The sequence below is a fragment of the Myodes glareolus genome, chromosome 1 (genome assembly GCF_982192425.1).
Source record: "Myodes glareolus chromosome 1, mMyoGla1.1, whole genome shotgun sequence".
In the NCBI taxonomy this organism is placed as follows: Eukaryota; Metazoa; Chordata; class Mammalia; order Rodentia; family Cricetidae; genus Myodes; species Myodes glareolus.
In genome coordinates this window covers 131,879,712-132,168,069 of record NC_142026.1, presented here as the reverse complement: position 1 = coordinate 132,168,069, position 288,358 = coordinate 131,879,712, and the positions used below count along the sequence as shown (strand labels likewise).

The window sequence follows — 288,358 nt, the reverse complement described above, 5'->3', positions numbered from 1 at the left end:
TTCGTCTCACATTCTGATGGGTTGGGATTACCGCCCTAGAGTGTCTGCTAAGAGGTGGTCTGGGGCTGTGTTTGAGTTCTTTGAGAAGCTGTGATTGATTTGTCATGTCTGCTGTGGATCCAGGAAGGAGTAGTGGTCTGCATGTTACACTGAGGGAACATGACTGAATGGCTGACTTTTAAACTCTTTGAGAAATGCTCTCTCTTCAGCAACTCAGACTGTCCACTTCCCGGGGGGGGGGGGGATACTTGTCTCTTGGCTTCTGTACCTGCTGTGTACCCACCTGTACCATCCTTCTTCTACTTCTCCCTTGATTTAGTTTTATTTGAATTTTAAGACTGAACATTCAGCTTCCTAAAGAAATGCTTTTACTGCCCACCTTCTAATTGTAGACCAGGTATAGTGGCTCCTGCATGCTCCTGCTACAGAGGGATTTGCTTCTTTCTATCCTTGTGCTGAGTCTTCTGTACCATAATCCCCTGTGTGATGTCGGGTTCCCCTGTGAGACTGTGGCTGTCTGAGGGCAGAAGTATATTTCTTTTTGTCATTTATTGCTGGCTAGGACTTCAGCTTCCAGCCAGTCTACACTGAATGCTCAGGGGCAGGAAGTGAACAAGTGGGTAAATAAACAGCCTACTGCCTATATGTGTGAAAACAGCGAAACATGTAGGTCTGTGTGCTCCATAATCATGCACAGGGATGTAAAAATCATTAAAACATATATTGCCATGCCTTTAAAGGGAAAAGATAACAGAGATCACTGTGTCTGTGTCTAATGCCCTAGCACAAAGGACCAATTAGTCAGAGAAAAACATGCATGGTTGACCTACAGGCCCTAGTAAACATGGGTATGCTTAAGTTTCTGTTAGCTGAAGACTACATCCTAGAGAACTACATTTGGAAGGGAGGCAGATGTGGTGTAGCAGCAACACACTAAGGACTTAGCAACCGGAGCCCGCACATTCTCCTCTCTGTCCCTGTGTCTCCAGAGATATGGCAACCTCTTCCTTCCAGTTACAGGGAGTGCAGCCCACCATTGGAGGTCCACAGATCTTCAAAAGGAGGTAGACCAAGAGAAGGAGGTGGCCTCGTGAACCTGCTGTTTCCTGCAGGGCCAGCTGTGATGCTTGGGGCAGCATGCTCTAAACTCTCATATGCATCTCATGGTGAAATGCAGGGCCTGCTTTTGCACTGCTCCGAGACAGCTTGGATAAAAGCTTACTCCTTTCCCCGCTCTATTGTTTCTCTAAACAGCATGCATATATATGTGTGTGTACACACTAAACTTTGGTCATATAGAAATAAACCATAGTTACACTTGTTGCTTGTTTACCATATATACTTTTATGTGCAGTAAATAGAATAAAATCTGTATTTCCAGGCTTTTTTGGCTATATTTATTCAGTTCTCAAATATTTGCTGAGCATCTACTAAGCTTGACTCGCTGGGAGTACAGCAGTGGAAATACACACAGCACACAAGCTGCTGTAGAAAGCGGTCTGACGTCTCCAACCCTGAAGTTTCCTCGGGTGGCCAGGCTGATATGTTCTTTATTGACTATATCAGGTTCAATATTCCATGTGAAGTTACATGCCAAAAAAAAAAATCCTTTCCCCTTAAGGGTGTGGCTGCAAAAGAGGAGGTTTCCCGACTGATCCTCCTCTGGCACACCAGTGAAAGTAGATGTGCAAACTGGGGCGAGACAGTGAAAAACTGTAATTCTAGTACTTGGGGGACAGAGGCCATAGGACCAGGATTCACAGTCTTCCAGAGCTACACGGCGAGTTCTGGGACAACTTGGGTTACATGAGCCCCGTCTCAAAATACAAACACCCTAAAAGCTAATAAAAACAAACAAACTAGCTATCTGAAGTAAACTATGTACTGCTAAGTCTGCCTTGCTGAGGCTGTAACAGAGCCCTATCTGAGGCCCCTGTGTCCTTTCCAGAGTGATTTCCGGTTTTCAGAGGACTGAATCTAACCCCTTGATCTGGGCAAAGCAAAAAGCCAACAAAAGCTAGAAGGACAAACAATCAGCTAAATAAAGTTCTTTAAATCATAAGCAAAGCCACCAATAACATTAGTTCCCAAGAAGATGAAGCACAGATTTTAATTCCCCCAAATAGAATTAGCTGTCGTGTGATGAGGTGATGGCTGTCCCACTTTCCCTCACTGGGAGGCAATGGGAGAGATTTGAGAGCTGTGCTCACCCTAATAAGGACATTCTCATACAAGAGACAGGATGTCAGCTGTGGAGTGACTCCTGCCCCACCTCAGTCTCATCTTGATTGGGCATGTGTTCTCTGAGGGAGGCAGTGAGTTCCCAAGTAGTTAATACCTGCCATTTACTCCAATCACTCTACTACTTGTGTGCCTACGATTTATCCTCAAAATAACTAGTGGTACGGTGCTTACACTCTCTGTGGTAAGGAGATGAAGGGACAAAGGACAAAGCTGTTTGTTCTTAGTGGCAGCTTCTGGACACTCAGGTCTTCAAGTCCCTGGAGTGTACTAGGAAGGCCCCTATTCTACTCCGTGCGGTGCATCTTCCTGTGGCATTTCCCCCGGAGGGTGGGCAAAGAGTACACTAAGAATGAAAGGGCCACACTCAAGAAAGCCAGCACAGGGAAGCCTGAGGAAGTAACAGGAGTGGAGGTGGCCAGACAGGTATTGGTCAAATAAGTAATTGGCTGAGGTAGACAAAGGAGTTTTCTCCGCTTCGTTACACAGGGAAGAACTGCAAAGTATCTTGAGGTAAAATGGAGTAGCAGAATAAAATTAGAGTGATATGTAATGTATTAGAGAAAATAACAGGCCTAGAGACAAGAGAAGAAAAATATAAGAAAGTGCCTAAACAAGATGTACTACATCCTAGGATTGCAGAACACAGAGATATAAACAGGATCAGGATTTGAAATTAAATGTTTAGCAGTATAAATTACATATAAATGATAGCACTGTGTCGAAGGCGAGGAGAATGAAGCATCTATACAGTTAAAGTGTGACAGCTCAGCCCTTTTGCTGCGATCAAGTTATTTAAGCAGCTAAGGTTTCATGATGGGAAACCAGCATGAGACAAATACATGGAAGTCGTATAGAGATTATGTGAGGACCGGGTGAGATGAGCAAGCGTATGTGCTTGGAAACTGAACTTGGGTTGCCAGGTAACCCCATTCAGGGACAGCAAAAGCACAGTTGTCAGGACCGGCAGACAGATTTTGATGGGGAAAGAAAGCACAGAAGGCTGTTTGGCATGCATGCTCAGGAAGCTGGCATATAAGTAGCCATCAATAAAAGTTCAGGGGGCTGGTTAGGACAAGATACATTCGGTGTGTGAAAGAATCCCATGGAAAACCTCATCAAGTCATCCCAGGGGATGTGCCAAATAGCCAGCGAAGCAGGCAGTAGAATGAGCAGAAGGCTCAAGCTGGCACCGTTGGTCCAGGTCCCATGGTCTCAGCAGTGAGTGACCTTTGTGATAATGATCATTGTTGTGGCTATAAAAGCAACCATTGTTCTACACTCATTTGTGTCAAATGGACTGACCAGTCTCCAGAACTTGAGGCAATGGAAATTAAAGTCAAAAGAATTCATCTATACAGGAATCGACCTTGACAGTTTTGCTATGATGGAGTTTTCACTGAGAGATATACCAAATGTTCTAGAAAGTCAGTCACAGGAAAAAATAAAATGAAATCACCCAAACTATAGGAATAATAATATGGACATAGCTGTCTGTAATTTGGTGACATTTGAATTCTATGTATGTCAAGTGTGGAACCAAAATTTGTGGTCAGAAGTGGGAAGGGTTAATCTACAGACATATTCCTAGCAGCATGCAGGACTGTTGGGATGGAATGCATTTTTTTCATTTGGGCTCTGCTCCCTGCCTGGGAGGTATAGGAGCAAGTTTCCATGGGGAGAGAAAACAGTGTATTTCTCCTTCATTGGAGCTGGTTCACAGGGGAGCATCTACCTACTGAGATGCCGCCCAAGAAGCAATGGTTTTTTTTCTTTTATCTATGACTTAATTCATCAACTTAACTGGTCCCCCCTTTCACTCATTCATTCCCTTTTTATCCAGCTGTGGTGAGGTTCTGTGCACTATTTCAGGCCCAAGTGTGAACACGTGGGTTTTGCTCGTAGTTTGCTGAGAGAAAACGCTATGAACTCCAGTCCTAACTGCTCAGGAAACACCTCCAATGCCAGGGCCACTCAGGATGGCGTATTTGAGGTAGTGCTTCCACGCTGGTTAATAGGGTGAATTGGTACTGGTATCTGTAAAGCCCAGCGGGCAGGATAAAGGCCCTTAGAAACAGGATGCGTGGGGTGCAGAGTGAGTGGAAGTGTGAAAGTGAATCAGATTATAGGACATGGATCTGGGTTCGTAACAAGGTCGTTCAGATGTGGGGATTGAAAACAGCAAACGTCAGATCACCAAGGTTTGTGATGTTGTATAGAATTTTGTTCTTTATTTAAACTTGAACCTGTTGTTGAGGGGTCTATTCATGACAGAACCCCAATTTCAGTGGCTCCTATTGCTTTTGAGTTGATTTAAACAAAACAAACAAATACATAAACCAAAAACCAGCCATGGACCTTTTAGTAATTATTTTCCTTTGTAACTTACAAACGACTCCCCTGGCATTTTGACGTGGAAAGGGACTGTTAACTTCTTACAGTTAGGATTGCTCTGACTCCACAGTAGTCTTAGGAAACGCCATGAAGAGACGACGAGAAGCTAATCTCCGAGCTTTACTCCAATAAGGATGATGTATGCCTAAACTGTCCTCCAGTTTTTATTTTTTTCATGCATGAGTACAGGTGTATGCATGTGTGTGCAGGCATATGTGGAGGTCAGATGCCAACCTTGAGTGTTATTAGATGCCATCCATATTGTTTTTTAGAAAAGGTCTCTCATTGCCCTAGATCTCATGGATTCAGATAGGCTGGCATGCTATTGGACCCCAGGTACCACAACCTCCACTTCCCCAGGGCAGGATTACAAGGATGCACTACCACATCCAACATTTTAAATAGAGGTTCTGGGGGGTCAAACTGAGGTCCTTGGTCTTGAAGGCAAGCATTTGACTGACTCAGCTCTACCCTCAGCCCCTAAAAATCTTCTTTAGAAAAAAAAATCCAATATTCTCAATGTCCTTGGATTTAACACACCTACCAGTATGACATTGGCCATTAATTCTGACTTTTTGTTTTTTTCAGAAAAATGGTAAGGTATAGAATAATACAGATGAAAATCTCAAGGGCCATAGAATTTAGTTTGTTTTCATTAGTTTTATGAGTTGTGACTAAGTCTCTTAAGCACTATGTAATTTTATGGGTTGCAATGCTGCATTTACTTAAAATTGAAATGCCAGTTATGCTCGGCAAAGGAGCCCAATGATTCCGGGACCCACTGAAGAGTTCCAGTTTGAGCTCTGAATTTGTGACTTGTTGTTCAGTTTTTAGGTTTCCTATGAACACATTTCTCTAAAGGGGGGAAAATATCCTTAGCTGAGGAACGTGGAGGAAGGCCAGGCACTCAGCCGTCTCTGAGAATTGGCAGGCTGGGAGAAGCTGCTTCCAGCTGATTTTAGACACAGTGCAGCAATCAACAAATGTTTTCCGGGCATTCATTCCACACACACATTAAGCATTTCTTTGAAATAAGATGTTAGGAAAATAGAGATGTGTTCTTAAGGTCAGCACTGGACTCTGGTTCTTCACAGAGAAGTAGTGGGCCTGTTTTTCCAGTCTCGGCTTGTGCAAGCTCAAAGAATCTTTGAGAAAAAAATTGGAAGAAATCAAAGGAATACCCCTCTGTGAATGCTTAAAGACAGACACTTAAACTTAGGTCAATAGCACAGGCTTTGGCAAGTAGCACGGATCCTGCATGCCTCCCCTCTCGTGTGTGTGTGTGTGTGTGTGTGTGTGTGTGTGTGTGTTTGAGGTAGAAATTTGAAGATCAGGAATGAAAGTAGCTAAAAATGCATAAAAACAATATTTGTGAGTAGCATGAAATAAATAAAATATTTAAGAATAAATTTAAATATTCTACTCAAAATCTAAAGCATATGCATAAATTTTAGAACATTGTTGAAGGAAGTTTAAGAAGACTGAAATAAATGGAGAGATATTCTGTGATCATGGATTGAAAAAAATTAATATGAGTTTAGTGATAGGTAAAGTGCTCTTCAGATTCAATGTAATTACTATCAAAATTTTAATGTCACTGTTTACAGGAATAGAAAAAAATACTAAATTTGTCATAAATCCAAGAAAGACCTCACCAAATCACAGAGCAGTTTGACCATAAAGAAGAAATATAAATGCAACATATTTCTTGATTTAACACTGTATTATAGAGCTATCATAGTCAGACCTGTATGATACTGTAGAATAAACACATTGGCCAATGGAAAAAGTAGCTCAAAAATACTACTAACACATGTACTGTTAATTGATATTGGACAAAAGCCCCTCCCTCCCCAACAAAAAGTGGGGAAAATGATTTCTTCCAGCAATGGTGTTGGAAAAACTGGACATTTCCATACACACAAGGGAATTTTACCCCTACAGTATATATAAAAGCTAACTGTACATTCAAGATTTTAACCTGAGATTGCAAGCATAAAACCCATAGCAGAAAACATAAGAGAGAAGGCTCCTTGATATCGGTCTTATCAATGGTTACCAGATATGATAGAACACAGCTACCCAAAGTCATATTGACCTGTGGGATTGCCTCAAGCTGACAAAACCTCTGGTAGTAAAGGAGACAATTAGCAAAATGAAGAGGAGACATGCAAGGAGAACACATTTGCAAACTGCAAATCTTTGAAGGCTTCATCTACAATAGTGAAAAATGAAAAATCCGTTTTTAAACATGGGCAAAGGACCTGAATAGATATTTTTCTGGAAGACCTGCCCAAAAGTGCTGGCAGGGGCTCAGTGCCACTAAGCATTAGGGGATTGCCATGAAAGCCAAGAATACCAGCTCACACCTACGAGTGTGGGTGTCACCCAAACCAAGAGGTTACAGGTACGATCAAGGATTCAGGGGCAAAGGAAATCCTCATAACTTGTGTTACAGAGCCTGGATCCTGTATGTAACCAGGCCCCAGACAGAGAGAACCAGGAAGAGGGCCATCACACTCTCCACCTTTCTACTGGCTGGAGTGGAAGGCACCTGACGACTGTCACATGGGCCTCACATTAACTAAACGCCACTCTTCTACCCAAACAGTGAACACTGTAACGTATCCTAAATCATATATGCCCTAATCCCCAACACAGACAAAGGGTGGCCTCTGTTATGTAGCCTAAGACAGATTTGTCCATTTTTCTAGCCTTGGCTATGTGGCACAAGTCACACATTAACTAAGCCTGTCTCCTCACAATGTAAGACTGCTGCTTTCCTTGGAAACGTTTAAAAGATGCCATGCCATCAAAGGATGGACATCCTGGGTTTGCAGCCACAGAGATTAGCAAAGAACATGATGACAAGTGAAGTGATGGAGGCTCAGAACGACAGACATGATCTGATTCCATTTGTGAATGGACACTGGCAATGCTGAACTCGTAGATTAGAAGGGCCAGTGTGGAACAAGGAGACAGAGAGTCGCTGATGCTGAGTGAGTTCCGGGGTTCTGAGGTACAGCGTGCTAAGTTCAGTCAATAGTGCTACACCCTACACTCTAACTCTGCTAAAAGAGATCTTAACCATGCTTATTACTCGAACAATGGTGCCTTATGTCATGATAGATGTAATTAATTTGATTGTGATGCTTACACACATGGAAGCATCAGGTTGTACAGCTTGAAAATGTACAATCTTTATTTGTCAATTATGCTTCAATAAAGCTGAAAGGTAACCAATGTGAGTGGGTGTCCTTCCTCTGCTTCTTTGTAATACTAGATTATATCTCCTCCTCCTTGATCTGTTTAGAATTTGAAAAAGAACAGTAACATCTCATCTGCCACTGGTCTCCTGAGAAGCCACCCAATGCTTTTACACATCACTTGTACCCAAGTCTTAGTCACAGATGAAATGGTTTCTTTCAAACCGGAGTGGTGATGGTGGTGAGGAGCCAGTTCACTAGGGCAAAAGTATTTGGGTCTAGCTATCAAAACAGAGCTAAGAATTCTATCGCTTCACTCCAGTGGGACACCGTTAACCGTGGGCAGACACATGAGTTATGCATGGACAATTAGTGGTAGGCCTGTTTAGATCCAGTAGTACTATTATAAATGAATTTTCCACTCTGGCTTTTCCCCCCTTTTCCTTTTTAAGAAGTCATTTAGAAGGTTGATTTGTGTTGCTGGGGAGACAGACCAGCTTGTGTTCTTCACTCTTTGAGACCTAATAGACCTAAAAGAGTTGAGAGTAAAAGCAAAACAGATCAAATAGACCAGAAGTCTATTGGAAGTTAGAAAGAAACAGTGACTGGATGTTAATTTTTCCTGTTCCTGTGGGACTAAATGCCTCGCTGTGTGTGTGTGTGTGTGTGTGTGTGTGTGTGTGTGTGTGTGTGTGGTGTGCATGCATGTGTGGTGTGTGTGTGCACGCACGTGCACATGTGTGTGTGTGGTATGTGTGTGTGCGTGCACGCACATGTGCTTGTTTCTCTTCTGTGCACGTGTATTTATGTTTCTCCTGTATCTAAACTGTGCCAGGAGAATCCTCTCCAGAAAGGCCTTGGTCTTTTTTGCAGAAGTTGGTCACACCCAGCGGTCTGTTAGGCTAATGATAGGTGTATACTTCCAGGGCAGGGAGAAAGAGCAGAGACCTAAGTCACCTTCTCAGAGGCCAATTCCAGTGACCTCAGGACCCTCTGTTCTTTACCCATGAAGATAATGAAAGAATTTTCCCTGAACACTTCGAGCAGGCTGAAATAAAGGGGTCCTTTCTTCTCATGTCCCTTTATATGTTAATTATTTAGACATTTCCAACATTAATTGTGGTTCTTGTCATTTTGTTTTTCATTGGGGTAGTGATATCATATTAGTGCTAGGAAAAAATTAAAAGAGGTTCACCTTTTTCTGGAATACAAATAGGAGCAGAAATTTGATGTATAAATTTTTGAAGGACTGGGAAATATCTCCCCAAACATCACAACTCCCATTAGCTTCACAATGGCTTTTTCTTTTGCATGTCTGATTTTTTAAAATTCTAAAATTCTAGGCTCCGTGACGGCCCCCTTTTCACATGGATGGTGGTGGTGGTGGTGGCAAGCATGTTACCTGGATTGCAGCCCTGAAGTTGTGTTTGTGACTTGTGCTTTTGTGTCAGGCTGATCATAAAGAGAATTTGTGTCTGTGTAGGCGTCTCACCAAGTGAAAATTTAGCTCATTTCTTTTTAGGAGAGATTCTGTTATAGCCTTGTTTCTCTGGGCTTCGGATATATTTTTCACACTTTATGAGGTTTCTTCGATTTTTTTCAGGGCCTCATATGGTGCTGGGTTGTCAAGCCAGCTCCACTGTTCATCCCATCTAAAACTTAAATCAAGCCTTGCTTTTCTATTTGAGTAGACTGTATACTGAGGAGAGTCCAGAATGAGCCCCCTGTTGCCTGAAGCCCAGACTGAAAATTTTCAGAAAATTAGAGAATTTATTCACCTAAAACAAGTTGAAGCCAAGAGACCAGGTCACAGTCTCCAGCTCCAACCCTAAGGAGCAGTTACTCTTGATGTGGAAATTACTTGATTCTAACCACAAGGGGCCAGTCTCTTGTGGATGCAAAACCTCAAATCTTATCTCAAACAGAATAGGACAGTTTTCTCTGGAGCCAAATACGAGTATCTGTGGCTGGGGACATAGACTCAGATCATCCTAGTGTGTGTTCCAACATGGTGACAGTGTCCTGCTGTTTTTATAGTAACATATCAAAGATACATCAAGGTAGATTTTTAATACATTAGTAGAAATACCAAGCAGGCAGGTAACAGTACAGTGGGGGCATTTGTAGCATTTATGCTATAGGGATTGTATACTACCTGAGGGCATTCTTCCTCTCTGGGATGGTAAAAGCTAGGTGTCTGCTTGCACGTTCTAAAACGATTTGATTAATAGTCACAGGATGGATATTAGGCCAAACACAGTAGTGGGCAGTGAATTACAAAGCAGGCTAAAGATACCCCAGGATGTTGACATCTGTTTGGGGCTAAACTCATTGGCCCCATAGTATAGACCTAAAGATACATGAAAAATATAGTTTCACCAAAACATATCCTGTTTATCATCTATCTATCTGTCTATCTATCTATCTCTCTCTCTATCTATCTATCTAGTCTCCTATTTAAAACCTATCTATCTATGTATCTGTCATCTATATTATCTGTTTATTCATCTACCTATAATCTATTTATTATCTATCTTGCTTATCATTTGTCTCCCTTTGCAATTACCTACCTATTCATTTAAACTTTGTTCAGTATGATATGTAGACTGCTTTTTTCATTCTCTTGATGACCTAATAAATATATTTTGAAGAGCAAAATTTAATTTGTTGAGTTTTCTTTCATGAAATAATACTTTTTATTTGTAAAAAAATCTTTGCATATTTTAAGATTATGATGATCTCCCTCATGAATATATTTTAAATTTTTTGTGATTTTTAACTTTTATGTGGAGTTCTAAAGTATATTTCAGATATTTTGTGTGTGTAGTGTAGGATAGGAATTGAATCCATTTATTTTCAGTGCCCAACTCTTGTGTTCTTGAAAAGTTTACTCTTTCTGTATTGGAATGCCGTAGTACCTTGGTTAAACATCAGCTGAACATCTGAATTTGCATCTAGCTCTCGAATGTACTGTTTCCTTATCCTGTGTGTCTATCCTTGCAGCAGAATTAAACTGTCCCAATTTCTGTAGAGTTTTATATGGCAATGCCTTGTACCAGGTGGTAAAAAGCCTCCAATGTTGTTTTATTTTTTTCAGAATTGTTTTGGCTCACAAATGTTTGCACCTTGCATATATTTTGAAATAACATGTTAATTTTTATAGAGAATCTATGGGAGTTTGAGCTTGCAAGCCTTGAAGATGGCATCATTTCAGAAGACATCTTCTCCATCATGCACATGGTGCAATGCTATGCTTATTTATCTCTTATGTTTCACTTAGCAGTGCTGTATATTTCTCAATGTATAAGCCATTCACATCTTGAGCATATTAATTCAAACTTACAGCCCCAATTAGGAGGCTTAGGTAGAAAGATTGCTATGAGTTCATTGCCTACTTGGACTACATAGTGCCTTCCACATCAGCCTGAGGTACAGTGCCTGATTCTGTCTTTAAAGAACTGAAGAGACAGAATTACTCCTGAATACATTTTTGTTTGTTTTTCATGATTATGTAAATTTTAGTGTTTTTGCACTTCTAGGTAAACTATTGGTTATGTATGGTAGCTGTATGTTGAGCTATGGTGGGGAACAGCAGTTATATCTTCTGCTTGCTCATTGCAGATCTCCATAGCAAAGGGCAGATTAACAAAATAAAAGTGTGAACTATGTTCTTAATCAAAGTTTTGCATGACAGAGCATTCTCAGAAATGAAGACTGAGGGAGAAGTTAGGCTTTGATGCAGAATAGACCGGCTGCTGTGTAGTAGGTATCTGCTAAGTGGGAGCATTAACTACTGGGAATAAAATGACTGCATCCTGGGAATTACTATTTGTTTAGAATCTTCTTGACCCCTGCGCGTAGGAAGAAGGCCTCTGAAATGAGGGCTTTAGGACCTCACAGGGGAGGTAAATCTAGGAATTCGCTTTTGTTCATGCTTTAAGAGGGAAAGAAAAGCAGAGAAAGATGAAGAAGTCAGAGACATTTTGTCCTCTGTGATTTCTGTTTTCCATAAACCACTCAGTATGCCAATGTGCCCGTGCACCACAACTTGGGGGGAACATTCCTGCCCTCAATCAAGCTGTTATGTTATAACCTTGTCAAATTTATTGATCAATCCCTGTCGCTCTTAGGTGGAGTCTTTAGATTTTCTTGTGTAGATAATGGTGTCTTCAAGAGATACAATTCTCACATTTGGGTCTTGTGCCATTTATTACTTTTTCTTGCCTTCTTGCACCACACTGAAGCTCCACCCCAATGCTGAGTGATGGTGGACAGAGGTAAAGCTCACATCCCTTCTGTTTTCAAGGAGAGCAGGGCATTCTTCACCATTTGACTGGCTCCAACTGAGATTCTCATAGAAGCCTTTTGTCTGGACAAAGTGTTTGCTATTTTTAGTTCATGGAAAACTTTTATTATGAACTGGAGTTGAGTTTTGCAAGAACAACATCTGCATCTATTGAACGCTTGTGTGAGTCTTCTTTATTTTTCATATAAATTAGACTGACTGGTTTTCAATGGTGGGCTAGCCTTGCCTCCTTAAACAAGCCACACTTACTCATTCTGGGTATCTCTTAATAGTTTACTGATAATTTTTATATTTTCAGAAGGAATTTTTTTTCAGGTTTTTCTTGAAATGCTTCTGTTTAGGTTAACTATCTGAATAATGCTAGATTCATAAAAAATTTGAGAAATGTTCATACTTCCCACTTTCTGGCAGATTTTTGTTTAATGACTGATATTACTCATTTCTCAAATGTTTTATAGAACTTAACGTTGAACCAGTTGGGTCTCAAATTTTCTTTCTCAAAAAAAAATCATTTTAAATTTGGCTTAGAATGTAGTAGTTGTAGATAAACTTTATATTTTATCTATATCTGTCAGTGTTTTTTCTTTCTACTTTTATAATTGTGTATGTATTTATGTATATGTGTGTATTATATATGGTGAATTGATGTATAATATATATTATTTTAATATATAATATTTATATTATGTATATGTGTGTGGTGGTATATGGGGTGTGTGTGTGTGTAGGTGTTTGTGTGTGTGTGTGTGTATGTGTGTGTGTGTAGGTGTACATACCTGTGTATGTATAAAGGTAAGAGAAAGACACTGGTCTGGTGCCCTCTGCTAATTCAATTGAGATATGGACTTTCCCTCAGTGCTGAATTCCAGCAAGCCCCACTGATCCTATTGTCTCTGCCCTTCCTGTGTGGTCACATGCAGCCCTTTGCAAGAGTGTTAACCTCTGACTTCGGGTCCTGACTCAGCAGGCAAGCAGTCTTCTCCTCTAAGCACCTTGCCACCCCTCTATGACATTTTAGGGATACAGTTCATTTTGTTTAAAATTTAAAATTTATTGACACGATAATCACAATACTTGCTTCTTTAAACTCGTTAACATTCGAAAGAAATTTGCTTGTAGCTCCTTTATAATTCCTGATTTTGGTGCCTTCTGTTCTCTCTCATTCCCTCCCTCCGTCCTTGTCACCAGCCTAGGCAGCTACGGAAAAATTTCAAGGTCTGAGCTCCAGGCTGTGTGATGTACTCACAGCCTTTGGAAAAGCCCTCTGCTTAACAACCTCAGAGTTTTGGCATGCGTTCTCTGACTGCAGAACAGATGTTTCCTCAGAAACAAAAGCACAGGGCCCTACCATTGGTCTAAGGCTTTGCCACAAATAACATGGACTGTGGAAGCAGCAGGCCTTGCGGAGAGTGTCTCCACAGGGTCACAAGCCTGCGCCAGGGTCTTGGGGTTGGAAACACAAGATATTATTGGTGCTTTGGTGTTTTACCACGCAGGGACTTAGAGGTTTTAACCCCTGCCAGAACCTTCCAGAAGTTCAGCTTCGTAGATGTGCAGTGATGACAGTTGTGTAGGTTTCAGGATTCCGGGACAGCCTTCATTTAGAGATTTCCTTCCGTTTTCTTTGTGCACATTGCATGCTCTGGTAAACCTGCTACCTCCACCTGCAGTCTGTGTATGGCGCTGCCTCAGAGAAATCTCAACTCTCTGCCAGACTGAAAAGTCCAGAGCAAGCTTTCTCTTCTCCGCTGGCAGACGTTTCAAAGCACAAAGAGCCTCCATAAATGAGACACAAAGCACCCCTACCCGGAGCCCACCCCCAGATGTTCAGTTGGCCTCTGTGTTCTGTCTTCCACCCATACATCACATGTCACCTGGGGTTTAGTCACAAGCTTGGAACAGCCTCCCCTGTTTCAACCTCCTATGAGCATCTCCTCCGTGGTTGTCCTTGGCTTCAGCCCAAAGGAAAGACCCCTTTCCTTCTTCCTTTCTTTCCTGCAAACTCCTGCACCATTTTAAAAATAATACCAGATATGGGGAAATATTATTTTCCTTTTGTTAACTTATTTTCTGTGAACCATTAGTCACCTGAAAAGACAATGTTTGAATTCTATAAGTCGTGGTCAGAAAAGAACTTTCAAAGCATTTTTCAGTGTTATAACCTGGACCCACAGGGTCAGGACTGTAACTCAGTGGTAAAGAACTAGCTTAGCATGTTCAAAGCGGGAAGAGAGGGAAGAGAGAGAAGGAAGAAGGGAGGGGAGAGGAGGGAGGAAGAAAAGGAAGATAGAGAGGGGAGAAGGGGGGAGAAAGAGAAAGGAGAGAGGGGTGGAGAGAAGGAAGGGAGAAAGAGAAGGAGGGATGGAGGGAAGGATAGAATATTTGTAACATCACCACCATCACCACCCTTGGACTTTAGTTCAAGAGTACATATAATTTACCCTAGGGTGGCCATGGGGCTATTCCAGCTTTGTTTGGTGCTCTGGGCTTACCCATCCTGTCTTCATGTTTCATTTGCTGATTTAAGCCATCCATACTGTGATCACTCTCTCATTACCATGTATTTTCAAAAATATTTACATGAAATGCGTCAGTGCTGCCATGATACTTACTGGTAGCATGTGGAATGTATTGACTTAACATTCTCAGAAGTGAATATCACACACACACACACACACACACAGTGAAAGAGAGAGAGAGAAAAAGTCTACAGCACCTTTCTTTAAATATCACTGAGTACATGTAACTGTGAAAAACACAATGATATGATTATGTTATTCATAATTATATATCCTGTGGTACAGAAACTAAATTTCAACAATAGATTCCTTTGGAAGTTAGGTTCTTAAGGGTTACAAGGTGCCAGGTTGGTGGCAGTGTCCTCGCGGCAGTTCCTCTAAGTACTGGGTGGCATAGAAACCAGACACAGTGACTACTTCTCAGCTTGTCCCTGATCAACCATGTGGTTCTTGATTAACCTTCCCCCCTTTTACCCCATGTAGTTGTCTCCTAATACGCAATATGAATATCAGCATACTTCATGACCCCTTACAGATTCTTGTGCTGGTCAAATGGGGCATTGGGGAAATCTCTTTGACCTTCAATTGAGCATGATACTCAAGCTTTGCTTAACAACAAACTGTAAACTCAAACCTGTAGCCTGAAACTCCTGGTCACTGTGCAATATGCTAAGTGCTTTGCAATAGAATCAGAAAGGCCAAGGTGCTAAATACTAAATGGTCAACCCTCCCTCCTCTCCATCTAGAAAGTTTTATGTAGCTGAGAAAAACCTTGATCCTCCTACTTCCACACTGGGATGCTGGTATGGCAGGAATATCAACATCCAGTTTGTGTAGTGCAAAGGGTTGAACTCGGGTTCATGCATGGTGGGCAAATATTCCACCAACTGAGCTCCATCCCTTGCTCCCAAATAACGATTTATTCATATCACAGATTCAGTTCAATTCTACAAGTAGTGAACATAAACTTAGAGCGACTTGATTAAAAAACGTAAGAACAAGGATGCTTCTGTCTCCATTCCATATGGGAGCGACCTGGTGGCAAGGGTGGGGGTAGGGAGAAAAGGAGGCTGAAACGGCAGAGAGAAAAACTTACATTTCCAAGTTAATCAAAAAAGTTGTCATACAAAATGAGAAACAATGAAAATTGAAATAATGAAAATGATCGACCACAACTGACTGGGTTTCCACATTTAGAAGAGAGCTACGGCTTGGTGTTTGGTTCAACTCTGTCAAATGATTGGATGCCACAGCTTCATGGACACAAACACTGCTGCGCTGGTTTTGTTCAATTGCGTTTGCATTCTAATGAGTACCAATGATGCTCACCTGTCCCTGCTGAATCTGTAATGAAAACTCTAGGTAGAAATATTTATCTTCCTGACTAGATGAGAAGAAAATGGGTAAAAACCGTGGAAGGACAATATTGTCCCTGCAAGAGACTAAGGAAGTGAGTCTAGGAATTTTCCAGCATGGTGACCCAGTTTGACTCAAGCCGTACCCCGTCTTTACACATCCCGCCTTGTAACTGAGTCTAGGCAAGAGGCAATGACTGCAGAACAGTGGGTATCCAGGGAGAGCGAAGTATCTGTCAGCTGTCAATCAGTCATATATTCAGGTTCTCACTGGCTGGATGATATGTTTATAATTGCATCTCCTTTCCTTCCTGAAGTCAGGCTACAGGTGACTGACTTCACGACCACACTTCTCAGCCTGGCTATTGAGCATGCAGCCTAGGCTGAGGGATCCCTATGCCCTCACCAACCGGAAGCCTTTGCCCAGGAACCGTAAACTGGTTGTCAAATGGCAAGATGGAGACCCAGGCGCTCTGATGACAACTTGTTCATCTGTAATCTTTCTTTAAATACACAGTCACAAACAAATCATCTCACTCGGTTCACTAAAGCCATTGTCTGACTGCACCATTTCTATCTGCGGAGACCCTTGGATTGTCAGGTAGTAAAGACTTCTGCCTTTTCTTGGCCAATTTGCCAAAAACATATCAGAGAGAGTTATTGATCTTTTCCCTTGGACCTATTCAGCTCTTTCTTTTCTGCTTCCTTTCTTTTCTTCCTCTTAAGCTGACATCCAATAACAGACATTTCTTTCAGTTGCCAGCAATATGTCAGCACCAATAACTTGCACAGTTTGTGTTTCCGTTCCCTCCTCTTCATACAAAGACCCTTTCTTGGTTATATTGACAATGTAGGGATCTACCTGTCATGCTGATTTCTCTTAGGCATTTGTCTTGGGGGTCGTTATGAGTCTGAATTGGTCCATGAGACTGGATTCCATCTGAATACAATATTTGGGCTTCACTGCATGTATATGTCTTTTTTTTTCAATTGTGGAAAATACTGGATATCAGTAAATCTTATTTTATACTTAATTTATAAAAGAAAGCCAAGAAGATTAGTCAGAGGCATTTAAATAGCTAATTAGTTTCTCAACAGGAATAGATTTGGGATTTAGCCTTCAGAAATATGAACCATTCTTTCAAAAATCTTTGACACTGAATAGAGCTGCATTCCCCACTGTGAGAGCTGTTCACTTCCTGCCTTTTCCTAGCCAGAGGCTTCATTTTATATTGTCCTACGTATTGAACTATGCATTGTCCTATGTATCATAGAAGAAGACCTAAGGAGTCAAATACATAATTACCAGAAAAAAAATGAAGTAAGATGGTTAAGGGGACAGTAGGTAAGGTGACATTTGAGATGTGTCTAAGAACAGGACCATGACAACTCTGAGCCGATGTCTGGTGAGCACCATGCTGACTGATTGTGGGACCTGGCATTTGGGTGCATCTGTAAGGCATCTTCTCACATTATCCTGCAAAGAGCTCACGGGTCATCTGAGCAAAGCGTTCCAGAAATGTTCTGATGATGCTCAGATGTGTGGTCCCATGGTCAGTCTCATGGGGAAGACAGAGATACGGACCTAGGTATAACTAGGATTTCCCAAGAACTCTCAAATGTGGAGCAGCTTGGGTGGAGTGTAATCGTGTTGCAGTTTGCGACACCGGCATGGAGGATGCTGCTTGTCCGAGCAGTCACTTTCAGAATCCTCTCTGATCCCCCCCAGACACAGCTTCATAGGATTTAGATTACATAGCAACTCAAACCAGCAGTCATATTTTATTTTTATTCTCTTCTGTCTGTTCACCCTCCCCCACCTTCTTGGTTCTAGAACTAGGGCTACTGAGGTTAATTTAAATAAAGTTAATTTGGCTTGGAATTAGTTGCAGTTAGGAGAAGAAAAGTGTTGATATGGTGGAATATAAGCAATTTACAAATTGATATATGAATCCTAAAAATATGCCCATGAAATTTTCATGATTCTAAAATGGGAATGGAACCAAAATGTTTAGTCAGACATGATAATTATAGCTAACATTTATTGAGGACTTCTAATGCGACAGCGACTGTTGTAATTGCTTTACATTTATTAGCTGTGTAGTTCCCACAATAGCCCAATGAGGCAATTCTTATTACCATTTTACAAAGCCAGAAACAGGCATGGCATGGCTGTAATTTACGTCCAGGCACCAGTGGGCAGTGGTGACTGTATTTGGCATTAAGTTTTCTTACATTACAGTCAGCAACCACCTGGCCAGCGGACTGTGAATGGATCTAGTTCTTGGCCCTTAACTTATAAAGTGGCTTTCAGGGACTGTTTCTATAATAGGCTGAGAATGCCATTTGAAATTTTTACTTTGGAAATATCAATAAGTATAATTAATACTCATTTATTAGTTACTTTTCTCTTTTGTTGTGGCCAAAATAGCAGACAAGAACCAGCTTAGAGAAGGACAGATTTATGTTTTGAGGGGATGTGGGAGATAGACATTCATGGTGGGGAAGGCATGGTGCATGATGGGAAGGAAGAGAGCGAGACAGCTGATGACTCAGAGTCTGTAGTCAGGGAACAAGACCGAGATGAATACAGGGGCTTAGTTCACATTTTCCCCTTTCGTTCAGTTCAGGCCAGGTTCTAGCCCACGGGACGGTGCTGTGCACACTTAGGATGGGTCTTCTCGCATCAGTTGAATTTTTTTTTTTTTGTAAGCATCCTCATCAACAAACCTAGAGGCACGTTTCCATGGTGATTCTAAATCCAGTCAGGTCAACAATGAAGATTAACTATAACGAGTCATTTCACTTATATTTGTATTGGGGCTGCTGCAGTAAAGCAGCTAGGAAATGGCTTCACGTAGAAGAAGGTGCTCTCACATTTTGAGGGTTCTGGGTGCTGAAGTCAAGTTATGGCAGGGTCGTTCTTTTTTCAGAAGGTCATAGGTGAGTGGCTTCCAGAAATCCTCAACTGTCTTCGGCTCATGGGCATTCTCTCTAATAGTCCCATCCAATGTCCCCTAGTGCTCTTCTTATGAATTTATTATCTTCTCATTAGGCTAATCTCTACTCCCAATATGACCCAATCATAACTTGATTACTTATGCAAAGGTTCATCTTCCAAATAAGGCCGCACACACAGGTGGGGGAAATTAGGTCTTGAATATATTTGGGGGCAGGTGGGAGGGAACTTAATTCTCAACAGTGCGCAATTCTACTTAGCTCATATTATTGCTTATGTTCTAATTTTAACAAGGCAATTTCCCTCTTCCTCCTCCAACACGGAACTAATTCTTTTCTTCCTTTTTATTTTTTTTTTCGAGACAGGGTTTCTCTCTAGCTTTGGAGCCTGTCCTGGAACTAGCTCTTGTAGCCCAGGCTGGCCTCGAACTCACAGAGATCCGGCTGCCTCTGCCTCTTGAGTGCTGGGATTAAAGGCGTGCGCCACCACCACCCAGCATTAATTCTTTTCTTCCTTAAAACAGTCTCTAATATACTAGGAGATGGCTCTCAATGCACAACAGGCAGGTAACACCACATCTCTGAAGAGACCTGGGACTCTGGACCCAGGTGGGCCAGTTCCCAGATCAGTTCTGTATTTAATCACAAGCCCCTTTGTATTTTCTCTTTTAGATTGCTTTTCCATTGTCTTTAACAGTTAAGACTATAGTGTGAGAACCATTGTAAAATTGGTATTCACAGTTCACCTACTGCCAGAATTTCTTGCTAGTTCTTAAGAAATCTTTGCTTATTTTCTAACCTTCCTCATAACAGTTCACTGAGTCGAAGATGCATAATTTAGCCATTCTTGGAGCTAGCACTTAGATCGTTTCCTTTTTTTCTTTTGCTTTATTACTGCAATGAATATTTATACATATAACTTTTCCCTTTGAGTGGGTTCGCTAAGAGGGGTTTTGAAAAGAATATACTATTTTGGGATATCTTGATGGCCTATTGTTTGGTAGAGAGTGCTGTCAGCAACTGTTGGAGACTCACCCTCAAACTTACCATTTGCTTCTTTGTTTTCGGTGGTTTTCCACTGCCTTCGTTTGAACTTTGTAATTATCACAGTGGACTGCATTTCAGATGTGTTTCGTCTCCACATTAAAAACCCTCCCAGAGCCAATAGCTTATCTTCCTTTCACAGTTGTGAGAAACCTCCTAAGAAGGAAGTTGGATTGATTCATCGCATAACCCAGTACTTAAAGCTTCCTGAACTGACAGGGCTGCAATAATTTAATTTCTGCTCCTGCATGTTCGAACTTCATTCTTAAAAACACCTAAAATTCAAAGCAAAGGTAAAAATTGGTCATATTAAATGGGAAGTTTTTAAGAGCAAAAAGTTTCCAATGCATAGCTCCTTGTTTTAATTAAGCAGCAGTGTTGACATATCTCTTGTTTGGGGTTTTGCTTCCCCACCCCTGACTTTCCTTGGTAATCATGGGCCCCAAATGCTCTGTAAACTTGTTGAATGGAAGTTGATTCATCTCATAATGAATTCATAAGTGCCTGCCAAATTAGCTTTAGTAAATAAAATTACCAGCTTTATCACTCACTTTTCTTAAATGACTTATGCTAAATTAATTTGCAAATGTATTGATTTGCATCATGCATCTAAAATGTATAGTCACACACATTTATTAGGAATTTACCTTTATTACAGTTTTGATATTTGTATCTAAAACTTGGCATGATTAAACGAGGATTATTTTAGAAAATGTATCTTCAGTGGTAGGTAGGTGTCTCAAGTCACATTTTCTTCACATCAATTGTTTTTTAGAACCAAATCCAAGAGTGTTCAGTGGAGGGCTGGCAAAAGAAGATGTTAAACATTCGATGGGATTTTACTTTGTTTCAAATTAATTATGTTTTTCCAACTCTTCTATTTAAAAGCAAGTGAGAAGCTAGCCTTAAAAGAAGAGCCAGCCATCTGACATCTATTTAATACTAGCAGCCTTCTTTGAGGCCACCTATAGACTTAGTGTAGCAGTGATAACCACCCTGTGGGGCTTGACCTTTTTGGGGGGTTGACTGACCCTTTCACAGGGATTGCCTAAGAACATCAGAAAACACAGGTATTTATAACAAAATTACAGTTATAAAGTAGCAACAAAAGTAATTTTATGGTTGGAGGTCACCACAACATGAGAAATTGTAGTAAAGGGTTACAGAACTAGGAAGGTGAAGAACCCTGGGTTAGGGGTAGGATTCTGTCAACAGGCAAAATAGAATAATGTGTTCAATCTTTGCCCACTGATGTGGAGGTTTAGGGGGTTGTTATTTTAGTATTCTTCTGACTTCAGAACAAAACCACGGAGCTAGATAATTATGTCCCTGTTTTAGAGGCTAAAGATGTGTCTATTTAACACATACGTGTAAACACACATGCACATATACTGTATCCATGGATATATGTGTATATGTGTATGTATACACATGTATATACGTAATAACACATTTATGTTTGTGTATATACACATTTCATTTTATATCTCTTGCATTCTAGTCTATTTTGTAACTCTAAAGTGGAAAGATGGCCAAACACTTGTAATAGAAAAGGGAAATAACTGTTATTACAATCATTTCAACTCCTTCAGTGACAAGGGAGTAGCATGCCTTATTCTTAGGCAAGATACTCTTTTGTTTTGATAAAACGTGCTGACAGAAAACATTTGATATGTAATTTGGATACTCAAAGGATTGAACTGGGAAGCAACAATGAACTCAAGAGACAGCTGAAGTCCTCTGTGTGAGGGATGTGGGATGGACAGGGGGTGACAAAGTGTGAGGAAAAGGAGATATTTCTGAAGTTCTAATGAGACACATTAGCCTGTGAGAAATTCTTTTAGTGGTGGTGACCAAAAGCATCGTTAAAGAACAGGAACATCTAATATTTAATTTCAAGTTGTTACTTGGTGGTGGATTATTCAGTTTTTGAAAGAATCCAGAGAAAGGCTATGCTCTCTGGGTTGAGCGAAGAAAAATGCAGGGGCCAGGCAGGGAATGCACCTGACTCTGGAGAAGTAGAATTCTCGGGCTTGTTGGTGAACACATCTGTGAACTTTTGGGTTAGACGTCGCCACCAACAAAGGCTGCATCCAAACCATCATTGCCCCCCAGTGATCTAGTCTGGTACCAGAGGCTAGGAAAACTTTCAGGTTTTTGCCTCCACCACAAGTCAGGGCAAAAAGCATCACAGAGACTGGCATTTGTGGTCCACATTGATGCATCTACCCACAAAGCACTGTGGACTCTTCTAGAGGCTGCAGTGTCTGATTATAGGTGGATGTTGTCTAGTCACCAGCATCATCAGCTCAGACTGGTCCTCCAACTTGGATCTCTTACATATCTGCTTCTTTTTCTTCATGTGTCACTAAGTTTCAACTCCAGATTGACCTTCCCTTAGGTATTTATTTACAAACAATAAATATTTTGTCTCTGCCCAATCTGCACATACAAGGTGGATGGGTGAGGGCAATCCCACATTTTCTGTCTTAGTTTTCCTCGGAATTAGTTTTGGACCTTTAGTTTTAATTATCATTTAAAGTGGAACTCGAGGCAGACCAGCCCAACTCCTTCAGCCAGAGGTATAGTTGGCCTCACTCCATCATTGCAGAGTGTCCCCCGGTGCCTTGCAGATAAGATACACCATTAATATTTCTGGATAAATGAATGTATGTTTCATTGTGGTGGGAAAACAGAGAGAAGAAGAGGAATAGCGGAGACATTCCAGTTGAAAAGGAATGCTATTAAGGCTAAATATATTCATTTGTCTTTTTTTACCTATTAGGCAAGAAAAGATTGCCTTGTTCGAAGAGAACACTCAAGGCTGAATGAGGTGCCAAAAGGGCTTTTGTACAAACTTTCCTTAAGCTTGTCATAGTCTCCCCTGGAGCAACTTTCTTAAAGTTCAAAGACATCCATTACGGATGTGAAGGGGGGGCACACAAAGAGAAGCAGAGAGAGAGAGAGCTGCATCACGTGATGCGCTGGTGAGATGCCTGGGTTTTCCTTCAGGCATGTGTTTCTGTAAACTTCACTATGAAGTAGTCTATGAGGCAGAGAACAGAGACACCTGGGAATCTGAAACAAACAAGGAGACAAAAGTCGTGCATCTGGACTTGGTTTTCTCTACAGCTTACAGCATGCATCTTAGGCTCTCACCTAGACCGGAACTTCACCTTGAAGTTATCGAAGTGAGGTTGCCTCACCTGGGTATTCGTGATGGTGATTGTTGGCCGTGCTTGCTTCTTGAAGCCCATTAAAGAATTGAGATGAAAATAAATACAGAACTTAGCTAATACCTAGCCACCTCCAAGAGAGTTGCTTTCTGGTTGAAATTGAGTGAGTTCAGCTCCTTGGCCAAACCCAAGTCAAACAGCTGAGAAGGGCTGTGGAAAGAGAAGCTGCAGAGTGGGCAGGCTGGGCCTAGGGCAAGAACAGGATGAAGAGAGCCAGGATTCTTCCCATAAAACACCTGAAGATTCTTGTTCCACATAAGCAGGTGAAAAGCATGTTGACAAAGAACAATCTTAATATCATCTTACACATTTAGTAGATGGATGAACCTGTGCCCTAGCCCTTTAGAACTTCACATCTCCGGCATGCAAAATGAAAACAAAAATAAAAATAAAAAGTTCAATTTATAAGCCAACATTTTTGCAATTAAATTTGTCTGTTATTGATGTTCAACTGCTGTTTAAGAAATATAAACATTGAGGCTAGTGGTGTGTGTGTGTATGTGTGTGTGTATATATATATGTATATATATATATATATACTTACTCTTGGAGAATTTCGTACATATATGTAATATGCTTTGATCAGATTCAGTGTTATTCTTCCCCTAGCTCCTCCCATATCTACCCCCCACTTCCTCACCCTCTCCTAACCACTTCACACTTGTTTCTTTATTTGTTTTATAACTCATTGAGTCAATTTGTGCTACCCATGTGTACACACAGGTGAGGGGCCATCAGCGGGAATATGGTCAACCTACTAGGGGCCATGCTCTTAAAGGCAAATCACTCTTTTTTCCACCAACTACAGCTCCTCAGTTAGGTACGAGGGCTCATGGGAACCTCTGACCTCCATGCTGGAGCATCGACTGCCTTGATCTTAGAAAGGTCTTGTGTGGTCATCCACAGGTACCGTGAGCTCACGAGTGCAACTGTCCTATCATGTCCAGAAGACAGTTTCTCTCAGGCCTCCCTGATCTCTGCCTCTTTCAATCTTTCTGTCCCTTTCTCTGAAATGGTCCCCAGGTTCTAGGAGATGGGGCTGTGATACAGATGCCCCATTTGTGGCAGAGCATTCCACAGACACTTCTTCCGTGAACCTTGAGCATTTGTGAGTTTCTCTGTCATTGACCATCGGCGGTACCACTCTGATGAAAGTGCAGACCTGAAATGTGTGATTTTTAACCATGTGCTGCCAACTAGGCATTTTCTGGGATTTTCAAGAAAATTGTAAGGGTTCTGTGGTTGTTGTTGTTTCTTGCAAGTTGTGTGTGTGTGCATATGTGTGTGTTTATGATGACATACTTCTTGTTCAGTCCTGGAAGGAGCCTTTTGTCTTTGTGGCCCAGACATTCTGGAGACAATTTTCTATCCCTTCTCCCTGATTTTGTCACCTCTATGTTTCAGTACAGATGCACTATGGATGGCTTGTTTTCTTGTATATTTTCTTCATCTTCCCTTAGTTGCAGAGGCTAAGGTAGAGCCCCCACCCCCGATTTTGTTTTCCTCCATCTTTATATGTTCTAAGACATTTTTTTCTTATACCTCTACCCTCCTAATGTCACCTCAGCCCTGGGACAGTGAAAACCGAGGAAGGGAAGTTTCAACTGGGCTGGTCACTTTGATGCTGCCAAGTACCATGTTGAAATAGGACTCTGGCTATGAGGAAAGCACAGGGGAATGAGCTTCGCTTTGTTTGATCTCCCTGGTTAGGAACTGCAAATTCCCGTGGTGCAAAGAATTAACCCAGGCACGAACCTGGTGACCTCATGTAAATCCAGGCTCTGTGCTCAGAAGGAGCCTCTGGCTTCTGAGCACGGGAGAAGTTCAGAAAAGAGAAAGAAACTCGAGCCCCCTGCTCCACTGTTCTCACATCCATTCACACCCCTTTCATAGTTCACGGGAATAGTCTTTCTTTTCTTTCCTTCTTTTTTTTTTTCAAATCAGACTCATTCCCCTACAGATTACTTATTAATTAATTTATTTTTATTTATGAGCATTGGTGTTTTTCCATGGGTGTCAGGTCCCCTAGAACTAGAATTACAGACAGTTGTGAGCCACCATGTAGCTGCTAGGAATTGAACCCAGGACCGCTAGAAGAGCAGTCAGCGTTCTTACCCACTGAGCCATCTCTCCAGCATCCCCCTACAGCTCTGATCTCGTCCCCTTAGTTAGCTGCAAACCCACACACCGTCCTTCAGGTTGTTTTCCACAACGACAGGCTGATACTGACTTTGCAAAATCATTCACAAAGAGAAGTACTTGGTTCAAATGTAGAGGCCCACATTCCAGGTTAGGAAGGATAGTTTGCTGCCAGACACCCGAGGAAAACATTCACCTGGGGTCAACACCTTCTCTGCTCTGTGTTTCCCCTTTCCTGGGCTGTTCCCAGAGCTCACACCTAAAAGGTGATTTGGGGTTTTGTTTCATTGCATAATATTTTGTGCATTCATCAGATTATCAGATCTTTAAATGGCATGCACTATAATACAGCTCTAATAATAACCACGCACCCTACGCACAGTCGTATTTGCTTGTAGGAGTGAATCCAGCATGCGTTTCTTTCTCAAAGAATTTAACTGAGAACGACTTAGAGAAGCATTACATAGAGGTCAGTTATTCGCGTTGTGGGATGATTACTTTTTTCTTGAGATTTGTAAGAAAGTACCAAATCATGGTTCTTTCATGCTCCCTTTGAAGTCAGCCATGGAGAATGCAATGATCTAATATTAGATAGCATCGGGGCTTATGTAAGCGCTGAAACAGGAGTGAGGCAATTTCATGAAAATGTGAGGAGGCTGGAAATATTTTCAAAAAAAAACTGTTTCTCTCTGTTGTAGGGAGATTCAGAGTAACTGCCAGGCTTCAGGCAAAACTGGAGACTTATGCAACAGGAGGTGAGAAAGCAAAACACCGAGCGCAGTGTTGACTCTATTGGTCCCAGGGTTTCTTGGAATTCATAAGCAAGTGGAACCGGTGGAACACAGTCCGTTGATGACTCAGAAAGGCCCGTAGGAAACACACCACTGTTGAGCAAAAGCACTTTTCCTCCCCGAATGTCAGTTCGTTCAATGGTCTTCCAGCAGACAGCATCTACCGCAGGGTGTGGTCGTCCTTGAGTATGAAGCCAGCTCCTGTATCTGACCTGCTGCACTTAGGAACCGAGAGAGGCCCCAAACATGATGTTTCAAATCTAGGAAAACAAACAGAACACATGTTTTCAGGTTGTGATCCAGAAGTACTCAGGACTCGGGGTGACTGGCAGAGTAGAAGAATGTGACCAAGTACAGTGCTCTATTTTGCACCTTAAAATAAATATGAAAGTAGCCTTAGCTAAGGTCTGGACACTCATCTTTGTGTTTTTGTAATGGTTTCTAGCTTGTCTCCATTCTACTCTTTCCCAACTTTGTCCCCGACACCCTTCTGGGAGCTGTCCTTCTGCTTCATAAGCGCCATGGAGGTGTATATGTGTACCTATTTGTGTGTATGGGTGTGTGCATATGTATGTGCACATGTGTGTGTGTGCAAATATATGCTGTGCATGCAGGGTTTTGAGATCAACAGAAGGGGTTGATCTTTATTTGCCCCCCCTTTTTTTTGAAACAAGATTTTTCACTGAACATGGAACTTGCTGAGTTTGCTCAACTTCTGGCCCCCAAGTAGCAGGGTTTCGCTTGCCTTACCTCCTCTGCACTGGGAGTACAAGCTGTGTGTTACCTACCACACATGTTTTACATGGGTTCTGGGTTCTCAGGTTCTCCTGCTTGTGTAGCAGCGTGGGACTGATGGAGCTAGCTCCAGAGGTCTCAGTGGTAGTGACTTTCTGATATAAATGTGCATCAACCCCCTCCCAAGTTTCCTTCAGACTGTTAACCTCCATGGGCTGATCCTGCTTGTCTCTCTGTCTCTTTCCTTTCATGTTAAAGCTAACTTCTCTTTCACAAGTAGCTTCATTCTTCTCCCAGAACTTTACAGATCCCTCGGTGAACATGGCACGTTTCTCTGTATTGGTTACCTGTCCTTGCTACTCCTACCGTGTGTATTCTGGCATCTGGATGAAGCTTGTCGTTGGTGATGTCACTATTCTCTTTCTATATTCCTTCCTGGCTTTTAGTCCCATGCTCATGGGGGCATCTTTCTGATGGTGGGTGATAAGAGACCTTAGCCTTCCTAACTCTTTCTTCTTGATATTTCCTAGACCTCTGGTGATATTGCTCACTGGGGAGTTCACACTTCATCTGCCAGTGTTGTTATCCAGATGCTGAGCTCCAGGCTTATGAATCTTTGGAAGCTTCAACTGCTTATATCTGCTTCAGTTGCACTTACAGGAATGTCCTCTTTTGTGCATTAATGGGGACAGTGCCTTTCTCTTCTCAGGAGTCGCCCTTTATCCATACAGCCATTTTGAAGGATTCATAGGAGGCTTTGGAAAACTTTCTAAAATTCAGCTACTGTTCTCTTTTGGTCTATTTTTTTAACCCTTTGCACCTGAAAGATAGAAGCAGCCATCTTGGATTCTGAGGAATGAGGTGTGGAAAATATGAGCCCAAAGCCCATGAATCAGCCTGGACTGCTTCTCTCTGGGCTTTGTCTCCCTTCCTCACGAGAGAGACTTTCTATCTTGTAGTCAGTACTATTTATCTATTTGTGTGTGGAGGGGGTACATAGAGACAGATCTAAATTATTCAAGTCTCATGGAAAAACAAAATTATAGACTTGGCAAGACTTTTAATTACTAAGCTGACATATTCAGTCTATATCTCAATGTGTATATAGAGAAAGCCTATATAAATACATTATGTCTCAGTATGCACTATGGAGCTAATTAGGATTTATGTATGAAGATACAAGAGTGCTACATTGCAATTCAGATCCCTTGCTTATGCACTTGGGGTTGGTCCTCTTTGATTTTCTCTTTTGTCTTTAGAATGAAACATATTGCCTTAAAATTATGCAAAATTTCCATACTGAAGAAGAAGCCACACCATAACAGAAGGTTTAGGAAGGAGTTCATTTTACCTCAGGATTTTAGAATGTACAACCCAACAGGTGTCTAAGGCCTATGTAAGAGTCAGGAGAAATTGTTACCTCATGTCGTGATCTGAGTGTTTCCGTTTTTCCCAAACTCCTGAGTGTAGTTCTTATCTCGAGGGGATGGCAGAAAGAGGTGGGGCCATCTAGAGAAGATCTGACAGTGGAATCAGTTCTTCAGGTATGAAACTGTCCCCACAAAACAGGTTTTTGCAGGATGGATCTTCATGTTGTTTTTAATAAATGCAGTCCAGTGCTTTGATCTTTTCTGGAATCAGGAGAAGTCATGGGCTATTCTAGAAAAGATGAAAACACTTGACTGCATTTATTAAAGACAACATGAAGAAGCATCCTGGAAAGAAACCTACTGTTTCTTTTAGGATTTGATTTTTCCAGCACAGTGGCTGCACTCTGTCATCACATTGGAGCTGCTCTGATGTCTAAACTCTGTTTGCTGTGGAGGAGGGATTGTTCACTCAGAACAATTCTTTCCGCCCTGACTTGAGGGAATCTCTTTGAAGCTTTTGAGAGTTCAGGGTCCTCAGAGCTGAGAGCAGTGGGATTGCCCACAGCCTTGAGTCAGGCTGTGCCCTTTGGGCAGTTGACTATTCGTGCTGATGGATTTTATTGCCATTTACGTGACAGGCTGGCTTTCCTTTGTGTGAAATATCTGGGACCAAAAATGTTTTGAATTTTGCCCCCCACCCAATTTTGGAATATTTGGTATACATAATAAGATCTTGGAGACAGGACTAAAATCTAAACATGAAGTTGATTTGTGTTCCTCTATATCTTATGCACACAGCCTGAGGGTAACTTTATATGATATTTATAGTAAGACGCATTTTCATTGAAACCTCTTACATGAGGTGAAGCATGGAATTTTCCACTTGTGGTATCATGGTATTACCCAAAAATATTTCAGATTTTGGAGCATTTCAAATGTGTTGTTAGGGAAAGTCAGCCTGTATTAGAATACTATTGTCTCTCTGCCAACTTTTACACTGTTATTTACTGTTGAATATACAGGTTCCTTCAATGAAGGATTCAGATGGTTAGTACGTGACATTTATGAGGAAGACTGCAGCGTTCATGTTTGTCCATTGGGTTGTGCTCCTGAGTTTGGACATCCCGTTGCATGCATTCCATGTTTCGCTGTGAGCAAAGTCAGTGAGCATGTGAACCTTAATGCCTTGTTTTGCAAATTGTGCTTTCAGACTCAAAAGCACACACAGAGGTGTCTTGTGCCCTATGGAGAAGATTGGGGCTGGTCCCTGATCCTGCTGTCTACATGTTCTCCTCACAACAGATCTTATTATATCTGCTTTCTCTATTGTAAATATGTTCAAAGAAAAGGGCTCTGAAACTGGAAGATAAAATAATTGGAAAAGTCTGGAACAGGGCAAACCCACCAGTATTGCTAGAAAAGTGGCCTTTGATGTGTTTCCCATTGAGCATGGATAAATATTACTAGCATGTGGATCATCAAATGTTTAAGAGATTATTTTAATTACTTTGTGTATGTTTTAGGTCAAAGGACTGGAATAAGCTATATTTTGCCAGCAAAGCCATTTTCTAACATCTTGTGAGTTTGGAATGCCAGGAGGATGGAAGGTTACAGGACACGGGGATGAAGGAGGGACTAGCCTGTTCAGTTGCTACACTGACCAGGAAAGACTTAGTATGTAATAATTAATGTATGGCAGAAATAGAGAAGGAGGGAGAAATGAACTCATTGAACTCTGTGGAGTGTAGTCATAGAATTATTCATCTTTTTCGTAAGAAAAGAGATTTCTGAACATATCTATATATCTCACTTTTAGATAGGGAATGAATTAGGTTCAGGGATTAATTAAAATATAATAAAATTTAAGTTCAATTTCAAGTTAAGTCTTTATCCACAGGAAGATCTAATGTCTCATGAGATCTTGGAACATCATCAAGAGAGATGACTAAGATGAACTAAATTTTCCAAGGACACTTCCATAGTGCTTCCAGAGACCACAGGGACTTTCTAAGGGAAGTCCTTTGAACTGTGCATAGTAAGGTAACCCACAGGCTTGACTGGAGGAGTCTACTGTGACGAGAGAGACCTTTTAGGCATGAGGCGACAAAGTCCTTACTGACAACAAGAGGAGAGTGTACACCAATGAAGAATCACTTGTTCTTAATGCTCATCAGGACTGGCTTTTGCTCAAGTCATTCAGTCACTAATTCATTTGCCTTTTGAAGCAATATCACCCCAGGTCTTCTGGCTATATTGGTTGATAAAATGAACAACTATTTCTAACATTATAGGGTTTATGTGTATGGAGAAAGGAAGTAAGCAAAAAAGAAAAAAAGTCATAAAATGTAAAAGATTTATCAAATATGTAATAAGGAGAAATGTCAAAGAAGATAATGGGACTGATGTGGGAGGGACTTTAATTCCACAAGGATAATTGTGGTAGTTTGAATGTAACTAGCCCCCATAAGCTCATAGGGATGGCAATATTAGAAGGTTTGGCCTTGCTGGAGTAGGTGTGGTCATGGAGGAAGTCTGTCACTGTGGGGGCTTTGAGGTCTCCTTTGTTCCAGCTTCGCTCAGTGTGACACTCAGTTGACTTCCTGTTCTAGCATTCTCAGCTCCAGTACTGAGTCTGCCTGCATGTGATATGGGAAGTCCTTCTGCTTGGAGCCTGTAGCAGGGCAGAACAGAGCTCGGTGGGGAAAACTAAACTGAATGCTGGGAGAAAGAAGGCAGAGTCAGGGAGATGCCATGGAGTCACCAGAGTAAAGACACAAGCTGCCTGTTGGAAACTTGCTGGTAGTCCACGAGCCTTGTAGTAAAGTATAAAACAATAGAAATGGGTTAATTTAAGAGATAAGAGTGAGCTAGAAATATGCATAAGCTAATAGACCAAGCAACATTTTAATTAATATAGTTTCTGGGTGATTATTTCAATTCTGGGCAGTTGGGAACAAACAGGCAGCCTCCCAACTACATGCATGCCCCTTGTCCCACCATGATGATAATGGATTGAACCTCCAAACTGTAAGTGAGGTACTTCAATTAAATGTTTTTCTTTATAAGAGTCATGGAGTCTACTCACAGCAATTGGAACCCTAACTAAGACAATAATCAAGGAAAAGTCTCAATAGGAAAGTGGCATCTAAGGATTGTGCAAGATCCAAGCATATGGCTGGAGGAGAGAAAATGATGGCCCCATAGCTCCAATAGTTAGGGCAAACCAGAGGTCAGAATGGCAAGGAGAGAAAAAGGAGAGCCAAGAATTCTGTTTTATGATGGCTGGCTGACCCAGACACACCTTGTCCTTCCAGCTGTAGGAATACAACTGCTGCTTTCTTCTGGGAATCTCTTTATACTACTATAGACCACAGAGCACAGGGAGCCTGATCTGAAACTCAACCCTACCCTTAATCCATCTAGGTAATCCATGCAATCTCTATGTTCTTGATTTTCTTGGCATAGGCGATACTCAGTTTCTCCATGCAGGCTATACAACCTTCTCCATCTCCTTATCCTACGGTGGAAGGTTGACTAGCCAATAGCCAGCTCTTCCAAGAGGCCATGCAACCTCCTTCATCTTTGGCCTCTTCAGCCCAAGGTTGGAGGTTGGCCAGCCAATGTCTCAACGCTGATTTTAACATTTCCTTTTAAAGTATATGTTACTACAATAGAATCTATTTGATATTCTATTTTTTCCCTAAGAATTTATACATAATTCTGTTATATATGCAACACACAAGTAAAACATAAAAAGCAAGAAACCACATTGTAGTGAAATATTTTAAATTCTATTGTTACTGATGTCATTATTATTGGCCAGAGAACAGGAAAGGACTGGTGACTAGAAAGACAGCAAATTTTAGGATGAGTCAATCAGAGATTACTTTCCTATAGAACACAAAGAGCTTTCTTGTCTATAAGTTCATTCTTCTTGTTATTGAAAATTTTTAAATTTTAAAAATAATTTCACACCAGAGTTTGTATTTACATCATTTCTACCATGCTTCCTACTCTTCCCTCTTTAGAATGAGGAGACAAAAGGAGACACAAGAGCTGAACCTTGGATAGCCCATCCTCTCACCCAGAAGAAATCAAGGCTGAAAAGTTTGCATGACATATATGGAAGATCTGGACATTGGCTAGCCCAACCTCTTACCGTGTGTGTGTGTGTGTGTGTGTGTGTGTGTGTGTGTGTGTCTGTCTGTCTGTCTGTCTGTCTGTGTGTCTGTCTGTGTGTGTGCGTGTGCGTGTGTAGAGAGAGAGAGATAGAGTCAGTTAGTCAGACAGGCAGAAAGACAGATTCTACTGATTCTGTTTAGCACTGTTCATATATATATGTGCATTTAGGGTTGAACACTTGGGGTTGGACAACCTACCAAGAAGCTCAAAAATAGAGAAGACAGGTTCTCCCTCTCTGAGCAGCCATTGATTGCCCGTAGCTCTTCATCTAAGGGGTGGAGCCTTGTTAAATGTCCCCAATCCACGTTGGCATGTTGACTGGTGTGCTCGCTATACAAGTCTTGGTTAGAATCCTCCTGTTGAGAATTCATGAATGCAGCTTCCATATCATGACTAGAAGACAATATTTTGAAGCAGACATTTTGATCCTCTGGCTCTTAGAATGTTTCTGCTCCCCCTTTCCTGATTTCTTGAGCCCCAGATGTGTTGTAGATGTACTGGTTTGAGTTGGGGATCCTATAGTCACTCATTATGTGCATTTTTCCCAGTTGTGCATCTCCATGATGGTCTCTGCCACAGAAAGAAGCTCTACCTTCTTTTCAAAGCTCATTATTTTAATCTTGAGACATGACAAAGCAGAAAAAGGAAATGACCTTTGTGTGTAAAGAAATGGCATTTGCGACACTGGTAGAGAAAGCTGAGTGGGAGTGGACTTGAGAACACTGCTAGCAAGTTAATGGCGAAAGAAATATTAGCGCCCATGTCACCTTGGGTGAGTCTAGTTCCCAATAGCAAAGAGAACAGTCATTTTATGGTGGTATTTGTAGTTATCTGCTACAATTGTGTACGTCAAGGAAAAGCTCTTCCTTCCAATATGTACCTAGCTACCATCAATGGAAGCCATAAGATTTTCTCCCCATACCTCTTCAATATAGTGCTAGAAGTTCTAGCAATAGCAACAAGACAACATAAGAGGATCAAGAGGATTCGAATTGGAAAGGAAGAAGTTAAACTCTCGTTATTTGCAGACGATATGATAGTGTACATGAGCGACCCCAAAAACTCTACAAAAGAACTCCTACAGCTGATAAACACCTTTAGTAATGTGGCAGGATACAAGATCAACTCCAAAAAATCAGTTGCCCTCCTACACACAAAGGATAAAGAAGCAGGGAGGGAAATCAGAGAAACATCACCTTTCATGATAGCCACAAATAGCATAAAATATGTTGGGATAACTCTGACCAAGGAAGTGAAAGACCTATTTGACAAGAACTTTAAGTCTTTGAAGAAAGAAATTGAGGAGGATACCAGAAAATGGAAAGATCTCCCTTGCTCTTGGATTGGGAGGATCAACATAGTAAAAATGGCAATTCTACCAAGAGCAATCTATAGATTCAGTGCAATCCTCATCAAAATCCCATCAAACTTCTTCATAGACCTTGAGAGAATAATAATTAATTTTATATGGAAAAACAAAAAACCCAGGATAGCCAAAACAATCTTATATAATAAAGGAACTTCTGGAGGTATAACCATCCCTGACTTCAAACTCTATTACACAGCTATAGTATTGAAAACAGCTTGGTACTGGCATAAGAACAGAGAAGTCGACCTATGGAATCGAATAGAAGACCCAGATATTAATCCACAAACCTATGAACACTTGATTTTCGACAAGGGAGCTAAAGGTATGCAATGGAAGAAGGAAAGCATCTTTAACAAATGGTGCTGGCATAACTGGATATCAACCTGTAGAAGAATGAAAGTAGATCCTTATCTATCACCATGCACAAAAATCAAGTCCAAATGGATTAAAGACCTCAACATTAATCTGACCACTTTGAACCAGATAGAAAAGAAAGTGGGAGGTAGTCTACAAGACATAGGCACAGGAGACCACTTCCTAGGTAGAACCAGGGTAGCATAGACAATAAGAGAATCAATGAATAAATGGGACCTCCTGAAACTGAGAAGCTTCTGTAAAGCAAAGGACACCGTCAGTAAGACAAAAAGGCTACCTTCTGACTGGGAGAAGATCTTCACCATCCCCTCATCAGACAAAGGCCTGATCTCCAAAATATACAAAGAACTCAAGAAACTAGACACTAAAACTCTAATTAACCCAATTAAAAAATGGGGTGCTGATCTGAACAGAGAATTCTCAATAGAAGAACTTCTAATGGCCAAAAGACACTTAAGGTCATGCTCAACATCCTTAGCGATTAGGGAAATGCAAATCAAAACAACTATGAGATACCATTTTACACTGGTCAGATTAGCTAAAGTCATAAACACCAATGATAGCCTATGCTGGAGAGGATGCCAAGAGAGGGGAACTCTCATCCATTGTTGGTGGGAATGCAAACTTGTGCAGCCACTGTGGAAATCAGTGTGGCGGTTTCTCAGGAAACTAGGAGTCAACCTCCCTCAAGACCCAGCAATTCCACTCTTGGGAATATACCCAAGAGATGCCCTATCACACCACAAAAGCATTTGTTCAACTATGTTCATAGCAGCACTATTTGTAATAGCCAGAACCTGGAAACAACCTAGGTGCCCCTCAATAGAAGAATGGTTAAAAAAGATGTGGAACATATATACATTAGAGTTTTACTCAGCGGTAAAAAACAATGACATCTTGAATTTTGCATGCAAATGAATGGACATAGAAAACGCTTTACTGAGTGAGGTAAGCCAGACCCGAAAAGAGGAATATGGTATGTATTCACTCATAAGTGGATTCTAGCCATAATTAAAGGTCTTTGAGCCTATTATTCATGATCCTAGAGAAGCTAAATAAGAAGGTGAACCTGAAGAAAATCATGTAGTTATCCTCCTGGAGATTGGAAGTAGACAAGAGTGCCAGGCAACCTTGGGTGCATGGGGGCGTGAGGGGGTTGTTGGAACGGGAGAGGGTTAGAGAGAAGGAAGTAGGGGAGGAATGGGGAAAGCTCGGGGGATTGGAATGGGGGGAGGGAGGAAGGATGGATATGGTATCAGGGAAGTATATATCTCAACTAAGGGAGTCATTTTAGGGTTTACAAGAGACTTGATTATAAAGGGGATCCCAGGTCCAAGGAGAGATCCCCAGATTGTTCTCTGGACAGAGGAGAGGGTGCCTGAACCGGCCTTGGCCCATAACCATACTGATGAATATTTTGCATATCACCATAGAACCTTCATCTGGCGATGGATGGAGATTGAGACAGAGACCCACATTGGAACACTGTACTTAACTCCCTAGGTCCAAACGAGAAGCAGAAGGAAAGAGAACGTGAGCAAAGAAGGCAAGACCAGAGGGAACCTTCACCCGTTGATGGATGGAGATTGAGACAGAGACCCACATTGGAGCGCTAGACTGAGCCCCCACGGTCTAAATGAGGAGCAGAAGGAGGGACAACATGAACAAGAAAGGCAGGACCGTGAGGAGTGCGTTCACCCACTGATATAAGGGGACTGATCTAATGAGAGTTCACCAAGGCCAGTTGGACTGGGACTGAATAAGCACGTGATCCAACCAGATTCTCTGAATGTGGCCAGATTCTCTGAATGTGGCTGGCACGGGGTCTTTCTGAAAAGCCATTGACAATGACACTGGGACTTGTTTCCTCTGCTTATACTGGATTTTTGGGATCCATTCTGTTTGGATGCTCACCTTCCTGGACCTGGAGGGAGGGGGGAGGAACTTGAACTTCCCACAGTGCAGGAAACCCTGACTGCTCTTAGGGATGGAGAGGGAGGAGGAGAGGGAGTGGGGGGAGTGGGAGGGTGTTGTGAGGAGGGGCGTAAATGGAAACTTTTATAAATTAATAAACTTTTATAAATTAAAAAAAACTGAAAAAAATAAAAACACTTAGTATTGAAAAAAAAAAGATTTTCTCTCTACCTGCAAACATTAGGAGAACACTAGTTTAACAGTGGCCAAGGGGAAAACAATTAAGATCAAATGTCCCGAGGACCATGAGTGAGATGGGAGTCTGTGAAAAAATGTGGGTGGAGGAACGCATGACAACTGTTAAGAATTTTTTTTTCCTGGGTGCTCAGGGAGAGAGGGATGGAGAGTCTATCCCAGAGTGGGATAACATTTCAGCTGGCTGGGAAGGGATGAGCCAGGAATTTCTCGGCAGGAGTTTGCCAGGTAGAGAAAAGAGCAAACGGCAAGCAGACAGACCTACTGCATACAAAACCATGTTTATGGAAAAGCACATGGCACACTTGGAAGCAGCAGTCATCCAACATGGTAGGAGCCAAAGTAGAGAGTAGAATGGAAGAGCGGCTTAGGGAAGAGCTTGAGAAAAGTGCTGACACATATTCTTCTAGGATGCTGACATCTGGGAGACTCAGAGTAGAAATGTCAGCTGTGCATAGAACAGGGTCTCCATGTGCATGCGTGCTCAGAACAGGAGTATGTTCCAGGTAGATGTGCACTCAAGGCATGCCAGGCCTTCTCTCTCCCTCCTCGCTGCATTTCTGATGAAAGTTCTAGTCTTTCTGATGAGAACTGGCTCCCTGGATATAGCACAGATTTCCTTTTATTTGCATTTCCGCTCCCTTGCTTGCCAACAACTCAGATGGAGCTGTAGGCCTAATGCAGTCTTCACTCAAGAGGGACGCGGAGAACACTTGGAGGGGTATGAAAAGTGAAACTCCAGGAGGCCGTATGGGTGTGACCAAGCCCACCCATGCTTTATGGGGCTGGGCATGGAGATTCATCATCAAGTTCATCAAGGAAAGACTTAAATTTTGAACCTAGGGTATATATACTTGACTCCCAGACCCAGAAAATTCTCTTCCCCCTTTTCCCCAAAAGGGACAGGAGGTTGGTGAGGGGGAGAAAAACACAACCGTTCCTTCAAATGGGATAACATTTATGGAATACATCGTTCCCAAAATAAGATTCTCCAATTTGGAAAAATCTAGCTGAAATAAATGAAAATAACAGATGGAAGAGAAATAACAGAAGCTATCCAAAGAACAGCAAGAGACACAGGGCTGGGAGTCATCTGTCTAGAAAATGGCACTCGGTTGTACTTTTGAAATTAAAGGTACATTGGCTTCTGAAGAGAGTGCAATTTTTCTCCTGACAGTTCCCCCTTCCCCATTATATCCTTTCTGGGCCAAGGTTAGCACAGAAGAGCCTTCATTTTCCTTTCTATTCCTGCATCTCCCATTTGTGTGGTTGCCATCTGTTCAAAGGTGTTAAGATCAAGTGTTCTGGTCTCCTGGTTAAAGGTTTGGGCTCTTGACAGAGTGCTGGGTAAATACAGGGTTGCGCTGTTAGCATAGGGATATTTAATAACACATTATTTATGTTCTTTTTGGCTTGTTTGAGAGCAACTGCAGCAAGGTGGGTCTCCTGGCAGCCGACACAGCACCCTCAACAGCAGGTCTGAGCCTGATGTTCCTAGGCTGAAGACGGGGAGACTCATGTATTGCAAACATCTGCCTCCTTGGAGGGCTCCTCCCCTAGTTCTTGTTCTGGAGAGCTCAGTTTTGCTGCTCTATTGACAATGGAAATTATTCAAGTTACATAATTCATAATGTCAGCCCCGTGTGGGATGTTTTTGCTAGCTATGTTCGGAGCTGCTCTTTCCCACCAGCATCCCTAAGGATCTCACTCTGACCGGGGAGTTAGGACTCGATTTGCTGACGGGCCACACCCTGTCCAGCTGCTCCTCCTTCTTCCTCTAGCCTCATACAAAGGATAAGACGGGAGCTTTGCCCAGACAATTAGACCTTCTACTTTGGGCTTTGGTCAGGCCTAGGGAACTGAATCTACCTCACACTGCCAATCACAAGCCACTAGCATCTCAACCCCTCCCACTGATGCTACTCATCCTCAGCCTCCTTAGCTCTCATAGTCCCTCCAGAGTCAAAGGAACAACCTAAATGGCAACTGTTCCTGGCCCTAAATCTATCTAAACTGTCACTGCTACCGGAAGAAGACAGGAGGGAAGTGGAGTCAGGATCTTTTGACTAGGCCAATGTTTATCCACTTACACCTGGACTTGCCCCACAACAACACTGGTTTAGAGTGTCCTGCATGAGGGCCCCTAGTCAGTCCTGGAAGAGGCGAATTTCCAGACTTTGGTCACTATGCCTCTGCTAACACTTTTGAGGAGGATGGGTGGTACAACCATAGGGAAGTGGGCACCAACCCTACCTTAGGTCTGTTTTATGGTTATTTGAAAAAAGTGTATCAGACAACTTCAGAAAACTAATATAGAGGACTCTGTAGCCCACCTTTAAGCCATTAAGGATGAAGCCATTATTAAGAATAAACCATTCCTGAGTGACAGTCAGGAAGACCCAGGAAACTATACACTAAAGACCTTTTAACTTTTATCCAAGTCCCCATTACACATTCTTAGAGAGTCTTTGAGCAAGGAGTGTTTGGGAGTATATCCTGACTCCACACCTGCAGATGTGACCTCATATTCTGGCTCCCCACCGCCAGATACCACCTCATATGCTGGCTCTCCACCACCAGAACCACCTTGGTTCTGTGCTTAGCAGGTAATGGTCAAGTTGGGAAGCAATGACTGATTCTCAGTTCTCTGCAGAATTCTGCCTCTTGCTGCCTCACTGTCTTGAGGAAGCAGGTGTTGGCTGTGAAATGAGAAGGGAAGAAGGGGGTTGGCGATAAGAAACACTCTAGAGTTGGGAGTAGAGAAGAAAGATGGGCACAGCCAACTGACTTCCCAAGCAGAGACACTGTCGCCTCAAGGTCGCGGCTTTGAGTTTGAATGTAGGTGGCGGCGGCATATCTGCTCATACTCAGAGACTCTCAGACCACAGGTTTGTTCCTTCCAAGCCCAGTTATCAAGAAAAAAAGTGGTTTTTGTTCTCTTGTGGCTGCATCTTTGGGGCATGGTGCCATTTGTTTATCTTCTGTGGCAATATAAACCTAACAAAGCCTGGGGCTGGCTGAAAGGACCTTTTCTGAAAGGAGACAAGAGAGGCCTTTGAGGGAAAGAAACTCCGCCCCAGTCTGTAAGAAACACTTAGTGCAGTTCTTGTTTCCCGCATCATTTAGGTCTCAGTTGCCTACAATAACTGACGCCATTAGACTTCCCTCAAATTGTTGACAGACAATTTTCTTCCTGATTGGATCTACCTGAGTCGGGAAGATGCAAGTGGCAGACAGCCATATTTGCCTCAGGTTGGTTTGTGGAATGCAGGTCTTCATTGCTGGAGTTTTTCAAGAGCCCTGGTGCCTGTCTTGCTCAGTCTCAGTTCCTGCACTTTAACTGTGGCATCCCTGCTTGCACCGTTATTTTTCTTGAGACTGCTGTTGCCTTTCCCTTCACCTGCTTGTTGCTTGCATTCTTCACCTACCCAACTACCCACTTAAAAATGGCGTTTTCCCCCATCTTCTGAGATGCCATAGGGAATTGACAGTGCCTCTTCATATCAAAGCATCTCTCTCTCTCTCTCTCTCTCTCTCTCTCTCTCTCTCTCTCTCTCCCTTCTTTCCCAGAAGGTCAGCTATTTCCAATAGCTTTCTTTTCTTTTCTCCAATCTCCTTAGCAAATATATACTTAAACTCTCCTGATTTACTTTCCTGTTTTCAGAGGTGACTCTTTTCTCTGCTTTTAATCTTTTCTATTTACCCAAGTAATATTTCTAATAGATTGTATTACAATAACACAAGCTCAACATTTTTAGATTAACTTGTTTACTTTTCTGAAAATTAAAATTTTATTGCTCATTTGTTCATTGATTGAAGTGTACATGTGCACGCCTTTGTGTAGCTGTATAGGTGCACCTGTATGGAAATCAGAGGAGAGCTCGTAGGAGTTGGTTATCTACTTCAATCCCGTGTGGATCCTGCGGAATGAACGCGTGTCTTTCAGGTTTAGTAGCAAGCATCTTTATTGACTGAGCCATCTTGTGTGCACCTATTTGCTTCTCTGCTCAGTCCCACAACTACCTTTCTGTGCCCCATTTTCCAGGTGTTCAGGGACATCGTCTATTATCCTCTCAATTACCTCGGTCCCATTCTATTTCAATTTCCTTACCCTAGATAGACAGTGGCTGGCTCATGTCACGATAATTGTATAACCCACCTCCCAGGTTCCTCCCAACTCAAGCATCAAAGTTCCCAACCTACAGGTGGGCCTTTCTTCTCAAATTGCAGCTCCAAGGATGCCTCTCTTCTTGTTCGACAACCCTGACCTCTGGCTTTTTTAATAACTCCAAAGTCAATTATTTTTTTTCTTTCCTGTAACTTTTAATCCTCTAGATGACCTGGATCTAGGCAAATTTTACAACTTTATCTCTGTCTGTGAGCCATGTGATGTTATCTTTCGTTGATTCATATGTATCTGGTACTTCCGAGCTACTCTCTTTTCTTCATATTCACCCCAGTCACTGTGTTCAACTGTCCCACCCTCTCCTAATCACTTCGTTCTCCACCTCCTTCATCCCAGCCGTTGTGGTTTATAGTAAGTCTTTTCAGCATTATCACTTTTCCACTTCCTTTAAAGTAATGCTGTGTAAGTTATTTTTCCAATAAGCCTCCTAAGAAATAGAGAAACATGTCACATGTATTTTTAAACCCTCCAGCGTGTAGCCTAGCAGTTAGTGGAGAAATGGAGTTCATTTTTCCTTCTTACCATACTTGGTTAACAACCAGAGCTACTACTTCCCTTTCCCCGGTCTCGTTCCTCCTCCTCCTGCTCCATTTAGATCTAAAACACAGACTGCCACCATATGGCGTCTTTCTAATCACAGTTTGCAGGAGAGGAAGAGGCCCGTTACTGCAGACTGCAGACCCTGCAGATGCACAAAGCACAAGTCTCGCTGAAGAACAAATAGTTGCTCCGAGGTCTCATCGTTTCCATGTCATTCTGCTGGGCTTTTCATTCCCCTCTACCAGCAGGTTAAATGCTCAGCGCATGCCATAAACTGTGATAATTTAGCTTTGCAAAGGTTTTGATGTGAGACACTTTTATCAAATTGCAAACTTAAATGTCTATGTCAGACAGACAGCTGTCTGGAAGGACAGATGTCATTCTGGAAGGAGCAATGCTTTCTCATTACCTTACTGTAACCAGTGTATTCTGATAAAATATTCATTGTCATTTAGTTGATCAATAATAAAAATAGAATAGGCTAAGAAGTGAATTCTTGGAAATAATATATCTACAATAGACCACTGGTGCTGGTCAAGATGGAGTAAGCACTCTATTTATTATTTGTTCCATGGGTTAACATGTAAGCATTTGGATGGAAGGCAAAAGGGAAAGGACTGAGAAAAGCAAACAATAGCAGGCAGGTAGTGGGGGAGAGGTTAGGATTTAGAGGGCAATGTGATGAATCTGAGTCAGTTTGAGATGTTAAACTGAAATGGAGCAGATTGGGTGACTAGGACCACTGAAAATCTATTCCTCACAGCTTTGAAGGCTGGAAAATCTAAGATTAAGTTACTGTGAGAGATCTTAGTGTTTAGGTGTTTTCCTGCTTACTGTACAATCACACTGCAGATGGAGGAGAAAGAATATGAGTCGGCTCTTACTAAAGTTGTGATGCTGCAGCTTCCAAAACCGTACCCCCTAAGACCATCACCCCGGGGGTTAGGGCTTTAACATACAAAATTTGGGGGTGCATGAAAAGCCACTGCTGACACAGCCCCATTTTGCTCCCTCCTTTATGTCTCAGCTTTTATTCACAGAATGTCTGTAGTCTGAGAGGTAGAGCTATCCAATGGCAGTAGAGAGTAAGGTCCAAGAGAAAGTCATCCGGTGGCCAGGAGTCCAGCTAGACTCAGCAGCTAGAAGGCAGGAACTACAGTCTTAACAGTTCTGTGGTTTCTCTGTTTTCTTCCTTGGCAGTGCATAGCCTGATTCCCTTCATGGAGCTGCATTTCCTAAACATCCTGGTGATAGTGAAATGACTAAATTTTGAGGGAGAAGCTCTCTCTATATTCATGGACAAGAAGTCCACAGTGTCCTCAAGTGTGAGTGTGTATGAGGGGAGCCCCCACTCATCTCCTTCACAGTCCTATCCTTTTACACCAAGTGTGGCTTTCATTGCACAGAGCCCTTGAACACTGTGGCACCTAAAACCTCACGAGAGACTCATCTTTCCAGATAAAAGATCTCCTAAAGATTTCTCTGGGACTTGGAGAGTTAGGGAATCATTGAAGGTAGACAGATAGAAGGTGTACTTTAACAATGGGGAAAGGACTTAGTCCAAGTCATCTCCTAAGGTATCTATGTAGAATGTGTAGGGTATACCTAAAGACACATGGTAAAGGCTTTGCCGTGATTAGCAGAAGGTGAGGCAGTACTTCCTGTCTCATCTGAATTGAACACTGATGACACAAGCCTGCATACTAGCCAGTTTCTGTCATTATATTGAAGGACCTAAGACAGCCAATGCATTACCTTGACCCGCTCTTCCTGAGGTTCTGGTCATAGACCTATGGTGAGATGGTACACTATGTCAGGCAGCTATAGAAGAGAATTCACCCCATGGCTAGGAAATAGGAGAGAACAAAGCAAAGGCATCATGGTTCTGCAGTCTCCTTAAAGGGTGAATACCCAGTGACCTAAGGACCCATTTCACAAACCCAGATCTCCGAGGTTCCAGCACTTTTCAGTGGCACCATTCCAAGAACACATAGACATTCAAGAAATGTTCAGTATCCAAACTGTGATAAGAAGCAAGAACTAAGGTCCTCCAGAGGAAGACTATAGGACACAATCATCCAACACTATGTTCTATATATCCAGGATTCAGTACAAAATCTCCCAGCCTGCAGAGTCAGAAATATAAGACTCAAGGGACAAGACAATATCAAGAAGAGCCAAACATCTAAATTATCAAATAAAGCTTCTTAAGAACGCTTTATGTCTCTGTACCTCAAGATAAAATCAAACACTCTTGAAACAAGGAGAAGATACAGTTTCTCACTAGAAATATAAATAACTAAAAGGAAATTAAGGTAAATTTTATAACACAGGTAAACAATGCACACAGTTTTAAAAAGCATCATTTGATCTCAATAGAGTGATGTAGATGCTGGGACAAGAACTCACTAACATCATGTTAGAATCAAACTGTTCTGGAGAACGAGGAGGAAAGACTGAAAAGAAATGGACCAGAAACTGAAGGATTTGTAGAGAAGCATTGAACATTTATGTCATTGACTTTCCTGGAAGAAAGTCAAGCAGCACCCCAAGTAAATCAAGCTATAAATGAAGGAAAAGAATTGAGCAGACGTTTCTCCAAGGTGGCCAACCAATAGCCAATGGAGTTCCAAGAAAATGTTCAGCATCCATAACCATCAGGACGATGCAAATGAAAGCCGCACAGAGCGACTTTTCCCCTCACACTTGTTAGCATGGATCTTCTAAGCAGGACCACATCAACTGCTAGCAAGAATGTGGAGAAATTGAAACTCTTTTATGTACGTCAAAAATTTAAAATAGAGCTTCCATATGGTTCAACAATGCAAATCCTGAGTGTCTATTTAAACAATTTAATGCTATGATGTTCCCTCTCAGTGCTATTTTAGGTGGGTTTTGCAATTTCTGATATTTCATATTTTTGAATTGTTAGATTTAATGTATGTCCTAATTTCTTTAAGATTGCCTCTGTTTCTATTTTGGAATAAAAGAAAACATGAGACAAATATCTATGAATCTACTCTGGACACAAAGAAAATAAAGAAAAATGGAATCAAAGTGAAGTTTAATGATAAAGGTAATAAAGTTATGAGAGCCACGACATTGAAAATATGATAGGAATAGAAAACCTAAAAGACACTAGAAGAAAACCTCTAGGCATACTGACTAATAGAAAAGAGAGTACATGCAAGTCATCCAAATTGAGAATTAGAGAGGGGGCATTGGAAGGATTTATGGTGTTATTAATTTTGCGTCATTAAGTCAGGCCAAGAGTTGCCAAGATAGGTGGTAAAACATAATTTCTGGGTGTGTCTGTGAGAGTGTTTCTGGAGGAGGTTACCATTTGATTAAACTAAGTAAAAAGATTGACATAAATAGGCCAGAATGGATCAAAAAGGTGGAAGAAAGGCGGTGTTTTCTCTCTGGTTAAGCCAGACACTTGTCTCCTCCTGTTTGTGCACATACCAAGCAAGTCCAGCGCAGCGTAGCTGAGCATGTATACCATGGAAATAAACATAGTTTCAAAGTTGGTTGGTGTCTTAAGGTTTCTATGGCTGTGACTAAACACCACGACCAAAGAGCAAGTTGGGGAGGACAGGGTTTATTAGGCTTACATGTCAGCATCCATCAGCTGTTTATCACTGAAGGCAGTCAGGACAGGAGTTCATAACAGGGCAGGATCCCGAAAAACAGGAGCTGATCAGAGGCCATGGAAGGGAGCTGCTTACTGACTTGCTTCCCCTGGCCTGCTCAGCTCACCTTCTTATAGAACCCAGGACCAGCAGCCCAGCGAGGGCCCCACCCACCATGGCTGGGTCCTCCTTCAGTGATCACCAAATGAGAAAATGCCTTAGGACTGGATCTCAGGCAGGCATTTCCACAGCTGAGGATCCTTCCCCTGATGACTCTACCGTGTGTCAAGTTGACATACAAAATCACCCAGAACAATTGGCCACATGCTTCAGACAATTAAAACAAAATAAAAACAAAAGTAAAAACAAAAAAATGTAAGGAGTGGAGGTAAAACATGAAAATCAGTAATTAAAAATTAGTGTAATCAAATAAAAAATCAGTCATTAAAAACAAAATATCTGTGGATGTTTTAAGAACTAAATGTGATTTTTAACTCTCTTAAGAGATGCCATAGAATCTAAGACTGCAATTTGGTTTGCTAATAAAAATGTTTTCTAACATGTTTGACTTCATGAGCATCAAACATTAAATATATTTGCACATTAGTGGCCCCTTAAGTAGGGCTTGGAAAAACAACAGACTCTATCTCACCCTTGGTTTTCACAGTCTTAACAGAAACTATTAAATCTTGGAGCCATTTATACATTGGATTTTGGTCAAATGCGTCACCTCTGCCGTCTCCTCCCAGATCCGTCTATTCCATTACTTCCTGATCCCCTACCTATTTACCTCTATTCCATACTCACCCCAGTTTGCACCCTTATTGTGAAAACAATCCAGCGGTCAATGTATGCTTCTCATTTACTCTTGTGTGTGTGTGGCCGTCAAGTTATTCTGTTAGACCCTACAGTGGTGCCCCCTCAGGGAGCTGCTTTTCCCTCCCCAGGGCTGTCAGTGCCCATAGGTCCTTGGCCACAGGTGGCCTTCCATACCCCTCTTGCTTCATGCCAGGGACTTTCACAGCCTTAGGAAGACTCTTATGAGATTCCTAATAATCTGGATGACATAAACTCCTTCATCCTTACTAACAAAGATCCAGGAATACATGGTAGAAAACTTATTGGGATTAAAATAGAATATAGCAAATAGAGAATAATAAATAGAGGATTAAACAAGAACAAACAAACACATATTTTCCAGCCTCCTTGTAACTAGAAGTGGCTCTGGAAATATTTGGTAAGAAGTTGGATGAAGCATCCCGTTAGTTTTATAGACAGCAACGGCTTTCTTTTTGTTGCTTCTTCTCTCTTCCTCCCTCTCTTCCTCTCCCCCCCTCCTCCTCCTCATTGTTTTTCCTTGGGATGTGGACTGGGGCTACAGGGGCAGCCACATCTGGAACACTGAGCACACCCTCATCCCATGGGATCATCTCTTAGATTAGGATGACAGAGCGGTGACTGAAGAAGTGCTTGGAGACCGGATATGACCCCTGGGACCCGTAACCTTGCTTCCTGTGGTGCGAGAACACCAAGTCCCAGCTCTGCATGGCCGCTCAAAACAAGGTTCTATTTCTGGCAACTCAGTCTGGTTGCTAACTAACAACGTTTAAGAAAGCGTGAATCTAATCATTAATAAAAGAATTAAGAAAAATACACAGTGAAAAGACTAAGGATGATAAGAGCAGCAAGATCCTGACATATCCTGTGTAACAAGCCGCAAAGGTAACAGCAGAAAAATACTAAAGGATGACAAAAATAAGTCCATAGGTGTTATGTATGAGAGAAAGGAAAGGGATGAAAATAAGATAAAATCCCACTATAATCTCAAAAAAAGACCTATCTGCAAAGAGCCAAAAAAGTAAAGATTAATGTTTGTTAAACATTTAATTGGAAAAACAAAAAGCTGTGTGTAGGACAGAATTAACATCAGACAAAGCAGAAATGAAAGCAGCATCATAAAGGCAAAGATCTTTTGTTTGATAAAAGTTAACTATGAGAGAAGTCTTTTAGCGCCTTCTACCATAAATAAACATGCCAGCCAAAATTTCTTACAACAAGGTACATTGTTGAAGGTCTTCTGTAAGACCTGGGCATTACTTCTTAGGTCTTCAAAGATCCGGAAGATGTGAGCTATAAAGGCATAGATGTTTCTAATGGTATCCAGTTATTAATGTGCGCACAGTGCCATTTAGGGGAGAACACACAGAACACTTTCCCAGGGTCGTTTCTCCGCCGTTTCCCATCCTTTCTTCATTCTCTTGTTCTTTTATCTTTTCTTTCTTTTTCTTTCTCTTTTACTCTCTCATACCTTTCCCTTCTTCCCTCACCTCTCTCTTCCTCTTTTATTTATTTGGTTTTTTTTTTCTTTTCTCTCATCTTGCTATGCAAACTAGGCTGGTCTCTAACTTAACTTGTCCTTCCCCAGCCCCATTCTCCAGAGTTCGAGCTTACATGTATGTGCCACTTATGTAAAACATGTTCTTCTTGATAGTGAGTACATTTTCAAAGACAAGCCTTTAAAAAAATCAAAAAATATATTGTATGAGAGAAAGGAAAAGGTTGAAAATAAGATAAAATTCCACTATAATCTCATATATATAATGTTCTGATTTTTATCGAGGAAAAATCTATTCTCTCTCTCTCTCTCTCTCTCTCTCTCTCTCTCTCTCTCTCACACACACACACACACACACACACACACACACACACTGAAACTGTTTTTATTATGTGGAAAAACTTTTCATAATATTATGTTTAAAAAACTATTGTGAAGAACTCCGGGCCTTCATCTCAAACTTTAGAATGTACAGAATGAAAGAACACTTTATTTTTCACAGTGGGCTGTCATTAGATGGAGGGATTAAAGAAGACATACCTTTATTCTGTTTCAGAATTTTCTATAGTAAACCAGAACTGTATTTGGAATTCATGAAGAGCCAGTAATTGGTGATAAAACTGCAAACCAAACTGAATACATATGAGGAACTAACTTATAAGTGTGTGTGTGTGTGTGTGTGTGTGTGTAAATCTTAGCGCCCAAGGTTTAAAAGAAATATGCTAAAATATTAACCATAGTTATCTCAGAGTGATGAGGTTTTACAATTTCATCTGCTCAGACTTTCCACAATGAGTATCCATCATCTCTATAATTAGGAAAAATGTGAATAAAGAATTAAGTCTTCATTGGGAGTTTCCCTTAGGATGGCACAGGAATCCACACCTGAGAGCTTTCCTCTGCCCGAGTATACAACAATTCAAATAATTGCAAATTAAAATAATTGTATGTATATATGCACACACACACATATGTATGTGGGTGTAGATGACAGATAGATAGGTAGATAGATATATAGATATATAGATAGATAGATAAATACATAGATAGATTGGCAGACAGAGAAATTTACAGCAGAGTAATGACAGCCTATAAGGACCTAAAGTCAGCAGAAGGGTCTGATGTTTGAGGATTTATGGTTTTGGGAAATATCTTCTAAACATGCTCCTGTGACATGGGCCACATCAATAGGATGGAACTTCTGGTGACATTTTATCTTACTTTCACCCTTTTCCTCTTTCTTCTCATACATGACACAAGTGCTCTGAATGCATATGAAGGAGCAGGACACTAACATGACCTCATGGACAAAGATCTGGAATGAGATGGGTGGCTGGCCAAACGGCAAGCTGGGTTGTCATGTATCTCCTATGTAACCCTTGCTTCAACCCCAGAGATCCTTATCAGCTTAGTTAGAATAGAGCCTACCTTCTCTTTAGGGGACCATAATGTAGTTCTAGAGGAATATTATTACCAGTCCTCAAGGATCTTTGGTGGAATCCTCCCAAACTATGGACCCTCAGGATATGAAAGATCGTTTGTATGGCTTGATTTCATGTATCAAGGTTCAAATGATGAATATAAAAATTGTTAAGGCATTCTACAGCACAGATTATGGGCACCTGTCTGCCACCTTCAGCAAGGAAGGACCAAGCAAGGAAGACAGTATTCAATTGCTCCGAAGAAGAATTCCAGGTAGATAGTCAGTAACAGATTTTCACTATGAAAATTACCAGCACCATGAGACTGCCAAGGAGAGGGTAACAACGGTTCACAGACAAATGATCATATCCCAGGCAGTATTCTGAGGGCCAAGGATGCAGAGCTGTCTGAGAACGAGTCAGATGAGCTCATGGTGCTGGTCGGTTTAAGCAAAGCATATGTTTGTCTCAACACCTTACTGTTGGCATTTGGGGCTGGATGACTTTGCTGCGGGGCAGGTCTTCCACACTGCAGTAGGGCTAAGTAGCACCCTGGCCTCCCAGTAACTCTAACAGGAGCCTCCCTCTGCAAGCAGAGACAACTGAAGATGGCTTCCACTCTTGCCAGTTGTCTCTCCTGGCTGTGAGTGTGAATGGTGCCGAATTTCCCAGGACTGAGGACTACCAGTCAGTGGGTTATTAGTCCTCAGTCCCATCTTTTTGTTTTGCCTCGTCTTCAAGACAGGACTTCAAGCACTCTGGTCCTGTTTCCTGAGTGGTGGAATTACAGGTCTGTGCAACCATATTGGATTTTGATTATGCTAATGTTCAAACTCTGGGCTGCGTTTAGGTCCAGCCAGGACTCTATCAACTGAGACACATACCCATCCCCAGCGTTTTTTCACTCAACATGATATTAGAAAAGAATAATCTTTGTGATGTGTGACTTCCTGCTGAAATGAAGTGGGGGACAGAGAAAGTGGGGAACTGGTGGAGTTACAGTCCCATCAGGCAGAGTTTGATCTGCCCTGAAAACAAGAAAAAAAAAATCCCCTTTCCCCGATAACCTGTCTGTTGGTATCACTCTTGTTCAAATCTTATTTAGGCAACCATGTTGGTAGGCTTCATGGGTGTTGCTTTTCTGGCATCTCTAGAAGTTGAAATTTCACAGAAAACTTCCTGTACCCTTTTCTCTTACAGTCTCCCCAAGCCTCTCCTGATAGGGCTTCTGAGCCTCAGGGACAGAAGTTCTGTTGTGGGTGTATCAGTTGGGATTAGGTACTGCATGATTGCTGCGTTCTGATTGGTTGTGTGTGTGTGTGTGTGTTTTTAAATGCCCTCTGTCAGTTGATAGCTTTTGATGAGTAGAGTGGGAAAAATAGTCTTCCCCAGGAAGAGCCCCAAAATTGATTACCCAATACCAAGTGGCCAGTTCTGATATATATGTATGTATGTATGTATGTATGTATGTATGTATGTGTGTGTACACACATGTATGTATATATATGTATATATATATATAAGTAACATTGTATAAACTGAGTAAGGTATTTGTGTTTATAGTTATATTTAAGGAAATACAGGACATGAGAGAAACCGAGCGAGAGGGTTCACGGGAAGGGTTGGCAGGAGGAAAGGAAAGGAAGAAAATGGTGTAATTGTACTTGAATTTCAAAAAGCTATTTTAAAAGATATAAAAGGAACTTGGGAAAGTCCATAGCAGAGGAGAAGACAGAAGAGGAGAAAGAAAAGGAGGAAGAAGAGGAGGAGGGAGACAGAAGGCTATGTAGTCACTCGCTAGGTTAGAACAGAAGCCAAGAGTGATCAATCCCATCCAAGGTAGCAAGGCAACCCCAGAAGGCACACTGTGAAAACAGGTCCTAACTGGCATGAAATAAAAGGGTTTTAACCACACAGAGCAAATCAGTCTCCAGGCTGTGCCAAGAAGGAATCTGGAAGGGACACAATTATGGAGATGAGGACTAGAAAGGTGATTAGGGACTCTGGGAATTCCTTGTTCAAGGACTTGCTAAGGAAATGGAGCTGTAATTAGAATGGGGAGGAGGCTTTTCTCTCTTTCTTTTGCTTTTAGGCGATCTAAAAAGCTTCCAGTAAATACATAACAGCAACCTGCGAAATGTCCAAATCAGAGGGAAGACGCTCTAACTTCAAAAATCACTAATGCCTACGTCCTCAAGCAGAGTGGAGGTGCATTTGAAAGCCAGTCTCCCAGCTACCTGTCAAGTCCGGGAGCTTCAGGAGTTTTAGGTATGTCCTGAAGCAGAAGCTGACAAGCCATTGAAATGAAATTCTGAGTAAAATGAGGACAGCCCATTAGCCCAAGCACGGGAAGGCACTCAGCAGCAGGCTTGTGAAGAGGGGCCTTCCCTCTTTCTTTCTGCCGCTGATATTCTTACTTTGAGAAGGGTAAAAAGTAATTTTTTTTGCCTTTTTGGCACAAGAATAAAAACCTAAACTGAGATCTGAGGTTTTTATAGTTTGGCAAATTTCAAAGCTACGAAAGAAGCATTTTTGGCACTTAGGGATGGAGAGGCAAATGACATCATATGGCTTAAGGGAGGGAGCTAAAAGAGTGCACTTGGGCAACTTCAGAAGCTGGCTGCCACTGAAAGCATTTAAGTTTTTTTCCCCTGTGAATTTAGTTGTCACAAAAGACGCTAGATTGAGGGCTGTACAGAGAAAATGGCAAGTCCCTGGGGGTGAGAGGCAGGGTATGCATCGAGTGAGGTGGATCAAACAGCCAGAAGTTGATTCTGTTGTGTGTGTGTGTGTGTTTGTGTGTGTGTGTGCAAATTCACATGTGTGAAAGAGTACATGTGTTTGGATGGATGTGTATAAGTGTGAGTATGCATGTGGAGGCCTTCGTGTCCTGTCTGTAGCTACCCTTGTTCCTTGAGATAGGGTCTCTCCCTGGCTGAAATTTACCAAATAGGCTCTGCTAGCTGGTCAATGAGCCCTGAAGATCTGCCGACTTCCGTCTTGCCTGTGATGACATCACATGCTTCTGTGTCCCGCTCTTCTTACATAGGAATCAAAGGCATATTCTTGAGTTGGTGAGACAGGCTCCTTACCGGCAAAGGTCTCTCCCCGCCTGCTTGTCTCTTCTTGATGACCTACGCTTGGGTCATCAACAAGACTTCATTCTGCTTCTGTCCCACCTGCCGCTCACACCCTTCTCACAGAGGCAGAGTTGGGGGCTTGAGCTGTATCCTCAGCGGCTCATGGAGAAGCAGGAGCAGCACTCTCCCCGGCTTCATGTTCTGGGGTGTCTTGGCATCCCAAGTGACTATCAGGATGGTTTTGTAGATCATCCATATGAAAGATTAGAGTAAATACATTTCTGTTCTTGTGCATCTCCTTTATGAGGCGACATGGAAACTACACTTTTCTCAGTGAATATGGACAACGTTAAAGATGGTAGACAAAGAAGCTGAGAAAAGATGAGTGACAGAGATATTCATCCTTCAAGCAGCTCAGTCTTGTACCTTTAGGAAGGTCACAGGGGTGGAGCTAGAGCAGCGGTTCTCAACCTGTGGGTCACAACCCCTTTCAGAAGGGTGGTCTGAGATGATCGGAAAATGCAGATGTTTGCATCATGATTCATAACAGTAGCGCAATTACAGTAATGAAATGGCAACAAGAATAATTTTATGATGGGGGTCACAACAACACAAGGAATTATGGTAAAGGGTGATATCCTTAGGAAGGTTGAGAAGCACTGACCTAGAGCAAGAATTAGAGAAGGGAAATAGGGATCGTTTACGGTCCCATTCTGTGTTTCTTTTTTCCCCGAACCTGTTGCTTTCAGTGACCATTGAGAAGTGTGAGGCTTAACCCTACAGTGTATGGAGAGTGGGCAGGTGAAAAGTTGTATCGAAGATTTGTAATGGAGACAAATATTATCATGTAATGAACAAAAAGAGAAAACGATGAAAAATATTCTCTTCACTGCGAACCCACAAGTCCGAAAAGTCTAGTTAAAGGCGCCAAATTAAAACAAACAAACCAAAAAAATATCAGGACAATACTATCAAAAGGCTTTTAAAAATCTTATCTGTGGGTTTTGTTCTTGTTTCTGTTTCCTGTCTTTCTCCCTGTGTATAGCCCCGGCTGGGCTGGCACTGGCTATGTAGAGCAGGCTCATTTTGAATTCATAGAGATCATCTTGTCTCTGAGTGCAGAAATTAAAGGTGTGCACCACAGTGACCATCTTATGTGTGTTTTGATGTCAGTCATCCATCAAGTCAGCTTTGGACTGCTCACCAAATTAACCTTCCTGTTGAGTCTTGAGCTGGGAAAATAACACGTGGGTACAGGCTATATCCATCCATATACAATGCCCAGTTCATTTACTGCTTTTTCAAGCTTTGATGCCAGACCCTTTCTCCTCTTTTACTGTCTGTGTTTGGGGCTGGATGACCTATGTGCTTTCTGAATATGGGGTCCTCTTGGTAACTCCTCCTCAATCCTCTTCTTCCCTTCTTTCTTGCTCCAGCCACTGACTCAGCATAGTCAACAGGAGAGCTTGTTGCTCCGTCCTTCCTCTACTCCACTACGATATTATGAAGTGAAAATTCTGTCCACTTCCTTTGTTCTGATTTACTTGTGACCCCCCCTCACCCTCCCATTCTTCTCTTTATTCTTTATCAGACTAACCCTGGCTCATGTGAGCTCTGATATCATCTCCCCTTGTTTCCCAAAGTCTGTACTAGATCAATTATTCTCTTCTTAAATCTTCAGTTATGTTTTCTGTGCACAGGTTCCTTCTCCCTCTGGCTCAAAGTATACTTAGAATTTCTTCATCCTAGGGGAAAAATACATCCTCCAAAAACTTCTGTGTCTCCCTCAACTGTTATCCTTTTCCAACTCCCTCTGAAACAAGCACCTCTTATTTCATAACCTACATTTGACCCAACTACATTTGGCTTTGCTCCTGTTGCCTCTTCAGCCCATCTCCTCCCAGGAATGGCTCTGGGAAAGTCAGTGGTGGTTAGCATCTAATCATCAAAGGTGGAAGGATTGTTTTCCCCCACCTTCCTCTCACCTCTCCTCAATTGTACACTTGCATTAGCTCTTCCTCCTTGGAGCTCTTTGCTCTGATTTGATTGATACCAGTTTTTGCTGTAGTCTTTTCTTTATCATCTTTCTCTTTACCATCCATTGAAGCACAAATTCCCCTGGGAGCCATCCTTACCTTCATGCCAACTCCACATGTTTTAGGTTTCCCAGATCCATGACCTCAGCTGTATCTTCTCCGTGGATGACTTTGACAGGGCCTCACTGCTGAACTTGCCTCTGTTGTTACCAGTTGTCGGCTGGGACTTGAACCTCGGGCTGTTCAAAACTGAATTAGCTGTTTACAGAAGCTGCAGAGGCAAAGGCTCAGCCTCTAAACAGTACCAGGCAGGTCAGAAGCTAGAATTTCCAGGCTGAACCAATATCTGCTGTGTCATCCAGGATCTAAAGAGTTCTACAAAAGGTGAATGCAAGCTAGGAATTCCCACTCTGACTTAGCTCCACATCCTCCAGCAAGTCTATAATGAAAGGAGACAGAGAGAGCATAATGGTGTGATATCAAATATTTTATGGATAGATTTGTCAGTCAGCTCTCTGGTGGAAGTAAGAGGTGTCAGACAGTCAGCTTCTAATCCAAAATCCCTTGGGACTTTCTGAGTTATCTCTCAGCACATTCATCTGTTACCCATTTTTGTTTTAAGATTCTCCCCGCCATGTGCATGTGTGCTTGTGTGTACTTTGTGTGTATAGATATGAGCATGGCATAACCTCTGTGTAGAGGTAAGAGGACAACCTCAGATATCTGTCCTTGCTTTTTCCCTTGTTTGAGACAGGGTCCCTTGTCATTTCCCTGCTGTGTGCACCAGGCTTTCTGTCTTGTGAGCAGTTGTCGCAGCTCTGGTCTCATCTCATCTGGTTGTGTGAATGCTGGGATTGCAGATGTGCACTGTTGTGTCCACCTTGACATTTTTTGTGAACTCAGGCTTTCATATGTGCAGAGCTGTAACATGAAGGGGCCTGCTTGTTGGGGTTTTCTGTCCCGCCCAGTACCCCACAGCCCAGCAAAGTCCCAAAGAAAATCACACAGAGATCTCCATAAGTTATAAAACTGATTGGTCCATTAGCTCAGGCTACTTATTAGCTCTTGTATCTTATATTAAACCATTATTCTTATCTATGTTAGCCACATGGCTCAGTACCTTTCTCAGCAGGGCAGGTCACATCTTGCCTCTTTGGAGTCTGGGCAGGAGTGGGGGAATAGGCTTACTCTTTCCCAGAATTCTCCTGTTTTCATCGCCCTGCCTCTACTTCTTGTCTGGTTTACCTGCCTATACTTTCTGCCTGGCCAATCAGCGTTTATTTAAAGCATGACTGACAGAATACAGGCAATTCTTCCACAACACAGGGCAGGTACTTGGACAGTCTGAGGCATCTCCCCAGTCCCCCTACTAGTTTCTTGGTGGGGAGGAATGAACACGTTCTAGAAGCTGAAACTCTGCAGTATTGCTAAGGAAATATGGAAATTGTGGAGGGGCAGTGCCATGCGGCATGGCTTGTCTGGACCGATTTCCCGGTATAATATTGTTTATTCAAATTACTTTAGTTGAGGTCCAGTTTCCCCTCTGGTAGAGGCAGACAGTTCACTCTTAAGATACTGGGAAGTACCCAGGGACCTTCTGTCAGAGGGTCATTCTCTTAGTGTCACCAGAGACGATCAGAAAACAGAGTGGCAGAAACCTGTTAGAGGAGAGGGAGGCTCAAAGTCCCCAGGCAACCCCAATCCTTGTAGAACTCAGCCGTCCTCATTATACAAGTTGTAGCATAAGCTGGTGTCCATTTGCGTTGAAAGTTTTGACAGTGCTCAGTGGACGACATTTGAAGCATTTTGTCCTTTCTCCATAGGACAGAATGATGCCTGATACAAAGGGGGAATCCTAGGCCAGTGAAGATAGACGTGAGTTATTTAGGGACACAAGACAAACATGGCTGTGATATTTCCCTAGGCTCAGAAAACACAGTCCCGGATTTCTAAGTCCTCTTGCTGCGGTACTGTGGTCAGGAAGAGACCGTTAGTGGAGGAGAGCTTTGTCCTCACTCTGGGAGAAGCACTATTTCTGACTGGATAAGTGTGATGCTTAAAATATTCTAAGGGCTTTTGCATCACTGTTTCTTTGATCTAAAGATGCTTATGGATGGTATCCCCGAGGGTCTTCCTTATGACTTTTTGTTGGAATCCAGGGTGTACCTCGGGATGTCTCGCCTGAGTGGCAGTGGATGTTGGAGTCATTCAGAATTGCAGAGATCTACCTATCTCCATAAGAAGGTAATTCAGGCAGAGATAAAACACGGAGTGATTGCTAACCTAAATTCTGCCTTTGGTTTGCATGTGTTTGCCTTCGACATAGCATACGTGTGAGAATCAGAGTAAGAACACCTCAGGTGTCCTTCTTCCTTGCTTGGAAGAGAGTTTCCTCTCTGTTTACAGTGTGCTTCCACCAGACTAGCTGATCTGCCAGCTCCCGGGCATCCTCCTGCCTCTACTTCTCTTGCTATGGGAGCACTGAGGTTGCAAAGGCCTGCTACCTTACTCGGGTTCTAGGAATTAAATTCAGGTCTGCGTGCTTGCCTGGCAAGTGCTTTGCCCACTGAGTCATCTCCTTAGAACCTGTCTTTGATATTTTTATCCAGACCTGCATTTGAAGGGATATTTAAGGAGCTTCGTGGATTCAGATGGGGACCATGCCTCTGTGAGTGTGGAGAGGAGCCCGGAAGGGATGTGTGCTGTTCTCATAGACTGGAAGACATGCTGTAATAGGGTACAGGGAGCCTTGTCAATCCTGAAGGGTTTCTGCCTGGATGCTCCCAGGTCCTTGGAGCTAAGGCTTTTTATCTTACACTGACTTAGTCAATGGAGATGAGGACGTCCCATGGGACCCTCATGTCACCACCACACTCTGTCCAGAGCTCACGTTGTTCTAATTGGATCTGGAAGGCCTTGGAATTGACACAGCCCAATCAATACCAGCTACTTTTAAGTGAGGAACCATTCTTGGAGACAGTGTCTTAGTGTTTCAGATTCGCGGATATTTTCACATTCAATTAAGAAGATGGAGACCATTCCGCCATTGCTGGTCAGAGGCCTAGAATTCCTGTAACTTCTGCTCAACCGAATCTGGCGGCAGAATCACTCTATAAGAGGAAATTTGGGCCTTATCCCAGGACTTGCTGCCCAGTGTTGGAAATATGCAAAGCAACCGCATGTGGCCGGGGGAACGCACCGTCCTTCCTGTGTGCTGGGAAGAAGCTCAGAGGGCAAATTCTTAAGTTTGCTCTCACCAGGAAAATAGCTTGCCAGCTTCTGTCTACCATTGGGGGAAGTGATCACCAGAGGTGTGCGATGCTTGAGCGTAGTCTCAGGATGTCTCATCAGCCATTGTGAAAAGATCAGCTTCCAAAAGCACCCAGGGCAGAGACCACTAACATACCTAGGGCTCTCAGGTGCGGCTCTACTTTACTTTTTATTGCTGTGATAAAACATAGTATCTACTAACAACTTAAGGGGGAGGGTTTATTTGTCTTACACGTTGACATCATAGTCTATGATCCCAGGGAACCAGGCAGGAGCTCATGGAGGAACCCAGAGTCATTGGAGGAGTGCACTTACAGGCTTGGCTCAGGCTCAGCTTTCAATAGTTCCAGGACCACCTGCACGGGGTTGGGCCCTCCCACATCGGTCATAAATAAAGAAAAGGCTCCATCCACTTGCTTACAGGCCAGTCTGATGGATACATTTTCTCAACTAAGGTTCCCTCTTACCAGATGACCTTTGTTTATGTCAAGTTGACAAAAAGCTAACCAGTGCTGGTACTAAGTAATTGAAATCTGCTTTTATTAATGACCGTTCTGTTTAATAAAGTACACAGCGATTGAATACACATCTTCATGGGCCTATCCACACACCGATCAAGGTCTAGGCTGCTAGCTGCAGCGTCTCAGAAGGCTAACACCTTCTGCCATCTGCAAGAAGATGCTCCCTGCCCCCAAAGCTTACTGTCATTTTGCTCCTTAAAATGTAGATTAGCTTGGATTCTTTTGCCTATTTCTTCTGGCTCAGTACTGTGCTTGTGAGACTCATCTGCGATGCTGTCCGCAGGATGTTTGTTCATTTTCTATCACTGTTCAGTACAGCATCCACTGTGTGACTATAGCAGGTGTATTTACCCATCACACTGTGGATGGGCAGGCATTTCCATTCCTGAAAACCTGCTCTGATCACCCTTGCGGGTCTTGTTCACAGCCCAGAATGATTTCTCTTGTTTGTAATAAGCTTCGTTTCTGCCAGCAATAGAGTAATCTGCCTGCGTTTTCAGAATGTCTTGCTAGTGTCAATATTTCCAGTTTTAGCTTTCAGTGCGAGCCCCTGTTCCTGATGAACATAGTGATCCTACTTCAAGCATCTTTTCGCGTTCACATTGTCTGCTTGGGTGGTCCTTTATGGAGCAGCTATTGAAGAGTTTGTTCATTTTGAAAACTGAGGTCTTTAGAGGTTTGAGGCAATGGTAGGCATATGCCAAGATTCCCTTGTCAACTAGATGTCACAAATATCATCTTCCAGACTGTCAGTTGTCTCAGAAGTGAAACTTCTTTCTTTGTGTGTGAATGTTGTGTGTGTGTGTGTGTGTGTGTGTGTGTGTGTGTGTGTGAACGTGTTTGCATTTATATGCAGAGACCAGAGGTCGATGTTGTATATGATCTTTCTCAATTGTCTTCCACCTTAATTTCTTTGAGACAGGGTTTCTCACAGAACTGACAGCTAGTCAACTCTAGATGTCTAGGCATGAGCCCCAGGTATCCTCCTGTTAACTTGGATGCTGGGGACCTGAACTCAGGGCCTTATGTTGTCGTGGCGAGTGCTTTACCCATTCACCCATTTCCCCAAACCCTGAGTGGTGTGGGAGAATTGTCTGTATTCTGTCAATCATATTTTAATAAAACGCTGATTGGCCAGACAGGCAGTATAGGCAGGAAAGCCAGACAGGAAGTAGGGGTGGAGCAAAGAGACTGGGAGTATTCTGGCAAGCAGGAAGCTCCCTCCGCAGTTCTGCCCAGACCACCGGAGAGGAAAGATGTAAGCTGCCCCATTGGAAAAGGTACTGAGCCATGTGGCTAACGTAGATAAGGATAATGGGGTAACATAAGTTATAAGAGCTAATAAGTAGCCTGACCTAATGGACCAATCAGCTTTATAACTTATAGAGATCTCTGTGTGATTGATTTTCTCTGGGACTTGTCGGCTGTGGGGTACTGGGTGGGATGGAAACCCCAACAAGCCGGCCCCTCATGTTACACCTGAGGCTTCTTTTTCATTACCAGTGAAGGATCTCTCTCAGATCAGCTTCCCAGCACTGAAGTCTAAGGGAGTCAGCGGGACTCCAAGGAGATACAGGGTTGACCATGGAAGTTACACACTAGACAGGTAAAACTTCTGTGACTGCCCAGGTTCCCTGGTCCTTTAAATCTCGGGGTTTCTTGCCCTTGGCATCGTTATCCCCAAATCACATTTTTTTTGTTTTTGTTTTTTATTTGTTTGTTTGTTTTGCAGCTGATGCCATGTCCCCCTCTGTGAATAAGTGAATTTCTTGAAGACAGATACGTCTTTATTGTGTCTTAACAACAACCTCAGGGCTTGGCACAATTCCATTTAATCCTTGCTCAAAAAAAATATGTATTAAACAAATAAATTATTGAATGATATTATCGGTAGACGTGACAAGATCAGATTAATATTTTAAGGAGATAATTCTAAAAGGTGCACACACACACACACACACACACACACACAGAGAGAGAGAGAGAGAGAGAGAGAGAGAGAGAGCAGAAGTCTCAAATATCAAGTGGCAATTTAGATCACACTCGTTTAGACACCAAATCCAGGGAAGATATGCTGAACAATAAGAGCAGACATTGCCTGTGTGTTTCTTCTTAGCCAAGGGGTGCTCAATCAACCCCAAGGCAATGGTGATGTCAAGTTCTGTTACTGAATTTACTGAATCTGACTCAGTGATAGATGACAATACAAGAAAACAAGAAAGATATGTCATACAGCCCCAGATGACAAATGCCGATTGAATAGCAACCATAGGAAGCACTAAGAGTTCAGAGGACCTGGCAATTACCACGAGTCACAGGATTTAGACTTCTTGCAAAGGTTTCCCTTAGTATTAAGATGTTAGAACAACGTGCTTTTTTATTACGATGATAGAAATGTTATTACAAATGTAAAATGTGAGTAAATTGAATGAGAACACATAAAAGATAAAGCTTGCTATTTCTGCTGTCTCTTGGGCTTCAAGTCAGTACCCATGAGGGAGAAACTTGAAACCTCACACACTAGCACAGCTGAGCTCAGAACGGAGGCAGCTATGTAGGGCACAGCATGTTTCAAGCTAAGCCTATAGTGAGCTGTCAGTCTGCCTTTATGTTGGGCCACACACCTGCCAAGACCCTAACAGAACTGAGCCTGAGGATTTTGTAGATGGACTGGGTACAGGGTTTTCAAACCTTCAAGTTAAACTTTCAACTTGGAACTGGGAGCGTTCAGAAACACCTCAAAGATTATTTTAAAATTTTAGTTAGTGTGTATATTTGTACATGCATGTGTGCCTTCATGCATGCTTGTATGCATGTGAGTAAACATGAATATGCTTGTTACAGCATGCGTTTGATGGTCAGAGGATGGGAATCAGTTCTTGCCATCTGCCTTGTTGAAGCAGAATCTCCTTTGCTGATTATACTGTCAAACTAGCCCTAAAGCTTCTGGTTGCTTCTCCAGTGTCTACCAACCATCCCCCTAAGATTGCAGATGGACACTACCAGTCTGCTTGTTTGTTTATGTAGCTTTGAAGGATCAAACTCAGGATCTCAGGCTTGCATGGTTAGTACCTCTCTCTGTTTATCTATCTCCCCAAGCTCCAAGAATATCTTTTCTAGAAGGTCACTGCTTAGTGCAGTAAGAGGCAAATAATGTAAAAGCCACTATTTTAACCTTTGTTGGTGTGAAGTACCAAAACATTAAGCCCATAGATATTGTTGGGCATCCGTCTCCCTTCACTCTTCTCAAACTGAAATTCTCTACTCAGTAAACTCTAATTCTCTGTTCTCTTCTTGCCTAGCCCCTGAAAAGCACCAGCCCACCATCACTCTCCGAGTCTTCTAACTCCAGAACCCTGTATCGGTGGAATCCTGTGACACTGACATTGTCTCCTCTGTGTTTAGTGTACATCATATAACAGGAATTTTGTCAGGTTTCTCCTATGCCATAGCTTGTGTCAGGATTTCTTTCCTTCCTGAGGTTTGTAGATTCTCCACTGTACATATACGTCACCTTCTCTGTATTCATTCATAAAATGTAAAGGTTATCCTTGCATTTCCAGGGTAAAGGGAGGGTGCTCCTTACATTTACATAATACATTTTCATCATTGCACCCCATGTCCCCCCTTTCCTTTCCTCCCACTCCCTCTGAAATGCTACTTCTCAACAGGCTATGCCTTCTTTCTAGTTTGTGGCCCATGGAGTTTAATTAGTTTCTTGACCAAGCATGGGTAAGACGCTATTTACTGGAGCATGAACAATTCATCAGTCGTTACAACCCTGAAGCAGGTCATACCCCTTCCCCAACAACCCATAACTGCCAATAGCTCCTCATGGAAGGGGGAGGCCTTAAGGACCCTACAAATGGAGATTTTATTTTTTTTATCTTTTAAAATGAATTGTCAGAAGCAGAAATAAAGTAGGAAGGGACTGGAGGTAGCATTTCCTGACAACTGATTCTTGCGCCTGCTCCTGCAAGTGCCCTTTGGTTCCCGTCGTCACTCGTGTGCAGCATTCCTTGAGTAGGCACTGTCCTGACCACCCAGGTGAGCGGTCAGGTGACCCTTACCTCCAGTCATGTCCCCACAGAGATGATTCGCTCTCACCTCTGTGTGGAGAGCATCTAAAGAAAGTTGCCGGTGCGGTTTTGTAATCTGTCAAATTCATCTTTGGTTATTCCTTACGCTTTTACCTACCCCACTTCCAATACCCCCTCCCCTCTCTCAAGCTTTTACATATCATCTAAATCAGCACTTGCCTGGCATAAATAAAGAAAATAGCACTCTCATTTATTGAAGAATGGCCTAGAAGAATGATAAAAAAAAAAACCACCTGATCATTTCAATGGATATCTGGGAGCATTTTAATTCTTCACATTCATTATTTCAAAATAATGGAGAGCTTAGACATGCAGTCAAAGGAGTGATGGTAGCCAGCTCCTGTACATAGACTCTTCATCTATACAATGAGCTCCAAATGTCTTTAAGTTTTAAATCCCCCCCCACTCCCTGCTAGTCAGAACAGTATTTGATACTTGTGAATTACATTGTCATTTTTCCATTATGTTTTACAATCCTGGAGGTATTTCAAAGGTGGGAACAGTCAGTCAGGGAAGAATTGTGGGTGGAGCTTAGAGATTATTTCATAGGTCAACTATCTGCCTTTGAACCTTCATAGTTTAGACATACAGGGTGGAGGTTAGGCTCTGGTGAGCAAATCACGGATGCCTCTGACTTGATCTTTACTGTACTTGGTCACCTGCTTCCATTTCTGATTCTCCTCATTTCTCTATAACAGAGGAACTCTGGCCTCTAATCATGACTCACACTTACAGTTAAAGTATAGAAAAAAGATTCTCTTCCCTTCATGAACAAAGTTCCCAGGAAGGATTATAATTGTCCTCGGACAGGTACCTTTGGAGGCAAAATGCTAAAGACAAGGAGGAAGGCAGGTAAAAGGTCGGTGACTTATGCATATGTTTAAATGTATGTATGCGCACGTATGTTCATGTGGATGTACACAGGGACATCAGAGTTTGCCACCAGATGGTGTCATCTTCTGGCGAGGACTATCTTACTGATTTGGTAAGGCTGGCTAGCAAACCTAGATGTCCTCCTGTCTCTGCTTCCTTAGAGGTGACAGGCACACACGCTGCTCCATCTGCTTTTGGGGGAGCCTGCTGGGGATCTGAACTCAGATCTTCATGCTCACATGACAAGCACTTTATGGGCTGGGCTATCCTCCCAGGCCCTTCAGAGGAGATGTGCATTGGAGTGTGTAATACAGAATGAACTTGGGGTTCTGGACTTTAGAGATGGTGGTGGTTGATGGTTACGTTGTATTAAAGTCTTCCATGACAGAAGGAAAATATGCAGAGAGATGACAGGAAGCTGCCATGTCTTTCCTTCTGCTCAGGGCAGCCCTTGTCACATGTGCTTGTTGCCATCATGCTTGAAAGCTGACGTTACCAACTTAGAAAGAGGAGCGCTCTGGGAGCAGTGACCAAACACCTGCACAAACTAGGAAGACGGGACTAGGTGTCCTGAAGGAGACACTACTCACAGAGACATGTAAGGTGCCTGTGATGTGAACTGAGGAGGTCCTGTGCCACCCTGTGGCACCCACTACCACCTGTGGACTTTGCATCATCAAGCCCTACTGTGCAGGGTAAGGGACACAGGCTTCGTCAGGCTTAGTGACAGGCAGACAGGCCTATGTCTGAACTCTGCCATGTTTGGCACCTTGCTGAATGTCTTCTGTGAACACGCAAATATTTTGTATGTCTGCATAGATGATTCCACGAGATAAGGAATGGAGGGAGGCTGCATAGAGGGCCCTACACATGACAGTGGATGCAGACAAGGTGGCCTTGATATTAGCAGACTTTGAACAGCCGTAGGGGAGGTATTGTCAACAGGAAAGGCGATTAGCCGCAGATAAATGTCCTCCTAGGAAGCGCACATGCCATCATGAGCAGTGTTTAGTTAAGTGAAGGCTTAGAGGCCGCTTGGCAGAGCGGAGTCACATACCATCCCCGGAGGAGGTGGCCCTCCGGTCACATCTGAATCAGGGAGGCTGTGACTCTCGATCCTTCTGAAGTCCTTAAGCTATTTCTTCATATCCATATTCATAATTTATCTGTTTTTTGAAAATTTAACAAGTAGCAGCTCTAGCGATAATTATTGCATTTCTATATTTATAGATAACGGGCACATATGGAGGTGGAGTAGCACAATTTGATATTTTCGCATGTGCCAGATTTTTTTAATAAATATAGAAGAATCCTATAGTTATGAAAAACTATTTGTTAAAAATGAAATGTATATGCAGCTGGGCATCTGTTCTGACACACCACATCTTAAGAACACTTACCCTTCTGCTCTTAGATGGAGCCCGTATCAGCCCAGAGCTACGAGGCTGTGCATCTCAGAGTCGCCAAATCAAAACCTTTACTAATTCCTGTACAGAATGCACTTCTACTTATTCATGCTAAAATTAAACTTTCTATCTATAAAGTTGAAAATGATCTTCTTCCCCCCATCCCCAGAAAGCGATAGTGGGATTTTTTTTCCTTCTCTCTCTCAATGCTACGAATTTCAAGTAGATTATATGGTACAGAAAGACTGAATTTTAGAACCAACCAGATTGGATGTAGAAACCCTGGCTCTCTATCTTTCAACCTGTGTGACAGTGAGCATGTTGTTCAGTGGCTAAGAACTCTCTTAGTCACCTGTAAAAGGCAGAGGGTAGGTATGTCAAGAGGGTGAAGGTAACACCAGCAGTGACATGTGCATCCTGTCATGCAGGCTGGCCATGCAAGGCTGCACACTTAGACCTGTCGGTGAGCTTACCTGGTGGACAGGAATAGCCATTGAAATCATATGTATACATTGTTTGTTTCCCATCTACTGAGTACCAGATCAACACATCTCCTCTGTTTGTCCCATCCACAGCTACCCGAGATGCAGGCAGCAAGTGAGGAAGCCATATTCAGGGAAGGCCAAAGAGTCCCCTGCAACTTACAAATGGCACAGCGGCATCTTAGACCCATGACGGGCTCACATAGGAGCCTGCGTGTTTAACTCCTATTCTGTAGTGTTTAGCTAATTCTGTGAAAGATTCTAGTATAGAAGAAAAGCTGGATTTTTGGGCCCTGCTGTCCCTGTGTAGTCACTGTGTGCATAGACTTTGTTAAGAATGGCAGTGAGCAGGGTTTCCCTCAGGATTCATATCCAATCAGGTCTATTTCTGCCACTCTATTGTTTGCTTATGATGTAGAACCCTCCCCAAATATATTTAATGTTTTCTGAATATTAATTTTCATAAACAGACATCCCACACAATATGATCTAAGCAACATTAGGGGTTAGTGATGAGTTACTTTTTCTCATTATTCTGGGGAAATTTCATTTGTAGCCCACAGTGCCTTCTGTCTGCAGTGGTAGTAGCCACCTCCAGCTGCCTCTACTCCACCAGAATGCCAGAGAGCCCAGAAGCTGAAATCACTTCGTGGCCAGCAGAGGGCTTGGCATTTAAGCATCCTGTGAGCCCTAAGAATTTTCAGGACACAGCTCTTGGCATTTTGCTGAATGTTGGTGTTTACTATCCCACCTTTACAACCTAGGCTTATTTTTGAGCGTTTAATATCTTTTCAGGCAAATTAGGATGAAGCATGATGAGGAAATGGTTTGACCTTCAGTAATTTTCTCTGTCCATTTTTCTTTTGAAAGAGATGACCAAGGAGTTGACAGAAAAGATTTAACAGAGCTCAGGGAAACCAGGAGGAGTCCCTGAGTGCAGCTCTGTGGAGGAGAATGTGCACAAAAGTCCGAGGCAGGCGGCATTGGCTTTAGAAGAAGACAATGCACATTCTGGTTACTGTTACCCACTGCCATAAAATGTCACTGGATATAATTTCATTTTCTAGTGGCCACTGAGTTGTTTGATATTTAGCAGAGTCTAAACAAAATTTAGATGGGAAACACAAAAAGTATGAGCAGAAATTCAAAAAGCATCAAGTTTAATGCTTAGCTTAAAATACAGTTGTGTTTCTTTTATTCTTTTTGGTCAGTGAAAGGACCCCATGTGTCTACGAGTAAACGGGTATCCTCAGACACTGTTCTTTTCAATTCAGTGTCCACAGAAGGTGTAGAAAGAGCCACTCGATATTTTGATCTCCAATTATGAACATTGCAAACCAATACAGAGACACAATTTAAAAGGGATACAAGTTTGACAGGCTGTGTGGTCCAGTAATTCTCAGGGTCAACACATGCTGGTGTCACCTACAGGGCTTGTAGGACTCCCCAACATCCCCCTTCAGAACTCATGGGAGTACTGGACCCAGGCCTCCTCTTCTGCTCCATAAACATCCAGATGTACGGGTGCATGAGTCCCTTTGATAAAATGGCCCAGATTTGAACAGCCCCGGGATGCTTCAGAGCGCCTCTCGATCATACCATGGGGATGCTCTGTGAACAGCTAGAGCAAGGGCAGGAGAGAGCGGCGTGCAGGCTCAGTGCAGACTCAGTCTTCTGAAATAGTTTCGTTGCTCCTAAAGTTGAGTCTGCAGATGTGCGGATGCAGACATGAAGATGCTGTGGTTCAAGAACCATCCACCTGGAGAGAAGATAAAGTGATACTTGTCATTCTACCACGTGGGGAGCAGAAGCAAGAGGTTTGCAAGTGTGAGGTCAGCCTGAGCTATCTAGTGAGAGTTTATCTAAAAGAAAATACTAAAGACTAAAACCTAAATGAACCAACCAAACAAACATTGATCTGCAGCCGTCGTGACTAGTAAAAATTGACCATGAAGTACATAGACAATTTGAATTTTTCTAGTAGCTCATATTAAAGTAAAACAAACAACCACGGGCCACTAAAGATGGCTCAGTGGGTAAAGTGTCTGCCATGACAATCCCAAGGACCTGAGTTCATATCCCAAGCCCCCACACAAAAAGCCTGATGTGGCAAAACACACCAATAGCCCCAGTGCTGGGCTGAAGGAGACAGGAGGTTCTCTAAGGTTGGCTCCAGTCTCAGGGAGAAACCCTGTCTCAAAAAAAAAAAAATAAGATAAAGAGTAATGGAGGAAGATGCCGGATATTTACCTCTGTTTTCCCCAAATACTTACACACCTGTGTAAGCATGCAGGTATAACTCTCCACCCCCAGAAAAGACATAAGTTATGATAACACCTTTTATTCAAAATATCTAAAATAGTTTGTACTTGAACTTAGCCAAAGACTAAAATGTATTTAATTTACAACAATTTATCATTATTATTACTGTCTACTTAAATATACATTATAGTATACATCATTATAGTAGTATGCAGCTAGAGTTAATAGTATACTTAAAATAAATATTACTAATCTACTCAAAATATTATCAGTGTGTTACTGAATACATAAAAAATTTAATGAGATACTTTGTACTCTTATGTCAGATCTTTATGGTCTAGAAAATCTGTCATGCTTATATGCATTTTCTGTTAGAACCAGTCACATTCTGAACATTTCATGGCCATATGTATCTACTGGCTGGGCATTAGACAGTAAGGAGCAAGCATGCCGCCAATGAGTTCTACTATAAAAACACGCATAGGGAACTGTCAATTGGAACCCATTTTGGCTATGCGTTAGAACCACTTTGGTACTTTTAGAAATGTGTGACCACAGTCCTACGCCTAACGAGTTTCACCAAACAGGATCTGCAGTCAGAACAAGGGTATTGTTAAAGATCTTCCTAAGTTGTTCTATAGTGAAGGTGTGCAGAGGACCATTGGGGTAGGCAGAAGCAAGTCAAAGGAGTACTCGCATATGTGTATATGCTCATGTGCATATGTATGATGCCAAGTGTCATGTGTATAAACATCCATGTGCTTGTATACTGTCATGTATATGTATAGTCATGTGCATGTATTCTTTCTTGTGGCATATGTATATACAGTCATGCGCATGTATACTGTCAAGTGAATGCACACAGTTTTATGCATATACACAGCCTTTTCAATGTATATGTATACATGTACATTTTTTGAATGTGCATGCATATGCTCATGTGCATGTATACTGTTGTGTGTTTATGCTTATATACAGTCATGTATATATACAGACTGTGTATGCTTATATACAGTCATGTGTATGTATGCTGTCATGTGCATTTGTATTATGTGTTATATGCATTTATCTAATCACGTGCTTATATAATGTCATGTGCATGTGTGTAGTCATGTATATATACACAGTAGCGTGTATAAACAATTTTATGTATGTGCAGTTATTTGCCATGCAATGAATGCTTGGTAAGTGCAGGAGCATATACACAATAGTAGATATAAGTACCTATGGTATGGGAAGTCCTTCTGTATACGTGTTGGTTTTTATTGGTTATTGAATAAAGAAGTTCCTTGGGCCTATGACAGGGCAGAATAGAGCAAGATGGAAATTCCAAGCAAAGATGGAGGACAGAGTCAGAGAGACGCCATGTAGCCACTGCAGGAGACAGACCCTGGACAGAACCTTACCAGTAGGCCACAACCACATGGCAATACACAGATTAATATAAATGGGTTAATTTAAGATATAAGAGTCAGCCAGGAATATACCTAAGCTAACAGGTCAAGCAGTGTTGTAATTAATAGTTTCTGTGTGATTATTTTGGGTCTGGGCAACCAGAAATGAAGGAGCAGCCTCCACCAACATACCTAAGTCCATGTTACATATTGACAGTAGTTAAGCTTCATATGCACATGCTGTGGTCTTTACACAGTAACCATCACAGCACCATGCATTTCTAAGAATATGTTCTGTCATTAATCAATGTGCTTGATGATCCATGCATTCTTTCCCTTGGTGCATGTTAAAAGGAAGGAATGTGCTTGCTAGAACTGCGGTTCACTCTCCACCCACAACCATGGATATGATTTCTCCATTAGCACTAAGCAAATGGAATCAGTGTCTTTGTCCCGATGAGGATCTCCTTTATTTTTCAAATGCCTGAGGTTACTCAGACAATGAAGTCGTATAGACTGATTTCCCTCCTCATGTCTGATTTACAGGGAATTTACAGAGTCATAATTTATATTTGAGTCTTTGAGTTGAAAACGAGTAAGAAACTTCCTTACAATTCTTCTCCAGCGCTTTCAGGTTCTTCTCTTGCAAAATGGGAACCATGTCATGTGGAGAAATAGACAACACAGTGAGTTGGGGGATTCCCAGCTGAACGGAGAGGGTAGGGGCGCCAAATGCATCTGGGGAATGTTTGGGCCAGCGCAGAAGGTCCTGGGCTCATTGGGAATGCCGTTCGGCATTCTCATGTGGATTGGTGAGGAGTGTTCATGAGTTATGATGTTTCTGTAAAGTCTTTTCTGGGATTCTGTTGTGTAGAATTTAGTATTTTATATTTACTATATTTCTATCTTTTGAATTTTTGCATTATCTCTCTTACTGTGTGCATATGGCACACATGTTGAGGTTAGAGGGCAACTATTAGGAGTCAGTTCTCGACATGTGCCGTGTGGGTCTAAGGTATCAAACTTAGGTCATCACGCTTGGCAGCAAGCGCCCTGCCTGCTGAGCCATCTCACCAGCCATGCATTTAATATATGATTGGAAGCTCAGATGTCAAAGCACTTAAACTACTCGCTCTTTTCTCCTTACTAACTTGAAATAGAAGACTGATAATTTCCTTCTGGTGCCTTATCTACAATGTTCTGTTCTGGCCCACTTTTTGTACATTTCAGTCTCACCAAATACGAACACAAGTGGGGATATCAGTCTCGCATATCTAACGTTAATGGCGTCAGGTCTCCCTAACCTAGTCAATTATTTGTGTGTTCTTGCTGTAAAGGCCACAAGGTTGATCTCAGGATCCTGATGCTAAGAGCTTTGACCTTAAAACACTTCCTAGCAAATTTCTAGTTTTGAATACTGAGACTAAGTTAAGTATTCTGAAAAAAAAAAAGTATGTTCAAATTCCACTGAATTTTTGAATTTGTTAAGTCTTTCCTGGCAAATCTGAGCACCTGGTGGGGAGGTAGAGATTGTGAAAGATACTGGTTTGGTCAGCTTATACTAGATTCATCTCAACAACGAAAGATAAGCACCTGTATTGTGAGGGACATTTCTGGAGGTGAATGTGTAGGTCTGGTTTTCACAAGCAGGACTTTAATAAGAAGAACACTGACCTAGTCCTACCCAAGTTACTTGGAATAATAAACTCTGTTCCTGATATGTAAGTCTGCTGGGTCTGATCAGGCTGATTTAGACATCATCTTACATGACTGAGTACTGGCTATGAGGGTTTGCATTTTCATTTAGTTGAAGCTTAAAACCTGATGACATTGTGTCACGTGGCTCCCAATTAGTAGTCATGTGCATGACTGTGTCCTGAACGTGATGTGTCCTCCTCGATCCTGACAGTGAAGAAGACACTGTACCTCTTTCTGAAGCTACCTGAGAGAAAAGCTTGAAGAAAAGTAGTGTGGGACACACTGTGTCTTCTGAGGTTTGGGGGTACTCCCGAAGGACAGACAGGTTTATGCTAGACGGTGATGCCAAATGTGGGCTATGTGTACCTGTGGATAAGTATCCTACTGTAGCACGGTCAAGCCTGACTCCAGATAAAATGAGGGACCATGGTGAGTGAGCCAACCCATAGTATTTTTGAAACGTATCTTGCCCAACAACATTGTTCGAATGTGACACAAGGAGAGATGGCTCTTTCCTTTGGGGCTAGTAGGCCCAGGGAGCTTATTTGAAAGAATTATGGGACAGGAGACACGAATAGCTTCATCAGAAATGAGTGTCTGCAGGGAGAACACTACACAAAATGTGGCTTCATGTCACCTGCAGATAATGACATGGTAAAAGTAAAGATGTGGTGAGTTCTACAGTGTCCAGCTTCACCTACATGGACCGTTTCCAAGAACTCCTGGGGTTATCACATCCTTGTTGTCCTAGATGTGGTGAGTTTACAGTGTCCAGCTTCACCTACATGGACCGTTTCCAAGAACTCCTGGGGTTATCACATCCTTGTTGTCCTAGATGTGGTGAGTTTACAGTGTCCAGCTTCACCTACATGGACCGTTTCCAAGAACTCCTGGAGTTATTATATTCTTGTTGTCCTAAGAAGCTTTTTCTTTTTAGAAGTCTAAGGGATTTGTGGTGAGGATGAGAAAGGTTACTTTTTGCCTTTTCTAGGTATTTCCTTATGCTTCTCCCCCATGAGCTCCTGTGGATGCAATCCCAGTAACAATTCACTGACTGAATATTTTCTGTACAATAGAACAATTTCTTCGGGTCCTGGACAACAACAGTTGACCTCCTCTTGACCTTCAGCCCAGACAGGGCAGGGGGGCAGATTCCTGATTGCAGTCTCAGCACTGGGACAGCTCCAGGAGCAGCAGTTCGTCCGAGAGTACCTCATTACATGGACAGTTGGACCCCAGTTCTGCAGGGGTTAAGGTTGGGCCATTCTTGGCAAACCGACTATATCTGGATGGGGGCTTTCCTATCTCAATCCCACACTCTTTTCATCTGTAGATTTCTGATACAGTAAGCAGAAAAAGGAGAGGAGTAAGATTTCAGAGAGGATTGAAGCTGATGCCAGTGGTTGTATGTTTTTAGGCTTTGAGAAAACAGTGGGCGCCATGGAAGAATGACTTTCAGTTCGGAATGATAATTGGAAGACTTGAGAGAAATTTTCTGGAAACATGTTATCTGAGATCAAGGAAACATGTGCAATCAAGACCTGTCTGCCTATTGGGTGCAAGTGGGAAAATTGGGGATTATCTTCATACAAGTGATAGAACGTAGAAAATGAGTTTGCATTGAGAGAATAAAACAAAGTATTAGAGAAGGGGTTTGAAGTTGGTGGGTAGGCAGGAAAAATATTTGAAAGAACTGACAGACAGGGATAAGGGAGTGACTCAGAGAAAATGGCCACATAAGCAGCAAGAATCCCATGGATGGTATGCAGAAACCAAAGCCATCACTTAACAGTTCAAGGTAAGAATTTGAAGTTTCACTTGGCTGAATCTGCAAGTTTTTCACAATCCACAGGTTAGCGTGACCCTTTGGTTACTATGACCCCCATAGAAGCATTGACACAAGTCCTATCTGATGTTTTGGCTTTTATTTTGTTCCATACAGGGTCTCATGTAGTCCAGGTTTGCCTCAAATTTATTATTTAGTTGAGAATGATCTCTAAGTTCCGATCCCCCCAGTGCTGGTGTTACAGGCCAGTGCCACCATGCTCAGTTTATATGGTGTTAGGGATGGAACCTAGGGCTTTGTGCATGCTAGGCAAGTACTCTTCCAGCGAATCTATATTAGCTTTTAACTTTTGAAAAATGTGTTAACGATCTCAGGTAGAGTTTTAATGGATTGCTCTGTAAACGGAGACTGCACTTTTGTTTTTCGGCTACCCAGACCTGAATAATCACATAAAACTATATTAATTTCAACACTGTTTGGCCAATGGCTTGGGCATATTCCTAGTTAGTTTTTACATCTTAAATTAACCCATTTCTATTAATCTATGTATCGCCAAGAGGCTGTGGTATTACCTCATTTTCTTAATGTCTCATTTCCTAGGTGGGTGGCTGGCAGGCCTCTTTCTCCTTTGGCAACTACCTGGCATCTACCTGACTCTGCCTTCTCTCTCTCTCTCTCTCTCTCTCTCTCTCTCTCTCTCTCTCTCTCTTTCTCTCTCTCTCTCTGTGTGTGTGTGTGTGTGTGTGTGTGTGTGTGTGTGTGTTCAGATTTCCTGCCTGCCTTTGCTCTGCTAAGCCATTGGCCAAAACATCTTTATTCATCAACCAATAAAAACAACACATATAGAGAAGGACCTCCCACAGCATTGGGAGCATAATGTAGGACGGCAATGTCAAAACAGAACTAATAAAACATCCAAACTCAAGGACATATACACTGATCTTCCTCTAAGCAGCTGCTTAGTGGATTGCCATGTGGGTGGGACTAAACCGACGTCTTTAAAGGGGAAATGAAGACTGTTTTCTTCAGCATCTAGTGTGGGTGGGGGCTGAGCAGCAGCCATGCTCTGGGGCACAAACTGATGTCCAGGCACACAGCTCCAAGTCTGGACAGTCAGATTAGCTGCCACTGGAAACCAGAGAAGCATTTCTGCAGGACAACTAGAAATGTGAAAGAAATTTGATGGATGTCTCCAGTTACACTCAGCTGATGGTGTTGAACTTGTTGCTCTGCTTTTTTCAAATCCAGTATTCAGTGAATTTCAGGGTATGCCACTCGGATGGGGGGAACACACCCAGGTGTTTCTTTCCCTTATCTTCAGGAAGGAATGTGGTTTATCTGCAAGCCCTTCTAAACAGAGGGAGATAAAGTCTGTTGTTGAAACATCTTTGTATACAGCAAGAGTAACAATAAGGAGAAATATGGGGCCAGTCTGAGAATTGCTCAAAACACTGGGTGTGCATGAATGCTGCACACATCAGAAGTAAGTGTCTAAAAAATACATTTTCCAAAGGGGAAAAAAACATGCTAGCAGAGATCACTTCTTACAGATCAACACGGAAGCAGTGGCTGACCTAATCGCAGCTACAGGAACAAATGGTAAGCGTGCTCCCTTCAACTCAGGTGGCCTATTATCCCCTCGAATACCCGGGCTGACAGTGCCTCCCCCCCCCCAGTCCTGTTTCAGAAGTGTCAGGCAAAGAGACACAGTGCCAGCAGAAAGCCTTCCCGAGTTCTTGTTAGCTAACTGCAGTGTTTTGTTCCGGGGCTGCATGTCTGCACAAGCCGACACTGTGTCAGTCATAATTACCACCTGTTCGCATGCTCCCTTCAGGTCCCATCACCTCGGAGACATTAAGCAGCCAGCTCAGGAAGCAGTGTTGATTGCCCAAGAAGCACGACTGTCAGGTCCTGGGTTTCAGAGCATAATTGCTGCCTGTGCACTAATAGCTGCGGCCTCCTTTCTCCTTCTCCCTCGCCGGAATTGGGCAGGAAAAGACCCCAGCTGCAAGTTCTCACCGGCACCAACTCGAATTCTTCAGGCCGAGGAGATCATGGGCATATCAAATCTCATTCTTATTCCATGGACTGGGCTTGGACTTTCAGACCAATGTGTCGTCTGGTAGAAGAAAACATTTAAACCTTCCAAGCTGTACAGACCACAGCATCCTGCTGCTGGTGCCAGATGCCAAACGGTTTGCTTCTCTCTTCCGTAGCATCAACTTCAAAAGAAACAAAGATCGTTTAAGGCTTCCATTTACATGATGTCTGAATAATATCGTTGCCTCTTTCCCCACTCGTTCTAATATCATACAAGAGGCATGATATACAATGCTTGCATCCACGGGGTCACCCTCCATGTTCAATGAACAATTTCATCTTCACCACATTCCCAACAGGTAAGTTCTATTGCTGCCCCTTCATCAAGCTGAGTCCTGTGTATGCTAAAAGCCATTTCAAGTATCAGTTGCTTGGGACCATAACCCCTGACCCTGTAGACTGAATGAGACACTTGTGGCCTTGGTTCCCAACTCTTGGACTGCTCCACTGTGAGTGTGGTGTTGTGGCTGTTACTCTGTGGGTCAAGACTCTCACTCCCCATGAAATCAGCTTCTGGGACAACTGTCCTCTGATGCAGGAGAGTTTAGTAGTTATTTAAGTATCCAATAGGAAAAGATAAGGGAAGGAAGGGGTCATCATATTTCTTTGCTGCTATGTTTTCCCCTCTATTTGCCCAAAGTCACAGGTTTTCGACTTTATTCAGTCATTGTGATGCCTCATCCTGAAGTGTTCACTAGGGGCAAGGCTGTTCAGGAGAATAACATGTAGAGATTTTATAACTAAAGCATCATGTGAACCTAGTCTGTAGGTCCCAAACTCTAAGGCTGGACATTTCCAGAATTAGAGTTACATTGCCTTCCAGCCATCCCCAAAAGGTGAAAAAATGAACCCCACTGGGTGAGGCAACCTGTTGCTCGAAAACCTGTTGCTCATGATAATCACCTGGAAAACTCTGGGGGAATAAAAACAAACAAACAAAATAATGAACAAACAATACAAAGCCAGAAGTCCGAATCAATAAAAGTTCGCAGGGATCATTCCACCGGCTCCCACCAGCTTCCACCAGCTCCCACCAGCTCCCACCAGCTCCCACCAGCTCCCACCAGCTCCCACCAGCTCCTTGTTAGGTCACAATGTTCGGGGCTGAAGCTCAGACACAGCATTTTTCAAATGGCTCTTGTTCATTTTGGTGATCAGTGGGTTTGGGAAGCAACACTGAAACCACTTGGATGATTTAAAGCTTTTAGCTTATGACTAGAGACATGGCCTAGCTCTCCTCAGCTGCGTGGAGAGAACATAAAATCAAGACTCAGAATAACCTGGGAGAGTTGGCGTGCTCTGGGGTAGTTTCGTATGTGTGTAGGTACACGTTTCTGTGTAGGTGAATACAGAGGTTAGAGGGCAGCCTTGAGACTGACATGTGTGGTACCTGGGCAGACCTGTTCCAACATAACTGCTAACTTGGTTTAATCCAGTAGTGTTCATAGGAATTTTTGAATTTGAAGTTAACACTAACTTTCTCTGCTCACTGACTTTCTCTGGTATCTTGCCTCATGCTCCTTACTTAATGCCTGCTGACCTTTGAAGCTCCAGCAATGTGATTCGAGGTCAGAGGGACAAGGGCTGGGAGTGCTTGAGGCTCTTTATTAGTGTTAGGGATAGAGCAATCTAGAACTCAGAATCAGTTTGGTGTTTTGGTTTTTGCAAAGGTGGATTGTGTAAGACTGATGGTGTCGGTTTCCTATCAGGATGAATGCGTCCTCTCTGCTCAGTGACATTTTCATTGATTAGGTCGCATGACCTTCAGTAGAGCACATACAGCTCCCTTTCCCTACCTTCAAGGAAACAAAAGGCACTGTCATTGGTGTGGAAGCCATACTGAATGTGGTTATGACCATTGATTTATTCTGGTCATTGAGGTCAAGCTAATATATTCAGTCTATGCAGAAGTCCCTGGCTCCTTTGTGTGGTTGTCCCATCTCACTGATCCTCTGTCTACCCTGAGAACAGCCCAGCCCTGGAGGCAGTTGCCCACTGAGCATGCCCAGTGGGACCAGGGCAGTACTAATGTGACATGAGAAAGAGACAAATGCTTTGAGTAAACAAAAGAGGCTTTGGCATAGTTTATTATGCTCACATTCAATCTATAAACCTCATTTGTCTCCTGATTCAAAGAAACCCCCCAATTAGAGATAATCAGTAGAATTTATATACGGACATTAAGAATTGGTGTCATATTTGTGGGATGTAATAGAATGGTTTCTCTGGTGTTTACGTAAGTAATCCTTTTATTTAATGACTCACGCTGAAATACTTACACACGAGGCATAACATCTGAAGACAAGGAAAGTGGGTAGGGCTACATACGAAGCAAGAAAGTTTAGAATTTGATCTTATATTAAAACTGCATAGTAGATAATTGAGAGATCACTGTATTCTTCGATACTTATTTGATTTTTTTCTAAAATAAAGGGAAATAGGAAGACCAACATCCTCACAAGCAATCCTCTTTCGGTTGAAAATGGGTCGGATTACGTTATTAGGTTTATTATAATCTTTTAATCAGATAGCAGCAGCAATGAACTGTCCCTGACATAAAGAGCCAGTTGTCTCCCTCAGATGCTTAGTCTCACTGTGGACGCCCATGGAACTTTCCACCCATCTGGAGGCAGAAGACTCGGAAAAGAAGATGCAGAGAGCTCCAGGGCTAATTATCCTTCTTTAATAGTGACACACATATTGTTTCAGACATATGTAGATTTTGTATAGGAGAAAACTATTTGATTATCAAAGATCCAGTTTCTCCAAATTTTGTAGAGGTTAAAAAAAAAAACCCTGATTAATTAGCTTCAAGGAAAATGGAGCATCTGTTACATTTTTGTCAACAGATTTTAATAATATTGAAATTGCTAATTGGAAAGAACTGAGATGCAGCTCTTTGTATGTTTAAATGAAGATGTTTTCCTCCATTGCCCTCCCCCCCACCGCCCCACTAAATTTTATCTAAACTATGGCCAGTCTTCAGAGTTCTCAGCCGCTCAAGCTGATGTGATTCTGAATACTCACAGGCAAAAAGGATGCGTGTGGAACGATGCCATTATTCTTTTTGTGATTGTTACTGTACCCCAGAAGGAGAAGAAAGCTGATTGAAGTTGTTGGCATCGTACCTCAAGGCTCTCTTCAGTGCGGCTGCAGGCAGAAGATGAAACACAACGCTTTAGCAGACTTGATGAGAATCGGCAGGGAAGCCAAGGCAGCCATCAGAGTGATGAGAATGAGAGACGGTGGATGTTTGATTCTTCAAACACTCACGGTTCTTGCCAGCGGAGGGTGAATTGACCACGAAGAGGTGAAGGTAAACGTTGGGCTCAACTTTGCCTCAGCTCCGATTAATGAATTAAAATCAGAGGTACTGTTTGTTAAGTGAATTAGAATCTGGTTGGCTTTAAGAGGGAGTACAGGAGCCCAGCAGACAGGAAGGTGAGAGCGGAGTCAGGTAGCCAGAGGTACGAATCAGACTTTGGTTGGTGACACACAAGCACAGCCTCTTCCCTTGTCGCAGTGATGGAAAGACCTCATGGGGTGGGTGGAGGAGCCTCTACAGCAGGGGTTATAACCCTCCACCTTTGCCTCAGGTCATTGGAGCATCAGAGAGCCTTCAAGGTTTCCTTACATTGTTTCTCCATTAAAACCTCTTCCATTTTCTTGATATCCTTCCGCACCATAGTTGTAGTTAGTCCTTGAATCTACACCTTTATTTATGGGCTATAGAATTTTATCCAAGATTCTGAAACAGTTGCCAATAATTTTGGAAATTCTATTTTGTAATAGATGTTTACAACATGTGAAGATGCTTAAGATATGATCATCCCTGTTAACAGGATGAACAGCGTTAACTCTAAGTATGACCTATGGAAACTGGCACCTCTGACTCCCTTCAGCAGCAGGACCACTTCTCACACTAACCTAACACCTTTTCATCTGGTGCTTCTGTGACCACAAAGAATGCATTGCCCTCAGCTTCTACCGAGAGTATGATATGTGTCTGTTAGATACTGGGACTGGGGTTAAATGGATGGCACAACTCCTACACAGTCTCCACACTGTCTAGTAAAAGAGAAAAAACAAAAATTCAACAATTCCAGTAGTGTGAGATAGGTTAGATATTAGAGGTTAAGTACCAGGTTTCTCAGAGAGAATGGTCTTGCCCAGTTCAATCTTATAAAACTGATCAGAATCCAGTGTGATGAGTTAAAAAAAGGCAAAAATGGCATGACAACAGAAGAAAGGGCTACAATTGGAGGCAGACATTTAAGGTTCAAGTCTGGACTTTAGTTACTAACTGTACATCTAGGAAAAATTACATAGGGTGGGCATAATGAGCACAGGACGCAGAGCTGATGTAGGGCAATACTTAGAGGGAGCCATTGAGCTCACACTGTTCCTTGTACCAAGTTACTCCATATTGTGTAAAACTGGCGTTTTTTCAGACTGTGTTTTGCCAGGCATCAGTTGTCTCCAGTTCCAGGAGAGAAGGTGTGTCCCTACATGGGTGGACTTATAAATGGAATTATTTGCCTGGAATTATCTTCTCAGGACAGACTCACAAATGGTCTGTTCCTGGGAATAGAAAGAGTGACAACATGTAAATTTATCAGGCTGAATTGGGACATTACAGGCCTATTAAGTCATCCCAAGAAAGCTAAGCCTGAGAACCTATTGAATACAACACAAGTCAAAGACAGGACGCCAGCTCCAGGTGCACTGTGGGGCGGGTGTACACCTAAGCACCGACCTAGCCACCATCTGCTCGGGCCCTCATCTAACAGCCAGGATATACATCAAGGGTTGACAGACAGGGAACTCCTGACTGTCCCAGAGCCTTCAGCTTGGCTCCTTCTCTTGATGTGCCCTCCTTGAACTGCCCATCTTCTTGTTTACCAATTTAGACTTGCCATCCATCCATGCAAACATTCAGTCATCTGGTCTTCATCCTGCCTTTTGCCTCCTCATGTTCCCACAGTGCAGCTCTGAATCTGCAGCCGATGGTCGGCAGTTAATGGATTCAGCAGTTCTCCGGAGCCTCCATTCTGGGTTGGTTCCCTTATCAACGAAGACTGTGTATGTTTCTTTTAGCCTTCCTGCTTCTCAAACTCGTGCAACCAAACCCTCTTCTGCAGCCTCATAACCCTTCAAGGCCATTCTGTAACCAACATAGATTTATTTATTGTGTAACATGTAATGTATTATCTGAGAGTTTATATTAGTAATTAATATTGAAAAGGAAACTATTGACTAGGGTTGTCAATGAAAGTAAGAACATCTCTCAAATTGTTATATGGAGACTATCATAGCTTGAAAGTTCATTGTTATTCAATACATTCTGGCATTGTGGGAAGACATAAACATGTTTGCCTATGATTCTGGCATAATACATGCTTGAAAGGTGCAATGGAGAAAGATTTGCTGTGAAAGCTGGGAGGTCAGTAGAGATGAGTAGAAGTACATTGCAGATACTCCCTGGGGAGCTGGGATGTGAATTCAAGGTAGAGTTTTGCGTTAGTGGCGCTTGTAGACACTGAGGTTAAACTCCTGCAAGCCAAGCTCAGAGAATCCCTACATCAGCCTCAACAGGCTTCCTGTAGGAGTGGCCATCACTTTAACACTCCATAATGGACTTAAGTGAATGAGGGTTGCCTGGAGGTAGGGAAGGTCTTGAGAGGCTGCAGAAGCCTCCATGACAGAAATAGTGGAGAGTTAGGTCACTCTGGGAATGCACAGCAAAGATGAGGAGAAGAAAATTGCACTAAAAGAATTTGCTGTTATCACAAGGTGGGGCACAGCTGCTTTGTTGTAAAAGGAGCGGTGGGCTGCGTCCTGCCACCCAGCTAGCTTTACCCAAAATAATTACATGGAAACTGTATTCATTTAAACACTGCCTGGCCCATTAGTTCTAGCCTCTTCTTGGCTAACTCTCACATCTTAATTAACTCATTTCTAGTAATCTGTATATCACCACGTGACTGTGGCTTACCGGGATGAGTCTAACCTACATCCGACTCGGGTCAGAGCTTCATGGTGTCTGCCTGACTCTGCTTCTTTCTCCCAGAATTCTGTTCTGTCTACTCTGCCTATCTAAGTCTGTTGTCCTATCAAAAGGCCAAGGCAGTTTCTTTATTTAGTCAATGAAAGTAACACATAGACAGAAGGCCCACCTACTCCACTGCTTGGACATGCACATGACATACACAGGTAGACCTTCTCCCAGACCTCTGTCTACATCAGCTTTTATAAACTCTGCCCATTCTGAAACCCCAAATAACTTCTTTTCTGAGACTGTACCGTTAGTGTGTGAAATCACATTTGAACCTCAGACTGTCTGCTTCCAATCTCAGTCCTTTCTGCTATTCTCATGCTGTCCTGCTTCTCTTTATACAGCACAATGAATTCTGATTAGTTTCACACGCCTCTAATTTCTGTTTCTGAAGCAGAGAAGAGGCTGAACCGAGTAAGAGGGATTTTTCCCTAGAAACCTGATTTTTAACCGGGGCTGGTCCCACTTCATGCTCTTTTGACCTTGATGGTGTGACCGCTTCACTCCTTTGGACTTTTTCACCTATGGGTGATACAAAGTGTGCTCTTCTCCTGTGTGGTGAAGTCATTTCTCTTCACAGTCCTAAGGAGAAATAGGATTTCTCTGTGATGTGTTGCCAGTTTGTTTTCCACATCCCATAATATGCCCAGCAGAGAGGATCCATGATGGTGTGCAAGATACGATGCAAGATTGGTGTCTTTGTTGGTCTGTAGGCTGCCATCAGTGTTCCAAGCATGGTAAGGCAGGCAAGGATAAGCTCTGATTGGTTCAGTATATTAGATTTACTCGGTAAGTTTTATGAATCAAGATGATATTTTCAATTTAGGATGTTTATAAGGATGTAATGTTAGATGTGTAACTTTTTTACATTATTTAATCTTCAAACAAAAATTAAGAACAAAATTAGCTAGGACCAAGGATGCAGATCACCAACATACCACTACACAGAGATAGATGTATGTCTGTTAGGTGTGGGTATATGACTTTGCGGACATGATATTATTTACTTTCAGTGAGTGAAACCCACCCCATTTTTGGATCTGCCAGAGCTGGTGAGTTCCGCATGGCCAGACAGGGAGAGGATTTCAACTCTTCCTTGCTTCTTGTGCTGGACGTCTTTGTGTAGTGCCCAACCATTCGATGTGTCTTGAGGGCCTTATGCGTTTGTTAATTAGCTTGTCCTAACTGACCAAAGAGGGAAGAGCTACATTTAAAAGCCTGGCCATCTTTTTCATAGCTGTTGTTGCATTATTATACAAATTTTAAAAGATCAAGAAACTTGTTCTCAGAGTACTGAAACCAACTCTCCCATCCCAGAAAAATCCAGGGTCGTGGGGAAGGAAATTAAACTCAAGTGATCTTCTTCAATACCGCTCTGCTATCAAAATCTGAGTTAGACTTAGTCATTTTAGATGGAAGAAATACCAGAGTCTGAGGAAGGACTGGCTAGTCATTTAGGAATTGAAAAGAGATGAAATCACAAACTGGATGTTTCAGAATATGTTACTGAAGCAACCAAAGTGTCATAAACTTTCTTGGGATCATATTTTGAAGGCTAGGAGGAAAAGCAAGAATCATTACCCATGAAATAGAAAGTGAACTTTTTCATTATTACAAGTTTTACATTATTACGTTATAGAGTAACGTATTTGGGTATGATAAACATGGTTATATATTTTTAAAAAGGTCCTTGAGGTATGGAGATTTCCTGTGGCCTGTGCCCCATGAGTGTTGACTTATTTCCAAAGCACGTGTACTGTTATGATGTTATGTGCTTCGGGGGGTGTTGCCCAGATACACCCAGAATTCATGCATATTCAGTCAGAAACACACAGCCATGATTGCTCAGTGACAGCCACCAGGTGTTTTTTGCAGTCCTTCCAGACAGTGACTGACAGATTCCCCTTTCCACCAGCTCTCTAGGACAAACAGATCTCTTCTATTTTGTGATCAGACTGAGATTTGGAGTAATTGTGAGCCATTTACTACTATGACAATAGGGTTAATAATAAAGAAATCCCTATGTGGTTCTCAGTAAATGGCGAATACACAGGCTTGTGTCTCCTCCGATTCTGACCAGGCCTATGTATGGTAAGAGTAAGATTCCTATATGAGCCATAGGTCACTCTCTACTCCCCTTTCTGTCCAGGAAATGTCAAGTATATGGCCACCTCTTGGCAGGGATAGTCTAAGTAGCCAAGTCCAGGGCTTTAACATCAAGGTCTGCTTTGGGGAACTTATTCTCCAGTCATTAATCTTACCAATCTGCTTAAGCTGCAATAACAAGACTGAGAGATAAAACAACATGCAGGGCCCCCTTGTTGTAGAGACTGGATACTCAAGATCAAGATGTCCCAGGGCTGGTTTCTTCTAAGGCCCCTTCATATCTTCTCCACATGTATCTTCTCAAATGTACACATCCGTGAAACATTTTAATGCCTGATTTCCTCTTCTAGGTACACTAGATAAGTTGAATTAGGGTCCATGAAGTCATTTTAGTTTTCCCATCTTTTAAAGGTCCTATCTTCAAATGCGGTCACACATCTTTGAGCTGGGATTTCAGGTTTTAGTCTCTGAATGTCAGCTGAGTTTGTGACACTTGTCTAAAGTGAAGTGGGTGACTGGGGTCAGATCATGATTGACTTTCACTTTCCTGACCCATCGTCCAACAAAGCAATCTGTTTTCCATTTAGCAGAATCAGAGCAAAGGCAGCATGGCTAGGTCGTGTGTGAGTGTGTATGTGCGTGTGTGTGTATGCATAAGTGTGGGGGGGGGCATATGTTTATATGTTGCAGTGACCAAACTTCTTAGAGAAAGGATGAGCCTGTATTGGGGACTTGGAGAGCAATTTAGTGATTGTTCATGCTCCATACGGTGCTCACATCTCACCAAGTAGCCCATCTCCTTTTGTTCTCCTTTGGATTTCATCTCTGAACTCTTTGGTTTCTTCTGTGTCTCTTCCAATGATTGTAAAATTGATTCTATTTAAAGGTAGTGACTTCAAATTTCCTATAAAGTATAGCTTTTTATTTTTATTTTCGTTTTTAACATCATAACTTCACGTGTTTTCTCTGTACAAGTACTTAACATTCACAAGTGACTTTTTGAATGCATTAATAGCAATCTATTTTATGTTTATCTTTTCTTTTTTTAAAAAAAAAGACAGTTTTTCCTATACATTTCTGTCTGTTGTGCTGGAATAAACAAGACTATTAACTGAATAGCATTTTTTTTTAAAAAAGAAAGTGTCTTTAGTCTTAGTGCCTTTTCTTCCACTTTTGCTTCTAAGTCCAGGAGAATAAAAGATGGCCTTTGCATCAGTAACCTTGATGCTCTCAGAGAAATTTTACCTCCAAGGCAGGGGTAATGGAACCATTTCAAGTGGCATAAGGAGACCAGAGCAAGGGTGAGCATATCCAGGGAATGACCTTGACATATAAGGACCAGACTGGGGACATTCACATTTCAGAAGAAGTCAGCAGACATGGAGAGAGGAACAACAGAAGAATGTATTACAACTTGAGATGCACACAGTGTAGGATTTCAGTACTGGAGGAAAATGTCACTTCATGATGCACTCATCACTGTTCTTCTGGGAAAAGGGTGCTTGACTTTATGTCGACTCTTTCTCATCCCACCCTTTCAGATAGTATTTCTCTCTTAAGGATGGGATGAAGCTATCCTTCAGTAGCAAGTTGCTGGGCCTCTGGTGTGGGAGGTTCTTCTGCCTATGTGTTGCTTTTACGGGTTAATGAATAAAAAAAAAACTAGCTTGGTGGAAATGGGTTAAATTAAGAAATAAGAGTTAGCCAATAAAAAGCTAGAGCTAATGGGCCAAGCAGTGATTTAAAGAATATAGTTTCTGTATGATTATTTCAGGGATGAGCAGCCAGGAACCAACAAGCAGCCTCCCTTCAACAGGCCTCTTCAGTAAGAAACAGAAGGACATCAGGAAGCCAGAAAGAATAAAGGCAGTCATTCATGCACATTATTTCTGGCCTTTTTGTTGACAAAATTGCTATTAAAAATATCACAATTTTTATAAGTCTTTGACTCTATTTTAATAAAGTCAAAAATAGTAACTAGAGCACCCAGAGCTGACTTTTCTCCTATAAATACACACTTTCTTTGTGTACCTAGCCACTTTGAGGCTTGGAAGTTTTCAGGGCAGTAATGCTGTGGTGTCCTATTTTTTCCCTTGGATGGAAAAGTTCATGTTAGCTCCCTCCAGTGACCTTTCGCTGTCTAAATATTAAACAGACATTAGTGTAACTTCCTGGACCGAATGAGATGAGAGTGTCAGGAGACAAGCTGGGGTCAGCAAGCGTTCTCTATAAAAGGCCAGATCGCAGCTATTTCAGGCTCTGCGAGTCGCGGCGCCTGTGCCTTCACTCACCTTTGCAGTCAGAGCATCAGGGCAGTAAAGAGTGTATGTGGCTGGACTCCAGTAGGACTTATTTATGGCTACAGAAATTTGAATTGTACTTGAAGTGTAATTTCAGTGTACCATAAAATATTACTCTTCTCTTGACTTTTTTTCCAGCCACTTAAAAAAAAATGTAAAAGATAGTCCTTGATTGAGGACTGCCATCAGACAGACCGTACCCGTTGCTTTCTGTCCTTCTGGGGTAAAGCTTGTATGGTGCTCATGATTGGATCATGGTCCTTGGAATTTGGCACATTATGCTGTGACGTGGGGCATGACAGTAGTGATTCTCATGAAGTAGTAATACTGTCGAACCACCTAGATTATCCGATTGACTTGTAAGGAGGATCTTGATTGCTTGCCACAGGCAGCCAAAGTTCCCAAAGTTCCCCATTGTCACTGCTTCTAGTTCTATTTGCTCTGTGTAGTATTGCTTACTCTGCTTTCTGCTGTGACAGCAAAGTCCGTAGATAGAGAGATTTAGAAAGAAGAGTTGTTTATTTGGCTTAGTGCTCTAGGTTTTGGGAAGTTGAAGTAACACCATGGCAAAGGCCTCATTCCAAGTCATACCATGGGGAGAAAACGGGAGGGAGTAAAAGAGGATTGCATTGGAGGGGAACAAATTCACACTCAAAACCCCACTCCTGGAACAATAACGTTAAGCATATTATTAACCACTTAAAGGACCTGCTTCACAAATACTGCTTTGTAATATAGTTTAGGTTTCCAACTCAAGAGTTGTAGGAGATACATTTCATTCATACCAGGTAAGGATGTAAATTTTTACCATATTCTTCATCTAGCTTCTCCCTAGCCTGATTCTTGAATTATTCTTGATATTGAGTTAGGGGAAAGATAGAGTCACAGAGACTCAGGCAGAAAAAGAAAAAGAAAATGAAAAGCTTTTGAGATTAGAGGGCAAGAGTTGGCGTGTGTGTGTGTGTGTGTGTGTGTGTGTGTGTGTGTGTACCAATGTGTGGCAGGGGATATTACTATAACTGAGAACTTGGAATTGGTTTTAGACATTAGGCTATGGGAATCTGTGTAGAAGAGAAATAAGGGCAGGAAGAAAGGAATTTGAATAATGCTGTTGGGTATTATTAATTAGTTCACTTTTTGATGTTGTAGAAACATAAGTGTATTAGAATTTCTCTTTAAAGTTTTACTTTTAACAATTTTATTGCATTTATTTCGAGCATGTGTATACACATGTTCACATGCTAACAAGTAATTGGAGGTCACAGGACAATTTGTGAGAATCAGTTCTTTCTTTCTACCATATTTCTACCTAGGTAAATCTACCCAGGAATTTGCCTACACTGGTGGAAAACGCTTTAGCCAGCAGATCCATATTTCTGGCCCTAAACTTATTTTGTAGCTGGTGGATTGTCTTTCTTTAAGGTTCCGTACAGAGATCATCGGTGTAAGGCTTCAGATTTCTTACTTATCTAACTATATAATTTATCATACAAAGAATGACAGCACAAGTGCATGGCAACATACCATTTACTTATATTTTCTTTACTCATTATTTGTTGGATTACATGGAATTTTAATTTTGTGGACTTTGGCAAAGAATACATTTTGCTCACAGAGGTTGAAATTGTAAACATTTAGGAGAACTGGCATTTAAACTTTTGGCTTTGATGGTAAGAATTACTTACTTTGCACAATAAGGAGGGTCAAGTCTTTGTTTGGGTTCATTCATACAAGTGTTCAACAATTCTAGTTGGGTTCCCTGCTGACTCATACATTCTCTGATTGATCTAAGAACACTGAAGCAATAATTCATTTTAAATGGCAAGTATCATCTTACAAATTAATTATCTATGTGAATAGGTGTAGAATAGTTATGATTCTAAGCTACCAGGGCCTTTCATGACTAGATAACATGAAAAGACAGAATCTTCATAAAATGAGAGCAGCATAGACTTCTGAGTAATTCATGTGAGTGTCTATAGATACATAAGCAACATAAATTACTTAAGAGAGGCTCTCAAAACCGCAAACTTTATTTGAAATGTAGAAGTCGATAGAATGAATGAATGCACACCTGAATATAATTGCCTCTACTTACAATGTCCTGGACTTGAAGTCAAGGCTCAGCATTTACCCAGAACACATAGGCGCCCTGGATAAGAGGTTCTTTTTCTTTCCTACAGATTTCTTTACTCACACCTCCCTTATGCTTGTAAGCTCTAACAGCATCACAACGTGGAAATACTTCTTTGGCATGCGACTAATTTTTAAAATACTTTGTATCATATGTAAATGGCTTGAATTGATATGTTCAATTGTTTCTATCTTTAGAAAACACAGCATTATGAATACCCTTACCAATCAGAAAACAAGGAATAGCTTTTAATAATCAAGCACCTAGCAAACACGTGGGAGTCTCTGTTCCCCAAATCTCATCAAGGAATGGCCAAGGATTTTGATGGAGAAAGTTCATTCTCTTTCTGGTACTCCAGAATTACCTAACTCATTCAAAATTCTGGGGGTAATTTTATAAGTATAGTTGGCAACAATAGCAGAACATGCCTTAGTCATATGTGAGACAAACAGCCTCAGACAATACATTTTCTTTGTATTTTCTCTTTGAGTACATGGAATTCTTAATTATAAAATATATGAGGCAACTCATCTTCTGCTCACATAGGGAAATCTTTGTAAATACCTCAGAAGGCTAGAGATATGCTGACCAATCCCTCATTTCTATTTAAGTTTATATATATATATATATATATATATATATATATATAGATAGATAGATAGATATAGATATAGATATAGATATAGATATAGATATAGATATAGATCATGTCTTGAATATTTTAAAACATTCTTGTGTAGTTCTTATCCTCCATTTCCTATACTGATGGGTAGTTTACAAACATAGGGACAGGACTGAGTCAAGGAAGGTGGAGATTCGATTCTAGTTTCTAGCCAGTCTCTGATCTTTGGCTTGTCTGGGTCTTCCAGATTTGATGTCTCCAGTGCAGGAATTGCCTGAAATATTCCTGTCACCTAATCCTTATCTAATTTGCCATGTTGGGTATTTGGGTAGTTCCCTTGCTTATATATTTTCATAAGATTAGATGCTTGCCCTGGGTTCATATTCTGCTTCATGGGGCACAGATCATCGTGGGAAAAAGGAAGAGCAACTTCCTTGAATATAGAAAAATGCCATCTTGAAATTCTATACCCATTAATAACATCTCTCAAGATTTATTTGTGTGTGTGTGTGTGTGTGTGTGTGTGTGTGTGTGTGTGTGATGTGTATAGATGCCCATGGAGGCCAGAAGATGATGTAATAATCCCTGGAGTTGAAGTTAAAGGCAGATAAAATTTTTCCAATGTGGGTGATAGGAACTTAACTCAGGTCCTCTGGAAGAGCATTAGCTCTTAATGCTATAACAATATCTTTCAAAATCAAAAGCAAAGATTTCTTTATATTTGTAAAACTTAAATATATTCATCACCATCAGATATATAAATCTGTGATCTATATCAGAATAATGATATTGAATGATATATTGATTCAATTAAATGAAAGTAACCTCCAAAAGTAACTTCATTGATAAATATAAAATTAAAAATAATCTGATTGTTTGGATTTCTGAAAAATGTAATAGAGTGCTTATACAAAAAATATTAACAATACACATGAAATAAATTCATTCAACTATGATGGATATAATAGAAGAAATTAGGGTAATTTTAATCATTAAAAGAATTCTGTAAAATATTATGGTAAGGTTACCATTTTACATAAACTATGATTAATTGAATAGTATAATTATTAGTACTGTTAAAATATCTGTAGATAATAAATAAGTCTGATGTGGGATTTCCCTCTGTATACTGTGAAATCATTGGTTAATAAAGGAACTGCTTTGGGCCTATAGCAGAGCTATAGGGGAACAGAGATAGGTGTGGAAAACTAAACTTAATGCTGGGATAAAGGAGGTGGAATTAGTGAGAAGCCCTGTAGGCCTGCTGGAGCCAGACAGAACTTTACCCAGAAAGCCACTGCCACGTGGTGATACACACATTAATAGAGGTGGGTTAAATTATTATGTAAGAGTTAGACAATAACAAGCTAGAGCTAATGGGACAAGCAGTGATTTAATTAATATGGTATCTGTGTGGTTATTTTGGGACTGGGCAGCCAGAAAAAAACAAATGGCCTTTTCCAACAAATTGGTGGGTCAACATGGCCAACTAAACCCACTTAAAAACCTGAGAGAGATTGACAAGAAATTCTAGACACAAAAATACAGAGTTTAACACAGCATCTGGCTGTTTGCTAGAGGCATGCCACAGCTCCTTTAAGAGAGGTTTTCCTGACTCAATGGTGGCAGGAAAAAAGTATTGCACCATTTTGAAATGCCAGCTTTCCAGGCAGCCAAGCATTTGAATGGGGTTTGTGAGCAATGTGCTACAGCTTGCTTGGTGACAACATGGACTGGTTTTGTGCCTAGTGGTGGAGAATTGTTCATGGCTCTCAGTGGCAGAGGCAGGGAGCAGCTCTGTCATGCTGGGCTGGGCAGGGAAAGCAGATACTTCCATATTTCCCCTAACAATGGCACACCTTAAGTTTTTAAGAAGCACATAGCATTTAAGAAATGCTCCTGGAGAATAAAGAATTACAGATATATGATAGGTCAGATTCAGACATAAAAGACCTCTAAATAGGTAACAGTGTTGGATAAATGTATGTGGGCTTGGGAAAGAGAAGAAAAAATAAAGTATAGAAAATTATAAAATGAAGTAAATTATTTTTAAAAAATAAAACACAGTCTTCAAAGAGACAGAGTAAATATTAAAAAGTAATATAGTAAAAATAAGCCATGTAAAGATGAACTGTACACAGAGACTCTGGATTATGTATATTATTGTGTTTTCTTTGAATTTTTGACTGTGAAAGAGCTAAGTACAGAGAGACATTTTATTGTATGGACTGCTAAGCTAAACCAGAATGTGTATTATAAAGCTATCTTATTTTCAAAATTTGGGTCTAAGGATATGTTGCTTTGGAAAAGAGGTTCTTCTTTTGTTTCCACAAAAGATGAGAACCTGTGGATTTCTTCCAAATTACTGTGGTTTGATGGACCAAGACCTCCTGAAAGGTCACCTTGAACACCCCTCAAAAAATTACTTCACACAGTAAAAATCAGGAAGCAGTTTGGAGAAGAACTATGCCCATATTCCCAAATATTATTTACAAGTATTTATTTACATTTAAAAGGTGATATGCTATAAAGATTTGAATTGGTATGGATCTTGACTTATTGATACATTGTAAATACATATTTGTGCTTTTAATTAAGGTATTGTGTTTGTGTAGCTCATTTAAAAATGTAATGTATAATTAAGAAATAAAGGTTAGTAGGGAGTCATCTATAATAGTGAAGCTCATAGTCATGTTAGTTAGGTTTTTGTAGATACATAAAGATATATTTTACTTAGATAATCTTCAAGCCTTTCAAAGACTTCAGAATATGGCATTTAAAATGTTTTAAGAGCTTATGAGTTTTCATGACAATGAGACACATCTGCTCCTGGCAACACCAATCTATTTCAAGAGGATGATGGGCATGGAAGAGGTTCCTTATGGAGTTTGTTAGCCATTTGGACAAGAAACTGCTCTTGCATGGACTGTTTGATGAACTGGACATGCAGGATCCACAGAGAAATGACTGCTGAACTTTCCTAAAGGTTAGATGATCCTTCAGGGTTCCTGTTTCATGAAAGAGTCTGCTAGACATTCTGTAGGACACAGAAAAAAGTGATTGACAAACTGCCAATATAGGCAGAACTGTCTTTGAAATTTCCTGCTTCATGAAAGAGTCTGCCATATACTATGGGCCTGTAGGCTAAAGGTGGATGCCCCAACAGTACAGAAGAACTTTGCTGACTATCCAGGAAGCAAGACATCTCTGTCATTTCTAGAGTTTTGGAAGTTGCTTACAACACACTTTGTGTTAACTTAGGTAATATTATAACTTAGGTAATATTATATTTTTCTGGTATCTTTGATGGAGTTGAAGAATTTATAGTTATAGTTTTCCTTGGTTATGATAAAAGATAAAGTAGATATAAATATTGTAACTGTAATTCTTGCTTGATACTTGTTTTGCTATATGTAATTTTATTGTGTTAAAGATAAAACCTTCCTTTTTACTTAAATAGAAAAGGGGAGGTGATATGGGATTCCCCTCTGTATGCTATGAATATCATTGGTTAATAAAGGAACTGCTTTGGGCCTGTAGTAGAGCTGTAGGGGAACAGAGCTAGGTAGGGAAAACTAAACTGATGCTGGGAGAAAGGAGGCAGAGTTATTGAGAAACCATGTAGCCCCACCAGAGTCAGATGGAACTTTACCCAGTAAGCCACTGCCACATGGCAATACACAGATTAATGGAGATGTGTAAATTAATATGTAAGAGTTAGTCAATAAGAAGCTAGAGCTAATGGGCCAAGCAGTGATTTACTTAATACAGTATCTGTGTAGTTATTTGGGGGTTGAGAGCAAACAAATGGCCTCCTCCAACATAAGTCAATAAAAAAGATTAAATAAAATCATAAAATTAATCCAAAAGAAAGAGAGAATGGATGTAGGATAGAACAAATATAGAACAAATAGCAAGGAAATAGACCATAACCTGTGAGAAAATGATAGTAAACACTAGTGGTCTAAACATCACACACATTGTCAAATTTAAACAAAAGTCAGAGCCAATGGGTAGATGGTGCCTGCAAGAAATATTTTAAATATAAAGACAAACTAGATAAAATGTAAAATAAATAAACATTACAAACAATATACAGCAATATAAGAAGGAAACCAGAAGTGACTAATATTATCAGATAAAATTTATGAAAGCAAAGATGATTCCTACGGCCAAAGAAAATTGCTTCACAATAGTAAAGGGCCAGTTTATAAGGAGGGGTAGTATGCTAAATGCTAATGTACCCAGTAGTAGAACTCAGAATTCATGATGCAAAGCTGGGCGGCTTCAGGGAAGAATAGACAGATCTTTAAGTAAAGGCTGAAAGTTCATACCCCTCTTTCGGTAGCTCATGGAACAAGTAGGCAGAAGATAAGTGAGGAAGTGGAAGAGTTGAAAATCTCCATCAGCCTACTTTGTCAGATTAGTATTTGCCAAATTCCACCAAATCGCAGCATCGTTTCATTATCTTCAAGTGTGCATAGGGTATTTACCAAGGGAAGCCATATTCTGGGCTATAAAACAAACCTTAATAAATATGAAAGAACACAAGTCATATAAAATGGGTTTGCTTTCCATACTTGGATTATTCTGGAAAGAAGTAACAGGCAGAGCTCTGAAAAATCCTCAAATATTTGGAAATCAAATAGCACATCTCTAAACAAACTGTGGTTTAGAGATGAAAGCAGAAGTGAAATTAGAAAGAATTAGAAAATAGTTTGACTTTAAAAATATTTAAAATGTAGTATCAATATTGGTGAGATACACAGTTGTATTTATATTGCAGCTTACCATGTTAAATACTTCAGTTGGGAAAGAAAGCCTCAAATCAATAGCCTTGACTTTAATCTTCAGAGATGAGAGGAAATGAATGTGATGGTTAATTTTTGTTGTCAACATAGGCTATATTAAGAGCTAGCCAGAGAAATGGTGGAATGTTACTTCTGAGCATGTATGGGCGGGTGTTCCCAGATGGGGCTGGCTTGCAAGTGAGCAGACTAAGTGAGCACTCCTGGTGCAGGAGAATTGTCTGTATTCTGTCAATCATGTTTTAAATAAACGCTGACTGGCCAGGCAGGAGGTATAGGCAGGAAAACCAGACAGGAAGTGGAAATGATGCAAAGAGAGCAGGAGAATTCTGGGGAGGAGGAAGTTGATTCCTCCCACTCCTGCCCAGATCATCGAAGCAGCAGGATGTAATCTGCCAGCTGGAAAAGGTACTGAGACACATGGCTAACATAGATCAGAAAAATGGGTTAATCAAGATGTGAGAGTTAGCTAATAAGTAGCCAGACCTAATGGGCCAATCAGCTTTATAACTTACAGAGATCCGTGTGTGATTTTTCTCTGGGACTAAACAGCTGGGGGCCTGGGCAGGACAGAAACACAAACAAACAGGCTCAGCCCTTTCATGTTACACACTCCCCTCAACATGGTTGGGCACCATCTACTTGTCTAGGGGCCCAAATTGGACAAAAAAGTGGAAAATGATAATTTTCCTCTGACTCTTTGAGATAGGATTTTTTCCCCCTAGAGCGTTGTAGTTCTGGACTCTTTAATAATTGGACAATGATACTTTTGGTGAATATTTTTTTCAGGTGTGTGACTTTTGTTTATGCATTTGTTTAACTCTTTGAAGCTGTGTTACTGTGCCTGTCTAAAAACACCTGATGAGCCTAATAAAGAGATTAATGGCCAATAGAAAGGCAGGAGCAAGGATAGATGGGGCTGGCAGGCAGAGTGTAAATAGAAGGAGAAATCTGGGAGGAGATGATGTGGGGTTCCCCTCTGTATGTTGTGAATATATTTTTTTAAAAAAATAAAGAAAACCAACTTTTTCCATTTTAAATACCAATTCCAGTTATCTCTCCCTCCTCTCCTCCCATTTCCTCACCTTCCTCCCACCCCATTCCCCCATCCACTCCTCAGACAGGGTAAGTAAGACATACTGCTTTGAGGAAGGTCCAAGGTCCCTACTTTATCTAGGCTGAGCAAGGTATACATCCAAAGAGAGTGGGATCCTAAAAAGCCAGTACAAGCAGTAGGGATAAATCCTGGTGCCACCACCAGTGGCTCTGCAGTGTCCCAGTCATACAGTTGTCACCCATATTCAGAAGGCCTAGCTTGATCCTATACTGGTTTCGTCCCTGTCTGGCTGGAGTTGCTGAGTTCCCATTAGCTCAGGTAAGCTGTTTCAGTGGGTGAACCCATCATGGTCCTGACCTTTTTGCTCATATTCTCACTCCTTCCACTCTTCAACTGGACTTTGGGAGCTTAGCCTAGTGGTCCTTGCAGGTCTCTGTCTCTGTTTTCATCAGTTGCTGGATAAAGGTTCTATGGTGACATTTAAAATAGTCATCAATCTGACTACAGGGTAGGGCCAGTTCAGGCACCCTCTCCTCCACTGCTTAGGGCCAAAACTGAGGTCATTCTTATGGGATTCCTGGGAATTTCTCTAGGACCAGGTTTCTTTCCAGTCCCATAATGGCTCCCTCAGTCAAAATATCCCTTTTCTTGCTCTCATTTCTGTCCTTTCCCCATCTTGACTATCCTGTTCCCTCAAGTTCTTCTTCCCATCCCCTTCTCCCCTCCTCTTTTCTTCCTACCCTCCCTTCTCCTCCCACCCCCATGCTCCCAGTTTTATTAGGCAATCCTGTCTATTTCTTCTTTCCAGGTGGATCTATACATGTTTTTCTTAGGGTTCACCTTGTTACTTAGCTTCTCTAGGGTCATGAATTATAGGCTTGTTATTCTTTGCTTTACAACTAGTACCCACTTAAGAGTGAGTACATATTTCTGGGTCTGGGTTACCTCACTCAAGATTTTTTTTCCTAGTTCCATTTGTTTGCATTCAAGTTTTAAGATGTCATTGTTTTTTACTGCTGAGTAGTACTTTCACTATTTGCAGATGATATGATAGTATACATAAGTGCCCCCCAAAAGCTCTACCAGGGTACTCCTACAGTGGATAAACACCTTCATTAATGTAGCAGAATACAAGATCAACTAAAAAATTCAATAGCCCTCCTATATACAAATGATAAGGAAGCTGAGGAAGAAATCAGAGAATTATCACACTTCACAATAGCCACAAATAACATAAAATATCTTGGGGTAACATTAACCAAAGAAGTGAAAGACCTGTTAGACAAGAACTTTAAGTCTTTGAAGAAAGAAATTGAAGAGACTCCAGAAAATGGAAAGATCTCTAATGCTCTTGTATAGGTAAGATCAACATTCTAAAAATGGTAATCTTACCAAAAGCAATCTACAGATTCAATGCAATGTCCATCAAAATCCCAACATAATTCTTCACAGACCTTGAAAGAACAATAATCAACTTCATATGGAAAAACAAAAAATTGAGGATAGCCAAAACAGTTCTATAAAATAAAGAAATTTGCAGAGGCATCACCATTCCTGATATCAAGCTCTATTATACAGTTACAGTAATAAAAATGGCTTGGTATTGGCATAAAAACAAATAGGTTGACCAATGGAATCAAATTAAAGACCCACATACTTATGAACACCTGATTTTTGACAAAAAAACTAAAATTATACAATAGAAAAAGAAAGGATCATCAACAAATGGTGCTGGCATAACTGGATGTCAACATGTAGAAGAATACAAATAGATCCATATCTATCCCCATGTACAAAATTCAAGTGCAAATAAATTAAAGACCCCAATATAACTCCAACCACATTGAACCTGATAGAAGAGAAAGTGGAAATTAACCTGCAATGCCTGGGCACAGGAGACCACTTCCTAAATATAACACTGTAGCAAAGACACTGAGAACAACAACAACAACAAAAAAATAAATGGGAGATTCTGAAACTGAGAAGCTTCTGTAAAGCAAAGGACACAGTTAATAAGACAAAAAGATCTTCACCAACCCTATATCAGACAGAGGATTGATCTCCAAATTAAATAAAGAACTCAAGAAATTAGACATCAAAATTCCAAATAATCTAATTTAAAAATGGGGTACAGAACTAAACAGAGAATTCTCAACAGAAGAATCTCAAATGACACAGAGACACTTTAAGGAAATGTTAAACATCCTTAGTCATCATGGAAATGCAAATCAAAATGACTCTGAGATACATCTTACACCAGTTAGAATGGCTAAGATCAAAAACACTAATAATAGCCTATGCTGGAGAGGATGAGGAGTAAGGGGAACACTCCCCCATTGCTGGTGGAAATTAAACTTGTACAACCACTCTGGAAATCAGTATGGCAGTTTCTCAGAATATTGGGAATCAACCTACCTCAGGACCCAGCAATAGCACTCTTGAGCATATACTCAAAGGATGCTCAACCATACTACAAGGACATTTGTTCTACTATGTTCATAGCAGCATTATTTGTAATAGCCAGAACCTGGAAACAACTTATCTGTCCCTCAACTGAAGAATATAAAGAAGATAAAGAAAATGTGGTACATTTGCACAATGGAGTACTATGAATATGTTTTATTACCATTGGTTAGTAAAGAAACTGCTTTGAGCTTATAGCAGGGCAGAATAAAGCTAGGTGGGAAATCCAAACAGAGATATAGAGAGAAAGTAGACAGAGTCAAAGAGACGCCATGTAGCTGCAGAAGGAGAAGGATGCCCACTGAAGGAGAAAGATGCCTGCTGAACCCTTACAAATAAGCCACAGCCCTGTGCTGATTCGCAGATTAATACAAACAGGTTAATTTAAGATGTAAAAGTTAGCTTAAAATATGCCTAAACTATTGGCCAAACAGTGTTGTAATTAATATGCTTTCTGTGTGATTATTGGGTCTGGGTAGCCAGGAAACAAATGAGCAGTCTCCATCTACAAGGAGAGAGAAAGAAGTGCAACAACAGGACAAGGAGAGAAGGACACCAGGGGTCAGTCACCCAGCCACCCAACTACACAGCAAGGCACAGAGAAAGAAGTAAAGTAAGGTATACAAAAGTCAGAAAAATAAAAGCTCAGAGGCAAAAGGTAGATGGGAAAATTTAAGATAAAAAACTGGCAGGAAACAAGCCAAGCTAAGACTAGGCATTCATAACTAAGAATAAGCCTCTATGTGTGATTTATTTGGGAGCTGGATGGTGGCCCCCCAAAAAGTCAAAAGAGCAAACATCACACAACACAGTATTCATAGCAGAAGTCCTCAGGATTCTAGGTGCTGAGATGCCTTGTCCTGAATCTTCTTATTCTTCGTGCTCTGAGATTTATGAATATCATTGGTGAATAAAGGAACTGCCTTGGTCTGTAGATAGGGCAGAACTTAGGTAGGCAGGGAGGACTAGACTGAATGCTGGGAGAAAGAAGGGTGGAGTCAGGGGATGCCATGGATCCACCATTGGACATGCTGAAACCTTGCTGGTAGGCCACAACCGCATGGTGACATACAGATTAATAGAAATGTGTTAAATAAAGATGTAGGAGTTAACCAGTAAGAAGCTAGAGCTAATGAGTCAAGCAGTACTTTAAATAATATGGTTTCTGTGTGATTATTTCAGGGCTGAGTGGACGGGAACAACCAAGCAGCTCCCTCCAATGCATTTGTTGACCAAATCACCTTTGATCTATCATCTATCTATCAACTATGTATCTTTTTACCTATCTATCTTGTGACATCTATCCATTTATCTATAATCTTTGTCTTGCTTTATTTTCCTGTTGCTTTGATAAAATACTCTAACAAAAACAACTTAATGGAAAATGCTTATAGTTGAAAGAATTGTCTATCATATGGTCACATTTTGTCCATAGTCAGAAAAAGTGACCAATGAATGAATGAATATATGCTGCATCCCCTACCTCCACCCCTACTCCATTTACAGTACATTTTGCACAGTTCAGGATCCCAGTCAGAGTATGGTGCATCCATTTTTGTTGGGACTTCCCAACTCAAATACATAATCAAGATAATCCTTCACAGACATGTCCAATAGCCTATCTCCCAGGTGACTCTAGATCCTATCAAGCTGACAATTAACACCAACCACCATTCTGTCCACTCATTTGTCTGTCTGTCTGTCCATCATTTGTCCATCTTTTCTGTTGCCTCTTTGTCTTTGGAGAACTCTGCTTAATACCAAGACCTCTTGTGCATGTATCATAATGACTAACTTTGAAAAGAATGACAATGATAATTATTGAGGACGTGAAACTCTGATGAGCTGCTTCTGAAAAATATGAAATAAGTGAGGATCTTTTCTTAAAACCTTGAACAGATACTTATAATATACCTTGACTGTGCTACTACAAGATATTTATGTAAGAAAAAGGGAAGGTAGAAAAACTTGTACAGGACTATTATAGTAGCTTTGTTTGTAAGCAGCTAATGTTATAACCTGAGGAATAGACATATAAATATGTGGTACATTTTGTATCATAGTGTCACCCAGTCCTGAAAGCAATCAGTTAGATAGCACAATGATATGATTGAATGTCAAAAATAAATAAATATGTAAGTTGAAAGATGACAAATGTAAAACACTTAATTTATTATTTTATTTGTAGGAAATTATAGAATCTGTAGTGATCAGAAGCAGACCAATAATGTCCCAAGAACTAGGAAAGATTGTAGAAAAAGGGAGAATGAAGTGGGTGGGTGGAGGCTGAGGCACAGTCACTATGTGCACATCTCCATAGCAGTGATGGTGTCATCGTGTGATGGTGGGTTTCAACGGTATCGAAGTTAGAATCATCCGGAAGATGGGCCTGTTGACATGCCTGCAAAGATTATATTGATTATCTTAATTAATATGGGAAAATCCGCCCCCTGTGGGTTGCAGCATTTCCTAGGCAGGGGTTCCTGGTCTACATAAGGGTGGAGAAAGCAAGTGGAATACTAGCGTGCATGTATTCATAGTCTCTGCTTTCCAAGGATGGACATAACAGGACCGTTTCCTCCAGTATCCTGCTGCCATGACCACTGACCTGCACACCTGGGCTCATCTCTTGTGTTGCTTTTCACTGACATTTTATCATAGCAACAAAAGAATAGCAAAGATACATGGTACTGTGCTCATAATCACATGTGTAAAATTTCATACTTAAATAGTTTAATTGTTTTATTTGTGCTTACCACTGTTCTCTGCCTCTGAAATCCTTCTGAAACATCTATTTTAATGTAAACTATTTAATTTATAAGAGTACTGTGGTTCAATGGATAGAGCAACATATCGATGTGACTTTTGCCTTTAGTAAGCTTTCTGTTCAGAAAAAAAAAAAACATATGGAAGTGACTTGTGTGTCCTACTTGGTAATCTGAAAAATATTGGATTTTCACAATATTGCTTCATTCTAAAGTGAATAATATGACTAAGAGATAAAGCAGGGACTCAACTCCAAGTCTGGGTTTTAAACTGTGCCTTAAGTCAGCAGAATATTCAGTAAAAGCAAAGAAAAACAAGAGTAACTATTATGTATTTACTATATACTACTATATATTTAATATAGGTGATTACATAGAAATATCACACACACACACACACACACACACACACACACACACACAGAGAGAGAGAGAGAGAGAGAGAGAGAGAGAGAGAGTCAATTACCCCAACACATCCAAGCAACCATTTAAAGAATTCTAAGAAACATGGAATGCTAAACAAACAGAAACTCCTAAGAGCTAAATAACTGCTCAGATTGTATTTTGAAGATCTTAATCTCATCTATGTAGGACTCGCCTCAATTTGCACTGAATACACACGCTCCTAAAATATATGCCAACAACATGCAAATGTTTACTGACTTCCGTTTACAACAACAGCAAAAAGAAATGAGGGCCCAGAATAGCCTTGTAGATCAAACCCAGGCTGGTGGGTCTGATGCGAGGGAGTTTGACAAAGAGAGAAGGGAAAAGCAGGAGGAAGATTGAAAGAGACTGAGGGTGAGACAGGAGGCCTGAAGCAGAGGGAGAGCTATGCAGGTGCGCATCGGCTCTGTAATGAAAAATCTCCTTATTAAAGTGTGCTTTATCTGAGAACAGCCTTCCCTTTAGGAACATATCCAAGCCGAGATAAAGGCATCTTACTACCCTCATTAAACTGTGCATGGTTTGATGCAATCAGGCTTGTATAATTTGCATATGGAGCAGTTTAATCTAGCTCATCCTGCCTTGCACCTATTGTTAATCATGCCTGGCTCCCCATCCTCCCCCTCCTCTTCCACTAACCCTTTGATTCAGCAGATAAATGAATAGACATCAGGACATCAACATCTTTGTGAGTGATCATGAGCCTTGTTCATGCAGAATATCCCCTGCTTCAGTGATTATGTCTTCCTTGACATTCCATATGTTTCTGATAGTGTCCGTCTTTGTTGATTAAATTAAAAAAAAAAACCCTGTATACAGACATCAGAAGATGGTACAGAGGAAGATGATAGAATATTATGAATGTCCACCTCTGGCCTAAGTCTCTGCTCTCCTTTAGCCACAAATGATGGATGGGTATGTTTACTTTATTGGGCGAGACCTGCTTGCCCAAAGTTCCTCAGAGTCTCTATGCAGAATTTCATTGTAGAAGAAGGGTATTAAGAGCAGTCGCTGCTCAGCCCTGCTCTCAAGTACCCTGAAGCCTTTCCCATGCTGACTGTAGTCTGAGAAGTGTTTCTCAGTTTCTGTGTCTAAGCAGCTGCTCACTGGCATGTTAGAATGAACGTGGGATGAAATTTGTTTCAAGTCTGCAATGCAATATTTACACACATATAGGGAGATAGCCCTTGCTTTACGTCTGTCAAAGGTTTCTGAAGTGGGAAGGGGGAGTGCCTTAAATGCCGAAGAAGGAAGTCTGCCCAGTTTCAGTTCCTCTGGCCTAGAGATGCTGCCCAAGATACTCTGTGGCAGTGATTCTCAACCTGTGGGTTGTGACCCCTTTGGGGTCGAACCCTTTCACAGGGGGTCACCTAAGACCATCGGAAAGCACAAATATTTACATTACAATTTATAGCAGTAGCAAAATGGCAGTTATGAAGTAGCAATAAAATAGTTTTGTTTGGGAATCACCACAGCATGAGGAACTGTATTAAAGGGTCGCAGCATTACGAAGGGTGAGGACCACTATTCTGTGATTTCAGGGACGTAATCACTATGGAAATGTATTGTAGGTCATCAAAGGATTTTTTTTCCATTTATTATTTGCAGTTTTAAATTTTATTTGTGTGTGTGTCTGAAGATAGGTGAGAATATTCTTTTGTGTGGGTACATGTGTGGAGGCCAATATGTATTGTGTGTGTGTGTGTGTGTGTGTGGAGGCCAATATGTATTGTGTGTGGGTCATGTGTGTGGGGGCCAAGTGGCCACTTCCTGTGTCATTCCTCTGGCAATATCTGCTTTGTCCTTTGGTGCAGTCTCTCCTTGAACCCTGAGCACACTGATCCAACTAGGCTGGCTGGCCAACAGTTCCCAGCAATGTATTCCTACCTCCCCAGCAATGAGGATCCTGGCCCAGGCCCCTGCAGCTGCAGCTGGAAAGACGTGTGGGGGAAGTGGGGCTCAGGAAGAGGAAGCCTTGGCTTTGGGAAAACTCAGAAGCTGGAGCTCAGCACCAGGCTTCCCCAGCAGGAACTTGGAGGAGGAGGCACAGTTGGAGGCAGCAGTCCATAATTTTGAAATTATAATATAATTATATCATTCCCCTCTTTCCTTTCCTCCTTCCAGCCCCTCTTGTTGAACACTCTCTCTTATTTATGGCCTTATTTTCGTTCACTGTTGTTGTTGCTGTGTGTGTGTGTGTGTGTGTGTGTGTTTCCACCCCCCCATATTTGTGTGTGTGTGTGTGCATTGATGTACTTGCTCAGTCAAAAAGAAGAGTAGTCCCTATTAAAATGGGAATTTCATAATTACTCTTGGCTGTTGAGTAGTATGCAGTTTTGAGGATGGCTGCAGTTTGCTATTCAGTGTGCTTGTCTCTAACAAGTGTGGGAAGAGCGATTCAAAGCCTTGGCTTAAGTTCTGCCAAGTGAGAAATTCTACAGGGTGAGGTTCTGCCACTTTCTTTGTGTTCTGAGCCTGTTTCCCGAGAGGTTTCTCGGTTATGCCTCATCCCTATGGTCGTGTATTTTCCTAGCATTAAAGATAGGGAAGATATATAGGAACAAAGAATGATGGGAATTTCCCTCTAGAGTGAGCTATAGCCATCAGAAATGAAGAAGGCCAGTGAAAGTGTCCACGGCCAAGCTGTCCATACCCTGTTCAACTGAAGGACATTCCTTGGCTGTTGCTTCCATGTGAATGTCCAATCTGAAGATCACGGGTGAAAATATGTGTGCATGTCATAGGGGTGGGTTTGTGAAATTCTCAGAAGTTTCAGAAAAAAAAATATTTTCAAAGTTTTTTTTTTATTAAGTGTACACATGAATTTTGTCTTATATTGGGTTCAATGCTGGTCAACACATGCTCAAAGGGTTATTTAGAGGGCAAACAGGGATGCTCAACGGAATGGAGATTAGCCACTCTGTGCCTGTCTGAGAAAGCTCTCCTGAGGATAAACAGCCGGCCTGTACTTTGAAGAGGAGATGAGAAAACAACCAAAAAAAAAAATGTTTCCTGGTTAGGAAAATCGTGAGCTTCGTACTAGGGTGCGAAGTGAGGTTGAACAAGCCACATGGGCAGGAAGAAAGAACAGAGGAGAGAGGGCTGTCTTCTTAGATACGAATTGGCCATCTTTTCTCCCTAGGGTTCATGGATTCTCTATTTGCTTTATCTCCTCTCCTGTATGTCTTCAGGGTAAAGAACCAGGTATAGAAAACAATTGCTGTCTCAAGTTTGAGGGTTCAAATCTCACCCTCAACATCTAGCTATGTTATAAAATTACCTGAATAGGGTTATAAGAACCATAGTAGACAATTATTACAAGTCCAAGAGTTTTGTGCCCCCCCATTCCTTGTTATTATTCTAATGGCTACTTTTAGAGATTAGGTCTGTTCTTCGCTGCCTCCTCTCACTAATATCGCCATGTCTCTTATTTCTGTGTGTCTCTCTCAGCTGGACCAGGGAGCCTGAGACTACTCAGTGTTTGAGGCCCAGTCACATAAGATAAAGCCACTGAGAGGAGAACATCATCACAAATGGGGGCAGCTATGACAGTGACAGAAACTGCTGGCTGCTGTGATGACCTTGGGTCATGTGCATTCCAACCACAGTCCTTAGAGTGTTCCTTGATTCCCCGGTTATTTCTTTTTTTCTTCATATGGGTTCTTTTTTCCACATAGATAGAGGACAACTGACATACATGCTGATTGTCCTTTCTAGGATATCACACTATCCTTCTAGAAAGAGGACCTCATTGTTGTCTGATTTGATGGCATTGCTTGCTGTTTGGTGGCTGCATCATCTGTTTCCTGTCCATCTGTGACGTTCTAGTCCAAGTCTTCTCCGAGCACCATTCCCAAAGTCTCCAGTCACATGGACCTTTTCTTTCCAGGCTTTACGGCATCAAGGTAGGCTCAGCACGCTGCCCCATAGCACTTTACTCCATTCACACCCTGTTCTTCTCATTAATCCATTGGTTTACGGGAAAGTGTTGCTATGTGACAGAACTCTAGAGATTGCTCTAGACAAACTGGGAAACAAAAGTGTGTATTTCCAAAGAATAAGGGAAGGCCATAGGAAAGCGTGATGCGGGGTTCACCCTTGTCTGGAGGTCCCAGTATGGAAGCCAATCTCTAGAATGAAGTAGGGCTACAGGCAAGCTTGAATTCTTTGTTATTGACATCAGAGTTTCTGATAGGGGGTATGACTCCCAAAATGTGATGAACTAGAGACTAAATATACATTTCCCTCTCCCTTGCTAATTAGTAAAATACCTTAGAGTGAGGAAACTAATTCTTAAAATCTCTTGTCTGTTGCCCAATACCCTAGCCCATCAATGTTAAATGTATAATAGGTTCTTAACACATTCTTATTAACTACTGGGATTCTGAGAAAATGAAAAAAAATACCTCAATATATAGGTTAAGTTTCCTCTCCTGGTCAGATAATTTTCTAAAATTCTAGTTTAACTATCATGATGTTGTCTAAATCGTTTTCTTCAGAACTGTTTTGCCTAAGATGGATGCCTGGCAAGGAATAATCAGGTCATGAATTTAAAACCCACCTTAAAACACCTGGTGGCCCACCCCTTAGATGCCAGGTCGCTGTTGCCCCACACCTCCTGGATCCTCCCAAGGTGAGGAGAGGTATAAGCGTTTTAATACCAACCTAGCCTTAGCATGTAACTCGCCCGGCTCCGGTTTTCTTCTAGCAAGCAGAGAAGAATACAAAATGCCTTTTCTCATTCATAATGATTGCTATCAGACCTCCGGGAGATCTGATTGAAAAACCCGAGTCCTTCCAGCCAAGCTGGAATCTGGAAATGAGCCTTTTATAGTTTCCAGAAGTCTTGGAATGAAAGAAGATGTTAGGAGAACAAGTGGCAACCAGGTCAGAATCAATATTTATTGGCTTATTAAAGGAAGGGGGATGTCAGGAGCAAGCGTGAGCGGGCTGAGGACTATGAGTCTATGAATGCCAACTGCTGGCTGCCTGTGAATCCCAACTGTTAGGGTCAAGTAGTCTCATCACTCTTCTATTTACAGTCTTTGAAATTTCTCATTTAACATGCCACCAGGCACGCATGTTAGCCATTCAGGTATTAATACAGCAATTATTACACCAGAGACGAGGGCTAGTTTTTGTTTCATCTCTTTCTCCTCACCTTGCCCTTCCCCTGCTCGCTTGTCTTTTCTCCCTTTCAGCATTTATCTCTGTGGGGAGCCTGCTGTTAGAATTTTAGTCTTCAAAGGCACTCTGCCTCTGTGCTAGAGAAGTCACAGATGGTCCCTTGAGTGAGTCTCTCACTCTATTAAGGCACCTAGACACGTGGACACGCAAGGTTCTAATGAGACTGGATTCCCACAGAGTGTAGGGAGTCTTGGGAGATGACCGCCCTACCCCATTCCTCTCCTTTGCCTTTCCGTCCCTTGACAGTGAGAATATCCTTCATCACAGCTAATGCTAGAAATTTCTCCTGCAAGGCTTTCTCCTCTGGATCAAAGTGTTCTCTTGGGAAGAGAGGGGTTAAGTACTAAACCTTGCATGAGCCTTAGCACTCTTGATTAATTCATGCAATTCAAACACTCAAAACAACTTGTATCAAGAAGCCAGTCTGTACCTGACACTGTGCTCCATACTCTGTATAAATCAGTGCTTATCACTTTCTTCGAAACCTTGAGTGGTAGCAGGCTCCCTCATTACATCAATTTCATAGCTGGCTAGGAAAATTTTCTGAAGACTATTTAGGTGACAAGTGACATGACCAGAATTCAACATCAGTCTTACCTGGCTTCCAATAGAAGGTCTTTTCACTGTTCAAAATGAAATTAAAATCACAATCACTGTACCTAAAATGCTGAGACAAAGGTAGTGGTTCCTTCACTGTTGAGATCCCCCACCTAATATTAGATGAGATGGGACATATTCAGGGCGATATGACTGCAGACATTCCCCAGCTTATATTAGAGAAGATCATCATATGCTATAGTAGTTGAATATTATTGGAAAATAGATGAAGAGAAATTCATTCATTGAATCACATTGAGTGTTTATTATGTGCCAGGAAATCTCCTGTGTTTTGGAGATACAGCATTACATGAACAGAACTCAACACCCAAAACAACAACAACAAAACCCCAGTGATTCAAAGTCTCTGTTAAGCTTACAAACAGTGTGTCAGAAGGATGTTGGTCTACAGATAAAATGAACCAGGAATGGACAATGGAGGAAACGTAAATGGGTGGATTGTAATTATAAGGTAGAAATGGAAGATTGTGTAGTGCTCCCTGAGAAGGTGAGAGTTGACCAATATGTGAAAAATGGGTAAAAGAAAGCCACAGACAGAGCTCCGGGCAAATGGAATAATTGGAACTACACTGAAAGGCAACAATATATTGAACATGTTCCAGGAGCAAACAGGCCTGAATGGTGAATGGCCAGAGATGATTGAGCAAAGACCATGAGATATAATGGAAAATGTGAACAAAGAGGAGTTTATGTGGCTGCTTACAGTCATAAAGAAAACTCTGATTTCTAACCTGAGTGAGAGAAAATTATTATAGGCTTTTATACAGAGAAATCACCTCATTTGGTACCTCATAATAGAACCAAGAGGTTGTGATATTAGCCATAATCTACAAAGAGTAAAGATGAAAACAGGTGAACTGGTCAGAAGAAGAAGGTTGCACCAATTAAGATGTAGGTCGGGGGATGTGGTAGAGGTGATATTGATCAAGCCATATTCTGAACGTAAAACCACTGTGTTCTTTGACTGATTATTTGCGGGATAAGAAAAGGGATAGTGAAAGGCAGGCTCATTGTTTTTTGCTCAGTATCTGGAAGGTAAAAAGAGCCCTTAGTGAGATGGGACAAATTCAAGTAAGGGTTTAGCTTTGAATACTTTAAATCATTAATTATGCTATGTATTCAGACATTAATAAACAGCTAAATATTTAGGTGTGGAATTCAGACTAAATAGCTGGAGATAAAAATTAGGGGTCCCTTGTCTTTGTATCTTCTTTAAAACAAGAGTATATCAGAAAAAATTCAAAGACTCAGCCTTGAAGTTTGTTCCTCATAAGAAATCACAGTGCTAGTCAGAGAGATGTGGAAGATGACAGGGTATGGAAAGGAAGTGGGCAATGGAACCCAGAGTCTTGTGTGGTGGCATCTAAGTGGAGACATTGTTTAAAGACTGAGGAAGAAATGTATTAAATAAGGTGAAGCCTGGGAACTCACACCTGCATTTTTCTCTGTGAGGGTTTTTCTGGCCTTGCCAAGATTGTGAGTTCAGTGAGGTATGATGGTAGATGTCAAACCCTACCTGCAGTGATTGTTTTTTTTAAATTTATTTTCATTTTACATACAAACCCCAGTTCTCTCTCCCTTTCCTTCTCCTGTTCCCCACCTCCCCCGTTCCCAATCCCCATCCAATCTTCACAGGGGGTAACACCTTCCTTGGGGAGTCAACATGTCTGGCTTACCAGGTGGGGCAGGACCAAGCCCCTTCCCCGTATCAAGGCTGAGCAAGGTATTCTACTACAAGGAAAGTGCTCCAAAAATCCAGTTCATGCTCTGGAATAGGTCCTGGTGCCACTGTCAGGTGACAGCCCACCTCGCACAACAGATCAAGTTACATAACTGTCACCCACATTCAGAGGGTCTAGTTAGGTCCCATGCAGGATCCCCAGCTATGGGGACCTGCTGTTAGGATTTTAGTCTTCAAAGGCACTCTGACTCTGTGTTAGAGAAGACACAGATGGTCCCTTGAGTGAGCCAGTCTACTTTATCCCAGATGCCTTTCAACTCGAAAGTTCCTGGAGACCTGAGACAGTGGTCCAGCACTCTCTATAGTGGTCCAGCTCTCTCTAGGATTGGTATAGAAGCTACATCCTTTACACATCTATCCCTAGCAGTCCTGACCTTTCCTTCCCAACTTTCTTTTGTGCTCACCACTCTAATACCATGGCATCGTTCTGATCACCCTGTCATTTTTTGCTTGTGTCTATTTGGAAAGGATGAAAAGTATAATCCAAAGGACTCTCATGGGGTTTCTTGGGCCAGTATTACAGAATTCTAGCAGCATGGTAGAATGTTAGGATTGGAGGACGCTTAGCAAATGCCTAGTCCTTTCTTGCCAATAAGGCAACTGAAGCCAAGAGAAAAGAAGTGATTTACATAAAGTCATCTAATTTGGAATAAGAATGGAGCTGGTATCCTCATCTAAGTCTCCTGCCCACTGCTCCTGCTGGCACATAGTCTCGTTGGTTTCCTGGACTCAAGATGACTGCATGGGTCTCTCGATTGGGAGGTGAAAGTGGTTCTTGTAATGAATTTCGCAATGCTACTTTGTGCCAGATTTGAAATTAATTTCATTTGATGGTCAACGCTCTAATAATAAGTCATTTAAATAATGAGACCTGGGAGAAGTAGCAGAGATGTCAGATTGTAATTTCATCACTGAGCAGTAGGAACCTTCAAAGACTTCTCTCGCTCTCCATACAATGTCATGCTCTATAGCTACTGCCTAAAACTAAGGGTTAGTACTTCTCATATGTCCAGAGTCCACTCACATCTAGTTAGCAGTGTCAATTCTAGGCCTTCTATTAGGCCAGTGGTTATTAAATGTGAAATAGGAGGGTAGCATACTATCATGTACTGTATAATTAGGAGTCAGGCCACAAAAGAAAATACTGTTTGGTCTTCCATAATTATGCAGTCTATTTTTGCCATCCATATAACAAAATGAGATAAAGGGTTGCATGTTTTCTGCAATGTGTTTTTCTTCATTCCATGAGAAGAACTTAACTGGTTCGAGCAGTTAGAATTTGAAGTTGGGAAGGGGAGGGAAATCATGAAGAATGGAGACATGGGCTGCCCCTTGAATGCTGTAGCCAATCTCTCGACTCCTTGATGGGGCCCAACTGCTCTAGGGACCATCCCGAAGTGAACCATACATGGGTCAGGTTGGTTAAAATTTTCAGAAGAGAATGAGTATGGCTGAATCCAAATGAATGACTGAGGCTTTATTGGCTCTTCTAGGCACGGGAAATACCAGTGATGATTTGTTTTCAAGGCAAAACTTTATCTAAGTGTCGGTATGGACAAGCATGCTATGAGCATCTGCTGGCAGAGCTCTATGTGAAGCTTTCTGTGACCCTGTGAACATGCATGTGGTGTGCATGCATGCAGACATCGTCTGTGTGGTATGGAGGGAGAGGAGAGAGGGAAGGCTATTATCTGCAGGGCGGTATCATATTCGAGACACTTAGGTGTAGAGCAGAAGTTGAATGATAGTTATTTTTCCACCCACAAATCCCGAGATGGTTTTATAAGCTAGACCACAGCAGCTCCTGAACCTGGAGTTTACCAGTGCTACCACAGTGCCTTTTCAAACGCCCCCTTTCTGCCTGGCTTTCCGTATCTAAAGGACTCGTCAGGAATAAGGGATGCTTGATAAGTGTGTCCTCCTTCACCGCTCTCCAGCTCATGTCGTCTTTTCTGACTTTGTGTACAGTTTTCATCACAGATGTCACTGCTCTTTCGGCACTATTGGAAAACATGTGCCTATGCATGATACCTACTGTAGATAGAGTGCCATATATTTTCATTTCCAGAACATTCTGTGATATGGTGACTGAGCTAATAAGTCAGTATTCGCAACATTTTTGTAGAAGTGTGGGAAAGCTTTTAGAGTTGTGTGAGCAGGGGCAGGGGAGATGGCTCAGTGGTTAAGTAGGGGCAGGAGAGATTGCTCAGTGGTTAAGAACCTATGCTGCTTTTGCAGAGGTCTGTGGCTTGATTCCCAGTACCCACAAGGCAGTTACAGCAATCTTAATTCCAGTTCCAAGGGATCAGATGCCCTCTCTGACCTCCATGGGCACTGGGCCTATGTGTAATGGACATACATACATGTAGACAAACACTCATAAAAATAAGTAGAAGAAATCTCACAGGGTTTCACTTCTAGATGAAGAGCAATAAGAAATTAACATCCCGTGAGATGGGGAGAATTAGTCTTCACCAGGATGACTTTCCAACTTACTTATCCGAGACCAAGTGGTCAAGTCTAAAAACATATACAACAAGGAATGATAAACAGATTCAGCAAACTCTATCTATCTATCTATCTATCTATCTATCTATCTATCTATCTATCTATCTATCTACCTACCTACATATCTATCATCTATCTATCTATCTATCTATCTATCTATCTATCTATCTATCTATCTATCATTTATCTATCATCTATCTATCTATCTATCTATCTATCTATAATAATAGTAATTAAGTAAAAAGAAGCCATGAATTTGCGAGACACCAGAAGCAAAAGGAACATGAAAGCAGTTGGAGGAGGAAATGGGGAAAGAAAATGCTGTGATTATAATTTAATTAAAACTAAAATAAATTTAACAAGAGAAATTATCCAAAAAAAAAGTTAGACATTCAGAAGACCAAATCTTAGGCTTCAGTATCTATCTGAAATGGTATATATGTGTCTCTCCGTGGTGAATAATGTGATCATGGTATCACAGAAAAAGGACTTGCACACACAAAATAAGTTTTGAAGCTATCCTTCTCATGTATAATATAAGGCATCAACTCAATAATTAATTCTAAAAAAGTCTTTTTGTCAAACCACTATGCTGGATGTTAGGGATAAACAATGATGAGTCGGACAGGCTTTTGTGTGCAAAGGCCTTACAACCTGGAGATTAGAGAAGGTACTCCCTACATCTCTGGTACATGCTTCATGCTACAGGGTATATGTGAGTGTTATTGCTGGATGCACACAGGATGCACCACTGCAGGTGCAGATCCGAGCCATCACACAGGACGCACTGACTACTTTAAATGGAGCTCCTGGTGTCTGTGCAGGGCCAGGCCCTTTTTCCTACAAAACAACGTCCAGGGCCACACAGGACAACTCACTGCTGTAAGACAACAGAGGTCATACAGTTTACCTTGTGGACACAGATAAAAGTGCCCCTCCCAACTGGTAACGTGTCATTGTGGGGAAAGACTCGAGTCAGCTTACAAATCCTGTCTTTCTTGTACCTGAAGAGAAAGGAATCGAGGAAACGGCGGAGGAAACTGTCGTGTGTTCTGAACTCTGTTCGTGTCCACAAAGACTCACCTGAAATGCTGAAGGAGCTGATTGGGAAGCCTTTAGAGAGTGGGAAGGTGCCACACATCTTTTTTTTTTTATTTTTTTTAAAGTAAATTTTATTAAATTATAAAAGTTTCCATTTCCGCCCCTCTTCCCAACACCCTCCCACTCCCCCCACTCCCTCTCCTCCTCCCTCTTCGTCCCTTAGGGTAGTCAGGGTTTCCTGCCCTGTGGGAAGTTCCACATCTTAACAGAGTGGACAGTTCCTAAAGTCTCCTCAGCTCTCGGTTCCTCGGCCAGATCTTCACAACTCTCTAAGCTGGGGGTTTACATAAAGAACAATGAGAGCAGAAATGACAGAGACAACGGTCAGACCTGAGGCTGTGGTGGACAGGCCAAAGCTCTGGGTGAAGAGCCTGCAGTCTCTCTGTTCCTAGAGGCCAGTCTGATGTCGTGTGGTTCAGCTGTGATGTGCTGTTGAAATTGTTTTCATCTGAAGAGGTGACAGAACACTGTCCCAGGCTTGAGATGGTCTGGGCATTTTTGTGTGCCTCACAACATGTGTGTTTGGGGATATGAGCTGCTTCCTAGGCCAAGGATTCTGGGTCGGTTTCCTTGACATTTCCAGCCTCACCTTCAGGGTCATTTGGAATTGAATAGAGCATCCAAGAAGGGGATACACATTTGGGTCACCCAGGGTTTCATCGCAGCCAGTCAGGTAATGGGGCAGCACATCTTATCTTAATTCCTTCGTGTTCTCCTTCTTCCTCCCTAGCTTTGCTTACCAACCCCTTTCCCTGCCTCTCTCACTCCTCTGTATAACAGCACACACACAATTGCTCCGAGGCACACTGCTCCATCTCTAACACAATGGATGTTGCTGTCAGTTCAGATAAGAGCGCCCGCTGCATAGAATGGCAATATTTCCAGTCCTGGCAAACATGATCATAAGTTCAGTTTATTAATATTGCAACAGTTGCACTAAATGAGATCACTTGGCTAACAAAACATTTATCAACAAAACGCTGCCACCTACTGAAGTTTTGCAAACAGCCCAGATGATTGGATAAGATCACAAATTCACTCTGTCACAAGCTTATGGTCTCCTCTGAAATCCTTCGGAAGCAGGAATGATACCCAGCCAAAGCAGACGAGACATCCACTTCACACAGTTTGCTGAGAACTAGGCAGGGTAGATCCCACCGAGGGACATCCAGACGGAGTGGGAGGTGTTTATCATGGAATTTTCTAGCAGGGCTTGGGGAATGGCCCCACACACCTGCAGGAGAGGGTTGTGTCTGTTAGGAGCTGTTCCTACAAAATGATTTGCAGCCCAAGTGCTCTGTCTACAGTGTAGGCGCATGAAAAACAACTGGCTTTTATTTTCATCCTTGGGAAAATAAATATATTTGGTTTGAAAAGATAATCCATGAAACTTACAATGAAAAAAAAAAACCACAGCGATTTTTTTCTCTGTGGCTCTAAAGTGTGGGAATACACTTTCATTTAAAGACTTTTTAAACTGTAGAAACCACTTTAAAAGGGAGAATTAAGTCATTCATTTTGCATTTATGATGTTCAGAAGACCTTAAAAAGTAGTATGGTAACTAATCCGTAATGCCCAGGGGAGTTTATTGGGGAAAAATAAAAGTGGGATGATTTAACTGTATCTTCTTCCTAAAGACAATAGTCCCTCTACTTCTAAAAAAATGTCGGAATATAATTTTGAATACAGGATGACAACAGAGGGATCTAAGTACTACCGTTGAGATGCCTGGCTCAATTCTGAAGCCAGCTGGGCAGGCTAACAATGAAAATAAAGCAGGTGGCCCCTCCCAGAAGCAGACTTTCACTTGAAACTTAGAGGCATCAAGGTGTCTTTCCTACAGTGTGCCTTAGGTTCTTCAGAGGAGGCTTTGCATATGACAGGGACTTGTGAGGTGGGACAGTTAACCAACTAGGGCATTTAGATTGAGTTTCCGTGCTTCTTCAGTTACTAAAGTCCTACTTGCCTTGCAAAAGTATTTTCAAGGACTGTCTCTTTTGTTCTGAAATGGTCTGTGCTTCCAGGACGGCTACAGGTAAGGAATTAGCAGCTGAATGACTGTGTGTGTGAACACAGCTTTTCACATGTCTGGGGAAGGTGCAGGAAGGAAGGACCTGGATACTTGTTTAGGGTTGGCTTAGGAGAGCCACATTGGGATTCTCATGTGTGTGTCCACACTCAGGCCCTGACAGCTTTTTAAATTAGGCCCACAAAGTGTGCTAGGATGGGGCTAAGAGGATGGCTCAGCATGGGAGAAGAGAAGCAGGCATGGCGCTGGGCTCCGGCTCAGCTCAATTTGTAAGAACGGGTGGCACAGTCTTTCTGACATCGAGTCAGGGCATTGTACCTGTGCTAACTAAATGTGTTTCTTATGTTCCAGTGGAAACCACTGTGCAGATATTTTACAGACAAAAATATCTAGGCTTGGAAAGGCGCAATGACTTGGTGAAGTTCACCCAAGGTCAGTTCACATGTGTCTTCTGGCTGGAAAGGCCGTGCTGTGAGAAGGCTTGGGTTTGTTTTGCTTTTCCCTCGATGCTGGGGTTTGGATTCGAGGCCTCGCCTTAGTCTCTGACCTATACTTCATGACTGCTTGTACTTTTCACTTTAAGACAGGGTCTCACTGAACTGCCAAGGTTGGATTTGAACTCACGTTTAGCCCAGGCAGGCCTCAAGCTTAGCAGTCCTTCTGCTTCAGCCTTCAGAATAGCTGGGATTATTGCTTCATGCCATATTGTAGGCCAGAATGAGCCTGCAGCTTTATGGGAACACAGGATCTAGCCATCCACCCAGCATTTTTTTTTTTTGCTTGTGTAGAGAGGGTTAAATAGAAAGAGGAGGAATAGAGGGAGTGTGTCTCTCTCTTCTGCCCAGGGAAGTGGTACTTCTCTTACACATGAGGGAACAGTGTTCCCAGCATGCTAGTAAATGAGCTCATGGGTAGGAAGCCCTTGGACCTCCTTAGAAGTAAGTGACTATAAAAAAAATCCCAGCCATTTGTATTACCCTTGTAGGTGATATGATTTCAAATGGACAGAGAGCACAGTTTGTCTTCTGTTCAAATTGGCATCCCTTCATGCCATTCTGGGAATTAGTTCAGAACTGACTACAGGAAACATAAATCACCTTTCATGCCCGTACCATTTCCTAGCAGGCCCGTATTTTCCCAGGAGGTTCTTTCTCTGTAGTAGATAAAAGTTTGCCTGTATTTCATGTGATCTCACTTCATTTTCCTCCTCGGTAGATACCAGCCTGTGTCCATCATTCTGGGCAATGCAGAATCCTGTCCCAGGCACTTAAATTCAAGGTGGTCCTCTCTAAACCTTGCTTTTTCCACCGAATATCTCCATCACTTCTATTGTTATCAGGGGGCACATTCTCCTTCTCCATGAAAGGAGAGGCACATTCTGAATATGTAACAATAGCCTGCATGCTGCTCTCTGAGTATAAATACCAAGTGTTATGAGAGTCCCATCAGTGTGCTGATCAAAGGCACGAGGGACTCACTGCAGAAGCAGCAGGTGACCTGGTACAATCAGAATAAAGGAAAGTGCTGAGTAGACACGGGCTCCCAGGAAATTCACATTAAAGAGTGTCGTCTGTTGCATTTTCAGCGGTGCTTATGAAAGGATTTAACGGAAAGCAGACAAAGCCATTGATGTCACAATGCTACCTGATAATTAACAATACGTTCAAGATTTACTGATCACTAACACCTCCTATTTTTAGCCGCTAATGCAGACAATAAGTGTTATAGTAGTCACCTTCAGCCATGGAGAGTGAACATAAGTTACTCCGAGTATTTCCATTGACCTCGTCCCTCAGAAGAATACTGTGCCACATGCCTGGGAGAGGCACGGGTCATCGACAGAAATGCAGGAGCCAATGGCAGAACATGTGCTTACACAGCAAAATCCATTTTTCTTTATGGACACAGATGAGCTTTTCTTCCTGCTATAGCAAAAGATTCCAACCAAAGAGGTAGAGAAGGGAGGGAGGGAGGAAGGGACCAATTAGAAGGCACGGTCCATCATAGTGGAAGACATGGCGACTAGAATCCTCTGGTCTGTAGCATTTGGAGGTTTTAGCAGTTGGTCACATCACCATGGCAGACAGAAAGAATAGATGAGATGGAAGCAAGGCCCAGATATCACCCTGAATGCCTGGTCCCAGCAACCTACTTCTTTGACCCCTCCTTCAACATGTAAAGGTTCCACAGCCTCCTTAAAACTGCACCCCCAGCTGGGAACCAAGTGCTAAAACACAGGAGCTGGTGAGAGCCGGTGAGAGCCTATGGGAGATGTCACACTCGACCAGCAACAGAGCGAATATCCTGAGAACCATGGGCCACCCACATAGAATCCAACCCTTGTTGTCTCCTAAAACCAAGTAGGCAGATATGGCTAACACAAGCAATACTTGATTCCATTTTTGTAAAGATCACTGATTAAGTTTGTAAATAAAAATAAATTTGTCTCTCACAAAACACCTCCCCAGGAAGCAAAACGCATGAACAATTCTGAATTAGTCCAAAAACTGGGGGTCTCTGTGACAGCAAAGGGCCAATTCTGTGGTGACTTTGTGACGTGCACTCTGAGGACAGAGGCAGTGTTGGACTGTTAAGCCAATGGATGATGCTGGAGGAAGCTTTGGCCGGAAGGAGGAGGCCAGGAGGCTTCTCTCTGCTTCTCTTTGTGTGACTGACATCCTCAGTAGTAGTGTAGGAAGATTAGACCTACAAGGCCAAGATGAGGCAGCCTGCAGTCTCCTGAGCAACAGGCATCGTCAGAGGTCCTGATCACACCTCATCAATGAGGGGTGGTCACACAATGTCAACAGCTGGAATGCCTAGGTGCTAGGAGGAGGGTATAGAAGATTCTACCCGTTGCTGAATAAAGGAGTCTGCTGTTTGTGTTTTAGCTGACTCCCTGTATCTATGCTGTTGATGCCACGCCTTCTCGTTCCCTCCTGCAGGGAACCGTTAGGACCCAGCAACACAGTAGCTCTGCTTTCTCCTAGATTTGGTTTCTGCTGGCTGGCCTCTTCATTTGTTCAGAACCAAGAGTCCTGGTGCCGGTGACAATCCTGTCTCTCACCTGAGCCTTCTGATTCCAAGAATAGCATCACCTTTCCGCTGTGCATATCTGCCTTGTGTCATTGGTCCCCTTTGAATGTAGAGTTCAGCATCACTATGTAATGCATGCCCCTGGCTCAACGTCTCCAAGTTTCCCATGCCTAAATATCAGTGATTCACCGACACAGTGCCATACTGGATTATTACTGCCAACCCAAGGTCAATGATGGGATTGGTATCAAGCCGTCAACAAACCGGTGCGTGACTGTAGTTCCAACACACAGGTGTTATGGGTCTGTATCTGGGAACCAGCCAGGCTGATTATACACCTTTTTCTCTACTTCCCCCCAGTTCCACGCTCTCCTGTGAAAAAATAAAAATAATAACTTTGTCGTATCATGGGTGAAATGTGAGATCAGCTACACACAAGAATATTCAGCATTCTTCTTAACGTAGAACAAATTTTCTGTAACAGATGGGCAGGCAGAACCGCCCTTTTTGGCTGCTTTCCCCAGACTCTGTAGTTCCCTTTCCTTTTGGTTTCTTTAGGCTGAAGACACCTGCCACATTTTATATGTGATGCCTGGGTCAGGCCCTGATAATCCCAAACTCACTAGGGCTCAGCTACAAATCAAAGCCTCAGAGAATGTATACTGCAAAGCTGTGGGGCAAGGCACATTTCAGAGGCATATTGCTGTCTATTTTGGAAAGGTCCTGGTATGAAACCCTTGTCTGGAATGCAATGTTTCTGTCCAGTATTCTAAAACTCACCCTTTAACTCTACTGCCAAACTTAGGGGACATGTGTTATGTATTCAACTCTCTATCTCGTGGATTGCATAAAGTTCCTGGCAACGCAGAAGGTCATTGTCCATTCCATGGCTAGAGGTAGATGTTAGGATGGGGGCCTCTGAATTTCCAGGAGGTTCCTGATTGGGAGTATGGTCCTTCTGCAGGCCTGCTAGCATAGTGCCTTTTTTGCTTGTTTTAGTAGCTTGGAACTGAGTCTTGAGTGTTGTTTTCAAAGTGTGTGCATTACTTCTGTGTGCAAAATACCTTGCAGAAAAACAACTTGCATGTGGGAAGTCTTATTTTTACCTCACAGTTTGAAAGTATGCTATCCATCCTGGAGAAAAAAAAAAAACCATGGTGGCAGGCAGCTCCACGGTAGCAGGAGTATGCAGTTGGCACTCCTCGCGTCTCCTATATCGGTGGAACATGAAACAAAGTGGGCAAGAAGTTGTTCCATGCTGTAACAGCTCAAGACCCACTCCCAGTGACTCACTTCCTCCAGGGAGCCTGCACTTACCGCAGGCTCCAGAAAATTTAAACTGTGTTAGTAGCTGGGACCCAAGAGTTCAAACACAGAAGCCCCCTGGATGCATCAAGTGTGCATGCAAACCACAATGCAAGAGCAAAGGATTTATAAGACATTTCATTCCATGACAGTAGCAGCTGGGTCAATGATAAGCAAGCAGATGAGCCGTGATATCATCCAACACTTACTCAGTTTGCGTAAGGACAGAACAAACTCCTGAAGCCCCGAACTCAGTGTGCAGGAGACAAGGGAGCCCAAGGGTGAGAGATGAAATGTGCCCAGTCCCTAGGGTCAAACTCAGTTGCTATTCTCTTTGTACGAGTCCTAGGTGATAGTTCTATAAATGAGAATGGGGGAAGTTCTGGAAAGGCTACATTTTGGTTTTATTTTCTTTTGCTTTTATTGCTGGGTTCCTTTGAAACCAAGTTGAAATAGAGTACTTTCCCTCTAATAGTGTTTCCTCCTCAATCCCAATGCATTCCTTTCCTTCCACCTGCCTTAATGGTTTCATCTTCTACCTATTATGATCTCTTTCTATCAGCTCAGCTTCCCCTGTACTCTTAATTGGCCTGAACCATCTCTTCACCTGCGGGCTGAGCGGTTGCCTCTGTCCTCTCTGACCTGGAGAATCAAGGCCCAGCCAAACCAAGTGTCTTTTATTTGACATCACTGAATGCTTATAATCCTGCCCAGAGTGTATGCCCTTAATGCAAGTCCATTAGAGAACCCCGTGTCCTTCATCCCTGCGAGGTGCACTTTACTCTAACTCTGACCATCTCGCAATCCTACTAATAGCCTTTTACTGCAGGGAGACCGTCTATAGCAGAATCTAAGAAGGCCCATCCATCCAGTGCCTCCTAAGCAAGGACACATGGGGAGCTAAGGGAAGGGTAAGCGCATTGGTCTCCCACTATAATTGCAGTTAAGTAAAGTAATTGTTCATCTGTAGAAGCACTGGGTCTTCTACTCTGGACCATGTGTTTCCACCCTACACTCTCCCCACCCCTGCGACCCTAGACAAAGGTACAAGGCTAAACGCTTTCGATGTTCACGACATTTGTGACACTGGATATAGAGCATGTCATCATCAATACTGATACAATTCACCATCTGACGTTTAAAGGGAGAGCAGGGCCGAGCCATGCAGTATCTGACGGCGTCTGTTACCATTCTTTTTGAAGTACTGTGGCTGGTGCCATGTGAGGATGGGTTGTGAGGATAAATTTTCATCTTAAAGCAGAGCGTGACAACTTTGATTGTCTGTAAGGTGTGTGTGTTCCTTCCTGTGTGGTGTCTCATCTCCTGCAATTAGAGGGAAAGCTGCCTACAAAAAGATGATGGATAAGATTCCCTAGAGTTTATTTAGTTTCCCTTAGGTAGGAGAGGATTGCCTGTGTTCATAGTGGGGGCTCCTCTTCAGGTCCTCCAGGGCGAGCAGGGTCCTGTCTATCTTGCAGAAAGTAGGGTCCAGACTGCTATTTTCCACTGAACAAACACACACCCTTTGTTTTCTGTGCTAGGTGCTCTGAACACTTGCTCAGAAACAAACAGTACAATCTGAGAATGAATGATGGGAAAGATACTAGAAAGAAATACTATGGCCGGAACAAGCATTTCAAAGTAGGACCAGTTTCTAGGGAGACATAATCATCTTAGAATGAGCCTGTTTATAGCTTGATGCTGACATCTTTGTGTCTAAGGCTCTAAGATTCCTCAGTTTGTACCTCGGCTCCGGGGAAACATGAATGCTACAGCACATAGTATGTGTCTTTGACCTGAATAACGAGATACTTTTCACATTTCACTGAAACTAAGGCAACACAAGGGACCCTATCTCTTGTCTTCCCCATGACAAGATTCCTCTGTGTCATCAGTCTGTAGCTGGTGCCATGAAGGGCATCCTATTTCCATGAGGATGCTTCATGTTGCTATACCCTGTGTCAAATGAGATGATGCAGAGGTCCATGATTCTGTTCATCTTCCACAGCCCTCACACTTTACCCTGTCAGTCAAAGGGAGCAGATCAGATCCTTAACCTCTTCTCTACCTCTTCATGTCTACATACACTTTAGGGGGAACTTTCCATAGTCAAACTTTGACCATTTGTTAGGGCATTTAAATGGGGAAAGCTTTCTTAAGTTAGACTCTCAAATCAGCTTAAAGGATGGATGATTATGGTCAAAATTGAGATACAAGAAGAATGAACTGCTTTTTACTTCACTTCAACCACGGCAGAAAGACAATGGATGTTCTGCCATGCTCCTCTTGGGATTTGGAGAAGGGGTCCCGCAAGACTAATGTTCGAACAATTCTCAAGATGTTGGAAGGTTTGTAAAAGCTCTTTTCAGACTTCAGAGAGTGGTCATGGTGGTATGAAGCTATACTTGCCCCAGGAGGAAGCAAAGACTTGTTTCCTGGCTGGAATGGGGCTTTATAAAATTTTTAAAAATATGTACATTTACTAGGTTTACCAGTAGTCATGAAGCTTTAAAATGTTACTGCCCAGGAAAGGCCCCTAAGCAGCAGTATCCCCACCACAGTCAAGAAAGCATGTCCAGTTGTACCATGTTGATAGACAAACACAATTAAAAGAATTGTAGTTGGAAACGCGCAGTATGAGTTCAAACAGGTCTCACCAAACAACATAGTGTTAAAAAAAAAGAAACAAGGAACATTCCACAGTGGGAGACCATCACCAGATTTCTTTTGTGTCAATCAAAACTTTCCTGCTCACAGCTCTCGCGTTCACTACTTCCAACAGGAAGCATGTCAGAAACTGTGGCTAAGGGGTTGGCGTTTAGAGAAAAGCTAGCAGAAAAGTCAGGAAAGTACGGTTAGTGGTGCCAATGATGAATTTCCCATTATAAACAGAGATGGTAGCTGGCATGTCAAATAACAAGATAACCAAGCAGATCGGACCTCCCAATCCTGAAACTATTGGTAGAAAAGATGGAAAATAAGAGACGCAAAATCCAGGGGGAAGAGAATTGTATAGAGAAAGGCCTAGCATGGTTCCCAGGCAATGTATCATGAGACAAGAATTGAAGAGCACATAATGCATTTGAAAATGGAACGTGACAGGGAGATGGAGGAAGGGACACAAGGAAGAAAAGACAGCTGATGAGGAGAGCTACTGGAATTGCACAACCACCATGGTCTGCTTCAACCCAGAAACTCAGGACCAATGTAGAGCCATGGAGCTGGAGTTATCCTACCTGATAGCCAGGATGGGTATGGTCATACCTATTCCTCTGAGTCATTGGCTAGGAAATGCTTTAGGCAAGTTCCTTCCTCATTAATTCTTCCCTAGATTTTGGCTTAATAATACCAGAAAAAGCCCTCAGGCATAGAAATACAGGCACTGACAATTGTCTTGGGAACATTTTGAGTTAAGAATAAAGAGAGAAATGGGCACAGAGAGAGCAGCCTGCCACGGAGGTATGCCCACGGACTTTTACAATAAATTAATATCCTCAGAAAGATGCGAAAAGAAATTGCATTCACTCACTTGTGAAAAAATATCAAATAGAGGATTTGGAAATAGCAGACAAAAGCACAAATGAACAGTAAATTAGTGCAAAAATTAAATTGAAGAATTCTCCCAGAGAATAATGGAAATGCTTGGAGGGTTAGAAGGCATGAAATGAAAGTTGGGGTCTAAGGGCTGGATCTGAAAGTTCTAATCTCTATCTCTTCCAGAAGAGAAAAGAGGGGAAAACAAGAGCGGAGATGGCACTGAAATAAGCCAAGCTCACAGACCAATATTTTGTTATTGTCAACAAGAATAATCTTGTAAACACCTGGACCTAAAAGTTTTCTACAGGGAGTTTTCAATCAGAGCTCCAGAGAAAAATATCATATGATGAAGAGAAAATTTAAGTGAGCAAAGAAAGATAATCTATGCTTCAATTATGATATTATAGCAATATATGTTTGGAAACTAATAGAATAGATCTTTAACTATCTCACAGATTCAAAATAATAGAAGCAGTAATAGATGCTTCTTCCTTGTTGGCTAGCCTACACAGCGTTGGCAGGTAGCTAGAGAGAAAGAGTCAATAGTCTCCTCCATGCTATAACACTGACTTGCCAGACAGGAGATGCCTGCTATTGTGGGTAACCAACTGATTTTTGACTGGATCTGAGACCCATTCTTCAGGAAGAAGCTTGTGCCTGGTACAACGGGCCTGGTCAAAGGTCCTGTGACTGGGGAGGTCATCGGCACTAAGGGTGAAGCCACTACTTTTGTCTTGGTAATTGTACATGTTGTCAAACTGCCTCTTAAAATATCTGGGCTCATGCTGTCCTCAGCATTGCTCAAAGAAGTTTCTCTCTGATTAAACTGGCAGCAAAGGCAGAGGTGAAAGGTTAATTGAGGTCTTCAAAACAAGTGACTGTGGAGCGCTCAGCATTAAACAGGACACCAGTATCACCTTCGCCCAGGCTCACAGAATACCACAGAAGACTGAAAGAACCTAAGAGCTGAATAGCAAGAAGCAGGAACGTGAAATGCTTTCTTAGGTGCATGCCATGGCATGACATTCACAAACCTACACAGTCATGGTTGCCTGTATAATGGCCACGCAAGGTTGAGCCAGTAAACACTGAGTTGCAGATGTAAGAGAGGTTCACAGGTCTGGTCCCACCCAGGGTAGCCAGTGGTAGAGGAGAACGGCCAGGAGAGAGGAAGTCTTGTCTTCAGTGATACAGTCGCTGCTGAGCTGTGCTCTGATGGAAAGTTCTACACCTGTTCCCAGGTAGGCAGTGCTGGTTGAATTCAGTGGATTACAAGGCAAAAGCAAAGACAAAACAGAAAGATGTGGAAGTGGAATGGGGCTTGGAGGTCGATGTGTGTGGGAAGAGGATAAGAAGGAAAGGGTGGAGGGATCGATGCGACCAGAATGTTTCATGTATATCTACAAAATTGACAGAGAGGAAATTCATTTTAAAAATCTGTAAAACAAGAGAAATCATAGGGATCTTGTTTCAGGCTTATGGTCAAATGATTTGAAAAAGGATGCTAAAGCAATCACCGAAGAGAGTCAATCTTTCCAACAGTGGTGATGGGACAACTTGGTAACTCTATAGAAAGAATGAAGCTAGGTACCTTACTTGGAAGTACACACACACAAAAGTTTACTCAAAATGGATCAAAGATGTAAATGTAAAAGTTAAAAGTATAAAGAGTCTCAGATGAAACATTTGAGTCAATCTTTGTGACTTCAATCTGGTGTTTCACTTTTAGATCTAACATCAAAAGTACAAACGACAAGCCAGTGCACCAGATATATTGGGCTGTATCTAAATTAACGCTTTTGGACACCAAAAAGCACCATCAAGAAAGTGAGAAGGTGCGGGAGAATTGTCTGTATTCTGTCAATCATGTTTTAAATAAACGCTGATTGGCCAGGCAGGAGGTGTAGGTGGGAAAACCAGACAGGAAGTGGAAATGATGCAAGGAGAGCAGGAGAATTCTGGGGAGGAGGAAGTTGATTCCTCCCACTCCTGCCCAGACCACCGAAGCAGCAGGATGTGAGCTGCCCCACTGAAAAAGGTACTGAGCCACATGGCTAACATAGATCAGAAAAATGGGTTAATCAAGATGTAAGAGCTAGCCAGTAAGAAGCCTGACCTAATGGGCCAATCAGCTTTATAACTTACAGAGATTTCAGTGTGATTTTTCTCTGGGACTAAATAACTAGGGGATGGGGTGGAACAGAAAACCCAAATAACAACAGGCCCCCTCATGTTACAGAGGAAGTGTCCCAATAATGTCTGAAAATTGCATATCTGATAAAGAACTTGTATTTAGACGATGTAAAGTGCTCTTATAACTCAATAAGGAGAAGACAGCACAATTTAAAACAATGGGCAAATGTCTCAGACTTTTCCCAAAGAAACACCTATGACCAACAAGCACATTATAAAAATGGTTTACATCATTGTGGGGATGCAAGTTGAAACTGCAGTGAGATTACCCATCAAAAACATTGGGATGGCTACAGCCAAAATGCCACCTCACAGCCAGGGTTGTGAGGACTGGAAAAAAACTGGAACTTTGATATACCATCGATGAGAATGCGGAGTAGCACAGCTCCTTAAGAAAGCCTCCTGGGAGAACCTCAGAAAACATGAAGTTCACATCTGACCCATTAATTCCTAGGACTTGGCTAAGAAGGGTAAAGATATACTACTATGCAAAAGCATGCACAGAAATGGTCCCAGCACTGCTATTCATAATAGCAAAAAGGTGGGGCAGTCTAAATGCCCATCAGCTGGTGAGTGTGTGAGTAAATGTGGCATATCCTAACAGGAGGGCACAAAACTGCCATCAAGAGTGACAAGGACCAGCTATAGGCTGCAGCACAGAGTAACACTGAAAACTCAAAGCACAAGAAGCTTTGCATTTTAAAAAGGTATAAAAGTCCATGCTGCATGATGCTGTTTGTGAGTCAGCCCTACTGGGTACCATGGCAACAGATTAACCATTATTTATCTAAAGACTGGGGGTGCTGGTAGCATTGTAGAGTGAGGGCCGAAGTGTTCATTTCTGGGGTGGTAAAAGTTCTAAAATTGTGTTAGCATTTGTAAAACTGTGGGCATGCAGGCTGAATGACCCCATCTCAAAATTTCAGACAGCGTTGTGGCTTTTTTGTTTTAAATTTTGGGCTAGTTACATATATAATGAAACATCCTAGGGAGTACTAGGCACATGGTAAAAATGTTTGACATTTCTGGTCATTTCGGGAACATAAACCCCTCCAACTAGAATAGCTAACAGCAAAAAGGAAACCATACACTGCACTAGGCTGAAGTGGAGAATTCTCGTGGTGTGGACCTCAGATCTGCACACAACAATTTCTCATGTTCAGTGGGTTCTGGATTCTCATAGCTTGCAGACAATTCTGCACAGTATTTATAAGGGTGTGCATTTTCACTGCAGCTTACCAGCTGAGGTCAGTTATGGAATTTTCAGGTTGGGACACCACATCACAGTGCAGAAGGCTTGGAGTTTAGAGCATTTTAGGTATTTGTTTTTAAAGTCGAGGATATAGCCTATATTAAAAACTCGTAAGGTGGTTCAGTGAGTGAGATGCTTGCCATATCAGCACAGAAACCTGACTTAAGAGGTCCAGAACCCATTAGAAAGGTGGACAAAATGGTGCCACTCTGTAATTTCAGCATTAGGGGTCAAGACAGGGAGATGGCAGAAGCCAACTAGTGTAACTCACATTGCAAACCCCAGTCAGAGCCTGAGCCCCAGAGTGACCCTGCCTCAGAAACTAGGGTGGAGAGAAATATAGGACATATAGGAAGATACTAACATTGACCGATGAACTACACACACATATATACACAGGAGCACACTCATCCTCCTACACACTCACACATACATGTGCACACACCCTCACAAATACTTTATATACCCAAAGACACATACGACTTACAGCACACACACATATGATCACTGTTTGCCTGAGGGTTCTAGTGTATGTGAATTACATCTCAATAATGGTTTTGCAAAAATAAATATAGGAGTCTATTTCTGTCCTTCTGAAGTATAGAAAGCCTTGCTAGGCACACAAACCACAGAAGTTAAGAACAGCTTGATAAATCAACATTCAAAACCTATATTTGGTAAAAGATATAAGTTGAAAAGAGTGGAAGTTTGGGACAAAATATTTAAAACACATATTATATATCTATATCATTTATATCTATGTCTGTGTCTACATACACACATATATGTCAGACAACGGATTAATTTCTAGACTATGTAAAGAGTTTCTACAGACACTAAGCATCATACTGTAAGCAATGAATGACAAAATTATGTGAAGGGCAAGAAGGTTGACAAGGGGTAGCTGGGCCTCTAAGGGTTGGGAGAGGAAAGGAATATGTTGGAGTAAAGAATGAGTTCTGTGCTCCAAGTTGGACTGAACGTCTCCATTCCTGAAGCACGTCTGCTTCTAAGACTGCAAGAAGATGGCTGCCTCACCTTTGTTATCCACTGGGAGCAAGAAAGGACTTTTTGTTTATTTACTTACTTCCTCTGAGAGTTCATCCAAAAAGTGAGGACACAGAAGCAAATATGGAAAAGTCAGAATGCTAATTTAGGATTTGGACTTGAAGTTTGGGAATTGAGAAAATTTGTTCAGCTTAGCCATGGAACAAGTAGTTATAAGAAGGAGCTGGTAGGGGTGGAGACACCCAACCCCAACAGCTAGAAGTTGGGACTGGTGGGGGTGGAGGCAAAGTTAGAGACAATTTAATACTTTCATACTAAGTGGCATTATAATTTAATATTTTTCAGAAGGAGATTTTCTTGTTGAAATTAAAAATCCTCATGCCTGGCATAGTGGCACATAACTGTAATCACAGCACTTGGAAGACTGAGACAACAGTATCATGAGTTCAAGGCTAGCCTGTGCTACATAGCAAGATCTAGGCTAGCCTGGACAGCATAGGGAGTCTGTATATAAACAAGAAAAAGTCATTGCTACCTCTGATCTTGTACTGCAAGTGTACCGCATTAGTGTTACTACAAAGTAAAAGGTGTGGGAAACCTATATTCCATAAAAAGGAAAACGTAAGTGAATTTGGAGGACGGTGATTTAACGTCCATGCGACCATACAAAGAGAGAGGTGTGCATTGCATAGACACCACACCATCACCTAGACATTCTGTTGGAGAAAACAAACTCATTTTCAGAATAGCACATATGAAATGCTTAAAGTGCATGCATGGGGAGTGTTTGTGTGTATATGGAAGTCTAATGCTCACATGGAGTAACTTTCTTAGTCATTCTTCTGCCTCACAACTGAGGCAAAGTCTCCCAGTTAACCAGACTCATCCACACAACTAGTCATGCTAGCCAGGTTGCTTTCAGATGCCCCACCTCTTCCTTCTGAACTCCATGATGACATGCAGCCTGCACAGCCAACTGGCATTTGCAAGGAATCTGGGGAGCAAAAGTCCATTCTTGGGCTTGCCCAGCCATCACCCGTCAAGCCGTCGCCCCAGCCCTGGTTTGTTTTCATTTGTGTTTGTATCAAAGAAAATCTCCAAGAAGATGAAACCTATCAAGTGCTTTCCCCAGCAACAGAAATGCTGGAAGTAAGGGGAACTTTCATTTTATCTTCTGGTTCAGCACTGCTCAGTGGAAATGCAATGAAAGCCACGGATCTAAACCACATATTTAATTTTAATTTTTCTCATGGCCTCATTATAAAAGCAAATAAAGACAGATGGTGCTGGTTTAGTAGTATATATTTTAATAGAATCTACACAACATATTATCATCTCTACAGATAGTCTGTATAAAATGATTACTAATGTTATATTTTTTTCGGTCTTCCTTTTGCCTCCAGAGCCTTTGAAATCCAGATGTATTAGACTCACAGCCCTGGGCAGCGTTCCCTGTGCTGGAAAGCTACACGTTGTGCTTGCGACTATCGCATTGGACACCAATAGTCTGTACTTTATGTACTTCTGCTGAGCTTTTGAATTATTTATAAATTATTTCTGCACTTCTTTTATTATTAAAAAAATTTAAAAGGCACCTCCTGAAGCACCTGCCTTAGGCCTGTCATTCACCGAGAGCCAGCTTCCCCTCTGGGCTCTGGGACCCAGCCATTTCTGCTGTGAACCCTCTGAAGGCTTCAGGGTTATGGCCAGCAGAAGAGCAGGAGCTCTCCTTGCTTTAGGGGACTGTGACAGGGGACATGTGACTCCCGAGGGTTTTGGATATCTCTCCCCGTGCTCAGCAGGTCAGACGTTCCACGCCAGGCAGTAATGAAATCATCTCTACCAGCGCACTGACCTCCCCAAGCCCAGGGTGTGGGGAGAAGGGATTGCATCCGGGAGCAGTGTAACCCCGTCCTCTGCTAGATCTGACACTTTCACCTTGCCCTGCCGCCTCTGCCTGGCCCTCCTCTTTATTATGCCGACACAGGTGCTTGATTTTGTCTCCCAGTTTTGTTTCCACAGCACAAATATCTCGAGTTCCTGGAGCCGGTGGAATACAGGCGCTGTGTCCTCTGGGTACTTTCCAGCTTCCCCACCCTTTATTTTCCGTGCCAAGCCCCGGCACTGGCACCTAATTAGTGGAGTGGAGGTTCACTCGAGGTCCCCATCGCCTGTACCTGGGCTGGTGCGTGAAGGCATTTGTCAACTCGGCTTTTCCCTTCCACCTATTCCCACGCTGTGTTCAGCAAGCGCCAGAGCCAGAGTCCATCCCCTGCTCACAGGCTAATTGACTCCCCTGGCAGAAATAAGATAAATCAGTCTTCCTTGAATTATCCCCCAGTCTTTAAACCTCCAAGCTGACGAAAATTGGAATTAAAATTTGAGAGGGGCCCGGGATAGCTATTCAGATTAGATTTTTTTTTATTTTTTACTTGGGTGAAGTAGGCGATGGACATGTGGATACTGTTTCCCCTTGGAGTAACTCGACTCTTGGGTCTGTTTAGACCCGACTCACCTGGGTGCTGGGGGTGGGCCAGGAACTTCTCGTGGGGTCTGCTCCTCCAGTTTGCTACTCTGCCTCCACCTCAAGCACTAATTATGAACTTGAGTCCAGCAATACATTGAGGCCACTTTATGTGTGGGTACATTTTGGGGTGTGTTATATATGTATGTATGTATCTATCATGTGAATATTGTCTGTGTGTATGGTATACGCCCTGGCATGTGTGACTGTGAACACACAGGAAGGACAGAGGAGGACATTGCCTGACCCTTATCAATCTTTACATTATTCTCTTGCGATAGGGTCTCTTTCTGAACCTGGACACAGTGAGCAACAGTGGTGCCCCTAACTTTGTCCCCCAACAGCTCTGGGGTTACAGATGTGTGTGTGATCACGTTTCGCTTTTTCCATGGGTGGTGGATGGGACTCAACCTCAGGTCATCAAACTTGGGTGGTGCATACTTACCCTTGAGCCATCTCTCTAGTACTGAGAGTTACCTAGAGATTGCTAAAGATGGGAGACCCTTTGTGGTTGTCTGTGTCTACGTACCTCATGGCAATTAATTCCCTTATATTTGAAAAAGATGATAAACCAGTTCTATACCCTTATCAAAGGACTCCAGCAACCCAGAAATTAAATCTTTTTTTTTTTTTAACTCATATCGGGCTGGGGTTTGACCACTGGTGATGGTGATAGTTCTTCCCCTAGGACACCTACTGATAACTCATTAGCCTCACGCCAGCATTTCATTCAGCTCTTGGTTCCTTGAGGGCAGTGCTTCCTCCAGAGATTCTGTCCATTTGAGGTTCCCAGCACAGCTCCCTTCGGTAACAATCAGAATGGGGTTGTTGAATAAGTCAAGTGGCTAAACAATTAATGACAGGAAAGGAAACCATTAATTTTGGGTTCCTGTTTCAAGGCCATTTCGAGGTACTTGATGCCTTTGGTAGTTTTACTCATCTGGCTGTTGTTTTATACACGCAGAGAGGACCACATAGCAACCATCCCTATAACCTTTGTTTTCTTTGTGCTATAATGTTAACCTGATACATGATGTTTATACCCATGAAATATGACCCATTCAAAGCTTTAATTATAATCAAGATGCATATTATTGTTTTACAATGAATTTTTCTTTCCATTTAATACAGGCACAAAATATTCTAGAAGAATCCAGCTGGTTCATGTTCTAGTTACATTCTGTTGCTATGATGAGCAGCATGACCAAAGCAACTTGGTGGGAAGGGGAGATGTGTTTGGCTTGCACTTCCAGGTCATAGACTCAGGGAAGTCACACAGGAACTCAACAGAAACTTGAAACAAGCACCATGGAGCAATGCTGCCTGCCAGCTCACTTATAGGCTCATGTTCAGCTAGCTTTCTCATGTAGTCTATCATCTGCCTAGGGAATTGTGCCTCCCACAGTGGGCTGGGTCATCATATATCAATTAATAATTAAAACAATCCCACACAGGCATGCTAACAGGCTAGTCTGATCTGGGTAATCCCTCACTTGAAACTCCCATCTGGGGTGACTGTATGCTGTGTCAAATTGAAAGTTAGCGGGGGGAAGGGGATCTCAATCAAGTTTGAGTCTTTTTATATTTACTCATTTATAAAGATGAAACACCTTTGGGATACTGACCCGGTCACCCTTATAACAAGCATTATTTTACATTAGCATCAATAATTTCCTTGCCTAACACCATGCATCCAGGAGAAACTCAGAGTTGGAAGAGAAGCTGCATATCTAACATGCTCTTTGTGCTGTGGTGTTAAATCATGTCAAAGCATGTTTTGCATAAGGACCCCTTTGGAAGTACTCATCTTTTCTAAAAGTTGCAATAACTTAGGATATGAACCATTAAATTAGAAAAACAAAAACAGAACAAAACCCCACAGTCATGAGATGCTAAAGCCTGGAGTGGTTGAATGTTGGGTGACGAACGGGCTCAAGAATGTGAAGTATTGAACTTTCTATACCAAATGCTTTATATTATTACAAATTAAATGACTAGTAGTTATTCATATTATCGTTGTAGAGTTGGAGGGATGGATCCCTGGTTAAGAGGACATATTGCTCTTCCAGAGGACACTGGCCAGTTCCCAATATCTGTATCAGGTGACTTTGTAAGAGCTACCTGTAACTCCAGCTCCAGGAAATCCGATGTCCTCTTCTAGACCCTTCAGATACTTGCACACTTGCATACATGTAGAACACACACAAACACACACACACACTCACTCACACACACAAATACATACACACTTCAATCTTTAAAGTATAGAAGACTCTAATCCCACTTAGTTTTCTCAGTTTTCTCTATCTAAACTTCTACCTTTAGAATATTACTCCTAGGAGGGGAATAAAAAGTAAATTATTCAGGTGGCATATTCACTCAACAGAGATGAGAATAAAACACTTTCATCGAGGGATTGGTATGGTTATTCGCACACCTACATTGATGTATGAATGTTGTAGTGTCCCACACAGTACATTTACGAAAGGGTGTGCCATAATGAATTATCAGCTTTATGAATTAGCTTGTAAAAATAATGCAATTCAATTAGCTATTGAAGATATAATGCCTCCTGGAATTTACTTTGCTTGTTTGTTTTGACAAGTGAGGTTTAGTTTTATGATGATCTTTCAGCGCACGAAGTAAATGCCCTGTGGTCTGTTTTGCAAAGGTAATGAAGCTGTAGTGATCCACAGTCTCACTGCTGCTCCCAAACATTCAATCCTCACTTGAGAGTTGGATACGAGTGCATGTCCGTGAGACTTCCGAGGTCTGGTGAAAACGAGGCAAGCCCACTGCAGATACTGTCTCAGCAAATCTCCTCCAGTCCTGATCTCAAGTGGTGAAGACAACGCTTGCAGAGTGTTGCTCAAAGGATCGCAGACCCATTGAATAAGAACAAAGAGTATTTTCCAGTGTGTTCTCCATTCCAGGCACAGTCAGGCCCTGGAAGTGCAGTGGGGAACAAAACCAAACAACAGTATTTCCTTCGTGGAGCTTACAGTCTGGGGTCACCCAAAGAAAACAAGAGCAGGAAGGCATGCTATCTTCTTCTCGGTTTGTTTCTCTCTGACTTTTCTGGGCCATGGTCCACACAGCAGCAAGAACATTCTTCCTGAGATATGAATCAGATCGAATCACTTCTCAGATTATGAAACAAAAACATATGAAAACAAACAAACTGAAAAGGAACAACAACCCCTGATGCCATTGCCAAGGCCTGGCTGACTTTCCTATGACACAAATCCCTCATTCCATCCAATTGTTTTGTAGTCAGTGGTCTTCCGCATCCATCTGCTTAGGCTGTTGCTTTTTGATCACGGTGTTTTCCTTCTCCTTTTCTCAGACAACTCATTCTTTATCATCTTTTCAGACTCTTCTCCAAGAAGCCTTACCTGGCAACCCTGTTTAAGGTTTCCTCAAAGTGTGATTATGGGTCATTGTGAGTGTTTGGATTTTTTTTCTTAGCCCTTGCATACACCAATGTTTTATTTTGTTTTATTTACTTTGTGTTTTTATTTCTTGTGTCTTCCCAATGGGATATAAACTTCAAACAGGTGAGGTTAGTGTTTGTTTTATCACTGTAGCTCTAGTGTCTAAGATTGTCATTCCTATAGTTGGTGTACAACGAAAAGCATTTGGTGCAGGAGAATTGTCTGTATTCTGTTAATCATGTTTTAAATAAACGCTGATTGGCCAGGCAGGAGTTGTAGGCAGGAAAACTAGACAGGAAGTGGAAATGATGCAAGGAGAACAGGAGAATTCTGGGGAGGAGGAAGTTGATTCTTCCCATTCCGCCAAGGCCACCAAAGCAGCAAGATGTGAGCTGCCCCATTGAAAAAAGTACTGAGCCACATGGCTAAAAATAGATCAGATAAATGGGTTAATCAAGATGTAAGAGTTAGTTAATGAGTAGCCTGACCTAATGGGCCAATCAGCATTATAACTTATAGAGTCCTCTGTGTGGTTGATTTTTCTCTGGGACTAAACAGCTGGGGGAACTGGGCAGGACAGAAAACCCAAATAAGCCAGCCCTTCATGTTACAAGCATTGACTGGTTGACTCTGACTGACTGAATGAATGAACATAAAGGAAGGATATGAGAATAACCTATTCCATATCTACTGCCCTTTCTTGCATGTAATTCTCCATACTCTTTCCAGGCCAGTCTAAAAGAGAAACATCCATTTACCTGTTATCTACCATTCTCCCTGGAACACACATGGGGATCTCTATCAGACTTCCTTGCTGCTAGCTGTTGTGGTGGCAAACTCTTCAGTGTTTTTATTATACCTGGCACACTTTCATGTTGAAATTACATTACTATTTATTTAGTTATGATCTGGCTAGAGATCACAAGCACCATGATAGCCAAAGCCCTGGGTAAGGCTCCTACTATTCCCTCAAACATGGCACAAACAATAAGAACTCAGTACAGATTTGTGAATGGATGAACGAATGAAAAGAAGCTATTAAATTCCTGTAAGAGTGTTCTCAGTGCCCATGTTTATAAAATAATCTACGGGTCAGTACCAGAGCTACATGCCCCTCAGTTTGACCTATTAAATAAGAAGCATCAACCTATTAAGCAGGGAAAGGGTGTGTTTCTTAAATTTTAACCCAAATTAGCTAAAGTTTCAGAAGAAAGCTGACTCTGTGATAGCACTCAATTTCTAAGATCAGTTATTCCTCTGCCTGCCCTAGCAAGGAGAGTATGCCCCACATAACACCATGTTCACTAGAGGACTCCATGGTAGACTCAAGAGAAAGTGGCTGAGACCTCAGGAACTGGAGAAGACCAGCCATGTCTAAAGGTGGTCAAAATGGAAACAAGCAAATGGGAAACCCAAGGTGGGTTTACCAGGAAGAGATAAGTGACCCAAGTATCATGTGGATAAAATGTGGCAAAGGCATACAATGAGACATTATGTTTCCTAAAAAGAAAATTCTGACACAGGTGGGTGTCAAGGTCATTGTGCTTAGTTAAATGAACTGGTGACGAAAAAATAAACAGCATATGGCCTCAATTATAGGTGGGATTGGTCTGATGTCCTCTTAAGAAGTGTACACAAGACTTAAAACAATAGAGATAGAAGATAGAAGGTTGGGTGTTGGTTGTCTAGGACTGGGAGGAAATATGACTTTTTGTTTAATGGCTACAAGTGTTTACTCAAAATCACAGAGATGGAGGGTTGAGAACGGTGGTTGTCTGTGGCTGGGAGGAATTACAGATTCATATCTAATGGGTACAAGTGTTTTAGTTTTGCAAGATGAAGGAAGTTCTGACCATGGATATTGTAGATAATCACAAGGCAATGTTACCAATATACTAATCTGTATATTTTGACACGCTTAAAGTGCACACACACATACACACAGGGTAACAATCAAAACAAACAAAAACACACATGTGTAGATGAAGACGGCTCATTCATTCTGGCCAGCCCAGATCTGAAATAATCACTCAGAAACTATATTATTTGCAATACGGTTTGGCCAATAGCTTAAGCGTATTTCTAGTTAGCTCTTGCATCTTAAATTAACCCATTTCTAATATTTTACATTTTATCACTAGGTTCATGGTATACCAGGAAGGTTCTGCCTGACAGCTTGCATCATTCTCCTCCAGCGGCTACATGGCTTCTCATTAACTCTGCCTACTCTGTCTCTACATCTGTCTGCTTGGAATTCCCACCTTGCCCTACTCTGCTTCTGGCAGAAACAGCTTTATTCATTAACTAATAAAAGCAACACGTATGCAGAAGGATATCCTACACCACACATGTAAACGGGACAGCCTAAAGCAAAGAGTTACAGTACTGTCAATCATACTGGCCATGATATTCCAAGACCAAGTGTGCAAAGAGCTAGAGAGAATCCCCCCACCCACAAACTTCAGTACATCTGAGAGATGAGCAGTTACAAAGAACCTAGACACTGGGGAGCAGGAGGGAACAGGAGCAGCCAGGCCCCAGTTTCTGTAATTCAAGTTGACAAACAAGCATAAGAAAGTATCTGGCAGTGGCACAAAGCTTAAAAAGTTAAATGCATCCTACAATTCTGGCCCATTTCATTTTATTTTTATCTTGACTGGTAAAAATATCCTCTTTCTCTCTCACATGCATGTCTATGTATATACACTCGCCCTTGTTCCATTTGGAGGGTGCACTGGTTAACCCACATTGTGCTGCAAGTGGTTTGATTGGTGGCAATGTTGATATTTTGCAACACTCATCCTGTCTGGGTTATAGAAAATAAGATGCACGAATAATAAATTAAAGTGTGTGATAATATAACTAAACCACACTTATGGAATGTTCTTTGTTTTACAAATTAAAATGCACAAACAGCAGAATCCTTTGTCTTTATTAAACAGGTTTCTGGACTGCCTCAACTTGAAACATGTACATAAATATTCAAATTGAGTTTTTCACTCTGAGGCAATTTTGACATTTCCATACTGGATTCCTCAGTGTTTTATCTATGAAAAATTAACCACATGTGACCAAAATAGGATCGCTTATATTCGTATTACATTTCTCCCAGTTGCATACTCACAGGTGGGTGGTTTTCCCCAGTCCTTCTAAGTGAAAGTTTCATATTACATGAATTAGTAATAAAATGTTTATAGAAAGATAAAGTGACCGTTGGCTCAAATAGTGCCATTGGTGTCTCCATGGCTCTGTGCCCACTCTCTATGTGTGTGAAGAGTTTCAGATGTAAGATGCTCTTACTCCAATGGAAGGTGATGCCAGCTATCTGCTTAGTTTCAGTTCCGTTGCACGCATGGGCCAGTCATGAGATGGGAGCTGTGGCAGCCTGGTGCCTGTGGGTATAGAAACAGAACCAATACCTATCCTGTCTTCCTTGCCAATCACAGACACCCCTTAGTGACTAGACTTGGCATCCCCCTTGCCATGCTGAGTCTCCGTTATTTTGCAGGGTACAGACGGAACCACATGTAGTGTATCAGACTTCCCCATGGACAAGAGAGCTGGACCAGAATGGCAGGATTTCAGGTCTAGTGGTAGGATGTAGGAGACCTGGCAGGAGAAAAGTTTCCTTAAGGTTTGATGTCTGGCTCTGCACCCCACTAGGTCGGTATGTCAAGCACATCACCTGGCCAAGGCTCAACTTCTTCACCTGGGGGAAGGAGAAGAGCAGGAAGGCTTCCTCAGAGCTGCTCTCATGGCAGCTGGGAGGGACAGTCATCTTCCATTGCCCTGCTTACCCGCTGACTGGGCTGGCCTCAGTCAGACTGTAGCCGCCACTGGCTGTGAGCCTGATGCAACAGTCTCCTGGAAGTCCTAGGAGAACATTCCAGTACATATAACATGACTCAGGGACACTGGCAGAGAGAGGCTAGCAGGAACTAGGGTTGTTAGCATAAGAAAATACGTTTACAAGAAAAAAGAAAAAGAAAAACAAGTTGTGCAGGAAACATACACGCAAATTCGGCCCTTCCTACCTGTCACACATCTGTAACCTCCGTGTATTAGAAAAATATCTGATAAAGGGATTCCCACCATAATAAGTCTGGGGCAAAATGCCTCTTGCCTTTGTTTAAACAAACCCAATGACAGCTTTTGGCTTCGGTGATGGTCAGTTTTAATTGTCAACTTGACACAGTCTGAAGTCACCTCGTCTCAAAGAGGAATTGTGTAGGTAAGGCTGGCCTACAGGCATCTTTGAGAGGGGGTTGTCTTGATTTCCTTAACTGCTGTGGGAAGATGAGCCTGAGAATGGGCAACCTCATTCTCTGGTTTTGGCTACTGGACTGTGTGGGTAGAGAAAGCTGGCTGAGGTCTATGTCTGTATGTACTCATTTCTTTCTGCTCTTCCCTGTGGATGCAACCAGCCTCTCCCACCCTGGCTTTTGCACGGCAGAGGACTTCATGCTGAGTTTGTGAGTCAAATAACTCCCTTCTCTCCTAAAGTTACTCTTTGTCCGGGTGTTTTATCTCAGCCACGGAAATGAAATGAGGACATTATCCTTGCAGAAAGGTTTGTTGTCCCGTGTTCCATCACTGTCTTCACGTGGCGCCCCTTTGCCTCTCTGCACCTCTGCAGCTCTGTGTCTACAATATGAAATGATAGCATTTATTTTGCCCACGCTGACTAAATTTTTAGACCATATAAATTTAGGGTTTTTTTTTTAAGGCTTCCTGTTGCCTTATGCGTTTTGTTTGCCTGAATGAGTTACACCCAGTCCCTGCTTGAATGCATTTATTAAGATTTCATGAAGTCAGCTCTTGATGAATTCACAAGTCAGAGCTGCAACTTTCTCCCTGTTTTTTTTTTTCATATTAAAAAGCGCAGCACCAGCTTTCCATACTGGTGGATGGTAGAGATAAATCGTCCTGTGCCAGCTCATCACCTGGGAGTGACAGAATTGCCGTGGCGTCTCCAGGAGTCTCTTCTTATGAGAAGTGACTTGAGGGAAGCAAATGGGTGATTTACTGTGCAGCAGACTAAGAAGGGAGGCTTTCAAAACGGTAAACATCACAGTACAGCACATCCGGAAAGATTTTTTTCTTTCTGTGTCTGTCTGAGATTTCCACAATTGATGTGAAAGTCGAGAATCTAATGCACAGATTTCTTTGAAGGGGGGGAGTCTGAAAGTGGGGATGACACCCATCCCTGGGGGCTATCAGAGGATGTGGCCCAGCACCAGTCTTCTTCCAGTTGAGAAATTATTTTCAGGAATTTCCTCACTGAGACTTTTAAACCACAGAAATCCGATTTGGAGGATCATGGAGTTATGGTTTTGACTTTAGTATACAGTCTTTTGAGCTAAAGTGGAAGTATGTATTTTGAGAGTTGGGGAAACACATTGTACAGTAATGGACTCTGGGGGCTAGAAAATAGCTTCATGTAACTAAGATGAAGAAAGCTCATGGTAGCCATGTAAATTCTCCGTGCTGACACACAAGGATGGTACCGATAGGACAGCATCAAGGGCTTTATGCTGAGTGAACAACCCAAATACTCAGGAAAGACAAGAGGAGGAAAAAAAGAAATTGACCCAAAGACCTCGCTCCTTGCTATCTTTCATTCCCAACCACTTCTGCTCAACACTTTTGCACGTGTATGTTTGTGATATACTTGTGTGTGTGTGTGTGTGTGTGTGTGTGTGTGCGTGTTCACAAATGTAGGGACCTATGTGTGAACCTGTATGTGGAGGCCAGAAGCTGGTGTCAGGTGTCTTTCTCCATCATGTTCCATTTTCTGTTATGTGGCAGGGTCTGTTGCTGGACCTGGACCTCATCAACCTGGCAAGTCTAGCTAACCAGATCTTCCTGGTCAATGCGGTTATAGGTGATCTACCACATCCACCCAGCTTTTGCAGGGCTATGGAGGTTATAAACTCTACCCCTAGTGTTTGCACAGCAAGTACTTGATCAACTGAGACATGCCCTCCGCCCCATCATAGGCACTTTTGTGTGCCCAATATAATCAATAACAGATATTTCACTTGACTGAATGGCAGCGCGGATCAGATATACAATGCATAGTCTAAAGTTGTAAATGTATCCCCTGTTGATGACTATATAAAATCATTTCAGGGAAATAGAATTTAGGGTCACACGACTATTGAATGGCAAGTTTGAGCTATCAAGATCAAGGCAGATTTTGAGGAATCGTGAAGTCCATGTGCAACAAAGTAAGGGAGGCAGGGATGGAAAATGTGGTCAGAGAGCTTCTCAGAAAACATTTTTATTAATACCTTTGGATCCTGAGTTTTTTGGATAAGATAAGAAGTTATTTAAAAATTTTGATCAGGGAAATTTAAAAAATGTTATAATTTCATACCCTGAAAATCAGACTCTACCTGAACATGTCGCACCTTCTATCTGTCAAATTCTGATTGTCACATAAGTCATCTCCAAATAATTGAGAGAAAGCCACACAAAGACCTCTAAAGTAAAATAAAATAAAATGAAATAAGAAATTACTGGGACTGTCTTGGAGACTGGCTCACTCCTGCTCATCTGTTTGCCTCAACACAATTTGTTGGGAAAATTATCCTTTTACCATTGAAATATATCATTCATTGAATCATTGTAGTCAAAATTAATTAGTCATATATTTGTAGGTTCACCACTAGATTTTTATTTTGCAATATAGGTATCTATACCTATAAATTATACTAATAACAAGCTGTCCTAAAAGATTATGAAATAAAGTAGTGTTAGGTCTATGATTTTGGTTTTATTGCTCAAATCTTGAAGGATAGTTTAAACTCTTTGTACTCCTGTATACTCTTCAGAATCAACATCTGATTTCTACAATTAAAAATGAATGTATTAGAATTTTGATCAAACTCACTACCTGCAAGGCTCAGGGAAACACAGAAAAGGGGTGTGTGGGATGGTTGTAGCAGTCAGGTGTTAGGGAGAACCCAGACAGAACAGTGTCTTCTAGACAACAGAACTGCCCCACTCATGAACTCAATAGCTGTGATCACTTGCATAAGACCTATACAAGATCAAACCAGTCAACAGTAGAATCTGGGGAGAGACTGGGGAATACACTCCACCTGCAGCTGAGGGCTATTGACAGTTAATGGCTTCTTGGGAAAGAAGAATAGGTTTTTATTAATGGTGTGGCCCCTGGTCGATCAACCGTGCTCCAGTTGTCCATGTGTGTATATGCCACCCCACATCTGTGCACATGTTGGCAGCAAATGGTGGAGTCAGTGAGTTATTAAGGAGAAATACAAAGGAGGACATTGAGTTGGGAGGGCTGGGCTGTGGATCTGGACAGAGTGAGAGTGGGGTGAGTGGGGAATGATAGGGATCTAAACATATTTCACACAAATCTGGAATTCTCAAAGGATTACTAAAATTATTACATTAAAAAGGATTTTTATTCCCTAGTGAGCCTGTATATCAATTTGGGAAGAAACCACATTTTAGTATATGTGAGCCTTCCCAACCATGAGCAGGATATAATTGTTTAGATATTTTTATGTGACTCACAGCCACATTTTACAATTTATGAGTCAAAACGTTTGCTTGTACTTTGTTCAATTTATCCCATTTTACGTTTTTCATCCTTTTATAGACTTGTTTTTATCTTAATTTTCAATTCTGTGTTACTCAGAAGAGTGATCAAAGTTTTAGATTGACACTTTAACCTCGTGTTCTTACAAATTTGCTCGTTAGTCACCATCTTTCTATTTTTCCAATTTAAAGTCTTTCATTTTATTTTCTCGCCTTATGCACTGACAAGGTCCCCCAACACAATGTTCCATACAAGTAGTGAGAGCAGAAAGTGGCCTTGTGCCCAGTTTCAGGGGAGAGTCCATGCTTTCCAGTTCAGCAGTGTCAGGTGGAGCAGTTTTATAAATGCCACCTTTATAGATGGAGGGCGGTCCTCCTGCACTGGTTTACTGAGACTTTTAATATGAAAGGGCATTGGTGTTTAGTCAATACTCTGGCTGAACTAGGGATAGAACACAGTTACTGCCACCAATAAACAGCCTCTGTCTCCTTTTACTGCATCGATAGAAATATATTTTTTCTTCAGCTGTTCATATGATTAATTGGATTGATTTAAAAACTCTACCCTTTTAGTTGATGTCTTATATAAACCCCAATTTACCTTAATATTTATAAATTTTTCATTTATCTCCAAATTTCATTTTAGAAATTAAAAAAAAAAACAACGAAGCAATGTCTCCCTCCTTATCCCAGGCTAGCCTTGAACTTAAGATCTTCCTACCTCACCCCACTAAATTCTGGGACGATGGTATGTGCAACCAGATCCAGATCAATGTTTTAAATATCTGTTAAGGTTATTTGTCAGTGTGCTTCTTTGGTATTGGAACTGAGTTTTATTTTCTTACAACTTCTCCTGTTTCTAATAGCAAGCTTGTGAGCTTCATGAGATAGAGTGGATGAGAACACATGCTCTTGTCTCTCTGGCTTTCCAGAAAGTGTGTGTGCGATCAGATCACTGCTTCTTTGTTAAAATTCACTCAGGAAGTCATCTAGATCCAAAGGTTCCTTTGAGGAAAAAAAAATCTACCCATAAGTTCAATGCCTTCAATAGATAGGACTACTCAGATTATCTATTTCTTTTGGAATGCACTTTGTTAGTTTGTGTATTTCAGGAATGTGAGTCTATTTTATCCAGCTTCTCAAAAATACTAACATTAAATTGTACATAGTATTTTTTCGTGCTAATTAATGACTCATTATATTCTCTTATTATTAATATGTAGAAACTATTACAGTATCTATTTTTCTGTTTATATTGATAAGTTTTGTCTTTTTGTTAATCACTCATTGGAGGTTTCATATGATCTTTAAAAAACCATTCATCTTTTATGCTAAAGATTTTCTTTAAATTTTTCATTTTATTGCTCTATACTTTTATCTTATTGTTCTTTTCTTCTACTTTGTGGTTTGTTTGTCTTTTTTCTTATTTATGTCTATGCTCAAATAATTGACATCAGAAATTTTAAAAACCTAGTGCAGGAATTTAATGAAACAAATCCCCCTATAAACACTTTCCTAGTTGTTTTCCATGGATTTTTATGTAGTGTGTGTTTATTTATTGAGAAAAATATTTCTCAGTTTACTTGTTGGATTTTGAAAATATGTCTGTATTTTGAGATTGTTTTTTAAAGAAGTCTGTCTTTTATTATTTCTAGTTCTGTTTCAATATGGATGGGTGACATGACTTGTATGTTTAACCTTTATTGTGTTGTTCTTTATAATCTATTTTGGTAAATATTTCACATGCACTTGAAAAGATTATGCTGTCTTTTGTTTGAAGTGGTATCCTACTAATGCCAGTTAGAATTTTTCTTTAAGTTTTGCTCAAGTAACAAATGCCTTTGCCTTACTGATATCCCACTAGTTACTAAATGCAGCAGACACTGTAGAAGAAAAGATGAGAGACTTTGTAGGAAGACAAGTAGAACGTATTAAAGATCAGTGTGCTAGGGTGGGGAGAGGGGAGGATTGCATGTGCGGATAGAAGGATTGAAGAAAATTACTTGGAAGAATGAGAAAAAGCTCTTATTAATGAAGTGGGGGCAAAGCTCCCTGCTTTCTTGGTGTATGTCATCTCCAGTCTTTACCAACATCACTCCCCCAGGCTCTGGGTTGCTTTTCCATGAGCTTTGGTTTGGATCTGTCTGGCTGCAGTAGGCTAGGGTGGCCAGTGAAATCTTGCTGATTTGTCTTTCCTCTGAGAACAAGGTACGATGTTGATTCTTGCTCTAAGTCTGCAAACACCTCCTTGATTACTCTGCTCCCTCGGTTAGTTGTCTGCACTACATAAAATGGAGGGAACACAAGGTTTTATACAGAGAGAGGAATCGCTCAGGGGTCCTGCTGAGTTCCTTCCTCGGGTCACCTCAGCTGCCACCTCCTTGTGCTCCCATTGCTTGGTGTTTTACTCTCTATGACTCTATGCTGGTTTTACTTAAATTTCCAGGTCCATTACTACCTTGCGTGGATTGACTATTCTATTGATTCTTCCGTTTCAGCACCTAGCATAAGATCAAGTACATAAACCTCTTAAAAGTCATTATTCAAGTTGGATAACCTTATGACCTGTTTCCTTGAATCTTTGAAATATGGACAATTGCAAAACTTCTAAGCATGTGGGAATATAGCAGAAATCGGGTGTGTACCTTTCCGTTATTGGGGATCATGGCTTACATCATCAGTTGTTAGGATTCTAGAACCTTGAATCCAAATGTGACTTTGAACTTCCTAATAAGGCTTCAGATATCTCCTGGCAGCAGACACCAGTTCGCTCTTAGAGTAAAGCTTCACCCGTGAATTAGCATGACCTTTCCTTAGAAACAGCTATGTATTTATTTATTCAGCGAACATGAACATGCCAATTATTATACACTAGTGTCATTCCAAACATTTCAAGATAGTAACTGCTTTGTCTCTATTACAACACATGATTTAAGAACTTTTATAGTCCCAATTTTCCTGAAGAGGAAATTGAAGCCCAGAAAGGTTAAACGACCAGTAAGTGGCACACGGGGCTCTCACCCCTGAGATCTGGCTCCTGCATCCACATTCTTCATGGTTAACACTATGTCTCCTGTGTGGCCTGTGTCGACACAAATGTGCCTGCTGATGAGGGAGCAAGTGGCAGGAAGGGACAGGCTGGAACAGATGGGACCCAGAGTTAAAAGACTCTCGGGTCGCTTAGCATGCCGGGGAATAATACCAATCACCGTCTTGATTTATTCATTTAAAAATACACACACTGCCCTTTCTGCGTTCCAGGCTGGGCTGGGAAGGACAAACAGACAGTGAGCCAAGCAAAGCACAAGACATTTGCCTGCTGCCAGATGTCACCAGTGACAACACAGACAATAATGTTTATGAGAGCACTGCTGAATCCAGGACCTGCCAGCCACAAAAGCAGAGTGGATGCCCTAACCTGGATACTTTGGGAAATAAGAAGGACCAAAACCCTGGAAGCACAGCTGGGAGAGGTTGGGTAGTCGGCAGGTGAGTTACATCTTTATCCTCATCTATCCCTGGTGGTCACAGGAGCCTCTGTGCAGGAGGTGATCCTGTGCTCTCCTGCAGCTTTTTCTAGGGCACAGAGATTGCGTCTGGTCCCCTACAGACCAGGGCTGAGCTGCCTTAAGAGACAGAGCAGTTAAAGAGGCCAATATCCCAGGCAGCATTTTATGTCAAGCAGAAGAATCAGGAAACACACAAGCTTGTATGGCAGTCAGCAACCAAAAAGACATTCTCTCTTTTCACTTTCTTGTTTGTGTTAAATACCCAGCTGCTCCCCTCCCCACCATGCAATGGAATCTAACAATACCAGAGGAATTTTGTCCTTCTACATAGGGAATATCCTGGATTCTCTTGCAGGAGATCAGACTGCATGGGTGAAAGGAGTTAAATTTCTTTATCATATCAGATCTTGAGAACTAGCTAGTCAGCCTGGCCTTTATCCACTCCTTGCTCCGGGTGCCGCACAGAACCCAGCAGAAGTGCTGAGCACCAACTTAGACGACATGCTTAATTATACTTAAAGCATGGTGGTTACCTAGACCAAAGGGGGAGGGGCTATCTTATTTGTCATTGCACAAGAGCATTCATTCTCAGGTCTAATGTGTATGGGGCGTGCTCCATCAGATAAAAATTTTAAGAAAAAAATCTCTTCTTGTCAAATTCTACTTTGCTCTTCAAAGCCTTTTAGACAGTTTGTTTCTCAGCAGCCGCAGAACAAAATATGGCCAGTTCACATGTTTTACTGGGTGGCTCTGCCTCTCTTTTTCCTTGTTTGACAAAGAAGGTTGCCTGTGAGTATACATGCATTCTGGTACCCGGGAGGTTCGGTGGGGTGGGGCATCTCTGCTCAAAACTCTGGCAGCCAGGAGAGACAGCACCACAGTGAACGGGGACTCACTTACCTGAGCACAGGTTGTATGTGCATGAATCCCTGTATGCACTCTGCGTGCCTCGAAGTGTGGCTCTTTATTCTGTACAGATGGGCAACGGAGAGGCAGGAAACTCAATTCCAGAGCTTCCTGCCATGGCATTTACCTGTAGGACATCACAGTTTAGAAAGAGCATCATGCCCGAACAATATCAGTTCCCCAAAGGAAAAAAAAATGACCCTGATATTGGTCCTCTGGACAATATGAATTTGATATGTCAGAGCCGTTCCAACTTCCAGCTACCAGATGTCTGTAAAAATTCATAGCAGGCTATTAAATTTAGCAGATCCTGTCTTAATTAGATTAGCTTTTGCACAGCGTGAGGGCAGAGCATCTCGCTGATGGAGGGTTTCTAAAGATACCTGATGGGATTTCTTTATGGAAGATGGGCTTTCTTTATCCATGGAGACCAATGAACAGGGGGTAAAAGATATTCTACTGTATAATAGTATAGAAATGTGGTCATGATGTATCAAAGGAGAAGCACAGGCTTCGTTTCATTAACGTTTCCTCTTTATTTGGCTTGAATACAGATGGGAAGAGGGGTGTGAGCAAAGATAGAAGAAGGATGTTCAAAATAACCATCCAGGAAAACAGAGGAAGGGAGGTGGGAACCTACAGGCAAATTCTTGTCTCCAAATCCCCCAATAAATCTAGAGCCAAAGAATGCTGTGTTCAGGAGCCTGTCAGGAGTCTGTCAGTGTCTGATTCTCTCTCTCTCTCTCTCTCTCTCTCTCTCTCTCTCTCTCTCTCTCTCTCTCTCTCTCTCCTCCACCCCCTTCTTTCCAGACAAGAAACAACACTGCACAGTTTATCTTGGGCTGGTTTTACATGATTAAACTTGGCATCTATTCTCTCTGCTTAAGGTCACTAAAACAGTAACTCACGTTACCGAAGCCGACAGCTGGAAGCTCCCTTTGCTTTACCTCCCTTCTCCTGCCTACGACAGGAGACCTAATTCATATGTTTTGTGAAAACCTGACTGGGTGCATATGGGATAATGGGTCTGAGAGCCAAGCAACTGGGGCACGGGTTACTCCATAAGGGAAACAGATATGGGTGATTTTTCTTAACCTCAGCTACACCAGCAGAAAGATCACAATCTCAGAGACCTTCTTCCCTGGTGTGGGGGGTCAGTGGAGGACTGTGGGGACAGACAGCAAAAGCAACAGGCATTTGCTTCCACCTCACAACCTCCCTGCTCGTGGGCAGGAGAATTTAGATTTTTTTTTCAAGGCCGAAAGCACACGAAAACATGGCGAGGAATGCGGGTAGAAAGAACGGCCCATCATTTATTCCCAAGGCTGGCTGATCAGATTCCCATCATACCCAGGCAGGGTTACTAGGCAACTGATTAAATAAACGTGCAGGTCCTACAAGCGAGCTTGCAATTAATGAACTTAACCATTTTCATTCGACTGATTTCTTCCCTTTTCCACCTCAACCCACGTGGAGATTGGGAAATGCGAGAAGCATCAGGGATTTTCTTGAGGTAGGAGGAGGCGGTTGAGACCCATTTTGCCTTCTTTCCTTGATTCCCTGTAGTTCTTCCCAGACACGGAGTAAGAGACCTGGCACAGCAGGTAATTGACATTTTAGGTAAATAAGGAAAAGTACATAAAAGGCCGGAAAGAGTGCCGGGCATATCACCATGCAGACTCTGAGATGCTTCCTAATAATGCCATTGCTGAGTAGAACAAGATGAAAAAGAATTTACACTACGGAAAATCATGGTGTGGCAGATGCCAAGTGCAGTAGTTTGTACGTAAATGGCCCCAATATTCTCATAAGGAGTGGCATTGGGAGGTGTGGTCTTGTTGAAGTAGGTGTAGCCTTGTCTGAGGAAGTGTGTCACTGTGTGGGGGGCAGGCTTTGAGGTCTCCTTTGCTCAGTCTTCCCTCAGCTTGACACTGAGACTGCTTCCTGTCTATAAGATGTAAGACTCTCAGCTACTCCTCCAGCACCATGTCTGCCAGGCTCCCTGCCATGATGATAATGGACTAAACCTCTGACACTGTAAGCCACCATCTTAATTAAATGTTTTCCTATATAAGAGTTGCTGTGGTCATGGTGTCTCTTGATAGCAGTAAAAACCCTAAGACACCATGCAAGATCCAGGCACAGGTTGGATGCATGTCTCTCTGTGCTATGAAATGAAGAGGCAAATTTCTTCCCAGCCCAGGTAGTCAGGGAAGCTTTAAGTCATGTCCTGAAATTTGAGTGGGTGGACCAGGATAGAACCACTGTGGATAGGCATTTCCCGAGGGAGTCTGCTGCAAATAAGGAGCCAGTAATCCTGGTTATTTTGCCACTAGTTTGGTCTTGCAGCCATTGATTTGAAGTAATCAAAAAATGGTATGAGTGGCCCCAGAGCAATGGGAAGGGTCAGAAAATCAAGGTCCATTTGTACAGTCTGGAATTTGAATTGGGTGATGGAAGGTTTGGCAGAATTTAGCAACGGGAGTAAGTGGATGTAGCTTCTTCTGTCTCATGGAACTCAGTCTCTGACATGGGAAGAACAGAGAAGACAGTGGAAGGGAGCCTGTTGAAAAGGGAGAGCCGGAAGTGAGGCAGAATGCTGAAGAAGAATGAGATAACAGAGGCACGGAGCAGTTTGGCCTGTGTCCTTGGCCGTGGCCTTGGCCATGTCTAGGAATGGACGGTAGGAGGGCAAAGCTGGCAGTCAACATCTGGATTGCGTAGATGGAAGGGGTGTTCACTGAAAACAAGAGAACAGAAGAAGAAAGAGGGAGGCTGGGGAGGGAATTCTATTTTATACTTGCTGCATTTGGGGTTTTCTACATTCTGCAGGCTACTGGTTCAATTGCACAATTTCTTAGTATTTTCCTTAGAGGCAAGGGTTAGAAAGTGATCCTTTGACAATCTAAGCTTCAAACCAAACTCCTTTGTTGTTCTGGATTTCCAGGGAGTTTCTCTCTCTTTCTTTTAAAATGAGCATGTATTACAGGTACAAAATAATGGTTTTCATTGATATTTTCTTTTAAGGATATTGTTTATCCTGATTATATTCACACCCCCTCTTGCTCCCTTCTTTCTTTCCCCTTCCCTCATCTTCTATTTTTCATGTTTTGTTTTCTTCATCTAAGACTCCACCTATGAGGGAATACACATGGTATGTGTCTTTCTAATGGGTCTCTAGTCTGACTTGTTTTGCTTAGTGGGTGTATTTTCTGGCAAAGGAGATGGCTTTTGTTCTTTGTAATGTTTTAGTAATAGTGCATTCACGCTGCATTTTCTTTATCCATTCCTCCTTCAATGAGCACCAAGGCTGACCTGGATAGCACTGTATATAGTTCAGTGTCCTAACATCTCTGCAACATGCTGAGCCTGATTCCTTTAGGGTACATACCCAGAAGTTACAGTCTGGGTCTCATGAGCCCTCTACTCTAGATTTTGTGATTCTATACTGATTTCTATCCTGGCTGCACCAGCTTACATTCTCACCAGAAGTGTATGAATGTCTCTTTCCCCCTATATTGTCAGCATTTGCTCTGTGCTTTCTTGGTGATAGCCTTCTGACTGGGAGTAGAGAGGATCTCATTGTAGCATGGTTTTCATTCTCCTATTGGCTAAAGATGCGTAGCATTGTCTTCATGTATTTAGTGCCCATTTGTACTACTTTTGAAAACACATTTATTGAATTTGTTTGCACATTTATTGATCTTATAATATGCTAGTTTGATGTTTAATTTTTATGTGTTGCTTTAATATTCATCTTCTCTAAAATAAAGAGTTGCCAAAGACTTTCCCCGTTTATAGGCCGTCCCTTCGTTTTGTCAGTCATCTCCTCTCCTGTGCAGAAGGGTTTAAATTTCATGCAATCTGTTTGTGACTATTAGAGGAAGGTGGGACAAAACCTTCCAGCTAGGAAATGAAGTTGCTATGTTAAAAATGGAACAGTATGGACTCACCCACAGACAGTAGCTATCACTCTGGATGATGCTGTGTGGCCTGTGTGCTGAATCGGATGCAGTCACCAGTCTCTACCATAGCATCCACCAGCCTCTACCGTAGCATCACAGATGAGGAGAAACATGTTAGATCTGGGACCACAGGAAAAACTCTTAACCACTGCGGGTGGTTACACAAGTCTGGGATCCTCCAGGCTTCAGAGCAAAGGCTGTTTGCTTTCACAAAATTGGAATGATTATAGTCTTGCTCATCTTGTCTGTCTCAATGTGTAGGTGCCAACTTAGGAATGTTTGGGTGAAATATCAAAGATAGTCCTGTATGCTAGCTAAGTCTACCCAGGATGGCTCGGGAAGCTCTGTAACACACAGAACCCACAAGCTGTAGGAGGATGCTTTTATGGTTAGTGTTTATCTACGACACAAACATGATATACCAGGGCCATATGCCTACTTCTTCATTTTAAGAAATCTTTAAAATTAGTTGTCTAACAGAATGCTTCAAGCCAGGTGCTTCATACACAACAGAAGTTTAGCTCTCAGGCCTAGGGGTTGCAAGCCTAAGACTGAGGTGTCAGGTCATATGAAGACCCAGAGTCTAATTAAGGTTTATGTTCTTGCCCACAGATAATGCCTTCTAGCTGTGGCCTCACATGGCAGAAGAGACAAGGGATTCCCACAGCCTCATTCATAATGGTGGAAACCCCATTCGTGAAGACTCCATCATCTTGATCTCGTCACATCTGATTACCTTCTCACAGTTCCACCAGTCAGTGCCGCTGCACTGATGACTAAGTCTTAGCAGAGGAACTGGGGGACCACACGTCTGGTCATGGCATTGTGTGCTTGCATTGTTTTCTGAGTTTACTGTTTGAATGCTTCATGAATACTAACTATCCTTTCACCAAAATAATTACTTGTTCATTTTTTCTTCCTTCATTTCTCCTTCTACCTACCTATCTCCTTCCTTCTTCCCTCCCTCCTTCCCTCCCTCCCTCCCTCCTTCCCTCCCTCCCTCCCTCCTTCCCTCCCTTTCTCCCTCTTCCAACAACAACCTCCGTCTGTTGTTGGAAGCCGTTTGTTGTTCCCAGCTGCTTAGCCCCAATATAATCACACAGAAACTTATTATTTAAATCACTGCTTGGCCCATTAGCTCTAGATTCTTATTGGCTAATTCTTACATTTTAATTTAACCCATCTCATTTAATCTGTGCATCACCATGAGGTTGTGACCTACCAGCAAAGTTTTAGCATGTCTGTCTCTGGCGGCAGCTCCATGGCTTCTCCTGACTCTGCCTCCTTTCTCCCAGCATTCAGTTTAGTTTTCCCAGCCTAACTCTACTCTACCCTATCAGGCCAAGCCAGATTTTTTATTCACCAATGGTATTCATGGCATACAGAGGGGAATCCCACATCATCTCTTCCTTACTTCCTTTCTTCTTCCCTTTCCCCCACCTCTTTCTGGTCTCTGTCTCTTCCCTCTATCTCCATGTGTCTCTGTTCCCCCACACACACTTTTCCCTTCCCCTTCTCCCATTCCCCTCCCTCCCTTTCTCTCTTTCTCTCATTGATTGCTTCTCCCCAACACAAATGCCTGCTAAAATAGCAGAGGAAGCCTTCATGTGCATGGAGCACCTTTCACTTATAAAGGCCATTAGTGTTCATTACTGGTGTTCAAACCCTCTTTACCCTAACCCTTAAGAGTAACACCCATTTATTTCCCGTTTGTCTGGTGGGAAGATCCTAGTACCCTTTAAAGTTTCCCCCTTCTGTGAGGAACTGGAAGAAGAAAAGAGGTGACTCTCCAGTGTTCAGGGAGAGAGGCTCCAAGAGGGGTCTCTAGAGGGGAGCAAAGAAGGGAAGAACCTGTTAGCTGTTTTTAAATATAATATTAAAAAGGTCATGGTTTATTTTTATTTTAGACAATTTGAAGTTTTCTTTTTCTTCTATGCAATTATTTTTAAATTCTCTATTTTCTTTTTGAAATTCACTTAGATATTGCATGTTTGTGTTCTCTTCTAATCCATGGGCTCTGGGGCTTGGACTCTTATCCACAGGCTCTGTGACAAGTACCTGCATTCAGAATGCATTCAGATCTCACTGTGAGCTTTGTTTCCTCTCCTCATCCCTCTTCCCCTTCTTCCATACTCCTCTCAGCCCTCAGCTGTGTGTTACCCTGCCAGACGAGCATACTTAACTCTTTTGTAGTTTCCCTTAGGTTGGACATTTTCACACCTTCCTCTGCTCAGCCACAAACCTTGGTCACTAGCCCCTAGTCCGATTTTCTACAGTTTCTATAATTTTCCTATTTGTGCATTATTATGTAAATTGGACTATAATGCATGTAACCATTAGGAACTGCCCACCCACTCAGAGCATCTTTCCCTAGACATTCTCCTGGGCTGCGTGTAACACTGTGGCATAGCTTATGACAGTTTAATTGTTCACACATGGAAGAACGTACATGCAGTGGGATGGTTGTGAATGGCTATGAACACTGGCCTATGTTGTTAGGGTTTGCAACTATAGGGGAACGTATGGTCATTCCCTTAGGCCCAAGTGTTGGGATATTTGTTTCCCTGCTGCTGGCACTGATTCTGTTGGTTATGGACTTTTAGCAGAGTGTGCTAAATGAATTACTGGGAGAAGGGTTCTATTTTATTTCTTTCCATACCCCTACTTCCTTACCAGCCCAGATGTGAGTCATATCTCACCGCCATAGTTAAGAGCTGCCTCTCCATGATGAACTTAATCCCTTTGAACTCTGAGGTAAAACGTCTTTTCTTTTCAGAGTGCCTTTAGCCAGGTACTTTATCACAACCATGAGAAAGTAATTAATGAGGAATACAAATGTCTATATGGGCATAACTTTCTCTGGGACAAAATGCAGCTTTACTGAAAGTACAACTGAGAGTCATTTTCAGCATCCATGACTCTTAAAATGTAGCTTGGCTGTTAGTTAATTTTGTGTGAAATATGTATAATTTGCTGTATTCTGTCATCGTTGTGATTAAAGGTCTTTTATTTTAATTGCTTTTCTACTTTAGATAGACTCATTTTCTTCGTCTTCTTCTGGTTCTCTTAAGATCTTTTGCTTTGATAGTCTTTAGACATGTTTTCTTTTGTGCCTGAAAAATTTAAAAACCATTTAATTTTTCAAAAAAAAAAGTTATTGCTATGTGTGTGGACTTATGTGAGTGTATGTGCAACATGTGTGTTCAGGAGTCCACAGCACCTTGAAAAAGTCATCATTGGCTCCTCTGGAATTGGAGTTACAAACAGTCTTTAGTCACCTTGTGGGTGCCGAGAACCAAACCTGGGTTCTCTGCAAGATCAGCTGCTGCTTTTACTTACTGAACTATCTTTCTAATTTCTGAAATCACTGCTTAAATTACATTTATTTATTTGCTTATTTATTTATATCTCTTTCTGTGTTTATATCTGTGTGTGTGGGGGGGTGTCTATCTGTCTGTTCTGTTTGGGAGTGGGATGAGGATGAGGAGGTCAGAGGACAGCTTGCAGGAGTGGATTCTCTCCTTGCAGCTTATGGGTGCCAGGTTCAACCTTGGCAGCAAGCACCTTAATTCACTGAACTGTCTCACCGGCCCTATTTGGAATCTCTAAAATCCATGAATTGTAGGATTAATTGTTTCATCATTTGTGGAAGCCTTTTATCATAATCACATTCACTTTTATTCTTTCTCATTAAAATTCTGCCCGGATTTCTGAAGTTAGAGCTTTCTCCTTCTATTTTCTATTATTTTAAAAGACATTCTCAGATGTTCATCTCTTTGCTTTTGTTGACTTTCTCATATTTTTAATTTAGAAACATCTCTTTTGTGTCTTATGTACTAGAACACCTTTCTTTGGTTGCCTGCCCTTGGTAACTTAGTTATGTAGATTTTTTTGATATCTCATGTTTGACTGTCTGCTCTTTTTGCCACGGCAGGTTGCATTGTGAGCCCTTGCTTTTGGGTACCTCATCTATGTGGCTCTCTTGCTGCCTGGGTTGAAGATGTGTCCTTCCCCAGGAACTCCCTATTTGCCTGAAAAGGGTACTTTAGGGAATTACCAGTCTGCATCTGCTTTTGTACTTGAGTTCTTTACTTCAGAATTACCAGGGCAATTAAATAGAGTTGACTGAAACCTGGAAACCACACAAAAGCAGAAGCTTTTAAAAGAATAATTCCAGGGATTTATTTTTAGGTTTTGGCCTATTCAGTCTGGGAAGGCAGACTGAAACATCATAATGTATACTGCATGGATGCGCTTTAATACCCCAGCAAACTGGTGCTGATAAAAAAATAGGTTCATCAAGATGCCTTTACCTATAATCCATTTTAGAATCAAGGCATTTTTCTCCGCTGTTGGGAGTGCTGCAGACTAAAAGCAGACTCCTAGGAATTGCCCTCAGCTCAAAGACATGCCCCTTTCAAAGGCCAACCCACATCCTACAAGATAGGAAATCTGGGTCTCCTCCACCCCAATATAGAACCCCTTTGAAGACTCGCTCACTGTGAGAGCAGCCTGTGAAATCCTGAATGCTCCTGTGACGGGCAGTTTTAACTGTAAACTTGGCACAACCTGCAATTGCCTGGAAAGAGAGGCTTTGTGAGGAAGTATCTATATCATGTTGGCCTTTGACCCTGTCTGTCAGGAATTGTCTTGATTATTAATTAAAATAGGAAGATTGAACTCACTGTGGGTGGTACCATTTTCTAGGTTGGGCCTTATATAAGTGAAGAAAGCTAGCTGAGTATGTATATGTGCAAGCAAGCAAGAAGGTATTTATTCTCTTTGATCTCTTTGATCTTGACTGTGATGTAACTAGCTGCTTGAGTTCTTGCCTTGAATTCCTGAAATGAGAAGCTGTATCTGGAACTATAAGCCGAATCAACCCTTCCTCCCCTATGTTGGTTCTGGTCAAGATTTTTTTTTTCCACAGTGGCAGTAATGAAGCCAGAGCACTCTCCTTTCATAAAACCATGTCTCTGGGATGACTTCAGATTGCTCTGGTTATACTTCCTGAGTCATGTATTCAGAGGTCCTCATTCTCTGTCCTTCTGTGGCTAATAAGACTTCTGTCACATCAGGGTCAATCACCACTTTATTTTCATTTCCTTCCCTCCTCCTCCTCCTCCTCCTCCTCCTCCTCCTTCTTCTTCTTCTGAGAGAGAGAGTAAAGTATCCAATATCTGTGATATGTTTGTGTGCATATACATGTGCATACATGTGTGTGTGCATAAGTGTGTACATATATATGGAAACCAGAGATCAAAGGTAAAATAAATGCTGATTGGCCAGGCAGGAAGCATAGGTTGGAAAACCAGACAGGAAGTAGAGGTGATGCAATGAGAACAGGAGAATTCTGGGAAGCAGGAAGCTTCTTACACATCCCTGCCCAGACCACCGAAGAAGCAACATGTGAGCTGCCACGCTGGAAAAGGTACTGAGCCACATGGCTAACATAGATGAGAATAATGGGTTAATATAAGCTATAAGAGTTAACAAGAAACCTGAGCTAATGGGTCAATCAGTTTATAATCTTATGGAGTCCTGTATGTGATTTTCTTTGGTGCTTGCCGGCTGTGGGATACTGGGCAGGACAGATACCCCAACAAGCCAGCCCAACATGTTACACCCTCCTTTATTTTCTGAGATGCGTTCACAGAACCTGGAGCTTACTGGATGGCTAGTGAACCCCAGCATTTTTGTGGTTTCCTTCTCCTTTCTTAGTGCACAGGGTACCGATCTGCCAAACTCAGATCATGATGCTTCTGTGCCAGTCACTTTACCCCATGCCATTTCCACCTTACTTCATAAGACAAACTCTCTCACTGGACGTGGAACTTGCTGGATTAGCTAGACTGGCTGGCCAGCAAGCCCCAGAGACTCCCCTGTTTCTGTGTCCCTAGTGTTTAGATTATATGTGTGTGCTGCTTCACTTGGCTTGTTTTTGTGTGTCCTGGGGATCGAAACTCAGGTTATCATGGTTGCACAACAAACAGTTTACTAACTGAGCTTCCCTAACCCCAATTTCTACTTCTCAACATCTCATAGGGACTTAGTTGACCGTCTTGTAAGTCCAAGTTTGCAAAGAGGGGTGTTGTTTATTGTGAGTTCAGTGTTTCTAGGTGCAGTGTAGTGACAGGACTTTGAAGGTACACGGGTCCTGCACGGCAGCACAGGTAACTGGCATGAGGGAGTCTGATGGACTCATTGTGTATAAAACCGTCATTATTGTCACTGAAGGTCCTAGTGATCCTGCCTAAAGACAGCTGTGTTGTTTCTCCCTTTGCCAGTTTTATGGGTGTATGTTGTAGATGATTTTTGTAGACATTCATCTTTGTAAGTAAAGCTCTCTCCACCCCAGGAGTGGAGGATGTGATTCAACTCAATGTGGGATTCCTCTGGCGGCAGCTCCCCCACCTCTCTGATGGTGAAATATTTCTTTGATCCCTCCAGTTTGACTCAAGGACCTTATTTTTTCCACAGGAAAAGGAAACCATTAACATTTTCCTAAGGAATACCTGTAGCTGTAGCTGCCATTTTAAGTAGAGCATACATTTAAAAATAGATTTGATAAAGTTTAAATGTGAACATAATAAAAACATACCAATTTTAAATATACCTTTGACAATTTCCTGGGCCCATGTAGCCACCACCATGCAAAAATAGAACACATTCTCCACTCTGGTTCTCTGGGTCATTCTGGGTCAGTGTTATTGACACCGCTGGCCACCAGGTGACCCCTGACGTGTACTGTCTATATCAGTTCTATATGTAGCAATGGAAGCTGTCCATTTGATCAAGGAGAATATGTGCCTGTAGATCTATTTCCTCCTGCTCAACATTATGTTTGGTGAGTCCCTCATGTTGGGATGAGTCCCTCCATGTTTGGGTGAGTCCCTCTATTTGGGGGTGAGTTCCTTCATTTTGGGGTAAGTACCTCCATGTTGGGGTCTTCCCATGTTGGGATCCCTCTGTGTTGCGTTCCCTCCGTGTTGCATTCTCTCTGGGTTGGGGGTCCCTCCATGCTGGGGTACCCCATATTGAGGTCCCTGTGTTGGGGTCCCTCTGTGTTGGGGTCCCTCCATGCTGGTCCCCCCATGTTGAGGTCCCACCTCCATGCTGGGATTCCCCCATTTCACATCTATCAGTAGTGTCTTCCTCTGCATCACTGAGTCACGTTTTATTAAGCCTAGGCATCATGATTCTTTGTTTTCTCTTCTCAACTGATGGACAATTGAACTGTTTATGATTTGTGATGGGTAAAGTAGCTGCAAATATTTAAATTTTCCTGCAATCTTTTTCCATGTACCAAAAGATTTTTTTTTAAGTCTATACCCCATCATGGAGCTTATATTTCCCTTGTGTTTCCTTTGGTGCCTTTTGTTGTTATATCTTTTGTCGTTGTTTAGAAATGACTTTGTTGTATAGCCCAGGGTGCTTTGAACTCAGGATCCTCCTGGCTCAGCTTCCTAATTGAGATATATGACACTATATTTGGCTCTTTGAGGTATACATGATTAGATAATATTAGGCTATGTTACCCCACTGAGTTTACCTTTTCTGTAAGAAAAACTTCCTGAGCCATATATAAGAATGAAAAACCAACAAGTTTTTGTGAGGATGTTTCAAATATTACTCTAATTATTGCTTTTTAAGTTAGCTTGTCCTTTTTACATAGTTAATTGCATCTATATATCTGTGTGTAGTGTCAAACAATTTGGAAACCATTTTCTATTTCTCACTGAATTTATTTCCTCCAACAAAAATATAAATAAGTTTCTTACTCTTGCATGTCCCTCCTTTCTGCTACCACGAGGCTCTCCTTTCCTGTGGGACTTGGATGGTAGCCACTGGGTATTTGGGGCTCCTTATCAGGAGACAGGCAAAGGAAGCCTTGTGGAGCTGGGGAACAGGACTGAAAGAAATAAAGGAGGTAGGCAGGACTGTGACTAAGCAAGATGGAGCCCAAACTAGGCACAGAAAGAACTTCCTGAAGGCAATAAGTGTGTGGGGGGGGGAAGTTCTTCAGTGTTTAAAGAAGCATAAAGTCAAGCCACCATTTTATCATAGAAAGGATTTCTCTGCTCTGTTTCTTTCTAATCTCCTTATGCTTGGCATCTTGGAGTGAGGTTTTCACCTCACATTCATCCTCAAGGCTGGAGGAGACACTCCATCCCTTGCCCTGTCTCATTCCTGTTGGATCTCAGCATCCTTTGACTTGTACCTAGACCACTTTGTTCTTCAAGCCAGAGCTTCAGATCTTTCTCTGTTCAGTCTTCACAAGACCTGTTCTCTGTATGCATTGTCGCCTCTTTAAGGATATTTATAATGATGTTTAGGGCTCAACTGTTAATCTGGGGAAATGCTTCCATATCAAGACATCTAAATAAATATCACTTAGAGATTATCACTCTATTCCTATTCTATCTCTCCCACGTATTTCATGGAGTCCTCCTTGGACCTTACTCTTATAGTGAGGATATAATTATAGAAGAAATATCAATTCCTGTCCTTCTTACAGGCTTTGTCTGATGAGGGCATGGCCTCCCCTTATACTTCCCGGTGCCCAGTCCTAAAACTCTGCTCTTCTCATGTTAATGGTCTCCACACTGCTGCCCAGTGAGGTCTCCATAAGGTACCAACTTCTTCCTTCATCACGCCAACTTCTATCTTCTGTCAGACACCACAGTCCAACTAGTGATGTCAGTGAGGGTTGACGCGCGCTGGAAACTCTCTTTTCCTTTCTGTGTAAAGGATGCATGCATGTCTTGAGTAGGAGCAGAGAGTCCCAATCTGAAAGCAGTCATGCCAATCTTATGTACGTCAAGTCTAGTAAAATTCAAAATCATTGTTTTCTTAACAAAGCAAACAGAATCCTTGAGAGTTGGTAGTAACTCAGATGTCACTGGCCAAGGTAACAAGGTTAGAAATTGGAGAGCAGTTTGGAAACGAAGCTCATCCATACATGGGTAGGCTAGTGTCCCTGTGTGAGACTTTCTTAGTCCTCCAGGCTCTGCTGATGCCCACAGGACTTTTAGGATTTCCCCGGGGTGGGAGGCAAAATTCCCACCTATGGGAAAGTTTGCCATAGAGTAGACCAACAGCTTCTGGGCCAGTAGCTGCTCCCAGTGACCTTGTACAAGTATCTCAGTCAGTGTCCCCTCACAACCAGGGTCATGGGTATGATTGGACCCTGAGATGTTTCCAACACTTCAGAAGGCTGAGTGAGAATCTGTAGTGAGGCGGAGATGGCTAAACACAGTCCTCAGGCTGTTTTGTTTGGGGTGGAGGAGAAATGGTTCTAAACCTCTTGTACTATACAAGGTAGTTTGTGATCTGTCCATTCTCCACCTCCTCAACTTCCAAAGACAATGAAACAGTCAATATGCAAAAAATGTTGTGTGACCTGGGGGCAAAAGGCTGCCTCTCACTGAGAGAAATCACAAGGGAGGCCTCTGGGGTGGAAGGATTAGGGATTGATTGTTTCAGTAAATCTCCCCAGGGTTACCTTTTAGACAAATGCTTTCTCAATCCAGTTATTCACTGTCTGCCTTACTTAATTTTTAAAAAATGTTCGTTCATAAACACGTACTTTCCCACCTGCCTTGTCTTATTCACCACATGGTCTGTACCCATTGAGTGAAGGGCAGCATAGACAGAGCATGGGCCTCATGCTGCAAGGTGTTTAGTGTACATAGGCATCCTGTGGAAATAAATGTGTCCCAGGACAACACAGCTCGTCTTCAGGTCACCTAAGACCACAGGCTTCCTTCTGTTCCCCCATAGTGAACAGGCATTGGCAAGGGCAGGGACTACTTTTCCTTTTACTGCATTTGAGTCTCCTATAGTACCTGGTGTCCTTCTGAGCCCATGGTGAGTGATTCAAGGACTTCTGGAACTGATTTAAGATTGCCAGCATGAGACTTAATTTAATATTAAATACACCCGGGAAATTAATAAATGATGAACACACGGCTCCATACCCACGCCCTCACTTGCCAAAGGTTTGGCATGTGTCTGGGTGTGCTGAGAGGATGCAGGAGACAAATGCTTTTGTTCTGGTACAAATAACAGGCCTTAGGTAAGAGGTAGTCTGGACCTCAGAAGATCTGGAGCAAGGAGAGGGGTTGAGTTTAGCTGGATCTGTAGCCAGGGTCGCGAGTTGCCTAGCGCCTTTGTTTGTGTGTTTCTGGTTTTAGGAAATTAAATCTCAAGTACTGTTTACAGCTATCCCAACTTCATTGTGCACCTCATTGCGATCCAACGTTTCATTTATTTTCCACACCACCTGAATAACATTATAATATGTTAATGGGAAGTGAAATGAAAGAAAAACTTGGCCTGTGGTTCACCCTTGCAATGAGTGGGTGGCTGGTTTCGATTCTCCACGTTCCGCGTTTGCCTATCAAATGCATACACTTTTATGTGGTGACCCTTGGACGCTGGGCACAGTCCCACCCTCTGTTTATCATGTAACGATTTATCGTAGTCATTTTCTTGTGTTGTAGCAGTGACTCTTGGCCCTGGAGCATGGATTGTGTCACTTAAATCTGCCACTTTGTGGGAGTCAGCAAGCTCTTCCCACTGTCCTGGGTCTCTAAGCGCTTGTGGGACAGGATGGGGGGTCACTTGTGTGAGCATGGAGCCTGGACGCTGTATGTCAGAGGTTAGCAATCTCTTCCTGCTGTCCTGAGTCTCTGAGCGCTTGGTCGGGCGGGGGTGGGGTGGGGTGGGGGTGGGGGTTGGGGTGGGGGATTGAGGGGTTGGGGGGGTTGTGTGAGCACGGAGGCTGGAGGCTGAGGGATCGCAGTTCTTAAAACAGGAAGACCAATTCTTCTGTTTTCCTTCTAGCATAGGCCTGATTGGGTCTTTTCAGGATTCTAGGGCCTGGCCCTGGTGAAAAGTGGAGAATGGAGACCTCTGGATGTGGAACTGTCCCGCTAACTCTGGGCACAGCCTTCAGAAGGGCAGCTGTCTCACTACCGGGCCTGATACCTGTGTATTTCACACGGCCAGACATAGGAACAAACAGCCCAGGGCTGACTCGGCAAGATGCGTGTGTAGGACAGATTGCTCTGATGGAGCACTGGAATCCCCAGTGTTTTTACTCATTTATCCTGACTTCAGCGTCCGCTGCACAGACCATGCCATTTATTTACCTTAGATTCTTCCTCGGCTTGCCCCCATAAAAGATTTGAAAGACCTTCCCCACCACACCACACGCGGCCTGTGTACTGTGTTGATGTTCCTTTTATGTGGGCCTGCGTAGTGTGGCGAGCACAGGAAGAGCAAGGGAAAGACAAACAAAGCTTAGGAGGGTTGTAAAACACACAGAAGTAAGCAGGTGAGCACGGCCATTATTTCTGAGCCAGGACACACCAGGAATAAGAAATACACAGTGTACTATTCCTCCGAGGAAATGATGCATGAAGTCAATGTTATTAGAGGCCCTGGGGATACCTCTCCTTATTTGTTAATGTATCTCAGACTGAAATATGCCACGGGCTGACAGCGCAGGGTAGAAGAATTATAATATCCGTTCCTTCCAGGGGCTTCTGCTGTGGAAGGTGCCTTCATGTTTGTCTTACCAAAGGCCTGCACCATAGTGAACATTCTGTTTCTCCTGTCTGCATCGGCTCTTGCTCCCCTTTCTGCCTGGACAGCGTTTAGCACTGGTACACACGTGCAGGATAAATGAAACATTTCCTTCAATCGCCTTGATCACTTTCCATCCTGCCAGAAACACTTCTCTTATCCTCTGTTTGGGGACAGCACTCTCTGGCTCTCAGGGTTGAAGTCACCATGTTGGGGAAAATGCTTGTGATGCACGTGGTGGGTGTGGCTGATATTTCTTATGACATTTCTGGAGTCTTAGCACAATGTCTGTGAGTGATGGCAAGGACTCCTGCCGGAACTCATCGAGAAGATTTTCAGGGTCTCTGCGGGGCTAGGGAGCCCTGTAGAACTCGGGGCTAGGGAGCCCTGTGGAACTGGGGACATTCACTCGTTGGCCTGGCAGGTTGGGACTCTGCTTCCCCCTGCCATTTGATGGCACTTGGGGTTTAATGCTCTCTGACTGTGCTCGCTCTTCTCCTCTTCTCCCCTGTCAACGTTTGTGTCCCAACTAAGTGCGGCTTGTTTCAGCCTGAGTTTCCTTTTCACTTAAGAAATGAAAGGCAGTTTGCCAAGGACTTGAGTCTAAGGGAACCAGTGACCATGGTGTCTGCTCTCTCTTCCTCCTCTCCCTCTCCCCCTCTCTCAATCTTTGTCTCTGTGAGTTAGAGAGAGAAAGAAAAATAAACTTTCTCTTTCCCCTCTCTCTCTCTCTCTCTCTCTCTCTCTCTCTCTCTCTCTCACACACACACACACACACACACACACACACACAGAGAGAGAGAGAGAGTTCAGACATGAAATATTCCTTCTTCAGTCTTCCATAATGATGAAGCCTGCATTAGCTACTTTCCTGTTGCTACAGTAAAGCACCATAACCAGGGCAACTTACAGAAAAACAGATTTTAATTTGATTCCACATCCAGAGGGATGAGAGTCCCACATGGTGTAGAGGCATGCCAGCTAGCCAAGCAGCCGGATCAGGAAGCTGAGTGCTCACATCTTCAACCTGCAAGCATGAAGCCGAGAGAGCAAACTGTAAATAGTTGAGGCTCTTTGCTCTCACCCTCCAAGGCTGTGCCTCCTAAACATCCCCAGACAGTGCCACAAACTGGGTAACAAGTATTCAATGCCCAAGCCCATGGGAAACCATCTCCCTGAAAACACTAAATGGCTCCTTTAGCATTCTGGTAAACTTGTGACCTAGGGGTCATCATATGTACCTGGGCTTCCAGCGCTTTGACTCTGCATTAACCCCCATGGTTACATATGGGCCATAACTGTTAACTTTGGAATGTGCCTGTTAACCAGCGTACCATCTAGTTTTGCTGCATTTTTATTGTGGGAAGGCTTTAAGTGGCCTTTGATGGGCCCTTCCTCAACAGCCTGGGTATTATACAAATATTATATTTCCATGTCCTGAACAGTTTTCCTATAAAGAAAGGATTTCAGCCTTTCAAAACATGGAAGAGTCTTGTTATTTGTATGTAAACATACATTTGGGGGTTTCTCAGCTTAAATTTGAACCCTGAATCTACTTTATTTTCATATGTGACCATTGTTCAAATTACATAGCACTTTTGAGGCTCAGATTTTATACCCATAATGGTTTATTACCTGCTGTTCTGTCTCTCCTTCTAATTCTCTTTCTTTACCTTTCCCCCCTTCTCTAGTAATGTCCTATCTTCTGACACTAAATGTTTTATTCACTGGTCCTTTTTCTATGTCTTGCATTTCTCAGTCTTAAGCATGGGCTGGTAAACCATTGCAATCTGAGGACATTTCTTCACTGTGGTGATTTGAACAGGAATGATCCCCAAAGACTCGTATGTTTGAATGGTTGGCCCATAGGGAGTGACACTATTAAGAGGTGTGGCCTTGTTAGAGAAAGAATATTACTGTGGGGGTGGGCTTTGAAGTCTCATATGCTCAAGCTTCGCCCAGTGTGGCACACAGTTTTCTTCTGCTGCTTGCATTTCAAGATGTAGAACTCTCAACTATCTCTCCAGCACTGTGTCTGCCTGCATGCCTCCATATTTCCTGCCATGATGATAGATGACTAAACCTCTGAAACTGTAAGCCAGCCCCAATTAAATGTTTTCCTCTATAAGAGTCTCTGTGATCATGGTGTCTCTTAATAGCAACAGAAACACCAAAGTTGAGCTTTATATTCTAGGAGGCAAGATTTTCCCATGTGTTAGCCAGTCTTTACATCACTGACATAAACATGTTGAAGGAAGAAGAACCTACTTTAATTCACTGCTTTAGAGACTTCTGAACATCATCACATTGATAGGGGAGTTCAGCCAATCACATTCTGTCCATGGGGCGTGTTGCCCTAAGGCAAAAATTTACCTATAAACCTGGTGGATGTGCTTCCCCACTCTCTCTCTTGTCCCCTGTGTTCCGGACGGACCATTGGGACGCTGGTGTAAGTTTTCCCTTTTTTTATTAAAAGCTAAATCTTTTATATAGTATTGGTCTGTTTATTCTATCGATTGACCACGCCCGCTACATCACATTTGATTTTTTTTCAATTTGACACAGTCTAACTTGTGTCTAACTAACTTGACACAGTCTAGAATCTCCTGGGATGGGAGTCTAAATAAAGGGTGGTCGAGATGAGGTTGACTTTGGGGTATGGTCTGTAAGGTATTATCTTGATGGCATTAGTTGAAGTAGGAGGACCTTACCACTATGAGCAACTAGAAGCAGAGTTCCTAACTCTATAAGAGTGAAGGAAGAATGATTGGGACTGGTATAACATGAGGGCCTGCTTGTTGGGGTTTCTGTCCTGCCCAGTTCCCACAGCTATTTAGCCCCAAAGAATCACACAGAGGTCTGTCTACATTAGTTATAAACTGATTGGCCCATTAGCTCAGGCTTCGTATTAACTTTTATAACTTATGTTAACCCACTATTCTTGTATATGTTAACCACAGGGCTCAGTACCTTTTTCGGCAGGGCAGGTCATATCTTGCTTCTTTGATTTCTGGACAGGACTGGGGGAAGAGCTTCCTTCTTCCCAGAATTCTCCTGTTCTCATTGACCTGCCTCTACTTCCTGTCTGGTTGTCCCACCTATACTTCCTGCCTGGCTACTGATCAGTGAGCATTTATTAACAATATAAATGACAGAATACAGACAACTGTCCCACACCAGACTGGCATGCATGTATTAATCAATTGCTCTGCTCCTGACTGTGGACATGATATGACCAGTTGCTTCTAGTTTTTGCTGCCTTGACTTGCTTGTGACGATGACCTGGAATGGTGAGACAAATAGTTTCTACATGAAGTTGCTCCTGACAAAGCTGAGACAGCTTTGTAGATGGTGCCACCAAGCAGAGCGGTTCACACCATTGTGGCAATCCAGGAATACCAAGAGAGTAAATCTATGCTAGTGAATATTGTCCATTCTAATAATATTCCTTCTAATTCATCTAAGCTTAAAGTCTATGAGATAATGCTGCTGATTTTTAAAATCATCATTTTGTGGCTTTTCGAGACAGCATTTTTCTATAGCTTTTGAGACTGTCCTGGAACTAGCTCTTGTAGACTAGGCTAGCTCAAACTCACAGAGATCTGCCTACTACTGTCTCCTGAGTACTGGGATTAAAGGCATGCATCACCACTGCCGGCCTCGCAGACACACATAGAGGGATGCTTTGCATATCTCCTAGGTATTTTCAGTCCAATCAAGCTGGCAGTCAGGATTCACCACCAAAGCTCTCTTAGCTCCTCCCCAAACATCCCCACAGTTTCAATGACCGATACTAGAGAAAGTGAACAATGCATTAGAGAATTATTAAGAAACCAGCTATCTGGAGTGGGATGTCAGAGAAAACTTTGAAGAGCTTGTTTTTAGATAATGGGAAACATAATTGTTTTGTAATTAAAATTTGATGCCCTTCAAGCACTTGTTTAGAAACCTAACTAAATATTTTTTGGAAAACAAACTATTCTAGTTCAAAAATAATTTTTGCAAGTGGGAAATCTGATGGGGAACCTCCTTCAGCCAATGGCCTGTAAGAGACTGGACAAGGTTGGGTGTGGCCTTGGGTACCAAAAAGGTACTGGCCCACCCAGGTTCTCTCTCTCTGCTCTCACACCTGGATGCTGGATTCTGCTCCCGTTCCCCATTGTGATCTGTGAGTTCGCCTTTAAATAAAAAAACCCTTATCATACCCTGTTCGGAGCTAGTGTGGGATTACTTCATCTGGCACATTCCCTTTCATCTGGTTCATTCTCCTTCAGAAATCTTTTTCTTAAATAAAAGCAAATAAATAGATAGTCATGGAATAAGTAGAAAGTTTGTAAAATCAAAAGTTGTATATCTTCCTCAACAATGACCAGCAGGACAAAATAACCCTAAGGATACAGTAGGGGCACACACTCCATGGCAGGAACTGACTGCTCTCCAATTGGACTTAAGCCTTGCTCAGTAAGAGACAGGCTAACACAGACAGGGGAAATCTCTGGAGGCCCGAACACCTCCCAAAGAACTATAGTCAACTAAGGACTTATAAGAGGGGAGAAGTAACTTTCTCCAGGGCAGAGCATGCCAATTAGTTATCAAATACCCAGGGGTAACATCTGAAAACATAAATGTATAAGGAACATTATACAGATAGGCAGGTTGTATTTATATATTTAGGAGTGTGTGTGTGTCCATGTACACATGTATGTATGTGTGTATATATGTTTGTATGTAACTATTAATGAGAAAAGAGGCCATGGATTTAAAAGGGATCAAGGAGCAATATATGGGAGGATTTGGAATAAGGAAAGGAAAGAGGGTGATCATATAATATATTAGTCTAAAAGTTTAAAAATATACATATATATGTGCATGTATATGTGTGTGTAAAATAAAGTTATGGTTCTGGCAGGGCATAGTTATTTTAAGTGCTACTTTGATATTTTTTCAGTAATGCATGCTATGGTCTTGAGGGACAAACTGTAGAAAAACATGTGACTATATGTGATCTCACAAATAACTCACTATTTAAGCTAATTACTAAATTTGGAAGAAACTCACTTAGGTATATATGTGTTATGCACACACACACATGTTTGTATGCAAATAAAGATTATGCAGAAGTATGATTTTCTTTCGGTTCCTGGCTGGCCACCAGAAACTAAGTCCAGGGTCTTACCAAATATGCAGTTAAATGAGCTACCCCTTTTTGTTTTAGGAAGATCCTCACTAAGTGCCTAGTCTGGTTTAGAACTGACTCTATAGTCACGTGGGCCTTTAGCTGTAGTCTTTCTATTTGAGCCTCTGGAGTAGCTAGTCTTGGGTCTCTGCTACCACATCCAGCTTGTTTAAGTACTTTATTCTGAAAGCCTTTTACTACAAATTGCTGAAAGTGACTACATCTATTTATGTGTGTGAGGTTTTACTTTTTATCTCTCTTTTATCTAAAACAGAAAACACTGCCTAGTGCTGTTAGCTGTAAAACCGGGGGGTGGGGATGTCAAAAAATTGATTGTATAGGAATTAAACGCCTCTGGGCTGATGGAGCAGCAGAGGACTCGGATATGGTCCTTCCGTGAACCTCTAGAAAAGGCGACAGCATGGGACATTGTGCATTGTTGAGCTTTCAGCCCTTCCTCCCTGCTGTTGATGACTGAATATTAACAGGAAGGAGTCATGGAGCCAGGCATCCATTTTTGTAGGCACAATCCAGTATCTTTGAATAGTTGTCCCCAGAAAGAGGCATTTAAGGCACAAGTAGCCTACAGCAATTGCGTTCAATTTTTCACCCAATTTCTTAGAGCCAAATGTATCATGTCATTCTCAGTATCTGCCTATGTCCCTTCCCAAAACGCTAAGTCTAAGTCTTTTTTTTTCCTTTCTGTTATTACTTGGGACATTCTTTTCAGGCTAATTCTGAATTCTTCTGCATCTGGTTTAAACTGACCTGGCTAAAAACTGAACTTGGCCCTTAGAATTAAGATGAGCTGTGCTTTTCCAGCTTGTCTGACCGGTTGATCCGCTCTTACTCCCTTTAAAGGGTTTAGGGAAGATGATCGGAGATGGGTCTTACTATGGTACCACTTTCCCTTAGCTAAGCTATATCTCTCTTTCTCTCTGTTTAGTCCTCTCGGTGACTCATTTCTGTCCTCTTCACAATCTCTCCCGCCCTTGACAAACTGTATAATTATTTTTTTATCAGCACATTTTACACTTCCAGGTTGTTAATAAATACGTTGAAGGAAATTAGTGCTAGATTATTAGCTAGAATCAGATTCTTAAGGCAGCAGCTATTAACTTCATCAGAGGCTGAGAAATGACCATTGATTTCTGCTCCCGACTTTCAGTTTCTTAACCAGTCTTAAAAAGCCCACAATGGGACTTTATATTGTGCTTTGCCGTGGTCACCAAAATTTCTCTTGTAACCCCACTAAATTCTTTCAGAAGCCTCAATTAAAAAATAATTATCACACTCTCTTTCCCTTCAGCTTCCTTTTTCTTTTTCAGAGATGTACCTAGCAAATTCTCTAAGCAAAACAATCACTACAATACACAAATAAGCATGTCTTTTTAATCGGAAACACATTCTGAAGGTGCTTCATCGCACAATTGTTGGCAACCTGTATTCCTGGAATCCCCCCAGGTTGTGGATGTTAAAGCCAGGGAAGGCCTATTTTGTGGCAGGCTTCCAAGGGGGTAGTTAATGTGTCCCTGAACCCCCAGCTAAGGAAGCAGAAAAACAGATTTATAGACCTCATGCTTTCCCCAAAGATCCTTAGAGATAAACACAGCCCAGGGCATTTAGAATGTTGAATTTACTATACCTTACAAAGGTTTCTGAAGCATCATGTCTATATAATGTGAAATTCTGCAGCAGCTGGCCTGTGTGTCTTTAATCTTTGTCACTTTTTATCTAAGAACATCCTAAACCCAGGTGTCTGGATTTAGAAAAGAGAAATGTTTAGGCTGGAAACAATCTTGGCATGGCTTTCTGACAAGTGATATCTCTTTCTAGGCATCAACATGAATCTGACTTGGAGCCAAAAGACATTTCCGGTGAGAGATCAAGCAAGCATGGATACCAGTGTGTGCTGTGCTCATCCTGGCACACAGCAGGCGTGAGAAGGTTGGTGGAGATTGAATAATAAGCCCCTTAAGTCTTATCATGGCCTTCCCTGAATCACCTTCTCCCACTGTTTGAGCAACCCAGGGAGTGGTAGCTCCCACAAGCTCTTACTTAAAGTCATACCACGAATCTTGCCTCTCACATCAGACTTGGTTTAGTAACCAGTTGAATTTAGCCCACAACAGTTGTGGTAAAAGTGACTGTTAGTTTCCAGTGCTCTGGGAATGCCGGGAAGGAGCTGCTTAAAGAAAGATTTGCTTTTGTTCACAGTCTTAGAGATTCTAATCCTGGGCTACACAGTCCTACAATTCTGGGCCTACACCTGGGCAGAGCATCATGATGGAGAAGGCATAGTTCAGTAATGTAGAATCATTCTCAAAAGTTCCGAAACACTTCTAAATAGCAATGAATGGCACTGTGAAGTAGGTTTTCAACCTATGAGCTCTTGGGGGTATTTCATACACAGGCTCCCAAACCAGCTTGCCTGTCTTGCGTTATCTTTACATGAGGACCCTGGTTTTACTACAGAGCATCGATGAGGGGTATATGCCTCTTCTCAACGCCTACTGAAGTGCATATCTCAGTCTCTAGCTGAAGGGACTGCTATCATAGTCAGCGCTGTGCCCTCACTCACCCGTCTGTCTTTATTTCTCCCTTGTAAAATTGTTATGATTGTCTCTGAGGCAAGTCTATGAGGATGTATAATCTTATCCTATTGAAAGAAGAAAATAAATGAGGAAAATTGAAAGATTTATTTCTATAAATCACTGCAGAGGTAGAATGCAAGGCAGCACCATTGTCATCTCTGGACTCCCAGTGGCCTCTCCCATAGATCTTCCCAGAGCTCCCTCGGAGAGTAGGGCAGCAGTTCCTTTGCAGTGAACCGAAGTCAATGACAAGTGAAAACTGTCCAGAGTAACAGAAGTCTTCATTAGTGCTTCTCAAGCTTATTCTGGGTAAGTGGGTGCTGAGGTCATTTATTCTATGCAACCTTATTCTGGGGAAGTCAGTCGGTGGTGAGGTCATTTGTTCTATACAGCCTGATTCTGGGGAAGTCAGTGGTGAGGAACTGAAACCTTAGTTTGCTTACCTTTTATAACTTCTTTGAAGGCTTTTACTTGAGCGGTAACCACTCAGCACCCCTACTATTTTTCCAGACTTGGAAGGTTCATGTTTAATAACCAGATACATTCCCAGGAAGTGAGGGACCATGCTAGGGAGTAATAGTTGCTGCAGGTTTGGCTTCGCGGCCTCTACTTAGACTGGCTGGCTTCCTCCTTCCCATCTGTTCCACTTTCCTTTGCTTCCTGGACACCATCCAGTAGGAAACAAAGTGGCTGTCAACCCAATATATACACAATATATATGATTAGTAAGTTAATCTCACTAACTCAAATTATGACTGAGTTGTTCAGTTTTTTTGTCAACTTGACACCAGCTCATCATCAGCAACGAGAGAACATGGACTGAGGAATGACGTCCTTCGTTAGATTGGCTTCTCAGCAAGTTCACGGTTCGCTGTCTTGATTAGTGATGATGTGAGAGGGCCTCCTGTGTAAGTGGTCAAAGAAAGGTGGCTGAGCAAGCCAGGGAGGACAAGTCAGTAATCAGCATCCCTCTGTGGTCCTGCTCCAATTCCTGCCGCCAGTTTCCTGCCTCGACTTCCCTCAATGATGAACCTCAATGTGGAAGTGTCAGCTAGATAACCCCTTTTCTTTCCACGCTGATTTTGGTCTTGGGTGTGATCATAGGAATATAGGGCAAGCTAGAACAGTGACTAATACTGTACCTTCTCAGCACTGTTGTGGATTTATTTGACAAGGTTGGAGGGGGCAAACAAATGATTTTAGGATTGACTCATGATACATGTCAGTGAAATTAAAATATTCCATCTCCATTGCTTACTGAGTGATAAGCTAAAGTTATTGATCCCTTTTTATGGATACTTCAACCTTTAAAGCATATCGAGTGGCCAAGGGAAGGATTCTCCTTGATTGGAGATTGTTGGAGTGAATGGCTGCCATAGTAAAGGATGTTTTAAGAATTCTACACTGCTTTCTTGGCTCAAAAGTCTATATCATCATTTACATTTTAAAGCTGAGGAGAGATGGTTGTTGATAGAGGTTTCTGTCCCACCCAGTCCCATAGCCATTCAGTCCCAAAGAAACATATAGAGGTCTACATTAATTGCAAACTGGTTAGCCTTTTAGTTCAGGCTTCTTATTAATTAATGCCTACATCTTACATTAACCCATAATTCTTGTCTGTATTAGCCACGTGGCTTGGTAGCTTTTATCAGTGAGAAATTCTCATGTTGCTTCCTATGCATCTGGGTGAGTGATGACTGCAGCCTGAACCTTTCTTCCAAGAATTCTTCTATTCTGGTCACCCGCCTTTACTTCCTGCCTGGCTACTGGCCAGCCAACATTTTATTAAACCAATACAAGTGACAAATCCTTACAGGGTACAAGACCATTGTCCCACACCAGATGGTTAGAAACTGCTTAAGAAATCGTAGAGAACTCATAGGAAACATTAGTCAAGCATACACTAATGTCATGTTAGATTCTTGGTGTGGGAAGTTCTTCTGTATATGTGTTGCTTTTATTTGTTAATGAATAAAGAAACTGCTTTGGCCTGTGATAGTGCAGAATAGAGCTAGACAGGAAAACTAAACTAAATGCTGGAAGACAGTAGGCTGAGTCAGTGAGAAGCCATGTAGTTGCCACAGGAGACAGAGGCCTCTGCCAGAGATCACAGCCTCATGGTGATGCACAGATTAATGGAGATGGGTTAGTTTAGGATATAAGAGCTAGCTAGAAATACACTTAAATTATTGGCCAAACAGTATTGCACATAATATAGTTTCTGTGTGATTATTTTGAGTCTCAGCAGCTGGGAACGAATGATTAGCCTCTGACTACAGAGTCTGTGCTTCCTAATTGGTTACCTCCTCCATGTTGGTCTATTCCTAACATCTCAAGTGTGTGTGTATTTTCAGGAGAGTTTTGATGATAGTGGTAGAAACAAGAGGGAAGAAAGGAGAGACAGTGGAGAAGAAAAGGGAACAGTTCTTTCTGTTGCACTCTGATGCTCTGGTTTCCCTCGAGGTGTGGGGGGAGAGCGTGTTCTGAGCCATTGGTGATTTGCAGTACATGTATTATCTGGAACATTCTAAAAGTTCTCAGACCAGGCTGTCAGGGTTGCAGTGTTATTTATGCCTCGTGTTTGTTTATTTAACTATCTATTTTTCTTTACTGTCTCTTGTTCTCAAGAAGAAAGCACTGATACTGAGGATGTGACATGATAAGGGTGGGGGAGGTAAACTTAGTCTGAAAGTTTCAGTTCATGAAGAAGGAGAATTGCTTTAATGACTATGTCTCCTAGGAATTCTAAGATCAAGTAGGGCAAGCTCATCACAGTCAGGACATTGCCTACCTAATTAAGGAGATACTAAGATAAAAATCATGTAAGTCAAACAATCTCACATTCATAATCAAACATGCACTCCAATTATGCATGTATTTGTACTTGGTCTTTCTGGTCTTAATTTGGGAGGGGGCGGGGCTTTGTGATTGAGCATTGTAACCAAAGAGAATTGCCTTCCTCAAGAAATAGGCAAAGAGGCTTCTTGTCACAGATCTGTGCTGGTCTAGACTTTATCTTTTCCTCTGACATTAGTCCAAGATTGCTTTCATCAAAATTCTTTTGTTTGTTCCCCTAGTTTAATCTTTAAAGCAGAAGCCAGGAACTCATGAATTTAGTAAATATTGTTTAGCGTACAAGTGTGTCATAAGAAGACATGATTCACTTTCATTCCTAAATGCTTCTGTGCTTTGATATAAGTTATAAAAGGACTTTATAATATAACTTTAAAGTTTCCAGTGGTGGCTACGCATTTTGTGGCTGTTTAGACATGGACTTGCATTGGTGAAAAAGACATAGCTCACAATAGAGTCCTGTGAGGTTTAGAAGCATGTGGTTTTCTTTCATCTCATAGAGTAATGCAGTTGAAGAATGGTAAATTAGAGTTTTACATTTCTGCTTCTGCCTTCACAAGCAAAATAAAAGACAAGTGCCATAGGAATAAACAGTAATGTAATTTTATATGATAATTTATAATGCATATATTAAAACCTAATGTAGATATACTGAGCCACTGAACAGGACTTAACAAATTCAATAAAATTGAAGTCACATCAAGTATCTTTTCTGCTCACAATGAAAAAAGACTAGAACTCAGCAACAGAAAGAAAATTGAGTATTTGCAAATACATGGGAATAAAGAACTTGTTTCTTTTTATAGCAACCAAGTCATAGAATAAGTAAAAAAGAGAAATAAAGATGCATATTAGCACAAATACAAATGGAGACACGACTAACACAGCTTACAAGATGCATCCCAAGCAGTTCCAAGGGCAAGTTTATAGTGAGAAGTGTCAATGTGAGCACATGACAGAGCTTCTAAATGAACAGCTTACATTTGCAGCTGAAGTAACTAGAGAAAGGGAAACAAAGGAAGCCCAGACACATACAAAATAAAGAAGTAATGCACGTTAGACCAGATATAAGTCTATATAAGTCTAAATAGACTTATATCTATTAAATAGAGACTAAAATTGCAAAGAAGAAATCAGAAAATAAAGGGTATGTTTTTTGTTTTTTGTTTTTTTGATGCTCAGTAGAGTTGACAAACACCCACTAAGGTGAATGAGGACTCAAATCAGTGTGGACAGAAATCAGTGTGGCAACATTGGACCTGATGACCCAGATGTCATGGGAGGACACAGTGAATGGGTACAAGTCAAAATATTGGCATAGAAGTAATGGACAGAGCCCAGACATACACAGCCTGCCAGGACTGGACCATAAAGACATAATAGAAATGGCCACAGACCAATAATGGGGTAATCAAGGACCCCCTAGCACTGAAAATCAAGCCCCGCCCCTGTTGGCAGAGGCTACTCATTTGCTCCCAGCTACCCAGACTAGAAATAGCCACACAGAAACTATATTAATTAAATCACTGCTTGGCCTACAAGCTCTAGCTTCTTATTGGCTAGCGCTTACATCCTAAACTAACCCATCTCCATTAATCTGTGTATCACCATGGCACTCTGGCTGTGGCTTACCAGCAAGGTCCTGGCGGGCTCTAGTAGAGACGTCTCTCTCCTTTAGCCACTATATGGTTTCCTCCTGACTCTGCCTACTCTCTTTATATATGTATCTTTTTCAGCCTGGCTATATTCTGTTAAGTCATTGGCTGAACACAGTTTTATTCATTAACCAATAAAAGCAACACATATACAGAAGGACTTCCCACACACCCCCAACAAAATCTAATAGTTTCATAAATAAATTCTACGACACATGTAAGGAAGAATTAGTATCAATCGTTCTCAATGTCTGCTAGAAGTTTGAAGAGGGAGGGACATTTCCAAATTTTATTTTATGAGGCCAGCTTCACATGGATAGAACCAGATCAGAACAATACAAGAAAATGAAATTATACTCTCAAATCCTTGTTTAAAAAAATAGGTGCAAAAGCCAAAGTCAAACGCTAACAAACTGAGTTCAACAGCATGTTAGGAAGATCATACACACTATGATCAAATGGGATTTTTTTCAAGATAAAAAGGATGGTTCAGCATAAGGAAATCATTAAATGTGGTGTACCACATTAAGAGAATGAAGAAGAAAATTCATTTGAACATTCCAATAGATACAGAAAAGTGCTTTACAAAATTTAAAACACTTTAATTGTGGAAAAAAAAGATTTAGAAGGAATGTACTTCGATAAAATGAAGTGATATATTATTGTCTCACAGGTAATGCTAGATGCCATAGAGAAAGGCTACCAGCTTCCCATTTGAGATTAGGAATAAGGCAAGCATGTATGTACATTATATATACATTCTTACCACTTCTACCTAACATAGTAATGCAAGCCCTATTTAAAGCAACTAGGGAAAAAAAAGAGCGAATTCAAAATATGAAGAAGAGTTAAGTCATCTAAATTTGCACATGACATGCTCTTATAAAAATTACCCTAAATGTTTTCATTTAAAACTTTTCAACTAACAAATTAATTCAATCAAGTTACAAGATACAAAACAACATATAAAAATTATCTATGCCTTCAACACTAATAGCAAACTGTCCAGAAAGGAGTTAAAGCACGCAGCATCATTTACAATGGCTAAAGAAAGAATATATTTGACTAATAAAGTGAAACATTTATGTGCTGAAAACTCTAAAATATGAATCAAATAGTTCAAAGATACAACTCCGTCCTAATATATGCTGCTTTATGAACTGGAAGAGAGGCTACTATTAACACGTTCTTATTGCATGATGTGATCTCCAGACCAAACCCATCCTTATTACAATGCCATTAATATTTTCATAGGAAAAAATCCAAAAATTGTATGTAAGCATTCAGGGTCATGAAAGAGCAGAGCAATCAGAGGAACAAAGCAGAGATCACTCTTCCTGGGGACAAACTGTATGACAAATAATTGTCTAACACTGGCACTGTCATAAGAACACAAAACAATAGAACAAACATAGTCAACAGATAATGTCATATCCATGTGTTCACATTTTCTTCCACAAGGGTGCCAAAAAATCCACACTGAAGAAATGACAGCATCTCTTAAAGGTATTGGGGAAACTAGATAACCACACTGAGAAGAATGAAATTGGATTTTTATCTCATTCTCTGCACAAAAATTGAACTGAGGATGAACAAAAGGCTTACATATGGAGCCTGAGATGGTAAACCTTTTAGGAGAAACCACTGGAAGGAAGCTCCTTGGCAGGGGTCTTGTCAATGACTTTTTAAAATTATACAACACCAAGCTCACAAGAAACAGAACCAAAAATATACAAGAGGGACAAAAAGTTCTGCACAGCAAAAAAAATTAATAATAATAAAATTGGAAGGCAAGTGATGGGATGGGAAAAACCATTTTCAGCCCATAGATGGTATCTTATAGGGGTTAGTACCCAAAATTTTTAGCAAAGTCAAACAAATAAACCCTCCTTGTTGAAAACAGAGAGCTCAGTTAAAAATGGGATAGGATATGAATATTAAAAAAAGGATGTGTAACTAGTCAACAAGTGAATGAAAAAAGGTCATCGCCGTCGGGAGAATGCCAAAGCCACTTGAGCTCACTCACTAGGTTCAAGAGACACCAGCTCGTTGCATCATCTTTTAGGACAGCCAACATAGAAGCAAGTCAGACATCCATGGCCCGATGAGTGACCAACAAAAGAGCATATGCAGATGCAATGGGAACTATCCAAACCCTTTGCCGAGAAAGGCATCCTGTCACAGTAGGTGAAATGAGCCAGGTACAGCCAAACCGGATTATTTCATTTATGTGGAATGTGGACTCTAAATGTTGGAACCCACAGAAGCAGAGGATAGAGTAGCTGCCAGGAGCTAAGAGTTGAGGGGCGGGGAGAAGGAGATGTTTCCCTAGTCAAGTGTTAGGAGCCTTTGAATGTGAAGTGATTAAATTTTGAGGGTTTAATTTGCATTGTGGTAACCAGAGCTAAAGATATAGTATTGTCAAGTTGAAATCTGCTGAGAAAGATCTTGAAATGTTCCCACTGCACAAACTGTAGGAATTCTGAGAGATTATAAGAGTGTTGATTAATTTGATGGTGGTAATGATTTTATTATATATTAAATCACCATGTTGTGTATTTTAAATATCTACAAGTGTTGTTTGTCAATTGCTTTTCAATAATTCCAGAAAGAATTACCCTATAATAAATGAACACCAATTGTTTAAACAATAGAAAGTTCACTGTAGAATAAATCTTATGTTCTTTATTGAATGCCTCTTCGTTGTTTATCTAATTAATTCTAGCTACTACTCTCAGCAACTGCATTTTCACAATGAATGAAAAAAAATCTACGGTGGTAGATTCTCCTTGGAGCGGAGGACAGAGTGAACTAGCAAACATGTCCTGTGTCGGGCGTGGCAAGCTCAGCCATAATCAAGCTAAGAGTCTTGATCAATGAGGAATCTCATATGACTGCAACTTAAGACCTTGGCCCCAGAATGGATCAACATTCCCACAAAACACCGTTCCTATTGACTCACAGATTCAGGGCTCCTCATGATGTTCTACTGCCCCTGGAGCGCTAACGCTTTTGCTTTTGTACTATTCCATCCACTGTCTGCAACATCTCAGTGCTCCATTTCTGTACTACAGATGCAACTGTAAGCTGTTTTCAGTGACCCGTGTCAGAGGTCTACCTGCTCCACGTAGCCCTTCGGGTCCCTGCATATAATTGTCCTCTAGACCTGCCTAGGACCTTCCTCTGTGAACTTTCCATGTCTCTCCAGCATCCACTGAAACCTACACCTGTCTCGATCTCCTTTTAATTGTGTTCTGTGCATGAAGCACAGTTTCTGCACACTCAGCCTTTACTAAACGTGATGCCGTCTGAAAGTATCTCCCTGTGCTCCTTGGCATTAGGGATTTGGAGCATGGGAATTCTAGGTTAGAAATATATTTTCATTAAAGTTTGAGGGGATGTTTCCACATCCTCCTGCTTCTGGTGGTGACTTGGAGACATGAATTACAAGTCACAACTCACATCCCTGAGCCCTTTGCAGATAGATTGTTTTGGCCACCGTGCCCAGAAATTTCTAAGATTCTTTTCTCTGTTATATATCTATTATATATTTCAAAACAATATCAAAACTATATAAATGGGTAAACATATTTGTAATTTAATGTAATTGACTCCATGATAATTTTTAATGCATGATGCCTTCATGTGCTTACCCACATATATTTGTGTGAGTGCTGGATGATTCTTGCCACAGTGTTCATATGAAAAACCGAGGGCAGTCTTGGGTGTTCTCCTTACCTGCCACCTTCTTTGAACTAAAGTGTCTCCTTGTTCACCAATGGGTATGCCAGACTAGGGGTCCATGTGCTTCCATTCTGTTTTTGCATCCCATCTTGTACTCAGGGATAGTAGATTACATGTGCTAACATATCTGACTTCCATATGAATTCTGGGGATTTGAACTCAGGTCCTCATTTTTCACAAGGCGAGCTTCACCCCTCCCCCCATTCCTCTGTAGTACTAAAGCAGAAACAAATACAAGAAGTTTTCATTATATTTCCTTTTTATCCTGTTTGTTCTTTCTAGAGTTCCAAGTATTTAGATTTTGAAACATTATGCACTGATCTGATTTTATATTGTTCACATTAGTACTTCTTTGTCTTTTTACTCCACCTACTGGGTTATTTTCTAAGTTCTTTTTCACCCTTTTTCTGACGGTCTTTTCCAATGTCCTGCCATGTTTTAACATCTAGAGCACTTTTCTTCCTTGCATATTAATTTAGTAGCTTACAGATCTTATCTGCCGGATTAATGTCTCCTCTTATCTCACAGAGACATTTTTGGAAGTGTTCTTCCACTTCCCTCTGTGTTCATCATGTCCTTTTGCCAAATCCTTCTTGACTTGTTTGGTTTTGTTTCTTTCCATCTTTCATGTTGCAGCCTTCATAGGACGTCTGGTGATCCTGTGTGTTTATTCAGATACAAGGCAAGGCACACAGATCACGGACTTCCTGGCTAGTGGTCTTCTCTCTGGGGGAGCTAGGACAGAGGCCTGCTTTTTAATGAATAGTTCCCAGAAGGTTTGTGTATTTTTCGTGGGTTCCTCTGTCCTTTGGAGGAGGTTGCTTCTGATATTTTGCCTGTAAAATACAAGCTTCTCTATTCTCTCCCTTTCCTGGGAGACAATGTAAGAAGGGCTTCTCACTGCTGGTATGAAGGCTTTCACTTAACTCCTGTTTTGGCAATGGGTACTACCATGACCTAATAAGTGTCTGGTATCTATGAATCCACAGGCTATTCTGGTTCTAATTCTTTTGAAGAGTGGTTTTTTTTTTTTTTTTTCAGTCTGCTGCCAGAGTAGAGAGGTGGTTTTCTGGACGAAGAATCTCATATTGCATATAATTTTTTAGGTTATCAGACTTCAGGCTCCTTTAGGTTCTTGTTTATAGGGTTCCTGGTGAGACAACAGATACTGATTGCATTTCTACTTCTGTAACCCAGAAGCTGGAGATGTGGCCTGCCCATTGTGAAGGTACTGATGAGACTGGGGAAGTATGCAGTCACTCAGTGGGGCTCTCGGTGGGTCCTTCCTTCTCAAGACTCATGCTTTGCTGAACCTCCCAGAAATATGGCTTGTGTTACTGTTTCAGTGTCTTCCACTTTGTTTTCTCTATGCTTATTCTGAAGATTCTCTTATTATTTTTGCCTTCTGAGGTGATCAGTGTTGCCCCAATCTTTTATCTAATTTTTTTCATCTCTCTTTCTTTGTGTAAGGACCTTTTAATCATTTCAAAATTCTGTCTTTAAAGTTTTTTTTTTTCCTACCAGGTCTTACTTGTTTCTCTTTTTTCCTTATTTTTTTTATTTTGCCTGTGTGTATATATGTTTATATATGTATGAGGATGCTCATGAATGTCGGTGCATGTTTACATGAAAGTCAGAGGTCAAACTCAAATGCCGTTACTACAAATTGATGTGCCAACATGGTGTACTAAATCCACATAAAACCTGAGAGGGCTTGGAAAGAAATTCTAGACACTAAAAAGCAAAGTTTAGCCACATTCATTTTCCCAAATGGGCTTTTCTTGCTGGCCACAGGCTGCAGCTCCTTTAAGAGATGTTTTTCTCTTTCAGCAGTTGGAAAAAAAAAAAAAAAAGCATGGTTTTTGAAATGTTGGCTTTCTGGGCTGTGCTACCAGCACAAACTCTGACTCTTTCTGGAGTTCTGGCTATAGAGCAACTGATTGGGGTTTGTGGGCCTGAATGCTTGGATGCCCACTTGAGAAAGTAGCTGAGACCATGCCTGCAGCTCAGTGCCCCTGTCCTGGGCAGTTGGTGGGATGAGACTGCTAGGAGTGCACAGGCAGGAGAACATGGCGGATTCCTGCCTCCATACACAGAGATATTTCAAGGCCATGCAGTGCTCTGCAAGGCATATCTAGCCATTACTCAGATAAAAGGGTTTATGTGCTGTATGCTCATTCTCAGAGTTAAAGCCTTGAGCGCGGCTCCTACCTAGCAATCCCAGAGCTAGCAGTAATGGTACCTCCACCATTTTAAAAGTAGAGAGAGGCAAAGCCAGCATCCAAAGCCACTGCAACCTAACTGTTTACCATTTTAAAAGCTCTTAAAGACAGTAGAGAATTGAAAATAAACAATAGGACAGATTCAAATGTAAAAGACCTCTAAATGGGTCACAGTGTTGGATAAATGTATGTAGGCTTGGGAGAGAGAAGAAAAAGAGTATAGAGAGTTGGAAAAGAAGTAAATGGTTTAAAAAAATTAAACAAAGTCTTTAAACAGACAGAGTACAGACAGTCATAGATTGAATAAATAATAATAAGCCACGTAACGATGGAATTACACAGAGAGTCTGGATTATGTATATTATTGTATTGTCTTGAAATTTTTTACTGTAAAGGAGCTAAGTAACCAACACATATATTTTAAAGGCATCTTGATTTCAGAATTTGAGTCTAAGGATATATTTCTTTGGAAAAGAGGTTCTTCTTTTGTTTCCACAGAGGATGAGAATCTGTGGGATCCTCCCAGAATAATGTGGTTTAATGGACCAAGATTCCCCCAAGGTTGCTTATAAACTCCCCTCAAAAATTACATTGCCCAACAAAAAGCAGGAAACAGTATGGAGAAAACTGTGTCCATATTTCCAAATACTGTTTATAAATGTTTGTTTACATTTAAAGGGAGATACACTATAGAGATTTGCATTGGTATGGATCTTGGTTTATTGATACAAATTTAAGGTCAGTTTTGTTCTATGTATATTTCAGCTCTTGATTAAGATATTGTGTTTGTGCAGCTCATTTAAAAATGTAATGTGTAATTAAGAAATGCAGGTTAATAGAGAGTCATCTATAATAGTCAAACTTGTAGAGATATATTTCAGTTAGATAAGTATTCTTCAAATCTTTCAGACACCTTCAGAATATGGCATTTAAAATGTTTTAAGAGCTTAAGACTTTTCATGACAATGAGACACATGTGCTCCTGGCATCACAAAGCTACTTCAAGAGGAAGATGGGCATCAAAGAGGCTCCTTATGGTGTTTGTTAGACATTTGGGCAAGAAACTGCTCTTGCTTGGACTGCTTCATGATATGCTGTAAAAACTGGACATGCAGGACCCACAGAGAAATGACTGCTGAACTTGCCTAAAGGTGAGATGGTCCTTCAGCATTCCTGCTACATGAAAGAGTCTGCCAGACGTTCTGTAGGACACAGAAGAAAGTGACTGACAAACTGCCAATATAGGTGGAACTGTCTTTGAGATTTCCTACTTCATGAAAAAATCTTCTGGATACTATGGGCTTGTAGACTGAATATGAATGTCCCAACAGTACAGAAGAACTTTGGGTGATTGTTCAGACATCAAGTTGTCTCTGTCAATTCTAAATTTTTGGAAATTGCTTACAATGCACTTCTTATTTACTTAGGTAATATTATATCCTTCTGGAATCTTTGATGGAGTTGAAGAATATGTAGTTAGAGTTAAAGTTTTCCTTAGTTATAATGAAAGATAAAGTAGTTATAAATATTATAACTGTAATTCTTGCTTGCTAACTATTTTACTATATGTAATTTTACTATTTTAAAATTTAAACCTTCCTTTTTATTTAAATAGAAAAGGGAAGGCCATGTGGGATTTCCCTCTGTATGCTATGATTACCATTAATGAATAAAGAAACTGTCTTGAGCCTGCGCATGGAATAGAGGTAGGTGGGTAAAATTAAACTGAATGCTGGGAGAAAGAAGGAGTCAAAGAAGAAGCCATGTAGCCCTGCCGGAGCCGGACAGAACTTTTAGCCGGTATGAAGATGGGTTAAATTAAGATGTGAAAGTTAGTCAATAAGAAGCTAGAGCTAATGGGCCAAGCAATGATTTAATTAATACAGTTTCTGTGTGATTATTTTTGGGCTGAGCAGCTGGGAACCAACAAGTGGCTTATCCTTCAACACCATTTCTCAGAAATCATGTGTCTTCTTTGTTGATGCCTCAGCTCTCACTGGCCTGAAGCTAGCAGACTCAGCTAGGCTGGAAGACCAAGGCATGCAAGGGCTCCACCCGACTCTGCCTCTCCATCACTGGGATTGCAAGTACATGCCACAATGCCTGGATTTTTTTTTTTTTACATACTCTGGGCATCAAACTTAGATCCTCATGCACAGCAAGCATTTTGCCAACTGAACTCTCTCCCAGCTCTCATTTTGTCTGTTTTTGTTCGTTTTGTTCTTTAGTTACATTATTTTCATTTTGCAAATTAACACTTTAATTTACTCAAGGATGCTAACGATGCTGTTATTTCTCTGCCACCTTTAGTTTCCTTACCCATTTATTGCCTCACTTCCTGCCCTCTTTGTCTCGAACACAGGCAGAGCTGTGGGCTAGCAGCTTCCCATGGAACAGAGAAGTGACATTTAAGCTTTGGGATCACCAAAAGGAGGGGTATGTGCCCTGCAAAATTCAAAATCTGTTTTATTTCATGAATCTGTGGTGGTATTTAATGCCTGGCAATTGAGCACTCTGCTGATGAGGACAGTGGAGAAGAGCAAGAGAATTCAGTATTGTGCATTCTGAGCTCAATTAAGCTTCCTGTCTTCAGGCTTAACCTCACCCCCTGCTCCTGGGGTTGGAATGACGAGGCTTCCTGCAGTCTTGCGGTGTAGCTCTCTGTGCCCTTTTTTTCTTATTTTTTTTTTTTTTGTACTTGTACTGACAAATGAATGAAATGCTTTATTTATTTATTTATTTATCATACTTTCCTGTTAGCTTAGCACTGATTCTTCTGATTCTGGATCAATTGTTTTGAACTGTAGGCACCCAGTCTTTTTGCATGCCTGTCAGCAGGCTGTGCATTCTCAGATGCCTGTGGAAGCCTGACTACTTGGGAAGTGAGGGACTTCCCATCTCATCCCATTAGCATCCTCACTGAACCTTTCTCGGGCACTGCCATCATCACTTCTGCAGCTAGGGGTCTGACCTCGTGGCTATCAGGAATTTCTTTCTCTTCCCACATAATTTCATAGAAAAAAAAAAGATGATTCATTCTTACTGTAAATCTTAACAGCTTCGGCCTGTTTTTCTTCCCGTTCATTATTAACTCAAGACCTTTCACCTTTCCCTTAAAGGAAGAGCATCACAGTCTCTGTTTGCAGTGTCTGGGTAGCGACTTCCCTGCTCAGGAGCTTTGTGTGAACTGTGGCTGCCCATCTGCTCTGTGTCTCAGGACTGGGTGCTGTACACAGGGAGGGTATGGTGGTTTGAAAAAAAAAATGTCCCCCACTGCCTCAGACATTAAACACTCGGTTCCCAGATGGTGGAACTGTTTGGGGAGGTTATGTACAGGTGCAGTGCCAATGGGATAAGTACATCACTTACATCACTGGGGTGGCCTTCGAGAGTTTAAAGCCTCATTTCGGGTCCAGTTCACTCCACTCTCTTTTGCTGCTTTTTCTGTCTTCCTCCCCCTCTTCGTCTTCTTTGTTATTAAAGATATGATCTCTCAGCTTCCAGCTCCTGCCATCCTGTCTACCATTTGATGCCATGCATTTGCCCAGCCATAAAAGCATAGGCAGAGTAAGCTCTCTCTTTCTTAATTTGCCTTTGATAATGGTGTTTTCCTCCAGCAGCAGAACCAGTGCAGCGGCTCTGATGGGGATGAGATGGGACACAAGACAAGAGAGTGCTTCCTGACTCAGCCGTACTTCTCAGGGCAGTTGAAAACCTACAGACCCTACACCTGACTGAATCTGCACAAAGTAGGGGTGGTCTCCTGTAACTTATATAATTGTATTTTATAAAATTTTCTGTGATGAGGCATATGCAGATTTGATTTTTTTTTCCTGTTTAGTTATGTAATTTCCAAACTAGTAATTCCCCTGAGTATAGGGTAGATTAGATGGCTCTTGCTTTTCCTGATTTTTGCATCACATTACCAGTCTTCCACTCACAAACCTCTCATTAGCTCGGTATAATATTTACCTAGCTTCCTATGGTATGTTCATCATAAACAGTTTCCTGCGATAACATTTCTTGGGGAAATTATTACTTAGGTATTTTTGGAGTCAGGGGAAAAAGCATCTTCAGCATATTCCATAATCTTCCATCGAGTCAAACCAAAGTGTGTGTGTGCGTGTGTGTGTGTGTGTGTGTGTGTGTGTCTTTTTACAAGAGAAAAAGAGAGAGTTCTGCACAGAGAGCTTCTTGGTGTGTGTCAGTGGGAAGACAAGCATCTGCATAGTGATGCTGACTTGTTGATTCATCTATGGAATTCAAATTTCCACTGATCTCCTGGGGCTGACACGCATAACTTAGAAATGAGGGCACTATGTTTTGATCAGCTACAGAATAAATAAGGAGCTGAAATCAGTTGTTTGAAGGAAATATGACTACGGGGCTTGCGTTTGATCAGCAATCTTCAAATTTTGAGGTGAAAGCAAGTTATCTGCATAAAACTCGCTGTTTGCTCTTTGTAAACTTTTTCTTAAAGAGTAGCAATATTCTTTAGAATAAGATTGTGAAACCTTGGCTTATTAAAAGTTTTACTTCTGGTACTCCAGATAAGGCACTTGTCTCAAGAGGTTTGCTAAAGTTTCCTTCATAGTTAACACAATATAATTTATAGGTATATAGGTGTGTGTGTCTGTGTGTGTGTGTGTGTGTGTGTATACACACTCACAGACATACATGTATGTTGGAGAAAGGAGGTGTGCCACAGTGCATCTATGGATGTCAGAGGACAGCCTAGGGTGTCAGTCTTCACTCTACACCTTGTTTTAGATGGGGCCAGCTCAGGTGGCCCACAAGCTTTGGGAGATTCTCCTGTCTCCACTCCCCGAGTTGATGTAGGATATTGGTATTACAGATGTTAGCTATGGATGACTGGAGTTACATGGGTTCTGGGGATTCAGACTTAGATTGGGTTCTGAGAATTTAGACTCAGGTTCTCATTCTTGCATGGTGTCTTTCCACTGAGCTGTCTTCCAAACCAGAGAAGTTAGAAATCTTCCTAGGCCACCATTTAAGGGGACAAAGGACACTGTTGTGCTTCAACAATGGCCTCCACTCATCACCGTTTCCCTTCTGAGAACACTGAAGATGTAAGAGATAGTGAACTTTATTCAGTAGTAAAGAAAAATGAAATCTGCAGAAGAATGGAAGGAACTGGAAGGTGTCATATTAAACAAGGAAACCCAGGTTCAGAAGAACACAGGAAGTATGTGCTCTCTGACATTCAGTTCCCAGTTTCTAACTGGTAAATATGGGTATCTAGCTGAGAGCAAGTGTGAGCCAAAGCAAAGGACTTGGGAAGGGTCCCATGAGAAGGAAGGATGGCTTAGGATGGAGGGTGAGAAAAACCAAACAGGATAAGACACCAAAGTGGAAGGGGGAGACTGGGAGTGAAAGGACACATACAGCCTTACAAAGTAGAAGGACGGGGAGGTGGGGAAAAAGAAGGTGCGATCATTAAAAGACTATATTAAAAACTGCAAGGAAACCTTTTATTTTGTAAGTTATCTAAAATATATAAATTATTTTAAAAGAAAGGAATGCAGTAAGACCAATGGAGGGAAAAGAATGAGATTGGGTTCCAGGGGTATGCAATTAAAGATACTTCTGCTTCCTCTTTCTTTGAACTTCCCATCTTCTTCCATTGTTGTAGCCACACAAAATCCATGGCTTACCTTTGTTGTCTAACTCATGCTCCTATGCAATGCATGAAATAAAGGAGACATCAGCCAATATCAAAAAGGGCTGGACTCTGGTGACATTGTTTTAACCAGATTCAACCAAAGAGTTGTGTCTACATTCCGGAGCATTTAGTCACGGTGTTGGTAGACTGTGAGAAAGGAGAAGCAAACACCACAAACCTCCTCTACAAATGGAGTTCCAGACCTCCAGCAGTACCTACAATAATCTGGTCATAGCTTCCTCTGCAGCCTTGATGACACTCTTGGACACTGGCTTCCCAGATTTGACCCCACACATCTTACTGGGCTAATCTATCTATGGGTACTTCGACTACAAGCTGAACAAGAGTACTGTCATAGCCTTGTGCAGTTTCTGCACATCGCGTTAGATTTTCTAGCATGTGAATGCCCAGGGAAAGAGGTGTATCACTTCCTGCGTCTGGCTAGAGGACCGAGCTTCTACCAGGCAAAATTTCCTAAGGGGACAGCAGGGACAAAGGTGACCCTCATTACCTACTCCTTCACCGAGCGTCTGCTTCCCACTGCCCTAAACAGAGATCAGCATGCCAAATGCTAACTCTGCCCGGCATTGGATTTGCTCTCCCCTGCCACTCTCCTCAAGAGGTACAAAATGCTGATGCAGTTGGGATCTCAAAATGAGTGACTTGTATCTAAAGTGGCCCTCTGCCGTGGAAGGTCTGTGAGAGACAGGAGAATTTATTTGCTGAGTTACTATGCAAATTTCACAATTAAATCTTAACTCAGCTCCTGGGGGAATACCAAGGATTACTGAAGGCAAGGAGATTTGACGGGATTTTTAAAGTGGGGGAAGAGAGAGCCAAGAAGCAGCCACATACCCTCCCATCCCTCAGCTCTGCTCCACGTGGTCCCAGTGGGAATCAGGATGGAGAGGGAGTAGAACGGGGAATCAGGGGAAATGCAAAGAAACCCACTTTCTTATTTGTAAAACTGAATTAATGAATTTTTTTATTTTTTTGCAAATACGCATCTCCACAGTGTGCTGTTCCAGGGGGAGAAGCGTGTGGAGCTGCACAGCCACTCACGTATTCCTTTATTCCTTCCCTCTGAGCCCTAGTCCCCCTTCCTTCTTTCCGTATCGTTCTCAGACTGGTGTGTGTGTGCTGGGGGGAGTTGGGTTTGCCTGTTTCTCATCTACCCCTTCCTCCCACGCCTCTTGAGTCCTCAACTCTCTCAGCTAGGTAGTGAAAGACTTCTGCTTGACAGGCAGTCTCTTGGGTGTCTCCACTGAAAAGGCCAAAGCTCCCAGTGCAGGCAAAATCCTTCCTCGCCTTTGCACAGCTACTCCTTTCCCTGAACTGAATGCAAATAGGAGTGTCTCCGGGCTCCATTGCTCACCCAGGCTCCTCGTGCTTTCCTTAGCCCCAGATGACTGCCTTCTGGGGAAGGCTGCTAATGGACATTCATCCTCTGACCCTGGCCCATGAATGGATGACCAGCAGGCTTTGTCAGAGCCCATTTCCCATGGTCATTAGTCAGTCTCTGTCTCCTGCATCCTGGAAGAGAACAGGCTTTCCCCTCCTTCCCCTGCGTTCAGCTGAACGTGCTGAATGCCTGACAATGAACAGTGCTGTAATAACGTCATAGCATATTATTACTGTCTCATCCTGAGAAGGAAGCTTATTTTCTCTCCTAGTAAAAAGTTACTGGAGTAGCCAGCGCTACATGTAGACTTGCCGTCGTAAGATGCAAAGTATGACATGGTGTGAGTTCTCTAGAAAATCTACAAAATGAAGTTAAAAATTCCCATAATTCCCATGTTTAATCAATGTCCTGTGACTATAACAAAGTAGCCAATATAAACTGGCATTTGAGTAAGAGTGTTATTTTGAATCACACTGTCAGTCTATGGTCTTGGCCATGTTACCTCATCGTGGAATCTTTTTCAGAAACAGGTTGAGCAGCAAGCTTCTTAGCTCATAGTAGCCTAGAAGTAAAGAAAGAGAGGAGGGTACCGAGGTTCTAATAGTGACTTCCAGGTCCTGACTCCAATGATCTAGCTTCCTTCCACCTGACTCCATACACCAGTGCACACACTGGAGGCCAACCCTTTGAACATATGGGTTTGGGGGGATTCTTGTCCCAGTCGTAAGAAGATCTTTCAGGAATTTACTTGAACTTTCATTCTGAGTCTTGATAGAAATTCATCCTAGTGGAGTCTGTCATGAGAGCTGGGGATCTGGGGGGCTCTGCTGTGTATCTGGATGCCTTGGATGGACCCTGAAATGCTGAGATAAGACAGAAAATACCCACATAAACAGAAAAAGGGTAACATAAAGATAAGAACAATTTTTATTTATTGTTTTCTGCTTCTCATCTATCTATCTATCTATCTATCTATCTATCTATCTATCTATCTATCTATCTGTCTATCTATCCATCCATCCATCCATCTGTCTACCCATCTGTCTATCATGTGTGTGTTCACAGGCACATTTGTTTTTGCATGTTCACGTGATGGCATACCTGTAGTTACAGCACAATGTACAGAAGTCTGTTCTCACCTTCCACCACCCAGGTTCCAGAAATTGAACTCAGATTGTCAGACTTCACAGCAAGCACCTTTACCTACTGAACCCCCTTGCTGGCCCATAATTTTTCTTTACTTCACTATCCTGCAGACTGAGTTTGGGTAAGATAAAACTATCTAAACTTCCTAAGACTTAAATTTTCCTGGTTTGGTTGTATCTCAGAATAGCTATTTGTGCCCTCCCAAGATTTCTGTCCTTTCTTTTTATTATTTTTTGCATGTGTGTATGTATATACACATGTTCTAATGTGTGTGATGTGTACATATGTGTAGAAATCACAGGTTGCCTCACTCTACTCCTCACATATCAAGGCAAGGTCTTTCATTTGGATTCACTCCCCAATCCCACCAGTGCAGCTGGCCATCCTGCTCCCGGGGTCCGCTGTCCTGCCTCCCGTGAGATGAGGTTAAAGGTGGCTCACCATGCCCACCTGGCGCTCAGTGTGTGTGCTGCGGATCCCAACTGTGCCCCTTATGCTTGTGTTGTGTACCACGTGCCCTATACCTTAAGTACCTTCCCAGACTCCAAAGTTAATCTCAATAGAAAACATAGCTTTTCTTCTTTTGAAAATAGAGGTAAGTTTGTAGTAATTTGATAGAGTACATACAAATTCACATTGGAGCTATGTTATGTTGATCTTATACTGAGCAACAATAAGTCACTGGAGGTGTGGTTTGTAATAATAGCAGTTGATTGACATCCCCAATTCCCACCATCATGAGGAATACAAGTTTCTCCTTTAAAAAATGAGTTTTTCTCCAGTATAGCTTTAATATAAAAAAGTTATTGTCTCCTAACACCCTGTATGTGTAGACTTCATTCTGCTATACAGAAGCTACATGTGTTAAGAATTAGATATTGAAGTTTGAGCATACTCTACGGGCACTATGTTCTACCTCTGCAGAGTGAGCTATTCTCCCAAAGTGCTTTCGTAATGTTCTATTTGGTGCATCTCCAGGTCCTTTAGGCAAATGATAAACAACCTATATGTGGGTTATTTGAAATTTGTATGTATTAGAATATATATTTGTAATTGTCATATAACTTCCTATTTTACCAAATGACTAAAAGAAGATAGGGAGGTTGTTAAGATTGCTCCAGGTTTTCTGACAAATCAATGTAAATGGTGACACATTCACTAGGGACAGCAGGAATCTGGTACTTCCATTGTAGAAAAAGACCTTAGAGGCCTCCCTTTCTCAAGAGCTAAATCACATGCCAGACCCTCACCTCAGCACCTGTTACTGTGTTGCAAACTACTCCCCATAAGGCCATCCTTTGACAGAGAACTTTCCAGTCTCATGAGACACATGGGTGGGTATACGGGAATATTAATTTTTACATAGAGCATCCAGGAAACCATTTTATTTGTTTGTTTTACCTCTTGCACAGAGATCAACTTCTTATCTCATTTAGTCAGGAACCCTCCTTGACCACACACCAGATGCCAGACAGTGTTCTATGAACTAGGGAGAGAGCAGTGAATGAGACAGACCAAAAATGCCATGTCCTTGGGTGATTTCTATACTAAGATAGGAGGAGGGTAGAACAAAGTAAGACACTGAGAAAAGAAGACTGAATTATAATGCTATTTAGACATGAAGCAAGAGGGAGGAGTTGGCCATACTGCCAGAGGTGGTGAAGTTTAAGTAATGAACTGAGAAGGTGATACATAAGCCAAGACCCAGAAGAGATGAGCCAGTCATGCAAGTGCCTTGGAGAATCCCATTTTAGGAAAGGAGCCATCCAGAGCAAACATTTGAGAGAAGAACTGATCTCTGTCACGTGAGGAATTACAATGGCCTGATAGTGCAGGTACTTGTCCACAAGCGGAATGAAGCAGGAGGGCGAAGTGGTAGAAGGGGCCTGAGGCAGGGTGGGGCAGGGAGGCAATACAGGTCCCGAACAGAGAAGTGTATGGTTTAAAAAGGAGCACTTCAGTACCTGAGTTTGAAATAGACACATGTGGAAGGGGAAGACAGGTTTCGAAGCCATTAGAGTAATCTAGGTGTTTGTAGAAACGCTGGCAGTTGGATAGGTTCTGAGAACAGAATCACGAGGGTGTACAGCAAGATGAAGAGAGGAGTGGAAGATAAATGCTGGATTTTAGGTTGAGAAAATGAAAGGGTAGAGTCACCAATTAACTTAAATGACAAAGACTGCTGGCAGTTTGGGGCATGCCTAGCCTATTTCATTTTAAACAAATAAAGACAATGCTCATGCCTAGGTAATAACTGAGCGGTTGCTTTGACGGTAGTGGGCATGTATGTCCCTAAACAACCACTCTGGCATGCAGTATCATATGAGAACTCTGGACTTAAAGGGAAAATTGATACTCAAATACTTCCATTAATATATCAAAAATTAAATTTAACATGGTTCCATATATATGCTCAAAAAACCTAATAAAACAGGAAAGTTCTTTCATATGCAAAGACCTGGAAGTTTGCTTATAGTAGTAGATGTCAGAGGAATCCATGGTTGGAATTGTTGTGACTGTTTTGACAGAACTGGGAAGAAAGCTAACTGAAAAGGATGGGACATGCTGGGAGGAGGTGTACAGGGGTGTGGTCCATTGTTCTTGATTGAGCATAGGTGCTGAGAGCCACAGCCAGGCCATCGCTAGCAGCCTCAGATCCTGGAGCATGTTTTCCTGTCTTTTAGACACAAGGCCTTCAAGGCAATATTTATAACAGATATCTGTATTATCAAAACTAGAAATTTACTGTGGCATGTGCCCTTTTTCTTTAATTAGCTTTGCATCATGACTGTAAGTTCTTTTATGGATCTGAAACTGTAGCCTTGTTTTTGAAATCAGAAAAGCTCACTCACTAGCATCAAAAGGAGACTCTGGGTCTATAAATGTCTATTGAAGGTTTTTGAACAGATGCAGCTTGCTCTCCTCCATTTTGAACTGGGGCACATTGAAAGGAGGTCTGAGACATTCGGTGTATGCCTGATTTTTGTATTTCATGTTTTTCTTTTGAGTTTTGTTTTGATGATAAAGGTCTTAAATGTGAAAGAATTGTAAAGTACAACCTTACGGATTAACTTACGCTGAGAGCCCCAGCGGCTGGTAGATGTTTGAGGTGAGGGCCCTTGGGTTCCTGAGCAGGGCTGTTCAATTGGGTGCTCTTTCCTGCTTCTCAGGGAACTAACTGAGCATCTACAAATGCAACAGTTACCCTTAAGCTCACATAGTCCCCCATACATCAATTTCATTGGGACAAGTACACCATTTCCGAGCAGGCCTTATGGAAAAATTAACTAGACAAATGGTAAAATTTATATCACATGTGTATGTATGTGTGTGTGTGCATGGATGCTCTCATATGCACATGTGAGTATACATGTAAAGGTCAGAGGTGGACGTCAAGTGCCCTGCCTTAACACTTTCCATCTTATTCCCTTGAGGCAGGATCTTGCACTGAACTTGGAGTGGGGCTAGTGTCCAGCGACGTCAGCATTTCATCTCTCTGTTTCTACACCAGACAGCCCTGGGGTTACAGGCACTTGCACATGGCCACTTCTGGGTTTATGTTAATGTAGGTGCCGGAATCCAGACCCTCAGACTTGTGTGGCAAGTGCTCTTAACCATGGAACCATCTTTCCAGATTTAGAAAAGTTTAGCTACCAGACATGGAAAATGTCAACCTAGCACACTCAAGAGTCCTTTCCTTTCTGTCATGTGCCTGATGAGGAAGATGGACAACAGATTAACCAGCAAAGGGAGACTAAGCAGAGGCCCTACAGCAGGGACACTGCAGCAGACAGAGCAAGGGAGAATTTCTCAGTAACTCCCAGTCTCTCTGAAACCAGATCCTGGGCAGTTGAAAACTCATCCCTCAGAGGGAGAGTCCCCGTGGCCTTTCGGCTCAGCAGGGTCCAGGAGGAAGGATGGCTTAGTAATTGCTTGCCCTGTCAAGCTTTACCTTGACCCTAACCAGCCACATTACCTTGGGCCCAGAGGCCCAGGACCTAAATGAAATGTAGCTCAACTCACCAGGAGCCTGGGCCTCAGCAAATTCAGAATCACATATAAAAATGAAAACTTGGTCCCATATGTCTTTAAACCCATGACGGTTTACTGCGGATATGATACTGCAGGGGAAAATGACTTGGATTTCTGTTGGGTAGATGGATTTGGGGGGGCCTCTCTCTGCAATTTTCTTTAACGTAGTGGGGTTTTTGTCACTGTAATGAAAACTGCCTTCAGCTGAAAAGGAAAAAAGGGGGGAGAGAAAGAAAGAGAGCAAGAAACAATAGCAGCCTAGAAGTAGAATTTCCCAAATAAATTAAACACTTTCGCGACACAAGACTTATATTAGAAACACTGATAAAACCTTGTCCTTGAAGGTGTGAAGATCCAAGTTCTTAAAATTAATGTAAATAGCAGTATTCTCGCCACAGGCATTAATCCAGACCGCCGAGTGCAGGAGAAGGCGAGTACAGAGTGAAGAACATAGGGGGAAAAAGGTCGTGTGCAGTAAAGGGTGTTTGCAAAATCTTGGGGAAATTTGTGCAGCTTTGGATAATAGCACCGTTTGCACTTACGTCTTTATAGCTTTGGCATAAAATGAATCAAAAAGGAGCAAATCAACAGAGAGCGTTTCACAAGTGTGTCATTGACACGAGCAAATATGGCAAATATGGATTTCTTTCTTTCTTTCTTTCGTATGTATAAATCCTAAGATCTGTGGTATAGCCTAAATCTTGGGCCAACAAGCAGGAGGGAGGCTGGAATCTATTTTTAGCCCATCAGAGATGTGACCTTCGACAAGTCACTATCTATAAATATAAAGCTCACTAACTGCTCGGTTTATTGGTAAGATTGGGTGAACTGATGCATGTGAAAATATTTTTGAAGTAATAATGTGCTGATCCAAGATTAAATATTATTAGCATGGGGATAAGGGGCGAGGCAAAGAGTCAAGGAGAATAGAAGATTGCTTGAGTTCATCAGGCTCCCGTGGGAACTGTGTGTATTTAGTTAGCAAGGAAACTGGGACAGCAGGCGAGAGGAGACCCGGGGAGAGACGGTGTGCACATGTTGACGTGTTTGTAAAGGCAAGGGGGGGCAGCCCTTTATTAGGCAGCAGATATGCTGAGTTTTGGGTTTTCACTACCAGGAGACTTGGAAAAGTTGAAACTCAGCCTAACTGGGCCTGCCAATGGCCTCTAATGAAAATTTCCATTTGGAGAGACTAGGTGTTGACTTGGCATGGCACCAAACAAGCCGCCTGCTACACAGTTTTACACCAATTGTATTTCTCCTAATTAAACCCTGTCTGACCTCAGCATTAAGAAACAATTTGTTTCAGGATATAACCAGCACACATAAGCAATTACATTCTGTTTGCCCCATTAGCATCACTTGGCTCCTTTGCTATCCAGGGCTGCTACTGCAGTGAGTGCTACCCAGCAGCCACCAGCAGCCAGGGCTATAAAAAACCTGGAGTGTTTGGAGGCTTTTTCCACCCCTCATGTGGGGAACTAAGAATATCATCATTTTTATTCAGCCAAGCCAGAGATTTTGGGGGCAGTGTGCTTCTGTGTTTATTATAAGGGAGTATATATATATATATATATATATATATGAATATTTCTAATGGGTTAAAAACTCTGCTTGTAAAAAGAACCAAATGAAACTAAAATAACCTTGGCTTATAATAATCTTGGCTTATTTGATATGCCATAATTCATGTTCACATTCATCTGTAGCTCTTGATTTTTCATAGCTGTCAGTCTTGGTGAATTTAAATTTGGGGGAGGGATTTAAAGCTTTGTTGTGGTAAGGATCACATGCAAGGTCCTGGGAGCCTAGGAAAGCGGTCTATCACCAAGATACACCATCGCTCATTTCGAATTTTAAATTTGAAAAAAAATATATCTGAAAGGCCTTGCAAAAGATGCATTGTGTAACAGAGAGATCAACAGAGAACACCCCTCAAACCTGAGCATCTTGCCAGGCTGATCTAGAAAGTTTATATTAGTGGTCGGGGCCTGAGATGAAGATTTGGTCCTACTGGATCTGCCCCAAGACTCCTGCTAGATGTAAGCACACTTGTACCCATTTGGAGGTATTTCTTGGGGAAGGTTATTGTAGAGATCACCTGTCTAGTCAGCAGTGTTCTTGTCTACTTGGTCCTTAAATGTTGCCTGGCGATCAGGAGAGTCTAGACCATCCTTCACTCTTACTTTATGCCAAACCTCTGGTGAGTAGGCACTTCTTTCTTCTGCATCCTGGATTTGGGAACCAAAATGGAAAACTTAGGAAGGAAGAGTATGGCATTGCATGCAGGAAGGTGACAGAGGGAGCCTGAAGATCGATTTCAATGTAATCTTTAGAGACAAGAGATGACATTTGTCCCCTGATGACTAGGGTTTACCTCTAGTGGGTTGAATGACATTTTCCATTTTCTTTTTCTGTACAATGGGAGTGAAACCATCTCCCTGTTTTTCATCTCACAGAGATAGGTTGGGGATAATCAAGTCTTGCTGGGAGAATGGAAGCTTCTGACATGGGTAATGCTGCAGGAGCAGACCCCTGCTCCGCATTACTGCAGTGACGTGTGTCAGAGTGGAGTGATTGCAGCAGCGTTCTCCAGAACAGAGCTGCTCTGTGAATCAAGAGCACCTTCTGTCGGCAGCTAGGTCTCATGAGCCTTAAAAAAATAAAGGCCTATTTCAACATGGAGGCAAACTTAGCGTATTGAATGAAGACCCTGTTTTTAATCAGCTACAGTATGTCACTGTGATAGATAGTCACACCTTACTCCTGACAGGGTTCAAGCCTATAATACAATATTGCATTATCCCATTCTTGCTAATTCCTTCATATCTATGGGGATGAAATGATACATTTACACACTATACATGTGTAGAGAAAATGCATACCCATGCATTCATAGCACATAATCTGTAATCAGGTATTGTGAGGCCCAGGATCTGAAAGATGGCTTCTTATTGTGGAAAAGGAGCCCTGCTCAAAACCAGAAGACTTTGTATGAGACATTTAGTGGCCAAGAGGTTTAGATGAGTCTCTTGACTTCACTTGGTATCAGTCAAATCTCACTGACTCTTTCCTGTTCTCTGTCAGCCTTTTCTTGAGCTTCTACTTATTCTTCTTATGGCAAATACATTATTTATTCTGCTATTAAATAGTTGAAGATGTGTTAATTTTAAACATTGGAGAATCATCTGAAGCATTTATGGAAACTGAGATTTTTCTGATTCTATGATGAATTCTTTCAACTTTAGGGCTCCAAGGACCTGCAGATCATAAACATGTCCAGGCCTCTCAGCATTGCCCAGTGCATAGTAGACACACTGCATGTACATATGGGATCAGTGCATAGATGGTACCCTCATCCTGTCATGTCACCAGGTACTGTTGCCTGCCCAAAAGGACATCTTAAAGCATTCTTGCTGGTGTAATTTTTTTTGTCTAAGTAGAGAGGATTCGAGTACTGAGAATCAAGGAGAGATGTGCAGGGACTTGCAAAGGAAGTGTGTCCCAGACATGAATGGTGAGGCATCCACCTTGCACTGAACTCTGCTGCAGATCTTTGCTCTATGCTGCTCTTAAGGTTGTCCACTATATTTGATCTTTCTTTTCTACTGTTTCTTCAGTCCCTTCTCAGTCACCCTTTTCCCAAAGATTGTTAGTCATCTGCTTTAGGTGAATAAGTCAGTTCTGTAGATAGGGTTGCTATTAAAATAGAGGCTGTGTAGTTAAATTTGTTTTGGGGAGTTTTTATTGATTTTATTGAGCTATACATTTTTCTCTACTCCCCTCCCTTCCTCTCCCCTCCTCTTCAGCCCTCTCCCATGGTCCTCATGCTCCCAATTTACTCAGGAGATTTTGTTTTTTTCTACTTTCCATGTAGATTAGATCTATGTATGTCTCTCTTAGTGTCCTCATTGCTGTCTAGGTTCTTTGGGATTGGATTTGTAGGCTGGCTTTCTTTGCTTTATGTTTAAAAACCACTTATGAGTGAGTACATATGATAATTGTCTTTCTGGGTTACCTCACTCAATATGATGTTTTCTAGATCCATCCATTTGCCTGCAAATTTCATGATGTCATTATTTTTTTCTGCTGTGTCGTATTCCATTGTGTAAATGTACCACATTTTCCTTATTCATTCTTCAGTCAAGGGGTATTTAGGTTGTTTCCAGGTTCTGGCTATGACAAACAAAGCTGCTATGAACATAGTTGAGCACATGTCCTTGTGGCACAGTTGAGCATCCTTTGGGTATATAACCCAAAGTGGTATTGCGGGGTCATAAGTTAAACTAAAAATCTCTGTCCCCTCCTCTCGGCCTATTTATAGTAATAAATCTATACCTAAAATTCAGGTTTAAATGATCTCCTGTATTTTTAATTTCTGATCTGGCCACTTTCACTCTGATGCTCTTGCTTTCCATCTTTGGTCCTTGTTAATATGGTCACATTTCATCACAATTCTTCAAGGGGCTTATGCTTCTAAAAGGTTGATTTTATTCCTTACTTTTCAAATCTATGGCACACATATTAAAAATAATGTGTTTAATCGTATTCACTTCACATCCTCTTGGTTCTTTTTGCCTATTTTTTTTTACTTTTCTTTTTCCTTTCTTTCTATCCTATATTATCTGCACTAAAACTCGCCCAAGATCCTTGGTTCCGATCTTACTACAGTCTCCACGATCCACTGGGAAGCTCTTCAATCTTCATGATCCCCACTTGACTCCTGTCCTGGAGGAGAGGACTGAGGATCTCAATCTAGTTGCTAATTGGGACCAAAAGACAATAAGGTGACATTCAACACTACTTTGGATCAGTTGTGACTTATCCTGACCGGTGATTCTCTTCAATAAAAACAATGAACCTTGACCCATAGTTTGTATCATCAAGGTCTGAACTCAGAAATCAGTGGAATATTTTTCAAGACCGTGGGCAAGACCCTTCTCTGCCTTTTTTGGTCCTGTGACCCCTTCTGTTTGCCATGTTTTCTTCCCCTCATTACAGTCCTACCATCCTCTTAAATTCCCTGTATTCATTTTTAACGTGTCTTATGTACGTAAAGCACATAACACTTGCCAATTCTCTTCAGGTTTCTTCAGAGTAGGAGATAATTGTCTTTAAAATAATATTGGCAGATAGTATTTCTTCATCTTCTAAGTGTAATTACCATGTGAAGAGCATGCAAACTTGTAGCCCTCCTAAAGCCATGGCAGAGAAAAACAAAAGCACATGCATCAGAGCTAAATTGCTTGTGCCACTAACCATGATGTGGCGAAGCCATGGCTTGAATCAAGTTCTGATATCGCAGTCATGACTGTTAACATAACTGTGTGTCTTATGCTAGAGTCGAGTCATGAGATCTGTATAAACCATTTGCTATAATCTTCTGTGATTATGCATGTGTAGTTTAGACCTAGAAATCAAGGTTCGAGTGATCTATAGAGGACTCTTTGTCACCTGGAGATGGCAGCGGGCTAATAAAGAAATAGAAAGTAACGTGAATTTATTTATAAGTTTGAGGGAAAAGAGCCAGGGAATATATATTGCTGATTATGGTGTTATTGTTTTAAATTATATTATATTTTAATTAATTAATTAACTCATGCATGTGTGTTCCTATGTATACATGTGAACATATGTGCCATGTTGTTGAGCTTGTGGAGGCCAGAGGACAATTTGCTGGAGTCATTTCTACCCCTGCCCCAGTGTGTCCTGGGAATGAACTCAGGTAATCGGGCTGGGTGACAGGCCCTGTTCCTTGAGTCATTTTGCCAGCTCCTGTACTATTTTGTTTCAGATGAAGTGTTCTAGAAGATCACGATAAAGTGACAGTAAGACAAATCCTGACTTAAACTGGAGAAATAGCACTGTGAATGCCAGACACAGATGGAGGATAAGCAGGAGGGAACTCTAGACATGTCCTTCACCTATACCATGCCTTTCCTTGGTACTTCTGCTTTAAATTACTTAGATAAATCTGCTAAGGACGCTCAATTATGAATATATCATATTATCAATAGGTACATGGAATAAAACAAACTATAGTTGATTTGATGTCGGAGCATCTCTAAGATTGCTTAAGAGGAGAAAGTTGGTGTGTTTGAAGCCTGTTTGGAGACACACCTTCTGCAAAGGTATCTCACCCACCCTGCCGTGAGCCTGAGCTTAGACCCTCCCACTAGTGTTGGAGAGATGGGGTTGCTTTTATTGGTGAGGGTAATCATCTCCTGACCCTGGCGTGTCCCTTGCAATCCTGGTATTTCAAAGCAGATGGACTCTGTTTCCTTAACACAAACAACTCCTTGGATAAGAGTGTGTCCCATGAATGCTGGCTGAGCTCCGATGCCAAGGGAAACAAGGGTGGGTAGAATGGGAATGTCTGTGTGTCCCAGCAGCGCATGTCACCGGCCTCATGATTAGAGAGGCTGTGGAGAGGGGAAAGGTAAGCAGCTTTTTTTCTATTATTTAGAGAAAATTAAGTTTTGTGGGACATATTCTATTAGAGACAAAGAAATTAAGGGAGACAGAGAAATTAGTGTAGCTACAATTTCACCTCTCTGGAGGTCTGTCAGCTGGGAACACCAATAGATTCAACATCATAACCCCTCAGCCAACCCAGATCTGGTGTATTGGAATTACTTTATAAGTATCTTTGGGATGATTGCGTGGTGAATATACAATGAAAATGTGCGCAGCTCTAAGCAAAGAGCTATTCTTTTGCTATCAGGAGTAAACGATTGCCTGTTGTTCTAAACGATGCCAAGATGTGGTGGTCACCCTAGCGACAAGGATTAAGTTTTAGGAGTGGACATTGTATAATGATTTACATGTTACACAAGAAGCATTGCCTGCACGAAAAGTGAGCATCCAGGCAGTGAAGCCATTGCATGGAGGATAAACATGTTCAGGTGTGTAACAGAACACTTTCCACTAATAAGGAGGAAATTTGAGCGAGTGGACTCAGGTTGCCTTTAATGCCAGATATTGAAGGTAGCCAGAACCCTTGCTGAGAGGTGAGACCCCCCCTCATGGAGAAGCTAGGGATGTCATTCTGTCATTCTCCAAATGCTGGAAGACATTCTAATTAAATAAAGGCACATCGTGTGTCTGCCAGACCCCTCTCCTCCTCCATGAGGTTGAGGTTCCCTGACCTCCTTCCTGAATCCCCTGATAGCATTCTTTTGAAATGACTTCTGTTTTTGAGGGTGTACACTGAAATCAGACTATACCAGATTATAGTAGTTAGCCTAGGTTGACATCTGTCATTCGTCCAAATGCCCGACAAGAGAGTCCCGACTGCCACTCTTCCAGCTTGTAGCCCAGGGATGAAGAGTCGATGAAGTTGAGTTTGGAGGCAGATAGACATGTTTGGGTTACCAACGCCTAGTCCTTTCTCCTAGGCTGCTTACCTTTAACTCTCTCTTGGGCAACTGTTCAGGAAAGATAATAGCAAAAAGCTCTTCTGGGGAAGGTTTGTTACAATCATGTCCAAGAAAAGAAATATAAGAAACGAGCAATCTCTGGAGAAAGCTTTGACATTTAAAGAAATGTAAATTAGTCTCGCAAGGACATGCTATGAAAGAGGCAAAGTGCATTAGTCCAAATGAGATATTTTTTATACCGATTACAGGAGCCATCTCCTGGGGACCACACCCGAACTCATAAAAGCTGAACCCCAAGCCGGTTGTGTACCCAGGACTCTAGCGTGACAGACTTGAACATGTTCCACTAATAACTCTCCTCACCCCATGCCTGCACGTCAGCACGCGGCTCCCCTGTTACTCAATGAGCTTTGATACAAGGATGCTGGAGCATGGCTTTGAACTCCTCTGAACCCAATTATAGGCAGCCATTTGGAAGTGCCATGGTGGGACGATGGCGGAAAGCTCTCTCTGAACTAGCGCACAGAGTTCAAGGAGGAGCTGACTGCCACAGACCTGGCAGCCAATTCAGTCATGGAAGTGAGCTGCCAGCGCCACGGCTGTCTGCCAGCCTGAACCGAGGATGGAGGGGACAAAAGGGAAGTGCAATTAGTGAACCAAAAGGAAAAAAAAAAAGCGGTTGAACAGAGTGAATGGGCACCAGGGTAATAGCTTTGATTTTGGAGAAAAATAGCAATAGCTTATTCCATATTGGGTTCCTTGTACTGGGCATGTGGGCTAAAAGAGACCTCTTTCTCTGCCGTGGGGCGAGGCATTTCACCTTCCTAAAGCATTCCCCAGCCATTCAGTTGTATGAGAAGTCAGTTCTGTAGGTCGGGGTCTTGTTCTCTTTCTCTCCAATCAGCTTGCCACCAATTAGTAGTACCCCAATAGAAAAGAGCAGAGCCGGCAAGCAGGCTATCACCCTTCTCCCATTGGGTAAGAGACCCACGTGTTCTCCTTTTAGACAAAAGACCTTCCCCTAACACGTATAATACCAAGTATAAATAAAGAAGGCTTTGTGACCAGACTCTCAGGAAAGGAGCTGTCTTTTATTTCTCTCATAAATCTGTTTTGTTTTATGGCGTGACCATAAAACCTTAAAATGACATTTTAAATCTGGACCCTCTAACGCAGATCTGTTTTCCTTGATGGAAACAGACACAACCCACGTAAGATGCCTGCTCACACTTGTCATATTTAAAGCTGGGCTAGGTGACAAGGTGAGGCCATTTTCTACATCTGGTTGTTGGTAGACTATTGTGGTGGTTTGGGGGGTGTGTCCTTCCCCTCGTGTTGGACCTCTTGACTCTGAAGAAGGTTTCTCATTCTTCCAGCACAGTAAGATGAGACTATGACTCTCTAGAGTAAACCCTCCCAGTTCTGTCTTGAATGATGTGCCCTTTAAGGGACACTACAGCTGATCATAGGTCCCTCATATAACATTCAGTCTCACAGGAGCCACGATTAGACACCTGCTCCTGTCCCCTTGAGGTCCCCCATCCCAACTCTTCTTCCTGCGAAAACCACATGTGATGCCTGGCTTCTGTGTGCTACTTCCCACACAGCAACTTTGGCATCCTTAATCTCCCGGTGCACTGTCTACACAGCAGCATGTGCTTTGGTCCATGGAACTTTGGGAGAAGAGAGGCACCTATTCCTCCTGGACCCCAGCATCTTGCTCCTCTTCTCTCTCTTCTCTTTTGGTTTAAACTCTTCAGTTTAAAAAAGCCCACCCTTTTCTCCACAGATCTAACCTTCCAATAAACCCAGAGTGCAAGATCATCTTGTGCCTTAAATTCCATTTCTGGCCCCACAACAGATAATTCTTCACGACTTCTGCAGTTCGGAAAGGGCAGATTCAGAACACAAAGAGTTCTTGGTTTGGCCCAGAAAAACACCTTTTATGTACTTCTGCCTAAGTTAGAACAAAACACAGATTAATGTATTCATAAAGTTTTCCACCACCTGACATCAGCATTTCTCTAACAGATCAGAACAAACGCTGTTGATCCTGCCTTCTCCTCCAAGGCAGCGTGTGGGAAACAGCCACATTCTCCACTTGTCTAGTGGATCTTACAGGTTTGCTGTTAGGATGACGAAACCCGTCCTTTCATCCAGCTCGCTTCTGGCTGCTTTTCCTCTCTGTACTTTGCAAAAGCCTCTTAATTGGGCTCCTACCTGTGGTCTTTCTCCAGTTTAGTGCATCATACAATAATGGCATTGGCTCCTCCGTGCCAGGCACTGGGCTAAGCACTTTGTGCGAATTATCTCAGTGTGTCTCTACTAGTGCCCTGAGGTTAGAGATTGGTATTGTGTCGACGCTCCATTGATTTCCCTTTAATGCTTTTGAATTTTCAGGAGTGTTCCTTTGCCTATTGCATGAAGTCCCGGGGCCTTTAACACCCTCAGTCTCCAATTTCAATGACATTTCTAGAGTTATCTAATTGTTCTACCACCTAGAATGGAGACCTGGATGACGGGCTGGGACCCCCAGCCTCTCCTTTGTAATGCCTGACTGGGTTTTGTTTGTTCTTTATTTTCTATTACACCTTCTGTTTCTACTCTCTCTTAAGTGATCATTTCATCATTCACACCACCCTCCTGTTGAAATCTTACCTTCTGTGGTTGACATTGCTCATTGCTTACAGGTTTTAAGGCTTTTCTTATTTTATACCAATAGAGTCAGAACTCTGCTTGTGTTAGAACTGACCATAAGTATAGGCACGCCTAGCTCCAAAATTTGCTGGCCCCTGATTTAGACATCTCATGCAGTTCAGGGCAATATAGCTGGTGTGGAAGTTCCCTATGTACTTCTGGGAATTTTAATTTTTTAATGAAATACTATTTTGTTCTTCATGTTTTTTCCTCATTATTTCCCCCTGGAACTTAGATGCTATGCCTGGACGTGTAGCTGCCATCTTAAGATAGAGCTGCCATTTTGGAGTTGGTGTTTTGAAGCAGAGTTGCTGTCTTGATATGCAGCTACCATCTTGAGGCAGAGCTTCCATCCTTGGGTAGAGCTGCCATCCCGAGGTTAAATTGACATCTTGAAGTAGAGTGACCATCCCTGTAATCAGGGGTTTGAAAAGCACACTCTGAGGATAAGAAGACTGGAAGCAGAGGAAAGCCTGTGATTTAGATGACTTCTCTGAACAGTTCCATTTATTCTGGCCCAAATATTTCCGAGTGTTCATGTTTGCCTGTTTTGTTTTGTTGCTGAGGACCACACCCAGGGTCCTGGGTATGTTCAGTATACATTGTACCCCAAAGTTATACCTTTAACACTATCCAGATCTTTGATTTTTAATTTTGTATATTAAACCTAGGGCTTTGCCCATGGCACAGAAGAACTCTACCATTAAATCACACCTCAAGCCCTCTTTCTATTTTTTATTTAGTGCAGAGTCTCACTAAGTTATCGAGGCTGAGCTTGAACTAACCATGTAGTCCAGGCTGGCCTTGAAATTGAGATCCTCCACTTTAGTCCCTTGGGTAACTAGAATTATAGTTGGAATAGTGGCCTTACCAGAAGGCCCAACTTTGGACATTTTATTTCATAAGAAAGCAATTTATTTCTTTAAGTAGTTAAATTATTATTATCTCATTTCTACACTTAGATTAATATAGTCCTTATATACTATGTTTCATGACTTACCACTACAAAATTTACAAAAAAATGACCACCTAGTAACACTTTAAAAATATGTATGAAATCTTGAACTCTTCTGATTAGCAATCCAACCCTTAACTGACATCCTACAGATATGACTAAAATTAATTATAAATGACTAAAACTAAGGTCAATTTGGATTAGCAAAAAGCTCCTCTATTGACAGAATCTTGCTTAGGTCATCAACACTGGTTTTCTCACTCTATTGCCCTTGACACTGTACAGTTTAATTTATTCCAACGTGATCTAAAGACACCATTCTTCCAGTGCTTTCTTTCTAAATATTGGTTTCTTCACTCCATCAAGTCCAAATATCAGTGCATAGATAATGATCCCTGATTATCTTTTCTGAAAATTCACTTAGACTTACACACACTCTCTGTTTCTCTGATAGTATTTTTATCGTGCAAATCACCAACTATTTATATTGTATATTCACTTATATTTATCACATCTACCTAACTTGAATGTAAATACAATGAGTTGGAGTTTTATCAGCTTTATCCACGGTATTATTTCTAGAACTTAGACATTTCACTATTTAAACTTAATGTAGATGGTCATTAAATAGGTAAGAAAAATAATTGAAGAGAAAGAAGGAAGAGAGACAAGACTGGACAAAGACAGTAGATCTCAGGCAGAAGGACAGGAATAGTAATAGTATTATTCTTTAAGTAAGAGAAAATGAAGGACTGATTTAGGATCTGTAAATTCCTCTGAGAATGTTTTCCCAAGAAGAAGTGACAATTACTTGAGATAACATCTCCCTGGACTCCTCCTTACACCAGAAGATGGGAAAAATCACTAAAGCTTGCTATGTCGACACCTTGCTCTTGCAGTTGCTAGAAGGAGTGGTGTTAATGTTGCCATGGTAACAGCACATCTTATGTAAAAGTCTCCAACTTGCCACAGATGTGGTAGCCAGTTTGAAAATACTCTTGGAGAATCAAAAATCTATGGTGCTATCTAATTTTGCTTCCCGAAGTTGCTAATTGTTTATAAACTACGTAGAGCACGTCAAAGGTGCTTTTGAACTTTATTGCTTTGGGGGAAGAACACAGATTTCATTGTCATTCTGTGCTATAGGGTCTAAATGAGTATTAATATCATGAGATCTACTGCTAAGGTAGTAAAGGTGGGAAGGCTAATATTGTGAGGACAATATTCCTAACACTAACAGGCGATGACTTCTGTATTTTGATATGTCAACCTACTTCTAACCAAGACTTCCTTGTCCCTGTAGAGCCTGGCTCTGTTCCCATGCTTGCCTTACTCCCTGTGGTCTTCATATCCAAGATGTCTTCTTTTTTCCCTGGATGTCATATTGTTTCTTTCTTCTGGGTTTTCACTTCCCGTTTCCAGCTCTTCCTTCTCTTTCTTTATATATCCACTGAATTCTTGTGCATCTTCCCTCATTGCTCGCTGTACAGTCTCAAAGGGGCCTTTATGCTGTAATCATCTCGTGAACCACTTCTTCTTAGGGCTGTTCATAGATATTCTTTGCTTGGTTTGTGCTTCTTCTAAGAATGGAGATGCCATTCTTAAACATTCATCAACAATAGATGTTTAACTCTTAATTTACACATGTGATATTTGAAAGTCATCCGGTTTCATCGCGTTTAGATTGAATTATAGTCACATAAATGTATATGAACAAGGCCTTGTGGTGACACACACCTTTATTTTTATTTCTTAGGAATTGAATTTCTTGGACAAATATTAGAAGGTAGAATATATAAATTTATAAGAAGCTGTTTTCCAGAAGTCTACCATGTTTAATTCCTACTAGCAATGCATGAGAGTTCAATTTCTTCCACATCCTTTTATTTTACCCTCTGGAATGGGTTTAAGGCATTATTTTATTGAAGCTTAAACTGAAATTCCTTGACATGTGAGTCAATAGGTGTCTTTTTGTATGCTTATTGGCTTCTTGTAACATGATTTTTGAGAAAATCTGGTTTTATGTAAGTTTATTGAATTGTTTGTTCAATTTCAAAAGTTTGTTAAGGCTTAATTTAAGGAAAAATGTATGAAAAAACTCTTCTACATATTATATACAATTGTTGAAGCTGTGTTACTTGTGTTTTCAGAGTTTCTTGTAGAAGAAACTTACCACTCCTAAATAACTCTATAAAGACTGCATCATGAAGTAGCTATTATATTCTTAATCATGTTTTAAATTTTGCTTAGGACTCATGAAATTTGTTGCTTACTTTAATTTTGAAATGGTGTTTTCAATTTTTTTTTTGTATTTTGACTGACCTACAACTTACTCTGTAGCAAAGATGACCTCAAACTCAAGGTGATTCTCATGCCTTGGTCTCCAAAGTGCTGATACAAGCGTGGGCCAGTACATTTGTGATGGGGAAGCTCAATCAATCACATCTGGTTAGAGTGTGGTCGCCTGGAGCCCAGGTAGAAAAACAGGGAGATGCAGATGCGTACCCTCTCTTTGCTGTACCTGCCGGACCTATCGAATTTCGGAACTCCCATTCTTGTGTAAGTTTCCTCTCTTTAACCATTAAAGTATTTCTGTTACTCTTGAGCTAGCCTGGTTACTTATCATACCGACCTAATTCGCTACATATTTGACTATTTGAATTTATTTTTTAATCATGGAGTTATGTTTTTCTAGATTTTGGGGGATTGTTTGACATAGGGTCTCATGTATACCACAATGACCTTGAGATTGTCATACCTCACGCATAGGCAAGCACTATATGCCAGGATCCAGGTTTTTCTTTGGAAATTCATCTGATTACATGCATAATAATTTTTCAATTGAACATTTATCATTTTATTTTACAGTAGTTTTCAAGTGAGTTGCTTCCAGTTTCTTCTGAAAGGTCAGTAAACATGGCTCAGTCTTTTCATATTTCAGTATGGTTAATGCTGCTTCTGACCCAGCTCAGGTGGATACTTGGCATCCATCAGTGTAGGGCATGATGGAGGATTTTAATTGCCTGGGTTGATTTAATTCCAGAAGGGTTTTTATATATGTCATGAGCACCAAGATAATTATTTCCCCATGTTTCTCTAAATGAACACCTTTTATCTTGGATATACACATGCATTCATGCTTAAGGTATATAGTTTAATGATATTTTTATATAAAAACCTGGCATCATTTTCTGAAATAGAACTTGCAAACCACGGCTAAGTTTTAAGCAACAATCAGGTATGCACCATTGAGCATACTCTCTGGGTTTGGATAATCAAATCATACACATGTTTTATTTGTCATAACCCTCCCGTGATCCTGGTGTAGTACTTCATCAATATTAGGTACATGTGTTTCAGAGAACAGAAAGATTCTCAGGGTTTTGCACATCACTTATTCAGAAAGTCTTCTGTTTACTACAGGGGAACTTATGGGCAAGGCCTTCAGGAACTCCAGCAGGATTCAGAGCTAGAAGGTGGAAGCTATACGCTCCCCACAAGTACTCATTTTTGCATAAATACTATGTCTACCTAGCGATCATATAAAAATGAAATTAATAGGAGAGTCATAATGAGGAGATACAGCTGCTGTATCTAGAGTTAGAGCTGCTGGAGAGGAGGAGAGGAGGATATGGACTCAAGGAGGAAACAGACAGAGCTTGGCTGCCTCCATTCAGAGGAGCCCTGGAGCCTGCAGTGGTCCAGAGCCCCACTCAGAGTTGGAGACCAAGGGTTAATTTGCCATCAGCACGAACGCCGCCAAGGAGGCCTGAGCAGGACCGTCAAGGAAACAATTAATTCTGCCTGCTTTCCACCTCTTGCTTTCATCATCCTTAATGTTATCTAATTGTAAAATTATTCTGCAGACCTTCCCACTGTAGGGGGAGGAAATGCCCCAGTCCAGCCTGCTTCTCTTGAGGGCACAGGTGTCTCCTCATCTTGGTAGCGCTTTCATGATGCTCCTAATTAAAGATGTGTGAATACTTGAAAATTATTGATCACGATTTATAAGGCATCTTCCAGAAGTCCTAGCAGTGTGTATCTAGGAGCCCAGAGTTTTTATTCCAAAGCAGCCGTGGGGCTGAGTCTATGGCCTTGGATTTCTGTTCTTCAAGGTGAACTTGAGAGTTTCTGCAACATAGGTGTTTACAAAACAGAAGCATGTAAGCTTGTGGGCTGCCTCTAGTGTTCGCGGATGTTGGGAACCTCCTGAGAAACCATCTCTCAAGTGCTTCTAATACAGAAGGTTCTGAGTTAAGGCAGAGCAGCTAGATAAATCAAGTCTTTATGTTCCAAGGACACTCTTTGACCCTGTGTGTCTTCCTCCTTCTAACACGAAGGCCCTTCTGCAGACCAAGCCAACAGTGCCCTTGATCAGACTAGGGGCAACCAAGATGTCTTTTTCCCCATGATTACCTACCTAGGCCTTAGGGCCTTGCAATCTCTAAGAGACATTCGTGACACAAGGTCAATGCCCTATTAAAATAATGACCACTTTTTCCAGTCTAGTTAAAAAATAGAGGGGCCAGACTTGGATGGCATCCTGGTCATGGGGGAAATATCTCATGTGTCTCTGGGGTGAGATATAAAACTGAGGGCTTGACCTCTTTGGGCCATTAAAGGCCTGTAGTTCCTTTCCTGTTTCTCTGTTCCTACAGGAGTAGTGGTAGAATTAATTCTGAGGCTGGCTAAATATTACCTTAGGTAATTATACTGTCACCCTATGTCCCCCCTGGAGATTCAGTTAGGGAAGTAACTCTTTGATCATGCTCTCAAGTCCCCCTGTGTTGGGCTTTGTAACATGGCAGGTGAGGAATGGCTATTGGATTCTATATGCCCCCCTCCACTGGGTGAGTGATACGAATTCTATAAGTTCTGCTGAGAACTTGGAGATCCTTCTGGATGAAGTTGCTGAGCTAAGTGGGACATATTGTTAGTTGACTCTTAAACTAAAAACAGTGTGCTGTTCCTAGCTAGAAGTCTTAACAAATTTTAACTTAAGCTTCCGACTATACTTATCAAAGTAATCAGGAAATTGATAGAGGTTTGGATCTTGTGATATCTGTAGACAAATAAGTGTCAATACATATATACGTCTTGTTGGTGATGTTTATATATACATGGTTGTAGGGCCATGCTCAGCCTACATGGGCCCTACTCTTAAATTGGGTACATTTGTAAATATCATCAAGACATACTGTAAACATGCATGAGATTCTCAAAGAAAAATATTATACTTTATAAACATAAATAATTCTGAACTTCTGCACAAAATTTTAAAATACTTACAATCTGTTAGTTTGATCATTTTAATAACTTTAATTTTGCTGACTACTAAATATACTTCATAATTAATAGAAACTACCATGTAACTCATTAAAAGCAAGTTTAGAGAAAATTATAATCCCAACCCTAAGACACACTAGTACAATGGCCTGGAAAAGAAAAATTCACTTTAAAGGAGGCTATCCACTCCCTTTTGTAAACGTTAACGCTAAGAACTGGCTTATTCTAAATACAGACTTTTATTGGTTGTGAGTAAAAAAGATCCTGAATATTTTCTCTGAGCTGATGTGTGGTTTGAATTCTGAGACTGCAAGCAGAAATGTCAGAAAAATTCTCCGGCCCATTGTACCCTTTGATGAACATGGAACCACTGTCCCTTGTAGAGGGGACCTAAGCACTACCACAGTTACAGATGTCCCATGCTGCCGGATCTGGGGGCCTGTGAGGTGCTACAGAGGGCTGAGGTGAACCTGCAGAGGCCACCCAGAGCCCAAGGCACTTGGTGTTCTCTCAGTTCTTCATGCTGCTGGAGGTAAGCAATAAATGAAATATCAAAGCACTGATGAAATGTTCATCAAATAGATGTCACAACATAGGCTCTTATCTGGACCACTGTGAGAAGACCAAAAAAATATGTTCAGATGTTACTCTTTGAAATCTCCTCTTCATTGGAGTCTGGAAACAGCTGCAGCGTGTGGACTTTACGGAGTTCTAGCTGCATGCCAAGGCTTCCTCAGGAGCATCGTATGCCGGTTCATTTACAACTGACAATAAGCGGTGGAGGTAGATGTAATTATTCTCCAGATACCAACCCCGGGACATGGAGAAGTTAACCAACATATCCAGTTAGAACCCTAATGCATACACCGGAGGCGGAACTGAAGCCTCTCCTTCCACTCCAGAGACCCTGCATTTTGATACCACCAGAGAAACTACTGAGAACCGTCTTTGTATTTTCCCCCAAATTCATCATCTTTGTGTGTGTAAGAATGATGTCCATGCTGCATTTTGTTTAGTGATGTGAGATTCAATGGAGCCATCAGGAAGCGGGCTCCTTATATGAAACTGGAAAACATATAGAATGGGTTTAGGTCTCAGATGGAGAAATGTGGATGGCGGTGAGTCCTAATGGGAGGGGAAAAGACAGGCCATTAGGATAAACTCCAAGGTGGATCCGTCATGTCTTGCTCTCGGCCTCTCACTGAAGGCTACATTTTCACACAGGTTTTATGTGAGAAAGTTATTTGAAGAAGTCTCAGTGGTTGAATGGAGCATTCATATCAGTGAGAGTAAAGCAGAAAGCAAACATGAAAAGGCAGGAGTCCAGACAGTAGAGGAATTCAGAAGCAGGGTTAACATCACTATGCTTGCTTTGAAGATGCTTGAAATATGAGAAGTCTTAAGATTATATACAAGTGTGTGGAGGGGCTATGCACAAGAGTGTTCAGAGGTTATGCATAAGAGTGTGCAGGGTTTATACACAAGAGTATGCAGGAGTTATTCACAGGCGTGTACAGGGGTTATGCACAAGAATGTGGAGGGGTTATTCACAGGAGTGTGCAGGGGTTATGACCAAGAGTGCAGAGGGGTTATGCACAAGAGTGTGGAGGGGTTACACACAAGTGTGTGGAGGGGTTATGTACAAGAGTATGGAAGGGAACACATAAGGCCTAAAACCCATAAGTGAAGTGTGAGGGAGGCCCTGTGACATTGGAATTGCATTCACGGGCAGCTTTTGTTTGGACTTTGCCACATTTAATGTAGAGTATGGAATAAAGGATGGATTCTTTTCTCCCACAAGCTGGGGTATGAATATGTGTGCTCTTATGACCCCCCCCACACACACACGAAAAAAAAAAAAACCCTAGCATTTGACCAAGGAGCAGAACACTGGTCAGTTGGAATAACCTTTTAGCTAACTGGATTTAAAAGACACTGGTGCTCAGCAAGGGCCTTCCTGTTACTGGGCCACCTGATACTGGGGGGAGGGGTTCGAACTGACTCACAATATTAGAATAGTTAACATAGGTTATATATGGTAATCACAATACAGGCTATGGAGTAGAAATGGCATAAAAGATTAATACAGTTCTTTCATTTTTCAAACTTTTCCTTGATTCCTTGATTTTTTTATATCTGTTCTTTTTCTTCTTTTCTCTCCCATCTTCTCTTAAACTATATCAGCTTAGGTTAATAAATAGCACATTATGTTATGTGCTTACACTAGAATGAAAGCTAATACCCATGCTACTTGGTTGACTGGGTATGTGAATTTGGGAACACATCCCAACTTATTTGACGTCTGGTGGCAGGCAGTTAGCTCAATCTTCCTGATTACAGATACTCTTGGATGGGACCAATTTGGATACCAGACAAGGCAGGGGCTGAGAATTCTAAAAAGGCAAGGATGTTATGTTTTTACTCTCTACATCCCATTCATTCTGGTTCACTACAATTTGTTGGTATCTTCAAAGATACAGTTATGAATCTCAAAGCAAACCATCGACTTCCTAATTACTAATCACAATGGCAAAGTTCCACCTCTGTTTCTGACCTCAAGTTTGACAATGCCAGTCCTTATGTTTCTTGATGATACTCAGGGTTCCCAAATGAGACTTCGGCTTTGATGTTTTTTATGTATTCATCACAGTCTCTTTTAATAATTTCTTTGCCTTTTTTCCTATGATCAAATTTATCATATTGGCTTTATATATCATTTATCACATACCACCTTGTTTTAAAATTAGTCTTAGTCTTAGGCCGATAAGTATATAGTTCTTTGTTGGATATCTCTTATGGGGCTATTTATTCTTACTCTCTATGTCCGATGAATCTCACCAATTGCTATTTATTTGACTATCAATGGTTGTTGTCAATTTTGTTTTCTGCATCAGCATAGTTCCTCTTCACTTATTACTAAAATGTAGCAATAACTTCATTTATACTTAGTCTTTATAATTGCATATATATGATTGTATGTACAGGTAAGCAAATCTGCTATATGTTTCTGGATGCAGGGGCTATGCCATGTCAAAAGACTATAATATTCCATGGAGCTCCTCTCTATCCTGTTTTTACAATCTTTCTGAATCCCTTTCTTGATGCTCTCTGGGCTTTGTAGGGTGTTACATGTCTTATTTAGGACTGAACACTTGATATTCACTTAAATAGCTTTTATAGACTACACTTCTTTACCCTTTCATACCATCCTCCATGGAATGGGAAGCAATTCTTCTCATGTTTGTGGCAGTCTGTCACATTGGTCACCCTCAATACACTAGATCTCTCAGTACTCATGTCCCAGAATAGTCCCAAATAGTACAGACTCCGGGGTGCAAGATTGGACTTGTTTTGACCAATATGTTCACTATTAGAATAGAGTTGACTTTATAAATGTAAGATCACCAGGGCTTGGCTTTTGGAAGACATCCCTTTCTAATCTTGCAGCATAATATAAGGAAGATAGGTGGTTTAAAACTGGGTTCTGGGAGAGGAGGAGTTGATGTGGGATTCCCCTTTGCATGCTGTGGAATATCATTGGTTAATAAAGGAACTGCTTTGGACCTATAGCAGAGCTATAGGGAAACAGAACTAGGTGGGGAAAACTAAACTGAATTCTGGGAGAAAGAAGGGCAGAGTCAGATAGAAGCTATGCAGCCCCGCCAGAGATGGATGCTGGAACTTTAGCTGGCAAGCCACAGCCACATGGCAATACACAGACTAATAGCAATGGGTTAAATTAATATGTAAAAGTTAGCCAATAAGAAGCTAGAGCTAATGGGGCAAGCAGTTATTTAATTAATACAGTTTCTGCGTGGTTATTTCGGCTTTGAGCAGCTGGGAACCAACAAGTGGCCTCTTTACTACAAGGAGTGATGTAGAGGAACAAGGTACTCCAGATGTATCAGTCCTGAGCAAGAATGAGACATTTTGAATTTCCAGCCCCTTCTGGAGCCAGATGTGGCTGTGCAGACTCTAGCCAAACCTCCGACCCCCAAAGATGACTGCCTGCCTTGCTGACCCTGGAATCATGGCAGCTTAAACACTGATGCTGCTTTTAGCCCCGAATATTTGAGGTGCTTTGTGATGCTGACGTAGAGAAACAAGACCCCGTGGCTCTACTGAAAGTCCTTCATTTGCTTCTCTGCAGTATGAAGTACAAATTCCACAGCTGGTCAGACTTGGGGTATCAGGACCCAGCAGCCCTGAAATCCCTAACTCCCCTCTTTCCTCTCCATACACTGTGAGCCCCCCACCCCATCCAGCTGTTCACTGTGACCACACAATGTTGTCCGTGTGACTAGCTCCTCATCCTTAACAACTTGCCCATCCCTTCGCCATGACTCATCCAGGCGTCACACACTGACGCTCGGGTATTCCCACAACCGTTTGTCAGGTAGCCTAGTGGATATGCTTGTTTGTTTGCTTCAGTTGTGTTTCTGTTTTTGCATTCATTTCTCTCTATTAGACTCAAAGATCAAGGAATCCCTAAATCCTCAGACTTTAAGGGCCACCAGCTTTTTTGGATGCTGCCTGGGTCCCTCTTACCCCCATTATCCTTTTCCAGAGCTTCCATTTTTCTATGCTTCTAGCGCAGTGGTTCCCAACCTTCCTAATGCTGCGGCCCTTTAATATAGTTCCTCACGTTGTACTGACCGTCAACCACAACATTATTTTGCTTATACTTCATCACTGTAATTTTGCTGCTGAATCATAATATAAATATGTGATAGGCAGGATATCTGATAAGTAACCCCCCCCAAGGGGGTCGCGACCCACAAGTTGAGAACCATTGTTCTAGGCGGCCGTCAGTTTTCCTCTTAGACACCACTTCTTTGGGGCTGCCTTTCTCAAGACTGTGGTACCTACTCCATCTATAAGTTCCATTTATAGAAACAAGCCAGGTGATTGCTTTTCAAAAACATCTATATTCCTAAACAAGAGTTGAGTTTAAGTTACATGTATCGTAAGCAAGTCTATTTCTTAGATAAGAGTTGAATCGCAAATATAGTATGTTGTAACAGATTAAGATTGTTCATGTATGTACCTTTTTTAACTGCAAACCTTTTGTTATAAGTTTAAAGATAAATTTTGTTAGATTTTTATTTAAACCATACCCAATGAGCTTACAAAATCTACGATAGTTTATGGCACAGTCTCAGGAGAATTTTTATTTATTTATTTATTTATTTATTGAGAGCAGAGAGCAAAGAAATCATACAGACAAAGATTTTGGGGGTCATTTGTTGGTGTGATGGCAGAAGTTGTTACCATACGAACGAATTTGAAAATTGAATGTGTGGCCGATTTTAGCCATTGACGGAGCTGTCCTGAGCCTGACCTGTTTGCAGCAAGACAGCAGGCTTTAGTAAAAATCCCCTGAGTCCAAGGTGGAAGAGAGGAAGGGTAGCAAAATAAACTCCACCAGTGGGAGGGTGTAAGGAAGCTGAAGGCCCAGGGGACATAAGAGACAGAGCAGGCTGCTCCGACGGGTAGGCCAGGGGAAAGAGTTACAGTCTAGGATTGGGGTGGGCATAAAGAAACTGCTGGGCTTTGAGAAGGGAGCCAAGAGGGAACAAGGTCTCAAGGCATAGGAGTTCTGCTCAGAGGAGGAGATTCCAATGTTGTAGAAACCTAAGAGGGCTTAAGGAAGAGACGGTAGTTGGGAGGAGAGGGGACTCAAGTGGGAGCTGTGAGCATGTCTTAGGGGGAGGTGAGGAAAAGGTTGCAGGCCTCAAGGGGTACAAGGAAGCTGCAGGAAGGAATTGAGAACAAAGGCAGCAGAGTGGGTAAGTGTCCTGGCGACCCCAATTTCAATCCGGGAGTTCCCAAGCTAGCTGAGAAACTTGTTAGAGAGAAATGTCCCAAATGTCATGGAGGAGAGGTGTCCCTCTCTACATAATAAGGGTCAATAAGGCAAGAGGAGTGTCCTGGCACACAGGTATATCTTTTGTAGTAATAGTAGACAGAGCAGTCAGCTCTGGGGTGACACATATCCAATTCAGGAGAAGAGGAGAAGAGGTGAACCGGAAAAGGTTTCTGGGGAAAGGGAAGAGAAGTAAGTGTTTTTAGAAGATGCTCACATGGAGGGTGTCTGAGGCTCTGGAAGCCAGAGAGAGTCCCCAGGAGAAGTAGTAGGGCTGCAGGAGCCAGAGTGGACGAGGGGAGACAAATGGTTAGTGAGGAGAAAGGGAAGCAGCAGCTGAAGAGGCAGACTCTAGAATTTGCTGTCAAATACGGTGGGTGGCAGAAGCCAGAAGAAAACTGGTCTGTACATACCTTAGGGAGTCGGATCAGCAGCTTGGTTCACACAGGCCGCATCCCTTGCAAGGAGCTCATTTATGCCACTCCTGGGTTTCCTTTAGACCTACCAGCTATCCCAGAGCCAGTCCCCTCACCTTTGCCTGTGCCTCACAAGGGGCACGAAATGCCTAGCATCAGATGACACGTTTGCCTTTTTCACTAGAGCAATGCCTGTCTCTGAGAGTGCATTCGGGAGATGTCCACGCCCACAAAGGGGCAAAAGAAAGGTCAATAGATAAATGACTTCATATATGGCAGCCCACAAGTCCTTGATCTTTAAGGATAGTTATGTTCCAAATGGTCCATGCCAGCGTCTCTGCAGGCTCAACTCCACTTGCCAAGTATTAGTTTGGAACAATAAGATCCATGTACCCCTAAGAGTAAAGGAGAGTGGGAACACTACCTTTTCCCTATTTGAACTATTCACTTAATGTGGCCTAAACTTGTATTAACTTTTATTAGCAGTCATATCACACTGTTAGCTCATAATGAAATTGTGGTCAAATAAAATCCCCAGGTCTCTTTCACATGAACAATTGTCAAAATGTATAAACAAACTGGTTGAATTAATAGCTGAGAACAGCTAATAGGGAAACCCTATTGCTTAAAATGCAATTCTTTCCGGGCCAAATGTTCGCCCATCTTAACAGTAATTGCACAATGTATTTGCAGCTAAGGCCTCATTAAAGCTTCATGCTCACCTGCACTCCAGCAGCAGTGAGAGGCTGCATATGGGTTAGGGCAATGGCCAGGTGATTGCCTCCTGGGCTTGCCCAATTTTGAATTTCAGTTAGAGCCACAAAAGTCTGTGCCTTTGTGCCTTGAGTTATTATAGGGAGTTTGTATCCCTGGGGAGTTCAAGCAATTCGGAAGCAGCAGGAAGAGGCAGGGAGGCAGGTGAGCAAAAAAGAGAGCGCTGGGAGAGGCATTGTGACACCTTGTTAATTATTAACTTTGGCAGCAGGTACTCAAGTTAACCGGAAAGGGAGGGTGGACCTCATTAGGTATCCAAACAGCATTTCTAAAGGGCGGATGCAGTCCAGAAACAGCCTGTATGCATGGGGTTGACCACAAAGAAGGCACACACCTTGAGTGCTAGACAACCTGGATGCATTCCAGAAGGCCCCACCATGTAACTGTGTGGTCCACACAATGCATGCTGCTCTCACTGCAGGCTGGAAATGCGGCATAGGTATCCAACCGCCTCTGAAAGAGGAAGCATAATAGGTTTGATGGCCAATATTTAGCCCAAGGTAACATTAATTGTACTCAGGAAGAAGGGATAATTGTTCAACTGCGTTAAGGCAGTTGTTTAAACTGCATTTTCGTTCACTCAGAATAAAAGGCACTCTTTGAGATATATGTGTATATATACACTCATCTTAGGAGTGGTTGCACAATGTATCCCAGCTAAAGACTCTGTCCTGCAGGATGTGGGAGGAATTATGTATATAAGGTAGGGGGCTTGAATAGATCTAGATGGAGGACAATCAAGAGGCAGGTGTGAGATCTAGCAGGCAGCAGAAATGGGGCTCCCATGGGAAACGTACAGCAGAGAGCTACAGATAACCTTGGAGGTTCCCCTGAGTGGGAAAGCACAGCTCCTCTGCAGTTCTTCACCTTAGACCACCTAACCTTGGATCCACAGTGTGGGATGAAGGAAGATTCTGTTTCATAGACTTGAAGGTTAAACAAAGCTCCAGAAATTAATTTCGCCATAGCAGAAGCTCAGTGCGCAGAAGGGGACTTGTCTGTATAGATCTTGAGACCAGCAGGGAGTAGCACATAGGACGGGTTTCCTGGAGGGTCACTTGACCGTCCTGAGCCTACTTTTCAGTACCATCAGAGTATGGTAGATTGGCTAATGAACCTGGACATATTCTGGATTGCACTATGTTGCCAACCTGCACCTTCTCAAAGTTATGCAGGGCTGGGAGTGCTGTGTATAATGAAGATGGACTGAAAACAACGAGGAAGCAGAATAGGTTTGATGACCACCTCCTAGAGGTGTGCAGAAGATACGTGCGGTATGGTCTGAAGAGATGAAAATCACACTTAAACATCAAACTTTAGATGCCTGTAGATGATGTTTAACTGTGTATGTGTGAAATGTACCAATCCCAGGCAGCTGAGAAAGCACGAGAAGACCCAACGACAGATTAGCGCAGTTGTTCAGAAATGAACTCTCTCACATTAGTGTTTTGGAGAATTCCTTTCCATCTACTATGAGGAAATCTTCAGGATGAAAATTTCAGCAACCTTTAAGTTCTTTCTGGTCCTTCCTCTCTCCATGCTGTTAAGGACACAACCTGAAGCCCTTGAGATAGTTAAGGAAAGAACGGCACAATATACACTTTCTCTTTTTTATTATTTTTATATTTACATATCATAAGATGAAATTAAATTCTCAACAAATAGACCAACCACAAGCAACCTCCTCTTAGGCTTAAAACTCACATGAAGAGATTCCTCATGGATGTAACAAAAGAGCCCCCAAGGGTTTGCCCCAGAAATGGGAGGTAGTGCTGGAAGCTGCCAAGCCCTGTGCACCTCTTGTCAATGCAGTGGCATTACATAATTTGAATGTGAATTTGAAATATGCCGTTAATCCCCCCTCAATTGAGTGACTACATAGATTGTACTGAATAGGATTCCATTCAAAGTACTGAAATCAAACAGTATAAAGTACTTAACAGACAGCATTGAAATCCCAACCTAGCCTTTGGAATCTAGGACTCCCTGAACACACTTTCACATGTGACGGTGAGTAACCTGGTATGTTTCAAGTTGTTTTTCTGAGATAATTCACTTAGTGCATGGCAGAAGCCTGGTGTCACCACTGACTTTTCTCCAGACTTGGTTGCTCTCAAGACACATAGCAACAATTGGAAGACCCGGTGGGTCGGCACAGACTGGCCCAAGAACGAGCATATGAGCTGACCAGGGTTGTGGTATTTCATTGATGATGACCTACACTCACTCAGGTTCTGGGTACTGTTCTCCTCTTACCAAAGGGAGTCTCTGGATTCATAGCATGACTGCACAGACATGAATGGGCTACATCTTCCTCTCTCTGAATGTTGCTGTCAACATATCTAAAACCAAATTCATCTTGCAGAACAAATTCACACCAGCAGGGTATCTTGATTTCTTCCTATTTAAATTAACAAACTAGAAAAAATTAAATGTCATAAACCTGTGTAATCCCAGCATTTGGGAGACTGGGGCAAGAGGATCAGAAATTCAAGGTCATTGCTCAACTACAGAAGTTCATGTCCATCTAGCAGACATGAGGCTCCTTCAAAACCCCAAAGAACCAAATGAACGAATAAAATTTCTTGGGCAACTTATCAGATTCTCGCTGGCTTGACCCAGGTGTCCAGCAATCGAATTCCCTATCTTCTCTAATGAGAAAGAGTTCAACAATGTTCATGTTTCTGACAAAATATCCCTCCTCCAAGACTTAGGCTTGAAAGAGAAAACGGTCACTTATCCTTGGTAGAAAGGATATAGGAAGTGATGTTCCCACTAAAAGCAAGGATCTTGGAAGTACATTCAAAGCAATCAAGAATCCCTATAATCAGCATGTGTTTTGAAACTATAATCTCCCCTAATTGAGAGAGGGAGCTCCAGTTCAGCCTCCCTGTTCTGTTAATTGATTCCCAGATCTATTCCCCATTGATCCTGTCAATGGTGGGTATAGCTCACCTTGAGAACCCAGGAAGCTGCCATCGAGGTATCCTTGCCTTGCTGGGATGCATTTTAATCTTCCCATTGTATGGGTGTGTGGGACGTTGCCAGCAATGCAGGTTTGTAAGTAGGAGGTAAAATTTAACCTATAATGGGAAACGTTTACTGAAACTAAAGACTTTGTTAGGTTGGGAAATGGCTGCTGCTGAGAATAGCTACATTTGAGAGGAACCAAACTCTCGTAAAATACTGTGCTTTCAAATTGATTTGGGATCCAAAATAGTCAGTATGCCTTTCAAATAAACCACTGTGCATATTTTATTATAGCCTGCATAACCAGTGACCGACACATCTTGATTTATATGAAAGTAAAAATATTTATCACTTTTATTTATATCATGTATCATTAAATATAGATGATGTCAACCAGTTGCCAACTTACATACTTCTTCCTCCTGCTAGATGCAGGGATACTTTAGAGATACTGTTGAGATGGGAGAATTCCTTTCACAGCTTGATTTTCTCCTGGATGGTAAGAGGTGTCCTTTCTCTGTGGGAGGCGATGAGCTAGGAACCCCTTGTAAGTTACACCACACGTACCCAACCTTCTATAAAGCAGAGAGAAAACCAAAACCCTCTTTGCAAAAGACAAGGCTGAGCTTCAGATGAGAGAAGCCACTGGAATCATGCTGCTAGGATATGGTACACGTGGCATTGAAACAGATTTTGTATACACTTCATTCCCATTTTTTCGTGTGTGTGTGTATGTGTGTGTACATGTCCACGTGTCTATTAACATGTGTATGTGTGTGTGTGTGTATCTCCATCTCCCCAGCTCTAGGATCATAATCATATACCACCATGTCTGACTTATTTTGCATGGATTCTGGGGACCAAAGTTAGATATCTGGGCTTGCAAGAGGTGTGCTTAACCAACTGAGCCACCTCCCAGTCTTGTTGCCTTTTTTTTTTTATTATCACTGTCTCTGTTCCTTATGCATTTTCTTGAACTTCAGCAATAAGCTAAGTGTGCCTCCCTCAACTTGCCATGCCCTTCTGAAATATGTATCCCTTAGCCTATTCACACGGCATTAGGACTCTTCTGGTTCCCTGGGGGAGAAATCAAGGGCATGTTACATGCACTCAGTATAAGTGCCCATTTACATAGTGGCTGATTGCATTACCATTGCTCACCTGTCACACCAGCCACCACCCCATCAGATCCTGTAGAAAACACTTAACAATGTGCCAAAGAATCTGAGAATCTGCTATTCGATGTGCCTATGCTGGGACCGCATAGATGGATCATGTGGGATGAGTATTCACAGAGCATTGTGAATGATATAGGTCATGGTCATGGTCACTTCCCAGCCTCTGCGGCAAGGTAGGCACACTCAGCTTTCTGTCTTTGAAGGAACAATGCTGATATCCCCATAGAAGCCTATAACTATATAATGGATCCAATCTAGGCAATAGAGTTGGGGAAATGCTGGTCCCATGGTCACCGAGTCCTCCCTGCCGAGGTAAGCTCTGAGGGTAAATAGCTTTTATGTCCTTGATCTCCCTATGCCCTCATTTTCTGATGACTGGGACCAGGGCTCTTCAGTATTTTCTCCTTGTTAATTGAATGACTAGTTCTGGATAATGGATAATTCTCAATTTTCTATTTTTAGAAAGTATATAAATATCTAAATTAGATTTAGGCAAAGTGAACGGCAGCCTTTGATATGCAGAGAGCATAATTAGGTTGCTGCGTTTACCCACCCAGTCGCAAGCAAACTTTAACTCATTAAGCTGTGAAGGACTTTGACGAACCTTTGAACTAGATAAAAATATGCCAGTCACGGCCAACTTCTCCTCTCTTCTTTGAGAACTTTCAAAGGAGAGAAAGTGACTAATGTGTTTGGTTTTGTAACATCACCCACCAGCTCTGATCGTCTCTGAAGGCCTCAGAGGATGGTTAACCACCTCCAAGCCAGATGGAGGCATTTAGGACAAGCTGAAAGCACTGTCCTTGGCGTTAGGAGCCCCGTGGCTCGGTTTCAGTCCTACGCTTGACCTTCAGTCATTGAATCTTTCAGGTCTCGGTTTCTCATCTGTGAAATAAGGATAGCAAGCTGAGGTACTGAGAGAGACTCAGAGTGGGGGTTTTTCAGGGGAAGATTAGATGTCAATCCCAGACACAGACACGATGTGGAACCCTTGTTTCCTGCTCAGGGTGTCCCTCACCCAACTATCTCTAGCTTAGCAGGTTCCCGGTTGTCCAAACCCTCTCTGCACTGCCAAGGCCTCAATACCTTTTCTTGTATTCTTTACTGGATCAAGAATTCCGCAGGCCTACAGGAACTGGAGTGTCAAGCACAAACACTATATCCAAGCATCCATGCCCCACCATACTCCCCAGAAACAGCCTCTTCTTCCTGGGCTCTGGGCCACTGCAGCATTTTATGCCCTGCAGACTAGACTTAATACATTAAATCCTGCTTGGTATTTTTATACACCAACATGAATTAGGTTCCTACATTAGGAACATTCTCTGGGGGTTCATCCCTTGTCTCTTTTGCACTTGGTTCAGCGTCGAGCCTCACCTCTGGGCCTCCCATGTTGCTCCCCGTCTCTTCTGAGACCAGATTCTGCCACACAGGCCTGGTTCTCTTTACCTATATCTCTGAGCTCTTAGTCCTACACTACTCTGCCTAGTTCCGTGAAAGTTCCCCGCCCTCCTGACACATCCCCTTCCTCCATTCTTCATGGAGGTTTGACGAGGCTGTATGTTGCTTGCTTTGGTCCCAACCCGGGATTGACAGTGCTCCACCGAAACTGCTCTCGGTCCCCACACAGGTCACTAAATGCTCAGTCACCCGAGTCTGATTGCTCTCTCTTGCATCCTTTCTAAATACCCAGCTAAACACATCCTTAGGTGTAGCTCTTCGTGCCCCGCTTCATTTTGTCACACACACAAAAATAGTGATACTTAATTCTCAGTAGAGAAACCCAAAGGATGGCCAGTAACATTTGAAAGCCATACCAGTGTCACCAGAAAGCTATGAAACATGTCTCAAAGAGGGAATTTTCTTAGTCTCTTTTCTGCTAAGAATAAAAAATGCCTAGCATAGTTGAGATTGAAGTTAAACAAACACATTTTGTGAACAATAGTTTGAGTGTGAAGTGCTGTAATCTTTCAAAATTCTTCTTAAATAATTTGTGCATAATTTCAAACGCTGAGTAATCCAGAGTAATTTCTTAATTGCAACATCATTCACTATAGCTCAAACTCAACAACAATTCTGTAAATAAAAATTCAGGTCTGAGGGTGTAGCTTAGTGGCAAAGGATGTTCTCAGGTGGTAACTGAGTCCAGGCTCACATGCAAACATAAATACATATACAAATACACACACACACACACATATTAAGATGATGAAATGTCATCCATCTATGAAAAAAATGGTGTTCAAATAATCAGCTAAAATGAAAAGTATTTTACATTAAGTTAAAAATATAAATGAAGGCCTAGGGTGTATTAGGCTGTTAACTCATGTACAGGAGATTTGAATGTGTGTGTATATGTGTGTGTGTGTGTGTGTTCAGAAGAATATACACTACACATCAATACTAGGGAAGGCTCTCGGGTGCTTATGGATCTGTATTGCTTTTCCTACTCCTTTAAAGGTAGCCTCTCTGTCTCAGCCTTTCTCATTGCTAGGCTTATAGATACCTGCCGTTTTCTCTAGCCATTTACAATAACTATACAAGTTAAATGCATTCAGAAATAGCATGAGATCCTTTAGGCTTCTGAGTGACATTGTAACTTCTTTGCCATCATTTCCTCCCAGCTCCGCACACTTGAACGGTGTAGCATATGTGTTTCTGTTTCAAAGCACAACCTCTTGGATTCCTTCAGAGTACTGCTATAACACGGGATGTTCCTGTTCCATCTTTTTATGGTCAATTCCCACATAGGCTCCTTTGCCAGGACCAGTCAGCCTTTTCCACTTCTCAACGCACTGGGTCCTTTATTGCCACCGTTCTCATGGCATCTGCATCTTTCTTTTTCCTACAACCAGACCATTGTCGTGATGAGTCAAGTCCTTACCTAAGCCGTATCTGTGTTCTCCCCCATGTGGCAGTGCCATCTGCAGCCACCTGATTTCATAAAACACAGAATGATCCATAGGGTGACAAATGCATACCTCCCTCTCTGAGTGATAAGTTCCCTGGGTACATGGAGCCTTCTTCCTCTGCATTAGCAGCCACAGAATGACACAGTTTGGTACATGAGGATGGATATGAAAAATAAGCGGGAAGCAGTGTCCAAGTGGGTCCTTGGTCTCCATGAGTGCTCATTCTCTACACAGAAAGAGGGTTGGGGTGGAAGTGTTCTGGGAGCATCTCCACCTCCCCCTCCTGAATCTTCCCACGTTGCACTGATTGTAGTTATTTGGATGTGTGATAGACTCCACAGGAGCTTTGCCATTGAATTGCTGGGTCACACTGGATGGTAGCATTTGGCGAAGTTGTGGAATCTTTCTGAAGTGGGGCTAGTCTGGTAGAATGAATTCATGATAGGCAGACCCTTGAAGTTTGTATCCAGTTCTGGTTCCAGCCTGTACCCTCAGCTTCTGGGCCAGTCACAGTGTGAGGAGGAAAAGCTACCCATCCTGGCTACCAAAGAGCCTGTCACTCAGCCTCCTCCTTGCTTCATGTTGAGGACCGAAATCCCCCGAAAGCATGACTCAAAACCAACCTCTCTTTTCTTAAGTTGCTTCTGCACGTATTTTGTGACAGTCACAAGTCATACAGCTCACATGCAAACCAAAACACCATGTTCTCATTTATCTGAAGTCTGGACTATTTCCTTAAGATGTAAAAAACCTTGGGTACCCATGAAGACTGGATTTGTTCATGCACGCACATAACTTTCTCTATCTCACTTCAGTTCCCACACCACGTGGGGTCAGGGGCTTCACGGTCTACTACATTACAGTTTCCTGGCCACTCTGTCTTGACCCCTGTCGTTTTCTCCATTTTAGAGTTAGGAGGCCAGTGGGTGACAGTTGTCATGGAATACAGATCAGCACATTACTTTGAACAGAATAGTACAGTCATGCCTTTGTAGGTAGGAATCTGACTTGGCTGGTAGTTTTGACAAAGAGAATCCATTTGTCATGTGGTTTACATGGTGGACAGTTCTCATGAATCAAATGGGCTGAATATGAATCTCCAAACACTGACAAAATATATTCCAAGTGTGTGATACAGAAGAAAATGCTTCATTATGTCAGCATGAGTTTTGAAATGAAACATTTTAAACAAATATTTTTGGTAGATTATGTATAAATATTTATTACAAAATGCCCCCAAGCTAAAGAATAGCTGATATATTTAATTGTCATTTGATAAATCTTGATAAAGCTTTTTTGTAATATTTTCCTCACTGAGAAAAATATGTGCTTTATCTGAGTAGTTTTTCAAATTTATTTTCAAATATTTTACAAACTACATTTGTTTTTTTAAAAACATGTTTATTTCCATACAACTGAAGAAGATAAGAAGATACTAAACAAGTTTCCAGCTAGTTGTAAAGGTATTTTACCATCGATCAGTCTGCTGTCTTTGCGACATATTTTAGTGGGACGTGCATGACAGCACAGTAGACTTCCATTCCAACTTTGCTCCATTGGCAACAAAGTTTTCCAGCATTTACCTTTACAAAAAACAGGGATTTTAGGCTAGGTCAGAGGTGATTCCAGAAAAAACAAACAAACAAACAAAACGCTTTATAAAATTTAACTTTTCTTTTTAACAATTATTAATATTTATAATATAATATTAATAATAAGTCAATGCAGGAAAATGATTCAACTCTTAAGCCCTGATACTCAAGAAAAATGATAAACTTACAAATTTTCATGTAATACGGCTTCTGTGCACAGGGAAGAACGTAGTATAATGAAAAGAGCATTGCAGGAAGTAAATGAACATTATAAAATGACTGACTCTGGAGCAGCTCGTTAATATTTTTAAATTGATAATGGTGGATAGCAAAGTGCTCTGGTATTTATATTCCATTTGATACATCGCAGAGAGTGATAGAATGAATTTCCTTAAAATTGTCAAGAGTTATAATCTACAAGAAATTAAATCATTTGCAATAATTTGAACTAGTGATTAAAAATTCAGAAGTCAGCCTAAAATATAGATGAGAATGAACTTGACAAGTTTTTAAAATACTTTAGGGTTTATAAACAGAGATAACTGGGAAGCAACTGCCCAAGAAGACAGAATGCCTGGTGCCCAGGTGGTACCAAGCCGCGTCTGTGAGAGGCGTTTTCAAAGTCCCAGGCAGATGGAACATAGTTCTTGGCTTGTTTTCTCTAGTGAAGAATCTGGTCCACTGGTCACGGTTAAGGGAGCAAAGCACACACTGTAGTTTTCACCTTCTGTACAGCTCACGTGGGTCTCTGCATTTCATTTAAAATATTTTTAAAAAATCCTTTGAAACTGTATCTTCTTCTGATTATTAATAAAAGGTTTTGTGAATTAATGTCTGTGTAGGAAGCAAACAAGGGTGGAATGAGAAGCAGACACTTGGAGTTTCCTCTGACCTCATCATGCACACGTTGTATACATACACCTGGCATTCACCAGACCATATGGAATACATACATATACACACAAAAATAATACACACACCATACCATACACACACATGAAACATGCACACTCAGACACACACACAAATCACACACATAAACCAACTCATACACAAATCATGTACATTTACACATTAATCATATTTACAAACAACACACACATATCATGCACACTCAGACACACACATAAATCATGCTCTCACACACAAATCATACATACACAGATCATACACACTCACACACATACACAAATCATGCCCACTTAGATACATACAAAACATACAAACACAAATGATATAAACTCACACAAATTATGCACACTCAGACACACACAGATATTACACACTCACACACACACTTTCTCTCTTAAAATATAAATGAATAAGAAAGCATTGACGAGGATGTTGCGTGAAGGAGCATTTGCTCCGTCTGTGCTTGTCTGCCTCTAAACTGAGTCTCCACAGAGGGGGGAACCCCACTGGCAATGGTGTCCTGATCATGGAAATGTCCATGGAAACTATAGGATCAGGACCATGAATGGCTTTATCCAGGCCAGGTCATAAAGGTCAAGTCTACGGGACTTGGATTTGCTTTAGCGTTTCCAGAAAATTCAAATCGACGTTGGAGTAAGCTTTTCACGCGTCACTCTGCTCTGATGCCATGTCTTTTCTCCGTCTCCCTGTCGCACGTTCCACAACAGCCACAGTCCGCATGTGCTTTGTCAAAGCTGCCAGGTGCCCCTAGATGACGTATTTCTCCTCTGGCACCCGCCCCAGCCCAGAAGAACAAGGCACTTGATTCATTGCTTTGCTGTCTCTGCTCCAGACACCTTCTTTGAGAGAGGGCGCCCTGGCTGCCCTGCCTAAAATAATACCCTCTTCACCATTCTATTGTAGTGCCCTGCTGTTAGCAATTACGCAGGGACAAGAGCTGTGTAAGTAGGACCTTCCAGGTCAAACAGACGGATTGACTTACTATTCCTGTCACTTGTCAGTCTGACTTAATTTTCTGGAAGACAAAAGTTCTGTTATAGATATGTGTGTGAATGCATATACATTATACTTATACACATACATATAAGATGCATATACATAATATACTTAGCATAGCTTAAACTCTTGATAAGCATTTATTGATTAATATAAAGTTTACACTGCATTCCTAAAATTGTTCTATGGTGTTAAATATTTCTTGATAGCATAAATCTTAAAGATCTTTAAAACATATTGCTAAATTGCTTCTCAGGAAGATTTTTGTCCCTCAGCAATGTTCTGTGATAGCTTTCTAATAACATTAATCAAATATTAAAATTACTCCCAATTTGATAGTTTCAATGTGCATTTTCATTTTGGTGATAACTAGGAAGAATGAATATTTTAGAATATTTATTGGTTGTGCATATTTTTCCTGTAATTATCATTCTCTGATTTTTAGCCATTTTCTAGTCAATATTTATTACAAGGCTATTATATAATTTGCAAAATAGGGGATAATTACAGAACATAGGCTCTCTGCTCTAGACTTTACTTGGTCAATGAAAGAATAGATTATATCGAAATAATTATCATGAGAATGTTTAGAGATTGATTTACTGGAAAATAATTAAGGAAAAAATACCAAAAAGCTTTAAAAAAGCAGGACTGAGGAAGCATCTAGCACAAACGTATTCATTTACTGGGATTCATGGTGTTAAACATTACCTAGTTTTCTAATCAGCTCTGCAAGTTGTGACACAGACAGGAAGGAAGCAGGGACTCTGAAGGAGGAATCCTTCCACCTCAGCTGGCCGCAGGAAGGGAGCAGCGCAGAGAGTTGCAGGGGATTGCCTGTCTAGGAGGTGAAGAGGGGAGTGCCTTAGCCTCAGCTGCAGACTGCAGCTAAGAAGATTCAGTCGTGGTTACAGATGACCCATGCTGCTATTTGTAGAACTCAGAAATAACCACTTGCTGTCTTGTAGATATTGCAGGTGAGTGAGATTCCAAGGTCAGAATAAGTCCCAAGAGAAACGGGGGCAAAGCTGACCACTTGATTGGGACTTAAGATATGGCCTCCATCTTTAACACAATTGATGAGCCAGCACTGAGTCATCCATCAGTGGATCACTGGTCTTGAAGCTCTTCCAGAGCCGGGTAGCTGGTCACTAAACCCGCACATGGGTCTCTAATACTACCAGACAGACATACCGGAAGAATGGGTAAAGCAGACCTGCAATGGTGGGAGGAAGCTGAAGCCAAGAGTGAAAGAAAGTGGGTGGGGGTGGGTGAAAGCCCATCATGGCATAAGGCTAAGCATCCTACTGCAAGCTTGCTCAAATCTTGCCCAAGATTTTTGGCTGTTCTTTCACCCAAAAGGCATAACCATAGTAAGAGACAGGGAACTTCAGAGAGAAAGTGAGATAGCTGGAATCCTCACAAGGCAAATAGTTCTGGCACATTGTAACATTCTTTCCTCCAGGAACTGATCCTGCATTTCCTGGACAGTTTTTCCAGGGCATGAACAATTCACATCACAGTTTTTTCTCCATTTGGAAAATGTATCTGGGTCTGGCCTCATCATTGGGCAGATGAGGTAAGAAGTGTGGAGGAGAAAGGACTAAGATCCCATGAGCTTGTCCGGGAAGCCAGAGCCTGTGGTCTTGATCAGAGATGAGCAAGGTGAGCGGAGGATTAGGTCCAGGCCTGGGAAGCTTGCCTCTACTTAATCGGGGTGAGAACACTCGGAAAAACTAGGTCTGCAGCTCAGAGAGATGTTTCTTGAGGCAGAGGATAGCACTTAAAAAGAGACCCTCCTGGGGTTGATTAGCCTCAAATTGTCTGGAACTTCAAAGGGAATGGAAAGCTAACTGGGAAAGCAGTGGTCCTCTGTGGAGTTAAGAAATTTAGGGAAATCAGAACTATACATCAGAGAGAAGTACTATTTTACACCCAGAGTTTCATACATTTGTTTTCCTTGATCTCAAAAGAAAAAGATATTTAACCTCCAACCGAAACAAAAATTCTAGAATCAGGAATTTGAAAGCAGAAGGTGTCCTGAACATCTCTCCCAGTTCTCCCAATGTCACAGATAAGCAGGAAGACGATGAAGAGATGGGGTTGCTAAGCTAGACTGCAGCCAGCTCCCTGGCTTTCAAGACGTCTCCATTCACTATTTAGCAAATGAACCACATAGTTACATAGAACAATAGTGCTAGGCGTCTGAAAACTGATGTAAAGTGTTTTCTTTTCAACATAAGGACCTGGGTTTCATTCCCAGAACAAACATTGATAACAAAAAAAAATGTGTGTATGTACCCTACTATAATCTCAGCCCTGGGGAAGCAGAGACGGGCGGCTTACTGGCCATCCAACCTGTCCTACTAGTGAACTTAGGACTGTGAGAGACCCTGTGTCAAAATAAATAAATAAATAAATAAATAAATAAATAAATAAATAAATTGATGGCTAGCATGGAGGAATGACCTCTGAGGTTGTTCTCTGGCATGCACCTCCATGCACACATACACAGGTAGGCACACAAGCATAAACTGATAAAACCTTGCTGTATATGAATTTTAAAAACATTCCTGTAACTATGCATATTAACAAAGTAACTTAGATAGTGTTCAGTGATTACTTAGTAGGATATTATCCTGTCACATGCAAAGATCTTAGTTCTATCCTTGATACCAAAAATTAAGGACAAAAGCAATCTGAACCATGAGTGTCTCAGAAAGACAGTATGGATTTATTTTTATTTTGTGTTTTCATGTTCTAATACTACTCAAAAGCATACATCATGACTGTAAAAGGCAACATAGTATCCTGGAATAGCAGTTTCTGATACTAAGTACTGTTCCTGTGGTTGGCCTTTTATCCTGTGACAACTCCGTAAGCTCAGTGTTGGAACCCATTCCATCTCACAGACAGTATGTCGAAATGGCAGAGATCTTGAATTACTTGTCCAAGGTCACAGTGTGTGGGTGGTGGAGCCAGGAGAAGACACACAAAGAAGGGTGCTGATCAATCAATAAATAAGTAAATAAATAAACACCAGTCGGGTTGAGGAAATGACTCGGTCGGGAAAGTGCTTGTCACATGAGCGTGAGGACCTGAATTTGATCCCTGGAAACCAGGTGAAAAGCTGGGTGTGGCAGCCTAGACTTGTAATCTTAGTGCTGGAGATGTAGAGGCAGGGAGCTTTTGGGATTTGCTGCCTAGCTAGTCTTGCTGAATCAATGAGCCCCAAGTTCAGTAAGAGATTCTGGCTCAAAAAATAATAATAAAAGAAAAAGAAAAATTAAGATGAAGAGTGATATAGGAAGGTGTCTGATGTAGATTGTCTTACACACATGCAAAAAACATACATACACACATGTACATACACGCATGCATACATATATACATATACATGTATACACATGTACACAATACACACTCACATACACATACACACAAATGCTGGTAAAATTTGAAGCAGAGAGCAACTATCATTTCCTGGGGTACCATGTTGACCTCATCAAATGATGGACAAATAAGATGTTTGGTTGATTTATCTAGGTATTCCAGACTTCCTTCCTAATCCGTTGTCATCAGAAGATTACGTAATGGAGAACGCCTTGGACCCACGCGTGGGCTTGTTCTTACTTGGGGAACGGTGGTCTTGTGTGCCGTGAGGTACTTACAGCCTTGCTAATTCTACGCCCATGCTGTCTTTAGAAACTGCCTTCACACCAACATCTGGTGCACCATTTGGTATTTGGTACGTGGAGAGGAAATCTTCACTTAAGAAGCTCGTGCTGGAAAGCCGAGCTTTCCCTGTGATGATTTCTACATCTGAGCCTGTTGCTCTTTTCCATGTGAATGCGGGAAGCTGGGAATGGCATTTGAGAACAGCCTTACCACTGTGGTAGAGACACAATTTACTGGGTGTCCGGGTTTGACTTTGTTCTTCTCTTGGACACCATTCTCACACCCCACCCCATCACCTTCTTTTGGGCCTTGTTACTGTCTGAGGGGTATACTCTTCATGTGAGTCACTTTAAATTTTGTTAATAGAACCACAGTGCATGAAAATAAATTATACCACAATTGTATGCTTAGTGTAAAGACAAAAAGATTAGCATTTAAGGACACTTTCGAGCCGAGCTTCTGGGATCGTTTTTATTCAACCATAGAAACCACCAAAACTTTTATTAAATGCCTAATTAAACAGCATAATGTGGACAGAACCACATAAGTATGAAGATTAGGGAAACAAGGGCCTTAGAGATAATTCCACAGAGTGTGACGTTCATGTTAGAAAGGCCAAATGGTTTGCCCAACGTCATTCAGCTAATTAATGACAAAGAAAACAAGAAAATAAATGCCCATATGCTCAGTTTTATGTTTTACATATCATCTAAGACATTGAGAGGCAAGGCTCTTTAAGTGTATAAAGTATCTGAGCATTAAAAATCCAAGAGGGAGAAATAAGATCATCAGCCAGCAAGAAAGCCACACACGCAGTTTACAGATGCAGCATGGGGCAGTTGAGATGGAAACAGACACGTGTGGGGATTGATGGAGGACAGCAGGCAGAGACCCACCACACCCCATGAAGGCTGGGAGGCGTTTCATGGGGAAGGCAACTAAACGGAGCCTTGATGCAAAAGCAGGAATAATCAGTGGGGGATCTTAGGGAGAATGAAGGACCATAGAGACACAGGCAGGGAGCAGAATACAATGGTACATTTTCCTAACTCTTGGGAGTCTAGAGAGTCTCCAGGAAGGCGTGCTACATGTTCATGCTTTGAGATCATCTTTACACAATGAGTTGGATAAATCATATCAGTGGGTCAGGACAATGTTTAGCTAGTGTACGTGTGCCTTCTCCATTTTCTATTGCTATAATGCAACACTTGAGAATGGGTGATTTCTTTAAGAGATGTGTTTACCTCATGGTTTGGAGCAATGGTGCTGTGGTACAATGGTCCTTTATCCTGTCACTTGTATTATTTTTAATAAAATGCTGATTTGCCGGGCAGTGGTGGCACACGCCTTTAATCCCAGCACTCGGGAGGCAGAGGCAGGCAGATCTCTGGGAGTTCGAGACCAGCCTGGTCTACAAGTGCTAGTTCCAGGACAGGCACCAAAGCTATAGAGAAACCTTGTCTCAGAAAAAAATAAAATATAAAATAAAATAAAATGCTGATTGGTTAGTAGCTAGGCAGGAAGTATAGGTGGGGCAACCAGGCAGGAAGGAAAGGAAGGGCAATGAGAATTCTTGGAAGAGGGAAGTTGCAGTCTGCAGTTGTGACCCAGATACAGAGGACACAAGCTATGACTGCCCCGCCGAAAAAAGTACCAAGCCACGTGGCTAATACAGACAAGAATTATGGACTAAAATAAGATATAAGAGTTAATAAGAAGCCTGAGATAATAAGTCAATCAGTTTTATAATGAATATAGATCTCTGTGAGGAGTAAGAAAGTCTTGCACAGTACTGAGTTGGTATTGAGAAGAATTGTGTGTGAGTGTGTATGTATTGTTTACATTATCATGTAGATGTGTGCACATATGCATGTGTATGTGCTTATACAGAGAAACAGAAGTAATGCTGGGTGACTTACTTGATCATTTGTTAGCTTAGTTTTGAGATCAACTTTCTCACTGAGTCTGGAACATCCCAGCTTATCTAAACTGACTGTCATATCTATCATTTCCCAGGGAGACTAATGCATGAGAATCATGATATATAATTTACTTTCTTATATATGTAGGGTGTATGGGTGGAGTCAGTAGCCCACATGTGCTATGGGACAATGGCCTTGTCACTTGTATTGGCCAGTAACTAGGCATAAAGTATGGACAAGGTGACCAGAGTAGAATTCTGGAAAGAAGAAAGGCTCAGTCTGCACTCGTCACCCAGATGCAGACAGAGCAAGCAAGATGAGAATGCCTTACTGATAAAAGGTACCAAATCATGTGACTAATACAGACAATAATTATGGGTTAATTTAAGATGTAAGAGTTAGATAAAAATATGCCTAAGTTATTGGCCAAACAGTGTTGTAATTGATATAGTTTTTGTGTTATTATTTGGGTCTGGGAAGCTGGGAAACGAACTAACGGTCTCTGCTTACACATATGAGATTGTGCAGAGAAAGTACATAGAGTGAAATGTATCTGAGATATGACCCTCCAATATTTATTTATTTTTATCTGTATGCTTGTGTGCCTGCTTGTCTGTGTGTACACTACATGGAATGGTGCCCATGCCGTCTAGAAGAAAGTGTCAGAGACTCTGGAGCTGGAGGTAGAGGCTCCATGAGGTAAGTTACCATGTATGTGTCTCTGCAAGAGCAGCAAGTGCTCTTAACTGCTTAGCCATCTCTCCATCCCGTCATCCTAGTTTTGAATGTTGTGGGGAAGGGATTGTGATGCTTCCAGAAGCAAGTGAGAAGCATTCAGAGGAGCAGAACACAAACCTGGTGGGTTTTAGCATCAGAGGAACCAAAATAAATGAACACAAAAAAGTCAAGTTCATTCTACAAGGCATAATCAAAGATCCGTTACACTACGCAAAACTAAAGTACAAGTCACTTGAGTGTGTGTGCATATGTTCTCATGTGAACATGCACGTATGTTGAGGCAAGGGGAAAACTGAGGGTGTCGTTCATTGCTTCTCAGGCACCACCCACTTTGTTTCTTTTGAGACAGGAACTCCATTAGGACTGAGGGCACTCACCGATTAGGCTAATTCCCTGGATTTACAGGCAAGTGCCACCATGCTTGAATGTCTTACCTGAGTGGCAGGGACTGAACTCAGGTCTTCATAATTGCATTGCAAGCATTTTGCTTGGTCATCTCTACCACCCCCAAAATAATTTTAAATGGTATAAAACTATTCCTTTACATAAGTTAGAAACTCATTGCCAGTTTTACTGAGATGAGCTTTTCATATTATCAGACCAAACTAGATGGTTGATAGATCTTCAATAACTACTTCAATAACGAATGACAGAACTCTCACTGAAGATTGAACAAAATAATTTTTGTTGCTTTCTATGAAGTCTGAGTATAAAAAGCCTTCATTTCTTCTTTGACCCACATACACCTGCAAAATCAAGACAGAGCTTTTTGCCTTATGTAAATCAAAATCATTAAAGCCTAAAAATGTGCTGACTTTTACAAAGTTGGGTTTAATGATTTACTTTCCTGTCTAGATACTTTACATGGACTCAGTAAATTATACAGAGATTCTAACTAGAGAGAAAGAAAAGCTATTTGGAGGGATATGCAAGAAACGGTATGCTGAATTCCTTGGTGTAAATCTGAGTGTGTAGGGTATAGTCAGCCCGGGAGCTCTGCATTTTTGTTTGCGGTACCTAGGATAGAACTGGAGCCTTGTGCATGCTTTACAAATACTCTACCCATGAGCTACATTCCCGGCCCAATCTTTCCGCATATCCTAGATCAAAACATTTTCAGTTCAAAGGCAAGCTGAATGGTTCTTGCAAGGCATGCCTACATAGAATTATTTGGGAATTAATCTCAAAGAATTAATTTTTCTCTGTCAAAAATATGTTCAAAGAAACACTGGTGTGAAAGGCAATAGAGTTGAATTATTGCCACGATAGTGTTCTATTTCCTTGAAATCCTGCTATTCTGGAGGGATTGTCAAAATTATCCTCTTAGGCATTCCATCTTGTGATAAATAGCACATACCCCAACCTCGGTCTTACATACATAACTACCGCTGGAAGGGGAAGGAGAAAATGAAGACAGAGGAAGAGGGAACTGGAGATGGCTGCTTCCCCGCACGCCAGCAAGCCTTGCAGGTATGCCTTTGCAGTCTGTTTTGGTCTGCTGCCTGCCACAGCCATGTGAACAGAAATGTAATTATATTCTGTGAATCATTGATATAAACATACAAAGGGTGAGCCACAGTCACTTTTTTCCCCATCTCTCCTTTCAAGTCTTTTACAGTAGCCGCATGTTGGTTCTAGGCTGAGTACCACTTGTATCAATTAAACAGTAACTAATTCAAGTACATTTGCAATCTGTGTTTGAAATGCCAGCCCATACAGTAGTTACCAATTAAGCATGAGGCAGATTAATGGACGTATTGTTCTCCTGGGCGAACTCCAGCACATTATCATTAAGCATGTAAGCCCCAGTGAGTGAAAGACTTCCATTTAAAGAGAAAGGGAAACACGTGCTTACCAAAGGAAAAGAAAAAAAGAAAGTTGAGTGTTTTTTATCATACAGAATTATTTAACAGAGAAGGTACCGGGTAGCCTTGTGAAAGGAAAGGAAATTATGGCTGTTTGGTGTTTCTCTCCATCCCTTTATTCTGTGTAAATGTGATCAATGGAGAAACCCAGAGGTGCAGGATGTGGGGAGAATGGTAGACACAAACCAGCTAGACAAATGGCTCGTGTACGTTCACAGCTCCTAAAACAGATGTTCTTTCTAGCTGGCTACAGTATATCATTATCTCCAGAAATCCCAAAGATCAAACACAAAGGTTCACCATGGAGGCTGAAAACACACCCTACTTACCCTGCAGAAACTCAACCTCCACTTGCCGCTGTCAGTTGAAGGCACCAATCAGGCCGAGATGATGTGCACCTGAAGGTCGGCGAACTGTCAGCATGACCTCATGGAAATCAGCTTAAGGAGTAGAGATTCATTTTGGCTAAACATTTCGAAGCTTTTAGTTCGTGATTAACTAACGGGCCCCATGGCTGGTAGGCTTATGCTTAGGCAGATGTGGAGACAATGGGAAGGAGAACTGTTTATGTTACCTGCTAACTTTGCAACAGCCAGGAAGCAGACAGGCATATTCCTGACCTACTTCCTCTGGCTAGGCGCCACCCCCTGTTGCTCCCACCATCTCCCAAGAGCACCACAGGCCGGCTCCTGAGCCTACAGCACAAGTCCTTTGGGGTCGTTTCTCTTTCAGCTGTAACAGTCCATTTTAAATTTTAGGCTTATGATTTTTAAAACCAAGTGTAATCGCTGCAAATAGAATTGTTTTCATCACTCACTAAGCATTTAGTGATTGTTGTGGCTTGTATCAGAACAAGTGGAAAGAGGCTGAGAATTAGAAAGGAGGCAATTCATTTTCGTTCTGTAGCATTCACAGATTCCTGTGGACATTTCTGCTCCTCCTCTACCCCCTCCTCTCACTCACTGTCTTATACCATCTCCTCAGACCTATGTGCTATAGGAATTCCTATCGCCAGTAGCCTTTAAGTTACCCGCCCACTTGGGCGTGGCCTCTTATACTATCTATATGCCAATATAAAGCACGCATCCAGCCTCTCTTTTCCAGCTGTGGGATTCAGTTGCTCTTCCCTGTTCCAGCAGGGGATTGTGATCTGTGAGTCTACCCCTAAAATAAATAACCCTCTATTATACTATACTCAATTCTGGGCTAATGTGGGATTTCTTTTAAGCGTCCTCCTTCACCTACGAGAAACCCAATGCCTAAAGAGATGTTTAACTTTTTCTTAGTAGAGAAGAAAAAGCAGTTTCTTTATTTTATGTGCCATTTTCCCTGTGTGCATCATGTGGCTAAACACATGATAACCAAATCCCCACAGTTTCTAAAATCTGTAGGACTCACACAGTTAATTGTAGGAGTTCGATATATAACACTTAGCTATGGCCAACAGGACCAGCGGCTTTCTAAATGTGTTCACACTCCACACTCTTATTCATGTATTGCAATTTCCTCTCTACATCTTCAGACATGGCGCTGCTAGCCAGGGTCTGAGCCTGCACTATGCTATCTGCGTGTCTCACAAGGATGCCTGTGAATATGTTCCCCACCTTCCTTTGAGCTGCCCTCCCCTCCCTAGATAATAGCTGTGTGCCTGTTCTTTGTCCAGGGCCCTGGTGGACTCTGTTCCCTCCCCTGAGAGGACCAGGAAATAAAGCTGGAAACAGGATCCAGCAAATCCTTGAGGGAGGTGGTCATTGTGTGAGTTTTCTCCTTCTGGGCATGGCGGCATCTCTAATTTCACAAAGGGTGTGTCTGTCTGTCTGGTTTATGTGTGTGGACACCTGTCTGTCTTTACCATGGAATGCAGGGCTTGCCTCTGGTAGAGCTGCCTTTAATGCTAATTCACTGTAGATATTCCCCTTTGCCTGTCATTTCTGCTCTCTGCGCATTTAAAACGGAGCTGGTTTGCAAAGACAGTCAGAGTCTACAGTGTTCGTAACTCACTCAAGTACTAGAATCGTCTCCGTATTATCTTCTCATCTTCTTTCTAGGTCTTGTCTCTCTCTAGCCGCCTCCCTTCCCCTGTTATTGGCCCATTGGTAGAGGAAAAGAAATGTTGAAATCAATGGGAGAATAAATTGCCACATGGTCTTTATTGTGGAGCCAAGGTTTCTACGGAAAATCCTTGTAATCAGAGAAGGGGGAAGATGAGATTAAACTGATTAAACTGAGAAAGTCAAAAAAGGACAACTTGAAAGATTAGCCCGCCGATGCCAGCGAAGCGCAACTCCGTGTGCATGCTAAGTGGAACCGTCCTCTCCACTATCAGCCCCTGCATCGGGTGACCTTCTGCTGTGTTAGCACAGAACTACCTGATCCGAGGAAACACTGGAGACTGAAAAGCCAGAATGCGGGTGATTACAGCAGGTATCAATATTATTGTAATGATGCTTTGTTATCGTTAGGGAACTTAATTACTAAGAGAAAATGAGAAGGCCCAAAGTCACGGCCGTGGTCAGCATCTGGATGAGGGTAGATATTTGAGAAAGGCCATGGGTGTGGTGGGTCAGCACAACAATGACTGTGAAAGTGCAAAGAATGGGGCGTTACCTGCGAAATGCCTTCTACATCACCTGACGTGTAAGATCTCTGTAAATGCTGAGTAAGTGAAAGGAAGAAAATGGATAGATAAAGATGAGAAGACAAATGCATGCTCTGGTAGTATGCTAAAATGATGAAATTTCCTTGGAAATACTGCTTAAAAATACAATAAAATTTGGATACTGTTTTTGACATTCCCCATTTCCTGTGTGTGTGTATGTGTGTGTATGTGTATTATGTGTTGTGAGTATGTTTATATGAGTATGTTTGTTTTGTTTGTATGAATGGGTGTATGTATATGTATTATGTAATATGAATATGTTTGTGTGTGTTTTGTTTGGTTTGAATGTATGGATATGTGTGTATGTATTGTGTATTATGAACCTGTTTTGTGAGTGTGTTTTGTTTTGTTTGTATATAGAGATGTATGTGTGTATTGTGTATTATGAGTCTTTTGTGTGAATGTGTTTTGATTAGTTTGCGTGTGTGATGTTGATGATGGAACTGGGGCTCTCATGCTAGCCACGTTCTTTACCACTGAGGCCCACCTTCAATATTTTTTAATGGAATTCTAACCTTGTTTTCAACCCCTTACTTTCCTTCCAAAGTCAATCTCTCTCCCTTTCTCTACCTTCTCTCTCTTTTTCCATAGAGATTTGCAGTTCTTGGCCTGGCTGGTGTGACGCTCTAATTCTGAAATGCAGAGTTCAAATGGGGCACATGTTTTCTTTTAACTCTGACCCCTAAATAGAAACAGAACATTTCAGAACACTCCAAGGCTGTAGTTGTGCTGAGCCAAACCAGAATTAGCCCCACTTACTGACCTACAAATAGACTGACCCAGCCCGACCTGCCTCTGCCCAAGTGCTGGGCAAAATCCATACTTCCAAATTTAATGAATCAAATGTCTGTGCTTTTTAGGCACAAAAGCCAAAGGAAACTTCAAACTGCATTTGAATGAGCAAATCCACTCAGTTACCATCCACATCCACAGACTTTCCCAGCTGAGCAGAACATGATGCCGGTTGTTTCTTTAGCCTATTTGAAGATGATAGGAGAAAAAAAGAAAGAATTCAAAAAATCTGAGGCAGGGAAATGTGTTTGGAAGAGAGAATGTGGAAAAGTTAAGGTTGCAATGGAGTGTGGTTAAATGTCTATGTACTTGCAGATAGATTTAGAAGTCAGTCGCCTTGCAGCAGGCCAGGCTATTCTTACTCCTTGGCTCTCTTGTCTACTCTTGGAAGCCTCAGTGCCCTGGCATCTGGAACTACACAGCTGTGAATGCCTGGGACAGTTAGCCATGATGCTCTCCTGAGGGGGAAAAAGCAACTACGTAATTTTATTTAATATCTTCAATCTGGCATGGTGGCACACACCTATGATCCAGTGTTTAGGAGGCTGAGGTAGGTATTTGAGGCCCTCACCAGCTACAAAGCAAGATCCTGGCTCTAAACAAACATTCTCTGACTGGGAGGTGGGAAGCACCGGGTGGGTACTGGTTTATGCTGGCCCGAGAGAATACTTTGAGAATTCACAGTTCAAATCAGGCAGCAGACATTCGAAGGGTATGATTCTCTGCCAGGTCTCTGCCAATGCAAGGAACACTCCTGCATCTCCATGCCTGGTAGTTGAGCCTGACTATCCTGGACCTCAGAGGCATAAGAAAGAGGCCCTAGTGATGACTCCTTAAACACTCATTTCTTGATCTGAAGATTAAAATGTTGATTGCTAACTGAACAAATATGTACAGTGGTTACACTTATCTGTGAGAAATGTGTTGCAAAGCCCCAGGGGATGACTAGTACAAAACCCCACTTACACCTTCGCTTCTTCTCTGCATGCACACCTATGAGAAACTTTAATTTATAAATTTTAAGTGACCACCTACTATAACAATACACTGCCATAGTTATCTATAGCTGATTACTTGTTTATTTCTAGAATTTTCCATGTGTTTTCTGACCACTATGGACAATGGGCTGATTAAACCACAGGAAAACAAAACTGTAGGTAAGAGAAAGCTCTTGCAAAAGGGCCATCTTTGAAAGACACAATAATTAACTATCTTAGACTGCCTTTCTCTTTGGTGCCTAACCTGGATGTTACCATTTTAAGCAGATCAGCTGTGACTTCCTAAGTGAGGTTCAGGAAAATGGACCTTTTGATGTTCTCTCATAGACAGAGTGGGGGATGAAGGGAGTAGTTGATCGACAGTTAGAATTAACCAGACCAGCTCAAAGATAAATAATATATTAAATAATTTGAAAAACAGAGAAAACTCACACGTCCAATGATCCAAAGAACACCAGGAGCGCAGAGAGAACAAAGAGAGAGAGGCAAGCGCACCTGGATGCTTTTATCCTTTTTTCTTGGCCTCAGGAAGCCACACCCTAAACAGAATGTAATTGGCTGAGCTTCCCCATCAGGGGGAGGATCATTAGATGGTCACATGATGACATTCTCTCATAGACAGGGAAAGGGGAAGGATCCTTAGATTACCACATAAGGTTCCAGGCACTCTTTCTTCCTTCCATAATTCTCAGTTGGATGGACTCATGAGGTGATGCAGAATATACAGAGTAAGGAGATTAACTGAAGGGACTCCATCCTATGCCTTTGAGGATGCTGTCAGCCATGTCAGGGTGGAGTCTCTTAGTGATGGGGCTCTGTTGTCATTGCTACTCCCTGTACAGTGCCGCTTTTCCCAGGCTGTCATAACTAAACTCAGTTCACTACACTCCTTTTCCAGGTCGGCCTTGAGAGTAGTTGTTGCTTTGGTTTTGTTTCGGTGTCTTATCTGAAGAAAGGAGATGTTTATTGCCATCTCAGGAGGAAAATGCAGGATTAATTTATTGGTTGACGTTCAGTTTTTATCCCAGACACCAATACTACAGTCTGTCTGTGTGTTTTCCACCCTGGCTTTAGTAATTCCTCTGCTCCCCATATTCTAATTCATTTGATTCTGAACAACTCCGAGTTTTAATGCTCTTGACTATAATAAATTCTATGGCGGTATGATCCATTGGTCCATGCTTCATAATTCTGTGTGAACCAGCTTTTGGGTGTCTGCTTTTGATGATACTATGTCTAGAAAACACACTTCCTCACATTTTCCACCCAGGGCAGGGTTTTAATACACTCTGTCCCAACTGTATTAAATGGTTTTGAGTGGAACTTAGCAATCCTTTGTCTTTTCTCCTTAAGTGTAATCCTCAAGGACCCTACACACACACAATTTATTGACTTTGGAAGTGACAGGTAACTTGAAGACTTTGATTATGTGATCCTCTTCTTTGGGCCTAAAACAAGGCCATGCATCACAGTGGGAGCTCAAGGCAGAAGCACACAGCTGAACAAAACCACTCACCTCGTGTATAGGAAGCCAAAAGGAGGAAGGAGGAAGGTCAAGACACTTATTCCCCTTTAGGACAGGCGCACGCTCAGTGATCTACACGCCCCATCTCTCAGAGGTTCCACCTTTCAGCTATACAAGCTTGGGGTGCAAGCCTTTAATATACGATGTCTATGTATGTGTATCTATATGGCAGCAGAAAGCTTCAGAGGCAGAGATCATGAAAGCTGATGGTTGGGCCTGTGTAAGACATGACATAGAGCTGAAAGTTTCATAGTAAGCGGATTTTTAAATTTAATTATTAATATTTCCATTGCTATGTGGTATGTTTGAGATTTGCGCAATGTTATGAGATACACATAACTTAGAAAATTATGATCTATAGTCATGGGACGCGGGATGATGCTTTAATATATGTATCCCATGTGGAGTGAATAAGCAAGCAATTAACATATTTATCACTCACTTGTCTGAAAGACATTTAGAATGGCTGCAGAAATCACAAAGGCCTCGGCAGCTGTGTTTACTAACAGAAAAAGCTGAAATCTGGGGAAGGCCACACTTTGCATGAAGTAGCAAAGCAGAGGAAAAGCCACAGGTGCCAAAGAAAGCCTGGCTGTTTCAACCTGTACAGCACTTGGGATGCAGGAAAGGCTGGGTCACCACTGAAAATGCCTGCCATTTTTCTTCTCTGTTCTAACCTCAATGAGTTCAGCACCACCCTTATCACAAAATGGGTTGGAAAATGACTTTTCCTCTTGCCTGGAAGAATTTGTATATGACTGGAATCATCAGTCCAGCTTTAAGAATTTGTGACTGTCTGGAGTCATTTGTCAGACAGTCCAAAATTAAGAACACAGGGTTATTTCTACACTGAGAGCTAAGCTTAATTCATTGATTCTATTTAATCCATGAGACTGCATTGTCTATTATTCATGGAGACATTTTTAATGTGTGATTTTATTATTTTATTTTGTCTTACAATCAAAGCATTTCTTACCAATCACATACCCCACAAGTGTTTTCTGACTTTAGATTCATGATACTTCTACCCCAGTCTGAGAAACAAAATCATACTCATTACCCATGAAGACCATATCCAGATTCTGAGACCACTTATAGTTATCACAGAAAGCCCAAATGTAAAAGACATGTCCATGACACTAGGCATGTCATGAAATGCTAATTCATATTGTAAGACCTTTTAGTGAACATCACACCTCAGGGACTAGAGGAAATACAGATTCTAGTCTTATAGGAATTTGGACTTGACTAGTAAGGGGATGGTGAGACTATGAAACATGATCACCATTCATAAATTAATAGTAATGGTAACAGCACATGCAGTGTTATAAACACACAAGAAATCAATCCTGCATAACGTGTTCATAATATTTTTGAGATGGATAGAGTTTTATAGAAATATGGTAAAAATGCCTAAGTAAATGTAGCAATATGCTATGCTTAGTAATGGCTAGTGTTCATATCCTTAATACATCAGTTTCCTCCGTAATTAGTTAAAATTTCCTGGAAAACTATCAGAACAAGGATTTTTCAAGGAATTTGAAAAGTATTTCTATAGAGTTTATATGCATGATCAAAGGCTAGCATACCCCTACAATGATGAAGATGACATGGCAGGAATGCTGATCCTACCAGTCATCTGAATGTGGCATAACAGTGGGCACAGGGAGGACGAGCACAAAGCCAGGAGCAGCAGGACACCCCTGCACTCGGAGGGAAGCAGGAGGGTCAGAGTGCCAAGGTCATCATAAACTTGCCCTAAAAACAAGAAAGAAAAAAAGGAGAAGTTAAAAAATGAAATAATCTCCAATGCAACAAAGAAACAGCTATATAGAGACATGAATACAAATACTAGAAACTTCTTTTGTGGCAGAATCTACTGGAGACCAGCGTGGGAAGCATGAGCAGTAAAGCAAGGAAACAGGGCTAATTGGTTATTGCTGTATGTGGAGAAAACTAACAATTTGCTTCACATCTTACCCAGGAACTAAAGTCAATCTCAAGTGGCTTATAGACTTGAGTTTGCAAAGGAGATTCTGAAAATATTTCAAAGGAAATATAGGTCAATTATCTTCCTTACTCTAGAATGTGAGAGCAATAAGCCCAATGCAGAGAGAAATACATTGGTAAATTTGACTGTGTGAAAACCAGGAGCTTTATTTTTTTAAGATTCACAAGCAAAGGAAACTATTATGTAGACACTGGGACACTTGCATCAAGTGTCACTGAAAAAAAAATTTCCTGCAGAAAATATTTGGGTAAATCCTACAAATGACAAGAAAGAGAAACAAACTAACTAACCCAGAAGGTAACAAGCCATGCAAGTGGGTAGTTATGTGGCCAATGTGAGAAGAAATACATGCTGCAAGAATTCAAGCACACTATAATTAGGGACGGAAAGGGGGGAAAGTGAGGTTCTGTTTCTTACCCACCAAAGTATCAGGAATTATCAAAACTAGTGTCGCTAAGTGTTGGTAAAGATGCAGAGAAGCAGAATAAATGATGCAGATAAGACCAAAGATGGAAAGAGAAGAAGCATACAAAGAAGGAGGACCAATGATGTAGAGAATGAGGGCCATATATGGAGAGAAGCAGGACCAAAGATGGAGAGAAGGCAAGGCTAAAGATGAAGAGAGAAGAAGGACCAAACATACAAAGAAGCAGAAAGAAGCAGGACCAATGATGCAGAGAATGAGGGCCAAAGATGATGGAGATTAGTAGGACCAAAGGCTATGCAGAGAAGCAGGACCAAAGATGGAGAGAACTAAAGATGGAGAGAGAAGAAGGATCAAACATACAAAGAAGCAGAACCAATGATGCAGAGAATGAGGGCCAAAGATGATGGAGATTAGTAGGACCAAAGGCTATGCAGAGAAGCAGGATCAAAGGCTGTGCTGATAAGCAGGTGATTAAAAATGAGTATCTAAGGTTTGGGTACAAATGAGCATAATTGATTACGAAAAGAAGTTGGATATTTCTTGAAAAGTAGAACACATTTGTGGATTTTTTTTTCATTCCATACTGTCCCAGATAAATACCTTAAATGTGCATAAAATAAGGAGAGTACCAAAGTGCTCCTGGCAAGATCATTTGTAACTGCAAAAGTTAAGGATAGCTTAAACAGCCACTAGCAGAAGAATAAATAAATTGCAGTGTGTTTGTGATCCAACAGTACTTCCAAATATTTTTTAAAAAATTCACAAGTAGAAAAAAAATTTAAGAGCTGGAGAGTTGACTCAGTGCCTAAGAAGAGTTGGTGATCTTACAGAGGACTGAAGCTCAATTTCCAACACCTACTGGGCAGCTCCAGTCAGATCTGGATCTGACACCCTCTTCTGCCCTCCAAGTGTAGCAGGCATGCATGCATGTGGTGCAGAGGTACAAACATGCAGGCAAGCACTCATTGGCATGGAATAAAAATAAATAACTCTTAAAAAACATTTTCAAGCCTTAATAATATGCATCATGCTTAGATAAAGAAGCTTAGATAATGAAGAAGGAATTGGAGGTAATCTGTATGAAAGATGTCCGTGGATTTGACTTTGTCCAGGAAAATACTGGTCTTTCCAGGATTCTCCTAGTTCCTGACCAATAGTACTAGTGTGGTTACTAACAGTGTCCTTTTGCATTTCCAAAATATTATAGTTGAAACAACAACCAAATAAATCTAAAGTCATCTTTTAGTTTATGGGGCTCTGTGAAGTGAAATGTGTTACCTTTTCATTTTTAACTTGTAAACACAGTAAGGATAAAATATAAATATTATTAAAGCTGTGAAAATTTGAACATAAGCAAAATTGATCTAACTATGAAGAACTGGAAGTTGTTCCCATTGTTAAAGTAATTTTAAAAAGACAAAACTGTAACTTTTCTACAACTGCAACATGAAAGCACATTAAAGATTTTATTTAATTTGCTTACTAGTGAGGAAGCCAGTAAGATGGAAACTAAGTGTCAAGATCGACAGAGGAGACTCAAGCCCAGGAAGTGGGGAATGATGGAAGGAAAACTGACCACTGGTGAAAGGACAGTACGAGCCAACGTTTGGATTCATATCTCTCATGTGGGAAACATATCAACCATATCCCCAAATGGGGAAAGTGTATTTGCACCTCTATGAACAGAACCACTGAAGTTCTCATCAGCCCAAACCAACTTCAGAACCAGCTAAAAGGATTTCCATTCCCTCAGAGTTACACAGAAGCTCCAAAACAGTGAACGCTACACACAGACGTGGGAAGTGAAGTCTGGTGGTCAATACCAACCATTCCTTGAAGGCCGGCGGGAGAATTCCCTACCTCTTTGAACAGAACCCAGTACACAGCTTTTCTACTCTGCTCACATGCTGTGGAGAATCTTTTTGTGCACTGTGAAGATGTGTTTTTGCTAAGGAGTCTTTTTATTGGTTTAATAAAGAGCTAAATGGCCAATAGCTAGATAGGAGAGAATAGGCAGAACTTCCAGGGAGAGAGAGAAACTGGAGATGAATCTAGGCACATGAGGCACAGGAGAGATGCCAGTGAGATGCAGATAGAATGGGAAAGAGGTAAACACCACATGGCAGATCATAGATTAATAGAACAGAAACTGGTTAATTTATGTTACAGTTAGGAATATATGTTATAGCTAGCTGGGAACAAGCCTAAACTGAAGGCCCAGCTTTAATAAGGTCTCAGTGTCATTATTTGGGGGCTGGTGATCTCAAAATAAAAGTCTGACAAAAAAATCCACTACACATTAACATCCTCTCTTTGCCAAATATTTCATATATCTATAGATATACAAATGCACATATTGGGTATAGAAGTCAATGCTGAGACCACCATTCTGTGTAAATATATGATATAAAATGGCAGAAATATTTTAAAGGTCTTTTCAGAAGTTGAAAGAAGTTTTGTCTTAACTCCACGTCAGATTTATCAAACTTATTTTTATAAAAGTCAACAACTCAGACAGCAATTTCAAGTAAAATATTCTAAGGCAAAATATATACTTAAGAGTATGTTACTTGGATGGTAGAAAAATACTGTCTTTGTTTTCCGTAATTACACCGTCATCTCCTTATAAAAGCAGAAAACAGTATGAAGTGTGAGCCCAGATGTTTCATGCAGCATTGTTGGTGCTGTGCTTTGTGATGGTACCTGCAGAGCAAAGTGTGCAATTCGTAGATTCAATACCAAAGATGCAGTGACGTCACACTGTGCTACATCAGTGAGCATTGACAGACACACCCAAGAGTCATGATGAATTTGATTTTTAATTAATTTTTGGTCACTGCATGCTGAGAAAACAATTGCCATTGCCAAGTTTTGCATTCTTGCATCCAGTTGCAGGATGCTGCAGGGTCCATGCTGGGTGACCCTCCATTTAAAAAGCTTGGCTTTGGAGTATAGCACTTCAGTTTATTATGGTTTTCATTTTGATGCCATTAGGTTTCACGATAGGAAGACCCAGCGGATAAAACATTGGTTCTAGGGGTTGTATCTGAGATGAGTCTTTCATCTTTTCCATCTTTATGTCTGTACCTATGCACTATGCATACGATGTCTTTGTGTCACACTCAGAACAATTACTGCTCCATCCTCCAGTATTTCTCTTGTTATGATCTCCGGTGTTGCTAGTTGAGCCCTCTGCATAATATCCAAGCTTCATCCATCTGCAGTAAAGCAGTTTTGCCTTCACACTTTCCTAGATCCCTGGTATTCTGAGATACGCAGCATGTTGGTAATTAACAACCCACCCTTTCTTCATTTCTGTCTCTTACCCTTTCACAATGCAAAAACGACCAGTGTTGAAAATTTCTAACTAGTCTAGTAAAGCCAGTGTGTCCAGTTGTGCAGCGACATACCGTGAATACGGGCTATTAACTTAACAACCTCACCATGTGTTCCTCATAGAAACAGAACATGCTTCTGCTGTAGAGGCATGGAGATTGGTGTGCGGGACAGATTCTAGGGCAATGCTGCCTTTGCCGTTTCGCTGTATGATTTTCCCATGAGAATAAACTGTTTAGGCTGAGAAATAAAAGGATTAATGGGGTAGAGGTCTCCAAATTTGAAAATTTGACTTTACTCATTTCTTTGTTTTTCCATAAACTCGCTTGTCTTATGAATCTAAGACCTTACACCTTCTGTAAGTATGCCATTCATCATGGTAGGAAGAAATCCATTTAAACACACATGGCTTAAAGGAAACATACACTTTAAAAATTCATGAAATTAAACTTTCAAAGCATGTATCTTATGCCTTCTACATGCTTCAAAACATTTTAAAGCAAAACTTGCTAACATCATTTTAAAATAAAGTGAGATAAATAAAATAAGTAAATTTGGGTATAATCAAGATCTCATTGAAATTTTGGGTTCTGCATCTTTGTATCACTTTTATTCAATGAAGATAACTATGTACAACTATTTACTTTTTAAGAACTAAAGACCTTTTCAAAAACAAGTTTCAAAATTGTCATTAAAAATATATTACCTAGCCTTATTTTTGCTTAAGTATCAAATACACACAGTAAAAAAAATGTATTGAATTTAAAGATTCTGTTTGGTTAATTTTGAGAAATGTGTGCATCCATGTAGTTTTCACATGAAACCGGATGAGTTGTGTGCCCACATTTATAAATCAGGGCTGGTGAGACTACGCAGCAGTTAAGAATGTTTGTTGTTCTGGCAGAGGAACAGAGTTTGACTCCTAGCACCCGCTTAGCAGCTCACAACTGTATGTACCACCAATTCCAAGGGATCTGACACTCTCTTCTGTCCTTCATACTGTGTACATATGATGCATAGACATACATGCAGGCAAAAACATGTGTGTATGTGAAAAATAAATGAATCTTTAAAAAAATCATACATAGAAGGGTGATGATGGCTCAGTCTATAAAATGCCTGTCTTGAAAGCACAAGGACCTGAGTTTGATCCCAAGAATCTATTTATTTATTTACTTCTATATTTATATAACGCTGGATACAATGTAATCCACTTGTAATCCCAGTGCTGTGGAGGTAGAGGCGGGAGGATTCCTGGGATACACTGGCCAGCTAACCCAGCCTCATTCAACTGAGAGATTCTTCTTCAAAGATTCAAAAAGCAAATGTCGACCACATCTGAAGAACTACAACTACAGACAAGCTCATGCACACCCATGCACACATATGAACACACACACAAACATGCACACAGACACATGTATGTCCATGCACATATACCTACATCCTAAATAAACAGGATTTTTGTTTTTACTTTCCTTTGTCTTATTGGCATCTCTGAATCAGGAAGGAGACCTGTTCATCTTTAACCCCTTAAACTTAGGATTTATCCCATTTTTTTATATTTTAAATTTACATTATCACATTTCATTCTAAGAAATTGTCTTTAATATCCTAGAGTTCATTGCTCTTTATTAACATTTTAATCTCATTTTAAAAAGTACAATAGACATATTTTTTCTGGGTCTCATAACCATATTATTTTCTTGTGTTTGACTTTGAGTTCTGCTTCATTTTTTATGGAGCCTTGTGTTGTGTCTTAAAGTCTACCTCAGTTTTTGTTCTCTCTTTTTTTTGCTTCAAACTTATCTTTGTTATATGATACTGTAACAAGTTCTGAGGTTGGGTAATTTACAAAGAGAAGAAAAAATACTTCTCATAGTTCTGAAGCAACAGAAGTTCTGGAGCCCTCTTGTGAAAGAGGACAACTGTCGTGCCCTTTATCCTGAGGTTAGTCCTTCCATGAGTGACTGCTCACATGACCTAAATTCCTCCTGTTGCAAGAGGCCACTTGTTTGTTTCCCATCTGCTCAGCCCCAAAATAATCACACAGAAACCAAATTATTTAAAATACTCTTGACCCATTAGCTCTAGCTTCTTATTGGCTAACTCTTACATATTAATTTAACACATCTCCAATAATCTGTGTATCACCATGTGGTAGTGACTTACCAGCTAAAGTTCTGGCATCTCTCTCCAGCAGGGCTACATGGCTTCTCCCTGACTCTGCATCCTTTCTCCTAGCATTCAGTTTGGTTTTCTCCATCTACCTAAGTTCTGTCCTATTTGCAGGCCAAGGCAGTTTCTTTATTTACCAATGGTATTCACAGCATACAGAGGGAAATTCCACATTACCTCCAATTAGGCTTGGCCTCCCAATTCTACTGCCTTGGAAATAAAGTTGCCAACAAATGAATTATGGAGACAACAAAAGCATTCAAGCCATAAAGGTGTTTAAGTTTAACTCCAAAATGATCTGTGTCATGGCTAGACAGCTTGTTGACAGTCCTAATGGTCTCCAGTCATTTAATACTAAATTATTAGCTTGAGGGTTACATTCATATCATCTATGTTCTATGAATTTGGAATACAAACTTCCACAAAGACTGGCTAATCACACATTCTCAGAGCCAGTATCTTTCCCCCTCACTTTGAAGTGTCCTCTGATTTGCCTTATAGACCTTTGGGGGGGGGGGCAAACTTTGTCTCTTCTTGTCAAAGTCAAAAAAAAAAACAAAAACATGGAAACATCTGAGTTTGATGTCCTTCAACAAACGTCCCCAGATTATAGTTGGAACTGGTGTCCACAAAGCCTTCTACTTTTCTGGTATGACTTGGTAGAGGAGATTTCAGTACTGGGATCTTCAGAGAATCAACAAGACATCCCTACAGTATGTGGGTCTTATTGAGAATAATTGACACTTGCTATGTCCAAAATCTGCTCAGCGAGGTGGCAGGCTGCAGTTGGAACACTAAGGTGATTGATCACTCACAGAGCTCCCTATTTTTCTAGAAGTCAGTTTTATCCTGTTAAGTAACTCAGCTGATTGGATGAGGCCCCTCATCATTATGGCAGGCAATCTGATTAACTTCATTCACATCTGCTGACTGAAAAGGTAATCACATATAAAAATGATTTCAGAGCAATGCCCTAAGTCATGTCTGTAAATATATGTATATTGTGGCTTGAGTTGACACAAAATTTACCGTTACACTTGGTTTTAAACATTGCTTTGTACAAAAATATTATTTTAATAGCCCAAGTATGGAAGCAACCTATATTTCCATCAATAGATGAATGCATAAACAAAATATGGTATTCCTCACCATGAGCTATTATTCAGTCAGTAAAATAGAATGAAAGAATGAAAACCGCTAACTTTGCAGGACATCATATTAAATACTCTATCCCTATGAAGATCTACAACAGAAACATCTATAGTCCACACCCAAAAACATAGGTTAGTGGTTGCATAGGTCTGGTGGGGTATATGTGGGCAAAGAAGACTAAAGAAGTGATGACAAATTGTATAGGACTTCATTATGAGGTGATGAAAAGTATTCTGCCATTGAGTATGTGATGTCTGGCTGTATTTGTGAAAATACTAAATTCCATAGGGTTCTATTCCTTAAGTCAATAAATTCTATTTTTTATGAATTTCAGTTATATCTCAGTAAAGCTTTTAAAGGATAACCAAAAACAACAAAACCAACCAAAGTAGCCTCATTGGAAAGAAGTATTGCTCATTTTCCTTCAGTTTTCTGAGGTTTTATAATCCTTCCTTCTTGCTTTCTGTGTATTCTTTCAGCCTATGCCTTTTCCTTAAAATCATTTTTGTTTGTATTCATTTCTGTATTGTCCCATTCTTTTCATTTTTTCTTTTTCTTCCTTTTAGTTCTGAGATGAAGTTTTTATTTTGTTGACTGAGGTTTTCTGTCCTGCCCAGTTCCCACAGTTGTTAAGTCCCAAAGACAACACACAGAGGTCTAGTTATAAACTGATTGGCCCATTAGCTCAGGCTTCTTATTAACTAATTCTTATGACTTACATTAGCCCATAATTCTTGTCTGAGTTAGCCATGTGGCTTGGTGAAGTGGTCACATCTTGTTTCCTCTGAGGCTGGGTCATAACTGTGGACTGCAGAATCCCCTTTCCAAAATCCTTTGTTCTCATTGCCCCACTTCTACTTCCTGCATGGTCACCCCACCTTTACTTCCTGCCTGGCTACCGGCCAATTAGCATTTTTTAAAACAAGTACAAGAAACAAATGTTTACAGAGTAAAACCATTGTCCCACAGAAGTTATTTTTTTCTCCTCACTTCTCTTTTTTTTTCCTTTTCCCAAATGAGATGAGAGACAATTTAGAATATTCAGTTAACTTTAAATTCTAAAGGGAAACAATATGACATCTTCTATAAAATAAATAGTTCTTTGAGTGTTTATCACTAACCTTACTCTCACAATGCAGATGGAAGTATTCATTATTTTAACTCTCCCTTTCCTCTGCTCTTTAAAGTCCAAATATTCACCATTACCCTTTCATTTAATAGGGGCCAGGCTTGTTATTGTTCAGGTACTGGATTATACCTCCTCTCCTGTCTTCCCTCTGCTTTCACATTGCCTGCTCTGAGATGCTTCTTTAAGAGGTCCTTGAGTAAAATATTGAGGATGACTGTCTTGATCTTAAAACTGTATTTTATCCTTGCTGTTGAATGGCTTTCTAAATATAACACTTCAGATCAATACGTGCCATGTATCTGCACTTTGAAGATCAAAATATATTATGCCTGCTTCTCCTGTTGCTTTGGAAAAGTCCTGTTTCTAGGTTGATTAAAAAACAACAACAACAACAACCTAGCTCCTGAGGGGTTGAGAAGATCTTGGGGTGGGAAAAGTACTCACTACACTAGGCCAAGAATCCAAATTTGGTCTGTGGAAACTACAGTAGAAAAAAAAAGACCTGTCTCTTCAAAATTGTCTGTTCTCCACACAAATGGTATGCCTGCCCCAAATCATCACACACCACCACCACCACCACCACCGCTGAAGCACACACTAGTAAATATAAGTAAACAAACAAGCTAGCTTCCAGTATTTCTATCCTTGCTAGTGAACAACTTTCCTATAACCCATACTTGTCAATTTATTCCTGTTTATGTTGGTTTATGTTGCTTGAAGTTCATTGTTTTCTAAAATTAAGTATTTTCCTTTTATATATTTTTTGAAATTCTCAGCCATCATATGTTAGATTCCCCTCCCACTCAATTTCCTTAAAATTCTGTTTTCCTTTGACTGTTATTGATGACTGCTGGGTATTTCTGTCCATCACGTCTCTTTAACTCCTTTATCCTCTCCGTCTCTGACTCTTTTTCTTCTGGGATAATTTCTGCATGTGTATGCCATAATTCCTGTACTTGTTTTATCTGTCTGAACTGCTACTAAGCCTTTTCTTTTGGATTTTATTTTTAATGATTATTTTCTAATATCTAATATTCTAATATTGTTTCCTAATGTTTCTATGAGTGGCAAGATAGTCTTTATTAATACACATTTATTAATTTCTCCAGAACCATCCCTAGGTAACGTAGGATTCCCCTCTGTGTGCTATGATTATGTTTTATTGTCATTGGTTAATAAAGAAGCTGCTTTCAGCCACTGGCTTAACAGAATATAGCCAGGCTGGTAAAGAGAGTAAGCAGAGTCAAGGAAAAGTCATGTAGCCACTGAAGAAGACACCAGGCAGAACCTCACCAGTGGGCCACAACCACGTGGTGATACACAGATTAATAGAAATGGGTTAATTTAAGATTAAAGAGCTAGTCAATAAGAAGCATGAACTAATATGCCAAGCAGTGATTTAATTACTACAGTTTCTGTGTGCTTATTTTGGGTCTGGGCAGCCGGGAATGAACAAGCAACCTCTGCCAATACCTGAGAAGTTTCAAAGACAATGTGGCATTCTTCCTACCGGAGCATAACTCCTGTCACCAGCACAGAGAGGTTGCTTCTCCATCTCTTTGGCCTTTGTGTGGTGCCTGGTTTATTTATTCACCCATGAATAGCACTCGTGGGAAGTGTGAGAAGCAAAAACAGTGCTAGGCAATCTCATAGGGTCCTAGAGACAGAAATTGTGCGGATGGTCTGGTCTATGGAGGCATCTGAGGTTTGCAAGGACAGAAGAAAAATCAATTCATCCATAGTACTCATCCCTCCAGTATCTTATTGAGTATCTTTTTGGAGAAGTTAGGAACATCTACCCCATTGCATCCACCCAATGCCAAAGTGCCAAAGTTCTAAACCCTTTTCCTACTGACATTGAGATTCCAGTTTCCTGCATCTGAGTCACAGTGGACACAATCCAGCAGCCAAGCAGTTCCTGAAGCCCCATGCAATTCAGCTTAAGTGAAAGAAAAAGAAATCCCCTCTACTCCCACTGGAGGCAGGAAGGAAAAGCAGACCACTCCTACACAGTGTGTGCCAGGAAATTCTCTTTATGTCTCCAAGCTACCTCTAAACATCCAATAGTCTTGAGCCTAAAGATGCATAATCAGCAGAAGTGTCACTTGTGTGCCTATTGGAATCACTACCTTCCATGTGTTGTGTGGGGTTTGTTTTGTCTCTTTGGAGAAGGTGAGTCCGATCTGAACATAAGCAGTCATATGTTTTATATGCCTGCATCTAAGAGATTATATTCTAGTCACAAATCTGTAACACTAAATATACTCTTTTCTTTATTTGGCTTTATTCCTGAGACAGGGTATCATGTAGCCCAGGCTTGGCTCAAACGTGATGCAAGGATGGCATCATTGGCTTCTTCCTCTGCCTCTTTAATTCCATGATTACAAGTATGTGGTACCACTTCTAACTAAAAAATCATATTTTCTATACATTTATGGTGGTTTGATTAAGAATGACTCCCATAGGCTCATATGTCTGAATGCTTAGTCACCAGGGAGTGACACTATTTGAAAGGATTAGACGGATTGAAGGTGTGACTTTGCTGGAGAAAGTATGTCACTGGGGGGGGGCACAGAGGTTTCAAAGGCTCATGCCAGGCCAAGTGTTGTTCTCTTGTCTGTGGATCAGGATGTAGCTCTCAGCTACTACTTAGTGCCGTGTGTGCTGCCATGATTCCCACAGTAATGACTCCATGACAGTAATGGAGTAATCTTCTGAAACTGTAAGGCAGCCCCCAATTAAATGCTTTCCCTTACAATAATTATCTTGGTCATTGTGTCTCTTTACAGCAGTAGAGCAGAGGCTAAGGCAACATTAAAATGCTTCAGGTGAATTTTTATATTGTAGGCATCATAAGCGTACAAAAATACAGAGTTTGAAAACAATGATATCAAATAAGTAGAAGAAAGGGATTTAATCTTTTTCTTCTATATACTAGTCCAATATTTACCCTTTCTACTTTGGAACCAGAACTACAAAGTAATGATTTGAGTTTATTTATATATTGCTAAACCTATACATTTTCACTATATTTTTTAAATACTGCCACAAGCTTTTGAAAGGAGTAATTCTCTGAGTTGGAGAGATGGTTAAGCTATTAAAACAAAACAAAAAAAAACCACTGCTCTTTTGAGTTTGGTTCTCATAAGAAGGGGATCACAAGTACATTTAATTTCATTTCCAGTGGATCCAACACCCTCCTCTGATCCCTGCAGGTACCTATATTTATGGGTACAAACTGAAACACAGACACACATGCATATGCATAATTAAAATTAAATATTTCAAAAAGAGAACCATCATTCTTAGCAGGAATTACACTTTCTCAGTTGGAACTCCATCAGTGGAAAGATAGAGAAATCACTGTGGCTCCCAGCAACACACATGCAATACTGGCCATCTACTGCTTCTCCAGCAGATTCTCAAAGGAATATCTGGGATGTACTTGTTTTTCATGGAGGATTGAGACTTTAAAAAGGACACAACATTGGGGGGTAGGCTCAGATTCCACTCTGAGTCTGTTGCTAGCATATTTCTGAGCTGTATTTCTTCCACCAGAATTCATATCAATGAGAAACAAAGGCACTCTATGTTTCTATGAGGAAACTGTCGTCACAGCTACCTGACACCAGAAGTCAGTTTTTTCCAGGGATGCATGTGAGTCCATAAGGAATTTAATACAGATGCCCCAGTAGTTCTCTCTTAGCTGAGCTGAGATATTTCAAGCGATGCCTCCTGGTGGAGAAGCTGTTGTTGGTTTGCAAAGGAAAGGTCTATGGAAACAGCGACCTCAAAGGTTCTTCCCGCCTTTGTGTGGTTTCACTCCTTAGAAGGTCATAGGATCGTCATTTTCAAACTGATGACTGCCAAAATAGCTTCTCGTCCCTGATAGCACTGAACTCATTTAAGTTGTATGAAATTATATTCATAAAACTCAACTGTGGAATTCTTTGATCTTTCCCGGTACCCTGGTTTGATTTGAAGTTTCCAATGTCTGTCATAGTTTTATTTAGTCTTACAGCGAGTGTACACTTTTATCATTTGATCTGGGTGTGTTTGGCTAATTTTTGTTATCTTGCCACAAACATAGATATATCTGGGAAGACAGAAATCCCTTCTCTCATACTGGTTTGAAGGAGAGACTAGACTGTGGGGTATTTTATTAACTGATGATTAATGATTGATCAATGATTTAGGCAGTATACTGTGGAAGGTATCACCCCTGGGCAGGTAACCCTGAAAAAGCCATGGAGAGCAGGCCTGTAAGAAGTGCTTCTTCATGCCCACTGCTTCAGTTCTGCCTCCAGGTTCCTACGTTGAGTTACTGCCTGACTTCCCTTCATGAGGGACTAGAACTGTAAGCTAAAAATAAACTCTTTCCACCCCAAGTTGCATTTGGTCATGGTGTTTTTATCGCAGCCACAGAAAGCAAAGTGAGACACAAAAATAAGGTATCCAAATAAGCTTTTTCTCTGCTGAGAGTAAGTAACACTTTGTTAAGTATTTAAAGATTCTAGCAGTGTATTTCTATGGGTTTAAGCATGCAGAACTCCGATTTACTGTTAAATCATAATGACTTTTTTGCTGTGAAATGCTGACTAATGTTAGTCAGAACTGGGTGAATCATACATCCGTTTCTGGAATATATATTCCCTCCCTTTCAGATGGTAGACCTGGGTTAGAGAGCGGAGGAAATTAGCTGAATGTATCACTTATAATTCAGATAGAGCATCATTCCCAGTCCCTGTTTGTAGTCTTTTAAAGCCCTCTGTATTGTTTCCCCCTTCATTTCTCCTAAAGAAAAAAAAATATGTTTTTAAAGGAATATACTAATTAATATTGCTTGGTTTGGGGGGCACTTCACGTGTGTGGGCTATTTACTAGTAAGGGTTAGGAGCTCTGACATTAACTGAGTTATTCTGGGAAAGAGCTAATGAGTACAATTCAGCTCAACCAGCCAGAGTGGGCATTTGACAGCCACACCCCTGTGTGCTGACTTCTACATTTCTCTCTCCAGAGTAATTTGTTCAAAAAGGCAAGGAAAGTCATCATTACTATTACAGTGTATTTGCATTGATCCCATCTAAAAAACAGCATCATCCCCACTTATGTCTTCATGGGTAATTCGAGGCCTATCCAAAGTGGCTCACAGTCTGTAGGAGTTAGCTTTCATTGTCCACATGACACAGTCTTCCGTCGTCTGAGAAGGAATTCTCAATTGAGGGGTTTCCCAGATCAGAGTTTGTATGTGTGTATGTGTGTGTGTGTGTGTATTTGTGTGTATGTGTGTATTTGTGTGTGTGTGTTTGTGTGTATTTGTGTGTGTGTGTGTGTGTGTGTGTGTATGTAGGGGTTGGATGTTGGATGTTAATTATGTAGGGGGGCCAGGCCCACTGTGGACAGCACCAACCCTAGACAGTTAGCCAAGAACAGTATAAAAGAACAAGCAAAGTCTGAGTCTGTGAGGGAGCAATGATTTTTGCTTCAAGTTCCTTCTTTGAGCTCTCTCAGTGATGGACTGTGATCTGGAAGTCTAAGCCCAATAAGCCCTTTCCTTCCCTGAGTTGCCTTTGGTCTGAATATTTTATCACAGCCACAGAAAGAAAACCCACACTGTCCCCTCCTGCCTGGCAGGTACATGTGTCAGCCTTCCTTCACTAGAAGAAGCAACTCTAGGCAAATCTCAGCAAGTCTTCACAATCATCAAAGAACGCAAGGACAAAATAATTACACTTTAAAGTCACAGGAAAGGGATGCAAATTGAGATGTTAAAAAAAAATCTGAGTACAGTGAAGAAAGTAGGGATTTACTTCCATTATCCTTCATCGTATCTCAGGCATGTTTTCTCTACTGCATTTTTTTTATATTATGGGTACTGATTATGATGAAGGATGCAGAGACAAAGGAGTGATGTAACCAGTGATGTACAGGGAACATTTGCAATACCTACGCATTTGACCTGTTTCTGTAAATGACTCCGAGTAGGACATTGAGAGTGATGTCTAGAAGTGCAGACCAGCTTCCTGTCGTGAAGGATGGAGAAATTAGACTGTATATAGGTAAGAAGAATTAGAAAATGTCTTTGGATTGTTAGAATATAATCTTGGGGAAATTTGATGTCTGACACTTCATCTCACAAATGTTAGAAAAACTGTCTTGCTCATTGAGGTCAGCTTACAAATCAGTAAATTTCCCTCTAATTCTTTGTGTTTTTAGGAAGTTTAATAGAAACAAGCTGCAGATAAGTTAGCTATGTATTGTAAGTTAATCATAGAGGTTTTGGAGGACTGAGGACAAATAGAGAGACAGAAATTAGTAGGTCAGGGCTTAGAGAGGGTCTCGGCTCTTTTTGGATTGGAGAATGAGATAGAGAGAGAAAGAGATGGGGGGAGGGGGGGAGGGGGAGGGAGGGAGGGAAAGAGAGAGAGAGAGAGAGAGAGAGAGAGAGAGAGAGATCATTGGTTGCTTCTCCACAGCTTCTCTGACTATTCAGGTTCTTACCCTGATAGCTGACTCCAGAGTTTTAATTGATAAAGAATAATTAGCTAAATGTTTTAAGCCTCCTGCTGCCACCATTGACTATGTAAGAAACGATTCATCCAGTTTTTAGTAATCTTAACCAGATAATTCATAATGAAGGTGCCATGGCCAGTTGTTTTTTTTCAGTGGCTGATTTGCTAAGACCTCTGCCCTATATTACCACCACCATCCTATGGTGGCTTCAACCAGACCTTCAGGAAGTATGTCCAGTCTGGTTGCCAATCAGCGTCCTACCCAGCCACCAGCAGTAAGTGTTCTTGGTATTTTCAGTCAGACAGACCCCTGACACAGCAAACAGACAGACCCCTGACATAACAGACAGATCCCTGACACCATAATGACAGTGGCTGACTAAATGTCGTGAGCCAGTCATAAATTGATTCATACACCAGTAAAGGTCTAGGTATATACCCACTATATACCTAGTACTTAACACTAGTACTTCAAATCACTTCAAAGTACACTTAACCACAGCTGGAATTCCCCTAACTTAAAAGTTAAAAGCGGCTGCCTTACTCTTCCTTGGGCCAACACTATTTTAGGTGGACCTCAATTTGGCAGATTTTCTGTCTTGATAATAAAGCTGCTTTCTGAAATTGCATATGGGGTGTCTTTAGGATCCTACACATAACATTCAAGATTCTATGTGTCAAAGGGGTCTGTGTTCATGTATCTGTACACACACACACACACACACACATACACACACACATGTATATACATTAATGTATGGGTGTGGATATAAGTCAGAGATAAACCTTTTTTGTTTTTTTCATAGCCATCCTCCTTAGTGTGTGTGTGTGTGCGCGTGCGTGCACGTGCATGTGCACATGTGAGTGGACAGATGTAGGAGGCCAGATGTCAAACTCAGGCATTGTTGCTCTTTAGCAAAATCCCCTAGTTCTGAGACAAATTCTCTCACTTTGACCCGGGGTTCATAAATCCATGAATTGACCTGGAGAACTGGAGTGGGTAGCCAGCAAGCTCCAAGGGTCCACCTGCTTCTGTCTCCTCAGTGCTGGGATTAAAAGCACATGCCATCCTGCCTACTTTATTCATGGCTGCCAGGAATCTAAGTCAGGTGCTCATGATTTCTTGTCAAGCATCCCATGGCTGATCTCTCTCTCCCTAGCCCCCAACCTTTCTTTTAGGATAATGTCTCCTTCTGGGACATGGGACTCACCAGTTGTATTCAGCTGGCTGGCCAGCAAGTCCCGGGGAAAGTGCCTCTGCCTGTCCAGCATTGGAATCACAAGCTTCTACTGCCACCCCTAACTTCTTTTGTTGACAACAGTTCTAGCAGTGCGTTCGGGTCCTCATACATGTGCAGCACACACTTCCCTGACCGATCCATCTCTCTGGCCCTTTGAAACACTTTCAGCTAATAAAAAGCTGTGTTATGATTGCTTGGTTCTGATGAAATCTTTTCTGCCACGGATAAGCATTTACCTCCGGTCTATTTAATGCCACGTGTTAATCTTCTGTCATTATGACGAGACATTGGCACAAGCCACCTTGTAGAGGAGGGCATGCCTTGACTCAGAGCGTCAGTTGTTCCATTCCATAGTCAACTGACTCCATTGCTGCAGGCAGCGGTGCAACAAGCATCATGAAGGCAGAAGCATGTACCACAGGAGGCCATTTACCTTGTGATGTCCGGGAAGCAGAAAGTGGCAGACAGGAAACCGGCGGGGACAAGATCTGTCTGTCTCTATCTTTACCCCCTTCAAAGGCCTGTTGCTAGTGATCATTCTTCAACTGGAGCCTACAGCCTAGCTTTTAGCATCTTCCAGTGGTGTCATCAAATTATGAATCCACCAAGGAACTAATCTATTGATTAACTCAGAGCTCTCCTGATGCAATCAGTGCCCCACCTTTGAACACCGCTAGTGTCAGGGGGCTGAGCCTTCTATCCTTTGGGGATCAACATTTCAAATTCAAATCATAACGTGCCAATGGAATAATCACATACATTTTGGTTATTGATATCCTCTAAGGAGAGGCAAGTATAATCGCTAGAACCAGTGTGCAGGCATGAGGGGCAAGTTGCTGCTCGTCCCTTGGAGAAGTGGGTCAATGTGGGCAGCAAATGCAGCCAGAAAGCTTGTACTTCCTAGTCTGCTTTTGACTAGAGAAGAGGAAAGAACTTAAAAGAGAAGTAAATTTTAAACAAAGCAGACATAGACTAGAAAGACCTTCTGAGTAGATTGTGGATAATGGAAACTTAGTATCCAGAGAGTTTTCAAATGCTCCTACCACCTATACTAGGTAACAATTCACTCTCAGTCAGTTCTGTCTAATGAATGACTTAAAGTCTGTTCCTGATCCACTTAGTGCTGTCCTTAGCAGTCTGACCTCTACAAACTCCCACTGGCTGTGTTTGGAAAGTGCTGAGGGAGCTGCGCTCATACTTGCCGGCAGCCATTAAAGAAATGGAAGGCAGAGACAAACAAGACTTAGAAATGGAAAAGAAACTCCTAAGACATTTCTCAAAACAGCTGTCTATGGAGATATAGTCTGGACTGTGTAGATGGTGTTAGCTCTTGTCAGCAGTTGGAAGGTTTTCTATCAAAAGCAGTGTGGGCCTATCGTTGGTTCTCTTATCTCTCTCTCATCCTTAGAATCTAGAGAATAATCACAGTGACTTTTCATTTGCGTTTTAGGAGCTCTTCTTTTTTAAATACTTCGGAGCTCCTTGTTTCAGAATATTTACTGAGGAAATTTTGCGGATGCGTAACCATAATATCTATGATTATTGCCTTTCTCACCAAATCACAGAGCATTTATGAAATATATTACTCAGATTTATCTGCTATGATGTATCTGCATCATACATCCATTTCTCAATAAGAAGCCTTTGTCGAGCTTGTTATAATGTTGAAAGATAATGGTCTGCTGTCTTATCTTCTGTCCATTGTTTTTATGGCCTAATTATGATTCTTACAAAATATAAAAGGAACTCAAATTGGGGTTGAGTCTAAAAGGAAACCACATGATAAGGTAACTCTTCTGTTGAACTTCAGAACAGAAAATAAGGTCCACTTTAACAGATATGTCCTATGAGGGAAGCTATGAAGGCTGGGTTCTTGCTCCACTCAGCCATGCCCTTTGTGAAAACTGATTGTGCCTCTGAATTTGTCACCTTAGCCTGTCCAGACAAAATGCCATCAACCAGGTATCTTAAATAGCTGATATTTATCTATTGCCATTCTGAAATCCTGGAAGTCCAACCAAAATGCTAGCAAAGTTCACATTTTCTCTTGGCATGCAGATGGCTGCCATATTGCTGGGAGCTCACAGGATGTCTTTGTACCACCTGCTGCCTCTTCTCATAAGGACACCAATCCCATCAGACTAGAGTTCATGCTCTTGTCCAGATGCCCATTTCGAGCCACCATCCCATTAGAAGTTAAGTATGCAACATCGGAACACAGGGACACAAACAATCCGTTCACTTCAGTTCCTAATAAAAGATGCACTGGACATCTTTCTTTAAATGACCCAAAGCAACTGTTATCTATGAGTTGGAGTTGATGTCTTTCAGTTCAGTGTATAAGAATGACAAGTGCAATGTTCTTTGTAAATTTGTAAATAGTCTAAATTATGTCGTTAATAGTACAGTTTCATAATCCAGAAAGACAGAGGACATCCAAAGTTGAATTAGAACTAATTTGCAAGTGATAAGCAGACCTGCTAAAAGAGTTTTAAAAAGGAAAAAGAAAAGGAGTGTGAATATATGTGCTCTGAAATCAGAGTGTAAGCTCCACCATGATTGTATGACCCTTCTGTGCAGCAGGGAGCTAGTACCAGGTAGTCTCATGTCTACCGTACTGCAGAATTCTTCAGGGCATGATGAAGATGCCATAGTGTGCTAACACTTTCCTTAGAGCATATCATCAAAGCTCCCGTGGGAGAAACTTCAAAATTAATTTGTTACCATAATTTGTTATATAATTTGGGCAATTAGAAGAATGTTTGAAAATCTGAGTAACAAAAGGCAGTCAGCCAAAGACAAGCCACTCCCTATTATTACTGTTCAGGATCTATTTCTCTTTCTCTCTGCTCTCCTCTTCTCTCCTCTCTTCTCCTTTCCTCTCCTTTCCTACCCTCCCCTCTCCTCTCTTTCCCACCTCTTAAATATGTACATGCATACATACATACACACACACACACACATATGAATATTTGTGTCAACTGCTGCCAACATGTGCAATTAACATATAAACTAATACTTAATGTATATCACTATAGTCTATTTATGCTTGTTAAAGTATCATGAATAATTTTCTACATTTGCATCATGACTTCACAATGATTACTGTAGGGCATTTAGATCTGATATTTACCTCAAATTTAGGCAGTCTGCACAATGAAGAGAACTCACAAGCGTTTGCTCACTTGAGTCTTTCTATCCTTAGAATAAATACTTAGAGGTCAACGTGTAGAAGTAGAAACTAAGTACAGCCCGTTCAACAAATGCAGACTTCTCTCTGAACAAATACAAGTTTCTAGTTCTCTAGGAATAACTGCAAGTTTGCTCTCTCCCACACTCACACTAAAGCATTATGATCTGAAATTTATTTTTTATTTGTCAGTCAAGAGAAGGTCATTTGTATGAATTTCCTTTACCAACAAGGGTTAATTATTCTTTATGCTCATTAACAATGTGTAGCTTTTTTTTGTTTTCTAGAATATCTTTTCATTCTTTTAGTTATATATTTGTTGGAGCAAACATATGTGTGTGTGTATGTGTGTTGTATATATATATATAAGCTTAAGAGATAGTGAGAATGAGATATCTTGTGAATACATTTCAATTTCAATTAGTATTTATTTGTGGAGTTCTTTTTAAGTTGAATTTTAAATAATTTTTATGTGCGATAAGAACCCCATTTTTTTATTACTTTGAGAGTTGAAATGTGCTATGGAGAATATCAGAAAAGATGCTGTGTTTTCAAAAGGAAACTTCTGAGTGATTTATGTGCTACCACTTCATGGAAAACCTGTTAGCTCGTCCAAATTCTCTATCTCGCGGTATTATTTGCCAACTTTTTTAGAAGTGTCTATTATTTTTTAAACATCTTTTTGAAAAATAATTATTTTCCCAATCATCAGCATCTAGTCTCTGTATTTGTGTCTGATGTATTAGAAGGTCTTAGAACTGCAAACCTCTACTTAGGACATTGTAGAATATACTCAGTAAAAGAGTGTTTTGTTATCTGAAGACATAAAACGGCACCAAAGCCAAGTGAGACTTACCCAATATTACTCAGTGAGCAATTAAATACAATAATTGCTACATAGATATGCCATAAACTGCACGTTTAAAAAACATGGAATTCCTGGTGTATGACTCCTGCCTCTCTCCCATCTTATTGCTTTAAAGCTCAGCATTTCAAAGCTAAAATGCACAGCAACAGATGTGTCGGCCCAGATGTGTGAGGGTGTGGATCTTACAGCTGTGGCACTGATCTTTCTTCTTCCCGCAGTGACATCTTTTCTCCCTGAATGTATGGGTGACCAGATACTGCTAAAGCATGACTTGTCTCCTTTACAAACATGAGATTCCTAATGACAATTTGATTACAAACTAGCTTTTTGTTAAGAGTTCGATTGACATACAAGTTCAGTTTTGCAAAGTTACTTGCCCTTTGTAGTATTTTTGTTTGTTTGTTTATTTTTGTCTATTTTATTTATTATTATTATTATTATTATTATTATTATTATTATTATTATTATTATTATAAAGAGGTAGCAGCATCGCGGTAAAGAGTAAAAGAATAGTGTTCAAGTAAATTTATGCTACCCCCAAAATATTCTCACAAATATGTTGTTTCCAGAACATTTTACTTCTTTATATTCTACCCTAAAGTAAAAGAGAAAAAAAAAGGAAGTAGAAAAAATAGTATTAACGACTTCGTTTCTAGCTCTCTGTGGCTTTCCCACATAGCTAACCAGTGGATAGATGGATGGCTAACATGAGCTGCTGGTACAGGAATGAAGAGATCCTCGAGTTACACAGCCCGAAATGCCAAACCAGGGGAAAGAGCTCAGGGGTATCGCTCCTCTGCGGTAGCATCCATTATTCTTTCTAATTTCACTCAGCAGAGGATGCTATGTTTTCAGGTTTTAAATGCCCCCCTTTGTAGAAATAAGTGGATCAGCCTGTCAGAGGGCGGGAGGCAGTCAGGTTGGGCTGCAGAATCTTTTCCATGAGAAGACAAGACGGGTTGGAAGCAAACATCATTTCCGTCCTGTATCATGATGGCATCTGTTACAGCACATTATTAACCATAAAACCCCACATGGTGCTTGAAATGATACAAGGAAAGAAAAATGCTGCAAAATGAAAATCTTGCAGCTTTTGTCTCTAATGCTGGATCAGCCAGCTGATGTTCTGTTTGTGGGTAAAGAAAATAAATATATTGAAATGTGACAATCTGCCTAACAGCATAATTGGATAGTCTTCTTCAATGGCCATTTGGAGTTATAATTGTCAGATGTGTTGCTCTGTTTTCACCATGAAAATGGTCCTAGCTTGGGCTGCCTCCTGGTAGGAAAGGATGCAATACCAGGGATTCATCAATTCCAGTGCACACAGCAGGAGGGTTCAATGTTATTGCCAATTTGAAGTTCTAATCGCCACAGGACTCGGCTTTCTAGAGCCTTCCCTTCCTTCTCCCCTTTGCTGCCTTCAGCAGTTCCATTACTCAGCAGCTGTGGACATAGGAAATCAAGGCAAACTTATTGGAAATTGCCAATGGGTTGTTAGATTTCACCTCACCTTTCGATGTTCCTCATCCATGATTTACGTGGAATTTTGTTTGCATGGAAACTGAAGTGGAATGTAGAATTAGATCTGGGACAAAGGACAGACCTGGCAGAAAGCCTACAGGGTAGTCCATCTATAAGAAACTTTGAATTCTAACAAGGCAAAGGCATTTATGTGGATTAAATCTTCCAAGTGGTTGAAAGAAGATACTTTTGAAGCATTAATGGTTAAGTGTGACTTCCTCACTGATTGACTCTGTGTCAATAAGAATAAGGAAATACAGAACTGGCCAGGTTAGATTCAAAGACTGTAATAATAATAATAATAATAAATGATAATAATGAATTGGTATTATTTTAGATTTAAGTGCATAAGTGTTTTGACTGCATATATATGTATGTGTATAATGTATAAGCCTAGTTCCTATAGAGGTTAAAAAAGCATGTCATATCCCCTGGAACTGGAGCACTGGAGTTACAGTTGGTTGTAAGTCACATTGTGGGTGTTGGAAATCAAGCCTGGCTTCTCTGAAAGAGCAGCAAGTGTTCTAAACTGCTGACCCATCTCTCTAGCCCAACACATAATTTTTTCATGGTACTTTGTAAATATGACTCAAGAGCCAAGAAAACAATCGTGAGTTCTTTATTTTTTTTCCTTTCTGTATACAGCTCTCAGTCTGCCTTCTAAATAACTGTTGGAAAAAGTATTTAAAGCATCTCACTTAAGGAGTACTAGATTAAGTGCTGGCCTGCAACTCTCAAATGGTTCTTGCTGTCCCTGGCTAATGATACTTATTCGTTTATTTATTTATCCATTGCTGTGTAAAGTGTTAAAGACAGAAGACTAGAAAATGTAAGTAAATTATCAATGAGGGAAGCATAGCACAATCCCTAGCTGCAAGCTTTAACGTTGTGTGTGTAGAAACATATCAATACATATGTGTGCTAGCATATATATGTGTGTTAATGTCTTAATATATAATACTATTCCTTTCAATATTTATATAATCTACATAAAGAATATATTCTTTTTAAGTCTGTAATTCTATAATATTTTAGAAAATTTTCTGCTGTAAGTGATTCCATGTTTTCATTTTGCATTTTCATTGTCCCCAAAGACCTGTCTTGCCAATTTATAGATGCTGTCTGTTCCCACCCCAAGCCTTAAACAGAAGCTACTTCTCTCTCTTTCTAGCAGAACCACCTTTTCCAGGTATTTCTCTGGGGACCTTTGCTTCCTCTCCCTGCTCTCACACAAAATCCCTAGAGCGGGTAATGACTTCTGGGACCTTACTGCCTACTGCCTACTTAGTTAGGGAAAGCTTTATACACCCAGGAATTGCTGTGTGGAAAATATTAGTGCTCAACAAAGATCCCTCCAAATCTCTATCTATCTATCTATCTTTCTATCTATCTATCTATCTATCTATCTATCTATCTATCTATCTGCCTAACTATCTAACTATCCATCCTATCCATCCATCAATTAGTCTATAAATATCTATCCCTACCTCTCATTTTCTTTTCTTCTTTTTCATAAAATAATTTATTTTTATTTATGTATGTGTTTGTGTATCTATTTGAGTAACTGTGCCCCCCCCGTGTGTGTGTGTGTGTGTGTGTGTGTGTGTGTGTGTGTGCGCGCGCGCATGCGTGCATTTTCACAGTGACCAAAAGAGGTTGGATTTAGAGCCATCTGAAGTAGATGAAAGGAACTGAACTTACAAGCACTCTATATCATTAAGACATATTTCCAGTCCTTTGTTTTTCTTTTCTGATTTTTTATGATATCCCATAGCACAAATGATTTTCCAACTCAGTTTTTCTGTCCCTGCCTTGAGGATTTTTAGTATTCCAGTAATGTACCAGGCTCTCAGACCTTCCTAGGGAAATAGTGTCACTCACGTTAGAGCTCTGAGTTGAGAAATGTGGGCTTATTCTTTGCTCTACAAATCTGTAGAAGACTAACACATAAGAGTAATTTGGCCATCATTTTCCTCATATATAAGAATATGGTTGTAATATGGCGTGAGATGGACTCAGTGCACAGCATTTGCTATGTTCAACAGAAATTTTTCTCATAATCCTAAAACTTCCTTTATCTCATCAAGGGAAACGTACCCTATATTTTAGTGCGTCATTAAAAACATAAAACATTTTTTAAACCATGATATAAAAAATTGTACTCTTCTACATATCATATAGTTCCTTTGCATTTAACTCATTCCTTCTGCTCTATTTCCTAAAGGATAGCTGCATGCCACAATCTACACAATGTCCGGTGTTCTCAGCAGGTACTGGCATCACCTCCAACACTCATACACTGAATTCCTGTGATGATTTGTTGAAAATACAGTTAAGTAGAAGAACCCCCAAGTTTCTTGGAGACAATCAAAGATGAATTCAAGTGGTTTTAGAAACCCATCCTTCAATGCCTATATCTGACTGGATATTTCCCTCTGAATTGTAGGAAAAGACTCTCAAATACAGAAAAGATTTTTTTGGACAGAGATTTAGCCAAACATCAATTATAGCTGAAAATAACTAGATGAGTATTGAGCTGGACCTTAAAGGATGAATGGAATTTCAATAGTCAGAAAATGGCCAAGATGGAGCATTTCAGAAGTCAATTTTAACTCCATCCCTTCATTTAGGCTTCCATTCATCATATATGTGAGCCCGTGCTTGTATAAATCCATGATGACTAGGGTTATTCTGATATAACAGAGGATAATACATTTTAGTGGATTATAAAAGGAATATTACTAATTATTAATATTCATATGCATGTCTCTCATTTGTTTTAGCCCTACCATCTTCCTTCCCTTCCTCCCTTCCTCCCTCTCTCCCTCCTTCCTTTCCTCCCTCCTTCCTTCCTTTGCCTCAGTACTATGCCCTGTTATTCATGCAGGGCCCCATTAGCAGAGCAGACATTTTCTTGGACTTGTAGTGTTTCCCAGAGGGATGAAAGCTGCTGATAGATTCAGGAACCACACAATGTCAGCTTTTGGGACTCATGAACCATTTTGTCTCAAATGCAATCATCTAGAGCAAGTTGTATGGTCAAATATAATGTCCAGAGATAACTGTGTAAAAATGGTCAGTGGAAATGATAAGCAAATTATATCACACATTTCAGACTTACATCTTCCACAGTGATCTTGAGAAAAAAAATCTCTACTTTCAGGGAATATATACTTCATTGGGAATAAGTGTGGATCCATGAAAATGAAAGAGAAGAGGGATGATTAAAAGAAATCCCACAGTAGCTCAGAATTGAGACATAGACAGTTATTTATTTATGGGTAGACTCACAAATCAGAATCCTCTGCTGGAAGGGAGATCAGAAACCAAATCCCACAGCCAGAAAAGAGGCCTGGTGCATGCTCTACACGGGCATAAATAGTATAAGAGGCCATGCCCCAGTGGGCAGGTAACTATTGGCTGTAGGACTTCCTACAGCATGAGAGCATATCTTTAGGTCTTAAAAACTGATGAGGAATATGGTCATAATTCTTATTATAGCAAAAGAAAAATCATACTTCAACACACACACACACACACACACACATTTTCTGTCCTGCCCATTTCCCCGCAATTGTTAAGTCCCAAAGAAATCACACAGAGGTCTACATTAGTTATAAACTGATTGGCCCATTATCTCAGGCTTTTTATTAACTCTTATAACTTATATTAGCCCATTATTCTAGTATATGTTAGCCACATGACTCAGAACCTGTTTCATCGGGGGCAGTCACATCTCCCTTCTCCTGTGTCTAGGCAGGACTGCAGAGAGAGCTTCCCTCTTCTCAGAATTCTCCTGTTCTCAATGACCTGCCTCTACTTCCTTTCTGGTTGTCCAACCTACAATTCCTGCCTGGCTATTGGCCAATCAGTTTATAATTAATGTGATGGAGGAGGGTCATCTGTCTATTGTGTTACTTTCATTGGTTAATAAAGAAACTGTCTTGGCCTGATAGGTCAGAAAGCAGGTGGGTGGAGTAGACAGAACAGAATGCTGGGAGAAAGAAGGCAGTGAGGCAGACACCATGATTCCCCTTCCCAAGACAGATGCTGGCTAGACTCATGTTGGTAAGCCACGACCTTGTGGTGACATACAGATTATTAGATATGGGTTAGTCAAGATGTGAGAGTTAGCCAATAAGAGGCTATAACTAATGGGCCAGGCAGTGATTAAAAGAATAAAGTTTCCGTGTAATTATTTTGGGGTAAGCTAGTCGGGATCCAGGCAGAACACAGCCTGCCATTTTAAAAAGAAACCTAAGATTTGGCCTGGGGCAATTGCAAAGTCAGGTTGAAAGAGATCTATGTAGAGAGTAGGCAGTCAGAAGTAGTCATGTGGCTGCTGCTGGGGACAGATGCCTCCGCCAGAGCCAGTTGAAACTTTGACGGTAGGCTATTACTTCATGGCGATGCACAGATTAATGGTGATGGGTTAGTTTAGGATATAAGAGCAAGTTAGTAATATGCTTAAGCTATTGGCCAAACAGTATTGCAAATAATATGATTTCTGTGTGATTTTGGGGCTGAGCATCCAGGAAGGAACTAACAGGCCTTCTGCCAACACAGCACCCCTGTCAGCAGGCTCTCAACCACCTGTAACTCTGGTTACAGGGGACCCAACAGCTTCTTCTTACTCTGCAGGCACCACTCACACATGTGATACACAGACATACATGCAGGCAAGACATGAACATGCAAGGATAAATCTTTGTATAAGACCTGACAGAGGAAAGAAAGCATGCCACAATAGTTGGTTGTGCTCCAGACTTGCCATGACCATTTACTGTCATTTCTTAGGATAAGTTTCTAAAGGGGTATGCATCTAAAATAATATGCATATAGACAGATAAATGTGTATACTGCTTCCATGGAAAGCTGAGATTCACAACAGGATGTCCTTATTCAACTTTGTTTAGAGACAGAAGAGACAATGACATTTAGAATGGAAAGAATTTGCTGACCACTCAGAGGTCACGATGAGAAGGAAGCAATAAGGGTGAACTAGACATCTTTTATTTTGTAAAGCAAAATAATTCTACTAATTTTATTACTTATTTAAATGTTCTCAGTGTCTTATTATTATTACAAGATGATAATAAATAGCTAATGACTATAATTTGTTTGCTACTTATTATGATATCTAATATGTGGAAATATAGTATAACCTACAAACATTTCTCTTCATGAATATATTATTGCTTGGAATGCAAAAATAGCTGGTCCAGTAAATTGCTAAATATGAATGAAGACTGAGTTTAGAACCATCAGCCCCTGTGTTAAAAAAAGAAATTAGCATAGTGACACTCCCTGTAAGCCTAGCCCTTGGAAGGCAGAGCAAGGAGGCTGCCTAGACCTCATTGGCTAGCTAGTCTTGCTGAATCAGTGAGCTCTAGGACCAGTAAGAGTCCCAGCCCTAAAAAAGAACATGGAGAGCAATTGAGGAAGAGCTTGACTTCCAGTCTCTACATGCATATGCACACATGTGTGTATCCATGTGAACATATAAACATTCATACTCCACAAATAAACGCACTTACCATTTACCACTTAGAGTTGTTGTCCAGAACAAAGATTTAAAAATGTTGTCATCCAATAGTAGGTTCTGATAGTTTGATGTCTCCAAAGCTCACCAGAATTTCTCATATGAGTGAGAAAATATTAACATTCCTTAAGGCACTTGTCACTCTCACAGGGTCGGTTCCCGCCCAACACATGTGGACTTCAGGGTTAGGAAGGACTGTAAATACACCTATCTCCTAATCAGTTTCATCTTTTCTCCCTAGTCCACTGTCCAACTCTCTAACTCCCCAGCTTCTCCTCCAGTTTTTCATGACTTTTGTCTTAACTAGGTCAGATATTTCAGTACAATTATTATCATTTAGTAGTTAAGAATGCATTCGCAATGTTACAGGAAGCTATAAAATTGAGAAATCTAATTCTTTCCATACCCCTCTGAGATAATTTGTAATATCCTGTGAAGGAAGAAATTGAAAGAATCCTGTAGTCTGACCAGGCCAAAAATAATGTCTGTCTAAGGAGATGGAAATGCTAATTGGCCTGATTTGATATATATTTTATGTGTGTATTAACTTATCTCATTGTATCCCATAAACACACACAACAGAAAATATATGTTGATAAGTCTATTTTATCCTATAAATTGTTTTGTATATCAGCAGGCAAAGTCTTTTCTAAAGGATTAGAAGACAGCAAAAAATGAATATCAATTTACAATAATGTAAATATATGTCATTGCAAAGCTAAGCATTAAGTCTCAGAGAAAATTCTGCTCTAAATTAATTTCCCTGTAACATTGTATTGCCTTTTACACTCCCTGTATCCTTACCATTTCACACGTAGGCAGAGCTAAACTCTTTACTATGATATGTAGTCCCTCTCCCCTATCATTGCTCAGAGATCTCTTCCTCATTCTTTTGTTCTCTGCTTCCACAGAATCATTCTATTTTAAATTTTAAACAGAAAAACACCTTTAACTTACTATGCCTATAAAAACTGTATAACTAATATCTCTATCTACAAACCTTACCAGCCCTGCTCACCGTGACACCATCCCTCCACATGCTCTAACACATGTGACTGCTGTCTTCTTCCACATTGCATGTCCAGTCGGCCTACAAACTTGATTGAACTGTCTTCCAAATAAACACTTGTAAATGGAGGCTGTTCATTTGCTTCCTAGCTGCTCAGACCCAAATAATCCCATGGAAAATATAATAATTACAGTACTATTTGGCCTATTAGCTCAAACTTCTTATTAAGTAACTCTTACATTTCAAGTTAACCCAATTCTATTAATCTGTATAGCCACAAGGCTGTGGCCTACCAGTAAAGTTCCAGGGGGATCTTTCTCCTTCAGGAGCGACATGGCATCCAATGTGAGGCCACTACGTCCATATAAAAACTGATGGAGCTTGGGAAGGAATTCTAGACACAAAAGAACAGAGTTAAGCACAGCTTTTTGGTAGCAGCATTTTTTCAGGTAGACTCTGTTTTAAAGAAAAGCAGAGGCTCAATTCCTTTAAGAGAAGGCTTCCTGATTCAGCATTAGCAGCAAAACCCTGCATGACTTCATTAAGAAATGATTTTCTGGTTCATGTTGACACTAGAAGCATGAATAGACCTGGCTCTTTCCAGAGGTCCCGCACTTAAATAGGGTCTGTGATCACTGTGATACAAATTGCTTAATGATGACATAGACCCACTATATCCCCAGGAGCTGAGCATAGTTCTCAGACCTAGCAGTGAACAGACCTCCACCATGTTGGATTGGGCAGGCCAAAAGGCAAAGCAGCCTTAGTCCTAGCCATACCACTTAGCATTTTAAAATGTGCTTCTGGTCAGAAAATGATTACAGATATGTGATAAAGACAGGTTCAGATGAAAAAGACCTCTGAATGGATCTGTTTTGGATAAATGTACATAGACTTGGGAGAGAGAAGAAACAGAATATAGACAGTTATAAAAATAAGTAAATGGGAGGTGTCAGCTCAGCGACATTCCTGACCAGCAGGGGCCCTGACTTCTAGCAGAGGGCCATTGGAGGGGTGAGTTTGCTTCAGCCTGTGGCAGGGTCCCGGTGAGAAGGAGCTCGGGTGTTCCCCAACCCCATAGACTCCAGGTCACCCTGCAGTGCTGGCTCCCCCCTCCCGCCTGCCATCCCAGCTCCCATCCAGGTACAAATTCCTATATTTCTCCCTTCCCCCTGGGGCCATAAAATTTTCCCAGCTCAGCTGCCTTGCTAGCTGGGCCTGCATTGTAAGCGCATCTCGGAAAGAGGGAGTGCCTGTGCTTCAATAGCCTGCCTGAGGAAAGATGGGCATTCTGTCAGTGAAGTCCCTGCCCAAGAAGGGAACCAGACCCGGTACCAGAAGTTCCAATAGAGAGCATTTGAAGTAAGAGATGGGCAGACACCAAGGCAAGACCTCATCCAACAATCTGAAAAACAACATGAAAACACCAGATCCCAAGGACCCTACAATAGAAGGACTTGGACACCTTAACCCAGAAGAACTGGAAAAAAGTGCCATTATGCAAGCAATAGAGTCCCTTAAACAGGATATGAATAACTCCCTTAAATAATTGGATGAGAAATATAACAAAAAGTTTGAAGAAATGAGTATAGAAATGGATGAGAAATATAACAAAAAGTTTGAAGAAATAAGTAAATCCGTGAATGATACCCTGAGAAACCAAGAAAAAACAATCAAACAGGTAAAGGAAACAGTTCAAGAATTGAAAACTGAAATGGAGGCAATGAAGAAAACACAAACCGAGAACCGGCTGGATATGGACAACCTAGGTAAACGAACGGAGACTACAGAATCAAGCATAACCAATAGAATACAAGAGATAGAAGAACGAATCTCAGATTCTGAAGATACCATAGAGAAAATAAATGCTCTGGTCAAAGAAAACGGCAAATCCAACAAATTCTCTTCACAAAATGTTCAGGAAATCTGAGACACAATAAAAAAACCAAATCTAAGAATAATAGGGATTGAAGAAGGAGAACTGCAGATCAAAGGCCCAGAAAATATATTCAACAAAATTATAGAAGAAAACTTTCCCAATCTAGAGAACGATATTCCTATGAAGGTTCAAGAAGCATACAGAACACCGAATAGACTGGATCAAAAAAAAATCCCCTCGCCATATAATAATCAAAACACAAAACATACAGATTAAAGAAAGAATATTAAGAGCTGCAAAGGAAAAAGGTCAAGTAACTTATAAAGGTAAACCTATCAGGCTTACACCGGACTTCTCTATGGAAACCATGAAAGCCAGAAGATCCTGGATAGAGGTACTGCAGAAACTAAGAGACCATGGATGCAAACCCAGACTACTATACCCAGCCAAACTATCGTTCACTATCAACCAAGAAAACAAAATATTCCAGGATAAAAATAAATTTAAACAATTCGTAGTCACAAATCCAGCCTTACAGAAAGTAATAGAAGGAAAATCGCAACCCAAGGAATCCAACATTGCCATCACTGCCTACAAAAACCCAGACATTTAGCGACCCTTTGGATTTGGGATCAGGGAAGAATATATCTCAACTAAGGGAGTCATTTTAGGGTTTACAAGAGACTTGATTATAAATGGGATCCAGGTCCAAGGAGAGATCTCCAGATTGTTCTCTGGACAGAGGAGAGGGTGCCTGAACCGGCCTTGGCCTATAACTATACTGATGAATATTTTGCTTATCACCATAGATCCTTCATCCGACAATGGATGGCGCTACAGACGGAGACCCACATTGGAGCACCGGACTGAGCCCCCCATGGTCCAAATGAGGAGCAGAAGGAAGAAGAACATGAAAAAAAAACTCAGGACTGCAAGGGGTGCGATCACCCACTGATATAAGGGGACTGAGCTAATGAGAGTTCACCAAGGCCAGTTGGACTGGGACTGAACAAGCACGTGATCCAACCAGATTCTCTGAATGTGGCCGGATTCTCTGAATGTGGCTGGCCCGGAGCCTTTCTGAAAAGCCATTGACAATGACACTGGGACTTGTTTCCTCTGCATATACTGGATTTTTGGGATCCAGTCTGTTTGGATGCTCACCTTCCTGGACCTGGAGGGAGGGGGGAGGAACTTGAACTTCCCACAGGGCTGGAAGCCCTGACTGCTCTTGGGGATGGAGAGGGAGGAGGAGGGGAAGGTGGGGAGTGGGAGGGTGTTGGGAGGAGGGGCGGAAATGGAAACTTTCAGAATTTAATAAACTTTGAAAAAAATTAAAAAAATAAAAAAGGGAAAGAAATAAGTAAATGGTTTTAAAAATAAAACAAAGTTTTTAAAGAGATAGTAAAAGTAATATAAAAGAGTACAGACAGTCATAGATTAAAGGAATAAAGAGAATAATAAGCCATGTAAAGATGGAGAAAACAGAATCTGGATTATACATATTATTGTGTTTTCTTGGAATTTTTTGACTGCAGAGGGACATTAGATTCTGGGGGCTGCTAAGTTAAACCAACATAAATGTATCTTGACTTGAAGTTTGGGTCTAAAGCTATGTTGCTTTGGAAAAGAGGTTTTGCTTTTGTTTCCACAGAAGATGAGAACCCGTGGATTCCTCTCAGGCTAATGTTGTTTGATGGAACAAGACCCGCTGAAAGGTATCCATGAACCCCTGACAATATTTCACCCAATAGCAGTAGGAAGTAGTTTGAAGAAAGCTATGCCCAAATTCCCAAAATGATTCTTTATAAATGTTTGTTTTCATTTAAAGGGGGTTGATTATAAATGGTTAAATGGTTACAGTCAATCTCTTTCTTTAAAAAAAGGAAAGGAGAGATATGATATAGAGAAGAATACTTTCCATTGGTATGGAAATTGGTCTATTGATATATTTTAAGGTTGATTTTGTTATACTGTGTATATGTATTTCTGCTCTTGTTTAAGATATTATGTTTAGACAGCTCATTTAAAATGTAATGTATAATTAAATTTAGATTAACAGATAGTCATTTATAATGGTCAAACTTATACTCATGTTAGTTAGGTTTTCTAGATATCCAGAGATACATTTCAGTTAAATAGATAATCTTCAATACTTCAAAACTATAGAATATGACATTTAAAATATCTTAATAACTTAGACTTTTCAGAACTGTGAGACATGTCTGCTTCTGGCAGCCCTAGTTACTTCAGAGAGGTTGATGGGCATTGAAGAAACTCCATTATGGAGTTTGCCTTCAATGTTACAGTGTTGGTCATTTATGCAAGAAACTGCTCTTGTCTGGACTGCTTTATGGTATGCTGTATATCTGGACATGCAGGACCCTCGGAAAAGTGACTGCTGAACTTTGCAAAAGATGGGATCGTCCTTCAGGGTTCCTGATTCACAGAAAAAAAAACCTGCTAGACATTCTGCAGGACACAGAAGAAAGCAACTGATGAAATATGCTAATACAAGGCAGAACAGATCTTCAAATTTCTCACTTCTTGGGAAAGTCTACCAGATACTATGGGTCTGTGGGCTGAAGATGGATGCCCCAACTTTAGAGAACTTTGGGTGACTGTCCAGGCAGCAATATGTCTCTGTCAATTCTAGAGTTTTGGAAGTTACTTACAATGCACTTCCTCTTAACTTATGTAACATTATATCCTTCTGGGGTCTTTAATGGAGTTGAAGACAAATAGTTATAGTTTTTCTTAGTTATGATAAAAATAAATTAAATATGAAACTTTAAACTCACAAAGAAATATTATAACTGTAATTCTTTCTTGATATCTGTTTTGATATATGTAATTTTACTAAGTTAAAGTAAAAACCTTCCTTTTTAATTAGACAGAAAAGAAGAGATGATTTGGTATGTCCTTCTGTATATGTGTTTCTTTTATTGATTGATGAATAAAGCTATTTCTGCCAATGGCTTAGCAGAGTAAAGCCAGGCAGGAAATATGAACAGAGATACAGAGAAAGAGTAGGCAGAGTCAAGGAGATATCATATAGCTGCTGAAGAAGAAAGATGCCCAGAACCTTTATTGTTTGACCACAGCCTTGTGGCAATACACAGATTAAAAAAATAGGCCCATTCAAAAATGTAAAAGCTAGCTAGAAATATGGCTGAGTCATTGATCAAGCAGTATTGTAATTAATATAGTTTCTGTGTGATTATTCAGGCTGGGTGGCCAGGAAATGAGTGAATAACCTCCATTTCCAAAACACAGACTCTAGCATCATCTGTGCTACTCAAGAGATACATTGTATGGGGGGAAAAAAACAAAGAAATAAATGAACACAAATTGACCTTTTCAACTCAAAACACCTCTGAGTCACATAAATTCAAAAGAATGTTGTCATGATATGATAAGACTCTGAGCTCTTTAAATTCTTCTCAGTAATCCTTAGTTTTATCCATTACCCCTAAATTTAGATGAACGTCTTTTGAGGAGCCCGGCTAGGTATCCTTCAGTTTTATATCATCTGGGTTTACTGGGCATAGAGACTTCTGTCCATCATTTCCACATCATCATAAAAGCAGTAGCCAGTAGACACCTTGACCTTCAATTGCAATTATAAATTTCTATAGTTTATTCTTTGGTCTTTGATATTCTGTCATAGCCTCTACTTCCCTTAAATGATGACTCTGCATGCACTTAGTATTTAGTCCTTATCTCTAATTTCTTTAAGGCCCCTTTTGATCATCATTTATTGTTATTGATGGTTAACATAGTCATTGCCAGTGTTTTTATTATTTAAGAGCACACTGAGACTCATGGAGGCTGTCTCACCCACATGACCTGATGCCCACCAAACGCAGCCAGAGTTCTTCATATCAGCTGGTCTTAGACGACGTCATATCCAGGCACTAACGGGGGAGTTTAACTGGATAATTTTGATATTATCTGCACATTTAAAATTCAGTGATTCCACAAAGTTCTCAATGCTTTGTGTTACATGATTCCCATTAATTTTGAGAAGATACTATTTTTTTTTCCTAATGAGAAGCTGGTTGCTGAACTGCAGAGCTGCAGTTGAATACTGCTGCCCTTGCTACGGGGTGCGAGAGGGGACTCACCTGCTAGGCTTCTGAGGGGTCACTGATCATTCCCCTAGATTTAAGAATGTCTGAACATTGGTGACAAGATCTCCTTGGTGGATCTTAGAGGTGGCTTGATGAGAGACATTTCCAAATATATTAAAGGTCATCTAGGGCTAATATCCCCAAGCTTCAGAGTCAAGGCCCACACATTGGGTAGCCAAAGCAATAGATTTTTCTCTTAGGTCCGGAATCCAGAATTTCTAGGTCAAGGGCAGGCAGGACTGATTTCTCCTGAGGCTTCACCTCTGTCTTGCGAATGGCCCTTTTCCTCTATGTCCTTACAGGACCTTACCTCTCTGCAAGCGCAGAGGGCTGGGCTCTCTTCCTCTTCTTAGGAGTGCCTATCCTAGCAAATTAAAGTCTGCCTGCCGCAGCTCTCTTTAACTTTAATTGATGTCTGTAAAGGTCCTGTTTCCAAATATAGTATTATTGGGGTTAGTTCTTTAATACACGTGTGGGGGCAGGTCCAAATTTACTCTCTATCACCCACTATAGTCTTTCATTTGACTTTTATAAGTGAAAAATCACTTATTTCAGTTTTAGATGTCTAAATAACAGATAATGTGTATTCAAAATTACACTCTGAATATCACTAAATTTAAGAGCTACAAACCTAAACCGTGCATGGATTTATTATTCATTAAGACAAATTACTTAGCTACTCACTGCCTGGTGAGTTTTGCACATTTGCTGGCTAATGTGCCAACTTAACATTTCCAGGGCAGAAATGGAAATACACCTCATAACGTATAAACTTCAAGGATTTGATTTTAATTGATGGCACGCCTTTTAAGTGAATTATACTTTGTGTTGTTCCTAAGTATTAGCAACAGCAAAAACATAAATAAATAAAAAATAATTCTACTTCTAAATGTCAGTAATGTTTTACTACAAATCATTTATTAAATGTTCTATCTTCAGTTTAAATCTGACTGGGTAACTAAACATTAAAGTAAAGGGGAAAATCAATATTGGTCTAATTTGAATTATATGTTCTTCTCAGCAAGTAGAATTGCTATTGACTGCCTAAAGCACCATTGTCTCAGTCATGAATAACCATAAAACATTACAATTGGCACCACCAGGATGGAAAGAAGCTCATCAAAAAGTTATAAAAAGGAGGAAAGTCAAATACAAAATACTAACGACCTCCCTCTCCCCTCCTCTGCCTAAAAGAATAGAGTCATGCAGAGCACAGTGACTTTAGTACCTGAGGAAATGTGATACATAACAACTGCGAAAGCCTCGTTTATTATAGACAAGATTTGACTTATTTTATTCCAAAGAAGCTTGCTTGTTTACAAGTACATTCTGTTTGTTTGTTTGTTTGTTTGTTTGTTTTTTGAGACAGGGTTTCTCTGTAGCTTTGGAGCTTGTCCTGGAACAAGTTCTTGTAGACCAGGCTGTCCTCTGACTTACAGAGATCACCTGCCTCTGACTCCTGGGTGCTGGGATTTAAGGCATGTACCACCACTATGCTGCTTAAATGTACATTCTTAAAGAAGAAGAAAAGGAAGAAGGAGAAGGGGGAAGAGGAAGAAAAGCAGGGAGAGAAGGAGACCCTTGGTACTAAACCCTCCCCTCTCCTTAACCAAGTTCTTATTCAAAACTAAGAATTCTGATTTCTTTAGCTAAACATTTTTTTTTCCCTGAAAGTTCTAGAAGTTGAGGATTAACAAAATTTGCAAGCTGATTTTTGTGGCAATGAGTCAGGCCTCACAGTCAATCAAGTTCTTGCCCTGGGTGGTGGTTGTAGAGGCGGGGCATCTAGAATTGCTATGTAGAGTGTGCTCACTTAATCCTTCAGAATGCTGCTCTCTGTATCTAGGGCATTTCGAGTCTCCCCAGGAGATGATAGTAGACCCACAGGAAGCATGAGCAGTTCCAATACCTTGGAAATGTGCTGATAAACCTACAGATTTCCTCAGCGTTACAATGTTACTTTTGAAATTACACATGATTGAATAGATACACATATTAACATATCCATGTGCATTGTACTGTCCTCGAGTAGTACGTGAACCCAAGGCAAGGTGTCTTAGCCTCAGGACTATTAGCATTTGGTATGGACACTTCTTATAAGGCCATCCTGCGCACTGGTAAGAAAGTACTTCAGGAGACCTCTGACCTTTATCCACTAGATAACAGCAGCAGCCCGAGTCGGGACAGGAAAAAGCAATTCCTAGGCACTGTGACATGTCCCATCGAGGCAAGAGTCTACCTTTCCCCCAAACTCCCATTATCTAATCTCCCCAGTTTGAGAAACCCAGCATTTGAAGGGACAGAAAAAAAAAACAAAATAGAATAAGTTTCCCAGGCTGAAGAACAACCCACTCTCCCCAAGCAGCAGGGTGGAAGACATGGGAGAGATGTCTTGGTGTGGCAGGGAAGCATTCCCATGGCTCTTCCAATGACTCTCTTCTCTGACTGTCCCTGGGAGACAACCTGAAAATGTCAATGATCAATGTTAATTAGGACTCCCATTGACCAAACTAACGGCAATCAAATAAACCATTTTAAAAAATAAAGGGATTGTGGACAGGGTTAGCATAGCCTGTAAAAGTTACCTTGTGATTCTAAGACTAGCTCTAATTATAGAGGGACGGTTAATCCCCAGGGAGACTAACATTTCCCATCTCTGTGGGTCACAATCACTTTTTAATCCCCACAGCAACTTATTCATTTTACACTTTGATAATTTGCTGACATATGCCTCCCTCGCCACGCTAAGTGCTGGGAGGAATGGCACTTTAAAATCATTTTTGTATCATCTACATCCAGCCTATAGAGAAGAAGAATCATTAGATAAATATTTCTCAGATAAATAAGTACCATATGTTATACTATAGTCAATATGTATGAAATAGTTCTGTATATCAGATATTGCTCTAGCACCTGGGACTATAGAGAGAAATTAATGTTGATTTTCTTCATTAAGAAAATAATGGCTAAGTGGTTTAACGGCCTGCTGTAAAAGCACAAGTGGGAGGACCAGAGTACAGATTCCCAGGACCAGAGTGCATGCTGGGTAGGCAGCAGTCCTCATTATTCCATCCTGGGAAAGGGGACCCAGGGGATCCCAAGAGCAAGATAGCTAATGAGATCTTGGTTTGCTTAAGAGACCCTGTCTTGTTGAATAAGGTGGGAAACCTACAGAAGACAGTTCTTGGCATCAATCTCAGGGTTCACATGAATCTGGGCCCGTGTATGGATGTAGCCACACACATGCAAACATACCTACACACCACACATACCACACATACACACATGCATACATACATCATACCACAGATACCATGCTCCATGCTTATACATAGTACCACTTGCCCACACATGCATCACACCATATACACACACATACACACACCTCACACATATACACACTACATTACACACATACCACAGCACACACACAACACATACTACATCACACACATGCCACACACATACACATTTCCTTAACATCTGTTTTTAGTAGATTATCAGTGAAGAGCGACAAAACAGAATTGTTTCTCTCTTCTAAGATGCATGAAGTCCAACATAAAGATATGACTGTAACATCTGTGGGACAAAATTCTTCAATACAATAGTGCTGCCCTACCAGGAACAAATCCTGTGTAATAGACAGACACACAGACTCTTTTCCAGGCTGAGAAAGTTACCAAGGAACAGTGCTTTTGTTTTGTTTGGGGTATTTCTAAACTTACTTACTTTTCTTTTTCCATTTCTTCTTCTTTGTGTGTATGTGTTTCTGTGTGTGTGTGTGTGTGTTTAAAATGTTGATGCCAACATTCCTGCAGCGTGTGGGATATTGGAAATGTGCACATCCACCAACTGCTCCTTAGCTTTGACTCAGATCTTTCCGGTTCTGGTGGAAGAAAGGAAGCAGGAAGTCGAGTGATCCATTATTCTTTATATTTATGAAATGCCCTGAAAACAGAAAAGTTTCCCTCCTAGAAACAAAACCGATGGAGTTTGCCAGAGTTATGATTCTGTAGCCAGAAAATTCTGGAACGGTGGTTAACAATTTTCTCCTTTCTTTTTTGACAATTTGCAACCATGACTACATTTTAAAAACCACTATTTGGATTTTCTTTTCAGCGATACTATTTAATAGAAAGTATAGTAGAGAAAACCTACTGAATCAGTTAGATAATTCTCAAGTGCTGGAGTTTTTTAGTTTAAAGGCTTCCTAGAGGCTCTTTATCTCCTTTGTGAAGAGTGACTCTCCTCTCAGTAGACTACAAGCTTGTCAGCTCCTGACCACACCTGTTCTGGGACCTTACATTCCGAAGGATCCCACCTGGGGGCGGGGATCCTGGGGGAGCCTAGGCCTTCAGAGCTGGGCAGAGAACAAGTGTTACAATCACTGCAGAGGACTGGCTTTCCATTTGGAAATCATGTAACAGTACCAACAGAGGCGAAGATGCATCCCGCCAATCACCGGCCACCATGTTGCATGTACCATACAGTTCCTGCTTTTCTCCTTCCTGGGACTGAACGCTAGCGCAGGCAACTTAAAGGAGACCTGACTTTAGCTCTTGGGCTCAGGGTTCTCGGTCATCACGGCAGGGAGGGCATGGTAAAATAGAACAGCTCACAGTGTGGTCTCTAGCCAGCAGAGAAAAGGGAAACAGGATATGACCCACAAGGTCATATTTTAGTAACCTAGTTGCTCCAGGCAGGCCCAGCCTCTTCCTTTGCACCTCCTCCCAACAGCCGCTGCCCACCAGATCTGCAGAGCACTGAATGTGTTCACGAGACCAGCTCCCTTGGAATCCCATCCTGCCTGGAAGCCCAGCAGCTGTAAACCAAGTCTAGCACTTGCAAGTTTGTGGGGCAGCATACATTTAAGACAGCATACACAGTATTCAGAGAGCCGGGCCTAATTTCCACCCTGCTTGTAAAATGCCTTTGATCTGACTGGATTTCCCGTATAGATGTGAAAACTTTGACTGTGTTCTTAAGTTGTCTTTCTGTCCCTCCAACGACATGGTATCTATCTATCCGTTTGGAAAAGTAGTGCCTTCGTGGTTGGAATTCTCTTGGTGCCAGCAGTACCCTCGGCCAGGATGACTGCTAGGTATAAATTAATTTAACTGCCATCCATGATGCATCCATCCCTGGATTAATCTGGGACATTTTTCTTCCTGCTTGGTTAAAATCTAGAAACCTACAGTTTTTACTGGATGAGGGTGAGCCTCACCAGTCTGTGGGTGAGCCTCCTGCCTATTTTTACTACCGGTTATCAGAATGCAAGTGTTTGAAATGCAGGCATGTGGATAAACGGTCCCTGTCTATTAAAACAACAGAACTAAGTTTTCTCCCTAACATGGAAGCCAGGTTTCCTACTGTAGTCTCTGGGTTGTGATTCCCTCAGGATTTCAGCTTAGAGTACGGTCTCTGCTGTCAAGTTTCTTTAATTTGTAGCTATCACTAAATTAGAAGAACACTTTTGGCTAAGATATGCAGAAAGGTAACATATTGACATGATTTCACACCGAGGAAGAAACAACTAATACCGGATTTGTTCCCCCGAAGATTTGATTCCGGAGAGAGCGGCGAGGATGGGAGAGGATTGTTCTCAATTTGCTTCTGTAAATAGCTGGTGACAATTCATTTATCTGTGCAACTGAACTGAGTGATTTGGGACTAAAATTAGAACCACTGTGGCATGTGCTTCACAGTTTCTGGGGTGGATTGTCACCCCTTCCAAAGTACTTTGGAAGGTACACAAAGCAGAGCATTCTTCAAGAAAGCAGGCAAGCAATGCTGGCTTTGCCATGGCAGTCAGAATTTTGGGGAAAATGCTAATAACCACAAAACCTAGAGACAGGGACAGAAGAATCTGAGACAGTCTCACGTTACAAGTTTGCTGCTTGGAGGGGCAAAGGGACCTTTGGAGAGGCTGAAGTGGAGCTGCCTATGCCCCAGGCAGTCCATCTCTTAGGTCAGTATTCAGAATCTGAAGTTTCTACCTAAGCTGCCCCTCTGAGTTGCACAGGTGCCACCGCAATGCAGCTTGCATGTTATGCATGCTCTTCTTCCCTTAGCACATCTTTGTGTTTGGGGAGCTTGGGCAGAAATGGTCTGCCAGCATCAAGACCCAGGAGAACTTCGAATTAATGACTCAGAAAATGAAGCGATACCTTGAAAGTCATTCAAATTTTCATATTCTTATCTTTTCTACATGCTGTATATAGTCCATTCCATCCTACATGTACTCTGTCTGCTCCCATCTCTCTTCACCAATTATACAATCTTTGTATAACTAAATCATAAGGATATGAAACTTGTCTTTCAAAAAAAATACATCCCCTTCCAAAACACACACAAACACATAAACACACTCACTCTCTCTCACACACACACAAACACACACACACACACACACACGTGCGCATACACATGCACACACACATCTGACTTCTTTCCTTACTGTACAGCTATGTTGAAGCATGGAACACAAAGTTAGACACTGAGACCAGAGTTGAGTACCAACCTTGTAAATAGTCCCTTAGAGGCTGCAATCTGAAACCTGTAGGATTTATTCACATTCACCTTGACAATGAGCAGAAAAAGCTAATATGGGCTATGTGTCTTGTTCCTAGCGAACACCAAGATGGAGACATAGCCCATCATTTTAGGAACAGAAAAGATGAAGACACAGCACAAAGCAATTGGAATATGATTCTTGGGGAAAAACGCTTCTGAAACTAACGTCACCAAAGTTCTAAATATGTGGTAAATTTCTTTGTATCCTAACTATGAGAGAAAAATTATGAGTTTCATGATTCAGCTGGGATGAGGGTGAGCGAAGACTGTGTTGGGAGGGAGTGGAGATTGGTGAGGGGTGGGGACCAGTCACTAACTCAGACTAGTGTCAGGCGCGGTAAAGAACAGAACTGATGTTGTGGAAAATTGAAACATTAACATGGACTATAATTTGGGGCTTTCCCAGAATGCAGAAGAGAGTGATAAATATTAAACAGGAGCAGGAAAAAAAAGGTAAATGCGAAATGTGGAGGGAAAGCTGAAATGAATCCGAGACAATACTGAGCACAAGCGAACCCATCATAAACTTTAAGTAAGGAGAACTTTCTTGGGTTGAAGACCTATGTCTTTCAGGTTGATGAGTAAAAACAGAGTTCTGTGAAGACATGTAAGGACAGTATGCAGAGAAAAAAATAAATGGACCAAAAGCACACATGGTGGAAAGCAAAGGCTGCGTCCAAGGAAGCACACATGGTGGGCTACAATTAGTGATGCCATATACTAGCAACAGCAAATATTTGGAAGAGGAGAAAAAAGCACCCAAGGTTTTTACACCAAACCAAGTCCTCTTTCATAAAGGAAGACAAATAAAGGACTTTTGCAAATGCCATTTTTAAAATCTCAGCACCAGAAAACAAATGCCCTGCACTGTACTGAGATCTTGGACACTTAGAGCTCCATTTTCTTTCCCCAGGATCTTTCGCTGACTCTACTATATGCACTAATTACTGAAAATTCTAAGTATCTCTCCACAAGCAAGGTGTTATATAAATAGGGTAACACTTTCACTTTTATAAATCTGTGCTCAGTTTTACTCTAGATACATAAAATTTTACCTTGGCTAGTTGAGCACTGCATTTCCGAATGAACAGCCTTTGAGTTTTGCATGGCTGGTAGAAATCACAAGAAAATGGGAAGATTTAAAAATGCAGGAGGCAAAAGTCTATTAAGCAAATAGGTTCTGGGTGTATATACAATACTTTAATAGCTACATTTAAGGTCAGGAAAGGGTCTGAAGTGCTGAGCCCACAGTACCAAAGCATTCTGGGTAGACAGGAGCAGTTTTGACGGCAGTGGGGTTAAGGAAGAGCACAGGAAGGTTTGTTAATGGAATCTTTACGTGGACTGTGTAGGAATGGAAAGCACATTAATAATAAAAGCCATGCTTTAAAAACTGACCTTGTAGTTGAAAGATATGCACTTGTATCATTACCAATTAATGTGTTAGGTAACAGAGCTTGTACTTGGGAAGCAGCAAGGAGGAGTATCTAAGTGATGTTCACACATCTTAATTAGTGTCATTAATAGTTCTTTTACCATCTCTCCCGAAAGCAACAGCACTGCGCTAGAAGCATCTTGTTAGGAGTCAAACCAGCAAGTGAGATTTGAAGCCAAGCCCTTAAAAGTAGCTCTAAGTTATGGCGCCTACATGACTGGAATGTTCTCGGGGGAAGCAGTGGTTTACAGAGCCAGACATGAAGGCAGCGAGTCCAGGCAGCATGGTAAGAGTTCCTGTGTTATCAGATTAGAAAAACAAGGACAGCACGCACACACCAGATTCTTCCCGCAGAGCCTTTCCTATCTGTGGTTGATGACTGATTTGGTAATCTTAACCCAATAAAACATTTAGCTTATGATTTCAGTGTCTGTTATCAGATGAAGGAGTGGACACTGAGCAGTTCCTTTGTGAAGATAAAAGAGACCCTCACTAAGAAGTATATCACTGAAAAATATTGGTGTAACTGCATATGGGATTATGTGCCTAGCTGGTCTAATTTGAAATCCAACCTGGGATGCAAATATTTCAACTCTTTAGTATTCAGAAATTATAATCTGTATAATCTATACTGAAAATAAGTTTTACTGTTGTATTTTCTCCTGATTCTGCAAGTGCAATGTTCCTGAAGTAGTAGTGTTGGGAGAGATAATTTGCAAATTAAAATACAGAATGAAATTGAGAAGAAAAAGAAAAGGTTGATATATGTCTGTCTAGTCTGTTTCTATGTAAACTGTGTAACTGTGGATATGTATTCATAAGTGAAATATTTAGTTTATATGTATAATTTTTTGACATTTTTCTACCATTAAGGATTTTTTTATAAAATATTATTTTTGTTTCATTTTATTTTATTTTCACACTTGCTTTTTCATTTTATTTGTGTGTGTGTGTACATGTACACACATGTATGTGCTAACATGCATAAATGGACTTAAGAGTGTGAATTGAAGGGATTGGTTCTTTCCTTCCATGTGGGTTCCAGAGATCAAACTCAGGTCTTGAGTCTTGACAGCAAGTGCCTTTATTATCTGAACCATTTCACTGGCCTTTTATAAATCTAAAAAACATAATCAATATGAAGTAACTTCTTTTATAGATGCATAATGTCTGCATCCATTCTCACTATTATAAGATACCATACACTTTGATGACTTATGAGCATTTGCAGTTCTAGAGGCTCAGACTTCCAAGATCAGGTAGCCAGCAGATGGGGCAGATCTTACATGGATGTAAATTCTTTAGGGTCATCTGACAATACATAGTTTTAAAAAGTAGACGTACTCTTCGGTTTAGTAAAGATGATTTTAAAAATTATTCTAATTTATAAACATTACCTCAAAACTGAATGTCAACCTATAGTTAAGGGGTAAATAAGTAATGGTATGGAGTGGTTGGAATGTTTTCATCCTTTCCAAAATTCATACGTTGAAACTTAATCACCAATGTTCTAGTATTAGGAAGTCAGGATATGGAGAGGTATTTAGGTCATCAAACAGAGTTCCCATAAATAGGAAAGCCACCCAGCCTTTCTGCCACATGGGAACACAACAAGATCTGCCCAAGTTACGCCAATGAACACTTTCCCAGTGTTATATAAAGGAGTCCAGCTTTGCAAATTCTTCTGCTGCTATCTTTTTAAATCAGAATCTTCATTGCTATCAAAGATAGCATTAGTCTTTTGTGCTCTCTCTGATGGCAATTGTCTGTTCATACCCCTTTAGATACAAGGGTTTCAATATTAACTATTTCTAGGCACCTATCAGGTCCAACTGCATTGAAAAGTATTTAAATTTAGGGGATTTAGAATGACAGTGGGAAAAGACCTAGATTTCATTCTACACTAGAGAATAAAATTAAATATAGTCATTAAATATAGTTCATAAATAACCAACCGCGTGCAGAATGTGAAGAGAGCCAGTAAATTCTGAGCGACATTATGCGATGTTTCATTGTTTGACCACTGCAAGCTCATTTGAGCTTAAAATGTTTCTGTTGGGGCTGAAGAGATGGCTCTGCAGGGAAAAGCAAACGCTTACTGCTCTTTCGGAGGTCTGGGGTTTTGTTCCCAGCACCCACTTCAGGCAGCATACCATAGCTCCAAATCCAGGGTCCAGCGCCCTCTTCTGGCCACTCTGGGCGGCAGGCACCAGGCAGTTGATAGCCCACAATGTGGGCAATGGCAATGGAACCTGGGACCTCTGTGGGAGCAACACGTGTTATTAATCCCCGGAGTGTCTCTGCAGCTTCATTCATGGAAGTATTTTAAGTGTTCAAGCTATGATACCGAAATTCTGTGGTTTTTACTCTTTCTACAAGAGGTGATTTTAGCTGAGATCGAAGGCAATGCTCTACAGTTCCCCTGATGGTTCTGATCTCATGACTAGACCAGTTAGTCTCTTCCTTGCTGAGATGAAAACCGTCTGAACGGGTGACACTCACACATCTAAAGTTTCACCTAAATACTGAGTTTTAGCGTAGTTATTCAAGCAACGGACTACATCTAGTCCATCTTGCTAAAGGTTTTAGAGAATGTTGTCAGATATTGGTCTTAGAAATCAAGTCCATAGAACAAGATATGGAGAGGAGCTGAAAGAGGTTTCTGAGGATAGCCTAATGTTGTGTCCATAGTTACAAAGTGCAGAGTTGAGTTTTTGTTTATTTGCTTGCTTCTCTAAAACCTGTTGGATTTAACAGGAGAGACATTAGCAAGGCCTCTTTTTTATTCATTTAAATTTGTCTGTTATTTCCATACTTTCCTTCCTTAAAAAACAGTGTTGTGACTCAGCATTCCCTTCTCAGCCACAGACTACCCACCCCCTTGATTCTGGTCCTGGGGTTACACAGCTTAGCAGATGGTTTTGTTTCTCTCTTTCTCTTTCTTATTCTTCTATGTACAGTATTTTTTTTTAAGTAGCCTACTGTGCATTGCCTAGAAAGAAACGTACATTGCTTTTTTTTTTTCCGTTTTGTGGCAGAGATCAGTCAGTTGGGAATGCCATTCTGTTTAATCACTGACCAAAAGAAACACACACATTTTCATTTTATTCCAGTTCAAATAACTGATCTGCAAAGAAAATTCTAATTTGGCTAAGTCTCTCAGATCTGCTAAACAGAGCAAGAAATTTTCAGGAGAAATGCCATACGGGTGACCATGAATAGAAAGCAGTCTGCCTGTATTCCACACAGAAACACTTTCAGACAACTTGACTACATACAAACATCTAGAAATGTGGACAGAACCAATAAAGTCCGCTCAACTCGCCTGTTTAATCACGTTTACACATCGGAAAGTCCCACTCGAGGCAGTGTGTGCAAGTGTGCATACGCCCGTGGCCCTCTTCCAGTTCTCCTCTGCAAGGAGAAGATTCAGCCAAGCCTTGGGAACTGCTAGGCTTCACCCCAGGAGCTGCACTTGTTAACCAGACCCCCAGGGGTCTAGTGTCAGGGAGCTGCAGGGCGGATATCTGCTAGTCAGCATGGAGATTAAAACAGAGCACTGTCTCAATAGGATGCTGATGTTAGCAGTTCTATTTCCTGTAGCTGGTACCGTTACATGAACTTTGAAAAGCACCTCCCATTTGTCCGAGAACACATTCATAGCCAGGTCTAGGGACAGGGACCCAAATCCCTGCTGCTTGGAAGACTAGGACGGGAAAGTCAGCTTTTCAAGTTCAGTGCCAGCCTTTGGCAACTTAGTGTGACCCTGACTAAATGTTTTCTTTAAAAAACTAGAAAGGTGGACTGGAGATGTAACTTGGTGGAGCGCTTGCCTAGCATATGCAAAGCCCTAACTTGAATCCCTAAGACTTCATTTTTTCATGCTTTGTGTGATATAACAACTGAGTATATTACTGAGTATAAAACACGAACTTATTGACTTAATCAACAACATTTGACCCTCCAAGCTAGGAGTCTCTGCCTTCCACGGGTGGAGGGGAGGGAAGACCCCTGAATCTGAATTAATCGCGTCTTCATGATTAAGCCCATTCAACCAGGTGAGCTCCATGATACACAAACGAGGATTGTTTAAATATGTTTCGTGGTAACGTTCTAGAGGCTAGAGAGATGCCTCAGTGGTTAAAAGCACTGACCTTCCCGAGGATCCAGATTCAATTCCCAGCACCTATGTGGTGACTTCCAACCATCTGTAACTCCAGTTCCCGTAGATACAGCGCCCACCCTCTTCTGGCTCTGTGGACACCAGACATGCATGTACTACACAGATTTACATATTGGCAAAAGATCTATATATATAAAATAAAAATAAAATTTTAAACAGATAGCACGAGCCCTCTAAAGAGTATGCAGTTGTCACAAGAAATCAAATCACTGACAGACTATTTGGTGACACATAAAATATTTTATAAAGATTTAAGGGAAGGGAGGGACGAGCCTTGAGGTGCATAAAAGTCTGCTCTTAACTGGGAACATGTGGCTGTCACTGGGCGCGTTTTGATATAAATGCTGGTGGGGTATTTCATCTCTTGCTCTATTTGGGGATATAATAAGTCCTGATAGGCATTTAAAAATCTACTTTTCAGTATCGTGGCTGTAAACACACGCTATTTACATATGCAAGGCTGTACAAAATATAGGTCTAATCATCTATGACATGTCCGTATGTGCATGTGCGCACATATGTGGGAGCCCACAACCCAAGCACAGCATGGAAGAAAGCAGTGTGGAGCCCAGATGCCTGCAGAATCCAGCCTGACATCAATTTTAACCAGGTTTCAGGTGACTCTGGCTCTCCTTGAATTTAGATGGCTTCCCCTCCTTGTAATTCACAGGGTCTTATCAGGCTTCCCGGTGTGACTCCAGCTTGCCTCTTTGTCTCCATTGTTTTTCTCAATCTTGCTGGCTAAATAATGTAGCACGTCTAATAAATTCAAATAAAACTTCTGATTGGTTTGGCAGCAGTTTAACAATCGAGGATAATTTACTGATCCCCGAGTCTTCGTGTGAGTCCATAATGTTTAGACTAGAAATAATAAAAGGCACTCAATTGATTAAGCTGTTTGTAGATGTCTGGGAATTAACATATTGTATAATTGCAAATATTTTATAATTACCAAGTGGGGCTGATAAAAGGGTTCAGTGCTAGTAACTACTGGACGGATAACCTTGATGAAGGGAGAATCTCAATGAAAACCCGAACTCACTGTGGGCTGCATACAGAATGCGCTGGGACCCATAGCCTGGCTTCTGTTGCTTGCTGCTGTTAATGTTGTCAGGACCCCTAAAAGGTCTGCTCTGGGAAGAATGGGTTTAGGGAACCTCACTGCTGTGTGACTGTCTTGTGTGAGGAATGATGTGATCTTGGCCACCCCAGAGTGAAGATTTTCTTGATTGCCTACGGAAAGCTAAAATGAGTGGTTGACTTTTGGGGACTTGCTCTAGTGTTTTCTAATGAGGCCACTTTGGCTTTCATTTGTTTTGAAACGATCCCTCAGATTTCCTCGTTTGTTTGTAGAAGACTTCAGAGTACTATTGTTGCTAGTATGCCTAGGTCCTAAGAATCTCTAGTACAATGTGAACTAAAAATGGTAAGAGATGTCCTTGTCTTGTTCCCAATCCTCTGGGGAAAATCATTCAGTCTTACCCATAGGGATGATATTATTACAGCTGCCCTGGCTTTTGTGGACAGCCATTATCAGATGGAGTGTGTTGCCTGTGACTCCTAGCAATGCTTGATCTTAAACATTTATTTTTTAATTGTGTGTATGTGCATTTGAGTTCAGGAGGCTACAGAGACCTGAAGGGGGCACCAGATACTCTGAAGATGGAGTCTCAGACAGCTATGGGTACTGGGAACTGAACTCTGGTACTCCACAAGAGCTCTGAGGATGTGGGGCTCTCAACCACCTCTCCAGCCCAGTTTTGTCTGATTTTAGTAGCAAGCTATTGTGGGTCTCCTAGGATGAACTGAGGATTTCCCTTCTTGCTGTGTTCAGAGGAGCTTAGATAAAAATTAACCTTGGTTTTTAATATTTGGAACGATTCACCAAGCTTGTGGATGGTTAAAAATGGCAAGAAAAATTTCATTGTTATTTATTATTAATTGTTCTAAATTAAAGTGAAATGAAAGATTTTGCAACCTCAACCAAACCCGGTACCTGTTCACTCTGCACTCTCCAAGAGTGATTGTCCCAGGATAATTCCTGGCTAGTGATGTCGTTCCTTTGCTCAGCAGTTGGTTCCTTCCTGGGAGCAACTCAGATCCTTTCCATTCCTGGGCAGCCATGTGCCCATCTCTTCTTCCCCGTAATTTCTCAGCCTTTTCTTTGTTTTTAAACTGCTGTTGTCAGGAAGCCGTGGCTTGAGGGTAGAAGAATGAATGAGTTTTCCATTTCTTAGGAGTATCCAAGATGGATTTGAGGAAAGAAAATGACCTAGGCTTACACCCTGATTCAGGTTTTCACCAACTCTGTCTGCATCAGAGCAAGAACCGTCTATTGTGAACTCTAATCCAGATTAAAGCATAACTCTACTAATGGGAATTTTTAACAGGAAAACGGGTGATAGGAGGAGACAAATGCTAAGGATGCTGGCAGAGGGGCGGCTCCTGAGTTGTCATTGTCTGAATATTTAGACAGACTCTGCATACTAAATCTTCACTTCCCATGCATCAGAGTCATGGCAAACTCATCGTGGTAAAATATGTAAGCTGGAGTTGGGGACTGAGCGACCTGCATTTATTTCTGCATACACGTTTGCTAGGCAAAGGAGAAGGAACACATGTGTTCATCCATTCTGAACTCATTAACAAAGTAGGAACATTAGCAAAATATGTCTTTTGCTGGTTTCTGGAATGGAAGAGGGAACAATTAAGCTGTAAGGCACTCCAGGGTGGGTATTATGACCTAATAATGACAAGCCCTGGTAGTTTTGACTGAGTGCCATTAACTGCCAAGGCATATCATTGCTTGTCTGTAATACGCACCCTGGAGTGTCTTGTGGGGAGGATATAAATGTTAATTCCTAAAGAAACTCATTCAGCGAAGGAAGACACCATTGCTCTGAGAAGGGGAATGTGTCAAAATCTCCATGATGAGTTCGCTTTCATGATGTAGGCTAGGTTGAACTACTTCAGCACTTCCCTAGAAATAAAAGGCCATTCAGGAAAATCAGAAAGAAACTGGGGTGCAGATGTGTGATCGGGCTTTGCCGATTCCCATTTTTTTTCCTGGTGTTTTTGTTGCTAAAAAACCTGGGCTCTCACCTTCCCTCTTTCCAAGGGAAGTCGATGATTCAGTCAATTTATACTACAGTGTGTTTAGGAAACAAAATGACACGAAAATGCTTTAGGGGTCTTTATAATCGACTCCAAGATGCTTAGCATATAGCAAGATTCAGGAAGAGCTAGATAACCTTCATATAAATGGTTGATATAAATGGTTTGCTTCTCTTTTTCCATGTATATGTTGTGTAGGGGGTATAAACGTATGTACAAACCTGTGGGGTATACACATGGTGGGTTCTCATGTATCTCTGTGTTTGTACATGTGGAGCCTGAAGGTTGATGTCATGAGTCATCTCCAGTAGAGCCCCCACACACACTTTATTCCTGGAGGCAGGATCTCTCAATGGAGCTCAGAACTCAGCAGTGTGGCTAGTCTCCCTAACCAGCTTGCCCTGAGGATGCTTTGTCTCCCTACCTGCCCAGGCCACCTTCCAGAAATGGAATGACAGGTGCATGTCCTCTCACCTGAGATTCCGGGCAGTCTGAGGATCTGAACAGTGGGCCTCATGCTTGTGTGGTAGGCACTATAACCACTGAGCAATCTCCACAGCACCCTTAAGAAATTTTTGAAAGCATGAATTATCAAGAAGATGAAGGCTTTCTTTTTTGAGGGAAAGTTTGGTGCACATAAAGATTGGGGGTGTGCATTCTTCATTCAAGGTAATCTTTGTAGTTGGTACCCCCTACCTGGGGTCTGGCTTGTTTTGATCTCCTGATTTTAAACTTCCCTTCTTGCTATCCCATAATAAACAGTTCAAGACCACACAACCATCTCATGCATTAGGGTGTGATTCAGGACTGCCGCTTCCCTTGAATCCCGCATGCCATTTGAGAACAAAGGCGGATGAATCTATTTCAACTCTGTGCCCCAGTTTTGTTTTACCTGATATGGTAGTTTGAATGAGAATGCCCTCCCTACAAGCTCTGATATTTGAATACTTGGTCCCTAGTTGGTGGCTCTGTTCAGAGAGGTTCAGGAAATGCAGCCT

General features: G+C 41.4%; 2 long non-coding RNA genes across 2 annotated transcripts; one reads left to right on the top strand and one right to left on the bottom strand.

Moving 5' to 3' along the window:
- Positions 1 to 71,871: 71,871 nt before the first annotated feature.
- LOC146895793 (uncharacterized) lies at positions 71,872 to 76,916 on the bottom strand. Its single transcript, XR_015001297.2, has 2 exons — positions 76,539 to 76,916; positions 71,872 to 73,633 (listed from the first exon to the last, which is right to left on the bottom strand). It is a non-coding gene; the product is annotated as an uncharacterized LOC146895793 (long non-coding RNA).
- Positions 76,917 to 101,989: 25,073 nt separating this feature from the next.
- On the top strand, positions 101,990 to 242,641 carry LOC146895794 (uncharacterized). The gene is made up of 6 exons (XR_015739466.1): positions 101,990 to 102,173; positions 140,576 to 140,803; positions 146,307 to 146,448; positions 164,299 to 164,409; positions 234,490 to 234,558; positions 239,849 to 242,641. It is a non-coding gene; the product is annotated as an uncharacterized LOC146895794 (long non-coding RNA).
- The last annotated feature ends 45,717 nt before the right edge of the window (positions 242,642 to 288,358 follow it).